The 288,358-nt window shown below is 34.0% G+C and overlaps 5 protein-coding genes across 17 annotated transcripts; 3 read left to right on the top strand and 2 right to left on the bottom strand.

Annotated features, from left to right (window-relative positions):
* Positions 1–30,684: 30,684 nt before the first annotated feature.
* Vps53 (vacuolar protein sorting 53) lies at positions 30,685–40,021 on the bottom strand. The gene is made up of 9 exons (XM_085942979.1): positions 39,253–40,021; positions 38,159–38,280; positions 37,136–37,303; positions 36,325–36,448; positions 34,823–34,965; positions 34,488–34,676; positions 33,468–33,606; positions 33,090–33,276; positions 30,685–32,071 (listed from the first exon to the last, which is right to left on the bottom strand). The coding sequence occupies exons 1-9, from the start codon at positions 39,920–39,922 to the stop codon at positions 31,282–31,284; spliced, it is 2,532 nt and encodes an 843-aa protein (XP_085799105.1). The 5' UTR covers positions 39,923–40,021; the 3' UTR covers positions 30,685–31,281.
* Positions 40,022–40,339: 318 nt separating this feature from the next.
* Positions 40,340–93,344, top strand: LOC147074738 (uncharacterized). 2 transcript variants are annotated; one of them, XM_085942571.1, is made up of 12 exons: positions 40,340–40,543; positions 60,504–60,569; positions 78,553–78,720; positions 79,492–79,564; positions 79,650–79,721; positions 79,963–80,022; positions 80,440–80,556; positions 80,808–80,921; positions 81,849–81,938; positions 90,422–90,555; positions 91,397–91,616; positions 92,116–93,344. In XM_085942571.1, exons 1-12 carry the CDS (start codon positions 40,464–40,466, stop codon positions 92,230–92,232), a joined length of 1,311 nt encoding a protein of 436 aa, XP_085798697.1. In that variant the 5' UTR covers positions 40,340–40,463; the 3' UTR covers positions 92,233–93,344. The 2 variants fall into 2 exon arrangements, with proteins under 2 accessions (XP_085798697.1, XP_085798698.1); XM_085942572.1 differs by lacking the exon at positions 79,963–80,022 and having other exon boundaries at positions 40,349–40,543.
* Positions 93,345–109,910: 16,566 nt separating this feature from the next.
* Positions 109,911–244,396, top strand: LOC147074737 (uncharacterized). Of its 12 annotated transcripts, none has more exons than XM_085942569.1 (11): positions 109,911–110,011; positions 128,910–129,097; positions 130,416–130,568; positions 216,706–216,764; positions 220,397–220,524; positions 233,351–233,602; positions 234,080–234,213; positions 234,557–234,649; positions 238,655–238,852; positions 239,704–239,802; positions 241,734–244,396. In XM_085942569.1, the coding sequence occupies exons 4-11, from the start codon at positions 216,722–216,724 to the stop codon at positions 244,249–244,251; spliced, it is 3,465 nt and encodes a 1,154-aa protein (XP_085798695.1). In that variant the 5' UTR covers positions 109,911–110,011; positions 128,910–129,097; positions 130,416–130,568; positions 216,706–216,721; the 3' UTR covers positions 244,252–244,396. The 12 variants fall into 12 exon arrangements, with proteins under 12 accessions (XP_085798695.1, XP_085798689.1, XP_085798693.1 ...); XM_085942563.1 differs by having other exon boundaries at positions 238,637–238,852; XM_085942567.1 differs by lacking the exon at positions 128,910–129,097 and having other exon boundaries at positions 109,911–109,983.
* An 18,605-nt stretch (positions 244,397–263,001) lies between these two features.
* LOC147074736 (androgen-dependent TFPI-regulating protein-like) lies at positions 263,002–272,785 on the top strand. The gene is made up of 5 exons (XM_085943086.1): positions 263,002–263,220; positions 267,248–267,411; positions 269,239–269,397; positions 269,840–270,060; positions 271,496–272,785. Exons 1-5 carry the CDS (start codon positions 263,160–263,162, stop codon positions 271,878–271,880), a joined length of 990 nt encoding a protein of 329 aa, XP_085799212.1. The 5' UTR covers positions 263,002–263,159; the 3' UTR covers positions 271,881–272,785.
* A 2,298-nt stretch (positions 272,786–275,083) lies between these two features.
* On the bottom strand, positions 275,084–279,957 carry LOC147074735 (uncharacterized). The gene is made up of 4 exons (XM_085943241.1): positions 279,952–279,957; positions 279,218–279,303; positions 277,716–277,863; positions 275,084–275,416 (listed from the first exon to the last, which is right to left on the bottom strand). Exons 1-4 carry the CDS (start codon positions 279,955–279,957, stop codon positions 275,084–275,086), a joined length of 573 nt encoding a protein of 190 aa, XP_085799367.1.
* Between the last annotated feature and the right edge of the window lie 8,401 nt (positions 279,958–288,358).

Here is a 288,358-nt window from a genome sequence, read left to right as displayed (position 1 = left end):
TAAGCCATAATAGATAATAGTCAAAAAATACATGTATATCTATAAAATATCTAAAATTATGCAATTAAATCATATATAACTTTGAATATTTTATAAATAGAATAATATTTTTTATTTATTATAGTTTGGTTTAGGCAGGGCTTAATGAATTAAAAAAATTAACCAACAATATGTGTAATATGTATTTTTAATCCAACAAAAACAAATAACTATGAATGAAAAAGTGTGACAATTTTGTCGTACTGCTCAAATTAGACCAAAATTATTATGGTTTCGTTTAGGCATGGTTTAATTGATTTTTAAAAATCAACTAACACCATCTGTAAATTTTATTCTTAGTTCAATAAAAACAAATACATATGACTAAAAAAGTTTAGTGTGCACTATTTATAGCGAATCTTAACAGCCTACCTCCACCCTTCGCCACTGAATTGTCCTACATTAATATGGTGGTCCCTAAATATCTGAAAGTTAAGCAAAAAATATTTTGAACATAGGTACATAACCTCAGATATTTTTTGAAAAAAAAATGATGCTCGACGGGCATGGCCCCCACATCCTGAAGCGGGCCCTCAGGCTAAGATGTTTGGCGGGCCCCCTACCTACCGCTAAGGGTAAAGTCAGTGTGACGCACTGCAGTAGCGTTTTCCAAATGGCGTACGCGGTAAAATTATGGTGTATTTTTAACGTTTTTATATATTTTTAATATGTACTTACATCCATTTCAATTATGGAGTTGTCGTTGTAAAAAAATTGCATAGTACAACTAAATATTTTTTATTATCAATATCATTAAAGTAAAATAGCCCGCAGGCGACTTTTTTTTACTATTAGAGCAAATTTATCTCACTTATCTGGTCGACTTGTCACGCCGGGCCCTTCCTGACCCCGGGCCCCTAGGCTAGAGCCCTGTCAGCCCCCCCCCCCCTTGTGGGGGGCATGTCAACGGGACTTGAACCCGTATAACCACTGGTATCGCGCCAACTGTGCATTAGCCAATTATGCTACGAGCCTCCTATCTAATTACGACAATTTAAACTAGTAGGTCATACATCAAATGCTTATCACACTGCGCTATTATTGGTTATCGGTTTTTGTGTATTAAATCAAGGAATATTAATTACATTAATTACTAACCGATGCCCGGCTCTCGCCAAATTTTTTTTGTTATAACGTCTACTTGAACTTGCTAATAATTTTTAATAAACCACTTACTTTATTCAACAAATAATAATAGTGGTTATACGGGTTCAAATCCCGTCGAGCATCGTATTTTTTTCTAAAAATATGATTTTTTCTAGTGGGTACAGGTATATCTGAGACATGACCCCCACAAAGGGGCGGCTGACAGAGTTCTAGCCTGGGGGCCCGGCGTGGTGAGATGATCTGATAATTGAGATAAACACACTAATGTGGAAAAAAGTCGCCTGCGGCGCTATTTTATTTGTAGAGTTTTAACATTTTAAAATGTCTGGTTGTATGATACAATTTTTGATTATTAAAAATCCGATATTCGAGAAATCCATGATTCAAATGGATTTATTCAACAATACAAAAAAATCGCTAAAAATACACGGAATACCTTTAATTTTACCTGAAACAGCATATAGAAAACGATTCGGTAAAAAGTTGCGACTGTCTTTAAACCCTAGCGATAGGTAGGGGGCCCGCCAAAGATCCCGGTCTGGAGGCCCGCTTCAAGGTGTGGGGGTCATGATCTGAGGTGTTTTCAAGTTATGTAAGTTCAATATATGGAATGTTACATTCTCAAAATCTTGTGAATTATTCTTTGAATAATGGAAATGGTTTATTAAAAAATGTATGTATGCTAAGGAAAATGATTATTTATTACTTATATAAGTAATTAAATATTATTGTTTGTAGTAGTAATTTTGCGATTATACAGACACGGGTTCATTTTTAACAAGTCACACAAACTCCGACGTTAAATATTTACCATTTAACAATTTTGGGACAAGTAGAAGTATAAGTTTTCTCGAAAAGACATTTTGTAATACAGAAATCACACATATTATTATAGTACAGGGTTGGCGAACCATTTTACGTGCGCGTGCCAAAATTTCCCAAATAATATTTTTCGACTGTGACGTGCCAACCAGTTTTTCATGGCGAAAAAATATTTTTTAAGAATTCCATTAAAAAAGTTAAAAAATACGATTGAGTTCTTAATATTCCATCTTTCATCGTATTTCTAGCCGAATGCATAACTTTTATTAGGTATTTTAATATTTTTTTCTCTTGCTTTCAAAATTCTCAAAGAGATCGTGGAAGCATTTGAACCACTCTTCTTTCATATTGTATTCTCATCACTGAACGGTTTTCCATTGTTAGAGATTATGTTTGAGGCAAAATAACAAGCAGTTATTATATTTTCAATGACTGCCGATAATTAATTTCATAAAGTTTGTTGATTGAATATTTTTATTTTTAATTGCCCGATGCTATTGTATATTTACATTAAATCTAATGATTATTCTTGAACAGGATTTTCCCGCTATTTTTTATACAATGCGATTTGTCATTTATGCATGAATTTCGTCGTTTCCGCCTGCGCATCGATTGGTAAACATATTATTAAGAAAAACCGAAGGAAGTACATATGGCTATGTCGTCATTATTCCTTTTCTCTTAAAAATGAAACATTCGCGTGCCACCAGTGGGACACGTGCCATAGGTTCGCAATCCCTGTTATTGTAGGTAGGTAGTTGAATTTATTTTTACAACTGCTAAATTGCAGCCACTGTTAGGGTTGTTTGATTGTTTGAAGAGCAGGCATGCACACAAGGGGTTTCAGGTCCGGACCCCCAGGAACGAAAAAAATATAAATTATTATGATAATATAATAATATCTCCTTCATCAGGATTTCATGATTGAGGGGTTGACCCCTCTTCCCTTGGGTTGGCGCACGTCGCTCACACCCCGCCGAACGCTGTCCACTCAGGCCTTACACTTAGTCACAATTTTGTAGACGTGAAAATTATAAAACATGTGATTTCTAAAAAAGTTTTATGAAATAAGTAGGTAACTATTCATGAAACATTATTGATATTTTATACTTTTAATATAGATTAATAAGACAATTAAATTTGTGTTCTTGTAGAGAATGTAGACGAAATTTTTTTCAGATGGAGTGAAGATGGAATTTTAAGTTGACATTTCAATAAGTGTGTTGCTGTTTTTGCTGTATAAGTATATCGACCGTATTCGATCGTAATAAGATCATACTAATTATGGGCCTCCACAGAGTGAAGGTTTTTGTATTTTTGTTTTTACGAGAAATGTATGTTAGCTACTTGCTCAACCTATTAGGTCTATACTCTACACAAATTGAAAAACAATATGTGTACCTACTAGACCCAGGATTCGAACCTGGGACCCACGACGTTATAGGCCGACGCATAAGCCGCGCGGAAATTATTTAAAAAAAAAACACAAATAATTATAATACCTATATACTCGTATAGGAAATTATTAAAAAAAATCACTTGTAAATTGAATACATGTATTAATTAAGGCGCTAAGTACCAAAAAAATAAAAACTGACATTTTTATAGAAAAATGTTCTACATACCAACGCCAATAACTTCAACTATAGTCTAAGTGCCTCAAGCAAGTCAAAAAAATACAGCAAAATAATTAAACCTGTCGACGTTGTAAGTCCGTTGGCGTGTTTTATTTATAATGGTGTAAGTGCAGTGGTCAACGGCATTCAATATAAAATAGCTGACGATGACGTGTTGACACTTGCAAGTTCTTAATACCTAAAATTATAGAAGCTGCTGATTGCTTCACACTGTAAAACTACATTTTTAAAAGGTCTGCTTCATGAAATTTTACTGCAATGACTCGGTATTTTGTAACTACAGGCAATACTACTTTTTGGTACTTAGAGCCTTATTTAATACACGTATTCAATAAGTAGGTGAAATAAAGTTTTCCCATATAATCAAGCCAACACTGAAAAAAAAATCAGATGCAAAATGATACTGTTTTCAAATTGTGAATGTGACCCAAGGAACACAAAATTAGCTTATCCTACTGGGTGTGATAAACATGATACTGATCTCGAGTGTGAAAAAATATAGGATAAACTGTAATGCGTAAGAATATTTTATTTTCAATAGTTACGTCTTTCTAATTTTTTTCCGACCATGTCCGATCTTAATAGGATCATATAGGCCTCCACAGGGTGGAGGTTTGTGTTGACAGATTTTATTTTTTACGGGAGCCACTTGCTCAACCTGTTAGGTCCATACTCTGACTCATACACAAATTGAAAAACGATATGTGTACTTGTCAGACCCAGGATTCGAACCTGAGACCCACGGCGTGATAGTCCAACGCTTAAGCCGCGCGGCCACCGTGGGTGTCAGGTATAGATATACAAAAATATATTCTCTGCGTTGGCGCATTGAAAGATGGGACTATAAATTGGAGGTGTTATAAATGGATAATGCACTTAGTAATTTAAACATAATCTTCCATTCTTAACAAATTCAAGATTCAATTCTCGGTAATATTTATACATATTTTAATAATGTAATTAAGTGATTGTGTTGAAAACATAAGACAGATGCGGGCGAGAACCGTGAAATTGCCACATAAGTATAACTTACAGATAATTTAATCATTAACCTTAGTAACCTTTTCATCACATTCTACCGCGCTCACTTATGTTGAATTGTAACACTATTAAAATTAGATGTTGCGACACGACAAACGCACATCAGTCCAACGTGAAAGCAGTTGCAATTTGCAATATACTTATCTCGATTACAATATACACGCACGCATGAACGCACTGCGTAGTTTTCAAACTCTCATACACACATTTAAAAACGATATGCGTACTTGTCAGACCCAGGATTCGAACCCGAGACCCACGACGCAAGCCAATGATTAAGCCGCGCGGCTATCGTGGGTGGGCTTTATCATTATTATGTACCTATTAAGGTTTTCACGTAAACATAACGCTCATTTAATATTTGGGGACAGTTGGCACGCTTTGAGTATCATGGTTTTATTGCTTAAAATAATAAAGCGAATCCTGCTTCAAAAGTGCTATCGTACCCGGCAGGGTAAGCCAGTTACAATTATTTTGTGTTCCGGTGTGACTTATGACCCACTCTTTATTTTTAAAAAATCTAGAATTTTTATTGCTACCTATATAAAGTATAAAATAGGCCGACAGGTAATCAATACACGTTAATTACCAATCGAATTGGCATTGTAAACACTGCAATACTACTATTTTGAAATACGTATAATTCGTGTTACTGTTTGCTAACAAATTATCAAGAATTATTTTTGCGGTGACAGTAAAACAAAATGAAGTTTGTCTTTATTTTTATGATGTGCTCCGCATTCACAGGGACAGTACTAATGCAAACAACAAACAGTAATTGCTTAACTGATAACATAAAACTAGTCATCAAGAATAATTGCAACAGAATAATGATAGAAAGAGCTGACGTTGAAAGGTCTAACTATGGCAATAGACCAAATAGACCGCTTCCTCAAATCCCTCGAGATCAGCTGCCATCAAACGTCACGATAACCACAATGAAAAGGGAAAAGAGGGTCGTCAAAAAAGACAACCCAAACCGACATAATGTAGATTTTTATTTCAGACTCTGTTGCCTTCCCGTGGATATTTGTAGAAATCTATGGTGTCATGATTTCCAAGACTAACATACCTAATATTATTCGTTGTAAACCCGATTCCCCTTTTTGAGGACTTTTTTGTGAGGGACATGCACCAAAATTACATTACATACTTATTTGATAAATAATTAAATATACATAACACACGACGAAGAAACAAATGTACATATTCCCATGTATTTTGTATTATCAATAAAATAACTAATTAATATGACACCTGAGCTTGCTTCAATGAACGTAAAAGTTGTATATATTTTGACTTGATATTTGAAAGAGCAACCCGAAGTTCTTGGTTCGAAGTTCGAAGACTCTGTTTATTATTTTTAATTATAACTTGAGTTGAAAAGCTTTGCTCACCTAGATATGTCGTAGAAAATGGGAGCTGAACTGCGATAGCCTTGTCGGAAGTCCGAGGATATTCTTTATTAACCGAAATCCAGAAAATAGCCAATGGAACATCGGCGAAGTTCAATTTTAGCGTCCTGTCGTTTCTCAATTCAATCAATTCCTCTCGAAGCGCTTTTATAGAATTTTCGGCATTGTTTGCAAAAATTTTTTACCATTAGAGCAAATTTGTAATTTATGTTAATCTCACTTATCTGGTTGATCTGTGCCACGCCGGCCTCCCCTGAGCTTAGGCCACCAGGCTAGAGCCCTGTCAGCTCACCAAAATTACATTAATTTATGGTTTTTATTTGATAAATAATTAAATATACAAGCAACATAACACACGAGGAAGAACTAAATGAACATATTTCCATGTATTTGTATTATCAATATAATAACTAATTAATGTGATAACTGAGTTTGTTTCAATGAACGTAAAAGTTGTATATATTTTGACTTGATATTTGAAGGAGCAACCCGAAGTTCTTGGTTCGAAGTTCGAAGACTCTGTTTATTATTTTTAATTATAACTTGAGTTGAAAAGCTTTGCTCACCTAGATATGTCGTAGAAAATGGGAGCTGAACTGCGATAGCCTTGTCGGAAGTCCGAGGATATTCTTTATTAACCGAAATCCAGAAAATAGCCAATGGAACATCGGCGAAGTTCAATTTTAGCGTCCTGTCGTTTCTCAATTCAATCAATTCCTCTCGAAGCGCTTTTATAGAATTTTCGGCATTGTTTGCAAAAATTTTTTACCATTAGAGCAAATTTGTAATTTATGTTAATCTCACTTATCTGGTTGATCTGTGCCACGCCGGCCTCCCCTGAGCTTAGGCCACCAGGCTAGAGCCCTGTCAGCTCACCAAAATTACATTAATTTATGGTTTTTATTTGATAAATAATTAAATATACAAGCAACATAACACACGAGGAAGAACTAAATGAACATATTTCCATGTATTTGTATTATCAATATAATAACTAATTAATGTGATAACTGAGTTTGTTTCAATGAACGTAAAAGTTGTATATATTTTGACTTGATATTTGAAGGAGCAACCCGAAGTTCTTGGTTCGAAGTTCGAAGACTCTGTTTATTATTTTTAATTATAACTTGAGTTGAAAAACTTTGCTCACCTAGATATGTCGTAGAAAATGGGAGCTGAACCGAGATAGCCTTGTCAGAAATACGAGGATATTCTTTATTAACCGAAATTCAGAAAATAGCATAAGCGCTTCTATAGAATTTTCGGCATTGGTTGCAAAAGGGTTTCAAACCCAGTCACATTGATTGTATGAAAGTAATGATGAAATTTCTTTTGAAGCAAAGTTATATGTTTTTGAGTTAATTGCTTGTTTTCATTGGTAGTAGGTCCTTTAGTACATTTGTAGAGATCCTTGTCTTCACTCTTATCAGATCACGTCAATATATTTTACAACGTTTTTATTAGGTCGTAGTCTTGTTTGTCCGGTGGTTGTTTATCCAGTACAAATCTTGCAATTAACTTTTAACTAACTTCCCGACTAGCTACACATTTGAAACTTTTAGAATCTGAACACGATGCCAATGCATTCTTTTAATACTTTTAGCTATCTTTAAGTAGAATTGAATTCATTTTCAGTTAATTCTGTTTTGCACAGCCGATATTATTTGAGTAATGTTTTAGCATACTAGGTGCACATGTCCAGCATGGTCGCTGTTAGTCACTTCCAATCCGCCAGTCGCTAATGACACGCTCAACGGTTACCGGCACTATGCCTCCAATTTAGTAAAAACTAGGAGAAACTGTACGAATATGCAGCCGTGTATTGTGAAAATGTGTAAAAATAATTATATAAAGAATAAAAAGAGCCTATGGGACTAATTTACTTTCTCCTCCTTGCCCCCCCCCCAATATTAAATCCTGAGTGCGCCACTGGTAAGATGAATAATAGGGGAATAAGGTGGGACCCCTGCGGTATTCCAGATGGAATGCGTATAAAACTAGATACAAACCCTTTAATTGTAACAGCTTGCGACTGATTTGAGATGTATTAAGAAATCCAGCGAAATAAATCACCGCGAATCCCCAGGGCCCAGAGTTTTTCAAGTAAAATGCAGTGATTGATTTTATCGAAAGCTTTAGAGAAGTCCGTGTATATAGCGTCCACTTGTGTTTTACTGCGCATAGAATGAAGAATGAAAACAGTATTAAATTTATAACTTAAATAAGTGTTTATGAAACTGTCGCAGTCGAATAGTGGCGGGCGCACACAAAGCGGTCAGCGGTTGGGAAACTCTGATTTATAGGGTAACCGGACGAAACAGAACTGTGACAAAACAGAACAGTGATAAACATTTAACTTGTTTCATATCTGCACCCGTTATGCAGGCGTATACGAACGTTAAGTGCTCTTCAAATTTGTGTAAATAAGTGTCCCAGGAGCAACTTCCCAAGACTTTGGTTGCCGTGCACTAGATTGTGCGTGATTCCTACTTCGATATAATGTAGTACGGTCAATTCTCGAGGAGAAAAGACCTTCTAGCTCGCCGTAAAATGACGAAAACTTTTTAAAAGCTGAGAAACTTTCCCTCGCAGATACTAAGTCGCAATGGGCGACCGGTCCAACTGAGGGTAGGACCGACTTGAGAAGCTCTTCCCTTTCAGCTGACACATGGGGACACACCCAGAGGATGTGATCAACATCCTGCAATTCGGCACATAAGCAAGTCGGAGATTCTATTAAGCCAAGCTGACAGACCTTGGAGCAGAGCCATCGTGTCCGGTTAAGAACAGAGTAGTCCAATGGTCTGGAGCCAATCTGGTTATCTCCATTCGCCACTTTATATTAGGAAAAAAAACAAATGCGTTTATAATAAGAAAAACCAGAACATGGGAACAATAAAACATTTAGTTTTGTCATGTTATCTATTTATTAATTAAATACTTACAAAAATATACAAAAACCTTAAAAATCCAACTATAAAATGTTAATCCTCCAATCTCAAGCAGATATTGTGTACATGTACTAAAACAATGAACCACTAATATTAGGTATAGTGTGTCATCATTATCATCTTCAATATTAAGTATTTTTAGTTACATGATGTGGTTCTATGAAAGAGATACATTGATGTATTTAATATGGGCTTTGTTTATTTTTTTGTCGCGGGGCCTCAAAATCGGTCAGTGTCTCGGGCTTCCAATTCATTAAACCGCTCACTGAGTGAGGCCGATATTACTATATTAGATTATTATATACTGACAACCTACAAAAACATTGTATCAATTACCTGTCACTTGTAGTTCTCTGCCAAACCTTTAATATCAATACGTGAGACGTGAGACCAAGTGACTCAAAAATATGTAAATTTGCATAAAATAAAAAAATTAATATTATATCACGCGTGAGATTGGTGATTTGGCGTGTAACCATACACCGATACATTTAAATATCAACCAAAACGACACGCACACACGCACATCTGTCGTACGTGGCGTGAGCTTACCATGAGCTCACATGTGCTCACGTGGCGTGATGGTAATGTATTTCTAGCTTCAAGTCTATAAATTTAGAAAATATGTGGTAGGTAGTTAATCTTTACTATTAAATTTAAAATGTTTTTGTTTTTTTGTATTGTCACGCGGTTTTTTTTTTTTTTACACAAGTTAAAAAAAAGGTTTACCATCAATGCGCGACTTCGGATTCGCCTCTTTGCGTAACATACAAATCCTGTTTGATAATTATTTTGGTTGTTTTGAAATTTGTATAGTCATTCGGAATGTCTTATTTTGGACAAAACTGTGCAAAATGAGAATCGAGTTTATGACTAATAATAATACAGTCGAACTCGGTTATTACGATCACGGAAATAGCGAGATCTCGAATGTAATGAGGAAACATTCATTTACATTTTAGTTTATGATTTTCTCCATACATTTATTCACTTTTATAACGAGCTACTTATCGGGTATACCGAGCAAAAATATCGTCAAAATTTTTCTTAAAACTGTTAATGTGTCGATCGTTTAAAAACAACATTTTCGACCCTACGCAATAAAATCCGACCGGGCAGGATGCCGTCGGGATATGACACTAGTTAATTAGTGTCTAAGTACCTAATTTGTATTTTCGCCAACAACATTGAAAAAGTATTCACGCATATGGTTAAAATTGCTTGTAAAAATCCAAGCTTTGTGAAGTCAGTAGGTTCAGTAGTTCAACTTCTTTTGTAATTTATGAATGCCATGCTTGTTTCGGGGATTTTGATGATGGTTTTCAGATTTTTTTATGTTCTATGCTTAAATAGATTGTGGAGCGAAAAATGTTATACAGCGAGTAATACTTATAACGAGCAAATTCAGTCGGCTCCATCTTCCTCGTATAACTAAGTTCGACTGTAATAATATGTTGTACATATTTGGAAATTCTAACACGTTAGATCTTTACAACTATCCGCGGGTTGGCAACAGTATCGGAAGTAAAAATCTACAACTTGTCGGTTTGGATTGTCTTTTTTGACGATCCTCGAGATCTTACGCATCGTAGTTACCGTGACGTTTGGTGGTAGCTGATCTTCAGGGATTTGAGGAATCTCCATACTGGGTCTATTGGCGCGGTTAAGTTTTTCGGCTTCATCTCGTTCTTTCTTGAATTTGATACAGTTCGTCTTGATGACTTGTTTTACTTTATCAGTTGGGCACTTACTCCTTTCTGTTTTCTGCATTAGTCCTATCGCTGCGAGTGCGAAGCACATCATGAAAATAAAGATAAGCTTCATTTTGTCTCTTTCTCTCCACAAAAATAATTTTAGAATTCAGTATAATTTCGTAGCAAACTGTAACACGAAGTAATATATGGTAAAATAGTTTATAATGCAGTGTTCACAAAGCCAATTCGACAAGTAATGAATGTATATTGATTAGCCGTCTGCTTATTTAATCGTTTATATAGCAATAAAATTACTGTAAATTTTGTTTATAAAGAGTGGCACATAAGTCACACTCTCATTTTGAAAACAGTATTATTTGCAACTAATTATTTCGTCATATTTATTGTGGATATAGGGAAACCTACTAACTTATAAGACACGTGATATTTAAAAAAATGCAATATAATGTAAAAAATGTACTTACCTATTCCTGGCTGGCTTTTTCTAATGTTGGGGTTTTGATATAAAAAATACAAAAGTGGAAAGGTTTTTGTTGATATTTTTTTTGCCACGATCGGCTGATGTACCTGCAATACCTCATCATGACCATCGCGTCTATGCTTTACACCAGTGTTTCCCAATCTTTCGACATATGTGTACCCCTTCTATAATTTTCAACACTGAGTACCCGGGTCCCTCGACAAAAAAATGTATATACTATTTAATAACAATCAAAATGTATTTATTTTTTCCTTTTTTAGTACATAAACGAAAAATAAAATACATTCATAATAAAATATACTTAAATAAGACTTATAAGTATCATAAATAACATTAATTATAACCAATGAGAAGAGTGAAATTATTTGTGTCGAGACAGATCATCATAATTTGGTTCCCTGGTTGTTAATTTCAATCAGAAATGCCGTTCCACATCCAAAAGCCTGTTCCTTTTTTTGACTTAACGGCCCACATGCCCAACGTAGGTCAAAATGGAGATTCTTTGGTATTTTCAGGGCATAACCCTGGATATTCCTTAAACGTTGTAGATAATCTATATATATATAATTTTGAAGCCTTATTATCCTTTATATTTATTTTAAATATTTGATGACTGCATAAAGTATTTTTATTACATAACATAGTATTCATTAAAACCTCTCGATCTAATGTTTTAGAATATAATCATATTTCAGTACATCCATGTGCAGTGGTGTTAAGATTTTTTAGATTTATTAATTTTTAAACGCGTTTACAAAACCATTAGTAAAATTAATGTTAACACTATAATTATAGTGAAATATTTACGATAAAAAATTATATTTTTTTTATAATCTCTGTGATCCCAAATTTGACAAGAATTAGTCATTTTATTATTCAAAAAATGGGCACGATTAACACATTTCAAGATAATTCTAAATATACTGATTATAAGCTATGTCTTTGACCATTCAAATGTAATAAAACATCCTACGAATAATGATTGTTTTATAATAATTATTGTCCTAAGAATAAGGTAGTATTTTTTTGAAATACGCCATTTCTATTGGCTTTTCCCAGTGGTTAAGCTACAACATACGGCCATAGCCATAAATTGACAAACGATAAATGAGGTAGGGAGTAAGAGTAAGATCATGTTAACGCGCGTGTTTGAACATGTACCGTCTAAAAAAAAAACATTTTTTTCGGTTAGGTTAGAGACTGCTTTTGGGCCTCTACGGCAGCTATCTTGGGTAGGTTTGTATCGAAATATTAGCCCTTATTGTAACAATTACAACAAATTATTTGTAATTGTTACAATAAGTGCTATTTTTAACAGCACCTCTCTTGGCTGTGGTAACTTTAGAGCGAGATAGACAGTTTTGACTGTTTAGATGGCTAACTTATTGTAACAATTATAATACCTCAATACAAAAATATGATAAAGTGACACTATTTATCACTGAGTATGAGTATAAAATGGACTCACAAGAGTGGTGAGCTAAGAACTGAAGAAAAGTGCGCTGTAGTTCCAGTACAAGAGTTTATAGCAGTGACGTCCCGTGGGGGTAGGCAGATTAAGCGTCGCTTGGGGGCGTCAGTTACTCGAAGGGCGGCAAATCGAGGAGAATCATTAGGCACATATAGAAATAGCTACCTAAACTAAGTAATAACGTATATATCTTTCTATTGAAAAATCATCTCACTGGTTGGAAACAAAATGTATTAATTAACATACCTACAAGGTTTAACAGAAGTGTATTTTTTGTCGGGTTCGCGATGTCTAGTTCCGTTGTCGTTGGAGATCACGATCTTGATGACCAGCAATGACACGTGTACATTTTTTAATTATAGGTAGGTAGGTAGGTACTTACATACTTGCCTAATTTAAAATTCATCCAAATATTGTTAGTTTTAGTAAATTAGTTGCTAGGTGTATTTTTAAATTTATCTGAAACCGTGGACTCACAATATTTCTATTGAAGCAGAGATAGCATTTGAATTTAGTACACCTCCTTCTTCTTCTTCCACGGTGCTACATCCCGGGGTGGAATTTGGCCTCCTCCACAACCGCTCTCCACTCACTCCGGTCTCTTGCCACACTTCTCCAGTTACCGGGTCTTCCTATATGAAGCCAGTCCACTTCTACGGCGTTAGCCCATCTCTTTCTTGGACGGCCTCTGGGTCTCTTCCGTTGGGGTAGCCACTTCGTCATGATCCTTGGCGCTCTAACTTCAGGCATTCTCTCCACATGTCCCGCCCATCGTAGTCGTTGGGACTTACAGTATCTTATAATTGTTTGCTGTTCAATCAGCTCTTCCAACTCGTGGTTAATTTTTATTCTGTAGTTCCCATTTTTCAACGTGGGTCCAAAGATTTTGCGGAGTATTTTGCGCTCGAAGACAGCTAATTTGTTTTCCTCGTTTTGAGTTAAGCACCAAGTCTCACAGCCATAAGTGACCACTGGCCTTATAATTGTTTTATAAATTAGAAGTTTACTTCTTTTGACCCCACCAGTCGCTTGCAGGCATGCCAGTATTTATTCCCGGAGATAAGGCGGATTTTTATCTCCTCTGCTGTCTTATTTTGGGTATTTAGGCTGGATCCGAGATACGTGAACTTGTCCACCCCTTCATATGCATGCTGTCCTATGTCTATATTCTGCAGCGGTACCTGGGTGTGTGGTGACCATATACTTAGTTTTTGACTGGTTTATTTGCAGCCCAGCGTTTTCTGCTTTTATTTTCATAGTGCCACCATGGTCGATCATCCTCTGTTTGGATCTGCTTGTAATTACTATGTCGTCAGTATAAGCGCACATCTGCGTTGTACTGTTATCTACCCATCCTCTTATGTTGGTTTCACGACTATGGATTCCACCACAAGGTTAAATACCATAGTAGATAGCGCATCCCCTTGTCTCACACCTGATTCGATATTGAAGCTATCAGTTTGCTCATTTTGCACAGTGACAACTGCTTGAGTATCCTACAATGTGGTCTTTATTAGCCTTACTAGTTTTAAGGGAATTCCCAGTATTTTTAGGCTTTGCAGCATCTTATCCCTATTCACGCTGTCGAAAGCTTGTTTAAAATCAATAAACAGGTGGTGGAGTGTAAGGTTGTTTTCGTGCGCTTTCTCCATAGTTTGCCTCATGAGATGGATGTGATCTATGGTGGATCTATTTGGTCGGAAGCCGCATTGGTATTCTCCCAGGATTTCCTCACCATAGATCATTAACCTGCTATACAGTACAGATAAGAAAGCTTTATAAGCTGTGTTTAGAATTGTGATCATATGTATTATATATTTTGTCGGTAATATATCTATAGAACACATCTCTTAGAAAATTTAGTCATGAAAGGATAATGAAAAATACTGTATAAAAATGGGGCGGCCTTTTTTCGCTGCCTAGGGGCGGCGTTTTGTCTCGGAACGTCACTGGTTTATAGGCTGCATTGTTGGTACCGATTTATTATAATTTCATTTTTCTCTGGTGCTTCAAATCCAAAAAAACATGTTTTGTTAATAATAATAAACTGAAACCTTCACCGATATATTCATCATAACCGGTTTCCAAATGAAGACAAAACAAAATAATGATTGGCGTCATCGATTTACTTTTCAGGGTAATTTTAACATTATGATTTATTTTTGACTTTACTTTCATGTTATTATTTGTAAAGCCATGATGGCCGCGCGGTTTAAGCGTCGGCTTATAGCATGGTATCCTGGGTCTGGCAAGTACACATATTGTTTTTCAATTTATGTATGAGTCAGAGTATGGACCTAATACGTTGAGCGAGTGGCTGACATCCATTTGTCATAAAAACAAAATCTGTTAATACAAACTTCCACTCTGTGAAGGCCATATGATCCAATTTGGATCGGACATGGTCGGAAGGAAGGAATTATATAGGCTTCATCTTAATACAATAATGTTTTTTTTCCTAATATAATTATATTCACTGCATTAACAATAACATTGATTATTTAGTGTGAATATGCTTATCAATATTATAGAATTATCTATTCACAGTTTTTTTGCAATATTATTCATAGACTGAGACCAATTTGCTAATCTACATTCATGGTATTAGGTTTATTAATTAATCGGATAATGTAGCGTAACTGAACCAAATCTACATTGCCATGCACCCAATCAATTCATTAAAATAATATAAAATTAATTTATTTTCACGTTTTATAATTATTATTATTAAACTGGTGCTAGAGGCCGTTCAGGTCCATGGCCGACTGCACAACGTTTCTCCAGACATCTCTGTCCAGCGCTCTCTCTTCCCAGTTGACTATCCCCAGCCTTTCCGCATCCCTTTGAATGTTGTCCGCCCATCTCCGTCGAGGGCGGCCAAGAGGTCGAGTGCCAGCTGGTGTGCCTTTGTAAATCCTATCGAGAGTTTTAGATCTTTCAGATCGTACATCGTGGCCCGACCATCTGAGCCTTCTTGACCTCAGAATATTAGTGATTCTAGGTTGGTATCGGTCGAAGAGCTCAGCGTTTGTGCGGATGCGCCACCGGTGGTTCTCACTGACGGGTCCAAGTATTCTCCGGGGATTCTGTTTTCAAACACTTGGAGCGCCTTTTCTTGTTTTTCCGTTAAACCGTTAAGGGGGGACATGCTCGTCGAAGGTCAAAATTGAGTTTTTATTGTATTTTCAAACCATGATCCTGGACACTCCTTAAACATTGTAGATAATCTATTTATATAATTTTGAAGCCTTATTATCCTTTATAGTTATTTTAAACATTTGATGACTGCATAAAGTATTTTTGTTACATAAAATAGTATTCTTTTAAACCTCTCGCTCTAATGTTTTAGAATATAGTCATATTTCGGTACATAACTGTGCAGTGGTGTTGAGATTTTTTACATTTATTAATTTTTAAACGCATTTATAAAACCATTAGTATAATTTATTACGAGATAATTTTTGTAAAATATTCACGATAAAAAATTATATTGATAATCTCTGTGACCCCAAATTTGACAAGAATTAGGCATTTTATTATTCAAAAAATCGGCAAGATTAACACATTTGAAGATGATTCTAAAGATACTTATTATAAGCTATGTCTTTGACCATTTGAGTGTGAAAAACATCTTATGAATAATGATTGCTTTATAATAATTATTGACCTAAGAATAAGGTAGTGTTTTTTTGAAATACGCCATTTCTTTTGTCATTCCCTAGTGGTAAAGCTACAACATACGGCCGTAGCCATAAATTGACAAACTATAATTAAAGTAGGGAGTACTGCACAGTTATGTACCGAAATATGACTATATTCTAAAACATTAGAGCGAGAGGTTTAAAAGAATACTATTTTATGTAACAAAAATACTTTATGCAGTCATCAAATGTTTAAAATAACTATAAAGGATAATAAGGCTTCAAAATTATATAAATAGATTATCTACAATGTTTAAGGAGTGTCCAGGATCATGGTTTGAAAATACAATAAAAACTCAATTTTGACCTTCGACAAGCATGTCCCCCCTTAAACGTTTTATAATGCCATGATAAAGATGTTTGTATTGTGGAGCTGAGTGTTTAAAACGAAGTTATATTAACCCTTTGAGTAGAATGATTGTACTAATATGGCGACGCACCGTGTTTTCATACCAGCCTTATAATCTTATTATAAAATATTCATATATCTTTAATTGTCTTCTTCTTTGTCATCCTCATCACCAAATTCCAGGATGAGATTTGACCTTCTCCACTGACATTCATCTTCCACACAGTCACTCCACCTTTTTCATGGCCTATCTCCAGTGTCGATCTTAAATATTGGGACCATGACCCCACATCCTGAAGCGGCCACCCAGACTATGATGTTTGGCGGGCCCCCCTACCTATCGCTAAGGGGAAAGGCAGTTTGACGCGCTGCAGTAGCGTTTTCTAAATGGTGTACACGGTAAAATTAAGTTGTATTTTTAATCAGTTTGAATTATGGAGTTGTCCAGTATCGGCACACAGTTAAAAATTACATCGTACAACCAAATATTATTAATATCATTGTAGTTTTTTTTTACTATTATAGCAAATTTGTGATCTGTGTTTATCTCACTTATCTGGTTGGCTCGCCATGCCGGGCCCCTTCTGAGCCCGGGCCTCCAGGCTAGAGCCCTGTCAGCCCCCCCCTTGTGGGGGCCATGATTGGGACCATACCTAAATAAGATTTCATATCAATAAAAAGGATTTCAAGTTATACACATTTATATATTTTTTTAAATCAATGTTTTTTAAAATAGATATAAAAAATAATAAAACTATGAATTAGTCAGAAATCTAAACGGCGAAAATTTTAAAACTAGATTTGAACTAAATTTTAATAATTAATATAACCATAAAAATAATGTAATAATAATGAAAGCTACCAAATATGGGACAAATTCACATATTTTTTACAATTGTAAGTTTATCTTTCACTTAAAAAAAAATTCTTTTTAATGTTTTCAGATACATATTAAATTTATTAATTAATACAGTTGAAATTGTGAATTATCAAAAAAAAATCTCAAATTGCAAGCATCGTATTTTTCCGTTAGGTTCTCTGTTGGCATATATTATGATCCCCCTTAAACTTACTTACCCTGTTTCCTTGTATGTTCATGAATATTTTTTTATATCTTTTGCTTAGTGTGATAAAATAAATGTACATATTGAGCGAACTGAATAAAACAACATTTTTAAAAAATACTGAATAAACGTCTTTTATTTTTATTGTTATAAGAAAATAATAGCTTTTAAATACAATAATGAATAAAGACTTCGTTAAATGCACTTTAAGTCCTAAATATATAATATATATTTAAAAAAAATATGTACCTATTAATATTTTTAAACAAAGACAATACATATATTTAATCACAAATACATATTATTTATACATAGCGAGTGTTGGCTTATAAAAAACAATCATATTATTTTCACATCACCTGCCATTTTTTCTCTACACATTTCTATGCGTATACTGACGCATGATGAATAAGAAGCACGAAGATTCCAAAGATCTATAATGCTCAGAATTTCTACTTTTGATACTCGCAACGATACATTGATTTGATGAATAAATTTCCTGAATGCTTTGTAATTTTATTGTTCCTCATGGAAACCATATTCCAATAGGTGATCAGCCCAACTGAAGGTCGGAAAGAACTGAACAGCTTTTGATTTCTAACTTACATACGGTGTCACTAAAGGCCCATTATAGTCAGGCCGTGACACGAAACTGTAAACTTTGTAAATAGGTTAAACAAGTGGCTGAAATCCATTTCTCGTAAAAACAAAAATCTGGTTATACAAACATCCACTCTGTGGAGGCCATATGATCCTATTAGGATCGGACATGGTCAAAAGAAGAAGAATACCCAAACATACCAATTAGAAAAATATTGATACATAGCAGTACTCATACTGCATCCATTGAATTCCGGATGTGCTTTACCAATTAATCCAACCGTGACATACTTCATGAGGGGGGAAAAGGCCAGTGGGAAAGCCACGCACACGATGGGGTGACAACATTACAAAAGATGCCAACCAGCTGCTAAAAATCATAAACTGGAAAAGACGTGCGGAGGACCGTTCCGACTGGAGGACGGCGGTGGAGGAGGCCAGGGCTCGACTTGAGCTGTAGCGCCATCGAAGAAGAAGAAGACATACTTCATGATGATGAAATTTATTAATAGCTATGCGACTGAAGTAGTTTTCCAATTACTTTAATATTGGCGACCGGCTTTTGAGGTTTGAATCAAAATACCAATACAGTAAGATGGGTTCTAAAATCCGGTGAGGATCTTGGCTGCGTCATGAAGAGATTTCGTAACAGATGTTTTTAACTAGATATGGATGTTACCCTTTTGCTCAACCTATTAGGCCTATGCTCTGGGTTAAAACATACATGGAAAAACAATGTGAATTTTGCCAGACCAAGGACCCAGAAGACCCTCAACTTACTAAACCATTATACTTGCACATAGCAATAATTAAAAAAAAGATATAGGTAATTATAGGTATAATATTCAATGAATAAATCACAAGATTTCGTTAAAATTAGATCTAAAAATGTGATATTATCATACATAATCATTTATAACCTGTTGAATAAGGAAAGTGGGCAATGTATTATTATAGAAAAGTAGTATGGAAGTATTTCGTATTATCTAGTAATGTGGCTATCATCATGTCCGTATAGCATGGCCCCCACATCCTGCAGTGGGCCCCCAGGCCAGGATCTTTGGCAGGCCCCCCTACCTTTCGGAAGGTTAAAGGCGGGGTGATGCTTTTAAGAAGCGTTTTCCAAATGGTGTTCCAGCTAAAATTAATGGTATTCAGTGTATTTTTAGCGATATTTTGTATTATTGAATACACCCATTTAAATTATGGAGTTTGTGAATATCGACATACAATAATTTAAAATAGTATCACACAACCACATACAGTCGAACTCTGTTATTACGATCATGGAAATAGCGAGATCTCGGATGTAATGAGGAAACATTCGTTGACATTTTAGATTATGATTTTCTCCATACATTTATTCACTTTTATTACGAGCTACTTATCGGGTATACCGAGCAAAAATATCGTCAAAATTTTTCTTAAAACTGTTAATGTGTCGATCGTTTAAAAACAACATTTTCGACCCTACGCAATAAAATCCGACCGGGCAGGATGCCGTCGGGATATGACACTAGTTAATTAGTGTCTAAGTACCTTATTGGTATTTTCGCCAACAACATTGAAAAAGTATTCACGCATATGGTTAAAATTGCTTGTAAAAATCCAAGCTTTGTGAAGTCAGTAGGTTCGGTAATTCAACTTCTTTTATTTGTAGTTTATGAATGCCATGTTTGTTTCTGGGATTTTTACGATGGTTTTCAGATTTTTTATGTTCTATGCTTAAATAGAATGTGGCGCGAAAAATGTTATAAAATGAGTAATGCTTATGACGAGCAAATTCAGTCGGCCCCATCGTAATAACCAAGTTCGACTATAATAATATGTTGTACATATTTGGAAATTCTAACACGTTAGATCTTTACAAGTATCCACGTGTTGGCAACAGTATCGGAAGTAAAAATCTGCAATTTGTCGGTTTGTATTGTCTTTCTTGACGATCTTCTTGATCCTTATCCTGGTAGTTACCGTGACGTTTGGTGGCAGCTTATCTTGAGGGATTTGAGGAATCTCTATTCTGGGAATTTTGGCCTTGTTAACTTTTTCGGCTTCATCTCGTTCTTTCTTGAATTTGATGCAGTTCGTCTTGATGATTCGTTGTACTTTATCAGTAATTGGGCACTTACTCTTTTCTGTTTTCTGCATTAGCACTATCGCTGCAAGTGCGGAGCACATCATGAAAATAAAGATAAGCTTCATTTTGTTTCTTTCTCTCCACAAAAATAATTTTCTTATTCAGTATAATTTCGTAGCAAACTGTAACACGAAGTATATGGTAAAATAGTTTATAATGCAGTGTTCACAAAGCCAATTCGACAAGTAATGAGTGTATATTGATTAGCCGTCTGCTTATTTAATCTTTTATATAGCAATAAAATTACTGGAAATTTTGTTTATAAAGCATGGCACATAAGTCACACTCTCATTTTGAAAACAGTATTATTTGCATGTAATTATTTCGTCATACTTATTGTGGATATAGGGAAACTAGATGATACCTACTAAATTATAAGACAAGTGATATTTAAAAAAAGCAAAATAAGCCGTTACCTGAGTCTATTAATATTACAGTGGAAAACGTACGCGATTCATCTGTGTCTCATATAGCATATGATAATTGTAATTTAATTATTGTATTGGACCAAACTCATCTTTGCCATACAGCGGTTATAATCGATTCAGAAGTGCCCATGATGAATTAAAAAAATAACAAAACAAAAAAAATATTCAACATTTTATTAGGTAAGTAGGTACATAATACTATTATGATACATTAGGTGTAATATATACAATTTTCTTATTTTGATAAAGTCTTCTATTGAAGGTTGGCGACCAACCGGCAGTAGGTAGGTTCACTCCCTATCTTGGGCCAGTCGTATAGATACCCAACGCCGTGGACATTGGGGAGGTTGCGTAGCCATGGCAATCTCAATGTATCTACGTTTCTGCTGCCTTCTTAATCAAAGACGATTTATATCTTCCAACTTCTGGACATGAAGAAACTCCTAAGCCGTTACCTGAGTCTATTAATATTACAGTGGATTAGGTTGATGAAAACGTACGCGATTCATCTGTGTCTCATATAGCACATGATTGTAATTTAATTACTGTATTGGACCATAACTCATCTTTGCCATACAGTGGTTATAATCGATTCAGAAGTGCCCATGATGAATTAAAATTATTTCATTCACAAAATTTATTTATTTATTGATATATAATTTTACTCATTAATAATACTTACATAAATATAGCCTCAAATATTGATACACAATCAATACAATGGAAAATAAATATACACTCCAATATAAATAAAGTTTTATGAATATAAATTAACAGTGTAGAATGTTAGTCTTCAGAAATTTGTTTATAAACATATGTATTTATTATGACACAATATTGGTTATGTTTAAAACACATGCTCTTTACTTGGATGCATTAAGGGGGGACATGCTCGTCGAAGGTCAAAATTGAGTTTTTATTGTATTTTCAAACCATGATCCTGGACACTCCTTAAACGTTGTAGATAATCTATTTATAAAATTTTGAAGCCTTATTATCCTTTATAGTTATTTTAAACATTTGATGACTGCATAAAGTATTTTAGTTACATAAAATAGTATTCTTTTAAACCTCTCGCTCTAATGTTTCAGAATATAGTCATATTTCGGTACATAACTGTGCAGTGGTGTTAAGATTTTTTACATTTATTAATTTTTAAACGCATTTATAAAACCATTATTATAATTTATTATGCGATAATTTTTGTAAAATATTCACGATAAAAAATTATATTGATAATCTCTGTGATCCCAAATTTGACAAGAATTAGGCATTTTATTATTAAAAAAATCGGCAAAATTAACACATTTGAAGATAATTCTAAAGATATTTATTATAAGCTATGTCTTTGACCATTCAAGTGTGATAAACATCTTATAAATAATGATTGCTTTATAATAATTCTTGACCTAAGAATAAGGTAGTGTTTTTTTGAAATAAGCCATTTCTTTTGTCATTCCCCAGTGGTTAAGCTACAACATACGGCTGTAGCCATAAATTGACAAACTATAATTAAAATAGGGAGTAAAATTATGTTAACGCGCGTGTTTGAACATGTACCTAACCGATTTTTTTTAAATTTTTTTTTTAAACGGTACATGTTCAAACACGCGCGTCAATATCATTTTACTCCCTACTTCCATTATAGTTTGTCAATTTATGGCTACGGCCGTATTTTGTAGCTTAACTACTGGGGAATGACAAAAGAAATGGCGTATTTTAAAAAAACACTACCTTATTCTTAGGTCAATAATTATTATAAAGCAATCATTATTCATAAGATGCTTATCACACTTGAATGGTCAAAAACATAGCTTATAATAAGTATCTTTAGAATCATCTTCAAATGTGTTAATCTTGCCGATTTTTTGAATAATAAAATGCCTAATTCTTGTCAAATTTGGGATCACAGAGATTATCAATATAATTTTTTATCGTGAATATTTTACAAAAATTATCTCGTAATAAATTATACTAATGGTTTTATAAATGCGTTTAAAAATTAATAAATGCAAAAAATCTTAACACCACTGCACAGTTATGTACCAAAATATGACTATATTCTGAAACATTCGAGCGAGAGGTTTAAAAGAATACTATTTTATGTAATAAAAATATTTTATGCAGTCATTAAATGTTTAAAATAACTATAAAGGATAATAAGGCTTCAAAATTATATAAATAGATTATCTACAACGTTTAAGGAGTGTCCAGGATCATGGTATGAAAATACAATAAAAACTCAATTTTGACCTTCGACGAGCATGTCCCCCCTTAACGACTTACTAAATGACACTATGCGCATGCGCATGTTCCCTTGAGACCAAAATGAATATAATCATAATAATAAATTATGTGTTGCCTCGAAGCGCGCAACTTCGTCACACGCCAAAAATACACTCTGATCTGTTTTTCCAAACGCGCCAAAAGAAGTACTTATAACTTAAAAAAATGCAATATATAATGTAAAAACTGTAGTTATTGGTCGCTGGATTTTTCTGAAATTGGAGTTTTTGAAGTTGTACTTCTTTTGACGCGTTTGGGAAATCAGATCAGAGTGTATTTTTGGCGTGTGACATGTAACACATAATTTATTTTTTCACACGATAAAAAACGCACTCGATTGGATTCAAACCACCGATTGTTCCTTTATCGGCCGAACGTACTGCCTTTATGCCACAGTATGATACTGAAATCGTGACGATTATACAGTATAATATTATAGTTTAGAATTGTTCCGTTGCCTAGACAGCGAATTTATTATTGTCGGCCATTTGCAATTCCTTACGTAAACAAAAGATTAAACGTCAGAGTGACAGTTGGTACTTTAAAAATAAAAACAACGAGAAACCATTATATAATTTAGTAATATAAGTTAAAATGTATAGAAATAAACCAACAGCGTTCCAATAATCGGTCCTTTTTCTTGAGTGTGTAATTTAACAAGATAATTAAGAGCTAGTCAAAGAATTTAGTTTATCACAAGTTTTGTTTTGTTACGCCAAAGAAGTAAAACTTCTAACGTGCTTACATAAGTACACACGTTTTTTTTAATATAAAGTACGAGTACAAAAGTGGAGAGGTTTTTGCTGATATTTTTTTTGTCACTATCGGCTAATGTACCCGCAATACCTCAGCATGAAGAGTGGAGACAGTGGAGATTTAAGAACTGAAGCAACGTGCGCCGTAGTTTAGTACAAGAGTTTGTACGCTGCATAGTAACGATTTATTATAATTTCATTTTCATCTGGTGCTTCAAACATGGCGTCCCATTACAAGCTTCTTCCAAAAAACATGTTTTGTTAATACAGCACTCTCTCAGTAATCCGCCACCCCAAACACCAGACAAGTGTCAATTTAGTGAAAACGGCGGATTATAGTGCATACATACAAAATATGGTAAAAATTAAAACAGGTATTTCATAAAAACAGTTTTTTTGAGAAATTAGCAGGTACTAGAAATCTACGGTTTTATTTATAATTAAAATCAAGTATGTATTTACTAAATTATACATCTAAGTTTATTATCTAAATATAGTTAATCACTTGACGCAACCAGTTGTTCAGTGAGGCAGATATTCTTGAATGGCTTAGTATTCCTGGCTTTCCCTATGACCAAAAGCTTTATTTTGTGTGTCCCGGTTGCATTGGAGCACGGCATAATTGTGATGCGGTCCTTGGGCACTTTACTCCCTGGTACATTACTTTCTTCGCGATGAACGTATGTTTTACGAAGGAAAAGTTTCCAAAATAAACCCGTCTCATCTGCATTGTATACTTGTACGCAGCGGACTACTGAATTTAACGATCGAATACCGGCGAATTATAGAGCTTGATGTTGTCCTTTCAACTAGTAACAATAACGGCGGATTATAGTAGTTGTCGGATAATCGAGCGGCGGATTACTGAGAGTGTACTGTAATAATAAGCTGAAACCTTCAGCGATATATTCATCGTGAATCTCCATATGAAAACTAGACAAAATAATGATAACTTTTCAAGGTAATTTTAACATTTGATTAATATTCATGTGCTTAATTATTTGTACAGCCACGATGGCCGCGCGGTTAAAGCGTCGGCCTATAGCATCGTGGGTCCCAGGTTCGAATCCTTGGTCTGGCAAGTACACATATTGTTTTTCAATTTGTGTATGAGTCAATGGACCTAATAGGTTTTTTTTTTTTAGAATTATTAATAACCATGTCCTTGCTTTTTGGTACAAGGTGGTTGTTAGTAATTTTGAACAATCACAAATACCCAGGCTTTGAGAAAAACACATAGATGTTTTTGTCATGACCGGGATCGAACCCAGAATTCTCGGGTGGAAGGCCAGCGCCTTACCCGCTGCACCACGAGAGCCGCCGGACCCAATAGGTTGAGCAAGTGGCTGACATCCATTTCTTGTAAAAACAAAATCTGTTAATACAAATCCTCCACTCTGTGAAGGCCCATATATTATGATCCTATTAGGATCGGACATGGTCGGAAGGAAGGAATTATGTAGGCTTCGTCTTAATACAATAAGGTTTTAATATAATTATAATCACTGTAAAGAATTAACAATAACATTGATTGTTTAGTGTGAAATATGCTTGTAAATATTATAGAAGTATCTATTCAGAGTTTTTTTGCAATAATATACATAAACTGAGACAAAATTGCTAATCTACGTTCATGGTATTAGGTTTATTAATTAATCAGTAATGGTAGCGTAACTGGACCAAATCTACATTGCCATGCACCCAATCAATCCATTAAAATAATATAAACTTAATTTATTCTCACGTTTTATAATGCCATGATAAAAATATGTTTGTATTGTGGAGCTGAGTGTTTAAAACGAAGTTATATTAACCCTTTGAGTAGAATGACTGTACTTATATGGCGACGCACCGTGTTTTCATACCAGCCTTATAATCTTATTATAAAATATTCATATATCTTTAATTGTCTTCTTCTTTGTCATCCTCATCACCAAATTCGAGGATGAGATTTGACCTTCTCCACTGACATTCATCTTCCACACAGTCACTCCACCTTTTTCATGGCCTATCTCCAGTGTCGAGCTTAAATATTGGGACCATGGCCCCCACATCCTGAAGCGGGCCCCCAAACTATGATGTTTGGCGGGGCCCCCTACCTATCGCTAAGGGGAAAGGCAGTTTGACGCGCTGCAGTAGCATTTTCCAAATGGTGTACAGGGTAAAATTAAGTTGTATTTTTAATAAGTTTGAATTATGGAGTTATCGAGTATCGGCACACAGTTAAAAATTACATCGTACAACCAAATATTATTAATATCATTGTAGTTCTTTTACTATTATAGCAAATTTGTGATCTGTGTTTATGTCACTTATCTGGTCGAGTCGCCATGCCGGGCCCCTTCTGAGCTCGGGCCCACAGGCTAGAGCCCTGTCAGCCCCTTGTGGGGGCCATGATTGGGACCATACCTAAATAAGATTTCATATAAATAAAAAGGATTTCAAGTTATACACATTTATATTTTTTTTTAAAAATCAATGTTTTTTAAAATAGATATAAAAAATCATAAAACTATCAATTAGTCAAAAATCTAAGCGGCGAAAATTTGAAAACTGAAACTAAATTTTAATAATAAATTCTTCTTTTCTTTCGACTATGTCTGGTCCTAATTCAGTATAACCTCGTTTTTACGTGCCCGGTATTCACGGTTTTCCCGGCAATTGCGTGTAATTTTTTCGGTCCCGATGTATTTCAGTACATTTAATACCCGCATTTACGTTTTTCTTTCCCGCGATTTATGTCGGAAATATTCAAAATATGCAAGTTACGCGCGCTTCTGAAGAACTGTCTGATGAAGACGATGTTGATATTCCAACAAAAGAAGAAGCAATGAGGTTCACCGAGGGTTTAAAAACCACTTTACAAGCTTTGCTGATATCCAAGATGACACTTTTAAATGTTTATATAGTCTTGAAAGAGAATTAACAAAAATAACAAAACTATACATGATTTTTTCAATAAAAATTTAAATTGAATGTTGTTTTTTAATAAAACGTTATTTTTTTAGAAACATAAAATTTTAATGTTCTTTTTTTCAATACCCCTTTTACATTTTCCCTCCAATTAGGTTTTTTTTTTCCAGTCCCTTAAAAAACGTAAAATAGGGGTTATACTGTACGATCATATGGGGCTCCACAGAATAGAGGTTTGTATTAACAGATTTTGTTTTTTGTTTTTGACACCCACGGTGGCCGCGCGGCTTAAGCGTTGGACTATAATAATAAATATAACGATAAAAAGAATGTAATAATAACGAAAGCTACCAAATATGTGACAAATTCACATTTTTTTTTTACAATTATAAGTTTATCTTTGACTTAAAAAAATAAAAATCTTTTTAATGTTTTCAGATACATAATATATTTATTATTTAATACAGTTGAAATTGTAAATTATCAAAAAAAAATCTCAAATTGCAGGCTTCATATTTTTCTGCTAGGTTCTCTGTTGGCATATATTATGATCCCACTTAAACTTACTTACCCTGTTTCCTTGTATGTCCATGAATATATTTTTATATCTTTTGCTTAGTGTGATAAAATAAATGTACATATTGAGCGAACTGAATAAAACAACATTTTTAAAAAATATTGAATAAACGTCTTTTATTGTTATTGTTCTAAGAAAATAATAGCTTTTAAATACAATAATGAATAAAGACTTCGTTAAATGCACTTTAAGTCCTAAATATATAATATATATTTAAAAAAAATATGTACCTATTAATATTTTTAAACAAAGACAATAAATATATTTAATCACAAATACATATTATTTATACATAGCGAGTGTTGGCTAACAAAAAACAATCATATTATTTTCACATCACCTGCCATTTTTTCTCTACACATTTCTATGCGTATACTGACGCATGATGAATAAGAAGCACGAAGATTCCAATATCTGGTTGTTAATGGCAAGATCTATAATGCTCAGAATTTCTACTTTTGCTACTCGCAACGATACATTGATTTGATGAATAAATTTCCTGAATGCTTTGTTATTTTATTGTTCCTCATGGAAACCATATTCCAATAGGTGATCAGCCCAACAGAAGGTCGGAAAGAACTGAACAGCTTTTGAACGCAGAGCCCGGGCCCCAGGCTAGAGCCCTGTCAGCCCATCCCCCTGTGGGTCTCTTATTCCAACTTTCATGGAGCGAATGAATAGCACAATTACCGGAGAAATACGAGCAACGACTGTGAAAGTCTCAAGCAGTCAAGTTTATTATAATCATTAATTTTGTAGAAACCTAAGAACAATAGATCCTGTCAAAGAATCATTTCTTTTTAACAAATTCCAGGCTATATTTTTAATTAGTAATGGAATGTTTTAAGCAGGTACCTAAATAAAATTAACGGCATTATGCATTTGTAGATTGAGGAACGTTAATTATAGCGTATATATTATTCTATTTTAAAACTTCAACATGCCATGTTGTTCAATGACAATAGTGTAGTGAGACCGGTGGCGAAGGGTCAAGGTAGACTGTGGAGATCTGATATAAACGGTTACATGAAAATTGTACATAAAACATTTCACCGTGGCACAGTTCACCATGAGCTTTCTTATTGGAAAGATTCGACCTATACGGTCTCCAAGTTTATTAGATTCAATATGAATATTAATTCAATTTTGATAGCTGATTTTGGCAAAGTTCATGAATTCAAGAATGAAAATCTAACCGAACCTAACAAATAATCCAGTATATCGGCTATTTCCAAAATTTGTTTGCTGCTGGCTTCCTGTAAAGTGTAAACTGACAAGAACCGTGTTTTATTTAGACATAAATTTTATGTCAGTAACTATACGACACAAAGAGGTTGGACGGTTTTTAATATACCGCCATATATTTCCGATACAACATTTGACGGTGAAGTGTGATACGGTGAACTGGATATCTACAAGTTATAATTTTTAATTAACTATTTCTTTTATTCAACTAATAATTCACAAGATTTAGGAATGTACCATTTTAATTATTGAACATACATAATTTTGAAAAGTACTTCTGAGAAAATATATACAATTTCCCCAGATTTGCGAAAACATCATGTCTACGAATGCATAACGCTGTCAAAATAACCTTAAAGGTCATGGTAGCAAATTTTAAAATTACCGAAAGCATACAAAAAATGTCTATTCATTAAATATATTAAATTATAATACTAAATGAGGCAATTAGTTTCAAAGTCAGTAACCTCTATTTTTTATTTTTTTTATTTTTCTTGATTCTGATTCTGTAAGTACTTTTTCATTGTGTGTAAATTCTTAAAATATCAAATTTAGTTCTGATTGTTAGTTAAATATAATTAAACAGAAGGTTGTTTCAGGTGCCATTTTTTATATTTTACGACTAACTTTAAACATGATTTTGTATTCATTTTAATGACACTGGGGACATTTTATTTAGCTATTCGCCTTTCTAATCTAATAGTCCTTTTCTTTTTCTAATTTCTTTTCTAATAGTCCTAAATGTGATTGACTTTTTTTGTGAATAACTCAAAATGGTAGAATATGGAGGACTGACTTTGAAATTAATAGTCCTCTAAGGCCGAGATGCATAGAATGCCACAAATAGCTAAACACTATTTAACTGTTTATCACCTACAGCTTACCGCACGTATATTGTCATCGGGACTAGTGGAAGTACAAAAGTCTGTGATTTTTTAACTAGAAATTAAATAAATAATTTTGAGAGTTGATTATATATGTAAACACAAAAGACTAGCTCTATTAAATATTGACATTGTTGAAATCTATTTCTTAAACAGAAGCCATCTTGAAATGATATAAGAATTTCTTGCCATGTCAATAAAAAATATACGCAGAACACAGTAGGAATACTTAATCACCATGCATGCATTTACAATTATAATTAAAACACTACTTATACCTTGACTTTTTTGACAGGGTATAAAAAAACGAAATAAGTATTTTCAATTGTTTTACGGTAGTAAAAACAAACCCAAGTATGCCAATAAAATGGTTGATAGGGAAACAATTCTAACAATTAATCTCTGCAGAGCTGATCATACAATCTCGCAGCATTCCTAACTCGCTTAGATATAATAAGAGATTTTATATATCGATGCAGAAGCGACAATGCAGATTTAAATCACATTGTTTGGCAATGTCCGCTTTATAATAGTCAAAGATGAAGGCTCCTTGAAGATTTACGAAGTCAAAATTATCAGTTAACACTTAATCTTGAGATATTTACAGCACAGTAAACATCAAAACATATTGGTGTATCTTGCACATGTAAATTATATATATGTACCTACTATTATTAATATGTATTTTTTTTTGCTTTTATAATTATTACTCGTATATAAATGTAATAACAGTGTATTAAATATGTACAGCTAAATAAGCCTAAGCTGAAATCATTAAATTATTTAAAGTTTATATTAATTTTTAATTGTTTGATTTGATTAAAAAATATTGTAATTATCAGACAATAAAAAATAGTAACAATTCTGATTGTGAAAAACAGTGTTGCCTCACAAACTCACTTCTTTCGCAACCGTCATTCTAGTTTAATCTACGTGTTGCATTTTGCCATTGTTTCGATTTAATGTAACTCAACGTTCTATGCATCTCGTCGGCCTATATAGTTATAAGCTAATATAAACAAAACCTCTAAGCTATATTATATTATATAATTATATTGTGTTTTTTATATTATAATTGTGGTATACTGATATCCAGCTGCAGATTGTTTGTCTATGATTTCAAATCTATCTAATGTCATTATGAGAAGCTGGCTTCCTCCAATGAATCTCCACCAGTCCAAATCGAACCAATAAATCTTTCGTGGTCTTCTACAACTTAATGAATTATCAGACATTAGTCTCTTCATCATTTTACAGTAATTCATATTTTCTCCAAGTCTTAATTGATTGAACAGTGCTGGAATATTCTCATGACTATGTTTAATGACCAGGATTTCGAAGAGTAACTAAGCACGGGTTTTATAAGTATCTTGTAAAGCATGTATTGCATCAGCCGTAAATATGTGAATACCTATATGCCAAATTTTCAATTCATTGGAATTTTCATATCTTTAATTTTTAATTTGTATTCCAGTATGTACTATGTATGAATATCTTCAATCTACATGTTGGACATTTATTCGAATTGATTGGTAGCCATTAGGTAAAATGACAACCTTTTTCCTAAAATAGTGAAGTCTCAACTAATAAACAAGGAAAACATATATAAACAAGCCGCATTGAATATTTTACATCTAGTTAAATACATTATGACGGATATAATCTACTTCTGAGTGATTCCCGGTTTCGAACGTTGCCTAAACGCCGCATCCCAACTGACCGCCTGCGCTCTATTTAACTTGACACCTTTCATTTCCAAAACCTTATGAAATTCAGCCAAGGAACATTCTGGTAATAATCTAACAAACTGCTCTGCAAAACCGTCGGCCCCCGTCACCGATAGCGGCGCCATAACGAGTTTCAACACCATCTCCGCTTTAGTCATACTCCTTACGACGACTTTGGTGTATGTGGCGGGCGGTTGTCGCTTCACATGCGAAGCCAACGATGGCAAATCCATCAAAACCGTCTTTAGCATGTGTGTATCGAGTAACAACTGTTCGGAACCTACTGTAGAGATCGGTTTACACTTGTAAATATTCTGTATAAATTTCGGTATAAAACTGTTAGCAAATTTGATGCAGAACTGCGTGAAATATTTACGTGATGACGACAGATTATCACGCACAATCGGGACCGTTGTTTTGAGGTGCGATACGATCTGCGTAACGTAAGGGCTTTGATCTCCAACGGAATCTACGTTCTGCCAAGATATCTTCGTCATGGCCAATAGTGAAGGCTCGCACGCCGTCTCCAAGTCTTGTACCAGGAGTTGGATGGAAGCCGATATGATTTTGTGGAATAGGTCTTGCTCCTGTGATAGATCTACTTTTGCCGAAAGTCCTTGGGTGACTTTTTCTCTCAGTTTTAGTTCCAAGTGTACGGTTGTCTCCAGGCAGTATTCGGCTGTCGTAATAATGCAGGTGATACGGGATAGTTCTTGCTTTGTAAATCTGTAAAAATCAAGAATATTGCAAAGATAAAAAAATAAAAACAATATGGTGGTCCGCTCATGTGAATACTCAAAAAGACGAGACTGAAATTCCAGTATCTAGCTAATGTATTTCAATGGCGGCTTGCTGACGGCAAGACTGGAATCTCTGTTTCAACATGTCCGCGACCGAAACCGAAGAGACGCGACATGCTTGTCTCTAGGTCTCTCAGTTTCCAGTGGTACCTACCAATATTAGTAGATTCGATGAAAAATCATATTTTCTTACCAAAATTGGTAGCACTGAACTGAATTAAACAAGAATAACAAGTCAAGACATTAAAAGTTAAAAATGGGCAAACCGATTTTTAATTTAAAATATGTGGCAGGTGTTGAGAAATACTCCTGCCTGTATAATTACAGGCTGCCAGAATATTCCCGTAAAGATATTACGGAAAAAGCTTAGAATGAAGTAGGAAAGACAATGGGTTTGACAGTTTGAGGTTATGAGATTATTAGGTTTCAGTCGCGCCGTGTGGAAGCATCAGTCACTGGCTAGTTTACGAGTTCCATCAGCAACCAGTTTGCTGAATTTTAGTTTCTGCATGAGCGGATGGCCTAAGAGATAAGAGGGCGGATCATGTAGTCAAGAAGAAAATGAAGAAGTGGAGTTGGACCTGGCTTGGTCACATGCTATGAATGCTTTAAGGGAGTCTCAATCTGGCCTGCCTTTTCAATAAGTTAACCAAATTCCGGTGTCCAGAAAGTCTACTAAATACTATCTACAGAATGTCTGCATGACCTGGAACAATGCAAGAAGCCTAACAAGTGACAGGGATTCTTGGAGGTACCGCGTGGGGTCCATATGCTGAAACTAAGAAGGGGACATAGACTAAGAAGAAGAAGAATTATATTAAGCTGAACATTGTAAGGTTTTGGCTTATCCTTGGATACTGAATTAAGATACTGCTATATATTTACACTATATTGGTTCAATTTAGAATACGCCTACCATATTATGAAATTTTTTAAATAGGTACCTAATGCAGTCTCCTTCCTTGAGCAGGTTATGGAAGAACCCGGCCGTTGAGAGGTCTCTGGTGATTGCAGAAACTTGACTTGCAGTGCTGCTAAGTGCCGAGGTGCCTCCACCCTGTTTCGGTAAGCCTCCTTGAAGAATGTTTGCCGCGTAACTCCGGAGATACTTTTGGAATATAGCCGTTAATCCTAGAAATAAAAAATATGATAATTTTGATGTAAGAGATGCTGTCAAATGCAAGAACACTGGCGACCGACAGATATTTCTGGAAGTGGCGTATGGTGTATATAATATGATCTATGTAAGGAGTGAGCTTGAACTATTTGTATGCTCGGAGTGTGGTGATGGTGACGATGCAAAGATATTCAAAATACATTACCTAGCATAGGTTGTCCTGTTGTGAGTTGCGAACACTGTACCATGCATTTCTTGTAGAACAGAAATAGATCAGCACAGCTTGGCAGAACGGTGCTTTGTCCACTCTCATTGGTTGTGCCCGGGGGCGCTTGTTTCGCATCCTAGTGGAAATATCAATTAAAGTCAATTATTGTTAAGATTTAATCAGAAATCTTAATTTGAGGAGTGTGTTCTCACTGCTCGCTTTAAACATTTTAAAATCATGTTTCACTTATTTGATATCATGTTGTGAATGTTTTTTTTTTCGATTCTTGGATTTAAGTTTTGTACTATTCCATTTTTAATCTAAAACTTATAGACAGGTGTAGTGATTGAATTGAATATGTCACTGACAGGTATACCACTACGGATTTGAACCGCTAAATACTGACATGATCAATACTGCCAACTGAAACTAAACTAAAACGGACGATACATCAATCTTTTTCTAACATCACTTCTGTTTAGAGTCACAGATATAGCATGTGAATTAAAACCATTAATAAATTCAGTGTTTTACAACCATCATTAATAATTCAATCTAACTTCATAATCAGTTTCCGACCTTCAACATAATATAAACGTGCAAAATAAAGAGGCTTGGCTCTGGAGTCAAAATACCATCAGCATCTACTCACAGGCCAATAAAACAAACAACAATAAATCGGCTGGAACTACAATGTTGGCTTGTATATTGTAAACACTTTGGCTGAAACAAAAGGAACAGTGCATAGTAGGCGGTGACACTCATTACCGACAACTAAATTTTATCCCTTAATTGCTCGTTGTCTGTACATATTTTTTTAAAACTCTCTTTCATTCAATAATAACTATGACAGAGTCTAATCTAACCAAGCTAAATTAGCAAAATGCTTTATTTTACTCTATGACCAAAAATGTTTCACGTAATACTATTTTCGCAAGCTTATACGAATTTTCAAGAAGCCCCTGATACAGTTAAGTTGGGAATTATTGAACTGAACTTATGATATTGAGACAATACCTGTATAAACCTATCCATAAGCTCTGCCAGATTTGTGTCCAAACTCTCGATATACAGATATAAATAAGGTTCAAAGCAGCTTCCGACCAATCCGATGAAAGGAGATTTCTCGGTGAGTGACCCCGCCTCACGCGATATGTTGGCTGGACTTCCAATGGCTGATACTTCATCAGAGCGCTCTGGAGACTCCTAAAGACATTAATAAAAGAGTATTATTAATGTATTCGTATTAGATAATATGTAATTTATAAAAAAAAATTGCTCCTTTTATTTTATTAATTTCAAAATCAGATTTAGGTTACCTATTACTGTAATATTGTAGAAATAATGCTTACTCCTTCATCATCGTCAGCATTCTCGAATGGATTTGTGGACTGAGGACTTGGCTGGGCTAGAGGTTGCTGTCGGACTTCATTCGGTTTCTGTGCAGTCGTACTAACTTTCTTGATAGGTACAGTTCCATCCCGAAGAGTTATACCTGCAAAATTCACCGTGATTAAATTTTAATTATGTAATATTATTTGTTATTTACGCATTATAAGAAGATAACTGTTATAGATATTCAATCATAAATCGTCAGGCATAGAGGTATTAAATAAAAAGAGGGGTAAGGAATTGGCTTTCTCATACAACTGAATGAAGCTGGCCAACAATAGCCGACAACTTACGAGAAATTGCGATGCAATAAAAAAAAATGCAGGGCATCACGGAGGATTTAATTTAGTCTTTTGACCGTCATTATAATGAACCCATATAATATAATAATGTTAACGTGGAAGTTTTGCAGCAACTTGATTATCAGCCTGCCTCACCATACTTTTATATAACCTGCCTGCTTCACCATACTTTCATATAACCTGCCGTTCCTAGTTGTCAGGTGTTCAAATTTAGAACTAAGCTCAATACAGTATAAATGTATTGAATGATATGTCAAATGTTAGCATGTGGGGCCCTCGCTCAGTTGACAACTTATACTGGTGGATCTATAGTTGCACATATTTATGTATTAACATTATGTAGTATATCCAGATGTGGCTGTATAGACCAGTAGTGAAAGTAGGCTGTGGAGATCCGAGATAAATAGTGCATGCCAAACTTTGTCAGTCATAGTTATTTGTTTTCATTGAACTAGGAATACAAATTGCAGATAGTGTTGGTCAGTTTTTTATATTCAATTAAACCTTGCCTAAGGCAAACCATAGTAGATATGTATTAAATAAAAAATATTCTTCTATCTATAACATAGAATATTATTTATTTATATGGTTTGGCAAAGGCAGGGTTTAATCGATATTTAAAAATCATCTGCAATTTGTATTCTTAGTTCCATTAAAAAGTAATCTATAGACTGAAACCGTATGCGGTTTAGAACCGTGCGCCATACTAAACTAATGATTTCTGTTCATGGAAATATATTTTCATCAAGTATATTATAAGCATCTGATTGTATCTGTTTATATAACTTAGTGAAAATATATTTTCACGAACAGAAATCATAAGTTTAGTATGGCACACGTTTCTAAACCGCATACGGTTTCAGTCTATGGATGACCTTAAAGTCTGCATTATTTTGTTGGATCTCTACAGCTTACCTCCACTATGATGGTTTGGGTAGGCATGCTTTAATTCACATCATCCGCAATTTGTATTCTTAGTTCAATCAAAACAAATAAGTATGACAAAGTTTAGTGTGCACTATTTATGTCCGATCTCCACAGCCTACTTCCATATGCGTCACTCATAGTAGCTATAAGTTCAATTCTCTTGGTTTATTGTGTACTCTTAACAGTCCATAACAATATGTAGGTTTATACTATGTCAATAATAGTTTGCATACCTGTAAATCTTTTGTCAAGTAGGCTTTCAAAGTGGAATGTCTTTTGTATTGCGTAGAGTAAAAGTTTCACGTCGATCTCCTGTTTTCGTGCTGCCATCACTTTTGATAGTTCAGCTTTGGTCATCTGAAACAAACACCTACTATAGTCGAATGTCAATGTAGTCGCTGAAAAACTGGATTTCCTCTTACATAAATAAAGCTAGATGCACAGATGTCGCCGTTAAGTTAACATAATTGTGCTTGACTTAGTTAGATGATACTTAAAACTTTTCACGTGAAATGAATCACTTAAATTTTAGCATAAGTCATTGTGTCAATTACATGTCATGTATCCTTCTAACTGATTAGGTAATTTGAGTCACGAATAACAAAAATTCTCATCGAAAGCATTCACAGAGAATGCTCGGACATGCTTCTGTCTTTGGAGTGCTAATTGATATACACGTTATAGTTGCCTTATCAGTGGTTTGATTGAATGAACACACTCCAGATAGAGTACCCTTGCATTATGAATTCATAATTCGAGCTTTGGCCTCCTCCACCCGGTGTGATCCTCCACCTGACCCGTACACCACGCAGCCTGATTTCCTCATATCAAAATCGTCCTTGCATTGAATATCAATCCAGCGATTGGTGGTTGAGTCTAGCCGTCCTAATATGTGGGGAGCCTAACCGTATATGTAAGTAAATAACCACTCTGGAATTGCTGTCAAATGTTGAAGTTTAAAAAAGCCGTATGATTCCATCTAGGTCAAACCCCTTGAGTTCAGGGCAAAATGGCAAGTAAGTAATATAGTAGTGATGAACTTACTCTGCAGAATTCTACGACGATCATCTCGGACACCTCCCAGTCGGCGGGGAAAACGGGTCCTAGCGACTCTTCGAATTTCATGAGGTGACGTTTCACCCACGCATATCGCTTGTCCACTTTGTCAAGCCATGCCGTGTCTTGATCAGTGGAGAATAAATGCACATATTCCTGGAAGAGGTGGAAACCATGTCAATTGTAATTCATTATCACACCTAGCAAAACACTTGTTGGGGGTTTCAAAATCAATGAAATCTTTTTTGAGTGCAAGCATAAAGTTTTTGGTAATGTTTTTTGAAATTTATTGTTAAGTTATTGCATAGAAATGTTGGTGTCAAGTCTGAGAGTGAGAGATGCATTCCTCTTCTCGCTCAATATGCTGGTTGCTGATCATCATCTTTTATTTAGGACTTGGGAGTGAACAAAAACAACCTCGGAATGGTCGAAAACGGCGTTTTTATTTGTTTAATACATTGTATATAATTTTTACAATTTGGATGTCTAGAAGCGTCTGTTTGCTAAAATCGTGTTTGCGCTTTCGAGCACTTTAGCGCTGCAAACATTACCTCTTCCGCTGCAAGCAATCTCCCACACAAAAAGCGGTGTACAATTGCAGCGATGCCAGATATTTTTTCAATGGCTGAGACTTACAGCATTACTGGATATTTACTTGTTTTCTTTCGTAATCGACCATTACTATGAGTCAGCTCAAAAATGGTCCCGGCCTCTCTAGACCCCCAGAGATCATCCCGCAATTAGTGACAATTTGGGGGTGTGACATTGGCCTGCAATTTGTATTCTAGCAGTATAATGTAAACAAATAAATACGACTGACAAAGTTTAGTTTGCACTATTTATATCTCTACTATTGATCTCCACAGCCTACCTCCACCCTTTGCCGCTGTTAGGTATACTGGGTGGGTCTAATGTCTTTGAAGCATGACGAGGGTGGACTGATATTGTCATATCCTCCACATATGGAAAGAACATGGACAGAGAAGAAGAATAAATATAATAATAACTTACCTGCAATTGGATACCTATAAACCATTTCAAAAGGTCCAGTTTAACCTTGGGATCCAGAGTTGAGACCACAAGACATGCTTCCGCTAATGTTTTGTTGGGTACATAGTTTTTCGACGATGGAGCTAAAAAATAAATTATATTAAATACATTTTATTAAATATACAAACTATTTTGATTCTCTCGGGTAACCCCTATTTATTTTGATTGTCACATAATTACACATTGTACAGACGGTCAAATTTTAAAATAGTGAGCACTGGTAGCACACATCGGTTGAATAATTTACATTTAAGCCGGCTCTCACATCTAAGCTCACCTCGTCTGCCGCACAGCCATATATCAAACCTACTAGGAACGTCGATGTGGTGTTGCATATGAAGACCGTGCACGTTATCTACCTAGCGACAGTCACACGTAACCTATCAAAACATATAGATATTTGGATGGAGCGATCGGCAAGCCGGTATAGGAATGACCATTTTGTAGGTGTTTGTATGTGTTCTAGCATCTTCAACTCGCAGTCCGAGAAGAATATGATTTGCTGATTGCAGCACTAATGTTATTTTCAAACTAAAAAGTTGTATTCGACCAGTCTACGGAACTCTATTTGGCAACGTGTGTTTTGTGAATAACGATGATGTCACATCAACGAATCGACACCTTGCAGACAAGGCGAGTTTAGATATGAGAGCCGGCTAAGATACAATGGGGGTTTACTTTTGTTTAGTTTTGCGAGCAATCTCATTATACATACTAAAGTCAATTGACATTTGTTAGATGAAGTACTAAATTAATGTTAAATTAATGGTAATTGTGCCGCAGATGCCCGCATGAGATTTTATGATTTTTTTTAAACGGAAACAGTTTATTCCATGTAGACATTTATATTAAATATCTTTTTCTGTCGGCGCAGATGCTTTTCGATCAAATAATTGTTAATTTAAAATTTGAAACTATTTTCAAAGATTTTGATGCATCATCACAAACTAAGATTATATTAGGTTGGGGTAGGTTAGTTTAGGTTTGGTTTGGTCAAAAAGAATGTTATACAATCTCATGCGGGCATCTGCGGTATATTTACCAAAATAACATACCTGTGAAAGAATCCTTAAAGTCTGCCATAATTTGTGTACCCAAGTCATTTTTAATCTGCAAAACCTGATCGTTGAGATCCTTTATCTGCTTTATATCCGTATAAGTTTCAAAATGTCTAATAACTTCCATGATGGCTTGTAAAGGTAGCAGTATTTCTTTATATAAACGCTTCTGAGTCAAAGCTTTCAATGACTCAATCCCCCCGACAAGCATATGAAGATGATTCAAAGTCGTTATGGCCGCAGTAAGGTTACATTTTGCGCAGTCCAGCTGTTTTATCTCGCTGGTTATTTCTTTAACCATCTCTTCACTCTTTTCTGCTTTTTTATTAATGTCTATCACTTGAATAGCTAACTCCTTTATTACTTTATGCGCTTCTTCGAGAGCTTTTTGACCGTCTTGCCTGGAAACATTTTGGCCGCGTACCAACGTCTGTATTTCATCGTCGATTGTGCTTATTTTATATTCCATTTTAGAAACTACACTGTCAATATTCGAAAGCGATTGTTCCGTTGGAAATAAAGAATTTATGTAGTTTATCGTATTAAAATCTGGATTGTCGAGTTGGTCTGTATTTGGTAGGACCTGTTCAATAACGTTTAGTACGGATTCGGGGAATTTAATCTGAACATCTTTACTGGACGCATCTAGTATTTCTGGCGTATCCATATTTAAACGGTTGTAAAATTCAATTCATATTAAAATTTTAAATTATAGGTCTGTCAAGTGTCTACACATTTGTAGGTTTAATCTGACAGTACTGACAGCGCCTGTCAGATACGTGTTCACGCATGATCAAAATACGTCTGTTCACGATGCTAACGCCAATGTATACTTGATCATCGAACGCCAATGAATACTTGATCTCTTACTTGAAGAAATTAAATTATGTGAAAAATAGCTATATTTATTTACCAAAAATATTAAATGAACTATTTAATTAATTTAATTTTTACTTTTTGATCTGTCTTCAAATAAAATTAAACCTCTTTGAAGATATTATAATATTAAAACTATGCAATAATAAATCATATAGCAACACTAAATACGTTTGACGTTTTCCAGTTTCAGTTCCATTCCATTTTCACGTTCAGTTTTTTTCTAATACGATCGAGTGACAGTAGTGTGTCGCGTAAACAAAATGTGAAAAGGATTGTTTGTTTGTTTTTTGGTTTTACGGACAAAATTTTTAGTGATTAATTATTACAAAATGACGCGTCTCACCGAGGAAATGGTTGTGGCTCGCGCCAGGCAGTCGGATTTATCATTAGTCAAGAAATTGAACTGTTGGTATGTGTTATTCATGGTTGAAATATTTTGACTGCAGCGTTTTGTTCACCTCTTTTTCTTAATTATACTCCTCTCCTCAATGTGTCAGTGATTCATATGCTGCCAATTTGTTTCTAGACTCAACGTCCTCAAACAAAACATGTATTCATTTGCTATTAATAAATTACCAATTGATATTTTAGCGGAGATACTACTGCATGGTTGGTCTCTATGCTCACTCTGATATCAATAATTCCTTCACTGACATTACTGGGATTGTTAATTATCCACATTTTATTGCTTCATCTAAATTCTTCTGAGTAGCGATTGCATGTAATAGTACTATGATAGAGTAGTACATCATCAATTTTTAGTTAGACCCATGTTTAGTCATTAGTTCGTCATTGACTACTAATTCATGATTTGTTTGTTTTGGAAACCGTTATATCACGTTTTTATTTAGCTAGGTTACGCTACCCACTCAAAGATTACTAAAACATAATATGTATTTAAATAAAACTTTTTTTTTTATTATGAGATAAAACATTAAAAACAAAATGAATAGGTATGTATCCATATTTCCAATTGGATTCTAAGCAGTTTATAATACGTAGGTATTATTATATGATAAAAGTTGTTTTGTGCAGAGGCAGAGGCATAAACGCACATTAAAAATTCACTCCAATAGTAAAAAATTCGCCTGCGGAGCTATTTTACTTAAAAGATAGTAACATTTTAAAACATGTGGTTATGCGATGCAATTTTTGATTATTGTGTGTTAATACTCGACAACTCCATAATTCAAGTATACTTAGGTGTTTTCAAAAATACAAAAGTCACTAAATAAATTACCTCGAACACCATTTGGAAAATACTTTTATAGTGTCACATTGCCTTTAACCTTAGCGATAGGTAGAGGGGTCCGCCAATGATTCCAGCCTGGGGGGGCGTTTCAGGATGTAGGGGCCATAAAGTAGCTATTTATAATACACAGTTGAACTTACAACAAAAATCGTCATACGATTCTGCCAGTCAATGGAAATGGCATACCAAACGTTACCTCATTTTCAATCGATCTATGCTCCATATATTATGAATTATAGAGATACGAGGGTGGGTGAATAATTCCTTAGAAAAAAGCATTAAAACAGTTTTTATTTTTGTATTTTTTTTTTTATTTCTCAACATAATCTCCTTGGAGCTCAATACACTTGGTTAGACGTTTCTCAATTTTTTTTAAACCGTCAGAAAAATAAGTTTTCGGAAGGTCCTCAAAATAAGCATTTGTCCGATCGATGACTTCTTCATTTGAAAAAAAACGTTGTCCACTTAGCCATTTTTTTAAGTTTGGGAAAAGGAAAAAGTCACTGGGGGCTAAATCTGGCGAATACGGTGGGTGGTCGACCAATTCGAACTTCAATTCTTCAATTTTAGCCATTGATCGTAAACATGTGTGAGCACGGGCATTGTCCTGATGAAAGAGGATTTTTTTCCTGTTTAAATGAGGCCGTTTTTCTTCAATTTTGTTTTTTAGCTGGTCCAATAAAGATGCATAATAATCCCTTGTTATTGTTTTTCCTTTTTCCAAATAGTCAACAAAAATAATTCCACGTGCATCCCAAAATACAGTAGCCATAACCTTACCAGCTGATTTTACGGTTTTCGCCTTCTTTGGACATGGTTCGCCTTTCGCAATCCACTGCTTTGACTGTTCTTTCGTCTCGGGAGTATAGGGGTGTATCCATGTTTCATCTACAGTCACAAAGCGACGAAAAAATTCATCCGGATTGCGTTGCATGAGCGACAACAGGGCTTTAGAGGCCACCACCCTATTGCGTTTATTGTCGACTGTGAGCAAACGCGGCACCCATCTTGCAGAAATTTTTTTCATGCCCAATTTGTCATGTAAAATAGAAATGACGCTACCTTTTGAGATCCCTGTAACCTCAATTATCTCACTCAACTTTAATCTTCGGTCACTTAACACCATATCGTGGATTTTATTGATCATTTCTGGTGTAGTCACCTCTACAGGACGTCCTGAGCGTGGTTCATCCTTTGTTGATGTACGACCACGTTTAAATTCATTTAACCAGTTATAAATAGTTGCAAGTGAAGGAGCAGATGTGCCGTGAACTAAATCCAACTCATTTTTTATTTCCTTTGCTGTTAACCCTTTTATATTAAAATGTTTAATAACAGCTCTAAACTCAATTTTCTCCATTTTTTGTAAACAAGCAAATTTTTTTTTTAAATGTACGAGAAACACACAACAACCCGACCAATCTGATTGAAACTTCGCAGCATACTGAATCGGTAGTGCCGCTGCATGAAAACAAACCGCTTACAGTACTAGTCGCGCCACCTGTCGGCTTTTCTAAGGACTTATTGACCCACCCTCGTATATTACATTTAGTATACAAGTTTTATACTGCCAAAACGCAATTATATTGACTGAAACTAACAAAAATTAAATAACATTAAAATAAAATCCGTCAAATATATATACACAATTGTCGCGATGAATGCATGGCAAATATTTCCAATTATTATTCTATAAGCATTGATCCAACTTTGATAGTAAGTACATCCAACAAACGTTGGATTTCAGATAGAAATTTCTGTATCCGGACTTTTGTACAAATTAGCAGTTCTAAAATATTATGATTTATACATATTTACAAAGGTCAACATAATAAATATAGGTAGGTACTTCAGATTGCTATAAAATAGATATTAATAGATATATTCATTGGTAAGTACTTCTTTGTTTCTATAATATTATGTCTTGACGATTACCGGTATTAATACCGGTATTCAATAATAAATACCGAAATTGATATATTCATTCGGTATCGCAATCCCTAAATTTATTTACAGGAAGAAATATATACCTATGCCAGCTGAATTGTATTTTTACATTCGTATTAAAACTATCAATACATCCAAATTAATTGCAACAATTAATTATACATAAAACCAATTAAAACGAAATAAAATTAATCTAGCAAGGTACATAATTTTTGTTCAGTTATTCTACACTCCGAGATGGATATTGGCTGCCTCTTCGTGAGAGTTTTTTTAATGATTCATGGTTATTAGCCATTCAAATTACCTATGAGGCCCAAGCTGTGGACCCAAACACGCAACGCGAGATTCGAACCAACGACCCATGAACTTACACGCGAACATTCTACAGTATAACTCATCCAATGATCAGGACCAGTTTTGTATGCATAAACAAACATTCTAATCAGTTCAGTGTCTGATTGTTGTTAAAATTTGAACGATACATTTGAAATACGAGGGTGGGTCAATAAGTCCTTAGAAAAGCCGACAAGTGGCGCGACTAGTACTGTAAGCGGTTTGTTTTCATGCAGCGGCACTACCGATTCAGTATGCTGCGAAGTTTCAATCAGATTGGTCGGGTTGTTGTGTGTTTTTCGTACATTTAAAAAAAAAAATTGCTTGTGGAAAATGAAAAAATGGAAAATGGAGAAAATTGAGTTTAGAGCTGTTATTAAACATTTTAATATAAAAGGGTTAACAGCAAAGGAAATAAAAAATGAGTTGGATTTAGTTCACGGCACATCTGCTCCTTCACTTGCAACTATTTATAACTGGTTAAATGAATTTAAACGTGGTCGTACATCAACAAAGGATGAACCACGCTCAGGACGTCCTGTAGAGGTGACTACACCAGAAATGATCAATAAAATCCACGATATGGTGTTAAGTGACCGAAGATTAAAGTTGAGTGAGATAATTGAGGTTACAGGGATCTCAAAAGGTAGCGTCATTTCTATTTTACATGACAAATTGGGCATGAAAAAATTTCTGCAAGATGTGTGCCGCGTTTGCTCACAGTCGACAATAAACGCAATAGGGTGGTGGCCTCTAAAGCCCTGTTGTCGCTCATGCAACGCAATCCGGATGAATTTTTTCGTCGCTTTGTGACTGTAGATGAAACATGGATACACCCCTATACTCCCGAGACGAAAGAACAGTCAAAGCAGTGGATTGCGAAAGGCGAACCATGTCCAAAGAAGGCGAAAACCGTAAAATCAGCTGGTAAGGTTATGGCTACTGTATTTTGGGATGCACGTGGAATTATTTTTGTTGACTATTTGGAAAAAGGAAAAACAATAACAAGGGATTATTATGCATCTTTATTGGACCAGCTAAAAAACAAAATTGAAGAAAAACGGCCTCATTTAAACAGGAAAAAAATCCTCTTTCATCAGGACAATGCCCGTGCTCACACATGTTTACGATCAATGGCTAAAATTGAAGAATTGAAGTTCGAATTGGTCGACCACCCACCGTATTCGCCAGATTTAGCCCCCAGTGACTTTTTCCTTTTCCCAAACTTAAAAAAATGGCTAAGTGGACAACGTTTTTTTTCAAATGAAGAAGTCATCGATCGGACAAATGCTTATTTTGAGGACCTTCCGAAAACTTATTTTTCTGATGGTTTAAAAAAAATTGAGAAATGTCTAACCAAGTGTATTGAGCTCCAAGGAGATTATGTTGAGAAATAAAAAAAAAAAAAAAAATAATAAAAACTGTTTTAATGCTTTTTTCTAAGGAATTATTGACCCACCCTCGTACAATGCAGTAGAAAGTAATGAAAAGATAACATTAAATTAATTTTTGAGAAACATACCTATAAGTACTGTATGGTTTCTGAATACCGAAAATACCGGTATTTTGGATTTTTGAAACCGGTATTTCGGTATTGATCAATAAATGAATATCGGTATTGCAATCCCTAAATAAACTTAATTAGTATTGGAAATAAGAAAACACCTTTGTCCTACAATTCCATCCTTCTCCGTTTTATTGTACGACAACATCTTCTTGGCTACGTAAAGGAGGGCGCTGTTGTGCGGTTAAAATGGGAGGAGCATGTTAGTTCACAGTTTTAACACGTAGCCAAGATGTTGTCATAGAGTACTTATCAAATTCCTTCCAATTATAATCAGTTGTTTGGTTGCTATAGTAACCCAATCAATCAGAGGGGAGTTTTTATTATTATTTTAAACCCAGTTCGTCCCTGGCACCGGTGGCATTTACGCGCGAATTTTGAACATTGTTCCCATACGGTGGGGGTTTTTTTCAGAAGTCCATTGTTAATTAGTATTCTATGACAACATAGAGTCGTTTTGTGTGTTATTCACTTATTCTTTCGAAATTGCATTACTATTGCAGTAGGTATATAGGTAATTCACACAATGCTCTCAACCTAAACGATTTTATTCAGTATTTATACCTAGCAGTGGCGTGCGGCGAGGTTTGGTCGTGGGCATACTGTTGGAAAAATCTATTATTTACTACATATTAACAGCACTCTTGTGACTTTGACAAATGTTGAAGTTCTCAACCGAATGGGGAAGGACCGAGAAGTTCTACGTAGTATCAAAACCAGGAAACTACAGTACCTCGGCCACATTATGAGAGGACAAAAGTACAGTATTCCCCAACTTGTAATTCAAGGAAAGATCAATGGTAAGCGTAGCAGAGTACGGCGCCGCATTTCGTGGCATAAGGTACTTTGGTACGAGTGCAGATCCACTGAACTGTTCCGGGTAGCAGGCGACAAAGCTAAGATCGCCTTGATGGTGGCCGACCTCCGCTAGGGGATGGCACAATAAGATGAAGATGAACAGCACTCTTGTGGTCTTAAACTTTGTAAATCCTCTTGTTAAATAAAACTATAGCTATTCAGTTACGTCATTTGGGAAAAGAGAGTCAAAATTAACGTTTATCACAAAAAATATACAACACAATAAAAAATTATGCCTCGAATAACTTCTTACGGGGGAAAATGTGGTGTGGTGTGAGGTTTGCTAATGAAAAATAAAATTGGTAGCACCTATAGTGGTAATTTCAAGTTTGGTTTTAATATTATGTACACTTTGACATTAGTACCTACATTTAGACACCCACGATGGCCGCGCGGCTTAAGCGTTGGCCTATTGCGTCGTGGGTCCCAGGTTCGAATCCTGGGTCTGGCAAGTGCACATATTGTTTTTTTCAATTTGTGTATGAGTCAGAGTGTGGACCTAATAGGTTGAGCAAGTGGCTGACGTCTATTTCTCGTAAAAACAAAATCTGTCAATACAAACCTCCGCTCTGCTAAGTCACTCACTTCACAAGTCTGCCACTCACTAAACCAAACCATAATAGTTTTGGTATACTTTGGGCGATACGGTAAAATTGTGCACACTTTTTCATTCATACTTATTTGTTTTTGTTGGATTAAGAATACATTATTACACATATTGTTGGTTATTTTTTTAAATTCATTAAGCCCTGCCTAAACCAAACTATAATAGATACAAATATTATTCTATCTTTAAAATATTCATGCTTTAATTGCATAATTTCAGATATTTTATAGATAGACGAGTATTTTTTGACTTTTATCTGGGTATTATGGGTTGTTTTTTTGCAGGGTTTAATTGATTTTTTAAAACTAAAATACCGTGTATAAATAATTGTAGTCTTATTTCAATAAAAACAAATACGTATGACCGAAAGAGTGTAGTATGCAATATTTATGGCGGATCTTAACAGCCTACCTCCACACTTTGCCACTGATGGTTACATAATAATATGAACGAAGATTTTATATGATTATTTAAATTGTATTTCTAGCAACCCTAGGATAGGTATCTAAGTAATAGGAGAAGAATTCCAATTTTGAAATTGTTTGCCGCTGTGATGTCGTAACTGGTCAAAACATTCCGTAGTTTCTTGACCAAATAACTATCACTTTTTCATGCTTTGAAATTGTGTGATTCGAAGAAAAGGCATGCATAGTAAATAGTATAATATTTATAATACAGCGCATTCTAGTTAGTAGGTATTGAAATAATTAATTCAGTAGATAGGAGGCTACGCCTCTAGAATGAAACCAGTTTCACTTTCCGACGCATATTTTAATAAATTACTCGCGCCTCTTATATAAATGCTTAGATGTAGATGTCATTTATTATTAATATACCTACTCGACCAACCTTCTTTTGGCCGTTTACGTATGTAGGTATTTGAAGTATCCGCCGTCTCGTTTATGTTGATTTTGCGTCAATGTTATGGTCGTGGAAAAATAAATTCTTTAAATGGATATTCAGTCTTGTTTCCACAGTATCTATATCCGGATATAGGTCCGTATGATTTTCCGTGTCCGGAAACTTGTACGTATGCAGTTCGCCGTATTACACTTAACCGTGAAATGCTGTATCGGAAATATACTTATGGCCGTATACTAAAGACCTTGAAGTTAATCCCTCCAAACCAAAACCCGCCACGCACTACACCCGGTCTTAATCGAGCGTATCACGTGGCCCTACATTGGCGATGTGAAGCATCATTCATTTTAGTTTCATTTCATTCAGTTTTAGGCCGGGAATGCCCTAGGAGAAGATACCCAAGACTAAGGTTGCTACGCTCAAAGTGAGCTCTGACTGACTGCCGGGGAGAGAAGAAGAGCACAGGGAAATTATAAAAATAAAAAATGATTCTAGTGTATATATAACAAAAATAATGAAGCTAATCATACGGACAGCAAAAATTATCTGAATAGATCTTCACGCCCGCAGTAAGACGCCGCAATTTTTTTAAATGCAAGATAATTGGCCTTAGTAGCAACCAAGTCGGACGGAGTATATTAAAGACCGTCCAACCTCTTTGGGTCATATAGTACTGACATAAAATTCATGTCTAAATAAAACACGGTTCTTGTCGGTTTATACTTTACAGAAAGCCAGCAGCAAACAAATAAAAATAAAATAGCAGATATACTGGATTATTTGTTAGGTTAGGTTAGGTTTTCATTTTTGAATTCATGAATTTTGCCAAAATCAGCTATGAAAATTGAATTAATGTTCATGTTGAATCTAATAAAATCGGAGATCGTATACTATACGGTCATCTCTTTCCGATAAGAAAGCTCACGGCGAACTGTGCCACGGTGCAATGTTTTATGTACAATTTACGTATAACCTGTATTAATTGTGACCTCACTGAGTCGAACCCAAGATGAATGATAAGTCAGTGCGTTACGCGTTCGACTACGAGAGACAATCAAACAAAATATAAACCAACACTGAGTACAAATATATTATTAGTAGTAATAGTTACTGTCTCACGAAGCGTGTGCCTCATTTGTTTTATGGAGACCCGTCCCTGGTAAGGTACCGCTGAAAATTCATTCAAACCAACAATTTTTGTTTTTAATACACGACAATATAATTAGATTAGACTCTCTGTCACATGGAGATTGGGCTCTGAATGCGTCTTTCATCCATGTGAACTTCATATTATCATGTTCTTCTGGATATTTTTAAAACCTGTTGCAAAGATGAGATAAGTGCTTTTTAAAAATAATTTTTTTATCGTGAGAGAAAACAGCTTCGTCGGGGGTCATTAATTCTATACAAAAAGTTAGGCTTCAATAGGTGATTTTTTATAAATAACTAGCTGAAGTACCCGGCTTCGCACGGGGTCGCTTCGTGGTTATATTTATCTTAGATATTTGAAAAATAATAAGAGGTAATTATTTCTTTAATATTAAAATATCTGTGTAATACAATATGGCAATATGAAAATAATTATAATAGGAGTAAAGGTCAAACATAAGAACACTAAATTAATATCGAATCCAAAATATGAAAACGTTATTAATGTTATAAATATGTAGTAAAAAAAAAATCAAAATTGGATGGAACAAACAAACAACAAACTTTGTATGTTATATAATAATAATTTAGAAACCGCACACAACTGACAAAAGTTTCATCGCAATCGGATGAATGGTATAGGAACGCATACGAATAGTATAAGAAGATGATTTTATAATTCAGAAACCTTCGTGGGCATGCGCATGACAACTCACCAAAGTTTCATTGCAATCGGATTAATGGTATAGGAACGCATACGAATAGAAGAAGAAGAATATGGTTGTACTAATTCAAAAACCTTCGCGGGCTTGCGCACAACAACTGGTCAAAATTTCATCACAATCGGATGAATGGCATAAGAACGCATACAAATAGAAGAAGAAAAAGATGATTGTAGTAATTCAGAAACCTTTGCGGGCAAGGGCACAACAACTCACCAAAGTTTCATTGCAATCGGATGAATGGTATAGGAACGCATACGAATAGAAGAAGAAGAAGATGGTTGTACTAATTCAGAACTCTTCGCGGGCGTGCTCACAACAACTGGTCAAAATTTCATCGCAATCGGATGAATGGTATAAGAACGCATACAAATAGAAGAAAAAGAAAATAGTTGTAACAATTCAGAGACCTTTGCGGTGTGAGCACAACAGTTGATCAAAATTTCATAACAATCGGATAAATGGTATAGGAACGCATACGAATAGAAGATAGAATAGAAGAAGAAGATGGTTGTACCAATTCAGAAACCTTCGTGGGTGTTGGCACAATTACTGACGAAAAATTTGTTGCAATCGGATGAATGGAATAGAAACGCATACGAATAGAAGAATATAGAATAGAAGAAGAAGAAGATAGTTGTACTAATTCAAAAACCATTGCGGGTGTTACCACAACAACTGACGAAGGTTTCATCGCAATCGGATAAATGGTATAGGGACCATACGAATAAAAGAAGATAGAATGAAGAAGAAGAAGAAGAAGATGGTTGTACTAATTCAGAAACCTTCGCGGGTGTAGGCACAATTACTAACGAAAATTTTATTGCAATCGGATGAATAGAATAGGAACGCATACGAATAGAAGAATATAGAATAGAAGAAGAAGAAGATGGTTGTACTAATTAAAAAACCATTGCGGGTGTTACCACAATAACTGATGAAGGTTTCATTGCAATCGGATGAATGGTATAGGGACCATACGAATAAAAGAAGATAGAATGAAGAAGAAGAAGAAGATAGTTGTACTAATTCAGAAACCTTTGCGGGTGTTGGCACAATTACTGACGAAAATTTTATTGCAATCGGATGAATGGAATAGGAACGCATACGAATAGAAGAATATAGAATAGAAGAAGAAGAAGATGGTTGTACTAATTCAAAAACCATTGCGGGTGTTACCACAACAACTGATGAAGGTTTCATCGCAATCGGATAAATGGTATAGGGACCATACGAATAAAAGAAGATAGAATGAAGAAGAAGAAGAAGATGATGATTTTTCTAATTCAGAAACCTTTATGGGTGTGCATACAACCACTTACCAAAATTTCATTGCAATCGGATGAATGGTATAGGAACCATACGAATAAAAGAAAATATAATGAAGAAGAAGAAGAAGATGATGATTTTTCTAATTCAGAAACCTTTATGGGTATGCATACAACCACTTACCAAAATTTCATTGCAATCGGATGAATGGTATAGGAACGCATACGGGACAGACAGACAGACATTCATTTTTATATATTAGTATAGCCTATACTCTTCCCGCAAGTGCAAGCAATAAGTTTACAAAGTTTTATCGCAATCGGATGAACGGTATGGCTGCGCATTAAATACGAACAAACAAACACACAAATATTAATTTTTATATATTAGATTACCACTTTGATATACTTTGTGCAATGGATTTTGTTTTCACCCGAAGAAAACTGCCATCAAAACATACGATCCATCTTGTGGGAGTGCATTACTGCATTGAATTAAATTGCCTGGACTGCGGCGCAGAATTTGAAAACCTCTGTTCTAGATGTTGAGATATAATGCTGACGATGCCATAATATTATAATAAGTATTCTTTATTATATGTATAGGTATCAGTGACGAAGGGGGGAGGTAGGCTGTTAAGATCTGACATAAATAGTGCACATTAAACTTTGTTATGCATACGTATTTGTTTTTATTGAACTGATACTAAAATTTATAGAAGCGTTGGTTATTTTTTTTTTAAATCAATTAAACCCTGCCTAAACCAAACCATAATTAATATTTTTGGTATGCTTTGGGCGATCAGACTAAATAATTGTGGACACTTTTTCATTCATACTTATTTGTTTTCGTTGAATTAAGAATACATATTACACATGTTATTGGCCAGTTTTTTTTAAAATTCATTAAGCCTTGCCTAATCCAAACCATAATAGATACAAAATATTATTCTATTTATAAAATATATAAAATTATGTATGAATTAATGGCATAATTTAGATATTCTGTAGATGGACGAGTATTTTTTGACCATTATCTATTATGGCTTATTTTTCGCAGAATTTAACCGACTTTTAAAACTAACCAATACCATCTGTAAATAAAATTGTAGCCTTAGTTCAATGAAAACAAATATGTACGTATAACTGACAAAGCTTAGTGTACATTATTTATATATCTTAACAGCCTACCTCCACTCTTCGCCACTGATACCCATACATATAATAAAGAATACTAATAATATTATGGCATCGCCAGTATTAATATCTCAACAACGTATAACTGACAAAGTTTAGTGTCCACTATTTATAACGACACTGATACTTATATATATATTTTTTAAATAGTTTCTAACACTTAAAAACAATTACGCTAGTTCAATGTTGTTCTGTATCCAATTAATACTTTATTGGAGAAATTTTCATTGGTTTATTTGTATTTTCGCTGTTTGTTCACAGTTGCTTACTTCTGTTATGTTATTAATTATTTATTATTGTTGTTTTGAAAACTACGCAGTGCGTTCATGCGTGCGTTTATATTGTAATCGAGATAAGTATATTGCAAATTGCAACTGCTTTCACGTTGGACTGATGTGCGTTTGTCGTGTCGCAACATCTAATTTTAATAGTGTTACAATTCAACATACGTGAGCGCGGTAGAATGTGATGAAAAGGTTACTAAGGTTAATGATTAAATTATCTGTAAGTTATACTTATGTGGCAATTACACGGTTCTCGCCCGCATTTGTCTTATGTTTTCAACACAATCAGTTAATTACATTATTTAAATATGTATAAATATTACCGAGAATTGAATTTTGAATTTGTTAAGAACGGAAGATTATGTTTAAATTACTAAGTGCATTATCCATTTATAACACCTCCAATTTATAGTCCCATCTTTCAATGCGCCAACGCAGAAAAAATATTTTTGTATATCTATACCTGACGCCCACGGTGGCCGCGCGGCGTAAGCGTTGGACTATCACGCCGTGGGTCTCAGGTTCGAATCCTGGGTCTGGCAAGAACACATATTGTTTTTCAATTTGTGTGTGAGTCACGGTATGTACCTAATAGGTTGAGCAAGTGGCTGACATCCATTTCTCGTAAAAAACAAAATCTGTTAATACAAACCTCTACTCTGTGGATGCCCATATGATCCTATTAGGATCGGACATGGTCGGGATATCTAGCAATTTAACCGGTCTAAGACCGTTCTGAAATAGGCATCAAATGGGGTTCGCAAGTTCAGAATCCTGAGATCCTTCTCCATTCATTGATCCAGAAAAACTGTGATTAATCCCAAGTTTTTGGTGAAATATTTTTTTTGTATCTAGTTGCATCATGCCCACGAGGGCCGCGCAGTTTAAGCATCTGTCTATAGCGTCGTGGGTCTCAGGTTAGAATCCTGGGTCTGGCAAAGTACACATTGCATTAGTCAGAGTATGGATCTAATGCCGGGTCCACACTGGCAACATGTCGCCGGCAACCTCGTTAAATTTTACGATAACTATCATAATTGCTTAAGAAATTTTACGATAATTATCATACTTATCGTAAAATTTAACGAGGTTGCCGGCGACATGTTGCCAGTGTGGACCCGGCATAACAGATACATTTATTATTTTTTAAACGCATTTATAAAACCATTAGTATAGTTTATGACGAGATACCTAACCGATTTTTTTTTTATTTTTTTTAAGCGGTACATGTTCAAACACGCGCGTTAACATGATCTTACTCCCTACTTCAATTTTAGTTTGTCGATTTATAGATACGGTCGTATGTTGTAGCTTAACCACTGGGGGATAACATAACGTCATAAATTATACTAATGGTTTTATAAATGCGTTTAAAAATTAATAAATGTAAAAAATCTTAACACCGCTGCACATTCATGTACTGAAATATGACTATATTCTAAAACGAGCGAGCGAGAGGTTTAAAAGAACACTATTTTATGTAATAAAAATACTTTTTGCAGTCATCAAATGTTTAAAATAAATATAAAGGATAACAAGGCTTCAAAATTATATAAAATAGATTATCTACAACGTTTAAGGAATTTCCAGAATCATGGTTTGAAAATGCAATAAAAGCTCTATTTTGACCTACGCTGAGCAAGTCCGCCCTTAAAGTAGTTATATTCCGAACTCTGTATTATGCCTGATATTTTGCCCATGCCTAATAATATTATATCCGCAGTATAAAAGGTTCCTACTCAAATGACTTCGATGACTTTCGTAGTGTCAACTATGGAACTCGGATAAGTAGGTACTTATTGTCATTTTGTTTTGGAATTATTGATACAAAAAGCGATCGGTGCAGAGCCGGAAAGGTAAGAGGCCGTGTCAAATTTTCATTTTCTAAATCTTCGCCGCGCATCCGCTGCTGATGCAGTGCTCCTCAACTCCTGAACGAGCAGGCAAAAATACTCCTCGTTTGGGTTTAACATTCAATATTTTTGTAGGCAGATGTGGTCTTTGTCTACGTCTCTCTCGGACAACATAAATGTCAATTATTACAAGATAAAAAGAACTTTTTATATACCACGTTTTTAAATTTTCTGTTGAATCATATAAACTTGACAATTCTATGTATTAATAATTTAGGACAAATAAGGCAATTGTCAACAAATCATTTTTTTTGCTATTTTGCAACAAACAAACAAATATAGAATACTGAAATGTCATTTTGATTTCCATAGTAACGCACGTATATATTAATAATTTAATTGCTAGAACCACCCCCTGAGCAACCAATAATAGTGGATTGGATTACGGTTTTAATAACTTAAAGCAGAATTAACTGAAAATTAATTCAGTTCTACTTAAAAAGTCTAAAAATATTTAAAAAATGCATTGGCATCGTGTTCTGATATATTCTAAAAGTTTCAAATGTCTAGCTAGTCGGGAAGTTAGTTAAAAATCGATTGCAAGATTTGTATTGGATAAACAACCACCGGACAAACAAGAATATGAGCTAAGAAAAACGTGGTAATAATTGACGATAGCATGTATGACGATGGCCGCGCGGCTTAAGCGTCGGCCTATAGCGTCGTGAGTCCCAGGTTCGAATCCTTGGTCTGGCAAGTACACATATTAATTTTCAATTTGTGTATGAGTCAGAGTATGGACCTGATAGGTTGAGCAAGTGGCTGACATCCATTTCTCGTGAAACCTGTTAACACAAACCTCCATTCTGTGGTGGCCGATATGATCCTATTAGGATTGGGCATGGTTGGGGAGGGGGGTATGCATGATGAGATTGTTCGCAGAACCAATCTGACATGGAGTGCATTTGGGCGCCTGAATATTATCTTCAAAAGTGACCTCTCATTTTTTCTTAACTTTTAATTGCTTGATTTAACCTTTCAGCAATAAACTGTATTATTCTTTATATTTTTTGTGTGAATGAATTTTTATTTAAAAACTCGCAGTTCTCTGCGGTGGAGAAAGTGTGCTGACAGAATAGTTATAGTTTTTATTCACAGGTGCCACTGTTAAATTATAATAATATTAAACTTTAAATGTTATCGAAGATAAAGTGTGCAACCAATGCTTACGCATGTGTGTGAAACATGGACCATTAATTTAATCCAAAAAAATACGATTAGCGCAACGTGGCATGGATAGGCGCATGCTGGGTATAACGCGAAAAGAACACATTTTAAATAAAAGTTATCCGTGATGTTGGTAACCTAGTAATTCAAACGGTTTTCGTCGCCGACTCGAACTCATCTTCCGAGTTGATCGCGCCTGCCGCTGCCGTGTGTACCTATCCGTTAACAGAGTCGGGCTTCGAACCCGGCCGGTTAAGTAGCCGCGCGCGTACCCACCCGACCGGCACTCACTCCGCCGCCCGCCGCGGATCGCTGGTCGCCGGCGAACTGCCGATGAAGTATTCGCTATACAGGTGTATTTGCTTGTCGTGTTTCCGATTTGATTGTAATGATTCTAGGCATGGACGAATGAACCCGGTGGACAGGAAATCGAGTGATTTGCACGCTGCCGGGGAGGCCGCGAATATTTGGGTCTTCCGATATTTGTCTCCGTTTATTTCTTCTGTTGGAAGTGTCATGCTGACGTACATATTTCGTTATGGGTTTCTTAATTTTGAACTGGCCGCTTAATGGACAGAAAGTTATGGAAACTGAATATTTATTATTGGTCTTGGAGCCACTTGATTTACACGATTTTCGTTTGATATAACATGACCTGGAATCAGGGTTGCCAGACGTCCCTATTTGAGCGGGATTGTCCCGAGTTCAACAGACAAATCCCGAGTCCCGCATTTCCTCTGAAAATCCCGACTTAACAAACTTTGTATATGTACAAAATGTACGTGTATATAGAGGGGTCACTTAATTTTTGTAGACAGCGTACCACCTTTTATGAATATGACTGAAGCAAACGAGAAAAAAACAATATATGAAAAATGGATAATATTCTTTAATGATCATTCCGCTTGCAATAATTAATTAACTATTAAGTATAAAATTGTCGCCCACATACTCGCAATTCCACATTTCAATGCAATGAACACAAGAATTTTTAATTTTATGAATGCAGCTTGTAGAAAAGATTATTCATTACATATAGAGATTATTGTTAAAAACTGTAGTAGCTGAAAAAAAAATGATTAAGTACCTAGGTACTTAAATTAAATGTAATTGTATCTAATAATAACTGTGATTCCTGCGGATTATTATGTGACTATTTTTTATATGTTCTCTTCTGTATAAGTACATAAATGTAGTACTTATATACATAATATATTATAATTTAATTAAAATTATGTATTTTTTCTTAATTTCTTTTTTTTTGATCGTTCGAAATAATAAATGTCCTGATTTTGGAAATCTGACAACCCTGCCTGGAATGCACATGCGGGCATGACCACCAAGACACTCAACACGTCCTCTGGGTCTGGGATTGTCTAATTTTCGCACGCATATCATATTATGTGATTATGGAAAGCCAACACTTTGCGTCTATGGTCCTTGCATTGGACTTCAAACCGCCAGTTTTTGGTATTCGTGGAAACGTCTAGCCATACCCATTGTAATGTGTGGAGATTCTTAAGTCGGGTTCCCATCACTGCCTTCACGACTTGCTACTTGACTATATTTTATTATAGTGGAATAGCACGGGTGTTCCCGCACGCGAGTGGGTACTCAGTCTCGTGGATGCTTTAGCTTGGCTCAATTTAGACATCTTGACGCCGCTGTGATAGGTCGCAGTAAACAATAGAGTAATATGAAGTAATAAAATAAAGTAATAAATACTCTCATAAGGGGTGGTTTCCAATCGTGACGTCCTGAAGAATTTGAATTTATATGCACCCGTAAATTATATCGCGGTCATGATCTCTTCTGTATTGGAACTGTTTAATCGTGCCAAGCTTATGAGGCACCATCAGGGGTGCGAGACTAGTCAATGCGCTCCCGAGAAACATAAACATTGTCAGTGATGTGCTGTATATTTTGTTTTTGAAATTTTATTTTATTTAACACCATTTATGTTTTTCCCATCTCTCTTCTGAGAGCAATGTTTACTAAATATTTTTATTTAACTTGGTTGATTAGGTACAACCAGTTCTTTTTAAATTGTTATGTTGTGAACGTCCTGAATGTACACAATGTTTTTTTTTTAATAAATGTAACCTAATGTGGGTCTCGGCCGCGTCCAGGCCTACGTCCTTCCGTCTCTCGCAAGCCCTAATTAACTTAGTCTTGGGACCATAGGAATACTATATCTTATCATTATCAGGTTAGATCTCCAGGTTATTTTATAATAGGTATTATGATACGATAGAGCGATCAACCGGACAAAGGTACAACACCCTTCCTCGTCACGTGCCTTCATCACATACACCTCCGAAGTAGTGGAAGGTTTATGCACGTGGATGCCCGATGCACTGACTGATTTAGAGGCTCACTATGCTAAAAAATAAGATAAAAATCACACATTCCTACTACCAACGCACAAAGTAATGATGTCAATGCATCTCTTTCCTAGAATTACATCCTGTAGTTAACTGAAAATAATTATTATGGAAGACAACAATAACGGAATATTAGTGGTTTAATTTATTACGTACATGTACTTATTAGTTGCAATGTGAATGCTATAAGCCACTTTGATATTAGTTGCAGGGATTTTTCATGATTTGAGTAATATTTTTACTAATTTGTGAGAAATACGAATTTTTATAGGATATTGGTACAATTAAATAATTGTATGACTATTGTAAGCTGTTTCGAGGCCCCCTTTTAAATCTTGTGACGAATCGACTGTGTCATAATATTATGCGTCAAAGAAAATTGCCGTTGAATCCCCCGTAGAATCTTTATCGCACTCTGATCAATATGTCAATGCTGACCTAATGAGAATTTTGTAGATAATTATTATTCTATTTTACAACGTTTTTATTAGCTCGTATTCTTGTTTGTCCGGTGGTTGTTTATCCAGTACAAATCTTGCAATCGATTTTTAACTAACTTCCCGACTAATTAGACATTTTAAACTTTTAGAATATATCAGAACACGATGCCAATGCATTCTTTTAATACTTTTAGCCATCTTTGAGTAGAATTGAATTCATTTTCAGTTAATTCTGCTTTGTATGAAAAGTTATTTCGGAAGTAATCCAATCCACTATTATTGGTTGCTAAGTTGGTGGTCCTAGCAACTAAATTATTAATATATACGTGCATGTGTGTATGGAAATCAAAATGACATTTCAGTATTCTATATTTGTTTGTTTTTTTATTTACTTACTTCATATCAAGCACAAGTTTGAGCATATTGAGCATAATAATTCAACAGAAAATTTAAAAACGTTTTAAGTATATAAAAATTTCTTTTTTTCTTGTAATTATTTGTTTCCATATCGACATGTGATTAATAAAATATGCGTCGTATGTGTTCTCCCAGTGTGTTCATGAAACTGCATAAGTGCTTCACAAAATAATATCGTATCTTTTGACCCGAGAAAAGATGGGCCCGTTATTCATAGATTCATTGTTGTGGGGTTTACTTGCTTATCCGTTACATTTTATTTCCCACAGTAATTTACTTTGCGCGCGAAGCATTTTATCGTGTACATTATTTATTATGCCTACTGAGTTAGCTTCTCTTATCGTCTGGATTATAATTTTTACCTTTTGCTTATAATAAGTAATAATTTTAATGCCTTTACATAAAATCAGATTGTAATCTTGTAAAACATGAAATTAACTTAGCCAACTACATCTTAGGCCTAGCGTAGACTATTATAGTCGAGAGTGCCTTTAGTCAGACTCGTCTTTGTTGTAAAAAACGTGATCAAAAGAACTTTTTATATACTTACCACGTTTTTAAATTATCTGTTGAATCATATAAACTTGACAATTCTATGTATTGATAAATACTTTTTTTGTACTTGATAGAAATACTGAATAAATATTATAGAATACTGAAATGTCATTTTGACATTCCATATTGATTTCCATAGTAACGCACGTATATATTAATAATTTAGTTGCTATGACCCCCTTAGCAACCAATAATAGTGAGTAGTAAATATTACTTTTAACGAATTTTTTCCGAAACATACAAAACAGAATTAACTGAAAATGAATCGAATTCTGCTTAAATATGGCCAAAGGTATTAAAAGAATGCATTGTCGTCGTGTTCTGATATATTCTAAAAGTTTTAAATGTCTAACTAGTCGGGAAGTTAGTTAATAATCTTCAATCGTCCAACACAAATCTTGGACAAACAAGAAAAAATCTGTACCGGACAAACAAGAATAGGAGCTAATAAAAACGTGCTAGAATATATTATACATACCTATATAGCCGTACAGAAGACGTACAGAAAAAAATGTCTCAAATTGCAAGCTTCGTATTTTCCGCTAGGTGCCTTTGGTAGGTAAAGACATCGCCTTAACTGAAGTCACTTGTAGCTAACCTAATCCAGAGGTTATTTTTTGATTCATATACAATATATGTTTAGGCTCCGTTTATATATAAATAAGTTTACATATTCAACATCTTTGGGCTTTACACTATTTTATCCAGGGCCCTTCAACTTGAAGTATTTTAACAGCACTTATCTTGCTGCTGTTAAAAAATCGCACTTATTGCAACAATAAAACCCAACTTCGTGTAATTGTTACAATAAGTGCAAATATTTTGATACAAACCTACCCTAAGTTTGATACTATTTATCACTTTAGCGTTCGATAAGTATAGAATAGACCCACTGTTTTATTTATTTATTTATTCAAGAAAAGATAAAGTTCAATGAAAATAACATAATATTGTGTTGACAATAAATATAATCATAATCAAATTCACAAACATTCAGAGATTCTAATAATTGCTATTCATTCGTAGATATTGTGTTAATTATTAATTGGTAATTAAATTTAATGAGAAAAATTTAAACATACATTCATAAAATTTGGCGTAGAAACAAGTGTGTACCTGCACTAACTGGATAAACGGATTTATTATTTTTATGATGTTATGATTGCGAATGGCAGCAAAACGTGGTCATTTATTACCCGTGAGCATCCGGCGATTCCCCCTGTGACATGTGCAGGTACATACACGTCACTAACATACTGATTTTGTACGCATGTAAATTGATTATGATTGATAAAAAATCAATCCCCAAAGTTTCGGGATTATGCTTACTAATCCCGGGATCAAAAATTGTCCGGGATCCCGGGATTGGATTCCCTACTCCAGATAGAGTTGTCGAATTACTTAAATATAATATAGGTACGTGTTTTAAAGGAAATTTGTTTTCGTTGCAGGGGTGCAGAACTGTCAGATGTGAGCATATTGAGACGGATGTCCAGTGTCGAAGTTCTGGCGTTGAGGTGAGTTTATTTTTTAAATTAGTTTTGGATTAATACAGTTGTTTTGTTTGTGCAAATCTCAATCAATAAAGGATTGCTTGACGAAACAATACTAAGTATCGCTTTGTGCATTAAACCAATGCCAATATAACTTCGACAGTTTTGATTTTAATCACCTGTGCGGAACAGCAGAAACTATTGTTAATTTTCCTGTTGTTTTTTTCTAGTTAATCGTGTACAAATTATGTGATTGTCTTGCTATTGTAAAAGTAAATAGTTTTATCTAAAATAATCTGCGAATGCTTTCCGATTGTAAAGGAACTCAGAAATAATGGGAACTGAAATACCTAACGGGTAAGGAGTAGCAGGTAACCGATCTCGAGTAAGGAATAATCCGGGATAAACTTGAACACGTGTCAAGAATACGTCATACGTCGAATACTGTCAACTGCTCTCGGTTTATGCATTGACGCTCATTTAATATTGGTGTATTACACACATTATTGCACATGCGTAATGCGTGTTCCATTTTCGTAGGACACCTGCTCAGACTCAGACTCAAAACCCTGCATCAAAATGTAGTGTATTGAATATTGCCTATCGGAATTCGAATTAACTATTGCTCAGCGAATAATTCACTAGATTTTAAGAATGTATCATTCTAATTATTGAACATACGCGATACCCAAGAGACGTAGGTTCGATTCCTGCCGGGTGTTTTAATTTGTTCAAAAAAAGGTTTTTTCTATTGGCTATATTTTCTCATGAGTGTTTTCAGAATTATGTAAGTATGTTATTAGAATTCTATTTATTATCTGTTCTGTGCCACCTACACACAGGTCTAGTAGAAAATTGGCAATAGCCGATTGTTCCTTTTATTGATACTACACATAACAAAATTATACCCCACTGTTTCAGACGGCGTGATTTATGCCTTGTTATTGTTATAAAAATAATCTGCTTTTGTTTAAAACATGACGTCTCGCGACGCTGAAGGCCTCCCTAAAAGGAGTTGTGCGGCGCGGCCATATCGGGCGCTCGGGACTGCCGCATGGGCGTTGCGGACACGTCATCCGGCACTGGCGTGGGTGGGCAACTCTAGTCCTGTGGCAAGGATTATGTTGCGAGATAGCAAATGCTATAACAAGCGGCCAAGAGGAAATGGTCTGAATGTATGCCAAATGCGGGAAGATAGAAGGTCTCGGAGTCAAGATTCAAACCATGCACTCTAGCGTACGCCATTGACAATCAGGGTCTTGCGAAGTTCTTCCTTGGACGATGGCATTTGTATACATCTGAATGGGAGTATATACGTGATGGGCGACATTAAATGGCGAGAGATATTGTGTATGTATAGTCACATCATGACTACGACTTATGTAAAGATGGAAGCCGAAGGCATAAAATTTCATAAATTGATTTATACATTGGTAATTCTGATATAATTGATAATTATGTTGTCCAGTCCCCAGAATCACTCAATGAGGCATTATTTGAAAATATTGCACATTGGTAGCAGTGGCGAAGGGTGGAGGTAGGCTGTTAAGATCCGCCATACATAGTACACTTTAAGCTTTGTAAATTAAACAATTAAACCCTGCCTTACCAAACCATAATAGTTTTGGTATATTTTGGATGATACATACGACAAAATTGCGCATACTATTCCACGCATAGTTATGTGTTTTCGTTGGATTAAGAATACAATATAAATATTGTATTACACATATTGTTGGTTCATTTTTTTAAATTCATTAAACCCTGCCTAACCAAACTATAATAGATAAAAAATATTATTCTATCTATAAAATATCCAAAGTTATGTATGATTTAATTGCATATTTTTTGTAGATATACCTATGAGTATTTTTTGACTATTATCTATTAGGTATGGCTTGTTTTTCGCATGGTTTAATTGAATTTTACAAACTAACTAACACCATCTCTAAATTATTGTAGTCTTATTTCAATGTAAACAAATACGTATGACTGACAAAGTTTAATGTTTACTGTTTAATGTTTAATGGTACTATTTATGGAGTATCTTAACAGCCTACCTCCACCCTTTGCCACTGATTGCTAGTTATCCATGGTAATATATTATATACATGTATGTATTATGATAATAGTAGCCTTATCGTAGGTGGCGATGCTTTTGAAATTGTAGAGTCGTTTGTTTATTTCGGCAATGACAAACACCACGAATGCAAACGATGTAAGAAATCGCTGAACCAACTTCGCCAACGGCTGCTATTTCGGTCTCCGAAAGATTCTGAAAATAAACCCAAAACAGTTTTCTCTAAAACTCTACTGCGACCAGTATTAGCATATGGGCCAGATTGTTGGGTATTCAATAAATAGGATTCGAGAATGATGGTTATTTTTCAGAGATTTCTGGGAAGAATCGTTGGTATTGTTCAAGGAAATGGTTTTTGGATGCAGGGAGCTATACCTACTCACTTTATGGTGGCGAACAGATCACGGCGTAAGAAAACGCAGATTGTGTATTGCTTACGCACAGGGAACTGAAATACCTAAAGGGTATGGAGAAGCTGGCAACCGATCTCGAGTATAAACTTAAACACATGTCAAGAATACGTCATACGTCGAATACTGACAACTGTTTTCGGTTTATGCATTGACACTCATTTAATATTGGTGAATTGTTTAGCGAATCATGGCACCTTACGAAGGCTCAGAATAACCGTATACTGAGCTTCGAAAACAGATGTTTGCGACGGATACTCGGTGTGGTGGTGTGACTTTAGGAGCAACGAGGAAATAAGAGAACGCACCAAGCAACCTCTCATCACGCTGATACTGAAGAGGCGACGTTGGACCTGGCTCGGCCACGTGATGCGGGTGCCAGAAGAGACCTTCAACCTGGCTTGCTTGTTCTTTAAGGCGACCGGATTCCGACGCCCGGGAAGGCCGCTAAATACTATCTATAGAGTGTATACGGTGGAGCTACTGGATACTGGTTTGACTTGGAGCGGAGCAACAAGACTGGCGAGGGACAGGGTTTCTTGGAGGCGCCGCGTGGTGTCCATGTGCTCCAACTAAGGGGCGGATATGGCCGAAAGAAAGAAAAGAAAGTATTGAAGGTTGCAACACACTATTGCAAATCCATAATGCGAGGTTCATTTTCGTAGGACACTCACACATTCAAAACCCTGCCTCAAAATGTACTGTATTGGAAGATAGCATATCGGAATTCTATTTATTAATCTGTTCTGTGGCAACGTAACGTAGGTACCTACATAAAATTGGCAAGGGAGTTGCCAGCTAGGTGGGCCATGTACGTACCCCCTGAGAGCAAAATAAGAGCTGCGCATTTATTATATTCAATAGACTGCTTTCGGCCCACTACGGCAGCTATCTAGGGTAGGGAAGTATCGAAGTATTAGAACCTATTGTAACAATTACGCTAAGTTAGCCGTCTAAACAGTCAAAACTGACAATCTCGCTCTGGAATTTAGCATAGCCAAGAGAGGTGCTGTTAAAACATAACACTTATTATAACAATTAGGAACAACTAACTTATTTTAATTGTTACAATAAGTGATACTACTTCGAAACTTTCGTACCCTAGATAGCTGTTGTAGTGGCCGAAAGCAGTCTTGTGTATAAAATAGGTGCGCTGGACGGCTTCGCTGTAGGGGATTTGGGGATTCTCCGCTAAAGTAATTGTAAAGCGTCTAGAGTTGGGTATTTCCCGAGAAAATCTCAATCTCGAGATTCGGGATTTCCCGAAATGATGAAATTTTGAATTCTCGAGATTCGGTATTTCCAGAAAAGAATTCTCGGGAATTCTCGAGATATCGGGAAATTTAAAAAAAAACTTTAAAAATCAATGTAAACACAGACAAATTCCAAAAAAATATGTTTTTTTTATTTATGTAAGAAGACAAACAACAAACAAGAAAACAAAAATAATTAAAAACATTACTTATTAAAACGGAGTTTCAAAAAACACAGACTGTCAATCGCTGCGCCTGACAATCGCATACGCTTTTGAGACACGAAATTCCCTGATGTTGCAAAGATTGCGCTCATTTTGAGTCGACGTTGGCTATGACCCAATCAGTCTTTGAACGTTTTGTGTTTTCTGTCCACGTTTTTCATATAGAAAATTTTTCAATTAATATTTCATAAAGAAATCCTGAATCCCGAGAAAAGATTCTCGAGATCCGGGATTTCCCGAAATGTTAAAAATTTCAATTCTCGAGATTCAGGATGGAAAATCTCGAAAATTTCTCGAGAATTCCCGAAACCCAACTCTAAAAGCTTCGGCACCGGATCTTGCGGGATGGAAAAGGTTTCTAGAAGAGGACAATATTCGTTTAGAATTGTATTGACAATGCCGATGGAGTGAGTTTCAATTGGCAAAAAAAGTCTTCGACTGTTCAGTTCTTTTCTTATACTTAACGACCGATATCGCAACAATATTTTCACATTTTTTTTATTGTCAATAATTATTAATAAATTTATCGAAGAAACGCTCCGATGCCAAAAATGGGAGCGATTTCGGAAACCTAACAACAAAATATTATGAGATCACCGCCGTCACACACCGTGTCATTATTAAATTTAGTCACTTGCCTCTTTTAAAAAGAAAATGACAGCCATTTCGTGTTATCACCTAACTAACTGAACGCTAATAAAGCAATAAATGATTTAGGCACGCATCGTTTATCCTTAGATATTCTCATCTTGTTATAAAACCATAAGCTAATGTGTATTTTTAGTTTTTGTCTGCACGAAAAATTTGGATAATGCACGCTACCAGAATAGCTTTGCAGTTTCGTCTCTGTTGCATAATTAATTTTAAATTTAAAACACGCCGCCATGACGCTAGAAAAAAAGTTCTATTTATAATATATACTTATTTATTTATTTATAGATATATATTGATAGGTAGGTATTTAAATTACCTATATTTGACATTATTGTCTATGGAAGGGATGGCAAACCTATGGCATGCGTGCCACTAGTGGAACGCGAGATGATTTTGCATGGCACACGAATGTTTCATTTTGAAGAGAAAAGGAATAATGACGACATAGCCATGTGTATTTTCTTCGGTTTTTCATAATATTATGTTAACCAATCGATGCGCAGACGGAAACGACGAAATTCATGCATTAATGACAAATCGCATTGTATAAAAAATAGCGGGCAAATCCTGTTCAAAAATAATCATTAGTTTTAATGTAAATATACAATTGCATAGGTCGATTCCTAGGATCGGGCGATTAAAAATAAAAATGTTACAAACTTTATGAAATTAATTATCGGCAGTCATTGAAATATAATAACTTTTTGTTATTTTGCCTCTTCAAACATAATCTCTAACAATGGAAACCCGTTCAGTGATGGAGAATATAATATGAAAGAAGAGTGGTTCAATGCTTCCACGATCTCTTTGAGAATTTTGAAAACAAGGAAAAAAATATTAAAATACTTTCGGCTAGAAATATGATGAAAGATAGAACATTAAGAACTCAATTATAATTTTTAAACTTTTTAAATGGAATTCTTAAAAACTGTTTTTTTAGAAAACTTAAAAAAAAAATTCGCCATGAAAAACTGTTTGGCACGTCAGACAGTCGAAAAATATTATTTGGGAAATTTTGGCATGCGCACGTAAAAAGGTTCGCAAACCCTGGTCTATGATGTGTGAAGTACTACACTGTTATGGCAATATGTTACAAATGGCATGGCATAATCGAACACACTCGAGAAGTTTTGTTCTAAATTTGAAATACTGTCGAAATTGTGAATAATGACAACAGAATCAATTTCAAAATAACAAAATGCGAAATCCATGAAATTTACACAAATTTTCGCCATTAACTCGATAAGGATTTTTACAAGCGAAAATGGTCATACAAGACGCAATTTAAACTAATTAAAGCATGTAAGTATTACGTTGATATATTATAGGTAGGTACTTATATTAATTGTTTGTCGAAATGACTAAGTAGGCGTCATGAGTGTGTAGCCCGTAATTTGTATAAAAACCACCAAAGAAATCAAACATGATTGATGAAAATACGTCTTGCAAGAAAGAAAATTTGTCGAAATCACCAGGATGATTCACAAAAGCGTCCAAAATAATTTTTCAACGATTTGTTCTTTGCCGGTGCGGTGTGATTTGTGGGAATTTAAAAAATACGTGGAATTTGTTTGACTTAGACAAACCTATATTGGAAGTTCTTATATTATTGAGTTGTATTAATAAAACACAATATTTAATACTTATTTCACCATATTATACAATGTTGCAGCTATCTAAGGACTTGGAGTACTTAAGGCCATACCTTACTTGAGACACGGTCTAAAAAGATCGTCGCTAGGCGATGCGCGGATTGCGGGTCGCGGGTGCAAATGAGGCATGTCAAACCAAATATAATTTGTCTTATAAATCCAACATGTGTCCATTTAATGTTCTGTTTATTGTTTTATCAGTAACAAAAATAATATATTCATTGACATGTTTTCTTTTAAAAGTAAATGGGTAACTTTTTAAGTCATCTTTACACGATTTAAGAATTATTACGGCCGTCGCCATCACGAAGCAAAATGACGTGTTTCCAGCTCTACATTCTCTCTCCGAATGGGAGCGAGTGCAAAATTTCATCGCGCCTATGGTTGAAAATTATTTGCCGTTTCACTGATGAATCACCTTAAGACACACAGCATTGCAGTTCTAAGTGTATCCTATTTGGATCTCAAATTGTTTTTTTTATGCAACTGGAGATTCTAATCAAATGCATTTGGAATCAAGTAACACCTGCCTTAACACGCTGCAACTGCAGTGCCGTATGTCTGAGCCCTAAACCAGCAAGGTTCAGAAAGAGAATCTATGAATAACTTGTATTCAAACTAAATTTGATTTAATTTCCCTCACTCAATACAAAAACTATAATGTTGAGTATTTGGGGCCCGTTTCAGTTGAAGTACAGTATCGGAAGTACAGTGTTGCAGGGTTGGTGCTGTAGATACTTATGGATTACTCACAAGAGAAGACTATCCAAGTTTTCGAAAACGACATTTTCCAAAGAAACTTGAAACGGTTAAAGAAAACCAAAGGTGGCACATCCGTATGAATTCTGACCTCTGCGATCAATTTAAGTCCAATATAGTCAATGTCTTCAGGGCGCGAAGGCAGCCCTGGGCCGTGAAGGAGATTGGTGAGAGGGAGAGAGAGAGAGAGAGAGAGATCTCGGGATAGAGACTCCTGGAGGATGGTTGTGTAGTCGGCCATGGACCTGAATGGTCAGAACCGCCACCTTAAGTATCTAATTTAAAATTAAAATTGTAAAGTGTAGATATAACCCGCCATTGATGATACCAGTTTGAAGGGCGATATCTGTGTTCAACTAAATTGCTTTGGTTATCGATATATTCCGATAAAATTGTAGTGATTTAAGATAGACGACGTTTTATGATTATTTCTTGACAATGTTCTGTTGACATCACTTGGTAAACCTCCCTTCATTAATCCTGCGGTATGCCTATGCCTTATAAATTGGCTAGTGTGCACTGTAAGTGTACGAAGATGCCAATAGGCGGAATCTAGGACTATCAGTTATCATTTATGGCACTACAACCCTTGGCGGGTCTTGGCCTCTTTCAAAAACTTCCTCCATCCTGGACGATCCAGCGCCGATACTCTCAAATTGTTTTAACCTAGCATTATAGGTATATCCTCCGGTATATCGTCCGGCGTTCTGTGAACGTGGCCGATCCAGCGGAGTCTGCATTTTCTTTGATCTTTTCGCCCCATAAAGTGTGTAAGCTCCTCATTATACCTTGACCTCCAAATGCCACCTTCTTGAACAGCCCCAAAAATTCTTCTCAAAACTCTCCTCAAAACTCTCCTCTCAAAGATATCCATACTTGTCTGATCCTGTTTGCTGAGTGCCCAGCATTCTGATCCATACGCTTATACCGGACGAAGGAGAGTTTTATATAAGGTTGTTTTTGTTTTCCTTGAATGTGCTTTGTTCTTTAGAAGCTTTTGGAGACCAAAATAACACCTGTTGGCGAGGGTGATCCGACGTTTTATTTTGTCGCTCGTGTTATTATTGTTTGTGACAAGGGACCCTAGATAAACAATTAATGATTTAAGTTTCAAAATCATCACCGGAATCTGGGATATAGAAAAACGTAAAAAATAAATTAGAACGAAGTAGTTAGGTTACCTTGCAATTTTTCTCATTTTTCGTTTTTTTTTTAAATCGTCCATATGACAAGGGTTTTAACACACTTACAATTTGTATTGCTCGCTATAAGTCGCAATGTGTTTTAAAATAAATTAATCAAATTGAACATTGAATAATAAGTGTATTATTATTGTCTGTTATTTTAATTAACGTAACGTCACATAGGTATTTACATAACTCGATCGCCATAAAGTCTGTTAAAAAAAACGAATATTATAATATTGGACAAAATAGACATGTGAGCAAATACCTACATAATATATATTTTTTTTCCTTTTTGATTTGTAAGTACTTACCAACTTAGACAGGCAGTGTCGATCGGATTTGTTAAACCGGTTTAATTGTGTTCGTACCTACGTGCATTATTAATAGTATATAGAGGAAATAGTGATCATAATAGATGGAGTGGCTCAGAACTGTGTGGGGGATTGTTATGATTTTGTTACTTATGCATTATGCAGTTTTTGTATATAAAACACAGATGACACTCTGAAGGTCGCTACAGTATTATTAAATTCACATTGTTTTGATTTTACATGATATGTACTTACATGATATTATAATTTATGACGTTAATTACATCATTGTTGTAAAAAAAACTTGAAAGACCTCCAGCGTATCTATTCTATACACAAGACTGCTATCGGCCGCTACGGCAGCTATCTAGGTTAGGTTTGCATCGAACTATCAGCACTTATTGTAACAGTTACAATAAGGTAGTTGTAATTGTTACATTAAGTGCTACGTTTTAATAGCACCTCTTTTGGCTGTAGTACATTTTAGAACGAGATGTTTAGAGACAGCTAGCTTATTGTAATTGTTACAAGAAGTGCTAATACAAACCTTCCCTAGACAGCAGCTGCCGTAGCGGCCGAAAGCAGTCTTGTGTATAGACTAGACGTAGAGGTCAGACGTACTGGCCGCCTTAAAATATTTTCCAAATAAATCCATACATTCAAACGTTTTATTAATTTAAAGAGGCCCTATTTAAAATCTTATGACGAATCGATTGCGTCACTTGTCATAAAGAAACGCGCCTTTTATTTATACACACATTTACACATTTCCGTTATTTTTCTTGATCCATAATATCACTCCGCATACAACGCTGTTATCTACAATAATTATTGTAACAGTCCAATTGGAGATTATAATCGGGTGCATTTGGAATTAAATAAGACATTGCCACTGCAGGAAGACATATTATGGTGCAGTAAGTACCTACTACAATATGTCTACTATTTTCGACAAAATGTGTGCTGAGTTGACAACAATTAATAGTGCGTACAACATTTTACTGTGCACGTGCACACCTTAGTGGGAACGTTAGAACCGTTTCACACGGGACACCTGTGTCCAGCCACCGGTGTGTCGAGCGGCTGCATTTACACATTAATGAATGGGCACGTTCAGACGGAGACACACGAGTGTCGGACACAGGTATCCTGTGTGAAACGGCTCTTAGGCCCGTTTCAGACGGGACACCGGAGTCGCGCTCGATATAATATAGGAGGCCTTTGAATTATGTTTATGAACGCCCCAGAGCTAATGAGTCAACGCGTGGCCGTTAAATTTTTCCGTCGGCCGCTACATTCTTAAGCCGCCGATAAACAACACTTGTTTTTATTACCGCAGCCAGTTTTATGTTCTAATTTATAACGCGAAATTATGCATTGACTCATTAGCTCTGGGGCGTTCATAAACATAATACAAAGCCGCTTTATTCTGATACAAAGGCCTCCTATATTATATCGAGCGCGACACCAGTGTCCCGTCTGAAACTGGCCTTAGTCTCAACACCATAAACAAAGATATAACCTTCTAAGAGATCTTTGGTACATTTTCATATGGCACTTTTCCATATTTTGTTCAAGGTTTTCATTGCTTACTTAGCGATGTAAATACTACGATCGTTCGTGCCTGATGCAAGGTATATATAAGGTTCATGGTGTGTAAAACTCCCACCTCCGCACCCGTTATGTACATGCAGCCACGTCATACGCGGCCGGCTAACATAACCCTTACGTGTGCCAGATCAAAGAATTTAAGCCCTCATTTTGTCCCAAGCAGAGCCGCACGGGACTGGTGATGCAACCTTGCACCGAAGTGCGAATGCATGATGTTAATTTATATGGCAACTATCAGAGTGACTTCAATTTGAAGAGTCGCAAGGGGAGTCGACCGCTCCCCGTACGCTCTGGCGAATTTAGTAAACGCCGCAAAATTGGCCTCGGTTGCCACCATGTCCGCGTGTCCTATTGGGCCCTATATATAAGGTCCATGATAAAGTTGTCCTTTTTCTTGAAGTGTGACGCTCTATTACCATGATTACTCACTTGTTTCATTCTCCAGCATCAGACCATGGGCCAAGCACGATGGCAATCAGCGCCACGATTAATCCAATAAAATCTGCGTTTCAATTAAATGCAGCATGTTGCCGAAAATCAAATGCATTGGCGATGTCATTGTTGCGGGTGCGCCCTGTAGGTGGCTGTGGCGTGTGCCTACGCGCGAAATCCAAGTGGCGGTGGGCGGAAGCTCTCGCTCGCGAAGGAGGGAGGTCCGATCTCAATGAGACTTATCGGCCAACTACGTCTTTGCTTTGTTCCAATGATCGGACGAAACTGTCAATCTCACTAATTTATTCCAGCTCTTTGTTTGATTCATTAATATTGTGCTCAGTAATATTAAATACTACAAAACATGCCATACTCGGATCTGGCTTAGTTTTCCTTGGATAATGAGTCGGGGATGCTGTATTTTTTACAATGTGACCGCGTTACTGTTGTTTTTTGGTTTTGTCACTACGCAGAACTTATCTATCCTTTTCTATTCATTTGACCATTACACACCGGTAGCGAAAGGTGGAGGTAGGCTGTTGAGATCCGACATAAATAGTGCAAATTAAACTTTGTTAGTCATACCTACGTATTTGTTTTTATTGAACTAAGACTACAATTTACAGATGGTGTTGGTTAGTTTTTAAAAATCAATTAAACCCTGCCTACAAAAATATTATATCTGTAAAATAGCCAAAGTTATGTACGATCTCTTAATGCGTTACTGTAGTTTTTTAGTTTTTTTACTACGCAGAACTTATCTATCATTTTCTATTCGTTTGACCAATACACACCAGTAGCGAAGGGTGGAGGTAGGCTGCTAAGATCCGCCATAAATAATGCACATTAAACTATGTTAGTCATACATATTTGTTTTTATTGAATCGATTTTTAAAAACTAACCAACACCATCTGTAAATTGTAATCCTATTTCAATGAAAACAAATGTTAATACTATCGACCGAAGGTACATACTTGATGAAATTTGAATTTAAATTCTCATGGATTTAAGTTACTGATACTCAGTGTGTACTATGATAGCTGCCGCAAGGCTAAACCCGGGTCGCAAAAAACAACTCAAATGGAATAGTACAAAACTTAAATCCATTATAAAACAAATACGTATGACTGGAAAAGTTTAGTGTGTACTATTTATTGAGGATTTTAACAGCCTACTTCCACCCTTCGCCACTGCTGTCAGTCCAATGAATTTTTATGATGCGTATACTCTACGTCTCTACGTTAGTGCGTAGTATATTTGGATATATATAAGTCAATTATTATTATCTATAGAAATTTCATTGATGCTTTATTTTAATACATATATATCGTAAGTAAAATATAATGTATATAATGTATTAAATAAATAATGAATGACCGTACTAAGTATTTTCCGACTGATTTTTTTCAAGACATGTTTGCTTTTCACTCGCGTGAAGCTCGTAGGTTACTTCTGTTCTTAAGACATTTTTGCCTGTTCTCGCGAGGGACGGTTTCCAATCCTGACGTCCTGAAGAATTTGAATTAACATTCAACCGTCAATTGTCTACGTGGTCGCAGCCATGACTTCTTCTGGATAATAACTGTTTCCTCGTGTCAGGCTTAACAGGTAATATTAGCTGTAGGTACGAGACTAATTTCCCCAGAGATTTTCAATGATTTTAATGTGATTGTCTTGAATTGTGTACACATTGTATTGTTTTTAAATAAATAAATATACAGCTACATTTGAAAACAGTGGCGTACATAACAAGGGGTGCGTGTGAGCTGGGAAGCTGCTCCGGGCGCAAAAGTGAAGTTTCGTTGAACGTGCAAGAATAAAAATCGAATTGAAAATTTCATCATAAAATGACCAAATTGTGGAGTAATGAACCTTCTTATGATTATAATAAAAAGTACCTAATGTACTATCGTAAAATATCGCCTGCGGCCATTTCTTTTTAGTATTTATTATCTTTGAAATCATGTATTTATGTAATACTAAAATATAGTTTATATCAGGGGAGGTGAACCTTCTTACGTACGCGTGTCAAAAGTTACTTAATATTATTTTTCGACTGTCTGACGTGCCGAGCAGTTTTTCATAGGAATTCTATTAAAAAAATGATGATTTTCTAGATACCACTCAGAACATAGTGTAGGTACATCACTTTTTTTCAATTTCGCCATACATTTCGGCCCACTAATTTTGAAACTGTCTGTTTTTGTTTCTTATTTGGTACATCCATTTTTGTGGGTAGAAATGAAATTGTCGGTGAAGCACAAATTGACACTAGAATTGCTCCGATCAGATGAGGCATTCTCTCACTACAGTGGTGTCAAGCATTGATCATCGTTCAAAATTAGAAATTCCCAGGCTACTTCCCCGGTCGCTTGATGAGATTAGTGCAATAATATTACACGTGACGCATAAAGCCTAAGGACCAACCTATGCAATTATATATTTACATTAATCGTAATGCTTATTCTTGAAGAGTATTTGCCTACTGTTTTTTATACAATGCAATCTGTCATTCATTATTATTTTATTATGGGTATTTTTTCTCTTCAAAATAAAGCATTCGCGTGCCATGCAAAATCATGTCGCGTGCCATTGGTTCTCCACCACTGGTTTATAATAATAAAATATGTTAAAAAATCACAATTTTTCCTTCTGAATTAAGTATATCCATATAAACGAAGAGATGTTACGAAGAGTTGAAGCTATTAAGATGTGGCTGTATAGACGCATCCTCAAAATTCCTTTATCTGACCGGGTGACAAATGTCGAAGTTCTCAATCGATTGGAAAATGACTGACAAGGTCTCCATAACCTCCGTGATTGATACGAGTGCAGCTCCACTGAACTGTTCCGGGCAGCAGATGACAAAGTTAAGATCGCCTTGATGGTGGTCCACCTCTACTAGGGGATGGCACAATAAGAAGAATTAAGTAAGTACATACTTACATGAAGAGTTTTCTGATTTTTGTATCAAAAAACGAAAATTTTTATTATTTTTCAGTTTTTGAGGGCCGTAAATTTTTGAAAATACTTTTATTATTCGTATTATTTAATTCTTTTAGGTTAATAGTACGTCTGCATAATATGTATCTACAAGTTTTTTTTATTACATAAGGGACGCATTTTTCGTTACTGGCCCGGATGTTAAAATATCTTGCTACGCCCCTGTTTGGAAGATCTCAACTATCCGTAATATTTCCTCGTTTTGTGTCCATTGCTGGTATGTTTCTTTTAAGAGCGTACTTCAGTGAAACGGCAAATAACAATAAACAACACTAAATGGACGTATGTTGAATTTTTATGACAAATAATGTTTTGTTCTGCACGCATCGTTTGCACAATCTTCGCGTCGCGCAGTCACGATCGTTTTAGACATTGCCCCAGCTAAAGTATAGCCTTAATGCTCTCCCGATTAGTAACAGTTTCTCTTTCCGAGCTGCGTTCCGAGTGCCCTGTGACTTTGTCCAAGCGCAAAGTGTCACGAAATAACGACATTAACCCGTGAACCTGCGATATAATAATATACAGTCGCCTCGTAAAATGCAGATTGAAAATTGCCGTTAACGACGTCGTGTGTACCATCCCATCTATCGATTTTTCATCAGCAACTGCGAAAAAGACCTTCCTTGCTGAAGTTATGACGCATGCATGATGAAACCGCGCCTCGCAGCCACAGTGTATTGTATTAGAAATTAGAAATAGTATGTTCGGATTAAAGCAGAGCCGAATTAAGGTAATGGAGAAAAATATACTACTTATTTTTCTATTGATTATGTATTTATTCACCATCAGGTTGGCAACTATCTAAGAAATCAGAATCATCGGTTTGTTTCCCGATTGCGTATAACTAAGAGGCCATCCATAGACTGAAACCGTATGCGGTTTAGAACCACGTGCCTTACTAACGATTTCTGTTCATAAAAATATATTTTCGCTGTGTTTGTATGTGTAAATGTATGAGGGTATAAACCATAGAGGTATTAAATTAAAAGAGGGGCAAGGAATCGGTTTTCTCATACAGCTGAATGAAGCAGGCTAACAATAGCCGATAACTTAAGAAAAATAGCGACGCGATAAAAAAATTCAGGGCATCACAGAGGATTTACTTTGGTCATTATAACGTACCCATATAATATAATGTTAACGTTCAAATTTTGCCACAAATTGATTATCAGCCCGCCCCACCATACTTTTTCGCCATACTAGCCGGCTTCACCATACTTTCATATAACCTGCCGCCCCTAGGTATAAACGGATACGATCAGATGCTTATAATAATAATACTTTGTGAAAACGGTTCTAAACCATATACGGTTTCAGTCTATGGATGGCTTCTGATACGTCTTATGCTTTGTCAAAAAAATATATTGTCAATATATTCCACTATTCCACGATATGACCCTTGATAGACGTTGTTTTCTATTTTATTAAAATAGGGTATACACCCTCGATGGCCGCGCGGCTTAAGCGTCGGGATATAACGTCGTGGGTTTCAGGTTAGAATCCTGGGTCTAAAAATATACATATTGTTTTTCAATGTGTGTTTGTAGTCAGATTATGGACCTAGGTTGAGCAAGTGGCTAATGTTCATTCAAACCTCCACTCTGGAGCCCCATATTATGATCTTCTTAGGATCGGACATATATCTAATAAAATAATAATATAAAATACACTATTTTATGTTTAGTAAATACTGAAGATGAAACAAAATTCAATTTCAATTTCGTAAATATGGCTGTCCTAGGACGTTTTTTTCAGTTACCCACCGCAGACTACTTTCCTTTCAACAGGTACCCTTCGCTAATAAAACATAAAATTATCACAAAACAGATTTGATATTGATTGAGCAAGGCCAATATAGTATCCGTTGATTAGGGCTATTGTTAATAATCCACTAGTTATGTAGTATATTGTAAAGTCCTGAATACGTAACTGTCTCTTTGTTACATTGTGCTGTATAAATTAGTACTGTGCTACCACGGTATACATAGTAAAGCTACGTAAACACATTTTTGAGGTAGTTGGGTTAACACTTTGATTGATTGAACTGTTAACGACTTCAATAAAATGTTATTCACGGCGATGTGACGGCTATTATGATATTAGGGGGCAGTGACTTTTCGTTTTTATTCGATTTTTCATGTAGAGATTATATTAAGGCTATACTTCAGTTGAGGCATGGTCTAAAACAGGGGTTCTTAACCGCGTGCCCGCGGAGCCATTTTCGTGCGCCCCCGGCAACGTATTAAATATTTTTAATAAAATTATTTATTGAAATCGCAACAAAATAACTATATTTTTCATAACCATTTCAAAAGGTCAAACATTCGAAGAATTAGATAACCACCACAGAACAGATAATAAATAGAATACAGATAGGCTATATTCAATAAGCCGCATCTTGATGCAGGGTTTTGAATGTGTAAGTGTCCTACGAAAATGAAGCACGCATTATGCACATGCAATAGTGTGTGTAATACACCAACATTAAATGAGCGTAAATGCATAAACCGAGAGCAGTTTTTAGTATTCGACGTAAAACGTATTCTTAACACGTGTGTAAGTTTAACCCAGATTCTTCCTTACTCGAGTCGGTTACCTGCTTCGCCTTACCCGTTATGTATTTCAGTTCCCATTATTTCTGAGTTCCCTGATAACCACCATTGGCTGATGGACTTTTTGAGTTATATTTGTGAAAAATTAAACAATTTAAATCTTGAACTTCAGGGAAAAAATAAAGATATAGCAGAAATGATTAGTTCTATAAAAGCCTTCAAAGCTAAAATACAGATAAATATTTTTTTCAAAAATTATTTTTTTCCATGGTAAAATTTTGATTTCCATAGTAGTATATATTAATAATTTAGTTGCTAGGACCATCCCCTTAGCAACCAATAATAGTGAGTAGTAAATATTACTTTTAATGATTTTTTTCCGAAACATACAAAACAGAATTAACTGAAAATGAATTCAATTCTGCTTAAAGATGGCTAAACGTATTAAAAGAATGCATTGGCATCGTGTTCTGATATATATTCTAAAAGTTTCAAATGTCTAGCTAGTAGGGAAGTTAGTTAAAAATCGATTGCAAGATTTGTACTGGACAAACAGCCACCGGTCAAACCAGAATACGACCTAATAAAAACGTTGTAATAATATATTTTCATAAAATACATATTAATTAGAAATAAATTCATAATTAGAATCCATTAGAATTAAAATTCAAATTGCATCGAGTACCTCCGGTCGATAGTATTAATATTAAATACATACTTAATAGTTTATTCTGCGAATAAAAAGCAAGAAAAAACATTCTCACTTAAAATTAATTTAAGAATTTTACTTAATCGTTTTATGGTCAATAATTTATTCGTATGCCATCGGAAAATTCTGGAAGTTATAGATTATGTTATATTACATCATATTGTGTGAAATTACACTAGAATGTTATGTAAGTACCTACTTGCATATTTTTTTAGCGTTTGACCATGTGTAGACTTATCTGTTGTTGGAAATAGACGCCTCATAAAAAAAATCCAGGTGGCAATATGCCAGTACTGCACTGTATCCTGTCCTTTGTTTTCTTTCACGACCCGATTAAAATAAACGATTTCTTTCTTTGCATGTCAGTTTATTTTTCAAATTTGTAATTTGCATTTACCTGTATGTTTTCTCCAACCTTACACCTTTTTATACGTCTTCTCCCTATCTCGCTCTCTCCTACACATTTACATATGTTTTCTCTGATGCGTTACAGACATACATATAAACAGATAGATAAATCAAGACGGATATTTAACGTTATTAATTTACATGACTGTGCATAAACTAGAGGTGGGAAAACTGCTCGACTTTGAAGACTAAGTATACTTACTACCAGTATAAAAAAATACTTGGTATCGAAACTTGTTCCAAAATACTTATTAGTATTTGGGATATTATATAGAGCATTTGGCGTGCAATGCTGTATCAGTGCTGTTTATAAGCTATTTTTACACAAATTCTTTATATAATTATTATCCATTTACACAATCACGCATAAAATTTGAATTCAGTTTATAAGTTCCAATTATAACACTAGTGTTTAAAAAATCGAGAAACTCGACGTGACGAAACCAGATAAACGCGTAAATACTTATCAGTCTCATTCTCAACTGGAACTAAAACTAACTCCATATTATTACTATAAAACGAACTTGTCACCATTTCTGTCCTTCACTATACCAACTTTATAACTGAGGAGAAAGAGAGAACAGTAACACCAATGAAAGTTGAGTGTATCACAGATCGACATTATGTGTATTATGCTATCTCGCTTGCGCATATTTAATGTCAATAGTCAACTCTTTTCTGAGTTACTTTGAATCCAATGTCTTTTGTTTGTCCAATCTGTTACTGTCTATAAACCCAACATTTTTTTCCGATTGTTTCAGTATAAACAAGATAAACGTTCTGTCGGACTTCCAGTACTGCAGACGACTCCGCGAGCTGTACCTCAGGAAGAACGCGATATCTAACCTTTCGGAGGTCAGGTACCTCCGGAATCTACCCGCCCTGAAAATACTCTGGCTGGATGAGAACCCCTGCTGCAAATCACCGACGTAAGGATATTGCTTGCATTGATAATAATATTACCTCTTAGGACAACGATGGACTTGAATGGACCGGAAATTTGTCATTTCTTATGACGTGGCCAAGTCTTTTTTGTTTCATGATATCTTCAGAATTATCTGGTAAACTGACATCTCGAAAACCTTAATTTTATTGGTCATCCCTTGATTCAGACTCCATGACTATATAACAGTGGGGAAGGGTAGAAGTATGCTGTTAAGATCCACCATAAATAGTGCACACTAAACTTTGTCAGTCATAAGTATTTGTTTTCATTGAAGTAAGACTACAATTATTATTTACAGATGGTTTTGGTTAGTTTTTAATATTCAATTAAACCCTGTGAAAACGAAGCCATAATAGATAATAGTCAAAAAATACTTGTATATCTATAAAATATCTCAAATTATGTAATTACATCATACATAGCATTGAGCGTTTTATAGATAGAATAAAATTATTTATCTGTTTTAGTTTGGATTAGGCAGGGCTTAATGAATTTAAAAAAATGAACCAACAATATGTGTAATATGTATTCTTAATCCAACGAAAACAAATAAGTATGAATGAAAAAGTGTGCACAATTTTGTTGTATCGCCCAAAATGTACCAAAACTATTATGGTTTGGTTTAAGCCAACCTCCACCCTTTGTTACCGTTGTACAGCAAAGGCAATATTTTTTTTGTATAATAACATTGTATTTTTCTTCAAGCCCCACGTTGGGCGCCACTATGTTAATTTTTTTTAAAACCTTTTTACAGATATCGATTGACAGTCATTCGTGCACTGCCTGATTTAGAGAAGCTTGACAATGTTGCTGTTAATCCAAATGAGGTAAATGTTATATGTTTTTTTTTCATTTTGTCATTTAAACATTGCTAATTTTTTTGTTTTTTAATAATGGCGTATGGTTTTGCAGGTGGAAGAAGCAGCCCGAAAAGGAATGCCAATTGTCGATTCAGATGCTGAAGATGACTATGAACCTGAACTGGTAAATAAATTTGTCTCGACGTCCAAAGTTTGTCTTCTTTTTCTGAATCTTGGGAGATTTTTTTGAACAATTAATATTACTTACATATTATCTAGTATTTATGTAGTTCAACTTTATCGTGCTCCAACGTGGGAGTGTAAGGCAAATCATTAGACCATGCCATGGGTGAGGAAAGCCCATCCATGATAACATGTTGTACATTTTCATGGACCTTTTTAATCAACTAATTATTTTTTTGTAGGACACTTATGAGCACACAGATAGAAATGGTGACCGAGATGATTATAGAAATGGAGAAAGAGTAAGTTTTCCCTTTTTTGGATTTGAAATCTCAAAATTATTTGACATTTTATTATAGAAGCCGATCTAACACACTAGAAACAATATACGAACTGTGCATTAATATTATTATCTCTCATTGACGAATGCAATTGATATCTACGCTTATTTCTTATCTGGCAAATTCACCACTTCTTTGTCTGATTACATTGTGTTCAATGACTTTTAGTCGGCTGGCTTGCATGATGACCTTTTGGCTTTATGGAATAAATTGAGTTTGTGTGTCAGACTAGAAAAGTAATTTTGTTGGGTTTTATGAATTTGATTCAGTTGAAGTTACATCAATCAGTTGCCTGGGAACCATCTACATCTACAAGTAACTGAATAAACCTAATTCATTTATGGTTGTACGGTTTACATAGGTATATTTCTGTTCTAGGAAACGGAGCGGAATCAGGAACCTTACGAATCACATGTGGTGTCCTCATCCGGCTACAACAGACCATCCGCATTGAGACGGTCACCCCCCGCCACTAACGGCTCAAGAAATCACCAGGTTAGTGACAATTCAATTATTGCTTTGTTGTCCAAGTCCGTTACACAGAGAATCAACGCGACCTCAACTGAGAAAATCTAACGAAATTGCTTCTGTTAATTGACACATATTTTTCATCCGATTATACAAAAAAGATGATTTTACGCTCGGCCATCATTGTCATGTCATGCGTTTGACAGCTTTGACAACAAGCATGCTGCGTTGTTTCTAATTTAATAAGATTCTGGTTTTAAAACATGGTATTTTTTCAGGACTACGATAGGCACGAAGATAGCACTCCTGTTTCATCAGGCCATGGCTATGGCCGACCTTCAGCTTTACCAAGGTCGCCTCCGACCGTCAATGGATCGGCGTCTCAAAACCAAGTATGATTACATTGTTTTTATAGACAAAACTCACTTTTCCAAAATTTGCTTCACTTTTAAATTGATTGAAGAATGACAACCTGCTTTTGACACCTTGCTTTGGTTACGTATTTATATAATATGTTATTTGCAATTTTATGTGGTTGTTCATTAAACTAAATGGTGGTGATTCATTCTAATAGGTTTTTCATTAACCATTAACATAACATTTCAAGAACCAGTGATCTTTGAACTCTCCTTCAGTAAATCCATTGTCTCCCGGTATGTGTGGCATGTGACGTTGTCTTGGAACTACATACTTGTCAGATCCATACCTTCCAATTTAGGTCGAAAGAAATCCCAGATCATTAAAAAGTATTGGTCTACATTAACGATCAGTATAAATAGAAACACTTTTTCAGAATGCAATGGACGTTCTTGGATCTCTTGAGGATTTTCACTTACCTGACTTTATCAATTTTACTTGTGACAAATATGAACCTCATCACTAAACACTATGAGTATAATTAGGATAATAAAATTTTATTCTTTTAGTACGTTGTTGAACTTTGAACAGACAAATACAATTGTCAAATTGTACAATTGAACGTTGTTGAACAGACAAATACAATTGTCAAAAAATAATGGCAAAAGTTTTTAATACATAACTTCAATCGTCTCTCAAAGATACCATTCACCTATTGAAAAACCCTATATATAAAACTTCTGTCCCTGGCTCTAGCAATTCAGTTTCCGAACACAAATGCGGAGCTTGTTATAATTGATGCTGCAATGTGAAATGGGTTGCAGCTACTTTAATCATTAGCCTTAGTAACCACTCTTTCATTTTTGTCATAGAATCATCTACACTGGAGGTCTTAATATTATTCTTTGAGTGCCGTTTTCTAAGATACATGGAAATTTGTTTTTTTTTCTTCTAAATTTCAGACGAGTCCTGTAAGACAAAGATGCTATTCCCCGGCCAACAGTGATGACCAGAGGTACGAGCATCCTGCTTCAAGATCGCAATACTTCGAGGTGAATATCTTCAATTGAGCACCAACATTTTGTGTGGCCGCTCACGGTGACGATTTGAATAGCCACCATTAAGTTTTTTTTAAACGACTCACGAGTAATCAAATTAACATTATAATTAATTTAACGATTCTGTAAAGAATTCTACATAATAACACCATATACCTGCGATTATGAGAGATTTTGTTATATTTGAAAAGTTATTGAGATTTTGTGCAAAAATATTTCGTAAAACCTGACAGACGAAGATTTACTTCTACATATATTTGACAACGGTAAAGTTTCTAAATTTAAATTTCACACCAATAAGTAAAATAATGAGCACCCTTAGGCGACTCGCACACAGAGAATCAATGCAACATCAACTCGATCACAATAAAAATTCCCACATTCAATAATTGTAATTGATACTGATCTTGCATACAGCTACAACATTCCATAGTAAGTGTTCCTGTCAAAACATCATCGTAAGATCAGAAAGTATTACTTTGATTTATATTCAGATATCTTTAGTTAACACATGGAAAAATTATAAAGACGATCACCTCAATTTTATTACATGCAATCAACATGCAGCGCTGAGGTAAATTTTTTGTTGACTCTGTTTTTTTAATGCATTACATATAAGATAATATTATTATGTTATATTTTAATAGACGTCAACTGAATTACGTAGATAAAATTGTTTACTTCTGGTTGCATTGAGTTGCTACGTGCGAGCTAGCTTAGTATGTACACTGTATTTTATGTTATGTGATACTTGACACAATGTTTGTATTTTTTAAAAATAGTTTCACAACTAGTTTCACACACAACGGTAATATCGACTATTACCGATAAAACTACACTAGATTCAAGAATACAATCAAAAACAAGGAATTGTTGAGTGTTGTTAAACTGGCGAACAATCAATTCTTAGTCCCTGTCCAGCGTAAGTGCTTTCGGCGGAGCGTTGAGCAGCGTGCGCAACTCAAACTTATAAACGTATAACCAAAAAAAAACATTGTCTACGAACATTTTCACACACGGTTATATGTTTGAGTTGCGCGCGCCGCTCAACGCTCCACCGAACACGCCTATGCTGGATGGAGCTTAGATTCGTGTGATACAATTTCTGTACGAACCCAGAGTAACCTCGTAAAGTTGACCAGTATACTGCTTATGTTTGTATCAAACTGCGGAAAGTGGAGGACTCTCCTTTATTATCAGCAAGTTTTAGATAAAAGCAATGCAGGAACAAAGAAATTGTTGGGAATATGTGAAATCACAAGTGAAAGAATGCTTGTTTACCCGTGGTCTTTTCTTAATGAAAGAATGTTAATCAACTGAGATTATTATCACTTACATATTGGTTTTTAATATTTGTATTACGTTATATAATATATTTCATAGAACATGAGATATGGTAGAGCTCGCATGAATAGTCATGACACATGAATCATTGGCTATGTTCGATAATAGGCTGTGTTCGGCAAAACATCGGCTGTTTAACAGATAGCAAAAAAATGTAGACAAACGCGGTGCGCACGAGAAGATGTGCGTGACATGTGTCAAATTATTTGCGACGTGATTCATTGTATTTGCGTAATTGAAAAGTTTGTTGATTTTGTAGATTTACACGTATGAAGTTTAGAAATAGAGGAATCAAATGGTTACAAGAAATGTGCATGAGGGATATGCAGGAAATAACACAGAATTTCGATTGAAATTTAGTTTCACTAAATATGTCGTAAAAAATACAATATTGACAATATTCACTTTAGACACACGCAATCAATGTATTTCTTTTGCCTCCGCTGAAATTTACTGTGTGTCATTGCTGCATTATTGTTAATTGTTTATTCATTGCACCTATAGTGGGTTCTATCAGATTCATTATTGTGTTAATATACTGTTTAGTAAGGGTGTACCCTTTTGTCGAACACACGATGCTGAAGATCTCCGAACTTAGCCTATGATTGAAGACTATTTGTGCGAGCTGTACTTGTAATACATACATACTGTTTAAATTAAAAGAATGTTTGACCCCGCCTGGTCTTTCCTATATGAAAGAAGGTTGGTCAAGTCCGTTCTGTTATTATCATAATGTTTGTTTTGATTAATAATATCTGCTTTAATAACATAATTAATAATAATATGTTTCATAGAGAATTAGATAAATGTTCGTAATGTGAACTGTTTTAGTGTTAACATGAAATTAACAGAATGTATCGTCCGGATATGCATTGATTTGATTGCATAGTTTGCTTTGAATTATCATGGTGTTTTAACTAAATTATTACCACTATTGTCTAAATTAGTGTCGGTTTGTTCGATTTTCATCATAGTTAACCAAATAACACATTTTTGTCATCGGTGACCCGTCATTCGTACTAACCAATAATGCATTTTGTGAACTATTAACAAGCGCTCGGCGTCCATGGGCGACGAGCTCTGTCAGGCCAATCATTCGTCTAACCACACGGTGGCCGTTCAAACCCCCCTCCCTCTGGGCGCCCTTCGGAACCCGCTCGCCCACCAGGAGTCCCACGAGTCGCAGACGGGGCCGGTGGAAGGGCCGCTCGACGCCGTTGTCATGCAGAGACGGTCTCTGCAGCACAGTCAGTCGGCGCACAGCATTAAGGTTTAGCGCTCTGTCAAACTGCATGGATTATTTGGTCATTTCGGCGGTCAGCGGAGAAATTGTGTAAAACTATGAAATTACTTGATTTGACTAATAGGTGGATAAACAAGGTGCTGATGATTAAACGAATACAAGTGAATGTTTGACCTAAGAACGGGACACCTGACGAGTAAAAGATTTGATGTGGGATCATGGGAAAAAGCGATTCGCAGCTCCGCGATGAATGTGATGTTTTGGAGGACATTGTACATATAGCAGTACAATGCCCTAAATGTGAACACCACAGAGTACATCTGCGAATTGTGGATATCTTTGACAATGTCGATGAATTGAAAGGTGACTGGCGGTGGGTAGGACGGAAGAGCTGGGCAGAATTGTGAAGTTCTTTAACAGAATTGTAGTGAGGGCCTGATCGGCGGATCCTCTTCTAGATGAGAAGAGGCGATATGACAGCGAATCGCAGTCAAAGCCTCGGTAAAATCATAAAAAAAAAATGTCTGACCATGTTGACTAAATTGACTTCAATGTCAAATTTGCGATTCTAATTTCTATATAATGGTTTTCAACATTCTGTACATGAGATACTGTTATTAAATAAACCATTATTACTATTCCAAGAAAAAATATTGATATTTCTTTACGGTTTTTAATGTTTCTAGTATCTGAAAAATAAGAAGTTGAACCAAAATATTCTACTCATAAACGGTTGCTATGCATGTTGATGCGATATGCTTACAGTGACCATATTTTCTTGGTGGAAATAAGCGACATATTGATTTATTTTTGTTATTAGATTGTGATTTAAAGTGTTGTTTAGAAAAAGTCGACAACTTCTGTCCATCCAGTTTTCTGAGCAAAATAGATTTTTTTTCCCACGATCCAGGAAAACATTTTTTTACCCAGGAATTGTATAAATCTGTTTCTGTGAAAAAACCGATTTTTTTTAGGTGTTTTCCTGAAAAATATATGTGAGATATATTCTATATTCTTTCATACTAAGTAGTTACATAACTACTCATTACTAACTCATTTTATAACCATGTGTCAGTTGTATTCATTTAATCCTCAGCCCCTTAAATATTGAGATACAGCAGGTGGAAAGTTAGAAGGCATTATATTAAAATGTTCCGTATTTATATGTGTGGTTTTTGCTGAGAGTGGATGATATAATATGAATTGGCTGTTATACTTGACTTTATGGAGTTACACCACTTCTCCGCTGACAGCCTCAACTTACCGTGGTAAAAAAACATATTTCTTATTTACATTAATACTATTGCTTGTGTTTTGCCATGTTTCTACTGACTACTCGACCGCTGTCTATGTCTGGACTCTTAAGAGTTGGCAAACCATCCACCAGGAGCCCAATTTTTGAAACAAGCAGTATCTAAGCTATTCAAGCACATTGCTTCGATTTATACAACTGCATCTAAAATTCACGGAGGTTTATGAGTTTCACACGCTTCCTCGGTAGAGGCGCTAGTTTGTCGTTGGCGATCATCCATTTTAATTTTGACAGATCGAAAACAGATTGAATGTTGCAACGTAACATCGTAAGGCTCTGTTATGTATTGTTTTTTTGCTTTTAAATATTATCGGTGGAAGTGTTATCATGTATTTAAATTGTTATTAAAGTATTTATTGTTATTTTGAAAAATAGTTACATACATAGTTTGTAAAATATATCAGTTCTGTTTACATTCTCATATTTAAGAGCATAATATAAGTGAAACGTAAAATAATTTTCAACAATAGGTGGGACGAAATTTCGCATTCGTCACCAATCGCCGAGTGGCATTTGAGGTGAGAGCACGTTGATTTTTTTGTGATGGCGTCATAAGAATATATTCTTATATCGTGGAAAGATGACTAAAAATGTTATGCATGAACTCGAAAAAGAAAACATGTCAATTAATATATTATTATTATTACTAATGTAACAATAAACATAACACTAAATGGACGCATGTTGAATTTTTATGACAAATTATGTTCCATTCGTCACGCGTCATTAGCACAATTCGCGCGTCGCATAGTTACGATCTTTTTAGACCATGCCTCAGCTGAGGTATAGCCTTAAGATTGTAATATCAATATTAGGTACCTATGAGGTAAATAATTGACATAAATTGCTTCATCAAGCATAAATTAGCTATGTACTTTAAGAATAAGTCATTTATCAATGCTACTATAACGGTTACTAATAAAATATGATAATATTGTCATTTCCATATTGTAGGTTATTTTCTTGTTTACATGTTAACTTCAGCTGTTATGGACTCCATAGACTAAAATATAATGCAAACTCTTACGCTCGCTTCACATTAATATGGTTTTGACTGTACGGCAAAAAATTTTTGGATACCATTCGAAGCATCGTGCTTACTTTTCAAGCTATTTCGCGTTTTCAAGCAAGTTTTCATATTTTATCTTACTGCTTGTTTCAAAAATTGGACTCCACAGTGGTTAGATGTCTTGTGTTCAATCCAATATTTAAACATCAAATGATATGGCTGGATTAATGGCTAAGGTGGTGGTTGAATGGCTGTGGGCTTCTTTTCATAACTCTATGAGGAACATGCATGGAGCAACAATTCTATTTTCTACAATACAACCATTCTAGGTAAATTAGATAATATCAATCGATGGATGTATGAAAATAATTTTTATACAACTCAATTAAAAGTTTTTTTTTTTATATCTTTATTTTTAATTGTATTACTTTGTGTTCACCACATTTAAATTTAATATGACATACCTTGTGAACTTAGTAAACCCAATTTAAAACTCGTTCTCACGTAAGTGGAATATATCAATATCCAAAGTGATTTGATTGAACTCGGTCATTGCCCTCCCAATTGACATTACCAATGGCAGGTAAAAGGTTTATGAAATTTTACAGTACGGGATGGGATGTAAGCATACCCTATAGAAAGTTAGTCGGATAAAGCCATGGATAGTATCCATACGGCTTCAAGTAGTCTCAAAAAAATATTTTGTACCCTCCACTATTAGGCCGTACTTCAACTGATGCGGGGCCCAGACAATAGACCCAAAATCAAGCCTGCTTCAAACCAAGGAATTATAAATGAAACACGCGTTGAATAATGTAACGATGAACACATAGTGATACAATAATGTGTATAAAAGAAAATTGGGTGTATTTAAATGTCATAACATGTTTTCTTCTCACTACAATTCACTTGCATGCTCACCATGTATAATAGTTCACCATAACTGCTTTTTATTGCTCGATTACTTTGGTAGAACAATATATTTTGTGCCATATTGATTGTGCTATTTCAAGGTGGGTATACATACTACAATTTGCTTATTGGCTTGTCGCAGCATTTTACTGTGTGGTTACGACTGACAAATAATGACTGTTTATCCTCTGTCATGATTGTTTAAGATCGCTTCGTGTAGATTCAGCTAAAGAAGAATGCTAGATCCTCCACTTCTCATCCAGCGGGTTTTAGGGTATCTCTGTGAAGGATGGATCTGGGCTGTGGAGATCGACATGAATAGTGCACACATTAAACCAATACCATCTGCAATTTGTATTTTTAGTTCAATGGAAACAAATAAGTATAACTGACAAAGTTTAGTGTGCACTTCGGATCACCACAGCCTACCTCCACCCTTCACCACTGTTGGTAAGCAGTTACAGTAAAATACCGTTATCATAAATACAGTTTGATGTTTATTGAAAATTTAAATTTATTATGGTGTTCTCTTAGAAACAATGAAAATTCTAGTAATATTCAAATTTATTTATTTTATTGAATTCCACAATCATTAAATTATAATACATTATTTAAGCGTCAATTACATTGAGCTACTTTACGAGCTGCTTGTTGGCGAATTTACAGTCTGCTTGTAAAGCCGCCCAGTGTCATCATTGAACAAGCTAACAAGCAGATTGTAAACAATCTACTGAGAAAAGTTGAAAGCCGGTCAACGCAGTAGCAACCTCCCGGTAAAAAAACGAACTACGTTCTGTCAAAATAGTCGCTGGCTTGTGGCTTCTCAGCGAATGGAAAGTTTTGTGTGTCATCATCACAATCGCAGTAGCTGAATCACCCGCTTTTGAATTCGCCAACAAACAGCTCGTAAAGTAGCTCAATGTAATTGACGCTTTAAGCAGTCAATCGCGACTGTTGTTCAATTTTGTGTTATAATCTGTTTTAAGTTTTGTACGACAAGCACAAGGTGAAATGCATACTAAATCTGTAATTCGTAATTTGAGTTTTTTTTCAAATCTTATGTCTGTAAATTCGAATTAACAGGGTTTTACTGTATCCCATCCACTTGCAGAGTGAGATAGATATCAAGATCATTGCAATTTCTTTTGTCTGCTTCTTCATCCGTTCGTATCTTGAATGTATTTTTACTTGTCAATTATCATAATGATTGTATGTATGCGGAGAAAAACACCTTTATTCATTAGTTAACGCATGGTATATGGGTTTTTATAATTCCAATTTATTTACCCAGCATGTAGTGATATTTTGATTCGTAACACAAACCAAACTATACCAGTGCATTAGTATATCTATTATTATAAAAGTTCTCTATTTTAAAACATTGATTTAATTGAAATTTAGAATAAGAATAGATGTCGTAGTAGATTTTTGGGTTTCCACCGTGTGTCCTTCTCCCTTCTTTACTCGACGTTTCCAAGTGAAACCAAAATATTGGGTCGGAATAAAGGATATTTTGCACGATTGGTAAAGGAGGCCATTGAAATCCATAGAAACTCTGAAAATATTAATAGGGATGATGGATTACGGTTAAAAACGTCATGGCTTCCTTTCTATCAGCAAAATCCAATATTTGAGCCGGTATCTCTGGTCGTAACGATTGACAGATTACTTTGAGTAACGTTTGCTCTTAGCTAATCGGATTCCTTTTGACATTCTTAGAGCAATGTTTACATTCACATACCTACACTACATTTTCATCATAAAACATATCATCTCTTGATAATGGCCTCTGCAACGAGCCCGAAACGTCGAGTAAAGAAGGAAGAAGGACACACGGTGGAAACCCAAAAATCTACTACGATAAAAAACAACCGTGAAAGCCTCTAACATTATATAAGAATAGATGTCATTATTAGTTTTTCTTCTTATCTTTTTTATTTTCTAAGTTTTTTTTTTGTTTTTTCTAAGTTCAATATTATCTTTATTCCGTAATTCGTAGTATACTCAAATCTAGTTAGTTTTCAGTTGTTGACCCCCAGTACTAGGACACCATTGAATATGTTGTGGTCTTCTCGTACAATCGATATTACATCTCATTAGCTCTACAATTCGATGTGGACCACAGCCACCTCTCAAGGAGGTTTCTTAAAAGATTTTTCTTAACAATGTGTTATTGAGCTATAATATTGCATATCCAAATAGGGCATTTGAGAAGATATCGTTTCATTCAAATATGTACATGTGTTGTATGTCCATTTCGACTATTGAATTTCAATCAATCCGTTTATTAAATTAGATTTTCTCAAAACATTCAACATTGTGCACTGACCTACCTATTAATTGATGTCAGGAGGTTTTAGTTTTTGATAAATTTGATGACGTCAGGCTCAGTGATTTTATAGAGCTCATGATTTTAGACTGGTGAGTAACAGAGATTCTTGGAGTTGCCGTGTTCGTATGATCCACCCAAGGATGTGGTGAAGGACTAAGGAGAAAATTTTAATAGGGTTGCTAGATACCATCGTAATATTAGAAACAAATATTTTCTGCACGTTTTTTCGCTTGACTATGTGCCGCTTCTGGGAATTGTTGGCAGCGAATGTCCACGTTTCTGAACCATATTATGTTACTTACAGTTTATCGGTTGTTGTTTTCAGCAAGAATACGTGTCTAATGGCGGAGAGGAACGATCCCGCAGCCAGCAGCCGCAGAGTCAGAGCGCCCGACACTCCATCGACATGACCTCGCCCCAATCACAGCACGGAGAGGCCTACTACGAGCGTCCTGATCGGTAAAATTTCAATTTGATCGCTCCTTACTAGACTGTCTCATATTATTCATGTATATTTTTAATGTTGTGACCATGCCTTAATAATTATTAGATTGGATATAAATAAAAAGGTTTTCAAGTTATAGAGATTTTTGTTTTTTTAGAATTTTTTTTTTAAATAAAAAATAAAATTTAAATTGATGATTATATTCTAACATAATAATCATAAAATAATATATTATAAAAAGATGGGATTTTTTAATGAATTCGAATTTTATATAACGTTTATATCAACCATATCCGATCCTAATAAGATTATATGGGCCTTAGTGGAGGTTTTTGTATTAACAGATTTCTGGTTTTATGAGAAATGGATGTCAGCCACTTGCTCAACCTATTAGGTCCATACTCTGACTCTACACAAATTGAAAAACAATATGTGTACTTGCCAGATCCAGGATTCGAATCTGAGACCCACAACATTATAGGCCGACGCTTTAGCCGCGCGGCCATCGTCGTTATACTTAATGTTTTTTAATAATATATAATATAATAATTAATAAATTGTCTCAAATTGCATTTTGTATTTCGCAATTGTATTTTTCCACTAGGTGCCTTTGGTAGGCTGAGCGTTCACCTTAATGTAGATGGGAATCTATTTAATTGTCCTATTTTAAAACCGTTATAACACCTAAACTTGTTTAAGTCCATAAAAGTACTTTTTTAGTAAATATAAACAAAATTCCAAGGTTAGTACAATGTAACACTCTCTCTTTCTGACAGTTGCAAATGATCAGTGTGAGTTTTTATAAATCTTATTTTTGTTATTGAAGGCACTAAAGCTAATCATTAATTAATTCAGGTATTCAAGTCAAAATCTGCAGTCAGAGCAACAGTACTACCAGCAACAGAACCAGCACCAACAGGCGTCCAATAGGCAGCACACCAGTCAGCAAGAACAGTGGGAGAGAGACAGCATCGTCAGCTCGGCAAAGGAGAGAGAAAACTTGGGCTCGACGGGGCAGATCGCATCGGCTGTTATGTCTGACCATAAAGGCTTCACCAGACGACCAATGACCAGAGTAAGCTACTTGCGATAAAGTGTTATATTTTTGTTTCTGGGTCCTTTCTAAATGGAGGTTGGATAGCGACATTGCTCTCTTTGGGTTGAATGTTGATGGGTTGTGCTGGGCGAATTTCTCTAGACCTGAATTAGTCTCGATTGCCATTTTATACTTTGTTTTGGATGCAGGATGCTTTCTTTGAGAGAAGATCACAATCTGAAGCGTCTCTGTAGTAGGATTTGTTTGCCCGACAAAATCAATCAATTGACTTATCAATCTGGAAAGTCTCATGTTTTTGGTCAGGTCGAAGCTAGAAGAGGACAAGAGACAGCAGATCGACGGATCAAATTGTGATGGATGTCGCTTAATGCTGAGATGGATGGAGCCAATCCGTGAAGGCCAAATCATGAGGGTCACGATCCCGAAAACAATTAATAATAAATAATAATCGGCTCACGTTCTTCTATAAATTGCATTATGTACAATTGATTCCATGTTATTGAATATTTTCTTCCAGAACTCAAACTTGCTATCGGCCGTTCTCTGCTTGGTAAAAGAACTGGATTACAATAGTCTGGAGGTTGCTGAAATGGCCGTCAGATGTCGCATGGACGAGCTGGCCAACAGGCCCTGATGGGTGGCTCGGCTGCCGGATACCATATCGAGGTCATATCATACAATAGTGTCAGTGAGGCCATTGCGAGACGAGATGTTTTGAATCAACGAATAACCCTTCATTCCAATGCTATGATGGAACATGTAATTATGTACAACAACCATGCTCAATGCACTAGTTACACTATCAATGAGTTCTTTGGCTCATGTCTATCCGCGGCCCTTCGGAAGGTGTTGATTCGTCATAAAATGTTTTGCTATATATCTACGTTGATAATTACAAAAAATTCCGTGTACTTACCATAGAAGAATCGGTTCCAAATTTGTGGTGCATTATTTGTTAGAGTTAACGGAATGGTTGTATTGAAAAATAAATAATATATAATATGTGGAGTTATAAATATTTAAATATCATTTTAAAATTTTCTTTGCGTTATTTCTATTACATGTCATTGTTTTTTATATTCCATGGATGGGCATTTAATGTGTCTGAGTAGTCATATGACGTTACACCCTGAAAAGCGAGGAGTCAGAAATTATATGATGATTTTTGACAAGGGGTTTGGGAATGGGTGGACTTTGTAGAAAATGTGACGTCACAACTATAATTTATCTTATGTGACAACTGAAATCGGATCATTTTCAACGAATTTGGTTTTAATGAATTATGTGACGTAATTCAAGCATAGGGTGTAAACTATTTTGTGACAAAGTATGTCGATGGGCTGAGGTATCAAAAAATATTGAAAAGTGACGTCATCTATGGATGTTGACCGTTATCTGTTTATACGTGCTCCCCGGAAATATTATCGTTAAAATACAATCAAATTTTGACATATTGAACTGTAATCTCGCTAAATTAACCGTAATAATCGTAATGTAAAATCAATTTATTGAAGAATATATTTTGAGATTATTTTTGAAAAATGATATTATATTGTAGAAGTGTCTTGCGTAAAATGTGACAATATAGATTTGATATACATTTTAAAATAAGTTAATTAACGTAGTCGTTTGTTTTTTTTCCCATCAAATAATGGCCGGTAAAATTATGTTTTGTCGAGGTTATATTATACTATGTATCTACTGAATTTATTACTTTATTATCTAGTAAGTAACAGACAGCTTTGCAAAATGATTTATTTTGTTTTTGTTCGTGATAAATCTATCTTTGTTACAGGTGTAACTTTTAAATCCTTCTTCAGTTTGTATTGTTGCAAATTGAACACAAGGTTTTATATTCTCTCAAGTCATTTCAACTTAATGAAGTACAGTAAAAACAAAACAATGATTCGGTCAGTCGATGGTGTGCGTGCGGATGTTTAGCCATACTAGTGCTACTAATAACTTGCCAGTCGATGTACTCGTAGCGCTGACAACGGTATACGTATTCGTACGCATACAATCCACGAACCGAATCATTGTTTTGTTTTTACTGTACCTATATATTGGAACTTATTGCAATGAACTAGGAATCTTCATACCTAAATCATCTTAAATTATGTATTATAATTTTATTTCACAACTAACTTTACACGTGCATGGATTTACTGCTGACAGTGAGTAATTCAGAAGCTTCTGTACTTTTTTGATTCATGTATGCAATCTTGCCAACTGCAGGATAATACATGTTTACATGTACATTTTCTTGTTATGGCCGCGATATATGCACTATTGCTGGCAGTAAATCCATGCACGTGTACGGGCGCTATAATTATAATAAATGAACCCATGAGGTAAGGTAACTAAGCTAAAAAAAAGAAATAAATATTGGTAGGTACGTGATTTGATACGCATGTCGAATAATACCTCATGCGATTTTAATAAGATAATTTCATTTTTGGCGTGTACTACAGTTGCTTAATTTACAATACCTCTTAGGTTTAGTCATTTATGGTTTGACAGCTAATTATGAGTTATATAAATTATATTATCTTGATTTATTTTTGATTACCGTATTTAAGATAATGTCGAAAATTTCAGCCCCACGTTGGGCGCCACTCGTAAAAAATATTTTTCGAAAATGGAATAAAAAATAGCGAGTCTATGGTTGTCTTATAGAATCTAAATTTAGTTTATGGTACAAAACACCTCCGTCATTATTCTACCGAGTATGATAAGTAATGAAATAATGTATTTAAAACTCATTAGAATGTAAAAGTAACGGTGTCGAAATGTAAGGAATGCACCTTTAAATGAAGAGTAGTCGTAGAATGTAGATAAAACAAAATTGGACCACACTGATTAAAATGTATGACCATATTGTGCGTAATCGCTGCATTTTTCTTTTTTTTTTATATTAAACTAGACGTTACGGAGTTAATATATTAATAATTGTAACAATACTCGTAGGTACTTACAAATCACCCGTGATATAATATAATGATAACGTGCTGTACCGTCTAAGGTTACACAAATTTGTTTCAAATTTATTATTTTTAACAATCAACGGAGTAATGATTCGTCAGTGAAATATTTTTACGACGAGGCGTGTTTACAATGCTCGCGTCTAAAATTATTGTTAGTTTAATTTTTAGGAACGCCTTGTTTTATAGCATTAATAATTATAATCATTCGTTAGCTAATAAATTTTTGTATAGTGTGTTTTTTTTTACATAATTTACGTTTCTATTAATAAATTGTGCAATTTTATATTAGTACGTAAAATATATATAATAATATTATGTAATTGATGATATCAATCAGAATCTGCTACAAGTATTAATATATTACTTATGTTTATAAAGTAATTTTTAACATATATATATATATATTATAACATGCCTTTCTTTTGACAGCAATAATAGTTATTATTTAAATTGAGCATGGCTTAAACTACTTCAAAACGGCAGTTTTTTTATGATATTTCTAAATGTTAAAATATATGTAAAGAGTAGATATTCGATGCATTTTATTTTTGTAATTAATTATTATTTTGCTTATTTTTTTTAAATATACTGAAGTGAAACAGTGAAGGAAAGCAACAGAGTTATTTAAATGTCTTTAATTCGATTAATTTTCTTCATTATTAGTCACGATACGATGTAGATCTTTGCAACGCTGCGGAGTTGTTTTTTATCTGTTTTTTTCACATGCTTATCAATCATTTTCTTAACGTATTAGCCCTATACTATTTGTCGGATGTGGGATTCGATCTGCGACTTCTGAAATTGATATTGTACCAAACATCCATCACAGTCTATTTTATCATATTATGAACATTACAAATTATTAATTAATAATCTACAAGGCAAGTTAAACAGAACTTTAGTCGAATTTAGAAAGCAATATACATTTTACTCACCTCACTTCAGTGGAATGTATCAATTTGGTGGAACCTATGGTACTATCGAGGTTACGTTAGTTTTACACTTTCGGAGTGAAAAAGAATGATGCTCCACATAGATTAACACTGAACGAATAAAACATGTATAGCCAAATAAAAATATATTTTTTATTTAAACTTCTGTAGGTAGTGCAAGCATGTCTCTCGATTCCAAAATTATGCATTACAAATAAAATTCGTTAATTCTTTTCTTACGACTTAAAGATTTCTTACAAATTTGTTGCTTTTCTTTGCTGTTTTGATTCACTCTGTTTTTAACTTTACACTGAACTCTCTTTTCACACGGTTTTTTTTTTACCCAATTTGGCCAGAATGTGTTAAAACAATATAGTGAATAATATTTGTTACCTTTGATTTTTTAAAGTATTTTAGTGTATACTTTATTTACACTTTTTTTTTAACACGGTATCGCGTGGAACGTATCTACCGTGTAAATGGGGAGTTCAGTGTACTCGTGCAATATTATATATAATATATTTTATTAAAAATCTCTTCTTATTTGCAAATAAATCTGGAGTTTGTTAGAATCTTAAGAAATGTTTACATCCGTACATCTGTACTAAGTGACCAAATATCGTTATACTGAGATTAGTTTGGTCAAAAAATTAAATGCGTTTCAGGAAAATGCAAATTTATTATTGTTTGTCGATCTGTAGATCACGGATGCTTTTGTGAATTTAAGATGATGGGCTTAAGGCGGCATACAGAGAATCAATGTGACCTAATCTAAACTCATAAAATCTAACAAAATTGCTTTCTCGATGTGGCACACAGACATTTTACATTACGTACGTCTGTCATTGTTGTATCGTTTATTTGACAGTGATGGCAATTGTGCCAACTTCAGTTGAAAGTGTCAAGCAAGCACCGTCACTCCATTTTTTTCTTTATTGGCAATGTTGAACCAAAACCTGTGTGCATCAGTTCATTAAGTTACATTTATTTTGTGAATATCAACTGAATTACATAGATAAAACTGATGGTTGCATTTAGTTTGTATGCACGAGTGTGCTTAAAATCTTGTTTTTTTTTGTATGTATGAAATTAGCTAAAGGGTGCTCAATTCAAAACTCTGAAAGGAACATAAACGTATATTTTATTTCGTCTGAATCTTTTTTATTTAATTATTTGCAATTAATTGTTCAGTTATCAACTAGAAAACTTGTGATTATTCGTGATATGTCACTTAGTACATTTGTGCGTTTTGTTACTGAAGAAAATAAAATGAGGGCTCAATAGACAATCAGTCCATGTCGCATTTTCAGGCGTGTTTCTATAACTACAGTAAAACAAAACATTTTCTCTACATATAATTTTATTTATTAATTATTATTAACCACGGTAGCTGAGTGGGTAACATCTATAATGCCGTGGGTCCCAAGTTTGAATCCCAGATGTTTTTTAATGTGTGTTTGGACCGATAGTATGGGTCTAATAGCAACCAGTAATTAGCAACTGGCTAACATCCACTTCTCGTAAATACAAAAATTCGTTAAAACAGCCTGCACTCTGTGGAGGCCCATAATATAATCTTAGAATCAGACAGTAAAAAAATACACATAATATTATTATGTTGTGTTAATTGTTTATTTGAATTTTAAAATTCATATTTTTTACATTATTTAATATTCGTCGTAATATATATTACCCTCCGTGTTGTCTCACATGCTGGATTGGCAGTTCATGTTTCAAGGACGGTAGAAGATTAATCTAACCTAAGCCGAGCCAACCACCTGAATCTTCTCATTAATATACCGGAAGGGAAAAGGAGGGTCGGAAGATCTAACCTGAGGATTTGAACCGTGTAGAAAGTCACAGCATTCTTACGATTAAGCCAGTTAACGGAACTTGCAGAAATCCCAATGTGGGTTAGATTTAATTTGGTGTTCGATAAAAAGTTGGCTCTTTTAATTTTTTAATTTTTGAAATAATGGTTGTTTTAGATTTAAATTCAAAAGCAAAATTTGTGGCTGGGGCCGTTTGTCCATTAAGCCCCTCAAATAGTTATCAATAATTTCATACAGATAATGAAATATGCATAGCATAACATAGTTATTATATTACGATATTATTAATTTAGTACTTAGTTTTTAATGTGGTAAAGATTTATTTTTACATGTTAAAAGGTAAATATTTACTTGTATGGATTAATTTTAATATTATATAATAATAAAAAAAAACACAAATTATTGGATAGTTGATTATTGTTAATGTGACGGCGTACGCAATACAAAGTTGCGCCGTGGTGAAAATTGTATTTATATGCTAAAGGAGGTTAACTGGCATTTCAAAATTGATCTAACTTTGTCATTACGCTATGTACATTTAATATTGATGTAATTTTTTATATGGTATTAGTTGCAAGGTAATTACCACCATTTTATTTTTTCTTTTTGAAATTTGTTTATAATTTTGTTCTTGAGTACTTTTCTACCTCTTCTTTCATTATAAAATCCAGTTTCTCCCGCTAGTAGAGATAGGACAGATTATTCTGGCATTGCGGCCACGACTAAGTCAACAGTGTCAGTGTTATTTAAAAGTAATGATACCAACACTTAAATGAGCTGTGTCCACTGCCACAAGAATCTGACACCATTCTACAATTGCATTAAAATAAATTGTGGTAGGTATCTATTTAATTTATCTCAACTTGCTAAATGAGGTTAAGCCAATGATCCTTATCAAATTTCGTTGACCTGTTAAAACCTCTGATGTGACAATTTTGTTAAAATGGTTTTTTTAGTATTATAACCTGTTTTTTTTAGATTAGATTATTCCGCATTATGGATAAATCATTATTTATGTAGAAACATCTAATGTAAAATGTTTTATTTTATTACCGTAATACCTCCAATGTACATAGTCGTCACATGAGTTTGATGACGAGGATTCTGCCACTACATATTATTTACATATATCAGGTCATTCAGAGATTTTATTATGCTTTTAAAACTGTTTTTATCTCACAAAAGAGGTTTTAACAGCCCAACAATGAGTTGGATCTACAATATGGTGCCTACGTTATAAGGTGCCTGGCGAATTATAAATCTATCTTGCCGGTTTTCCATGAATGTATGTACTCTATATACCCGGTAATAAAGCTTCTGCCTGTCTGACCTAAATAAAAAACCTTGCAAAAAAATCAAAGATGATGTAATAATTAATGTAGATGTTAACCTATTTACTAGTCCTCTCTTAAAACTGTTTTAATACTCAAAAAAGTCTGTAAAAATATTTTTTATGGAATGTCAGATACCACTTTTTAGCAGTAGGTATAATTTCACTGTCAATAAAGCTGTATGTAACATTGTAAATCAAAATAATGTTTCATTATTGTGTAGCTATGTAAAATCAATCTGGGATATCGCAATCATTTTTATTTTCAATCCCATTTTGTATTGTATTATCAACTAAAAACAATCAATGCTGTATTTTTGTACACTATTTAACCAAATATATTGTTATTTACCCCAATGCTTTACAAAAATAGATCTAAAAATACTAATACTATAATATACTTGTATGTGTTTTGTCATTTACGGAGAGAAATTTAAAAATAATTGAAAAATAAACATAGGTTGATTAATCATTTTCGGTCAAAAGTTGACTATATGGGTCTACATGGTGTGGAATTTATCTGAATGTACAACACCCCCTTTTAATCATTCATTTAACACATTGGGTATTCGTTTTGAATCAAATTATACATTAAAAAAAACAACATATGAATTTGACCCAACTGCAAGAATCAAATCTGCGAACCACTGATTTATAATATGAAATTTTAGCACTACTCCACTTCGAGCATTTAAATAATAATTTTACTATGATTATTGTGAGATTATAAGGTTAAAACCAGATCATACCGATATTGTAAAGTTCTTGAACAAAGCAGGGTAGTCAGAATACTTTAAATGGATTGTATGGAGGCATTATAGAATCTCCCAGTTCGATTTCCTGAATTTTTTGATAGGCAATTTTTGCAGTGATATAAAATTATCCCTATTCCTTTCCTTTATCATTGGTACTTGAATTTAATCAATAATGTTGCTATAGGAAAGAAAGTACCTATATTATTATAGTAGAGGAGTTTTTTATGAAATGGTTAAAAACGAACTCAGTTTACTTGACTTTTTGTAGTAAAAGTAAAAGTATTTACATCCAAGTGCTTGGTGCCCAGTTATTTTAGATTTTCTCTCGTTAAATGACAAATTTGAATTATCGTAACCCTTTATCTCAGGCAAGGTCTGATATTATTTTCTTGTTGTATAATTTACCCATTTAATAATGATTTTATTGTTTTTATGTAAATGTTATTAAAACAAAATTATATCATTCCAAACCCTTGCAAGTAATGTACTATATCAAATTAAAAATATGTTAAAACGATTTAATGTTTATTTTTATTTTATTATTAAATGACAGCCTGCGACTTATGTGAAATATGGACACCAATATCTGCACATCTATTCTATACACAAGACTGCTTTCGTCCGCTATCTAGGGTAGGAAAGTATTAGCACTTATTGCAACATTACAATAATGTAGTTGTAATTGTTACAATAAGTGCTATGTTTTAACAGCACCTCTCTTGGCTGTGATAAATTTTAGAGTGAGATAGACGGTTTTGACAGTTCAGACGGCTAACTTATTGTAATTGTTACAATAAGTGTTAATAATTCGATACTTTCCTACCCTAGTTAGCTGCCGTAAAGACCGAAAGGAGTCTTATGTATGAAATAGATGCGCTGGACAGATTCGATTTTGGATTTTTTCAAATGAATAGGATAACAATGAGACAATGGTTCTAGGCATACCTATGCCCATTTACCCAAACCTCACCTGACTATTCTGCAGGTGTTATCTGACCACTTTACCTAGTTAGTTATTTTTGAGGACCTTTATTGAGATGCTATCTGACAATTTTATTGTTGCAAGTGTATTATTTATGAGGTTCTTTTATATACAGAGTTGATGAAATTCTTCTAATTGAGACCAACACTAATCTACAGGCTGTGGAAGTCTCACTGATATAGGTCTAGTAGTTGTTGAGTTATAATGGAACAAACAAACATTAAAATATCTTGTGCTTAGACTTTGTGAAAATACACTGATCTAAAGGCAAATATTTTAAATCACAGACAAGCACTTAAATTGTATTTATTAGAATAGAATAGGTTTACAAACAAAATATTAATGTCCCAGTGTTCCCTGGCAATGAAAACCTAATTTCCCCATTTACATTACCTACCTACTGCATTTTCCACAAACCGCTAAGCTATTCTACTATCAAAATAGTCACGGCTGCGATTTAATAATACCTACTGTATGTATTATAAAGGCTAGTAGCCAGGATTGGGGACATAGATATGTACCTATGTATAAGATTGAAAAGATTTTTAGGTCAGTAGATTGCCACAATGATGTCCGCAGCTATGATGAAATGGTAAGTCTACAGGTATTGTTTTGCATATATATGTTTTGAAAAGACAGTAAGTTGCAGTATGCCTGTATATTATATGTCTTTTGATAAGTATACTGTTTGGAACTGGCTGTTTTACAGTCATTTCTGTATTTATGTAGTCATTGAAAACAGCTGTAATGACCAGAAAAGAAATCGATGGATTAACAATCAGACAAAAGTATGCGATGCGATTGGGGTCGCCTAACAGGCAGTGCTATCAAAGGGGGACTAAACAACAGGGTCGTCCTAAAACCCCCTGAGCTACTTGGCAGTGAAGAACTAGGGATCTAGAAACAATGTATAGGTAGACATAGGGCTGTCATATCGAAATAAATGGAGTATCGGTCAAAAAATATCAATATTTCAAAGTATCAATACATTTTGACGACTCTAGGTAGACCTTCATACAACAGTGGATTCATAGACTAATATACTTGGAGTGGATCAATCCCAGCTGATATATAATGAATAATCAATGATGTCCCATGGGAACAGGTAGGTTATGTGTTGCTTAGGGGCGGCAAATAAAGGAATGAACACGAATATTACAACTGTTAAGAGTAGTGGAGGATTTCTAAGGAGCAGGCGATGCGATCGCTTTGTTAGAAAGTGCCGATATTTTAGTTTAAACTAATTCTTTCTTTTGACCGTGTCCGATGCTAATGGGACCATAATGGGCCATTATGGGGCTCCACGGAGTGAAGGTTTGCATTGACAGATGTTTGCTTTTAAGAGAAATGGATGTCAGCCACTTGCTCAACCTATTAGGTCAATACTCTGACTCCAAACACTAATAATTGAACAACAATATTATGTGTACTTGTGAGACCCAGGATTCTAACATGGGACACACGATGCTATATGTTGACGCTCGTGGGTGTCACGCGCCCATCGTGGGTTCTTAAGAACTTAACAAACTATAATTTAATCATACAAATATAAAATATTATGAACTAACGACATTATAGGCCGACGATTAAGCCGCTCGGCTATCGTTTAAAAATTATGGAGGCATAAAAAATCCTGGCAATCCATCCTATTTTTGGTCCTCCAAACATCGTATCAACGCTTTGTGAGTAGGTTTCGAGAAAATGTTATAATTTTCAGTAGATTATGGTATGTACTTAGGTTATTTAAAAAAAAGCATTGGCTGTTCAAGATAATCAAAAATAACAAAATACTTAAGGTAGCTAGGTACTTACTTCTAAAAATAGGGGATGGCATTCTAAGTCTGCCTAGAGGCAGCACTTTGTCGTGGGACGTCTCTGATGATAGTATTATGTAATTATAATAATATATATTTCATTCCTAAATTAAATGAGTTTTCTGATACATTGAACCAATGACATGTCATTGCATTGAATATTGCAATGTTTTATTATTCACAATACTAACATTAGTAGTACCATGGCCCCCACATCCTGAAGCGGGCCCCCAGGCTAGGGTCTTTGGTGGCCCCCCCTACCTATGGCTAAAAATAAAGGCAGTCTGACGGGTGTGACGGGTGTGACGGTCTACAGTAGGTGTACCAAATGGTGTAAGCGATAAAATTAATGTGTATATTTAGTGTTTTTTGTATATTTTAATATATCCATTTGAATTATGGAGTTGTCGAGTATCGATACACAATTAAAAATGAAATCGTACAGCCACATAATTTTAAATAATAACAATATTGAAAAATAATAGCGCCGCAGGTGACTTTTTTTACTATTAAAGAGAATGATGTGTATTTATACCACTTATCTGGTCGAATCGCCACGCCGGCCCCTTCCTGAGCCCGGGCCCCCAGGCTAGAGCCCTGCCAGCCCCCCTTTGTGGGGGCCATGAGTAGTACCTACCACGTTATATGATTATAGATCAACTGACATTTTTCGAAACTAAAATATTTGAATTCAAAGTTTTGTCTTTTCTTAACGGACCACATGCGCCACGTAGGTCAAAATGGAGATTTTATGGTATTTTCAGAGCATAAGCCTGGACATTCCTTAAACGTTGTAGATAATCTATTTACCTATATAGTTTTGATGCCTTATTATCCTTTATATTTATTTTAAACATTTGATTAGTGCATAAAGTATTTTTATTACATAAAATAGTATTCTTTTAAACCTCTCGATCTAATGTTTTAGAATACAGTCATATTTCAGTACATCCATGTGCAGTGGATGTTTAGATTTTTTAGATTTATTAATTTTTAAACGCATTTATAAAACCATTAGTAAAATTAATGCATTATATAGTGAAATATTTACGATAAAAAAATATATTTGTTATCTCTGTGATCCCAAATGTGACAAGAATAAGACATTTTATTATTCAAAAAATGTGCACGATTAACACATTTAAAGATAATTCTAATGATACCGATTATAAGCTATGTCTTTGGCCATTCAAATGTGATAAAACATCCTACGAATAGTGATTGTTTTATAATAATTATTGACCTAAGAATAAGGTAGTATTTTTTTGAAATACGCCATTTCTATTGGCATTTCCCAGTGGTTAAGCTACAACATACGGCCGTAGCCATACATTGACAAACGATAATTGAAGTAGGGGGTAAGATCATGCGTTTGAACATGTGCCTAAAAAATCCCAATAGAAAATTACAAGATAAAAAGAACTTTTTATATACAACGTTTTTAAATTTTTTGTTGAATCATATAAACTTGACTTGCTAGCTTAAATGATCAAAAAAAATTGTATTTGATAGAAATAATACTGAAATGTCATTTTGATTTCCATAGTTACGCACGTATATAGTAATAATTTAGTTGCTAGTGCCATCCGCTTAGCAACCAATAATGGTGTCGAAATAACTTTTTATACAAAACAGAATTAACTGAAAATGAATTCAATTCTACTTAAAGATGGCTAAAAGTATTAAAAGAATGCATTGGCATCGTGTTCTGATATATTATAAAAGTTTCAAATGTCTAGCTAGTCGGGAAGTTAGTTAAAAATCAATTGCAAGATTTGTACCGGACAAAGAACCACATGACAAATAAGAATACGAGCTAAGAAAAACGTTGTAAAATATGATCCTCGATAACCGCCAATAGCGGCCGATAGCAGTCTTGTGTATATAATATAGAATAGATGCGCTGGAGGCATTTAGCGACAAATGGGAAAGATTCAATGTAATAGGTACATTATAAATAATCGATAGGTATGTGGTAGGTACTTATTTAAAACATCTATTTTTTTAAATTCAAAGATACACATTTATGATTAAAAAAAACTTATAAAGTAGTATGCGTTCGTTAACACTTTTGTTTTTCATCTTATTTCATTATTGGAAGTATTTCTGCAAACAAAGTTCAACCCACACGTTTAAAATTCTGAGAAAATTCCATATTTGAGAGAATATTGATTTAATAAATACGATGTGTGATTATTTAATTTAAATATCTAATGGGATACTTGTCTTCAATGAAATTAAAATTACATATACCTACCTCATTTTAAATCAATCTTGACTCAAAATAATATTTCACGTGTAGGTTGGATCTTATTTGCAGAAATACGTCATTTTGTTTAATGATTATTTTTATCTTTCAAATGTAGTTTAATAATAGTTTTGAAACAACGTCATACCAAAGTTAGATCATTATAATGAAGCTCTACACTTGTTTTAGATGTTCTGGCGAAATTGTTGTCCATTGTTTTAATGTATTTAATGTTTTTTTTTAAATTTGATTATTATAGAAAACAAAAATATGTATAACTTTTAAGTAGGTAGGTATATCGAATTGAGTTTAGGTATTATGACCACAAGTCGAACGGAGTTCTACGTCATACGACAATGAGTTTTAGTTATTTTTGGCATAGTCTACTAAATGTAATAATAATTGATGTTCGAACTTATAACCGAATTCTTATGAAAAATAATACTAGCTAGATTTATTCGCTGGCGATATCCAGAAAAAGTAGATAATTTCTATTTGTTTTTTAATACAGTTGCGTCAAAGGTATTTTACCATGTTATTATTAGCTCGTATTCTTGTTTGTCCGGTACAGAATTTTCTTGTGCAGTACAATTTTTTAAACTAACTTCCCGACTAGCTAGACATTTGAAACTTTTAGAATATGTCAGAACACGACGACAATGCATTCTTTTAATACTTTTAGCCATCTTTAAGTAGAATTGATTTCATTTTCAGTTAATTCTGTTTTGTATGAAAAGTTATTTCGGAAGAAATCCGTAAAAAGTAAAACTATTATTGGTTGCTATGTGGGTCCTAGCTACTAAATTATTAATATATAGGCGCGTTACTATGGAAATCAATATGAAATGTCAAAATGACATTTCTGCATTCTATAATATTTATTCAGTATTTCTATCAAGTACAATAAAAAGTTTTTATTAATACGTAGAATTGTCAAGTTTATATGATTCAACAGACAATTTAAAAACGTGGTATATAAAAAGTTCTTATTATCTCGTAATTTTAGTACATACAGTGAACACTATAATATAATACTTACTATGATTTTGTTTATTCATATTAAATAAAATAGGTACATTTAATTTTTTGGTGTGCCGTGAAACAAAATACTCTTCCTTAGTGTGCCGTCAAATAACAAAGTTTGGCAAACACTAGTCTAAACTCTCAAAAAGTGCTATGTTTCAACAGCCCCTCTCTTGGCTGTGTTAACTTTTAGAGCAAAATAGACAGTTTAGGCTAAATCATTGTAACAATAATTATAAGGCCTCAATAGATACATATGATAAACTACCGCCGATAGCCGCATTGTGTATATAATAGGCCCACTGTACCGGTTACATCAGCTTAGAGTATAGAAGAAGCTTTTTTCAACAGCTTTCGGTACGAGTCAGTCAAAAATATTTAAATTAGATACGCTGCTAAACATAATAACAGTTTATACACAGGGAGTTCATAAATGCTTATAACTTTTCGTACAAAGCAGTGACATATTATTTGAATCATTTTTGGTGCATAAATATCGTCGTGTCTCGTATAAAGGGCGAATCAACCATTTTGGCGAAATTGAGGTTTTAATGAAAAACAATATGTATGTACCTCACTAGCTTTGTTGTGTAAAAAAGGCGAATTTGTATCTCCACAGGAAAGTAATTGAAAACGATAATCGTAAGGGCGAATATCCATTTAGTGTTAGGCCCGTTTCAGACGGGACACCAGCGTCGCGCTCGTATATGATAAGGAGGCCATTGTATTCGAGTAAAGGGGACTTTGTATTATGTTTATGAAAACCCAGAGCTAATGAGTCAACGCGTGTCCGGTACACTTTTCCGTCGGCCGCTACATTCTCAAGCCGCCGATACACTTGTTTTTATTACTGCAGCCAGTTTTATGTTCTAATTTATAACGCGAAATTATGCGTTGACTCATTAGCTCTGGGGCGTTCATCAACATAATACAAAAGCTTGTTTATTCGAATACAAAGACCTCCTATATTATATCGAGCGCGACACCGGTGTCCCGTCTGAAACGGGCCTTACGGATAAAAAGCGAATGCTACAATGTATTAGGTCTTTTTAAAATATTATATTATAAAGCCTATTATAAAGACATTATTCTTTCTAAGTTTCATTATAAACTTGTTAGACATTTATAATCATCCACAGGTAATTAATAAACACGTTAAAAGTTAAAAATCTTCCTCTTGTAAAATATCATTTTGGTTAATTCGCCCTTTTGACAAAACAACGACGATATTATGTATGTGTCATATACAATGTGGTGGAATGGGTCTTAACTCGTTTATTCCTATTTAAATATTGTGACTTGTACTACTTTAATACTCCAAAAAAGCAATTTATAGAAATAACACAAAATGAAGATATGCTAAGAGCATTTTAAACATTTAAAAGGATCAAAAATTATAGGCCACACAATCACAGAATTAACTATATCGTTTCTATAAAGATCAAATTTGCTTGATCCGTTTTTGCTTAGGTGTTTTTGTACAAAATGAATTATAGTCTTTACACATGATACAGATAGAGATTATTATCGCTTGTTAGCGTGTGGGAGAAATAACAAAATCGCTCTTATAGATTTCATATTGGTTGTATGTGAAAGTATTAGGTAACAAGACGTGTTTTATTTCACGTCAGTTTTCCGCGATTATACTCCGTTCGAGAGAAAGTGCGCGACGAAAATTGATTTTATATTTCTTTTACGCAAAATTCAATGAATATTTGATATGAGTATTATTACTATTATAAGAAATGCGTATAAATAACTGTAACAAACGTTCGTGAAATATACTGTATTTTTACTAGGATAAAACTGATTTTGACGTCATAATAATTCATGCTTTCTGCATTTTTAATAATTGATAGTATTTTTTTTTCGGTACAAGTCGGTTATGGGGAAGCCAGCGGCAAACACATTTTGAAAATTTCTGTTATACTGGATTATTTGTTAGGTTGGGTTAGTTTAGGTTAGATTAAGTTAGGTTAGGTTAGGTTTTCATTCTTGAATTCATGAATTTTGCCAAAATCGGCTATGACAATTAGCGCGGTTCCCGCCTGGCTTCCCCATAACCGACTTGTGCCTTTTTTCTAATGGTGCTACAGTTCAACTCAAACCTAGGTCTTCTCTATGACTTTCCTCCATTCGGTGAAATAGCTCTGTCTATTATCCAGCCATCGACGGTGAGAAAAGCTCTTGTGTCACTTCCCTTTGTCCTTCCAGCGTATTCGTGGCTATCCGATTAACCTCACCACCCAAGACTGCCCGCTGATGGGATCTAAATGGACGGAGCTCTTTGATAGGGCCTGTCCATACACGGACGTCGAATTGGCCACGCCAATTTGACACCAGACCAATTTCGAAGCATCAGATATGTTTATAGGATCATGGAAGGCGACTGTGCACAAATCGTGGCTGCATATATCCTTATGACGGGCTTGTCCGGAAAATTGTACGTATGCAGATGGCCGTATAACACTTTACTGTGAAATGTTGTACCGGAAATTTTGAAAATAACCGATATACTGGATTATTTGTGAGGTTAGGTGAGGTTTTTATTCCTGAATTCATAAATTTTGCCAATATCAGAGACGACTCAGAGATGCTCACAGCGAACTGTGCTATGGTGAAATGTAATACGTACAACCTATGACAGGTGGAGACGAAGACACTCAAATCATTGACTTCCTTCCTCCTGGGTTCCCAACGATGATTTTTTTTGGCACTCGTATCTCTAGCATAATATTCAGAAATGATTTGGCCAGTTCAGCCTGAGAAGTTTTATGAACGTGGAGGAATTTGAATCCTGATACATGCGTGGTTATCTCGTTAGATTTTTAGGTGCAGGCTTCTCCATCCGCGTCTCACCTCGTATTCTCATTTATAGTCAGATGATCAGAGAGCCAATGTAACGGCCATTGCGGTGGCCAAGGCATGGTTGGGAAGAGTTTAGGCACATCTCTTGCACGGACCCGATAGAAAAAGACCGCATATTATTGCAACGGAGTTGTTTTTGCGATAAGTTATCGAGAATCGAGATGAAAGCGTACTAAAATTTAAGTTGGTACCAACAATGTAGTCTATAATGTAAACCCCCTTGTAACAAAAATAATAGGTATGATTTATATTATTTAAATGTAGCTATGCAAGTTTTTATTCTATATTGAACCGGTAGTTTTTGAGTTATAATCAAAATAATGGAGAGATAGACAGACACTTTAGTTTGATTATAAGTATAGATATATACATAGATAGCAATGTGAACTCAGTGCTTGACCCTTTCATCATCATCAGCATAAATCTATCCACTGCTGGACGAAGGCCTCTCCAAGCTGATTCCACTTATCTCAGTCCTGTGCGTTGCGTTTCCACGTACTTCCGCAAAAGTTTATCGTTTCATCGATCCAGCGGGCTCTAGGTCTACCTTGCGGAGGTTTTGTACCTCTTGGATACCACTGGATGACTAAATTTGTGCAATGATTGTCTATTCTTCGAGCTATGTGCCAAGCCCATCTCCATTTGAGGCTTTTCACGAACTCAATCACATCGCAAACCCTTGTATTGCTTTCTTATCCACTTAAACGGATATCAATTATTATCCCCACTTTATGAATGCGTAGAGGATAACACACTATATTATGAATATACTGACATATGAGTATACGTCGTCACATCAGTTCTAACTTGTTGGGTAAATGTGCCGCAGAGGTGGCAATTTTCTTTTTAGACCAAACCAAACCTAACCTAACCTAGCATAACCTAACCTAATCTTACCTACCCCAACCTAATATTACCTCATATAATCTTAGTTTGTGATAATGGTGTATCAAAATGTATGAAAATTTCAAATTTTCAATTAACGATTATTGGATCGAAAAGCCGATGCGCCGACAGAAAAGGGTATTTATTATAATTATTGTCTACATGGAATAAACTGTTTTCGTAAAAAAAAAATATAAAAGCTCGTGTCCACCTCTGCGGCACAATTACCACTTGTTGTAATTGGCATTTAATAGTTTAGAGTTAATCGAGTATGAAGGTTGAATTTTAATATATTATGGGTAGCAATAGATAAAATATGATACTGCTTACTTAAGAAACACCAAAACTACGCACGTTTTCGATAGATGACAATTAGAAATTTGGAGACAATCTGTATGGAGGATGTATTAAATCTGTATTATAATATTTTTGAGTCGTGACTCTACAGCCATCCACGAAAACCTGACAAAACTTCACTACTTGCTTATTATATAGTTTTTTGTGTTTAAAATTTGAGTAGTCTGGTTTTGTTTCGCTGGTATGACTTTAATATTGCACATTTATCCGATGAACCAAATACGTTTCCCACTCTAGAGCGAGTATCAGCAGCTCGATTGCCCCTACATTGCATCCATTCCTCCACCACACCATTCCAAATCAGTCGAGGCCAGTCTTTTCGACCGCCAGCACGCTCGAGAAGCGCGCCAGAACTAACAATCATCAAAAAAACAAGTGATTTACATTGCAATCTGCTATCAAAGTCAGTGCCCAAAATTGCAACATAAAGTGTTAACATATAAATTATTTAAAAAAAACGCATTAAAAAACCTTTATCCATACTTAACATCAGCTGTTATTAAGTAAAAAATAAGACTTTAACACAAGTTGTTTTTCGGTTTCCTAATAAATATATCGCTTTCATTTTCTTTGGTGATAGTTTTTGTGTGGTGTTGTATTTTTGTCCAAAAATTGCAGCGCTCGAAATTTTTGTGACTGATTTTTGTGGAATTTTTTTATTACCCTGTGCTGTGGATTGATTGTCTCTGGCGTAAATACTATAGGAAGTAAGTAGGGTTACGTTTTTTATTAATAAATCATTATTGTTTTTAACATAATATAACTAGAACTTTGTTACGATCGTTAGATTTAAGCTTGAATCGATATCCATTTGTTTAATAAAAATGGACATAAGGATGATAGAACTCACGTTTTCTTAATCTATTAATTTTACCTCATTAAAACAATTAAGTAAATGTCTGTATTTTTTCTTTAGTGAAGTAGATATAGTTTTTATTGCAATTTTCTATTTGTCTGAATCAAAATAATCTATCGAAATATACATACATTGCTGCTTTAATGAGGGAATTAATATATTATGTTTTTAAAAATAATTTCAATCATCAAGACCGCTCTGTTCCAAACAAAGATATTTGACAAAATTGTATTACATAAAGAAGGACATTAAACAAGAAATGGACATATAAATAATATTAAATTCTACAGGTTTAAAAAAAAAAAGGTTTTGTCGATAGCTAAGACTAGTCTTGATAATTGTGTTACAACCGAAATAGCTATCGACAAAACCTTTTTTAAAAAACCTGTAGAATTTAATACTTATTATTTATATTTTCATTTCTTGTATAATGGAACTCTACCAAGTAAATGCTAACTCAATTAATAAGGACATTAAACATATGAAAATAAGGCAAAAAGGACCTGAAAGGAACTGTATTAATTATTATTATACAAAATACAACATCTCAAATGGGAAGGCATTCCTTTTTTGCATATATAATGGCACTTAAGTGAAACTGGATTTTTTTTCATAAATGTTAGAGAACATCACAAAAGGCTCCATCTGGTCGAAAATTGGACATCTTTGGATCCGGTGGATTGGTAGTAGCACATACAGACATTTATATACGTAGAAAACTAAATTATATACCACATTTCTTCCTAAGGGGAGTATATGAGTTGCAACAGACGGGAGGGTTATATTGACAAATGTTTTACGAGGAATGGTTGTTAATCCTTTGTTCAACCCATTAGCTCCTTACACCGGTTAAAACATACATTAAAAATACAACATGCATGCGTGCAATAAATTTAAATAATACACAATGAATATATCCACTGCTGGATGAAGGCCTCTCCAAGCTAATTTCACTACTCTTCCTCTTCGTCCTCGTCCTCTTCGTTACAATGTTAAGTACGTCCGTAGAACGAATTTGGGTACCAGTGATGGCCCCTTCTGTGTCCAACCAGTTTCCATTTGAGATTTTCAGCATACTCCATTTATACAATTGAGCGCATATAAATTAGATTTTATACTTATATAGTTTATGGTTACCATTTATTTGTTTATTCTATGGTTGCTGCATTACTCTGGAATGATTAAAATTACTGGTACCTAAAACTCTTTTAATTGGTTGTACATTTATATAATCTTAAGAGCCTCCTATCAGTAGTTATATTAAACAGTTTTTGGGGTGAGAAAGAGTGGTCGATATCAGGACCACCTCGAGGGTCACAGCTGCCTATGTACCAAAAATTATTTCGCCCTAAGCTATAAAAGTCCGCTAATAAAAAAATACACATGCGAGTTTAAAGCCTCATTTACACGCTCGAATATTTTACTCTGAAACGTCTGCGTGGACTGATATTGCATGGCAACCAGTACCTAATCGGTTAATTGGTGATTGGAGACATTCTTTAATACCTAGCAGATATGCAGACAATCTGTGCAACCCCAGTTAGGTACACTAAATATCTGAACGGTGACGCTAAGTTTAGCACTTCATCATTCATGACACCTTGAGACTATACATAAATATGAATCAAGAATTTATAATTAAGTAATAACGTTGAATATTATGTTCATTTCCAAACACGTAAAATTCCCAACACTAGTTTCTATAATTGAATCTTTACTTTTCAAGGTTTTCACGTTCCTTCTCTTATATTATTATTTTGTTATATACCTAAACGGGAATTAACTGTATTGTGTGTCACTATGTATCTGCCATTGGTGAGTGCGCATAGTACCTAAAGATGCTGAAAGACGAAACCAGTAAATTCAAGCTCCATCAAGTATCCTCAATCGAAAGTATTAATTTTGTTGAAAATGTTATTTAAGTATGTATTTATATTTAGAATGACGTTGTTTAAATATGCATACATGTGTATTCGTCCAAGGCCAGATAATCATTGCCATAAGACATAAGTTTGTCTTAATGATTCGCATTTACTTATGGATATGCATATTATAAAATTGAAAATAGCTTATGTACATTTGATTATTGACCCATATGCGTCGGAAACATCTAAAACATGGGCGCCCCGGCCCTGGTCAATACACTTGATTATCGTAATGTGGCTTGTAAATCTTCTTCGACCATGTCCGATCCTAATATGATCATATGGGCCTCCACAGAGTGGAGGTTTGTATTAACAGATTTTCATTTTTACGAGAAATATGCGCGTGTATGTTGTATTTTGAAGATAGATGTATCTTTTCTTTTTTTTATTATTTCCTCAAGTATGTAGACATTTAATCGTTTTCGCCGCCTATGGTGTCATCAATATATACCTCCAGCATCACAACTCGAAGGGAAAACCTTGTTAATAACAAATGAATACATTCAAATAAAAGATATCGAACACCTTATTATAGAGATGGAGTCTATAAATGTATGAAATTGAAGCAAACAAAAGGAGCATTGATTAGTTACAATTGACTTTGCATTGTAGGTTCATTTTCACAGAACTTCACACTACTCCTATGACATTTATTTACCAATTTCCAGGGCTAAATAAAAAGACAATACGTCACGATGAGTATATTAATAGCCAATAATACATACTACATTATTTCGTCGAAAAATCTTGCGCCTTATTGCGTGAATAAAGTGCGAATTATATTATGGTGCGTGTCGCTGACTATCACGTGAAGTCACAGTAAGCTGCCGCTACGGGAAAAAAGTGTGTAATATCGTTTTTCTTGGGTTTTTAAATGTTATCAGACTGATGCTCCCGTCCCGTATCACATTTTGAACTTTTAAACTAACATTGTCAGTTGGCAAAATCTGCCGAAATCACCAAAACAATAATGAGGTCACCTCACGTTGAACTGCACTGTATCGACACCTGCATGATTCAATGAACGTTTTTATCATCTTCTACATGCCTACACTTTTCGAATGTCATGTCAAAATCAGGTTTTTTTGTTTTTAGCGGTTGGCACTATGATTTTCTATAAGGATATTGTATATCAGGTTGGGTTCTGTTCAAAATATTATCGATGTATATCGCGTCGCAAGTAATTTTAACGTACGCACACGTAGAAACAGTTCAAATTAATTGAAATTAGCATAAATAATAAAATAATAATACATTGTAATTTGCAACTCTTTACCAGTGTCATTCTTCAGTGAATATACAGAGATGGTGCTCGTTCAAAATATTCGGCAACATGACGAAACCATAGACTAAATTTGTCACCGCGACGGCGTGATAGTAGGCGACATGCACCTCAATTTGATTCGCGCTTAAAAATATCGGAATGGCAAAGGTTCAAATAGACTATATGACAGCGATTTAAAATTTGTGGAGTATTCAGTGGCGCACCCAGGGGGGGGGGCCAGGGGGCCCTGGCACCCCCCAAAATTAAAATTATCAGAATGTAATTCACCAGACCTTTATAGAAAAATTTCTTAGATTTTAATTTCTAACACAAAAATTTCGAAAATGCCGGGTTTTTTTAGAAACCCAATCCCTAATGGAACTGTCAAAAAATTCTCCGTGTCAACCCGAATTCCGGAGTGGTGTAGGTCATAGCTTGGGAGGGCTGACAGAGCTCTAGCCGGGGGGCCCGGGTTATGGGGGGCCCGGCGTGTCGGGTTGACCAGATAAGTGAGATAAACACACATCATAAATTAGCTTTAATAGTAAAAAAAGTCGCCTGCGGCGCTATTATACTTCATGGCCATGAACATTTTCAATTACTTATATAATTGTGCGATATATATTTTGATTATTATGTGTCGATACTCGACAGCTCCATTATTAAAGTAGATGTATTAAAAAACGCCAATAATTCACTGTATAAGTAGGTACCCTTAATTTGAACTAAAACACAATTTGGAAAACGTTAATTTATTGTTTCATACTGCCTTTAATCTTAGCGGCAGGTAGGGGGGCCACCAAATATCCTAGCCTGAGGGCCCGTTTTAGGATGTGGGGACCATGGTGTAGGTACACCGAGTGCAATAGACAAAAGACCGATAAATGAGAAATTAGGCTGTGAAGAAGAAAAAGAGCCTATGGGACTAATTTACATTCTCCTCCTTGGGCCCCCCCAATATTAAATCCTGGGTGCGCCACTGGGAGTATTCCTACCAACTTAACAGTGCTTCATAACAGAAATAATGTAAATATAAGGCTTCTTTTATATATAGTCCAAATTATTTGATTGAAATGGTTGTTCTGGTAATATTTTCGCGTTAATTTATTTATTATATTAATGAGATCGCGCTCAAAGCGCCAGGTGATCATGTAAGTGGATTAGAAAATTGACAACTTACTCATTTATTTGCCGCTTGAGACGCGAAGAGACGTGTGCTAAAAATAACATTCCGTTGTACTCAATTGACGTATATTACGTCTGTCTATTAGAATATTGTGAAACGTACATTGTGCTACATATAAATAAATATCTTTTTATCATATCTTTAAGTTAAGAGTTAAGTTATAATTTTGATTCGATCGGTTGCAGCCTGATATTCTATTTATTTACACATTTCCTAGAAGCGTATTCTTTAAGGTCCCAATACACGACTGACTTTTAATGGTGGCAAGAATTTTGTACGTTTAAATGAATGTATGATTTATATGTCAGTCGTATTGCGGTCCGTCCTCAAACGGGCCCAATTGGCAACGCAGATTTGATAGCAACCGAGGCCAACTTTGCGGCATTTGAGAAATTTGCAGCGTCGCATGGGGAGCGGACTTCTTTGTAGACTCATTCATTTCAACTCGTGACACTCCGTATGCGGATACATAGGGCGCTTAACATCAGCGGACAACAGAGCCAGTCCAAAAAGATTTTTTTCTTCCTTTCTTAACTTTCTTCTTTAAGCACTACGGTGAATGGTTGTAGCATCAGTCCCGTGCGGCTCCGTTTCGGGACGGAATGAGCACTTAAAATAACTTCTTTCAGACACGTTTATAGCGTCATGGAAAGCAGCCGTGCATATCCACGGCTAAAACAAAATAGTCGTATTGTGCCGGCTAGACGGTAGCGACTTGCCTGTGTAGACTTTTAAAGCGCTTTTCGGTTTGTGCTAGCTTCCGTTTTCCCGTCCATACACACGGGCTTCCTGATACAGACCGGTTTGCGCAGGTAAGCTTGTTGTAAAGTATGAGCGTCTAGCCGGCGCTTTAATCAACGACTCGGAAGCCTTTTTGCGAAAATAATGTATTTACGATAAACCACATTATTTGAGTGTATTATAAATCCGCTTAGTATCTCATTTTTCTCTACTTTACAGGAGATCACAAACACAAGTAAATTTGCATTCAACTTATTTATCAAGAAATAACTATCTTTTATTTAGAAATAACATTTTTTTAAACCTTAGAATCATACGTGTTACAAAAAAATCTATAAAAAGAGCTGGACCTATTGAGACTCAAACTTACGTCTTTCACTTTCCGGGTGAATGCAATCGTCTCTAAGCTACCGATCCATCTAATATATATATCCGAATTATTTCTTATAACTACGTTTTAACTGAAGTACTTAAAATTACACCAATCAATAAGCAATCTGCTTTGTGACCAAAGTAAATGACAATCCTAACTTAATGAACGTTGACGATGAATTTTAAACAGTTTCTATCTACCACTTAGTAGTTTTAATTCATTTTACTCTTAACATGATGTTTTTTTTATTGCGGATTGAGAATTAACATGCCTAAGGCTTTATACAAAAATAAAAAACTCTTTTTTCGTTGGAACTTAAACATATGCACGATGAAATCATTATTTACGTGTGCATATTTATATTCTCACCAACTATTATCATAATATAATAATTAAAATATAAATAATAATAATAAATATTTTTTTAAAGGTACATATAAGTACCTAACGCAGTGTTGCCATCTTTTTCTATGCTGGTTATAGTACGAAGGGGTAAAAATAATAGTATTTCTAAAAAATATATAGTACAGGAACATTTTTCGTCTTGAATCCTTTAGAAATATAGTATTTTTGTATATTGGGCGTAAAATTATAGTATTTTACATTTTTCCGCGGAATTAAAATTATAGTATTGTACTATAATTATAGTACGGTTGGCATCACTGACCTAACGTCTATTTATTTTCGAATTGCGTGGCGTCCTGTTGTCCCGGCGCCAAATCGTCCTAGACCCTATATTAGTCAAGTAGATTTTTTTATTATTAATATATATTGATGTAGGTAATAATTTTGTTATTATCCATTGTAAAACTTCCAATAGGAAATGACGTACCAGGAAAAAGTTATATTAAAAGAATTTTCAGGACGTCAACCTATAGTCCGTGATATCCGGCATACTATTTATAAACAAGGCGTATTTTTTTTATATTGCACATTTAAGTCCGCACAATGCCATATTACGGCTAGAAAATGTAACCACTATTTCGCCACATGTTTTCAACACTTTTATAATTAGAATTTATAATAAAAATGACGTAAAATGGCTGCCATTTAAAATTTAAATTAAATGCACGCTATAAAATAATGTGGTCTGTAGTGAATAATTGATACAGCCTTTTTAATATGCCATTTAATTGTTTATAATAAATAGTTTATTTTAATGGCGATTTCAATGTGAAAACTCTCACTTGTGTGGTTAGTAACAAGCTATTGTTACATATCTAACATGCAGTGGTGAAGATTTATTACTACGCACAGGGCTCGAAATGGACCGGAGTGCACTGGAGCGCAGTTCCTGTTCGTGAAATCGGTAAAGTTATCTCTCTGTCTCGTCGAAAAAAAAATTTGACCATCTGAGCTAGATATCCCGCACAATAGAAGATCTAATACATTTATTTTTTATGAAATTTTACAATTTAATAACTATTTAAATATCTTCAGAAAACTGTCGAGCGCTCCGGTGCGTAAACTTTTTCATTACGAGCGCTGACTACGCGATGATTTAGTGCTTACCTTGAAAATATCAGTGACAAAGATTCGATAGCAAACTTGTAAAGAAATCATTTAATTCCATACGATATTTCTTCATTATTGACTAAAATTTATTTGCGTTATTACACATATTGTTTTTCAATTTTGTTTGGAATCAGACTATGTACCTAATAAGTCTGGTTAAGTTAGTTAATAATGTATAACTAATAATATCTGTGTTGGCAGCACTAAATATTTAAAATTGTATCGAAAATGGCGGCCGGCTGATGATTATTATTTGAGAATTTATACGACCGATTGCTTTATGGAAAAAAAATGTTTTTTACTTGTTACACTACTGTACTGAGGTTTTATCTCAATGCAAAATGTCTTGCAGTTAACTTTATCATTAATCTAATTACAAAATGCTCGATATCCTCACGCTTTTTGATCTAAAATGCGAAGTGGACCTTGACCGTCTCCCAAAAGCGTTTTTTAATAGATAATTTGTTTACGAAAAATTTATCTTGAGTCACTTGCTCAATCTATTATGTCCAAACACACCTTAGACCCGGGATTAAAATACTTTATATACGGATACGTTACCACTCGTCCATCGCGGGCGCTATTAGTGAAAACTCTTTACTATCTGCTAATTTACAAACATTTTAATGACAAGAAAAAACCTGTTTTTGCGAATTACCAAAAACCTGCAGTGTAACAATTTCACAATCGTTGATTATAAAATATTATAAATTCTAATGGCGAGCTGTCGGATTTCGTGGACTGAGAAAAGTCTGCGAAATACCCCGACCACAGTCTCAATGTCGAGTGACAAAATAATCACTTTCAGAGAATTTGACATTTTTGCAGCCTGGTATTTCTTGGATGGCATTGAATAAATTGCGAAAAACACCTGCGGTGCATTTACAAATATAATGGATTAATTTGTCTATAGTGACATCCTATAACCAAAAGTCAATATACCAACTACCATTTTCTTCTTCTTAATTAAGTACCTTGTCTAGTCTCTTTAATACTGGTGATCACCCATAGAAACCCGTCCCGGTCTGGGTTCCTCGGCATCTCATATTCTAATCCAATCTTAAATGCGTTTTGTTCTCTTCATTTCCTCGAAATCCCCCAATCTTGTCCTGCAATATTACGTCTATGAATAATGACTGGAATACAATATCTGGATAATGGATATCTTGGCGGCCGCATAGATGAATGAATTGCGTGAAAGAAATACACACAAGTCACGATTTAAACCATACAGTTACTATAGATTTCATCATCAGCCTGAATCTATCCACTGCTGGATGAAGGCCTTTCCAAGTTGATTCCATTTCTCTCGGTCCTGAGCGTTGCGTTGCCACGTACTTCCGCAGAAATGCATCATTCCAGCGGCCGCTAGGTCTTCCTTGCGGACGTTTTGTACCTCTTGGATACCACTGGATGACTAAATTTGTCCAACGATTGTCCTATCTTTGAGCTATGTGTCCAGCCCATTTCTATTTGAAGAAAATATGAGACATTTATTTTTTATTCATATGTTCATGATTTTTTGAAAATGTAAATTTTACGACATTATAAGCCGACGAGTAAGCCGTTTGGCCATCGTGGGCATATAATGTCGTGGGTCCTAGATTCAAATCCTAGGGCAAATACGCATATTGTTATTCAACGTGTGTTGGGAGTCAGAGTATGGACCTACTAGGTTGGGCAAGTGGCTAACATCCTCGTCTCGTAAAAACAGACATCTGTTAATACATACCTCTACTCTGTGGAGGCTCAAATGATCTTCTCAGGATCGGACATGGTCAAAAAAAATAAGTTTTCCACCCAAATTTAAAAATTATGTTCAAAATCCAGCTTTTCTATATTTTTTTTATTGCCCACTCACTTTTTCTTCCAGAAAACAACATTTTCCTTTATTTTTTCATTACTCATCTCCAAAATTATTTTCCCTCTAGGAAACATAAATCTCTAATGTATGTACCTGTTATTTTATCGGGTTCGACAAAAATAAAGTAAGGATGTAAGTTTTTTTTTTTGAAATCAATAATAAATCTGGGTTTTAGGAATAAAATAAATCTAAATGACTCCATGATTAAATAAAGGACCAATTTGAGTTACCCATCTCTACCTGAAATAAAGGATAATCATTAAAAATAATGAACGGATAGTCACCATAGTTATACGCACCTAATTAAGCATATGTTAAATTGAAATTTTAAGTTTCCACGGAATGGATTCGAACCTTGTATCTCCCAAAATATATTCGTCCTATTCCGGAAGACTACCGTTCAGCCACAGCGGCCGGAAATAGCAGCTATTATATTATTGTGTTTTAGCAATTAATTTCCGTCGAGAATATACTCAAGAACATTATTGAATGTTTTATTTTTGGTTAAAAATGCGATTGTTCTCCCCGGAATTCTTAAGAATCGTTGATTGGAAAACACATTTAATTGGAATCGTGACAATTTGTTAACGAATCCATAGACAATTATTCGTGTTGTATTGTCTCCGTCAACTGACATTTAGATTACAATAAATTAATTAAAACAATAATGTTAACACATTGAAAAAAAGAATCGGAAAAAAATCCGACCGATAATTTCTCTCTGGTTGATGTTTTTTTTCTCCATCGGCTCGGAGAAAGTTTCGATATTTTTCGATTTAATAATAAATTTACCGCTTTTATTGCGTTTTTTTTTCATTTTCTGTACGGTAATAATTCTTTTATTGTCGATCGGTTGCATTATTACGTTATAACACTCGGATAGATCGCTTTTATTTGAGTATAAACAAAAAAAAACGATTTTTATTTTCTAGCTCGGAGCACGCCTAGCGGAAAAAATATTAAGCGCGCGAATTTAAAATGAATAAATAACAATAAAAATACACCTAAAAATGAATTCCATTATAAATAATGCAGACTTGATAGTTTAATTATATTTACGTAATGTTACCAGTAAGAATAAATTGGAAAGAGTAATAATAGATGAACGTTGTTGTGTTCTTAGAATGATTTATTTTTATTCGATTAAAAGTAGTGCTCTATGGATGGCTTTAGTTTCTAAAAAAACTTTTAGTTTAAAACAAATCTTGGATACAATTATTACAATGAAATTCAAAACAGCATATAGGAGTGCCGCGATACGCTGGTCTTCACGAGTGATTCGTTCCGAATTAAATGCCTATAAAGCAGTGGCGAATGGTGGAGGTAGGCTGTTAAGATCCGCCATAAATAGTGCGCACTAAACTTTGTTAGTCATAGGTACTTGTTTTCATTGCGATAAGACTATAATTTACATACAGTGTTGGTTAGTTTTTAAAATTCAATTAAACCCTGCGAAAACCAAGGTATAATAAATAATAGTCAAACAATACTCGTCGATCTATAAATATCTAAAATTATGAAATTAAATCATACATAACATTAGATATAGATTATAGATATATTAATATTTATTGGTTTATGCAGGGTTAAATAATTAATTTACAAAAAACAACCAACAATATTTTTGTAATCTGTAATCTTAATCCAACGGAAACAGATAAATATAAATAAAAATGTGTACAAATTTTTGTCATATCGCCTAAAGTATACAAAAAATAATATGGTTTGGTTCAGGTAGGGTTTAAATTGATTTTTAAAAACTAACTATCACCATCTGTAAATTGTAGTCTTAGTTCAATGAAAACAAATACGTATGACTAACAAAGTTTAATGTGCACTATTTATGGCGGATCTTAACAGACTCCTCCACCCTTCGTTTCTGCTATAAAGTGAATGCAATTCGCTTTTTTAAAATCAAAATGATGGCATGGCATATTTTCACACATTTAAAAAAAATGAGAAAAGTTATTTGCGAATTACTCACAAGTTTGAAAAGATCATAATAATATACACCCTTCTACACGTACATAAATCAAATGAGATTCTACTGAACGTCATGTTTGAATTAATTCAAACGGCAGTCTATAGCTAGACACTCTATCTCTAGTTTTAATTCTTACTCTATGGTACAGAAATACGGTCGGCATATCTAATTAGTACTTAAAATAATGACTCGAATTAGTGATCAACTGATTAGTTACGGTTTTCCATGCAAAGTCACTCAGTTTATGCAGAGATATCGGTGTAAATGTTTCAGCAGGTTTAACTCAGTTTTAACCTAATTCACATATTGTATCACTAACTTATGACTGAATCACGTTGGTTTTTATTAGTAGATTAATTTTTAACTTAATGTTGATAGCACGAGCTTATTAGTATGTAGGTATATTCAGTGGCGAAGGGTGGAGGTAGGCTGTTAAAATTCGACATAAATTCTTTTTTTTCTTTTGACCATGTCCGATCCTAATAGGATCATATGTGCCCCCACAGAGTGGAGGTTTGTATTAACAGATTTTATTTTTACGAGAAATGTATGTCAGCCACTTGCTCAACCTATTAGGTCCATACTCTGACTCATACACAAATTGAAAAACAATATTTGTATACTTGCCAGACGCAGGATTTGAACCTGGGACCCTCGACACTGTAGACCGGCGCTAGTGTCGAGGGTATGTCGACATAAATAGTCCACAATAAACTTTGTTAGTCATACGTATTTGTTTTCTTTGAATTAAGTCTTCAAATTACAGATGTTATTGGTTAGTTTATAAATTATAGTCAAAAAATAATCGTCTATCTATAAAATATGTAAAATTATGCCATTAAACAATACATAATTTTGGATATTTTATAGTTAGAATATTTTTTTTTATCGAATATGGTTTTCTTTAGACAGGGCTTAATGTATTTAAAAAAACTAACCGACAATAATATGTAATATGTATTCTTAATTCAATGAAAACAAATAAGTATGAAAGAAAAAATATGCACTATTTTGTCGAAATGCCCATAACATACCAAAACTATTATGGTTTGGTTTAGGCAAGGTTTAATTGCTTTTTAAAAACTAACCACCATCTGTAAATTGTAGTATTAGTTCAATAAAACCAAATACGAATGACTGGAAAACTTTAATGTGCACTATTTAGGTTGAATTTTAACAGCCTACCTCCACCCTTCGCCACTGGTATATTATATAGGTACTTAAAATATTGTAAAGTTTTCCACACAACTGAATGATTCTATTTTTACCGCTGTAATTCTAGAAACTATCAGATATCCAAAATGCAACCAAGCGCAAAGCGTCGGGGAAAATGAAATTCTTTACCTGGCGAGTGGAAAACGAAATACCTTTACTTATTGGTGTTAAGATTTACTTCCAAGCATAGCTGTGAGATGCTGTTTAAATTTTAAAACTACCATAACCAATCGGCACTTACAACCGTAGTCAATTAATAACAGCTCCGCACCAAAATGCAATATTAATATTACAATAAATAATAATATAATATTATATTGCTTCAATCATCGTCAGCAGAGGTCGATTCACTGTTAGATGACGGCCTTTCCATGGCCTCTTTTACTTCTCCTAGTTTTTCGATTGTTCAGGATATAACTGCATTTGTTTATCCGTTGTCCCTCCCATTATTAGCTTTCAAAATATTTTATTAATATCTTTTTCACCATGTAGGTACTCAACTAATATAAAATTAATATATGCTTGTTTTTCGTTTTTCTACTTTCCGCTAAGGTTAAGAACAGTGTGATGTTCTACTTTAGTGTTTCGTATATGGTATTTTACGTTACCCCAGGGTTCCGCTAGGTAAAATTAAGGGTATTTCATTGTATTTTTAGCGATTTTCTTTTCTCGTCTTTTGACCATGTTCGATCCTAATTGGACCATATGGGCCTCCACATAGTGAAGGTTTGTATTAACAGATTTTTGTTTTTTTACGAAAAATGGATGTCAGCCACTTGCTCAACCTATTCGAACCTGGGATCCCCGACGCCAAAGGCCAACGCTTAAGCCGCGTGTTCATCGTGGATTTTACGTATTTTTAAATAAATCCACTAGTTATTGAGTTATCGGCACTCGATATGATATCATGAAGCACTGATCGAGACCTCCTTATGTGGTAGCCAAGTAACATGCAGCCATATTGGATAAATATACATTTTTATTTGTCAGCAAACACACTAAAAATAATTATAAAATAAAATTCAATACGCGAATCATTTAATTTATATAAATCATCACATCACATCAAAATGAATCGCACAGCCACATATTTTAAAACTTCAATATTGTTAAAGTAAGATAGCGCCGCAGGCGACTTTTTTACTGTTAGGGTACATTCATGCTGTGTATTTATTACGACGGCCCCCTTGGCCATAGACCTGTCAGCCCCCTCTTAGCATGGGGGCCATGCTACAAGCTATCGCTTTAGCGCATCTATTCTATACACAAAGCTGCTATCGGCGGTTATCGAGGTCGTTTATCATATTTATGTATTGGGGCGGTTAATTGTTACAATAAGTTAACCATCTGAAATGTAAAAAAGTGCTATATTTTCACAAAACCTCTCTATGTTAACTTTTAGAGCGAGATAGACAGTTTTGACAGTTTAGACGGCTAACATATTGTAACAATTATAATACCTCAATACATAAATATGATAAACTACCCTCGATAGCCGCCGATCGCAGCCTTGTGTATAGAATAGATGCGCATAAGTTAGAAAAAGTGACGCCATTTTATACATATTGTAGGGCGTCTAATGTATCGTCATACTTTCCGTGGAAACGTTGAAAATGCTTACAGTTAGCCAATTTTTACTCTATGGCAGTCTATGGGATATTTAAAACAAAACCCAATAAAATTATTTCTAACGCAATTATATTGTGTAAAAGTGTAGGATTTTGTCTACCGTTTATTGGCACTTACTTTGTTTTGCTGTCATTAGGTACTGAGGCTCATGTCTACTTGAGACACTGAGTGTTTGCAATTTCCACTGTCGAAATATTATATATGTCACAATAACAGTGTGGGAAGTGGACATATTTGATATTCGCATTGCCTACATTACAGTGTTTCCCAAATTTTTGAGATCTGTGTACCCCTTCTATAATTTTCGTAACACTGAGTACCCCTCGTCAAAAATAAATTGCATTTACTTTAATAACAATCAAAATATATTTATGTTTTCCTTTCTTAGTACATAAACAAAATAATAATAAAACGAAAAATAAAATTCATTTATAGTAAAATATAAATACAATAAATAAAAGTTATATTATAAATAACATTCATTATAACCAATGAGAATGATGAAATTGTTGATGTTATAATTTGGTTCCCTGGTTGTTAATTTTAATCTGAGATGCGGCTCCATATCCGAAAGCCTGTTCATTTTTTTAACTTAATGTCTACAAAAATGCTGAAAAAGCAACTTCACATAGATATGAAGTTGGAAAAGGCAAACTTTATTTTAGAATTTTCTCTGTTAAAACTAATACACATGTTGCATTTGCAACCAGAATGATGTTCAAGTACACTCCTTATATTTAATTTTCAAGAATCCGTCTGAAGCTAATTCCAACAATTATTGCTCTTCTTCCGCATGTGATAAACCTTCTACCATGAATGTTGTATTGATGTCGTATTAATGCTTGTTGCACCAGGCGCAGCCAAAGCCCGGTGCAGCGCGTACCCCCACCAAACTCTTCTCGTATCCCAGGGGACGTACCACACTTTGGGAAACACTGGCCTACAACATAATTCAATTGAGCAGTTTGCATCGCGGATGACATAATGTCTTAACTTCTACATTTGACCTTTGGTTTTATTAATAATAAATGAAAATACTGGTTTTAGATGCATCGCATGTAGTATTTATTGCAAGAAATCTAGTATGGCACCACTGTCATAATAAATGTACAAATACGAACATGCTACCTACCTGTCCAGCATGCCTTATCCGTCTGTTCATAAAATTATATTGTAGAAAACAAATGCTGGCCATTACGCCCATACAAAATTATCTTTATTACATTGCTTTTTATTTTACTTATTTTATTTATATTTAAACACAGCATAATTATTTTGTATGCCAGTGTATGCGTTTTTGTAGGATTAGCTATCAGTCAACATTTATTTATGTATGACAATTGTATACAGAAAAATAAAATTATGAAAACAAAAAACATACAATTTTATACAGAAACATAAAACTTCGAATACAAATTATATACCGCGTCACCAAAAATATCTACGTCTTTTGAGAGCGCATTGACTAGTCTTACACCCCTCGCTAATGATGCCTGATAGGCTTGACACGAGGAAACGGTTCCGATCTAGAATAAATAATGTCTGCGACGTCGTAGGTAATTGACAGGCGAATGTAAATTCAAATTCATTAGGACACCAGGATCGGAAACCATCCCTCGCGATAACAGGCAAAAGTGTTTCAAGAGCAGAAGAGCCCTACGAGATTCAAGAAAGTGAAAAGAAAGCATGCCTTGTAGAAAGGCAGTCGGAAAATAATCATTTGACGAATTATCGAAAGGAAAATAGTTATATGTCTTAAAATAAAATAAAATAAAATAAAATACAAATACAATTATCAAGAGAAAACTCGGTGGGATTAACTACTTGCTCCGTGGAAGTAGTACATCACAACACAGACAATATTAAAATATATATTTAATTGTGTGTAATTTATTCCCTTTAATTATTGTGACAGTTGAGACATTTGTCACGTGACCTAGTTGACTTGTAAGCCAAGCTGTCATTAGTTGATTTTTCCAAAACATTACGATTGATACGGGAAAAACTAAAGCGACAGCGTGTTATTTTCTGTTTATGGTATATCTGGTATATATATTGTATATCCATGGTATATCTGTTTATTTAATTATATTTGTAGCACAGATATTTCAATAATATTTTATTATTGAAAACAGGGATACTTATAGATTAGGAATATGGTTATTGATCCATCTTTCTCACCATTCCTTCCATAGAGTCTCTTATCTATGTTACCTCTTACATGACCGCTGTCTGTCTGTAAAAATACCCCAAATGAGCTTTGAAAGAAATATGATGGCTACATAGTATATTAATATTGTTTTCTAAAATTTAAACACAAAACGAATTTATGCAATATGCATCATACATTTATGCCATAAGATAATAATATTGTCTTATTCTAATACATACAATTATGTATATTTTGACTTCAGTTATCTATCGATATGAAATCTTTAAAATTGATTAATCTAATTTTACAAAACTGGACATACAGCATGTGTGCACGTCTTCTTCTTCTTCTTAGGCCATATCCGCCCCTTAATTGGAGCATATGGACACCACGCGGCGCCTCCAAGAATCCCTGTGGCTCGCCAGTCTTCTTGCTTCGTTCCAGGTCAAACCAGCATCCCGTAGCTCCGCCGTATATTACTATTTTTATGGATATTCTTCTTCATTCAGCGCCTCTTCTATCAAAGGTTGGCGACTGAGTTGCAGTGCATCTTTCTATCCTGGAAACTTCAGTGCACTAACGCTTATTAAAACATTGAGTGACTTTCAGGGGTCAAAACTAATTACACATAATGCTTTGGAATTCTGATGTATATTGTAAAACAAAAAGTAAATTATCATGTTCAATCCTTATCATAGCATATAAGCATTCAAAGAGTAGAGGTTGTATCAACAGATTTTTACCGATGAATGTTTGTTAGCCATTAAATCAACCCATTCTGTCTTTGCACTGAATCAAATGAATAAAACAACATCCATTTTTTGACCAGCCGCGAGTTTGAATCCCACAATTCCTCATTTGCCCAAAAATATACTAGACCAACGTGGGTGCTAGATGATTTATAATTTTATACACTAAAACATGATATCAGCATTCAAAATCAAAATATTAATATTATTTTTATGGAAGAAACATATGTTATGGTTAGGATTTAGTCAATTTAAAATCTACATTAAAATAAGATTCACTTTTTACATTTAGAGAAAATTATTGTGAAAAGTAAGCTTGGATGATTTTAAAATGTAATAGAATCTTTTATATCTAATTAAAATAGAACAGATTTTATCTCATCTCAAAATTTTATTATTTAACATCTAAAATGGCATGTCAATTTGAATATAATTTATTTATTGAATATTTTATCGAGCTGGCAATCAGGCCATTTTCTGAATATTTTTTTAAAATTAGAATAAAACATAAATAATTGCGCGTAGCGTGGGTCACTTGAACACATTAAATGACCACGCAAATGCTCGTAGCGTTTGCGGATAAATATAAAAAATGCGTTTTATTTATCAAACAGCCTTGATTTTAAATAAAAAAAATAATGCTTTTATCATTGCTATGAGATACCTACGACTTATTATCGAGGCATTATTGACAGTTCTGAAAATATTTAATTTTTTATCGATCTCGACTAGTTAATTATCAGACTTCTACTTATGCAGAGTGTTAGTAAGAACTCTGGCATTGTTGATAAAGCTGATCGTATATTATTATACCTACCTGAAAATGTATTATTTTTCCTTTTCTTAGATATAATATATATATATATATATGCGTGCATCCATAGTATGTGGCCGAGCCATGTACAACGTCGATTCTTTACTTTTAATGCGATGAGAAGGCTGCCCTGTCCGCATTATTTTTTTAACTCATCTATTATAATATTTGATAATAATCTAAATTCCATTGTGATTATATTATAGATATAGGTGTGGGTAATATGCTGGAAAAATGCATATTATATCGATTTGAATTGTTCCTATTACTAAATACAGCGGTGAGTTTCCTTGACTCTAATGGCGCAATCGATTCGTCAGAAAAAAATAAAAAGGGCCTCCAAATACTCATACAATTATTATTAAATTATATCGCAACCTTAAAAAAATACGTATTTCCTACAAATTGAGTCCTAATATCATAGATCATAATATTGGCTACTACAGAGTGGAAGTTTTGTATTAACAGATTTTTGTTTTTACGAGAAATGGATGTTAGCCATTTGCTCAACCTAGTAGGTCCATACTTTGACTACAAATACAATAATATGTCCATTTGCCATACCTAAGCCGACGCGTAAGCCGCTCGGCCATCGTATGCGTACAAGTAGATTACCAATACAATATTACTCACACTGTAAAAAGAATCTTGCAATTGACATCAACCACTCAAACAGATACGTACTTGTACACAAAAAGTAAAATCCACTACTTAGGTACTACATTACTTACTGTTTGCCGTAAGGGGCTCAACATCAGTCAGCGCCTCAGGCCTACATGCCCCTTAAACCACTACTAACTATCACTAAACAAGTCGAGGTAAAGGTTATACATTTTGATATTTTTAAGGTAAGCACTAAATATTCGCTAGTAAGAACGTACGCGACCTGTACGTAGAAGTGCGGTGTGGTAATTACATAGAATATTGCCAAATATATGATTCAATCAATCAATCCACAGTGCTGTCGTAATAGTAAAACAATTGTTTGCAATTATTTAGTACGCGAGTTGATTCAGTCATCGACGTTATTTCAGTGCTTAGCCATGTGCATGTTATTACAAAATGGTGAACTTTGACAATATAACCCGCGTATTGCAAGAGATATACAACAATTTGAAGGATTTTGCGAGATTATATTTTAAATTCGCCCTCTACGCAATGATAATTTACATAGTTTTCCACTATTACGTGAAGTATATTGGCGTATAATTTGGATTAACATGTATACATGAAATTATATAATAATATACATAATAACAGATTATTTAAATTTAATATAGTTAAGTGTTTAAATTCTAATTGATGAAATTTCTATAATAATCCATTGGAATCGATTTTAGTGATATAGAATTTTTCTTTTCAAAATGTTTAAGCTTTATGTAGCCATATCAATTATATGTAAATATTATAAAAAATAGGCGAAAAGAGGAGATATGCTGTTAAGATCCGACATAAATAGTGCACACTAAACTTTGTCAGTCATATACGTATTTTTTTCAGTGAACCAAGACTACAATGTGCCGAGAGTGTGTTATTTTTTTTTTAAATCAATTTATTAAACCCTGCCTAAGCCAAATCATAATAGTGTTGGCATGCTATGGGCGATTTGACAAAAATAGTGCACAGTAATTCAATAATACTTGTATATTTTCATTGAATTAAGAATACATATGAATACATACAGATGGTGTTGGTTATTTTTTTTAAAATTCATTAAGCCATGGATAGACCAAACCATATATAAAATATCCAAAATTATATTGGCGTAATTTTCGATATTTTATAGACATATGACTAGTTTTTGACGGTTTTTTATCATGGCTTGATTTATGCAGGGTTTAATTGAATTTTAAAAACTAACCAATACTGTCTGCCCAATGTAGTCTTCGTTAAATGAAAACCAATATTTATGACTGAGAAAGTTTAGTGTCCCCTATTTATGTCAGATCTTAACAGCCTACATCCACCCTTCGCCACTGAAATATATATAGCCTAAATACGTTGAAAGACAAAATTTGATTCGCTTATATTGATTGTTATGGAATAGGATGAGACTTTTATTAATTTGAAATTTAATTGAATTTTATAAAATCCTCTCAGTCGACAATATTTAGTCGTTTAAATAAAGGAAATTTAGTATTCATATAATATGAACAATCCAACAGTAAAGTAATTATATTAAACTACTGTATTTTAAATAGCTTGTTGAGTTGATAGCTATTACGGATTAAATTATGGTATAAAAACCAACACACATTTTTTGACAATTGAGGTTATCAGTGATATCCAATTTAAGATTTAGATTGAGAGTTTTATGCAATTTCAAAAAGAATAGTTCGGAGTTATATGAATAAGATTTTTTTTTGTTATTTTATATTGAAAAATCTGTCGAATTTGATTTAAAAACGTTTTTTTAATAAAATGCCTCCAAAAGTATTTAAAAATGTGTTAACAAAAGATCAAACCAGATATAAATAGTTTAAATTACATGTAAAATAAATTCCAATAAAAATAATAATATATATTTTTTTCTTTTTCAGTGAAAAGTGATTAAAAATTTGTTTCTTAATAATTTTTTTATAAATTAATAATAATAGTGTTTGACGTTTTAATAAAGTGTTTTTGTTATTTTATAAATAATATAAAGAAAAAATCTTCAAGATCAACTGCAGTCCCATTTTCTACCTGTGAATGTAAGTAGATGATTAATTCATTTTATATTTCTTTGTTTACATGACCGTGTACTTTTGGGAGTGATATTTAGGACATTTTAACATACTGTGAGGCAATTACATTTTTTGAGTTGGTGATGAATAATGGAACGAAACACCATTCGTTTTCATGGAGGACAGCTGCTAAAAGACCTTATTCCACTTTAGAATAGTAACTTACTATACGCAGGGGTCGATTTTTGTTTAAACACAAATAAAACTCCTCTAATTGAAGCTCCACCTTGCGAATTTCTGGTTAGTAAAATGACAGCTAAGGAGGTCGCTGATGTCAATAGTTAGGTACATAACTTTGATATGTACCACAATAATCATCATCATAATCAGCCTGAGTCTATCCACTGCTGGATGAAGGCCTCTCCAGGCTGATTCCAATGGCGTTGCCACGTACTTCCGCAGAACTTTATCATTTCGTCGATTCAGCGGCCTCTAGGTCTATCTTGCGGACGTTATGTACCTCTTTGATACGACTGATTTGTCCAACGATTATCTCTTCTTCGAGCTATGTGTCCAGCTCATCTCTATTTGAGGCTTTTAATAAACTCTATCACATCGCAAACCCTTGTCTGGTTCCTTATCCACTCATTCCTCTTTTTGTCCTTTCACGTTATGCCCAACATGCATTTCTCCATACCACGTTGTGCCACTCTAAGTTTCTGGATCTCTCTTTTACTTAGGGTCCATGTTTCATACGCATATGTGATTACGGGAAGCACACACTGGTTGAACATTTTGCGCTTTAGGCACAGTAGAAGGCCACTTTTGAAGACATTATTCAGGCGGCCAAAAGCACTCCAGCCTAGCTTTACTCTGCACTCGAACAATTTCATCAAATATACATACCTATAGAGACTTGTTGTCCCAGATAGATGTAGTTTTACACTTGTTCGAGCTGAGTGCGATTGATGAAGATCTCTTTTTGGCCCGCAAAACAGTTGAACATGACTTTCGTCTTTGTTACATTTAAACCAAATAATATCATAATATAAACAAATTTAAAAACTCAATTAAAGTTGATTTAATTGGTATGATTAATAATATAAACAAACTATGGCTCTAATTGTATTGTATTGTAATTGTAAACTATCATTCTAATTGTAATCTGTATTGTGAAATGATATTGTCTTTAAATATGGTGCTCTTGACTTATTTTCGTTAGATTTTTTTTTTATCAATGGATGAGAAATTATTTTATGTTAATATCAGCAAAAAACGTTTCATCAAATTCACAATTGGATGTAAGCATATAATTATTTTGTAATTATTTAGAAAATTTTAGTGCTAGGAAATTTTGCTTCTGTTGTGTGAAAATATTTTCAAAGATCTCCCCGTCAGATATGATTGTATTTTTTCCAGTTTCCATACGTATTTTTTTATCATATTTTATTTGGTCTTTATGAACATATTATTAAGTGAGTTATGATTTTCATCTGTTGTTAATGATGCAAATGTTTCAAATGACGTAAAATGAATTAGTTCGAAGTTTGGTAATTAATATTCGAAATAAATGAAAGCCTTGAAAAACAGTAATTTCGAAATAAAAAGTAATTAAGTACAGTCAAAGAAATACAATGAATTCATTCATAATGGTGATAGGCGACGTTGATAAATGAAGTGTTTGAGTAAAACGTCATTATGGTTGATTGAATCTCACTAAATTGGATGCTCTAAATAAAATGAAATCAAATGTTTTCTTATCTTTAAATCATTCGATGTAATGCTATGCCCAGTTAAATTTTACCACCGATAATATTCAATGCGTTTACTTTATTTACTTATAAATAATACAATTTTATGACGTTAAAATTTTGTGAGTATTAAATGTGCAAACAATGTATAAATCTGTCGTAATAATCGTATATTTTACCGTTTCCTCCAAAGTACTGTTGGCATTTGAGGGTAGAAAATGGATAGATCCAGGAATCTTGCTTTTTCCTCCACCACCCGCCACGTACCCACATCAATTATGCAGGCATATACTGTCATATATAATCAGGCTTCAATATTGGGACCATACCTAAAATAAAATTTGATGTAAATAAAAAGGATAGTTATACACATTTATATTTTTATAAAAATCGATGTTTTTTAAATTAAATATAAAAAAATATTAAAACGATGAATTAGTCAAAAATCTAAGCGTTTAATAAAATGGGACCCTGCAACAAATTCACATTTTTTTACAAATGTAAGTTTATCTTTGACTTTTTTGGTTAGATACACATTTGTATCTAACCAAACACAGTTGAAATTGTAAATTATCAAAAAAATGTCTCAAATTGCAAGCTTCGAATTTTTCCGCTTGGTGCCTCTGCTGGCATGCATCTCCCCCTTAAGAAGTGTTGCCGACAAATTGACAGCAGTAATCGTCTCTCAATTTGAATATGTTGAATACAGTTGATGTCTTTCCAATTGGCATCACCATTGGCAAAAATAATTCAGCGCCTTGAGCGAATAAACACCTTAATATGCTCCGATATCCACAATAGTGTACAAAGGTTACATGTAGTACGTATGCAGTTCATCGTGGGACACTTATTCGTGCACTGCAGTACGTGAAACATGAGTTCGTGTAATATTTTATCAAATAACGAGCTATTCGTTGAACATTTCACCGTGGAATATTTTTGTACGTATCTTACAAAATGCGGCGATAGTTTGCAAATAGTACTGTTCCAATTAGATTAACCCTAACCCAATCTGACCTAACCTAACCTAACCTAGTAAAGACATCTCATAAAATTCCCCACATGTTGTAGCATACGTACAAATATACTCCACGGTGAAATGTTCAACGAAGAACTCGTCATTTGATTAAATGTTACACGAACTCATGTTTCACGTACTGCGGCGCACAAATAAGTGTCCTGCGGTGAACTATTTACGTACAAATTTCCGGATACGGTGTACAAAACTTCTTTATATAATATACCTTTCCAATAAAAAAAACATTTTAAAAGTTAATCCATAAGCCTTTTCATGGATTTGAAATTCTGCTGATACCGATTTGGTATATTTTAATAGTGTGATTGTTTGTCGTGTGTGAGTGTGTGAGATAGTTGATTCTAAATTGTGGTTTATTTTGATTTGAAATTGCAGCTAACATTTTCTTTTGTTCTATCAATAACAACCTGGCACCATACGTGTGAATACGTGAATGCAACGCCTTTTAATGAGGTTTGCGTAATTGTAATTTCTACTTTATTTGCAATATACCTTTTTTTATGAATGAGTTTCTTAAGCCAAAAAATCCGCCATTTTAAGTCTACCGAGACAAGTTTTTTTTAGATAGATATATAGGCATATAATAATTTTAAAACTTTTAAAAATTAAATAGAAACATGTACCTATGCAATGATCAAAAATTGTGGTATTAATGGACTGTCAGAAAAGTAATAACAATTCATTAATGTAGCTACTACGAAAATTGATTGTTTTAAACACGCTCGAAGCAGATGAGTAACTGGCATGACAAAGAGTTTAAGTACATGAATTAATACGTAACTTGAGTTATTGCAGATATAATATTTTAATTTATTGAAAATATTCTAAATATTATACCATCCCTAATCCATTTATTTATTAATGAAAATATTTTGTAGATACAAAAAAAATAATTTAATTAACACAGTGTAAAGGTTTCGAACCTTCTCTTGCTTATTTTGCTTGTGAAACGATTTTGATAACCCACTATCCCCTTCGCAACAATCACATTGTAACAGATCTTCCTCTTAGAGCGTACAATCATGTATGGCGGTGGCGAAGGGTGAAGGTAGGCTGTTAAGATCTGACATAAATAGTGCACAGTTCAAGTAAGTTACATCATAAAAAATATTGGAGAAATTCACGACGTCACTTAGTAATTGAAGTAATAGGTATCTACTTTGATTTAATAAAACAAAAACCGATTGCCAAAGTGGCTTGATTTAGAAGAACACTGATGAGTGGGTATTAAAAAGGCCAATAGTTAAAATTTGTCGCAATTAGTACGTCACCTTGTACCATAGAGGTAATGCACGGACGGGGCGTAAACCCAGGAGATGCAGGGTTCGATTCCCTGCCGGGGTGGCTTACTTTTTTCAAAAAGATTTTTTCTATTGGTTATAATATATTCTCTCAGAAAGTGTTTTTCAAAATTATGTATGTTAAATAGTGCACATTAAAGTTTGTCAGTCATATTTTTTGTTTTCATTGAACTAAGAGTACAAATTGCAGATGGTGCTTGTTAGTTTTGTTTAATATTCAATTAAACCTTGCCTAAGCCAAACCATAGTAGTGGAGGTAGGCTGTGGAGATCTGATATATTATTATAGAGATATTGTACACTTTCTCAGTCATACTGAATTATTTTCATTGACTTATGAATATAATTTGCAAATGGTGTTAAAATTCATGTCATTACTACCTAAACCAAACCAAAATAGATAAATTTTTCTTCTATCTATAAAATATTTAAAATTATGTATGATTTAATAGAACAATTTTAGATATTTTATAGATAATATATATTCTATTATAGCATGGTTTAAGCAGGTTTAATTACATTTCAAACTAACCAACACTATCAGCAATTTGTAGCATTAGCTCAATTAAAACAAATACATATGACTGACTAAGTTTAGTGTGAACTATTTATTTTTGATCTTAACAGCCTACCTCTACCCTTCGCCAGTGATATATGGAGGACCCCTTAACAAGATAGTTTGACTCTTTACATAGTCAAAATATTGCTGACTATATTTTTATTTGAGTGTTATATTAAATAACATTGTATCATAAATACTTGAATCATTATAGAGTAAAGTGATCGATTAAGTTGCCATTAAAATAATAGTATGTATATTTAACAGAGGGCATGTAAATACAGCAATTAGAAGTATTTTGTCGACAGGAAAAAATATCCCGAGCGTAAAATAATTTACAAAAGTGAACATGATATCAACAAGTCATCAAATTGAATTAACAGCATTTTCGTGAAGATCTGTATCTGGAACGATTATCACGAGATTCACAGTTTTTCTACGAATTATAATATAAGGCAGGGACACATTGAGGATTTAATCGTACCTCAAAATTGTAAATGCATAAAATATATGATGGCCAAAAATATTTAAGGAAACCTTCTCTATCTTAGCTTTATTTTTTATGGCAATATTGAAATGGACACGTCATAAACAACTTAATCCGTGTCAGCATATTGATCGGCGATATTAAATACATTACCGTAATTAAAAATTCTTTAACATACATTTCCCGTAGTGTCTAATTATGGCAAACTCAGTAAATAGCTTACGGCAAATATTATTTCCGCTACATCCATTTTTCTACATATTTAACTATATCCGATGACGCAAACTCTAGTAGTAGCTGACTCAATTATAATAATTATTATTTCCTAAATATTCTTTTCAAAATATTATTTTGACTATGAGTACGTCAATAAATAGCGGATCATAATTCATTAGACATGTCACTCGAATATAAGTTCCCGGTCTGTTAGTATCTCAGTCTCTATATCGCTCCGCGCAACCTCATTCTACCGAGACTCGGACCTCGGAACAGTATCATAAGACAAGTATTGTAAGATAACTACTGTAACATACTCTTGTACCGACTGTTTACCCTGCAAATAAAACTCGCTCCTCCATCCATCGGAGCAACCACCAAATCTCGACCTCTTCATCCACAACACCATACATGAAACCCACATTTATATAAAATACTTAATTAAAGATTGCCTAACTTTAATTAAACCATGATACTTCCTAAATTCGTTGCTACGAGGGTGGGTCAATAATTCCTTAGAAAAAAGCATTAAAACAGTTTTGATTTTTGTATTTTTTTTTTATTTCTCAACATAATCTCCTTGGAGCTCAATACACTTGGTTAGACGTTTCTCAATTTTTTTTAAACCGTCAGAAAAATAAGTTTTCGGAAGGTCCTCAAAATAAGCATTTGTCCGATCGATGACTTCTTCATTTGAAAAAAAACGTTGTCCACTTAGCCATTTTTTTAAGTTTGGGAAAAGGAAAAAGTCACTGGGGGCTAAATCTGGCGAATACGGTGGGTGGTCGACCAATTCGAACTTCAATTCTTCAATTTTAGCCATTGATCGTAAACATGTGTGAACACGGGCATTGTCCTGATGAAAGAGGATTTTTTTCCTGTTTAAATGAGGCCATTTTTCTTCAATTTCGTTTTTTAGCTGGTCCAATAAAGATGCATAATAATCCCCTGTTATTGTTTTTCCTTTTTCCAAATAGTCAACGAAAATAATTTCACGTGCATCCCAAAATACAGTAGCCATAACGTTACCAGCTGATTTTACGGTTTTCGCCTTCTTTGGACATGGTTTGTCTTCGCAATCCACTGCTTTGACTGTTCTTTCGTCTCGGGAGTATAGTGGTGTATCCATGTTTCATCTACAGTCACAAAGCGACGAAAAAATTCATCCGGATTGCGTTGCATGAGCGACAACAGGGCTTTAGAGGCCACCACCCTATTGCGTTTATTGTCGACTGTGAGCAAACGCGGCACCCATCTTGCAGAAATATTTTTCATGCCCAATTTGTCATGTAAAATAGAAATGACGCTACCTTTTGAGATCCCTGTAACCTCAATTATCTCACTCAACTTTAATCTTCGGTCACTTAACACCATATCGTGGATTTTATTGATCATTTCTGGTGTAGTCACCTCTACAGGACGTCCTGAGCGTGGTTCATCCTTTGTTGATGTACGACCACGTTTAAATTCATTTAACCAGTTATAAATAGTTGCAAGTGAAGGAGCAGAAATGCCGTGAACTAAATCCAACTCATTTTTTATTTCCTTTGCTGTTAACCCTTTTATATTAAAATGTTTAATAACAGCTCTAAACTCAATTTTCTCCATTTTTCATTTTTCCATTTTCCACAAGCAAATTTTTTTTTAAATGTACGAGAAACACACAACAACCCGACCAATCTGATTGAAACTTCGCAGCATACTGAATCGGTAGTGCCGCTGCATGAAAACAAACCGCTTACAGTACTAGTCGCGCCACCTGTCGGCTTTTCTAAGGACTTATTGACCCACCCTCGTATTATATAGGAGCTATTTGAACACTCGACGATGATGAGCCCCCTACTACCTTGTTTTTAAAAATATACAATTCAAGTTATTCAGAGAATTACAAAACAAAATCTGACTTCATTTTTGTATTTATGTAGCAGTTTTTTGTTTAATAGCTTATTAAGCAGATTTTAATAGCTTAACGACGATGAGCCTTACCCTTATTTCACACTATACGATTTTAACTGTATGGAAAAAAATCGAACGGTAAAAATCCTAATCGGCAACGAGTTTACGCTCTTTTCACACTATACGGTATATGAACGGTTTTTTTTCCGTCACAAGCTCAGTTTGTGGTTGAGTGTTGTATAGTGCCGTACAATTTAAACCCGTCTAATGTGAAAGCGTGCATTAGGTCACGTACACCACTGAGTCATCGGTGGCCACCCGGGCGCCGCAATACAGTGGGATGGACGGCTGCTATACGGCGCCGTTCCATTTTTTACCCATATCATGCCATGTATCGTATGTACCGTATCATGTGAAAAGAGCGTTATTCTCAGCTTCACTTTTATATAATTATGCTTCAAATACTGTCTGATATTTTACATATACACGCAACCATGTTCAAGTATATTCTGGATACGGTCCTGTAAGATGAAGATGCGATATGGCGCCTGGTGGCTTGATGGTATCGCAGCAGGTAGCTGTGGTTGGCGTCACGGAGTGCGAATCGAGTCCAAGGCTTGACATATATTAACAATAAATTAAAGAGTATCTTCTTGCGACTAGCAGAAGTCACGCAAGACATGAGCATTTTTTTAAAGATAAAAATTATACCGAATGCGAGAAACACCTTTTTTCTACACGATATATTGATAGACACTGTTCAAGAAATCAGCAACTGAGTTCCCAGTTAATACGATGAAATTTTTAACCAACGTGTATAAAGTGCTGGGTTATTCGGCATAAGCGGCTCGAGAGCCGCATGCGGCTCTTTGCATATACGTTTTCGGCTCTTCAGATATAAACTCCAATTCCACCTCATCTCAAGCAGCCTTATAACTTATGAGCTTTGATGTATCAGCACAAGTGGACAGAAAAGAACTGCCTAAAATAGAAACAATAATATTTGATACAAAGAATAGTTTGCCTGAAACATATGAAGCGTTAAAAAAACTAGCTTTTGGTATTCTCACAATCTTTGGCTCTTCATAACAAACATTGTCACTAATGAACAAAATAGAAAATAAACTAGAAGCAGAATTAATAATGGTTGATAATTTACAATCATGTATTCAATTAAAAATAAGTTGCTATTTGCTAGATGAAGTAAAGCAATCAAAAGCGATGCATAGACGCCGTTCTTTTTCCCCTAAAAATCCATATCCATAATTATACATAATATGTATATTACATATATATGCGGCTCTCTGGTACTTTTGTAATCCTGTTTCCTTGACAATTTGGCTCTTCTCACTTGACAAACTGCCGACCCCTAGGCTATTATATTATTACCACACAAAAAGATTGGCTACAACAAATATCCTAGAATATGTTTAGTGTCGTTGTTGTTAAGGTTTGCAATACTAGTATCCCAGTATTTTTCAATACCAAAATACCAGTTTTAAAAATCAGACAATACCGATATATTCGGTATTAAAAGGGGAAACAATATGTATTGATTAAAATAAAAGGTTTAACAGGACTGTAATGTTTTGTTGGATTACGCGATATCTGGTTTACTTCCGTGACTTTTCATCGTTTTTGGTGACAAACACTATACATTTTTAAAGAGATTTTTATATAGCTATTTATATATTTATTGGTAGATACTGTTTTTTCAATTATATTACAAATACCAGTTTTCAATAGGGAATACCGAAATACCGGTATTGGTATTTTCATTCGATGTTGCAATCGCTAGTTGTTGTAGTAGCCAGAGAAAAATAGTATCTTCTATATATATATGTGTTGAGATTTACACGTTTGCGATTTGACGATTCATCCACTCTCTGATCATCTCTGTATAGTCCGTTTTCATTTTCATTCATCATTATCGCGTATGGTTATATTTATTTATGCCTTTTCGATATATCAGGGGATTCGGGATAGATTTTTGATGAGGCCACAATACATAATATGTAATTTTCTTAAGCCTGTGTATTTTTGTGATGTGATACTGCTGTAATAATTAATATTCTCGTGGTTTGTTGTAGTGCTAAATAATAATAAAAAACAAATAATATTATTAATCGATTATTTTTTTTATTCATATTCGTATGAATAAAAAAAATAATTAATTTAAAATTATTAGCAAGTTAAAGGAAGCTACAACACTTAAAATATCTTGTTTTCAAAATTATGTATGTTAAATAATATTATATTAATAATTCAGGGAGTTCAATGTTTCCGAATCTAAAATTGTGTCAAAGTTTAAGTTGAAATGATTGCGATTTTTTATAGATACGGTTGACAATAGTATAGTTTCTTACAAATGTAGTGCAGTTTTGTGTTTTTTATTTCCTCTATCAGTAGAGAAGGTTTTTTTCAGCGTAAACCTAACCAAGTGATTTATGACATTATGTTGCATTAGCAATGATTATCCAAATGCACATTTCAGTGTATTCATATTACAAGGCTCCATATAACATTGGTTTTATGTCTGTTTATGGGTATATAGTTATTGCATACTAAATCATAATACTCTCGTATAATACGACTTTATCAGACACTTTCACAAATAGAGATGCATACATTTTCATCATGTCCACTATTGAGGTCAAAATATTAGTTTGAAGAAACAGACTTCGATATTATATAAACCAATCATGAGACACGTCAAATGGTAGCTTATGTATGTGAGATACGTCAAAAAATGTTATTACTCGAATAGAAACCCTGTTTAGCCCAATCTGAAAAATTCTGATAGGTGCATAACAAATTATGGTGGTAAACAACTCAAATATGTCAGCATATTGATCGGCGATATTAAATATATTACCGAAATTACAAATTCTCTAATAATATCCATTTCCCGGAGTGTCCAATTATTATAAACTCAGTAAATAGCTTACTGCAGATTGTTTCCGCGATATCCATTTTTACACAGAGTCAACTATATCCGATGACGCTGAACTCTAGCTGACTCAATTACAATAATTATTTCCCAAATATTATTTTCAAGATATTATTTTGATTGTGAGTACATCAATAAATAGCGGGTCATAATTCTTTGGATATGTCACTCGAATATAAGTTCCCGGTCTGTTAGTATCTCAGACTCTGTATTGCTCCGCACAACATCTCATTGTACCAAGATTTGGACCTCGTAACAGTATCTTAAGTATTGTAACATAACTACTGTAATATACTCTTGTACCGACTGTTTACGCTGCAAATAAAACTCGCTCCTCCATCCATCGGAGCAACCACCAAATCTCGACTTTTCATCTCTCCTTATGACGACCTCTCCATACACCACAACATGACCTCCACAGTGATGACTCCCACAAAATTAAAAGTAACAGGGAATTTTTAGCAATTTAGCAGCGGATTTTTAGAATTATATTATTTCAATATGTTAATTTCCACTTTAAAAGTTATCGATCTGAGGGTCAAATTCATGTTTTATTTTTTTATGTGTGTTTTTCCCAGCGCTTAGACCTAAAAGGTTTAACAAATGGCTTACAAGTATACAATATGTTGATAAACCCTTTCGTGATGCGGCTAAGATCCACACCGTGTTGTAAAGCTAATAGTTTTTTTTTACTTAGTGATTAACTCTTTTACGGTCAATCGTGTATAATTTGATGATGGATATTTGGCATTAATGTTTTTAATTGTTCGATTGTATTTTGTTTTATGCTTGTCACTCTTCTTACGCCTTCTTTCTGTGATATTTAAGGTTCGTTTGCTGTGGCTATTATGATAAGAATAAAGAATAATACCGCCTGTATACGTGCATGGATTTACTGGAAGCAATAATGAGTATTTTAAACTATCGTGACAATAACTGTTTACACGTAACAATGCTGACTATCTCTCCAATTTATTATTTAAGAGTGAGCGAGACGCGATGTTGTCATTGTATGGTACTATTTTGTACTATTTGACAGCTACTGAAAATCGGTTCGTAGTTCATTTTTTTACCGGCAGGTTCGCCATTATCATTCTACTGCGTACGCGAAGATCGAAAAAAATCTACTGTCGCATGAAAATTTAGAAGGTTCCAAACTTTTTTAAATTCATACATGCAATCTTGCCAACTACAAGATAATACATGTTTACCCATATATTTTTTTGTTATGGCCAAGATAATAATTACCCATGCACGTATAAACGGGGTATAAGGAGGAAAAACGCACGGCGACAGCTGGAAAACTAAACAGAATAGCAATCCACCGTTAAAATATCAAGTAATAAGCAGTTATCAGTAATTAATTCCCAAAAAATTGGCTGCATTTATGTGATTTATATTTACTTGTCTGACATCAACGCATCATAATACATCATATGATTAAACAGCAAAGCAATTAAATCGTATTGACATCAATTAATCAAAAATGCAATACTGGTTTGACGTTATTCTACTGACAATTATTATATTTTATCAGTTGAATTTCTGAAAATCGATTGATTAATAATTATTCGTACTCATCTGACATAAATGTAAGTGATATTAAAGGTACGTCAGAGTCCAAGGTTTTAATGTGACGTTAGTAATGAGTGAGTGATTCATCCCTATTTGTAATGAACGAGTGATTGATTCAATCAAGAAAACTGAAATGAGTATCATTATTAGTCACTCATTACAATATATTTACCTTATAATCTCTGTTATTATCAAACATATGATTTTTTGAAGTTATACTTATTTTGGCGCATTTGGAAAAACAGATCAGAGTGTATTTTTGGCGTGTGACGCCGATGTAACGCATTTGGCGTGTGAAGGAAGTTGCGCGCGCCGATGCAACACAATTTATTATTATGATTATTCATTAAGATTTGAGGCTATATTTATATAAGTACTAGCTGAGCCAGCTGGCTCTCGCCAGTCTGTCTCGCTAGGTCTTGCAGACGGCTTGGCGGTGTTGGATTTTATTATAATTGTGAAGTATGCATAGATGGCGCCATAGTTTTCTCTTCGGGATGGATTTTTTATTCACGTCAGACAGTTTGACATTTCGCTGATAGTAGTAGAATGAGGTTGCGGAATCCTTCATCCAGCAGTGGATTGATCCTAGTTGATGATGATGATGATAACGATATGAGTATGTAGATAAATATAATATCACCAATTTTGATAAATACAGCAATTCAAATGACAGAAAGGAATAGAATCAGGCTAGAGAACCCTTCATCCAGCAGTGGATTAGATCAGGTCGATGGTGAAGATGACGATATTAATATGTAGATAAATATAATAAAACCGATTTTGATAAATACAGCAATTCAAATGACAGAAAGGAATAGAATCAGGCTAGAGAACCCTTCATCCAGCAGTGGATTGATCCTAGTTGATGATGATGATGATTATACCGATATGAATATGTAGATAAATATAATTTCACCGATTTTGATAAATACAGCAATTCAAAAGACAGAAAGGAGTAGAATCAGGCTAGGGAGGGCTTTATCCAGCAGTGGATTGGTTCAGGTCGATGATGATAATGACAATATAAATATGTAGATAAATATAATATCACCGATTTTGATAAATACAGCAATTAAAATGCAGAAAAGTATAGAATCAGGCTAGGGAGGCCTTGATCCAGCAGTGGATTGGTTCAGGTCGATGTTGATAAGGATGATATAAATAGGTATAGTATCACAAATTCGTTTAACTGCTAGTAGTAGAATCAGGTTGTGGAACCCTTCATCCAGCAGTGGATTGATCCTAGTTGATGATGATGATGATATGAATATGTAGATAAATATAATTAATAGTATATAGATAATATATTATTAATAATGATAATTATAATTATAGTAATGTATGTAATGTATTAATAATGATAATTATAGATAATATAATAAATGAAATTCAAGAAATCTACTGATATTTGTGTTTCTCCATAATTGTAAATTAACTGATGATTCTTTCAATAATAAACTTGAAATGATTTACGCATGACGTTTTTTGATGTTATACACTTCTAAATTGACATAAAAAGCATTGTAACTCTACCCAAGAGCGCCATTTTACCCATTAATATCATCATTGCTTACAGTAAATTAATATTATTAGTTATTGTTATTCTTATTAGTTTTAAATCATATCTAATAAACCACATTTTTCAAAATCTACCGATATTTTATGAAATCTACTGAATTTTTTGTAAAAATCTACTGAAATTTTAAATTTTGACTTGGCAACACTGGGTTGATCGCATAGTCAGTGTCGCCATGTCTATCTACTGATTTTTTAAATTTTGGCTTGGCAACACTGGGTTGATCGCATAGTCAGTGTTGCCATGTCTATCTACTGATTTTTTTTTTAAATTTTGACTTTGCAACACTGGTTGATCGCATAGTCAGTGTTGCCACGTATATCTACTGAATTTTTAAATTTCGACTTGGCAACACTGCAACCCAGTGTTGCCAAGTCAAAATTTAAAATTTCAGAAGATTTTGAAAAATGTGGTTTATTAGATATGATATAAACTAATAAGAATAACAATAACTAATAATATTAATTTACTGTAAACAATGATGATATTAATGGGTAAAATGGCGCTCTTGGGTAGAGTTACAATGCTTTTTATGTCAATTTAGAAGTGTATAACATCAAAAAAGGTCATGCGTAAATCATTTCAAGTTTATTATTGAAAGAATCATCAGTTAATTTACAATTATGGAGAAACACAAATATCAGTAGATTTCTTGAATTTTGGAAAAAAATCAAAAATTCAGTATATTGGCAAATTTCAGTAGACATGGCAACACTGCTGGGTTGATCGCATAGTCAGTGTTGCCATGTCTATCTACTGAATTTTTAAATTTTGACTTGGCAACACTGGGTTGATCGCATAGTCAGTGTTGCCATGTCTACTGGAATTTCATTAGATCTACTGAAATTGTTGTCAGGAAAAGAAGAAATAATGATATTTGTGATGAACGAAAGTCACTTTTTACATGATTTTTTAAAAGACACTTGTGAGATTATGTCAATATGCACGCTTTCACCAAACACAATCGTTGAATTTCATACATTTTTGTCAATCAATGGTATTTTGAAGAAAAAATCAAAAAATCTACTGAACTTTGAAAATGTTAGTTGGCAACACTGGTTGATACCTTTTAAATATTTTTGGGTTATAATGAGCTAATTAAATGTATATAAGTTTCATTGGTTCAAAATAAAAATTGATTCAACAGCCTTACAAAAAAAAAAAAAGTGACATCATATTTTAAAATTTTCCTTGGTGTCGTAAAACGCCGATATGTCGTACGCCCGCGTTTCAATGAAATGATCAGTTTTAATCGGAATTCGTATAAATGTTATTGTTTATTTGAATATTTATAGTTATCTATGGGTGCTTGTTATAAATGTGAGTTATTATATAGTGCTGTGCATTTTTAAATCATTAGGAGACATAAATAATATCACCTGTCGTTTTTTACATAAACAACAAATAATGACGTATGTTACCTTGTTTTTAAAAGTGATTTTTTTGTGACTGTGTTAAGTTATATAAAATTGTGCTCACTTCAACTTACAGTCACTCGAATGCATCTCATAAGTAAATATGTGGTCAGTCAATTGAAATACCGTATGTTAGTATACATAGCGTAATAAATTTATAGTGTCAAAAGACTTGATTTCCGTCAGAGGTGTAGAAACTTAACTTAAACAGAGAACTTAATTCATAAAAATTTAAATAAATCAGTTCTAATATGTTTATCGATCAATCTTATTATGATTAGTTTGTGAAAATTGATTGTATATATCGGTTAAAACGCATTTTAAATTTAAAGCGGCCATCTTTGTTTAGTCGGTTCGAGTGTTGCAAACATTGTGAAAAAATAAATTCCCATATTGTCAATAATGTGACGTATATGCCGGAAAGCTTTAGAGAAACATCAATATTATATCGCAAGATAACTTAAATTCGGAAAACCCTTCCTTTCATACTCTATATGACCTATTTGAATTTCGAACATTCCATAAGTGTGTTTGGCGTTTTAACCCATCGGACGTGACGAATAAGGCACACAATCGCTCGCAAAAACGGGCAAATCTGTAGGATAATAATAAATAGGAGATAATAATATATAGGAGATTATTTATGAGTAAAATTATATATCAATAAATAAATAAATTTTATGAATGTTGAGTTGGTAAATAATTCAAACAATGGTATGCTGTAAATTTACAATATTTAGACACTTCATTCACAAAAATACATGTTTTTATTACAGTTTAGGATAATATTTGTCGCATATCCCATGTCAATTTATTTATTAGCGGTTTATAATAATTGAAAACAATAATAATTATTATGTTTCATCACAAAAGCCAATATCACGTTTCACTTAAACCGTTAAATAAGCTATGTTTTACTTTTGATTTGTAATAAATTATTATTGTTAACGAAAATAATTGTACAGTGATCTGTTTAAGCAAATATGGTCGAAATAGCAGTTTGCTAAATTTTTCAAACACAGGTTTTGAGATTTTTTTCTTCCAAAGTAGGTACATTCTGCAAAAATATTTTGTTTTGTTACGCCAAAGAAGTATGTATAACTTCTAACGCGCGTACATAAGTACACACACACACACACACACACACACCGATTTTTTTACTATCTAATTAATAATATTCATAATGTCTTTATTGAAATTGAATATTATTTTATACACTTATTATAATATTAAAATGAATACGCAATAGGTCAGCAGTCATCACGATTATAATAACAGTTATCAAAAAAACCTTTATAACTCGTTTTTAAACAATACTATCAACACTATTATTAATTATCTATTTTAAAATAATATCTTTTAACATTTAAAATCTAATGAGAATTTATTTAAATATTCTATAAAAACGAATATTTTATAAATTCTAAGTTTTGTTTAATAAATAGTTGTATTGTTGTTGGACGGGTACCCTTTTGATAAAGATTCAACAATCCGTTAAGTGTGTTTTGATAGTGAATAATTCATATCGTAATATAATTGTAAATAGTAGAATTTAATTAAAGTCGATAAAGTGGATGTATTTACATAAATAATATTCAAATGAGCTTGTTCAAATAATTAATCGTATAAGGTAAGTATCTATTCTTTATATTTATAAATGTTTGATAAGTCTATATTATTTTATATACTATGTGATTTTTCATAATAATTTAGTACCTAGTTGAGGTAGTGTGCTTATTCCAAAAAATTGGCACTCGATGAAAAACTGTTTATTTAATTATATTGATGGGATTACATATTTTACCACGTTTTTACGAGTATTAGCTCGTATTCTTGTTAGTCCGGTGCAGATTTTTTCTTGTTTGTCCAAGATTTATATTGGACGATTGAAGATTTTTAACTAACTTCCCGACTAGCTAGAGATTTGAAACTTTTAGAATATATCAGAATACGACGAGAATGCATTCTTTCAACACGTTTGGCCAACTTTAAGCAGAATTGAATTCATTTTCAGTTAATTCTGTTTTGTATGGAAAGTTATTATTGTTGGTTGCTAAGGGGGCTTAGCAACTAAATTTTTAATATATACGTGCGTTACTATGGAAATAAATATGACATGTCAAAATTACATTTCAGTATTCTATATTTATTCAGTATTTCTATCAAGTACAAAAAAAGTATTTATTAATACATAGAATTGTCAAGTCTATATGATTAACAGAAAACTTAAAAACATGCTATATAAAAAGTTCTTTTTATCTTGTAATTATTTTTATTATTTTTAAGGCAAATTGTACTTTACACTATTATATACGTAGACATCTAGAATTTATTATTGTTCATTTGGAATAAACTGTGTTTGAATTGAACTAAGTTATTATACTTATTATTTTTATTACTTAACTATGGATACTAATAAAATTGTAGTGAAATTGATTATCCTCTAATGTTCTATTATTAGGATTTTGACGATGTATATGCCTATTGATTGTATTATTAGATATTTTACAAACACTTCAACTATCCGTAATTTGTTTGTTATATTTTTTATTGTGATCCTTGACTTAAAAGGTAGGTAATACAATTTTTACCTACTTTATTGTATTAATTTATTATATAAGTTGGAGATAATTGTATTCGTTGTTATTGTGATACCGAAAGACGAAACCCGGGTCGCAAAAAATGACTCAAATGGAATAGTACAAGACTTAAAACCATTAGAATTTAAATTCGAATTCCATCAAGTACCCTCGGTCGATAGTATTAATATTAACTGTAGATATTATATTAATATTACATAACATTCATTACTATTCTTTTCGTGCGTTGTAATTTATAATCCATTGCGTTAAATCGGTATAATACTGAGTGTTATAAATCAGGATGTAGGGATTCCCTTTCTTAAACAGATAGAGGAAAACTGTGGATTAAAATTGTATAAGTACATATTGTTTATTATACGATCGATGTGCTTTGTTTCATAAATTTTTGAGAATAATGGTCTACCAAACTGCAGAGTGCATTGCACTTTTTGAATGCGATGAAAATATATGAAACAATGTACGATCGGCAATGCCGTGGAGTGTCAACGATGGTTGCCACAGCGATTCTTTCTGTCAATTTGTTGGAAAATAAACACAACAATTGAAAATTCTGGTCACGTGCCAGTGCTTACGGTGTGAAAGGCGCGCCGTTCGATGGCCGCTCGTGAATTTCGTCCTCTTTGTCGCTCGATGAAGATTTTTTTAGCAAAATTGCTTAGAAATATTTTCAAGAACTTTACTGAAAACCAAAATTATGTAACGAAATAGTATGTGGGATTCGAGCATACTAAGCTTTTGCAGACATACTTATTTGTTTTCATTTAACTAAGAGTATACGTAGACAGGGTTTAATTGAAATTTAAAAACTTACCATAACCTTTTGCAATTCGTATTCTTACTTCAATAAAAACATATAAATCTGACTGACAATGCTTAGCATGCACTATTTTTATCGGATCCCCATAGATTATTTTGTTATGTAATTTTGATAAATAGTAAAACCTAAAGATTTTTTTACAAACACTGCAATAATAATTGTTTTTATACCAGATCCTTTACTTGATTTTTACCACGTTTTTCTTAGCTCGTATTCTTGTTTGTCTGCTGGTTGTTTATCCAGTACAAATATTGCAATCGATTTTTAACTAACTTCCCGACTAGCTAGACATTTGAAACTTTTAGAATATATCAGAACACGAAGCCAATGTATTTCTTTAATACTTTTAGCCATCTTTAAGTAGAATTGAATTCATTTTCAGTTAATTCTATTTTGTATGAAAAGTTATTTAGGAAGAAATCCGTAATTCAATCCACTATTATCGGTTGCTAAGGGTGTGGTCCTAGCAACTAAATTATTAATATATACGTGCGTTACTATGGAAATCAAAATGACATTTCAGTATTCTATATTTGTTTGTTTGTTGCAAAATAGCAAAAAAATGATTTGCAAAAAATTGCCTTATTTGTCCTAAATTATTAATATATAGAATTGTCAAGTACATATGATTCAACAGAAAATTTAAAATATGGTATATAAAAAGTTCTTTTTATCTTGTAATTATTTTATACCATGGCCGATCCTAATATGGACCTACACAGAGTGGACAGATTGACAGATTTTTATTTTTACTCGAAATGCACGTTAGTCACTTGCTCAATATATTAGGTCAATACTCTGACTCAAACACAAATTGAAAAACAATATGCGTATTTGTCAGACCCGGGATTCAAACCAGCGCTGCTATTCTTAACAGTTAGCACTTTAGCACGTTTCCGTTATTTTCATCGGTCCAAATTAACATATAAAGCATTCCATACACGAGACGGTATCTACAATAATTGGTAAATGTAATATGGTGAAAATTTAGGTTGGTAGTCATGTCGGTAAAATTCGGGTATATTCGTGCTGGCGGATATGCCCAAACCCAAAAATGTTGTATAGAAACGTCAAACATTGTCAAAATCATGGCATTGCGATTGCCGCATGTAGTAATACAAATATTATGTTACTAATAGCTGCTACACTAGCCACTGGATATTTGACAGCTCGCGGAGAACTATAAATAATGCGGCAGCCATGACGTAATAATTTTTCAAAACAGTCAGTTCTTGCATCTAATTTCTCAATATGTAAAATTGACGTACTCTATCTCGCTCTAAAAAGTAATAGAGCCAAGAGAGGGGCTATTAAAAGATAGCACTTTTGACAGTTCAGACGGTTAACTTATTGTAATAATTAACTGCCTAAATATATAAAGTGGTAAGCGTAAGGCGCTGGTCTTCCATCCGGGAGCTCTGGGTTCGATTCCCAGTGAGGTCAAAGAATATTTACATAATATTATATTAAATTCCTCAAGCCTGGTAGTTTTGCCACAGTAATTGGGTTTCACGGCATGTAGTGGTGTTTAACAAAGAAACAATATAAAAAATGTAGTTATTTTTGGATATTAGGTAAGTGATATGTTAGAATAGCCTCACTGGGACCCATGACGTTATAAACCGACGCTTAAGCCACTCAGTCATAGTTGTCTACAAATAGTTTTGTCCATTTATTGCGTAAGTATTTAGCCCGAAACATATTCAGCATGTAAGTATGCATAACGTTATTAAAATGTTAATTTTTTTATGATTGGCTGCAAAAATTCGAGTGAAATTCTGTTCAACTAATATTATTATTTAAATTGTAAATAAACAAAATGGCGTGGCCACTCACTTTCAATTTCAACGGGGACAGTGCAAATAATTCAGATCTTGGCATAATTTATTTTATGCAAAAAGTACTTAATTTGGAGATTTAAATACGAGAAGTACCTGCCTATCTATCCACTGGAAAAGTTTATGTTATAATAATTATTATATCATGATTTTAAAATAGCATAAATCATCATTATTTATGTTATAATATTCGTCAAAATGATTTTGGACAAAGTTTTTTTATAAATAAATTGTCGCTTAATTTAAATAAGGGGATGGAAAATAAAATATTCTTATTTTTGTATAATTTCTTTACTTATTTCACAGTTCAATACTGGTCAGTAACTAAACAACGTATTATAGTATATTATTATAAAACATGATAATTTTATATGTGTGCAAATCTACAATAATTTTCCGATTTTAAAATGTGATTAAGTTTTATGTGAATAGAAATGGTTAGGTAGGTACATGATATGCGTGCGCCTTCCAAATGGAGCTACCACAAAAAAAGATTGGTGTGTGTACTACTTATGTACGCGCGTTAGAAGTTATACTTCTTTGGCGTAACAAAACAAAACTTGTGATAACCAAGATTCTTCGACTAGCTCTTAATTATCATATTAAATTACACACTCAAGAAAAGGTACCGCTTATTTGAGCGCAGTTGGTTTATTTCTATACACTTTAACTTATATTACTAAATTATATAAGAATTATTTTTCGTTGTTTTTATTTTTAAAGTAACAACTGTCACTCTGACGTTTAAAGTTTAAATTAAGTAAGGAATTGCAAATGGCCGACAATAATAAATTCGTTGCCTAGGCAACGGAACATTTCTAGTATCAAACTTGCATTTTTATACAGCTGACTGATTCGCAGCTAACTTCATACAGTCGCTCAATTTCACTCTGTACCAAACGCCACAAAAGAAGTATAACTTCAAAAAGTAACTACACCAACAATGACTATGACAAATAATGTTATCAATGAATAAGAGCTCCAGATTGAGGGAGACCAGGGACGGCTATTGTATAGGAGCAAAGGTGCACTGATCTCCCAAATTATTACGTAACTATGTAATAATAAGTACGTATTCAAATACCTACATATTGTATGAATTAATTATTGTAAAATATCTTTAATTTGTCGCCCGTCTGCACGCATAAAATGCGCGTAATTTCTGGCGGCCTGCATGTATGCGTAGGTACGTCCTTCGTAGTATTAATTGTGCAGGAGAGAAATCGAACCGCCTGGCGATGATTTTTTTTTCACGCTGCCGATAATGTGGGTTCAGTTGTGAACTTTTTTTTTATTTCCGAACGTGCAATATTTACCTCACTTGGGACACTGTGCCTCCCAATCTGAGCTTAAGAGCGCAGACGACATTTCACGACAATGCTGTGTTTGACTGGCGCGAATAATAACAACTCACAAACGCTTTTGAAGTCGGTACAAGATTCCCGCGTAATATTTCAAATTATAATATTATTATTTCGTACGTTATGAAGTAAATGCTACGTTGTTTGCCATATAATATTGAATCGATCAAAATATCGATTAGAGTGATATTGTGTTCATTAAGTTAGGTGTAGCAATCTCAACATACAAATACCAATTTTATAATTATTTTACCTTTAAAAATTAAATAATTTTATTATGCCTAGAGCAAAGTAAACTTGTAAGTAAGTAATTGATAAACTATTAATAACCTTTACATAATATAATATACATACTACAATTTTATACGTACCTACTTATACTACTCTAAGAGAAGTAGTTATTTAACAAAAGCGTTACATTGTAACAATTTCTACAATATTAGGTATTTCAATAGTGTATGTGGAGTATGAGCGTTATTTTGAACGTAAAAGAGGATAAAATATTTTTTAAGAAGATGAAGAAGCAAATAACCGAAAGGGGAGTATAAGATATGCCCGAATTGCGTCAGTATGTGAACTTCAACCGACCATAACTCGCGTACTACCTATCGGAGCTACACAAATGAGGAGTTTACGGCTTTGTACTAATGACATATTGTCTAAAATACTTGCATCAGTTATAATTTATGGAAGTTAGGAGTGTCAAACGTGGAAACTACGTTGGCACATATGAAATGTATTACAATAAAAATCGAAAAGAGTTTGTATGCCTTTTGCATCATACCTATCATATCCAGAAGCTTGGACTTTATAACTTTGACAATAAATAAATGCTGTCGGTGAATGTGAGCGTCGTTTCGTTTCTCAACCCCCCCCCCCAAGATGTATTATATATTTAAGCATAAGCCTACCTCCACTATGAAGGCTATTGCCGATTTTTTTCAATACCACAAAAAGGAAAATGCATGTCTTTGCATGCACTCCCTAATTTTATGATCACCGGCCGCCACTGAGGGAGACAGTTGACAACGTCCATAATTTTAACTCTCTCGCTACGCTACCCTCAGTAATAAAGTTAAAAATATGAAGAAAATGGTATAACAACTTTTTACGAAATAGTAAGATTATCTCATGGTTTGTTTGGCAGAGTATCTTTATGTTACTTGACTGATTCCGCGAGCGTATACTATGCAGCAACGGATATTTGGCACCCTAGATTTTTTATAATAACCTAGAAGTAATCTACGCACAGTACCTATTTTGAAATTTTATGAGAAGAGGTATTTTTGAAAAATGTCTTCATCACAGAAATCAATAGCCAATGAATAACGGAGAACTTACCTTTGAACCGACAAACATATTATAATATTTATAATATGGGGACTAGGGTTTGCAATACAGAAATCATAAATTTAGAGCTTAATCTCGATTTGTTGTTTATTAAATTACAAAATTAAAAATATTGGAAATCCGAGATAACAGGAATCTCTTTCAAATGATTATTGTCCAGTTTTCTCCACGTAATGTACAATATTTTCTCAATATTACACTACACGTACTTTTGACAAGACTTTGTAAGTATTAAAGAAACTTTTGGGATTGCCTTAAATATTAGTTCCCTTCTTTTATTTGACCATATCCGCTCCTCAATTAGAGCATATGTATACCACGTGGAGCTTCCAAGAATCCCTAGCACCTTCCTACATCACGCCAGTATCCTATAATAGGCATGCCATAAACATCTTGTGGCTGGCTTTCTTCATTCTCGATGTGATGAGGGGCTGCATATTACCTTCTCGTTACTCTTACAATTTTACCAACAAAAGCGTATATTCTCGAAACTTAGTATACAATTATTACTATGATCCTTTGAACAGTGCCATGATTCGATAGGGTAACGCGGAACCGTCATAATGCAAGCAAATTTTTGTGAAATATTATTATTTTCAACAATTCTCCAGGATGATTATGAGAGATTATTATCTGATGAGTGCTCTATCAACTTCATGACACGCCATGTTAGGCATGGCCCCCAGGGGGGGGGGGGGGCTGACAGGACTCTAGCTCTGGAGGGGAGAGGGATGGCGTGACGGGTTGACAAAATACGATATAATGAGAAAAAAGTCGCCTGCATCGCTAGTTTATTTGTAGTCTTAACATTTTAAAGTTTCTAGTTGTGTGATGCAATTTCTGATTACTGTGTGTCGATATTCGACAACTCCATAATTCAAATGGATTTATTCAACAATACAAAAAAATCGCTAAAATTACACCTTATTACACCAATTAATTTTACCAGAAACAACATTCTGTATACAACGGTTCTGTAAAGCGTCCCACTGCCTTTAATCCTAGCGATAGGTAGGGGGGCCGCCAAAGATCCTGGCATGGGGCCCCCTTCAAGATGTGGGGGCCATGATGCTAAGTATAATATTATCATGATTACAAACTAACACGTTAGTCTGTCACAGTGAAGACTTCATAAAAGTGTATCATGATGGGCGTCACAGCTTTTGCCATTATCGCAAGTAAACTGCAGTAACTCTAATATCGTCACATTTGAATAATACTGTCATAACTGAATAAATAATTAATATTATTTAAGTCGCCAGACATTCCAAGTTACGAATGATTCTGTTACATAAACACTGGCGACTTTCTTTCTTTAAAGAAAATGTTACGCAACTTCGCCGTTGATAATGGTAACCGACTCGTGTATATATTCTATAGATATACTACTCAGAGTGTATAGTAAACCTCTATCTGGTGACTATATGAATTTTATTGATCAATAACACTGGAGTGAAGTGTGATATTTATTCAGCTTTATTGCGCGGAGTTAAATTCGGACTGCAGAACGTTGCAAAACACTTAAATTCAAAGTAATTTATTATCTTGAGCGAACCTTACATATCACATGATTACGACGTTCACAACCTGTGGCGGTTTTCTAAGAAACAGGCAAGATGGTCGCTTTTTCACAATTTATAGAAAACTATAATGCTATATCTAAAAAAAATTGCAACGTATCTATTAATTTGTTTTCTTCAATGTCTTAACTTGTCGATTCTTTGAGAAAATACATTGTATTAGACAGTATATATGAGGGCTCTGGAATCAAAAACGGTAGTATCCATTTTCGCATTATGTTGGCGAGTCATTAAAAACGTCTTACATCTTTCTAATAGGTATAATTTCAGAAAAAAGTATTTTAACATGTTATATATTATTACTTATTAGTATACAAACAACATTTCAAAATACTTTTTTCAAAAGTTATACTTATTAGAAAAATGTACTTAGACATTTTAAATGTCTACCAACATAAAATAGAGACTGTCGTTTTTGTTTCCAAAGCCCTCATATAATTTAGTAATTATTATCAGAACTGGTTTCGTCCACCTAAATGCATACTTCTCATTTCTCATTGTATATTTTAGAACCATTTGACAATGTCCTATTAAAGCAAACGAAGCCGGTTCTGATGATTATTAAACCATATAGCATAAGTACTTACTACATATTATTATTATTTATTTTAATTAATAGTGTACCTATATATTGCTGTATTTTAAACGGTTACTTGTAAATTGTACGTAAAACATTTCACCGTGAGTTTCTATCGGAAAGAGATGACCGTATACTATACGGTCTCCAATTTTATTAGATTCAATATGAACATTAATTCAATTTTCATAGCCTATTTTGACAAAATTCATGAATTCAAGAATGAAAACCTAACGTAACATAAAAAATAAACCAGTATATCAACTATATTTAAAATTTGTTTGCTGCTGACTTTCTGTAAAGTGTAAACCAACAAGAACTGTGTTTTATTTAGACAAGAATTTTATGTCAGTACTATACAACCAAAGAGGTTAGACAGTCTTTAATATACGGCCACATATTTCCGATACAACATTTCACGGTGAAGTGTGAAGCGAATTGCATACATACAAGTGGACTTTTGGGTTTCCACCGTGTGTCCTTCTTTCTTCTTTACTTGACGTTTCGGGCTCGATGCAGAGGCCATTATCAAGAGATGATATGTTGTATGGTGAAAATGTAGTGTAGGTATATGAATGTAAGCGTTGTTCTAATCCAGCATTATCAGCAAAATCCAAGGCCTGAACAAAAACGATGCATGAGTGCGAGTGAGACAGTATTCGGCACCCTTACAATCTCTGCGACACGCGCTAGAGTAAGATAAAAGGTCTACATATCTGTGGGCTAGTTTCCAAAAGTATCGCCATCAAATCGGGGCGAAACGCTTCACATAGCGTCGATAACTTGCGAGCTCGAGTTGCTAAAATTTATATTTTTTGTGTTAAACATAAAGTCAATGGTAAATATTTTTAGTTAATTAAGTAGAAAAGATGGTTCTGTGTGTTGTCTTAAAATGTGGTAGCCGTACTGATAAGCAAGAAGATGGTATTACGTTTCATAGGTAAGTTGATACATGTTCGTGATAATTTATTTGTATTTTATTATATATTTTAATATCAGTGACCTAGTGTTTCTTTAAAATAACTTAAATTATGGATATCTTTACCTAATGTTTGCATTTTGACCGCATAAAAATACTATATAACGTAAAAAAAATAGAAAATTATATTTTAATTCTGAGCGTCTAGTGCGAGCACTTTGGGCGAGCACTAGCGAAATGGTCTATGGTCTCGAACATTTGTAGACGAATGCGTTCGCTTGCCCACAAACCAAACGCAAGGCACGCGGCTTCATTTAGCAATGCAACGGGTGGCGTCTAGATGTATCTATAGTCTAAGGCAAAATCCAATATTCGTGCCGGTATCTCTGGTCGTAACGATTGACACATTACTCTGAGCAACGTTTGCTCTTAGCTAATCGAATTCCTTTTGACATTCTTAGAGCAACGCTTACATTCATATACCTACACTACACAACGAGTCCGAAACGTTGAGTAAAGAAGGAAGAAGGACACACGGTGGAAACCCAAAAATCTACTATGATAAAAAAAACGGACCCGATTTGGGGCAATGGGGGTTTATCGCACATGTAAAATTTTAGCATGTGGATCTCCAAACATGCCAGTGCGTCAGGTCTCTACGGTCTAAAATAATCACTGCTCATCATAGTAAAGGGAACACTATTTTTCTTTTGAATTGATCTTTATTTTGGCATTTATTGCATGAAAATATATGTTCTATGCTTTGTTTTTCGTCACTGTATTATTTTGAGTGCACCTTGTCATGGTTTTTGAGAGATTACCACGTTTGTTTCACGTGACTGGCTCCAAGAGAAGGCGTCCACGTAAGATCTTAATAATTGATAATTATCTCTATATAATGGTGTTAAGCATAGTTTAATTTTCTGCTAATATTTTAGCTATTAATGCTAAAAAAGCTTTACAAATTTAATCAATAATTGTCGCACAAAACCACTTAATCTTTGTTTAATTACGAACGTCGTCTTCGAATAGAAAGCCTTTTTACAAAGCATTGTCAATCTAAAAATATTACGCTCTTTGTTAAAATAACATTTAAAAAAAATAACCGTAGCGTATTACTATTGAAATAAATTTCTATTTCTGTAGATCACCACCACATTGTTGACATTATGTGACAATTAATTATTACTAGCAAATTAAAAAAAAAAACTACCTGTTTGAAGAGCGGTGTGAGCTTGTTAAAAATGACAAATAAATATTAGTATTTTATAAGTATGGTGAATTGTGTTGAGATCATTTGAAAACGTCCGTATGCTACGTACATTATACGTATCTTTTGTGTTGAGTATTATCGAATATGCCAGCATTATTTGGAGTCCTAACAGGTCCGTCCACACAATTAAGGCGGATCGAGTCCACAATAGATTTCTTAGATTTCTCTACTTAAGGACAATATACGGATTCTTTCCTCATGATAATGATAATAAAATGAATTTTCCGACTAATTTTCTTCTGCGTATGCTATGAATGCAATCCTTGTTCACCCAAAGAGTGATTGCTCTTTTGAAGCATTTCTTTTTACTTGTTTGTGGGTTCATTTACAATTCGTATATACTGGCAAATATTAATTTTCATGGTCCCACCAATATCACTCGTAACTCTACGGTCTTCATGATACTCCGTCGCAAGACGGATGTGTTGTTTAATGATGCTGTGTATCGTGCGATTAACTTATTTGATGGCATAACAAAAGTTGATTTATTTTTTAATAACTATATCAATCATGTTTGTGGATGTGTTAAATAGGCTACATTTATAATTGTATTTATAATTTCACTTTAATATCTACATAAGCACATAATTTCTTGTTATATTGGTTGTTATTTGTAATTAAGTAATTTGTATTTATTATGTATTATGGCGCATTGGCCAATTACTGTAATACCATAATACTATTTTCTAAATAAATAAATAAATCTTCTTTCTGTGACATATCCCTGTATGTTTCTACCCTAAATAAGGATTTAGTACTGACATCAAACTAGCCTCTGAGATTTTTGAGCTGGGGCGTTGTTCTTCTTCCAGGGCCTCGCTTATGAATGATAAATCTCAGTATGCCACGTGATGTCGCCATAGTATGCTTACTATCTTGTTTTCATTTCTCTGATTATTTATTTGGTCTTTTTAATCCTCTATATTGGTAAATTTGTCTTTTAAGTTGATACAGAGCATGCATATTATTATGTAGGCCTACATTTCGAAAGCTTCAAGTTTTCTGAACATTTGTTTTGTTAGTATTCACACCTCCACTCAGTATATAACCAATGAAAAGACATAGTATATCTGTATACCGTAGTTTATATAATCCAAAAATGAAGAACCCCTTTAATTTAAGTGTCTAAGTTCTAACGAACTCACACAGATACTAACAGGCCACGGATCGGTGCGAGCTTATCTAAAAAGATTTAAATTGAGGGATGACGACTGTTGTCCATGTGACGGCAACACATCTCAAACTGTGTGGCATGTCATCAACGACTGCCCTATATTAGAAAGGGAGCGATGGACTCTCAGGACTCGATGTAGACAACATAATCACGAAATTGACCTCCAAAAGCCTCACGAAGCACTAAGCAATAGAACAACACAAGAACACTACACAAAATATTTAATCCTGGCCATAAAGAAAATTAAAGATATAAATGGAGGCACCTAATTAGCCCCACATCAATGCAACTAACCCACCCAACCACCTTGTACGTAAGGGTATGGTTATTATTAAAAAAAAAAAAAAAAATTTAAGTGTCTTACAACCATGGCCCCCACATCCTGAAGCGGGTCCCCAGGCCAGGATTTTTGCCCCCCCAATCTATCGCTAAGATTAAAATAAGTTAGAAGGTTAGAAGATGTTCTACAGTAGTGTTCCTCAAATGGTATTCCACAGGGTTCGCGAGGTAAAAATAAGGGTACTCCGTGTATTTTAAGTGTCTTTAAATATAAATATACAATGTAATAATTGAGTTGTCGGCATTCAGAATCGTATTTTGAAGTATTGGACCCCTTTTTGAGGTGGCCAAATAATATGCGATCCTTTACATACCATATTGAATTAATAGTAATTTTTATTAATCAGGCAACACACTAACAATAATTATAAATTATAAGATTCTACATGTAAATTATTATTTAATTATGACAACCATCATATCACATTAATTCGAAATGTAAATAATCGGCAAGTAAAATAGCGCCGTAGGCGACTTTGGCGACCATGCCGTCCCCCCTAAGCCCAGATCCCTTCGCTAGAACCCTGTTCGTGGGGACCATGCACATAATATAGAAGAAACTATATCCGCAGTGGATTTGTGATTCTGTCTATAATAGAGCATCAGCTAAAGTTTAAGTAAACATATAAATAAATTAAACATTATTTAAGTAATAATCTATGGTGGTATATTATGCTACCTTTATTGTATTAAACATTACAAAATATTTATAAAGTAAGTAAATTTAATAACTTTTTTAATATTTCATGAACCAGAACGTAATATTTAATTTTTCCACGAGACGGAGTGATAAAAATGGATATTTTATGAATCAGAGTTGCGCTCCGGAACGCTCCGGTCCATTTCGAACGCTACCTATATGTAACACCGCTAATCTTATACGTACGTTTTTATATGTTATAATATGGATATCAATCATTGGTTCTGAATTCAAAATGAATTACAATATGACTCCATATTGAAACTAGTATGGCTGAACATTTTGAACAATACTCCAATAATTGGTCGTACAGTGAATACGTGCGCTTGTTCAAAGTAGTACACAATAATTGTTATATAAACCACAGCGACTGTTAGCTACTTACTAATATGTATACCTACTCATTGGCAGAGCTTTGAATCAGATATAACGAGTTCCACATTTATGTTTTTAATGGGGGTCATTAGTTAAAAGACAACAATTGTCTTTTTTGTTAACACTATAACAGGCTATGATGCTCAATTAGTAGTAGGAAGTAGTGGTACAATTAAAGATACCCTAGTTTTGAAAAAAATACTATATAGGTGTATTGTGGCCTCATCGGGAATCGAACTCGATACCACTGGATGAGAAGTCAGTGCTTTAGGCATTGGACTCGCTGTATCTAACAATATAATCTTATTAATTTTGAAAACACTTTATATATTATAACCAATAGAAAAAATCTTTTTGAAAATAGTAAGACACCCCGAAGGAATTGAACCTGCATCTCTCGAGTATCGCGCCCGTGCACATATAACCGTAATTAGTAATTAAAGTAATACTTACTTTGATTTAGAATACAAAAGCTGATCGTCGATAGTAGCTCAATTTGGAAAGCACTTCAGTGATTATTAAAAGTCATTAGTTAAAATTTGTCACCATTAAGTATGACTCCTTTAGCAAAGTGGTTCTATGTGCATGGGCGCGATAACCGAGAGATACAGGTTCAATTCCTTCGGGGTGTTTTACTTGTTTCAAAAAGATTTTCTCTATTGGTCATAATATATTTTCTCAGAAGTGTTTTCAAAATTATGTACGTTCAATAATTATTAGAATGTTACAATCTAAAATCTTGTGAATTATTCGTTGCATAAAAAAAGTATTTAATTACTAATTTTATTATATCAGTATACAGTTTAATACTAGAAGCTGATTATTACAGTTTTAACTATATATTTATTTTTTCTGTGTTAAAAAATGTTTCTGCGATAGAAGAGTGGCCGAATGTTTGTTTTGAAGCAGTGGGTCACGGGTTCTAATAACAGAGAAAACACGTAAGAACCTAGTTTATACAATTTAGCCTGCGCGCTCATTAACGCCGTTTGTTGTTGTATTTTTTAAGTACTTATACCCCCTCTATCTGCCTGACTTCGAGGAAAATCAAACGCAGCGTTTTGTGGTACATGTCAGCATAGACCGATATCCAGCGATTTTTCAGGAGCCGCTTTAGTTACGCGAAGGCGCAAGACCTCCCTGCAAAAACTTTGCATAAACCTTCTTTGAGATTTCAAAATACGTCAATAGTTATGTTGCCAAGATTTAATACAATCAGATCGTCAAAAAACGATTTTTTTAAAAGATTCTAGCTATTTTTGAAAAAGCGACCGCTCCTTTTGTTTCATAAAAAACCGGCACGTATTTTCCTCGTATTATGTGTGGAATTTTATTATATAACGATAACCGACACGCCCATTTAAATATGAACATAATATTTAAATGTCTAGATTACCTAGTTTAGAAATATGCATTATTTTTTTCTTTGTTGGCAATGGAAAACTTGGAGAGGCTTTTTCTATTTATTATGTCTGATATTTGACCTGGCTACATACTATACTATTAACAGTTTTTGTTTTCCCTGTGGGCTATATAATATTCAATTATTTAACCATGTCCGATCCTAATAAGATCATATGGGCCTCCACAGGGTGAAGTTTTGTATTTTCTATTTTATATTTTTACGAGAAATGGAAGTCAGCCACTTGCTCAACATATTATTAGGTCCATACTCTGACTCATATACAATAATATGTGTACTTGCCAGACCCGGGATTCGAACCTGGGACCCACGACGCTATACGCCGACGCTTAAGCCGCGCGGCCATCATGTATATTATGATCCGCAAAAATTGGAGCCTCCTGGCATGAAAACAGTGTAAAATCTTTATCGAATATGAATTTCGATGATTAAAGACCCGATTGTTCATTTAAGTGGAGTAAATATGGAGGTCTGAGTCTTTGGAACTGAACTCTTTCAATTGTATAAAGCTCATTGCAAAGTAATTATGAGTACTGTCGTTACGAAATCATAACGAATAACGGTAAACACTGCTTCGATTTGGGTTTGTTAAATAACGGATTGCGTGTCTCTTTACGTTTTGAATATCGTTTCCGTTTAGGACACTACTGACCTAATTTTTACACGATTCGAGTGCGATGTGTATTGTCTCTAATATTACATACATTAGTTGGTATACATATCATGATACCGTATCTTATCGTACCCTGTTAGTATGTGGTAGGCATCATTCAGGGATGTATCCACCTTTCTCACATTAGGATTGTATAGGTGCTTGAAGAAATAGAGTCTGGGAAGTATATGCTTTTTAATTAAATTTTAGAGAAATCGTCGATCTGTTAAGCTGGTAAATATCATTATTAGTATGTATTTGGTTAAGATGCTGGTGTTTGGTATAAACCGGAACAATTAGTTATAATATTGACTATGAAAAAGGATTATTTCATAATATATTAGTCTTGGTCTTATAGCAATATAATATGATATACAGGATTTCCGTCCACTATATATTGTCATGGCTCCACACCATTTCATACGTACATAATGGAGTCAAGAACGCCGTAGGTATATATGATTTTTTGAAGTTATACTTTTTTTTGGGCGTTTGGTAGAGAGTGAAAATGAGAGCTGCGCGCGCACACCGTTACGAAAAGTGCGCGACAGTATGAAGTTAGCTGCGAATCAGTCACTGTATATAAACGCAAGTTTGATAGTAAAATGGTTCTGTTTGCAATAATTCCTTACGTAAACAAACGATTAAATATCAGAGTGACAGTTGTTATTTTAAAAAGAAAAACAAGGAGAAATAATCATATAATTTAGTGATATTAGTTAAAGTGTATAGAAATAAACTAACGGCGCTCCAATAAGCGGCCCTTTTTCTTGAGTGTGTATTTTCATAAGATAATTGAGAGCTAATCGAAGAATCTAGGTTATCACAAGTTTTGTTACGCCAAAGAAGTATTACGTCTAACGCGCGTACACAAGTACACACACCGATTTTTTTAAAATTCAAAATGGTAGCATTAGTATATTTTTTAGTTTTTTACAGTATTATAAGCATTCTTTTGGCACAATATTGAATATGTGAGTTAAAATACCTAATTTGGATGGTTTTACGATTTTGTACGTAATTATACATATAACTAGCTTCTATCATCGAAAATCAAATAAAAATTACCTCAGTTACAATACACGTTATTCACACAATGGTGTTTGACATGGTTATACAATTTTATATCGCTAAAATTATTTACTACTCCTTTTAAAGTGTGTCCAAGGGTTTCTTCAAGTTATAATGAATGAGATTATGATAGTTTATGTCTAATCATTTAAAATATTAAATTGCCAAAGATGGTGGTTATAAACTTAATTTTGAAACCGTCATTTTTTATACGCTAACGCGACAATTATAATTTTAGTACGACTACCAATTCAACCATAAATAAACGGGTTGCAAAATCAGCATCAAGTATTTTAAATATAAATAATACGTTAGATCCCAAAATCTTTGTTATGTTGTAGTGGGTTACATTTCCATAATCTATATATGAGATTGGTATTTGCCTGATTCGTTAATATTATAATGAGGTCCATATAATAAATGAATATTTTAGTCATCTGCGTATTGCAGGTGACATTTTAAAATACTATCGAAATATCTAGATGACCTCCAAAATAGAATGCAGGATATTGAATAGGCGTATTTTAAAGCAGGTCTAAACATAAATAATAGCTCAGAGAGACATTTTTTAAAATGATAGTGTACTAGCATACTCAGTTGTGAAGAATGGACGAAAATGTGAACTTAATTTAAAAAAAAATCAATAGATTAAAAACCAATGTAAGACATTCATCTATTTTACTTCGTGATAAAAATAAATTCAATAATCGGCTTAACATAATGAATGTATTAGAGTAATATACATGATGTTATGAATATTGCATTCATTATTGAATTTATACTTACATATTTTTTCGTTACATCAGATACATATTAATTATTTTCTTTACAATTCTTGGTAGAAATGCATTGTATCAGGCACTGGCTTTTCATTCGGGGGTTTTGAGTTCGATCCTCGGTGAGGTCACAATATATTTATGTGATTTTCTCAAAGCTTTTTGTGATTGCTTCTCTTCTATTAGGTACTAAATACACTACTATGTCACTACACTAAGCTCATTGTGTCTAATGGTCTGTTGTTATATATTTATTAGATAAAACACAATATTTACACCGAATGGGACATGATTAAAGCAGCTCAGGAAATGCGGTGGATATGGGTTCAAGTCCGTTATTACTCATTTTTATTTTATTCTAATGTGTTTGTTTTTTAATGTTTTATGATAAGTATGTTTATTTAAAATATTTTTATTATAACATCGGATAAATGATTACTTACATATTTTTAAAATTATTAGTCTTTCTGTATTAAACTCTCAGTCTATTAATATAAACTTTCACAAAGATTTCCAAAAATTCCCATTAGAAAAAATCACCTTTGAAAATTAACGTATATCCATTGGTATCGCGCCAATATGCTTAAAACAATTAAGCTACGAGTCTCCTACCTAATTGCGATAATTTATGTAGTATGTCCTACATAAAATGCTCATCAAATAACGTTATTATTGACTATCGGTTTTTGTATTTTAAATCAAGTAATATTGCTTGTTGGTTTTGAACATTGAACGTTGAATATTGAACACGCGCGTCAATATCATTTTACTCCCTACTTCAATTATAATTTGTCAATTTATGGCTACGGCCGTATGTTGTAGCTTAACCACTGGGGAATGACAAAAGAAATGGCGTATTTCAAAAAAACACTACCTTATTCTTAGGTCAATAATTATTATAAAGCAATCAATATTCATAAGATGTTTATCACACTTGAATGGTCAAAGACATAGCTTATAATAAGTATCTTTAGAATCATCTTCAAATGTGTTAATCTTGCCGATTTTTTGAATAATAAAATGCCCAATTCTTGTCAAATTTGGGATCACAGAGATTATCAATATAATTTTTTATCGTGAATATTTTACAAAAATTATCTCGTAATAAATTATACTAATGGTTTCATAAATGCGTTTAAAAATTAATAAATGTAAAAAATCTTAACACCACTGCACAGTTATGTACCGAAATATGACTATATTCTAAAACATTAGAGCGAGAGGTTTAAAAGAATACTATTTTATGTAACAAAAATACTTTATGCAGTCATCAAATGTTTAAAATAACTATAAAGGATAATAAGGCTTCAAAATTATATAAATAGATTATCTACAACGTTTAAGGAGTGTCCAGGATCATGGTTTGAAAATACAATAAAAACTAAATTTTGACCTACGACGAGCACGTGGGCCGTTAATAAACCATTTCTTTTATGCCACGAATAATTCACAAGTATAATATGAATGTTACATTCTCAAATTTTGTAAATTATTTGTGGAATAAAAGAAATGGTTTATTTAAAATATATATATATATATATACATACTATCTTTCTGACCAAAATAACAGTAGACATTTTAGTAGGCACTATTGCATAATATCAAATTCTCGCTGATATGTCGAGATATAGCTCTCGGTACGAATAATTTCTGTAATGTATACAAGTTTCATTTATGCTAGTCGAGTAGTCTTTGAGTTATAATGGAACAAACAGACAAACAATTATTGTATTTATTAAAATATAGAATAGAGTAAGTATATATTGACCTAAATATTGTATAACCATTTAGTAACAAGACTTCGTCACCGTTATAGATAAATCTACAGTGAAACTATAGGCTATTTGGTGATTTAAGTATTGCTACAATGCAGCAATAATCACCAATACAACTGCGAATTGGTTTTGCCGTACCCATAGTGCCATTCAGTGGCGAAAGGTGGAGGTAAGCTGTTAAGATCTGACATAAATAGTGCACACTAAACTTTGCTTGTCAAACGTATTTGTTTTTATTGAATTAAGATTACAATGCGTATATCATATTTTTTAGTTTTCAAAATTCAATTAAACCTTGCTTAATCCAAGCCATAGAAGATAATAGTTCAAAAATCTTCATTTATCTATAAAATATCTAAAATTGTGCCATTGAATCATATATAACAGCAGAACGGATGTTACGTTTCATGATGCTGTGTATCGTGCGATTGACTTATTTGATGGCACCATAAAGGTTGATTTTTTTTTATTAACTATTATAATGATTGTGGACGTGTTAAATATGTTAAATTTATAGTTGTATATATCATGTTTCTTTAGCATTTACATAAAAACATGCCGTCTTTTCTACTTTCTTGTTATATTAGTTGGTATTTGTAATTAATACATTTTTATAATTTTGTATTTATTATGTATTATGGCGCATTGGCCAATCGCTGTAATGCTGTAATACTCTGTTTCTAAATAAATAAAATTAAAAAAAAAAAATTTAGATATTATAGAGGTAGAAGAATATTTTTTATCGATTATGGTCAGGTTAGGCAGGGTTTAATGAATTTTAAACAAATTTACCAACACCATCTGTAATATGTATTCTTAATTCAACGAAAACAAATAACTGTGACTGAAAAATGTGCACTATTTTTATCAGATAGCCCATAATATCATAGCTAAACTATTATGGTTTAATTTAAGCAGGGTTTAATTGACTTTTAAAAACTAACAAGTACTATCTGAAAATTGTATTCTTAGTTCAATGAAAACAAATAAGTGTGACTGACAAAGTTTAATGTGCACTATTTAAGTCGAATTTTAACAGCCTACCTCCACCCGTCGCCACTTGAGTGAGTGAGTGCTACTGTCGAGTGATTTACCTCTAAGTATGCCATAGTACTTGTCATTCTTATCAATGATCTATCTATATTATAAGCGATGTTTTATTTTGATAATACAAATTACGTCAAGTTCATTCCCGGAACCAGAATGTTATTGCAAAAATTTCAAAGTAAACATCGCGTAATATATTAAATTTATTTACCTGTTCGCAAATAAAAGAAAGTTATGACGAAATCACTGTCCTGACCTTTGTTTTTTATCGATCTTTAAATATATAAATTATTAATTCGTCTCGAAATTTGGCCTTCACTCACCTGCATCTTCGTGATATCTTTTATTAATCTAACCCATTTGACATTAAACTATATTTGACACTGCATAGTAATAAATATGTTAAATTAAATTAGCTTTATATTCAATGCTACATATATATAATAAACAAGATTTAAGAATGTTATATTCTTATTATTGAAAATAAAATATAAAAATTGAGCCGTACAGGATTTGAACTCTTTCTCTAAGTCTCATTATCTTCCAAACTATCGAACCGTCTATGGTCTGTAAGACAGTTGCAAAGAGTGGAGGTAGGCTGCTAAGATCCGCCATAAATAGTACCCATAAAACTTTGTTAGTCACACGTATTCGTTTGTATTGAACTAAGACTACAATTTACAGAGAGTATTGGTTAGTTTTTAAATGTCAATTAAACCCTGTCTATACTAAACCGTAATAGTTTTGATATACTTTGGGCGATACAACGAAATTGTGCACACACACCTTTTCATTCATACTTATTTGTTTTCGTTGGATTAAAAATACATATTGTTGGATCATTTTTTAAATTCATTAAGTCCTGCCTAACCAAACTATAATAGATAAAAAATATTATTATATATATAAAACATCTAAAGTTATGTATGGTTTAATTGCATCATTTTAGATATTTTATAAATAGATGAGTATTTTTTGACTATTATCTATTATGGCTTGGTATTTGCAGGGTTTAATTGAATTTTAAAAACTCATCAACACAATTTGTAAATTGTAGTCTTATTTCAATGAAAACAAATATGTATGACTGACGGCGGATCTTAATAGCCTACCTCTACCCTTCGCCACTGCTGTAAGAAGTACTTATTTAAAAAAAAATCCTGCTGACTAGGGTACGCTATCTTGAAATTCACACAAGGAAAGACTACTGACTTATTCATTAATGAGAATCCAATATTCTTAAATACTTTATATTTTCAATATTTAATAATATAGTGATTTTTAATAAAAAATCATTTTATATCCAATGAATATAATATAATTACTCGCTACACCTTGCTCGATCCTAAAATAATCATATGGGCCTACACAGAGTTGAGGTTGTATTAACAGATTTTGTTTTAACGAGAAATGAGTGTTAGTTACTTGCTCAACCTATTAGGTCCATACTCTGGGTCGAAGCAATATGTGAATTTTCCAGCAACGGGATTCGAACACGGGACCTACGACATTATAAGCCGACACGTTAACGCTAGGCCATCGTGGGTGTACATATTATACAAGATTTAAAAGTGTAGCATGCTTTGTATATTATAATAATGTAATATTCTGAAAGTTGGCACTATGCTGATTATACAGTATTTTTTATATCGCCATCTATATTAATATCTATTTTGGCATTTATATATGCGTTTTTTGTGAGTGTTCATCTAAAATTTAAATGATGATAGTTCATTGTATTTGAATGCCAATTTATATAATGTAAATGGTGATATCTGTCCTTTAATATTATGCTACGTTTACATAGTAACATGAATGCGTTAGTTTCCGTCAGGTTTCATGGTTTAACTTGACAATATTTCTACATTTAATTATCTCTGAAATTAATTGATTGAACGAATTAAAGGTTACGTTAAAATGCTTGAATTTTTTGATAGATATGGAGGATAGTAACGTAAAGTTGGCTACAAATGAATGTGCAATACAAAGTGACATCATTGTAATAATATTATATCAATTAAGATAAGAGTTTCTGTCCATTCGTTGATGGTTTTCCATTTTACTTTTAATATTTATTAATAAAACCAAACTTTGTAGACAGTATGATGACATGATGATTTTCCTCACGTGAGAGATAAATATAAAGTTATACAAATGAATTCACAATACACCTAACAATCATTTCATTGACCCCTGACCATCATTATTTCACTCGAGATTTCGCTTTCAACCTCGAACGTCACGCCTGTGTGGCACTAAATAAGAATATAATACATTTTTTTTTATTAAAATAATGAATTCATTGTATCACTTTGTATAGTCAGATAGACATTTTTTTATTATTTTACACGACATGCGTTTTGTTTATATTATAACATTTATTATGTACAACTATGAAAAAATCGGAATTTTATTTAATATTTTTAGTACTAAGAATTGGAAGAAAAGGGATCTCATTGGAAGAGCATTATGAGATATTGGAATGACCCGGTAAAATGCAAAAGACAATTGAAATTCTCCATAATCTATCTAATTCTTTTTCTGATATCAGAAAACAAAATCACAGAACTAGTCACAGTGGAACTGGCAAGACGCAATAACTTTCAGTTTGGCCTTGTGTATAGCTGAAAATCATCTGGGGAAGGCATATGACTCGTATAATATCAAAAGTAATGTCGAAATTGAACTGAGCATGCCACATTATTCTTCTGATCATACTGTACGACAAGCAATATAATATTCCAATCAAAATCATATTATCTGTGTTGTATAAAATCATAAAGGAAAATAGGCTTGGTATCAGAGTTAGAACTGTTCACGTCTTTGTAAACACAAGTAGAACATCTTATATGACTCCACGATATGCTCCGGGATTTGAATTCTACCACAATCGCAAAGTAGAGACTCTTTCAAGCACCACTTTAGCATCATAAGTGTAAATACCTGGAATATCTACACTGGATTCAGTTTAGACATATGTTATGTTTACCTGGAAGCAGAAAACCAGGAGGCTCGTCCAGTGAATCCATAATTAGATGGGAGTACCACACACCTGATGCTATCCAGTCACATCGCCAGGCATCTTCTTGCTCACTATTAGTCTCAAGAAATTCCTCTCCTGCAATCCAGAAAGACTCATTAAGCTAAGACGCGTCGTTGGCGGAGACGTTATGTCAGCACAGAGCAGTATTTCATTTTTTTTTTTTTTAATTTTCTTATATGTACATATTCCCTCAGTGTGGCCATTTATCGTCTCATTTTTAGTCGAAATATCATTGATAGCACAGGGATAATTGTTACTCATTGAAGGCCGTGCGTTTTGTCTGTGTTTTGTGAAAAGGGCGAATTAACCAAAATCATATTTTACAGGAAGAGGATTTTTAACTTTTGACATTTATTTGTCAATAACCTGTTGATGATTATAAAAGTTTATAATACAGCTTAGAAAAAATACTGTCTTTATGATAGGTTTTATAATATAATATTTTAAAAGGGCTAATAATATGTCATATTTGCTTTTTATTAGTAATTAGTCATAAGTGGATATTCGCCCTTACGATTATCGTCTTTTCAGTACTTTACTGCGGAGATACAAATTCGCCGATTTTACACGACAAAGCTAGTGAGGTAGGTACACATTGTTTTTTCATTAAAATCCCGATTTCGCCAAAATGGTTGATTCGCACTTTTAACAAAACACCGACGATTGATCAAACATATTATTTATTTTTGACAGCCGAAAAAACCAAATACAACCAACCGTGAAAGTTAGTTAATAACCATGGATATACGAAGGATTTATTTTTTATAGTGTCAATAATGTCTATACGCCTATAATGACTTATGCTTGTTAAGATTTTATCGAAAGTCACTCAGCGAAAAAAAAAACAAATAATTCGGATTTAAGCAACATTTTACTAGCATATGTACCGTGGTGTCTTTTGCATTTTAAAGAACATAATTTTATAATGGTGCACCTGTTATAATGCATTGGTTATAATTTTTTTTTTTTTTTTACTATTGACTATAATATTACAATCAATGTGTAAATATCAACATAGATTTACGTACAAAAAGACACTTTAATGTCGATTAACCTGTTTTACCTATGGACATGTAAATCTATGTCCACAACCGTTGGTGACGTGATACTATTATGATAGTTTAATTTGGACTTTAGAATGGATTTTTGAGAAGGCGGGTACAATGGCGCCTTGTCTGGCGAAACAGGTTCGTGGTATTCTTGAAAAGAAAGGAAGATAATGCCATCATTGCTCGCTGCATGTGCATAAAATGATGTCACGCCGTAAAGAAGATCGTCTGACATTTTGAAATTATTTAGCAAAGTGCACATTATTTTTTTTGTAACCTTTCAGAAATAATTGAGCGACGCCGTTTTGCGCACACGACATCGTGCGGATTTTCATCCATTTACAAATTATTGATAAATAGGGTGCCCGTGATATTAATGTCAATTCACACCTTGTGTGTTGGCAATACTGTGCGAGGTTGTGTACTTTCATGATTTAACCTTAATAAATATTTAGAAAGGTTTTCTGAAGATGACATGAACAGAGACATGACAATCTTTACTGTGAAATAAAACTCTTTCCAATCATCATTAGTATCTAGACCATTTTCAATCTACTGCAAGATGAAGGTCTTATCTTATTGCCACGTAATTTTGCTGTATTCCATTCAGCGATATCTTGGCCACTCTTTACTATGTTAATATCTCTCGAATACCACTGCATAGTAAGGTTTATCTACCAATAATCTATTGACCGGTCCATCTGCACTTCAATGTATTTTTACATATTGTATTACGTCAATAATTTTATTTGCTTTTTTATCCATTTATTTCTTTTTCGATCTCTGTTTGTTATGCCATACGTGCATCTAACCGTCGTATTCATCTCGGATTATTAACCCCTTTTGAATTTAATAGATTACATTTTATTGGTTTTGTTCATAAGATAATGAGAAATCAAATAGTTGAAAAGTATGTATTTGTACCACAATTTCTCCAAATATTAATTTGTAAGAAATTTCTCAATGTAGTTTATCACATATCTCACAACTCTATAAATTAATTATAAGGCTGGCTTTTACTGGTCCAGCATCCGTGAGGTGTTTTAGTGTAGTATTGAATCTAATATTAGTGAAAAATATGCAGTCTCCGGTTGGCATCTTAAGCCTGGGAATTCTCATAGAGAGTGAAAGTAGCCACAATGATCTCAAACCTAATCCAAGGTGAAAGAGATGACAAAAACAAATAAGACTATTCTTGAGTATCAGTTAATAAAATTAATAAATTTGTGACTCATTCTAAATTTTAAGCATTGAAAATTTGATTTTACAATTTATCTATGTCATTATTTATTCAGGATTTTTATCCAAAGAAAGGGATAAGAGCTTTCCACTTATATATATAAAGGTAAGTCAGTATACAGTAACACCATAGGCAATTTGCGGGTTTATTTGCTGCAATACCTGTTAATATATTATAACTGCAAGATGCTTTTACCCTGCCCATGCTATCAATGTGTACTGCTTTACTTATATCCGTAAATAATATATTATATTATTTTATGCAAATTAGCAGTTTCACTCATAAACAGGGAATATAAGTATTCACATAATGTATGTTATATTAACTATTTTTTACGAGTAATGATCATTAGCCATTTATCTAATTCATTACCTTCTTGAATAAATCACTCATTCATTAAAAAATACAGCTTGTGATTTTACGGGAATTTTAGTCTGTACTTTACTTTATAGTAGAGGTTTTAACATCACCTAAGTTATTATTAATTGATATATTATTGAAATAACGATAAATGTTCTTATTAAAGGTAAAAGCAATCCATGTCGTCATTGATATGTATGTGTATGAATTAAATATGTAGTCTACTTAAACACCTTATCAGGAATGCAACGTCGAAGTTTCTTACAAATCACCTTGTTCATTGATTGGTATTTTTTCAGCCGTTTTCAACACTTTCGATTGTGTCCTCCTTGTAGAATATCAAATGAGGTGTATAGAGCATAGTCGTGCCCCTCGAATTATAATTAGAGAGACACTTCAGACTAGCGTTGTAGCAAGATGGGCATTTTATATTGATCACCAATTCGCAATTACTGTTCCTGACACTTTAAACTGCAGTTATGGTTAACTTTTTCTCAATACATTTATAAATTAATTAACACAACCACGTGATTGAAAATTCATACAATTCGGCAGATCCATCACCGGAATGCCTACATTTTTGTTATAAATAACTCATGTTAAATTAATTACAACAGCTTGGAATTAATAATAGCATAATTAATGAGAATATCATTAATGTATAATTAATATTTTAGGTACAATATGAGGTTACATTTTAAAATACTGTTCAGGTGTCCAAATTTGAATAATAGTTTAGATCTATGATCACACCTACTGTGTGTTATATCATATAGTTCGATTAATTATTTCACTAATTGTATGCTAGCAATATGTCCAATATATATACATATCTTCTTTGACCATGTCCGATCTAATATGATCATATGCGTCTCCACAGAGTGGAGGTTTTGTATTAACAGATTTTGTTTTACGAGAAATAGATGCCAGCCACTTGCTCAACCTATCAGGTTCATACTCTAATTCATAAACAAATTGAAAAATAATATGTGTAATTCGATAAAAACAATATGTGTAATTCGAACCTAGGACCCACGACTCTATAGGCCGCCGTTTAAGCCGCGCGGTCATCGTGGGACTGTATAACAAAAATCATCGATACAATTTTCACTATAGATACACTTGCATAGTCTCGATTTATGTAATGACATTTGGATCAGCTTGGTGGATAGCAGTATCACCAAAATGCCAAATATAGCTACTGTAAACGTCGATAATATTCACAGTTGTTGAGATTTACTACCACTCACAAGTGAGACAGTTTTAAGCTCTACTTATGCATTGGTAGGTAATATATACTGATGTTTTACACATGCGTCTTGTGAAGACATTACATATATCAAAACCCAAAGCCTTAAATGATGATCCAGCATAATGGAGGCATCTAGGTGTCCAAAGTCCACTCTAGGCTGTAGTGCGAAAATAGAAGAAAATGGTCCGTGATCTCCAGGTTGTGGATAACCTCATTTGTGCGAATTTATTGCAATAAATCCATCTTTCTAACATTACATTAACAGTCGTTTATAACGTGCATGAATTTTGATTTGCCCGTAACAACGTTTTCTATTATAGTATCCACCAGTAAAAACTATTTATAGTATGCATTTTTTTTATTTTCAATTGCATCCATGATCTGTTGAATGTCAAGTACATTTTTTATGAGTTTGGGTGTGGATTGAAAAAACAGCATACCGCTTTTGTAGCAGTATTCACAATCTATTAGAAAAGACAATGGATTATTTTTTGCTACAATTTTCATTACCAATGTTTTTGCAGTGTTCTTTCAATCGGTATATATTTTTTTACGTATTTTCAAACTGCAAAAAATCATGTTTGCGTGATTGTTTTTGACAAGTCATTAAGAATGTAACATTGGTACATAATGAAATTTTAATATTCACCTATCATCGATGCAATATACAATATTATATACATATAAATTAATACAACATACATATTATTAAGAAAAAATATTCGGAGAGAGCTATAATTGATACGTTAAACCAGTATTTTATATACCTATATATCGGAATCATTTATAGCACTACAGCCTTCCTTCAAAGACCTACAATTTTGGAGCTCCATAACTTTTTGCTTGTTAAATCCACAAATAAAATTATATTTTAAAAGTACTCTACTAAAAAATAATTTGTCGACTTTTGCAATGGGTAGATTTAAAACAACAACAATAATACCTTTTTGCATCAACCATCACGGGGTCAAAATTAGGCTCATGATAATGTCATTATAATGTATATAATGACATAATGTATATAATGTCATAATTTAATTGTGCAAATAATGACAAAAAATAAAAATTAAGAATTTTACAAAAGTTTTTGTAAAAATTATGAATTGGGAATTTGGCAAAGAGCCGCATGCGGCTCGCGAGCTGCGGTTTTCCAATCCCTGTCCTAGACGATTCAGCGTCGACACTATCCAATTGCTTCGACCGAGCATTTTTAAATCTCTTATGGCACAGTTCAACCATCTCATTTTTGGCCGTCCAGATCTTCTTTTACCCTCGGGGGTCTACGTGTATAGTCTGCCTTGGTATCTTCTCCAATATTTTATGTACTTGGCCGATACAGTACAGTTTCTGCATTTTCATATGCACGTGATCTTTTCGCTTCCATAGATAGTAAAAATTATTATAGCGTTATACATAGTAAAAAAATGATCTCTACAGGCAATTTTTAAGAACGTTGATTTTTTAAATATATCAACGTGGTGAGTGAAAACGGTTTTCCTTTTGAGGAACACCAATTAATAAAATCGTATATGAAAAATTGACGACAGCTAAAAAATTGAACTCGCGAAGAGATCCGCGAATTTAATTAAAATAAGTGTAACCTACCAATATTTTAGTCATTAAAATATTTTAAAACAATAACAATAAATTGTGTATTGGCTACTTTGTTTCAAGCCACACGTATTTTCTTTAGGGATTTGAAACTTCGTGCGTACATTTATCTAAATGACTTGCATCAACGATTTTGTCATGATATTTTTTCTTAAATACAGCAGCAACCAAAAAGTAAACAAATAATTGATTTACAACTTCGTTATATACAAATATGACTAAACTGATTTTTTTAAACTGCGGCTAATGTTTTTGTGAAGTATCAATGCACGTCATTTCAAATAATACGTGAGCAGGTATTTATTATAATAAATGCCATAATTATAATATTATGTTGGTTTTCCTTAGTAAATTTCAGTGGAATTAAGGCTTATTTATATATATATACTATACTATATGCCGGAGATGGAAGAATATGTAAATATGAAACCGCATTATGTGTAGATAATAGATAATATAATAATATACTAATTTTTTTTACTAGTTCCATGTTTTATGGGTTCATTTTCAGCGGCTGAATTGAATTTTGATGTTGTTTTCATGTTGTTCGAACAAATAGTGTTTATTTGTAATCTACATATAAATATATTATGTAGTAGTTACATCGATAATAATCAATCTTCGTAAAATTTAAACATATTTAAACCTTCTTTAGCTGCGATTGAGAAAGATTGCCTAAAGAAAAGGAATGTGAGACCAAAATTCGTCACAAAATATCAAAAAGCATCAAAATAGTATAATATTCAAGGATGTATCTGATTCGATTCATTTCATACAAGCAAAATTTAAATATAGAACATTCGAATTTTCCTATCAGATCAATAAATTGATTTAAGAACATGCTCATATTTAGTATTAATTAAACCTTTATTGGATATTATAAGAAAATGATTCTTTCGACCTAAAAATACAGAATAATTTTTATATTGTGTTCTTAAAATTAATATGTTTATTAGTATCTTTAACTTTTTCCTTTAATTGTCATTATGATCCACATAATTATTTGTTGATAAATTTTATATTAGTATAATTTAAGATTGAAAACTATTTTTATTATGCATTGTGAGTCTATCTGACGGAACGCTATTACTGTATTAATAATATAAAGGAAATATCACAAAGTATGCATTAACTTAAGTCTAAAATATTTTCGTAATAACAAAAATAAGTACTTGGAATCGAATAATAATTCTAGTATGCCATTATTATCATTTTATAAATCTAAATTTGCACTTGACTATTAAATAAAAATAAAAAAATTAACAATAAAATAGAATTTAACACACTGCGATTCTCACACACTTAATAGACAGCCATCTAATTACATAACTGAATTCTAATTAACTAACCTTGAGATGAACAAAAACACTCCACAATCTTAATAGCGTAAATCCAATCTCTTAAAAATAAACAATTAAAGCCATGTACCGTAATAATTAATTATGATTTTCATTTGAAACGTGTAGCGCAGACAAAAAATTATACTCTGACTTCTGTTTCGAGGAAAAATTTTTAACATTTTTACTGGTTATTTTTCTGAAGCAACTAAGACGTGATAATTTTATTATTTTTGTTTGAACTCTGGTATTTAAACGTTTTATAAATAAACAAACTTATTATTAAACATTACCTGCATGTTGTTTGATTATGTAATCCTGCATACGTGTTTTACTTGGAATTTATATTGAATATTGTTTTACTGCATGGTCATTTAATTTAAATTCTTTATGTCATTATTTAGTATGCATAATGTGTGTATATTATTATATTAGGTATATCTGTCTTTAAGTCTCTGCATTATCCGCTATCGGATGTTGGCGACGGTTTTAACCATCGTCTCCATGCCCGTCACTACTCTAAATAGGGGTGAAAAGCTGAAAAAGCTTTCTTCTGTCTGACGCTGATAAAAGGGTAAATATATCGAAATCATAGACATAACTTCAATCTTATTTATTAGTTTGGAGCATGATATATATTGATGCATATTATAAAACATGGACCCTAAGTAAAAGAGAGATCCAGAAACGCTTAACGCGAAAGGACAAAAAGCGGAATGATTAGGGGTTTGCAATGTAATGGAGTTCACTAAAAGCCGCAAATGGAAATGGGCAGGACACATCTCAAATAAGGAACAATCGTTGGTCAAATCTAGTCATCCAATGGTACTCGAGAGGTACAAAACGTCCTCAAGATAGACCTAGAGACCGCTGGATCGATGAAATGGTCAAATTCTGCTGAAGTACGTGGCAACGCATCACACAAGATCGAAAGAAGTGGAATCAGCTTGGAGAGGCCTTCATCAAGCAGTGGATAGATTCAGACTGATGATGATGATAAATTGAAGGGCTTGATTTAGCTGCCTGTGCGCGTGATACACTGCACGATAACATTATGAACTTCATATTATGACGTCATGGCAGGCGTCTCTGTCTATATAGATAGATGCTATCACGTATATTTATAGTTATTATTACGTTATTTTGGTATTAATATGTTTATTTTTATTATTTGTATTTCTAATAACATTCTAACTGAAAATTACAGAGTCAATTTGCCGCATCGGTTGAAGATTCGACAATTTATCGTACGCAAACAATTTGTGCACAGACAAAAAATATTTTAACAATTACAACAACTTTAGATTGTGTTTACACATACGTATTATGTAAATAATCAAAATAAATACAGTACATACAGAAAATGTGGTAAGTATATAGTCTTTCATCTCTGTTTAGTCTTTTAACCACGTTTTTCTTAGCTCGTATTCTTGTTTGTCCGGTGGTTGTTTATCCAGTACAAATCTTGCAATCGATTTTTAACTAACTTCCCGACTAGCTAGGCATTTGAAACATTTAGAATATATCAGAACACGATGCCAATGCATTCTTTTAATACTTTTAGCCGTCTTTAAGTAGAATTGAATTCATTTTCAGTTAGTTCTGTTTTGTATGAAAATTTATTTCGGAAGAAATCCGTAATCCAATCCAATATTATTGGTTGCTAAGGGGGTGGTCCTAGCAACTAAATTATTTATATATATACGTGCATTACTATGGAAATCAAAATGACATTTCACAATTCTATATTTGTTTGTTTGTAACTATTATTCTTATGCTATTCTTATCGTTTGCTATCCAGAACAATTTGGTGGAATTTCACTAGTACTTTTTCTTTTGGTGCCATATTCTATCAAAAGTTAGTGAGCAGATTACAGGAAATTTCTCTATTATGACCCGGTCGTATCAAATTATGAAATCCTTAGACATTAAGCCACTTACAAAAGTTGCACTTTTCTAGTTTTTATGCTACGGATAAGTTCTTAATATTTTCCTATTTAGTTGAAAACTTAGTCACTGCCGGTAAATTTTGAGGATACATTTATGTACAACTATATTTTGAAAGCATCAAGTCTCTGAAATATTTTCTTATTTTGTGTCCATATTTTTGCCATATGTAGTCTCAAAACTAAGTTGATGTATTTGTAATGTTAATAAATGCACGATGGCCGCGTGGCTTATGCGCCGGTCTATAGTGCCAAGGGTCCCAGGTTCGAATACTGGGTCTGGCAAGTACACATATTGTTTTTCAATTTGTGTTTGAGTCAGAGTATGGAGCAAGTGGCTGACATCCATTTCTCGTAAACATAAAATCTGTTAATACAAACCTCTACTCTGTGGAGGCCCATATGATCCTATTAGGATCGGACGTGGTCGAAAGAAAGAAGAAGAGTTTGTGATAGTTAAAGCAATTAAAATGATCACTCAACATGAAAGATTTTTGAATATTTATGAATTTTTTTTATTCTACTCTTATTATTTACCAATGTTTCTTCGTGAGCACAGCAGAATTCAACAAATGTACGCAATCCTAATATTTGCACATTAAAATAGTTGTCATTAAATTTGTATTATATCACAGAAGAGACTACCAGCCATCCTTAAAAGTTGATTTATTTATGTATCTGCCAGATTCTTCAGGTCAGATTGTATGCCAAAAAATCAAAGAGTATTTATTATTTGAATAAGAATTTAATAATTACGTACTATGTTTTTTTAACGCGTTCCATTATAGGCATTTTTTATATTAGTTGGTTATGCCAATTTTTTTATTATCTCAGTAAGATTTAGAACTTAAAAATGCACTAAAAATATCAAAACAAAAACAAATAACATACTAAGCTGATTAAGAATGTCATTGTTATTAAAACTTCATAATCATAATATATCATTTTCATAAAATAATTTATTTCCTTTTTCCTCCATATTTTTTATGAAGCTTATTAATTTAATCTTTGCTAGAAGGCCATCATAATTAAAGAATAACACGTTTTGGAAGTTTTATGAACACGTTTAAATAGTGATATAATAATTATGATAATATAAATCACGTAAATTCCGGTGAACAACTGTCCGAGCACTGCATAAAATAAAGACACTCAGGGAAAAAGATGCTAACTAACATATTGTGATTTACAATACTCACCCAAAGATATGATTAGCATGCCTAATAAGATTGCAAAATTTAAATACGCCAACAATATTATATCACCTCTGAAAATTTGTGGTTTTTCCAAAATAATATGTTCTTATTTGAATTATTAATTTACTGTCAATATATAATTTATTTAGTTTATGGCAGATGTTTAGATACTATTAGAAATAATTATAGGAATTTATGATTTTATCTAATGTGAGATGATGTAACTAATATTTTTGGTTTACTCGAATAAATTTGGACAATAAATTCTAAGTAAATAATAACATAATTATTAATAGAAAATATATCTTGTTTAATCGTTCTTTTTCATCGTATCGAAGAATCTTTGAATATACAGTATCGTTCCAGGAGTTAAGAGAGAAAATCGGTACTGCTTGCTTTTATTTATCCGCCCTTGCTGAGTTGGTCATCTGACTATTGATCATCGTTTTGTATTCAGTGCCTCCTAACATTGTTGTTAGTATATTGAGCCTATGATTCTTCGAATTTTCAAAAGTGCATGAAAAATCAAGATTTTGACATGTTTGTTTTTTGATTCTTGAAGTTCAGTATTTTGTTCCATTTATTCCCATTGACGCATATAAGGATAAAGATTTTATAATGCCACTTACCTACATAGGTACTTCGCATCATATGTAAGCATTTCTGCGAGGACAACGATAGATGGGCAACCATTTACTTTATATTATATATATCATCATCATCATCAGCCGGGGTCAATCCACTGTTGAATGAAGGCCTCTCCAAGCTTCTTACAACCAGTTCGTCAATCCAGCGGCTTTTAGGGTGACCCTGTGGCCGTTTCGTGTCCTTAGGGTACCACTGGATGACGGCATTTGTCCAGCGGCCGTCTTTTCGGCGAGCAATGTAACTCGCCCATCTCCATTTCAGCTGTTTGGCAACGTCTATTACATTGCGTACTCCTGTCTGCTTCCTAACCCATTCGTTTCTCTTACGGTCCTTTCGCGTGATGCCCAACATACATCTCTCCATGCCTCGCTGTGCGACTCTTAGCCTTTGGACATGTCTCGTGTTGAGGGTCCACGTCTCGCAGCCATACGTGAGCACGTGTAGTACTCATTGGTCGAACACCCTACGCTTAAGATACAATGGTAGGTCACTCTTGAAGATACTATTCAGACGTCCCAAAGCACTCCATCCCAGCTTTGTTCTTCGAGCAATTTCATCGGGCATGCTTCCGTCTATGGATACCTGCTGTCCGAGATAGACGTAGCTGTTGACTTTTATTATATATTATATAATACCATGGAATCTTTTTTTATGGAAGCCCAATTTAACCTACCTTACTATGTCTGCACAAGTCATTTCTAGCCTTTTTCTGATGGAGTACTTACCTGATCATTTTTGATCTCTTGTCGTTTAAAATTATTTTAATAGTATTCAGCTTCTAGTATTTTTGACTTAAATAATCAATAACCAGAGATTACGATTAATATAATATAAACTGCCATTACTGAACGTCTTGGAACATAAGGTACTGCTTAATACAATTCGAAGACGCAATTGTCGACGAAGTAAGTCTGTTGTAAAAGACAGCTGTTATTTCAAGTTCAATTTGCAATTTAATATTTTTTTTTAAATTATTGGTGTAGAGCAAAATATTGTGCCTTCTAGTATCGCATGAATAGTATTTGATCTGGCTCTTGGAATCAAATTCGTAGTTCACAGATTTAGTGGCGGGTGTTTTGTTCACTATTCTATTGTCGACGCATTGATAAATATAATATTATATATAATTTTATGATAGATACCTAATATCAAAGTTTCAATGGTTGCTAACCACGGAACAGATAATAAATACTATACCGATAGGCTATATTCAATACGCCGCATATTGATGCAGGGTTTTTGAATGTGTGAATGTCCTACGAAAATGAAGCACGCATTATGCACATGCAATAGTATGTGTAATACACCAACATTAAATGAGCGTAAATGCATAAACCGAGAGAAGTTTTCAGTATTTGACGTACAACGCATTCTTGACACGTGTGTAAGTTTAACTCGATTCTTCCTTACTCGAGTCGGTTACCTGCTATCGCCTTACCCGTTAGAAATTTCAGTTCCCATTATTTCTGAGTTCCCTGTTGCCAACTTATTTCTAGTAGATTTAAGTTTTGTACTATTCAATTTGAGTCGCTTTTTGCGACCCGGGTTTCGCCTTTCGGCATCTTCTTAAATCTTATTAAAACTTAAATCCATTAAAATTATTAGAATTTAAATTTAAATTCCATCAAGTACCTTCGGTGGATAGTAATATTTAAAAAAAATGTTTTTCATTATTTTATTACGAGTCTAATAAATTGAAAAGTGTACCTAAAATATTTAAAAATACTTACTCAATGTACTTAAATGTTACATTATGTTAAACTTCCTTCATGCTTTTTATACGTCGTAAAATATGTATCGCAAGGTTTATACGCATTAAAATTCATACCATCTAAACTTAATATACCCATTAAATTTAATTGTAATTAAGTTTAATTGTATTCAGCGATGCAGTCAGGAAACAAAATGGTCGATCACCAGCCGTTGACGAGGTGTCTTAACCATTAGAGCTCCATTTAAAATTTAAATTTAAAGTGTATCACTTCCTCAAATATGGTGACATATAGACCAGTTCACCTGCACTAGTTTGTATGGGCTGCTCTATAATGTATGGGCTAGTTCATAATTATGTGAAGCGTGTACGAGCAGACATTGCAAAATACACTCTCTCTACAAATTAATAGTGACGTATAATATATATTTCGACACGTGTGATACAATTTCAATAATAATGAAGTAGGCACAACGAATAATAAGTAATACGATTTTACTTTTTATAGTCTTTTCTATTACATGTCATTGGGACATTGATTACTTGGCTATTTATAGCATGATTAATATAATAATTAAAAATTAGACTTATAGGTACTATGTACAATTATATATTTATAAATTATCTATGTCATAGGTGTTTAAACTTTTGGTTTCACGTGGCTACATTAAGTGAAAGTGAGTTATATTGGTCCGAACTAAGTGGTTTATTTATTTTTTTATTATAAAATTTAAACAAAAGACGATAATATAAATTTGACTGAATATTTGAGAATATTTTAAGAAACTAATGTATTACTAAAATTACTCCTCTCTCAGAATCAGGCCAGAACCGACTTCTGGTGATCGTATAACTAAGAGTTAGCTTACATTTAATACCTGTGTAATAATTAGGATTTAGTTGTATTATTTATGTATCATTTGCCGCTTTCGGTAGGCCGACGCATCCCGTATCAGAAGCATTTGTAATTTTACAGGATTATTAATTATTGTTTACGTTGTAGTTGTCCATTTTAAATAAACCAGATGTTATCCATATCCGCACCGCAAATTTTTGTTAGTGTATAGACATATAATATATCTGATTTGACGGAAGAAGGAACAACGATTTTTTTGAATTCCGTTTTATATTAACTCATACAGTGCTGACGACACGGCTGCCTTGTTGCTATTAGATGGCCATTGGATGCGATTAGCATGCTATTTAAATGTGGTAATTAACTGGTCCGCAGTGAATAATAAATATACTGCATAACTAGTTAACCAGAACCATATGTAGCACGCTGGCCACGGGTTTTACACGCCTAATCTATGTCTTATTTCAACATTATATTTTGAGAAGTCTGCCAGAAGCGGCCATGGTTTATTCCTGACTGTACCACTAGAGAAGAAGCAAACCTGGCTAGTAGTACAATACTTAGCATAATTATATTGTTAGTTCATCTTTTCCTGGAGCTTTCCTAGTTTTCATGCCCATTATCGCATATTCTATATCAGAAGTAGTAATTCAAGGTGATAGGCTTCCTCTGATTGTACATTTCTGTCAGTTTCGGCATGATAAAGGGCGCTGTAAAATTTATATTTTTTTTATACCAACTTCAGTTTTTAGTGCCACGATTTTCCTTTTCTGTAGCGTCAGCCATTGTTTGTTTTAAAAGTTTGGTGTATGTATGTGGAAGCAAAAATTTAAAGACTGAAAAAAGTGAAGGAAGGTGAAGAGGCCTTCATCTAGCAGTGGATCGACCCCGGCTAATGATGATGATGATGAACTACATAGAGGAAAGAGTGATATTAATTTTGTTGATATTTTTGGATCAATAATTTTGAAATAGATACGATTTAGTTTATCGTCAGCTAGATATTTTACCTACGACAAAATAAGTGTGATTTTGTAATGATTCAAAGTATCCGAATTGTATTGTAAAAGTTGTTTCGCTGAAAGCAAAATAATTAAGCTGGCCGTTGAAGGCTACTGAGCAGACATTACCATTGCCCACCTACCAGTCTACGGGCACACTCATTTACCTGTAACTGGAGTAGGTACTTGTCACAGGTGATTTTTTTCACATGTGTGGGTTGGTGTAATTACTGATACGGAGAGTTCATTAAATTCTATTTCATAACACGCCCAGGTGTACTTGAAAATTTAACATTCTGCGACCAAATTTGTAACGTTATTTTGATTTTATACCAACGTATTTAATATGTAGAGATTGTTTTGCTACCTAAAAATAATAGAATTTTATGTTTAAATTGATTAAGTAATTTGAAATATCATTTTTTTTGAAAACTTGCTAGTTTTTTAATTCACCAAATTCGACGAAAGGGGTAAATTCACATGATTTCAATAAATTATGACAAAATTATAAAAATAAGATTTTTATATTATCAAAATGTTTAATGTTTCAAAGATAAATAATACCTATCGTTGGTCATTAAATCCATATCTACATATTATGACGTACTATACGATCTCTAAATTAGTTATATCAGGATAGTAATATTAAATTACATATTGTATCATAGTCATTGATGAGGACTTTTATTGCTAGTGGACTAGTATGGATGAAATATGAATTTAAATTGCGACATCTCTTACTCAATCCTGAATTTATCAAAAATCTCACAATTTAATATAAAATATATTTTACTGACTGAAAGTGACTGGTGGAATTTGAATTTAAATTATTATTACTGTTACAAATATTAATTAATAAAAAATTATATACGCTAAGGTTTGTCACTTAACCATTCGTTGATATCACTAGGTTTTGTGATTGACCTACCGTTCGAGTCTCCATTTCATAATTCCGTATTGCATAGTCAGTATTACTTGCTACTTACTAAAATTTATTCATACATTGCTGACATCGTTATATAATTTTGGAAATTTACTTACATATTAATAACATTGCACATTTACTAAAAATCAATTTAAATCGATATCTTGATTTATGACAACATACTCGTAGCTTAAGAATGCAAAAAAAGTTTTCTTATGAAATAAACTAATATGTAGGTACAAAGAAAATAAATGGCGTCTGCAATAGTAGCATCGTCGTATTTGTTTTAAAATAAGAAATAAGTATTTGAAGTTATACTTCTTTAGACGCGTTTGGAAAATCAGATCAGAGTGTATTTTTGGCGTGTGACATGAGTAACACATAATTTATTTTTTCACACAAAAAAAATGGCACTCGGTTGGATTCGAACCACGATTGTTCGGTTATCAGCCGAACGCACTGCCTTTACGCCACAGTATGATAATGCAATCGTGACGATTATATAGTATAATACTATAGTTTTGAATTATTCCGTTACCTAGGCAGCGAACTTATAATTCTATGTACAGAGAATTGTTCCGTTGCCTAGGAAATGAATTTATTATTGTCGGCCATTTGGAATTCCTTACGTAAACAAACTATTAAACGTCATAGTGGCAGTTGATACTTTAAAAATAAAAACAACGATAAATAATTATATAATTTAGTAATATAAGTTAAAGTGTATAGAAATAAACCAACGGCGTTCCAATAAGCTGTCCTTTTTCTTGAGTGTGGAACACGATAATAATTAAGAGCTAGTCGACGAATCTATGTTATCACAAGTTTTGTTTTTGTTTTGTTACGCCAAAGAAGTATAACTTCTAACGCGCGTACATAAGTACGAGTACATACCGTTTTTTTTAAAGATATCCATGGCATAATAATAGGTTGTTTATATGTACCATATTAAATAATTTATCAAAAGGTTTGGTGACTTCTTTTTGTAATTAGATACTGCAAAGAAATGTAGATAAATATCTTTTAATATTCAACATTAATTTCATTATTATGCAATGCCGGTTTCAAAACTCACCATGCGTTGATATCACCAGGTTTTGTTGTTGACCCACCGTTTCAGTCACTGCAGTATAAAGTCAAAATTATTATTATAACTTACGCACTGTTATGAGAGTTTGCGATGGTTATGTAATATTATACCTGTCTATTTACCTATTATGACACTCGTGCAATAACTGTGTTCAATCAAATCTATTCCGATATTCATATGTTTTACGTGTTTATGTCATATTGTGAATGCTTTGAATTTTTAATTTGTCATGTTCGCTATAATATCTATATAATAAGTAAATTTAAAACAATGTAAAATATCATAAAATTACAGTTTTTTGCCAATATTACCGTCATAATAATATTATATAATTTTATCATTAATAGGAAGGTATATGAAGAAAAGCATGCATATACCTATAAATAAATAGACAGGAAAATATAGATGCTTATCTGACGGATTAAAAAAATAAATAGATTATAAACAACTATAAAAAAAATACCAGGTGGCAGAGCCACCTGTCAATATTCTTGGATGTGGCGATATACTAGTACTGCTCATAAGCATCTGTAAAATTATTGTGAGAGTATCCTATTCACGATCCGATTAAAATAAACGATCCCCTTACTTGCGTGCCCAGGCTATTTTCCAAATTTTGAATTTGCGTTTATGTGTATGTTTTCTCTCACCATTTCTTTTATAATGCATATTCTGTCTAGATCTCACCTACCCATTTACATATTATGTTTTCTCTCATGCATTACAGACAGACAGATAAATAAATCAAGACAAATGTATTGTAATTAGTTAAATTTATAAACATCAGCTTTTCATTCATCCACAAAAAATAACTTCATTGGGGTTTTCAAATATAATAATATATTATTATACTACGTCATCGTGTAAAACCATGTATGTATGTTATACGATGGTGCATTATCAAACCAGCATACTTACATATGAATGACATTTTGTGCAAATATAAAAATTGAAAGGTATTTGGTTGTGTGTTTTGTTTGCTGGTTTAAATATTTAAGTGCTAAGGTTGCCGCTTATGGCAGTTTTTTCAATGAGCCTGAAATCCGCACGGGCATGGCGGGGTGCATTCAGCTAACATAGAGTCATTTGAAGGTCAACAGAATATTATGTGAAGACCGAATATCAGTTGTTCAATGCGTGCCCACAACCTGTGGTTATATGTAAGCCAATAGTTTGAGTTTTGAGACTCGATTTCTCCGCCTAATATTAGAGGTACACCGGTACGACCGCGTTGTAAACACTCGAATTCGTAAGTTAGCATGTCAGTCCTTAGTTATTGCTGGCGCTTTATCTGGTTTGAGTATTATATTCCGGATGCCTCCAAAAAGTGCGACACTCCCTAAGTTCCTACCCTTGTAGTTGATCTTCTCTCGCCCTATAGCAATGATATACAAGTGAAATACGTGCAATAAAAATGAATATCAGCCATTTTTACCACGTTTTTATTAGCTCGTATATTCGTTTGTCCAGTACAGATTTTTTCTTGTTTGTCCAATACAAATCTTGTTTAACTAAATTCCCAAATAGCTAGACATTTGAAACTTTTAGAATATTTCAGAACACGATGACAATGCATTCTTTTAATACTTTTAGCCGTCTTCAAGCAGAATTGAATTTATTTGCAGTTAATGTTTCGGAAAAAAATCGTAAAAAGTAAAACACTATTATCGGATGCTTAGGGAGTCCTAGCAACTAAATTATTAATATATACGTGCGTTTCTATGGAAATCAATATGAAATGTCAAAATGACATTTCAGTATTCTATATTTATTCAGTATTTCTATCAAGTACAAAAAAAGTATTTATTAATACATAGAATTGTCAAGTTTATATGATTCAACAGAAAATTTAAAAACGTGGTAAGTATATAAAAAGTTCTTTTTATCTTGTAATTATTATTGTCATATGTTTATATATATAATATATATACATGTAATATGTGAGTATTTGCTGCGTAAATAAGTAATTGATTGTATGCACAAATGTTGCACTGAAATGGCAATGCTCGCTGAGCCGTTAACGAGTATGTTGTATGTCTAATCTAATTTATAACATTCCTCAAACAATATTATTATAATTAGTGATGTGGATTCATTTCGAAATAATACAAGGTAAACAGCATTACATTAATTATTCACCTAACCCTTTTATATCACGTATTTTATTGGACTTCATGAAACTGATTAATTCATTTCAAGACATTATACACAAAAAATCTCATACGCCGGAACATTGTAAATAATTAGAACTTCACGCAGCGGTAATTTTCTTAAACGCGGATTGTGCAATCGATTCGTCAGAAAAAAGTGCTCTCAAAACAGTCCAATAATTTTAGGTCATTTATTTATGTGGATAATAAGTACATATACGATATATAACGATATTAGGTATATATTCAAGGAATTATACCAGTCGAGCTATATACACCTAAATTATTTTAAGAAATAATCAAACAACGTTTACCTGAACTCTGTCTTACACAATTGGAATATATCAATATCCGAAGTAATTTGACTGGGCTGGATCCGTATAATTATTGCCTTCTCAATTAAGATATCGAATAGCATGTTCATTCTGCATATTGAAAGAACTAACAAATGAATATCAGTACTTGGGGATTTTAAGTTTTAAAATAACTTTTTGAGGTAAATGCATATATGTTTTTATGAATTTTGGGTTTCTATTGGCGCAAACCACGAATTGGCACTGCAGGAAGTTCTTCGACGTGTCGGGTTTCACTTCAGAAGTTGGTCAAGGCAACAGCATTTTCTCGGTTTGTAGGATCTCGTCGAAATTGCATCTTATTGGGCATGCCTTGCATGAAAAAAGTTGCTCCGTGCTTTGCATTTCACCGCACTCGGAGGTTTGGTCATCGGAAAACCCCAACTTCACTATGTCTGTTTAGGGCTTTCCATGTACGGTTCCCGAGACTGGCTTCGGGCGGGAGATGCTCTCCTGGCTTTACCCAATCTTCGAGACCCTCAGAGGCTAGGTTCGCTTCCCATGCGGATAGTCTATCTTCTTCCGGTGGGACGGTCAGAGGTATGGTTGTCGCCATAATGCTTCTTCTGGATTTCAGCCTTATTTTGCGCATTTGATACCCATGGAAGTGACACATGTGTACTGTACAATATTGGATATAAAACAAACTGGCTCTGGGGTAAACATTCTTATAAAAATATCCGTATATAAGCATTATTTTGTATTACACAAGTATTGTTAAAAGACAGCATTCGCAGTGTTAAATCAATTATTATTATTACTATAATGGATAAGTACTCTACGTATATAACATTAAACAAAAACATAGTTTACTAAGTTAAAGCGAAGATTGATTGTTGAGTAATCAGACTAATTGGAGCGCACACAGGTACGAGTAATTCAACGGTAAGCAGGTAGTTTTGCTAGGATTGGAAAAGCGAACGTGGGAAATTTACGATACAATAGAAAATTATATTATTATTACGTTTCTTCGCGTAATTAATATGCAGAAGTAAGTATGCAGACTTACCACTGTCAATTTAGTGGATTATTTGTACTTCGGTTAGTTCAGGTAAATATAACTCTCCCCCGACTGTTTATCAATTTCACGTATCTGTATTATGTTAAAATCGGTTACATGTAAGTTGTACGTATGCAGTTCATCGTGTGATACTTATTCATGTGCCGCAGTACGTGAAACTTGAGTTCCTATAACATTTTATCAAATGACGAGTTCTTCGTTGAACATTTCATTGTGGAATACATTTGTACGTATCTTACAAAATTTGGCGATAGTTTGCAAATAGTACTTCTGTTCCAATTAGATTAACCCTAACCTAACCTAATCTAGTAAAGACATCTAATAAAATTCGCCACATGTTATAGCATATGTACAAATATACTCCACGGTGAAATGTTCAACGAAGAACTCGCCATTTGATTAAATGTTATACGAGCTCACGTTTCACGTACTGCGGCGCACGAATAAGTGTCCTGCAGTGAACTGTTGACGTACAAATTTCCGGATACGGTTAAAATCTATGTAGTAAAAGAACCAATCAGATGTATCTATATCTTCGTTGGAATTTAAATTGGGATAATGACCATTATGTTTAGATTTCATAAATCTTTGTAAGTAATTAATTCATTCCTACTGATTATCTCGGAATTTCGTCTATCCAGCGAGTTTTAGGGCATTCCTATAGGTGTTTAATGTCCCTTGGATACCAGTGTATGATGACATTTGTCATTATCGCTAAGCGACCTCTATCACATCGCATACTCTTGTCTGCTTTCTTATCCATTGGTTTCTTCTATGATCTTTACGCGTTATGCTCAACATGCCCCTTACCTATGTTGTGCTATTTATTTGATTTAATTAAATTACTAAAACATATTAACGTATTACCTCTCAATCACATTTAGTACTTCTTAGTATTTTTTAACAGACATAATGGTACCATTGCAAAATTCAGCACATACGAAAAGACAATTGGAATAAGTGATAAGGTTTTGATATTAGTATTTTTTACAATTAAAAGCATCTGATTGTAAAAACATATGTAGGTATATCTTTTAGGTTTTGGAATTATCCTTTTTCTAGTTAAAAGCTTATAAGCTTCTAAACACTTTGTTTTGGATTTGTTATTATAAAGTCACAATAGAGTAAAAATCAATGTGAATCAATACATAATTTTAAATAAAGCATATTTTTATTCATCGAATAATTCGCAAGATTTTGATAATGCAACATTTCATATATTGAACATAAATAACTTGAAAACACCTCAGATATATACCCACTAGAAAAATATCTTATCTTAATATCTATTCTTGATTTAATACACAAAAACTGATAGTTAATAATAGCGCAATTTGATAAGCATTTTATGTATGACTTACTAGTTTAAATTGTCGTAATTAGATAGGAGGCTCGTAGCATAACTGTTCAATGCACAGCTGGCGCGATACCAGTAGTTATACGGGTTCAAATCCCGTCGAGCATCGTATTTTTTTTCAAATATATTTTTTTTCTAGTGAGTATATTTTATCAGTGTTTTCAAGCTATGTATGCTCAATACATAATTATTGATAAATACAAGTCTAATTTAAGCGTAAATACTTAATTATGTACATATTCGTACAATATATATATTACTTAATCAATAATACTTGGTAACAAATGCTGAGTCAAATAATCTATAAATCGTATAATAAAAAAGTAAAGTGCTGAATTAAAGTTTCTTTTCATTGCTCAATGCTCTTTTAAATAAGAGTAGATTAATTTGCTTTGAATACAATTCAGTGGACCACCTGAGAACTACGTCTTTGATTAGTTTATAAGTAAGTACCTGAGTAGGTACCGAGCGAGGTCTTAGAAAGTTTTATTGCACATTGCATTTCACTGTTGTACCGCCGACTACCGCCAACAACAAAATAGTTGCATTCGAGGCTATCTGCATTCAATAGAACATGCATTTTTGTCGGACGCGATGGCGCATTGAACAATAAAGTGTACCTATGTAAGACACGTAATTAATTCAAAAATAAACAAAAGAAACTATCCGTTGACTGGCGCTAGTTTCACATTAGACAAGATAACATTATTACTATGTTATTAACATTTTTTTTTCACCTCTACAATCTGACGTGGATCTGAACGCCTTATAAATTGATCTCCCAACTTATTTTTTTCTACAAGAAATGGATGTTAGCCATTTGCTCAACATATAAGGTCTACACTTTGGGTAAAATGTGATTATTAGTTTGGAAAACGTATTAATATTACATGTGAATTTACCAGACGCGGGGTTTGATTCCAAAATGCAATACTTCAACGTGGGGCGTAATTTTAATAAACTATTTTTTTGATTCAACGAATAAGACACAAGATTTCAGAATGTAGCATTCTATATACTGAATATACCTACGTAATTTGAAAACATCTCATGCATATACCTACACACTAGAAAAAATTCGTTTTTAAAATGTAACATAAATTACATTTTAAAAACGAAGACTGTAAATCGTCTGACTTGCGTGCCAATGGAGCGCCGGCATAAGACCTATGTTATGTTTTCTTTTTTTTGTGTATAACCCTACGAATAAAAAAAGAAGGATTGAGCATATATGTACAAATCACGGCAATCAGAAAGGCCGGCAAATATGGCCGACATTGCGTGATACACAAACATAAAATACACAAAATTTCAAACACATAAGAAGTTTATACGCACTAATTTGTTTGCGAAAAATTGTTATTATACTGTAAGGAATCAGTATGTTTCTTCCTTTCTTTTTTTATTCGTTGGTATAACCCTACCAATGACTTAAAAGTTAGTAATTTTTCGGTGACAAAAGAATAAAAATGACCAACCTTTGTCCGGACTGGTTTTCTAGATACTCGTTCTGTCATACCGTGTTGCAAATCCCGGCCTAAGGGCGCGGTTTTCCTCATGGTAAACCTCTATTATTGAAAGTGAAAATGAAATAAAAATATGTATGTAACACTTTACAAGTAATAATAATATAAATAAGTGAACGCAATGCTAACTGACAACATGTGCAGATGTTTAGTAAGCGATAATATTGACTCAAGGCTATTTCTCCAACTTCCTGCTTTATTTTATGCAATGTTATTTACATTTAGTTCACCTTTGATCTATCCGTATTAGATTTAATATGGCATCATCATCAAAATGGTGCAGGAAGGCTTCTCTTTTCAAATTCTTGACAATTTTCTATTAATTACCATCATTAGCTGGGGTCAATTCACTACTGGATGAGGCAATCGCGCACACAGAAAAATGGTTTGGGTCAATTTAGAAAAAAAAATATGTATACTTAATATATTTTTAGCAATTTTTAAAACGTTAAGAGCATACTTCAGTGAAACGGCAAATAATTTTCAACTATAGATGCGACGAAATTTTGGCCTCGCTGGCAATCGGAAAGCGAAAGTCGAGCTGTGAGCACGTCAAATTGTTTCGTGATGGCGACGGGGGTATTAATTCTTAAATCTTGTAAAGATGACTAAAAAACGTTACCCAATTACTTGAAAAAGAAAACATGTCAATGAATATATTATTATTGTTACTAATAGAACAATAAACAGAACATTAAATGGACGCATGTTGAATTGTTATGACAAATGATGTTTTGTTCTGTAGGCTTCGTTTGCACAATCTTTGCGTCGCTTAGTCACGATAGTTTTAGACCGTGCCCCAGTTGAGGTATAGCCTTAACAAAATCTAGCAGGCGCTACTGACTTCGATATTAACCCACCCACTACATATATCTTCTCGTCGCTTCAACAGCAGACCTCCCATACTTATTTTCCGTGTACATTCCCAATACCCAAACACTTCGCACTTTGCATCTGGCGATGCACACCTGACCAACAACTATAACTAGGTATGCTCACATACGAGATGTGGCGACATGCCGCATCTACGTGTTGTTATCGAATGGGCGTGTGGTTATTAGGATCGTTAGTGTCCGTTTATATCATCCCTACTCTGTTGTCTTTTAAATATGCCTCATCAGAATATTATACCGATATAAGATTTGACGACTCAGATGAGTGTAGAGTTGCTGCTTCATAACTTTCCACTCTGACTTTAGGATGAATATGGTGTAATATATTCTAATAATATTTTTTTTACATATATTATCTTTTTATTTTCTTATTACTACACATATTAATACAAGTGAATAATAAATTGATCTAATTTTATGTCAGGTAATCAGGCAAAGAGGCGTATCAGTGTAGTAAAAAGTGCAAAGTTATAAAACGTATACTCTACCCATTATTCATGAGAGTCACGGGTTGTCCAGTGGTCACAGGTCTTACATGTCGTAGAATGCTGAGAGAAATGAGATCAGTCATAAGATGCTGATGAAGTAAAAAAGAAGTAATCTTCCATTCACTTAAAAAATTGTATTTTTTCCGGTCGTTCGTGGGGGGGGGGGGGGGGTCCGAACCCGAAATCTAAGCCCCTTGTGTGCGCGTCTGGGATGAAGGTCTTCTCGCTCAATAGTTCTACACTGCCACGTAGGTACATCCACATAACTTTATGAGTTTCCTCCGTACATCCATTTTTCAAGGAGTTTTATAATGTATATATTACTGATAACGTAGGTACCTAATAGGAAATGCATTAGTGAATAATTTCACGTCAACGAAACGTCACAAAACACGTTATAAATAATAATTAGTTTGATTTACTAGACAACTCTATCATAATCAGGATATGTCGGTATCAAATTTTTGCAATACATCTCAAGGATTATCACTAATTATCACGGAAACTGTCATCAAAGTTATCACATAATTACATTTCCTTTGTACTGTTTTTGCTGCCTACAGCCTTTTCTTCCGGAACACTTTCTAGCTCACATTTAAATAACAATATTATTATCCTTCATCAATCAGGACATGGTATTACGTATTGCTGTAATTACTACTGACAACACAAGAATGTTGTGATAATTTACATTTATTTGTTGACATGGGTGCTGCAGTTTGGCCTAGAGAAAGAAAAAAATAAAAACTGTCTATTTAATTGAGTTCAATGAACCAAACCAATGTTTTCGTGAACAATATTGCAGTCGAAGTCAGAATGATAGATTGTTATTGTTATAAATATCTTGATAATTAAAAGTCAAATGCTATGAGAAACCAAACAGCAATTATTTATTTTAAAGGTTGTTTATTTTTTAATAGAATTGCGTAACTCTAGTATGTATTATATTAGTCTATAGTTTTAGTCAATTTAGGTGTTTTGTGAGTTCTTTTGTTTCGTCTATTGTATGTAAATATACATTGAAAAAAAAACAATAGTATTTGATTGTCTTTATCATCATCATCAGCCGGGGTCCATACACTGCTTTTTCGGTCACTAGTTTTTTTTCTTCGACGTACATCCACCGAATTTTATAAGTTCTTCTATCCGAGTGTCTTAGGGCGTCTCTGTATGCGCCTGCGTTTGTGCCCCTTGGGTGCCACTGTATGGCGGCATTTGTCCATCGGTTGTCATTTATGACCATTCCATTGCCATTTCATCTGCTTAGTGACCTCAATCACATTACGTACTTTTGTCTCCTTCCTTATCCATGCACTTTATTTGCATGCTTTTTATTTGATTTAATAAAATTACTAAAACATATTAACGTATTACATCTCATGTAGTATTTCTTACTAATTTTGACAGATATATTATTATTGTTGTCCACACGCCGAGCGACATGTCCAGCTCATTGTCAATTAGCATGATTAGCAACCTCTATCACATCGCGTAGTCTTATCTGTTTCCGTATTCATTTATTTATTTTGTGATATTTATGTGTTATGCCCAACATGCACCTTTCCATGTCACGTTGCGTTACTTGTAATTTTTGGATTTCTCTCACATTAAAATTCCATGTTTCACATGCATATGCGAGCGTTGGTATCACACACTGGTTAATACTTTACGCTTAAGACCCAATGGGAGGTCACTTTTGAAGACACTATTTAGGTGCCCAAATGCACTCTATGCCAGTTTGGTTCTGCAGGCAATCTCGTTATACATATACATATACATACGACATATGACCACATTATAAGAGCAAAAGTTCAGCATTACCCAACTTGTTACTCAAGGAAAGATCAATGGTAAGCGTTGCAAAGGACGGCGCCGCATTTCGTGGCTTATGAACCTCCGTGATTGATACGAGTGCAGCTCCACTGAACTGTTTCGGGTAGCAGATGACAAATCTAAGATTGCCTTGATGGTGGCTGACCTCCGCTAGGGGATGGCACAATATTGTATTTATTACGTTTGGCACGTATTGTCACGCTAAAATATAATATAGCGGTGTGCCAAAAAACAAAAACGTGAACGGCTAAGAATATTCATTCATCTAGTCTTATTCAATGAATTTTGTCAAGAGTGGAACTGAAGATACTTAATTCTCTCGGTTTCGGCAAGACTGTGGCAAATAATATTAGCATAAAAACATTTTATCGACATAAAATTATAATTTCCAAAAGACATGCTTGAAATACTGGTGTGCGTAGATTTATTTCTGTGAGTGTTTCTGTATTATATTAAGCACGTTGCCGACATATTACAAGAAAAAGAATGAAAAGTTATAGCAGGCATAACTTTGAAAATGATAGATGGCGCGGCCCATTGACTGGACATCGCAAGCACTATGAAGACGAATTACGATTTAACTCTATGTTGACGCCGTAATTGATATCGCTCACAGTCAATTTTCTTATTTAAGCACTACGGTGTATGGTTGTAGCATCAGTCCCATGCGGCTTCGTTTAGGGACGGAATGAGCACTTAAAATCACTTTTCAGACACGTTTGTTTATAGCGTCATGGAAGGCGGCTGTACATACATGACAGGTGGTGATGGGAAAACAAAGTCTTATAGCCAGTCTGATTAGCTCTGACCCTTTTGATCATAAACGTCCTCTATTTTTAGACTAAACACCTTACACTATCGATATTCGTTTCTAGTGATGAGTGTGGTATCTAGTTTTCAAATGTGATACCTACCTGATCTGAACTAATCATTTGGCAAGTTCATGTGGTTATGTAGTCGAGCGAGTCATCTTATCTCGTTAATCTATTTTCGTGTACTATTTGAAGTATTCTCTGTAATTTCTAAATAAATACTAAAACAGGAAGTGTTTCTATTTTATAAAGGCTATCATATAAACATACTATAACTGGCGTCCAACGGGGCCCCAAAGTATTGTTATAAATAAATAAAAACCTTCTTATAAAGCATCATGAAATTACCAAAAGCCACACCTCTTTCGGTCTCCTTATCATTTTCCTTCAACCATGATATATAATTTCAACTATTGGAGGTTAACAGGTGAATTTAATACTTTGGACGCGGAAGACGCACACGGTGCGTAATGACCAGGCGGCCGATCGATGTAATTAACGTGCATTTTAAAGGGGGCAATTAAAATCTCATTATCTATTCAGCAGCGAAAGCGTTAAATAATTTAACTTTTTTGGGTTTTGTGTTTTTATGATCTACCCTCACAAGGTGAAATATAAAAAAAAGTTGCGTGTTATGTATTTAATTAATAACTGTCATGTATTGGAAAGTCCGCTGGCAGTTTATTTACAAAGAGATCTTAACAATGTTTACGAGTCAAAGATAAAAAAATTAAATGCATGATAATCATACTGCGTTCGCTTAAATACAATAAGGAGATGCAGTTACATTTAGAGGCAAGATAACTTAGAGTAGAATCTAATATAACCATGTTGCATAATATGTAGAAGATGGAGTACCTATTCTGAAGTTTTTTCCACTGAAAATACTATTAGGAATTTAAATTTGTTATAAATGCACGATTGCTAAGCAAACTACCAAGTAAACAATTCTGATTTTCAGCTGTTCTATAAAACAGGCCAGGCCAAACTCATAGATCACTCCAAGATTTTTTGTTGTAACTTACTTGAACTTGCTAATATTTTTTTTTAACTTTACTATTTTTTATTCAACGAATTCACAAGATTTAAGAATGTAACATTCGATTGTTAACACTCGTTGGATAAAAAAATAGTTACTTAAAAATTATTAGCAAATTCAAGTAAGTTACAATAAAAAATCTTTGAGTGATCCGTGACGTCGGTTAGTAATTAAAGTAATACCTACTTTGATTTAAAATACAAAAGCCGATTGCAAATAGTAGCTCAATCTGGAAAACGCTTCAGTTAGTATTAAAAAAACCAATAGTTAAAAATTGTCGCAATTAGGTATGGCTCCTTTAGCGTAGTGGTCTATGTGCGTGGGCGCCATACCCTAGAGATACAGGTTCGATTCCTGTGTCTTGCTTTTTTCAAAAAGATTGTTTCTATCATTCGGGTATGCAGAACTTTAAGAACACATGGACGTTTTATTTCTGGGTTCTTCCATTTTGGAAATTTTTCAGGATTGACCTGGCAGCTAACCCAATTATTAGTCAGAGTGGTCTTTTTTCCAATACTTTTATATGTTTAGGATTTTATCAATAGAAGACGGTTTTCTTCAATATCTTTGGATATAACCTATCATCCAACCTACCCCTTATCATACCAGGTATTAATGGAATGCATATAAGATGCGTGAGACCTCTGCAGTTTTTTATACCTGGGAATGTCTTGAAAGACTAAGATCACGAACCACTAAAATGTGCTTTGGTTGAGTTTACTTTGATTTCAATCTAAATATTTTTTATAAAATATTTAATTACTAACTTTGTGTTGTCTGTTTTATTATAATGTATATGTTTATAAGGTTAAAAATCATTTATTTCATGATTATATGTAGAATATCATTGTTTAATACGTTAATAATAAATGTACCTATGTGAGTATACTATTAAACTGTCATACCTACACACCAGTTTTCTCTTCTGTGTTAAAACAATCATGCAGTCGGTGTGAAAATCTGGTGTTGTTTCGTTATTGATGCAATATAAACATTACCCACACAAAATAATGCAGCTTATATACATAATAAACATTTCAAATTATAACAGTATTGAACTGTCAGATGAGTATTTTCTTTTGTTGTTACTGTCTTCCATTTTGGTGAGAGAAACATGGACGTAATGATAATATTATGTTGAAATATTTGTGATTATAATATGTTATGATGCTACGTAGAATAAGAAAACAAGCATTAAATATAAATTATCTGTTAAATACCGTTTGTATTGGAACCTCATATTCAATAGTCTTCCGGCATTTCGTTATTATTTGCAGACGATTTAACAATTATTTTAAAATTTCAAAGCTTGCGTAGGTGTGTCGTAATAATTTCTCATTTAACTATCAATATAATATGTTGTGCTTTAAACGCGTTGGCGTAAGTAATGCACAATATCGATACTTATATAACAGGCATGTCCGACTTCAAGTAAGTAGTCTGTAATGTAGGAACTATCCTGTATCAAAATTGATAGTATTTCACAAATCTAATTTAAATAAACTTAATATATTTGACTGACGATACTGAGGTTTTATAATATATTGAACAACAACCCTTGTCTTTTGAAATTACAAAGAAATATCTACTCTATTTGTATTATCTTGGACATTCATTTCACTCATTATCAGATAACTATTCTACTATACAACTACAGTAAGGAATAACTGCATTGCAGTTTAAATCATGGATATTCGCATCTTCTCTTTTTCGCACTCAGATAGACCATCGTGAGTGATGTCATATGAATCAAGGAATAAAACGAGGCCACGCGGGCTTCTTCGTAGTTAATTTGAAAACGACTTTTACTTAAACTCTTTATGGAAATTAAAATTGAATGGTTAATACTTCCTCTTTAAAATCATAATTAGATTGTATTAAGTATATTATTAGAACTGAATATTCATGGCTCAATTCATGCCTGACAATGCATATATTATAATAATATCACATAATCAAAATTGCATGGAGAATTGTCCGACGCATGTATAGTATTTTCAAAAGTGATCTTCCACTGTGTTTTAAGTGTTCAACTAATGTGTACGATCAGTGTTCATGTATGCATATCGCAACGTCGCATGGTAAGATGAAAGGAAGATAAAAGTATGCGGTGGGATAGAAGTCGTTAAGCAGATAAAATAGCAATGGGCTGGAAACTTAATGCAACCATTCAGTGGTACCCAAGGGGCATTAAGTGACTAGAAAGACGCCCTATAACTATATGGATAGACGAACTCATAAATTTCAGTGGATGTAGGTACGTGGCAGCAAAGAACTAGGGACCGAGAAGAGTGGCAGAAACTAGGAGAGGCCTTCATCCAGGAGTGAATTGACCCCGGCTGAGTGTGATATATTATTTTGGATTTTTACCTACACACCAGACTGATTCATTAAAAGATAACGCACTTATGCAACATCACAGTTGATATAATATATAAACTATCTAAATTGTACCAAAGATACAAATGTTGCACGTATAGTGTGGTTATCAGTGAACACCTAAGTAAATAATCGTGCAGTCTATTTGCATATTTATGTAGCCTGTTTTTGATATTGAGTTATATATTATTGTGTATAAATTAATGTTCATATCAATTACATAGCCTTGTCAGATATATATGTATATTAAATTCATAAATTATCCTATATTTTAGATCCGGAATCAATACAATTATAACAAGCAGTATTATATTAAATACCTTACCAACTATGAAATATAACTTACTTCTATTGACTGTTTCGTAGTGTTTCCCTTCTCTAATACGACTGACCAAAGCCTTTGTAAGCCAGATTGACTGTCATAGAAGACTAGAATATGGATACTATTCATCACCGATTATTGGTGACTAAAAATGTCTGCGAGCAAATTATTCATAGATATTGGCTTAATCTGTTAAAAATAGAATATAATACATCTAACCCCTTAATCTCAAATTACATGGGCAGATTCTTCGGTCAACCATCTACCACGGTCGCTCCCGATCGCAAAAATTCACGTTTAGTCGTTCTCTAGAGTCGTGACTGAATTGTAACAATTATTTTCTTTTGGGCATGATTTATCTGACGATTGTGTCGAAGATTACCGAGGACGTACGGAAATATTCAAATTAACCTTGAACTTCCGAGTTAGGCCGTACGTGGCGTGTCCTGTCTTGTCCACAACATACGTTTACATAATGAAGGCTGCCTGATTTTATTCATTATTTTAACAGACAATGATAACACAAAACAAAAATAATATCCCACTAAATATAAACACCAACTAGCTACTTATTTAAATGTAATTTTTAATAGTTTATATTAGCATTTAAAGTAACAACACGTAAGAGAAGACTGTTTAGTATCGTCACCAAACTGACCTATAGATATTTTTTGGTTTCTTCTTCTTATTGTACCATCCCTTAGCGGAGGTCGGCCACCATCAAGGCGATCTTGGATTATTCGTCTGCTACCCGGAACAGTTCAGTGGAGCTGCACTCGTACCAATCACGGAGATTCTTAAGCCACGAAATGTGGCGTAGTCCTCTACTACGCTTACCATTGATCTTTCCTTGAATGACAAGTTGGGGAATGCTGTAATTTTGTCCTCTCATAATGTGGCCGAGGTACTGTAGTTTCCTGGTTTTGATACTACGTAGAACTTCTATGTCTTTCCCATTCGATTGAGAACTTTAACATTTGTCACCCGGTCATTCCATGAAATTTTAAGGATGCATCTATACAGCTACATCTCGAAAGCTTCAAGTCTCCGTGACATCTCTTGGTTTAGCGTTCATACTTCCATACCATAGAAAAGAATTAAGAGAACATAACAACGTACCATACACAGTCTCAGACCAAAGTTAAGGTCTTGATTGCTAAGGAGGAGTCTCATTTTGACAAAGGCACTCCTTGCGATGTCAATTCTAGTTTTTATTTCCTGAGACTGGACCCATGTCTCATTGACCCATGTACCCAAATATTCATAATGGGTTACACGTTCGATTGGTTCGCTGTTCATGACAAAATTTGTGTTGGTGTCGCTATTTTTGATACTAGTGATAGTTTTGTTTGGTTTACTTGTAATAATTGTTAACATTAGCAACTGAGTGTATATTATGAACCAATCAAATCAAATGTAAACACGATCGAATTGGTAGTTGAATCGTTCCGTGCAATTGCTGATTAAAGTTGACGATTGTTAAAAATCTGAAAGGGTCTGCAAGTTTGGTGGTGTAATTAGACCTTTAGTGAAATGTGTCTTATTGTGTTAATATTTTGAATAACTATGCAATATCTCTAAGTTAAATTTAAGTATTTTTTTTCAATAGATTCTGCGTAGTTACAGGTTAGTAATTCCTATCATATACATCGTATGTAACGATTTATAAATAAAGTAAGCACATATTATATTTAGTTGAGTGAGTTATATCAACGATCGAAGTGCCTCGTAATCAATTATTTAAATGATAAGGTGACATCTGAATGAATTGAAGTCACAAACGAAAAAGAAATCGATCACCTTCGATTTCACTGTTGTGATGACTTTTTTTTTTTTTGAATGTCAGTTTAAATGCTTTTTGATATGTCAAACATGCGCGGCGAACGAATACACAACATGACACGACATGACGGGTGTAATTTCAAATTGCCTTTTTAATTTCCTGCCACAATGGGCGGATGCCGAGTGTCTGGGATTTATTAATCTGAATTTTAACTTGGGAATAAAGAAATCGGTTGAAGATGCCCGTTTGACAGATGAAACCGATCCAGATAAAACGATAATTTGGGAAATATTAACTACGTTTGTTTTGCTTTCGTTTGTTGCTTCTAGAAAACTTAGAGGTAATACATATCGTATGTATTATAGTACGTAGCAATATGATATAGATAGCACAAAACAGCATGATGCTATGCAGTGGCGAAGGGTGGAGGTAGGCTGTGGAGATCCTAAAAAAAATATTCACACTTTGTCAGTCATACTTATTTGTTTTCACTGAACTAAGAATACTAAGTTAGTGTGCACTATATATTATGTCGGATCTCCACAGCTTACCTCTATCCTTCACCACTGTGCTATTATAGTTAAAACCCACTTATGTATTAGCATATGAGTTAGCGTGGTTCTAATCCCTACGAACAGTTGGAGCAACATTAATTTCAATGCGAAATGGTATTAATTGTCAATTCTTGGTGAATACATTTTAATAATTAAAATAAAAAACACTATGTATAATAATTACCAGGACTATTTTTATCCTCTAAAATGGGACAGTAGTTGATAATGTCCCATTGAAATAGACGAAACGGTTGTTGATAATTATTGAACTACGTGGAATATTAAGTAACTACTTACTATTATACTGTGTTTTATTTAATCAATGCGGAATTTCTTTGATTATCAATTGCACTCAATCAGAACCAAATACTCTGTTCAATGGTTATATTCTGACGGTGTTGCTATACAGTTGCTGGTTATGTCACTATAAGAATATCAGAGCAACCGTACTCCGAACAAAAAAAACAAACCCTTTCGATAGATGTATATATTTTTTTAAATTAATAATAACCATATTCTTGCTATTTCGTACAAGGTGGTTGTTAGTAATTTTGAACAAAAAAACACTCAGGCTTTGGAAAAATCACATACCTAAATATATTGTGTTCTCACAGGAATCAAGCCCAGAACTCCCGTATAGCCAGGTGGCAAGGCCAGCGCCTTGCGCACTGCACTACGAGAGCCGCTGCGACGAATATTGTATATGGAATTGATAAGACTTTGCCAAAAAAATGAGGATGCGTGAAGATATAGAAACGTAACGTGAAAATTCAATGTTGGACCAGACTCAGCCATGTGCTAAAGATACATTAAGAATGTCTTAATCTGATCTGTCCAATCTTCAATCCAACTGGTTTCCGGAGTTTTAAAAGGCCGCTAAATAAATACCAACAACACGTTGTATAGTACTGTAGAGCTATGGGAATCTAGCATGTCCTGAATATACGCAAGAAGATTGCGAAGGTCTGTGATTACTGGAAGCGCTGTGCTGTGTATAATATGTGTCCCGCATAAGAACGGACATGATATGGATTACGGTAGCTCTAAAGTCAAAAGGTTTATTTGAAAATTGTAATTATTATTGTACTCTATGCGTCAATGAGCAATGATTTCTAGTCTTCAAGATTGAATCATATCATATATGTATCATTAATATATTAAAAAGTTGTTTATATTATATTCATTTCAAATATTATAAATATTTGTGAACATTAAACCATGTTATCAGAGTGACGCAGCAGCCGGAAACGTCTTTCAGACAAATTTGTTGTTTGGAGATGTTAAAGATACAGGCATATGATATGCAATAATTTTTAATGTATTTTTGACTGAGGAGATATCTATAACTGAAGTGTCCATACTATAGATATTTGTAGATTAGAAAAAAAGTGAGTATATTTTGAAAGTACCTACAAGTATTCGTTTCTTCTTCTTCTCCGTTATCGGATGTCCGTGATGAGTTCGGCCATTTCCTTCCCATCCATCACAGGTCCTAATAAAAATGGAGTACTGCGCTTAAACCAGTTTTTGAGGTTCTTGAACGATGACGTTCTTTTTCTATCAGGGTCTTGTTTACCAGAGATCTTCCCGTCAATGCAAGTCGCCAGATTTTATATTTATCTGATTAATTCATTGGTGTCTTTCATCCTTGACATTTGTAGCTTTGACCAAATGATACAGAATACCCACATTTGAAAAGCTTCAAGTTATCTGAGAATTATTTCTGTGAGTATCCACTTCATCTAGTAGGACTAAAAATACATAGCATCTAAACATTGTCATTCAAGTCCCCAAGCTAGGTCATGGCTACATAGTATTTTCTTCAGTAAAGTCTGTTCAAAGGTATAGTCCCAGCTATCACACCAAACACAACCAAAGTATGAAATGGAATGCGGTCTCTAAAGGCATTCCACCAACGTCGCAAGTTCTAACAACTGTACGAGACTAGCTTATACTGATATAGTTTAGTATTTAAGTTGAAGCCGTATATGTTTCAGGGTTGCAGGTCTCCATTACCATATTAATGAGTATTTGCAAATCTTCCTGACTGTTTGCAATGAGCACTGAGTCTGCATACCGCAAGTTATTGAGAAGGACTCTTTTTGATTGAGGAAACTTACACATCTCATAAACTATAATATAGTTATTTATTACTAAACTATAATATATTTATTTATTACTGAACTATAATATAGTTATCATATTATTATTTATAAAAGTTTCATCTCGATATCGAAAAATATTCTGGAGTTGAAATACAACTTCTCGAAAATAACGTACTTGCAACATTATGAGTAGACATGTGGTCCAATACCATTAAGTTGCGGGAGAGGAACATACACCTAGAGTCCGTATTCTTTATGCTGGTGTGCGGTTCCCCCCCCCCCCCGCTTCAGCATCTTAACACTGCATTCCCTCTCGTTGAAAACTTGCAACAGTCGAACGCGATGACACAATGCTTTCCGTCTGCGAGCGACGTGACGTGAACGCCAGCATAAAGAATACGGATTCTAGACTCAACAGTTGTCAATCTTATTGATTAGAGAAAAAAATAAAATCGATACAGTTTCTTCATTTTGTAGTTATTCCATCTATTTTTTATTTCCATATGTGTATCACGCAAATAACAAATAAATACGAACGTCATAATCAATGGCCATGTCAGTAGTATTATGTTTAATGAACTAATTATTCAACTCACATGGGACTAGGTAGTGTAGTGTAACTAGCAGAGACATAATAATATAGAATAAGCTCAGTATCGATTTTGCATGATAGCTTTTTAACCATTCCGCTCTCCGATTTCGCATAACCGATTTGTCATCGGCCGCAGTTTTTGCTTGGTCTTATTTTTTCGATCTGAATTGGTTTTGCAACACTTTTACATTTCATTATTATTAAGTAGTTTAATATTTTTGGCACGCGACTCGGCGATGGCAGCCAGCTGCTCGCTGTTTGCTGCTGGCATACTTTCACTGTCTAACTGCAAACGATACTACTTTTTGATAACAGACTCTTTAACATTCGTTACTTGACTCTTTTTAATTATTCACAGTCAAACAATTTAATTGTTTTCTTATCATCGGTCAAAGATATTGAAAAAAAACCTCTTACATAGAGATGAAACCTAAATGTATGAAATCTCTTTAACTTAACACACACTTCCCCCTATGTTAAGCAAAGAAAAAAACTAAACAAAGACAATCAGTTGTGAAGGGTGGAGGTAGGTTGTTAAGATCAGCCATAAATAGTGCACACTAAACTTTGTCAGTCATACGTATTTGTTTTCATTGAAATAAGACTACAATTTACAGATTAGTTAGTTTATAAAATTCAATTAAACGCTACGAAAACAAACCATAATAAATAATAATCAAATAGATCAACGGATAAGGAATACCGGTTTGTGATATGTGTATTCTATACAATGTTAACATAACAAATTGATTCGTGCAAGACGATACACTCTTACAGCTTGACCAAATATACTCCCACAGATACTCAAGTACATGATTGTGTCGTCTTCAATCGAAGGTTTGCAACCAGATTGTAGTGGATCTCTCTTTCATGAGCAACCAGATATCCAGTTGGCTCTGGCAAGATTGAATACCTACTTTTGATGTGTTTATTGGTTGCATTTCTTCCAAGAACCTATAGATATTATATTATAATATATTATATTATACAGATGTTTATAAAAAATTACTAGTACCTTACTAGTACCAGTAATAGTACCTTTTTATTTATCGCATTATATTTTTTTGTAGACCAGTGTTTTTCAAAGTTATAACATTCTAGTACCCTTTTAAAGACATATAATTTACCAACGAACTTCACTTTTGACGATCCCTTTTTATTCTCTGACCGGTTTATTTATGTTTTATTTAGAGTCAGATTCGAGACCTTTTTTTAGGTCTTCTGAAATGCCAACTTTTCAACAAAATTTTATTTTCATATATAGGTAGAAGATATTTTTTTCTATACTAGTTTTCTGACTGAATGCACATTATATCACATTACCATGCACGATCTTAATAGGATCATATGGGCGTGGGGTGGTAGTATTCACAAGTTTTTTAATAGAGAAATGGATGTCAGCCACTTGCTCAACCTATTATGTCCATGCTCTGGGCCCAAACTTACATTAAAAAACAGCATGTGAATTTTTCAGACCCGGGTTTCGAACCCGTGACTCACGACATTATAAATTGATACGTTACAGCTCGCTATCGTGTGTCAAAATAGTAGGTATACATTAAAATATATATTTGTCTTGATTTATTTATCTGTACATCTGTAACGCATGAGAGCAAGACAGGGAGAATTTGTAAAGTAAAAGGGTAACGTGAAAGAATACATACCTACACGTAAAGGCAAATTTTAAATTTGAAAAATAATCTGACGTACAATAATAAAGGGATCGTTTATTTTAATCGGGACGTGAAAGAAAACAAATGATTACTAGCATGTCGGCATATCCAAAAATGGTGACAGATGGCACTGCCACTTGGTTTTTTTTCTTTCTTTTGACCATGTCCGATCCTAATAGTATCATATGGATCTCCACAGTGTAGAAGTTTGAATTAACAGATTTTTGTTTTTACGAAAAATATATGTCAGCCACATGCTAAACCTATTAGGTCCATAATGTGACTCCAAAACACAAATTTAAAAACAATATAGTGTTTTCCAGACCCAGGATTTGAACCTGGAATCCACGACAATATAGGCCGACGCTTAAACCGCTCGACTATCGTGTGCGTCTATAATAATTATAAAACGGATGACAACACCGCGTGAAGAAAAATATGTGCACAAAATAAATCAACCATGCATCTCTTCAAAAATGTATCTCAGGGGTACGCGTGCAACAGTTTGAGAAAAACTGTACATTGTAGACTAATTTAATTAAAGCAGTCATTCAGAATTGTACACAATGGTAAAGTCACACAAATTATACAATATCTGCATAAGAAACTAACTGTAATATTCAATTGAAAGTGTTATGACTTATGAAGTTATGACAGTACACAATTTTATTGTAAAATAATTTTAATACAGTCATAACTCAAGACAATTGAATGAAATAACTGCCTTGCGAAGTAGTTACTCTTTAGTTCTTGACACTATTGTTTCGTGGTGTTTTCAATGAAAAAAATGTCTTAGATGTAATCTGAAGCACCAGTATACATTTCATGTCTTGGTGTACCATCTCGTTTGGGCAGAAGCGTCAAATCGAAACGTTTAAAAATCTTATTGTTTCTTCTCCTCTCAGACACTCTTTAAACGAGAGGTTAGAACTGACGACAGTAGGTCTTTTCCGGGAGGATAGACGTAATACGAGAGAGACAAGTCATTATACATAATATTGAAGGACAAACACGGATAGAGAATGTTAGGTGACTGCGCAGTATATTGTTTTGAGATATATATTAGTTACTCAGTAATTAGATATTATACGAAAAGATTTGCTGTTTTCGTGGATACTTGTTATTCAATTAATGATAACGATGTTATTTGATTAGTAATATTGCTCAGACAAACGGTCAAACCAGCATCCCGTAGCTCCACCATATATACTTTATAGATAGTATTTAGAATATATCATTACTCTGAGATTTAGCAGCCTTCTAGGACGTCGGAATCCGGTTGGCTTGAAGAACAGGCAAGCCTGGTTGAAATTCTCTTCTGGCATCCGCAGCACGAAGCTGAGCCAGATCCAACGTCGCTTCTTCTCTCTCAGCGTGATGAGAGGTTGCTTGGTGCGTTCTCTAATCTCCTCTGTGCTCATAAAGTCATCACACCGTATACCCAGTATCCGTCGCAAGCATCTGTTTTCGAAGCTCAGTATACGTTTGCTCTGAGGCTTCGTAAGGTGCCACGATTCGCTACCGTAACGCAACACCGTCAGAATACAAGCGTCGAATAGGTGGCATTAGGTTTTTACCGAGTAAAATCCCAGACATTTCGCATCGAGTTGAATGTTGCTATGGATAGCGAGCTATCTCTACAAAATTCCATTTCCCGTGATGTGTACCCCCAGGTATTTAAAGCTGTCGACGCTCTCGATGGTTTGCCCCTCGCTAATCAGAAGGAAATCTAGATCAGGGTAGGTGCCTTTGCATAAAATGTTGGTTTTCTTCGCATTGATTTTCAAGCCATGAGATGAGTTGACATGTAACCTGTCGATTATCGTTTGTTAAAATAATACATAAATTCCGGTGACTATTATTATAAAGCCAAACGTCAATATGACAGCATTAAGAGTTACGCGCCAGTATTGGAGCATATGGCATTAGAGCACTACCTTCAGAGCATTGCCATTTCTGGTTCTTCTCATCACGTGAGATCTCCAGTACTTAGATCGCTTTTATAGCAACGCTGTAGAGTAAAAGAAGGTCGGCCATGTGAGTCGGATGCATATGGGTTTGTCATAAGGGTACGGAGTGTCACACTCTCTGGTTACTTTAATCATTGAGTTCTGGCGTGTCCACTTGTAGCCGGGTCGTACCAATGTACTATTAAGATTCGGTAGAGACATCGATTTTCAAAACTTAAAAGTTGATACCTTTGAATCCTGGTAAAATGGCATGTCTCACAGTCATACAGCTGGTAGAACGCACGCATTGGACATGTAATTAAGGTATAAGTAATTAACTAATAGTACATGTACAGTTCTTTTGGCCGAAATAAATAATGTCTTCAAAAGTGACCTTCCACTGTGCCTAAAGCGCAAAGTGTTCAACCAGTGCGTGCTTCCCGTAATCACATATGCATGTGAAACATGGACCCTAAGACTAAGTAAAAGAGAGATCCAGAAACTTATGGAGAGGTGCATAACGCGAAAGGACAAAAAGAGGAATGAGTGGATATAGATGCAGACAAGGGTTTGCGATGTGATAGAGTTCATTAAAAGACTCAAATAGAGATTTGCTGGATACATAGCTCGAAGAAAAGACAATCGGACAAATGTAGATATCCAAGAGGTACAAAACGTCCGCAAGGTAGATCTAGAGGCAGCTGGATCAATGAAATGATAAAGTTCTGCGGAAGTACGTGGCAACGCAACGCACAGGGTCGAGAGAAGTGGAAGCAGCATGAAGAGGCCTTCATCCAGCAGTGGATAGATTCAGGCTGATGACGATGATGATGACACTTCAAGTGTATTATTAACTACCATTTTATTAGTTTACTAGATGTATCCATCTCTTGAACAGCCCTGCCTATAAAATAATAATAAACAATGGAAAACATTGAGAAAAAGACAATGAACAATTCAAACAATGGCAGTTCTAACTTACGGGATACGTTCACTTATCCTTTCCTCTGCTTCGCGAACACTTTACAGCGATTTACGCCGTTGATATCGAAATTAATCTCATTGTACCTTTAAGGTTATATTTATCGAGAGGAATAACGTAATATATATTCAAAGAGTATTTCGCAATAAGGATCGCACAATCGCGTCGAAGACGTTGTGAAATTGTATTTAAAATAAACTAACGTCTTACATTGTAATACTATCTTATTCTCATATCGATGAGAAGTTTTAACGTACCTATTTAAAATAATGAGTATTGCGCAATTACTGTGTGTTTTATGCTAAAATTTACCATTCAATCCTTGAAATTATTGTAATAAGGTAAACCACAAAGATGGAGCATAACTGTATAAAAATGAAGTTAAAAAATTACCTCATATCCACTGACTAAGTTAGCTACAAATGACTTTGCATTGCAGGTTTATTTGTAGAGAACTTCACACTACTGCTACTCACATTTGAAATGTTTTGCAGAAGAGTTTTTTGAAACAGCCTACTTCAGTAATTTATTATTTATATAGACAAGTGTATGCACTATTTTTTTCATCAATAATCCTACTAAAATATGATGCGTACATTTATCCATAAAGATAATAAATAATTTCAGTACCTGTTGTTTCAAAACACTCTCTGCTCAAAAATTTTAATTTTTAGTTAGAATAGTTCTGCATTCAGCTGACGAAAATTTGGTTACCAATTTTCAGGGCGTTTTAAAAGATTATCCGTCGCGATGAGTAAACAAACAACTAATAATACTATTTATACTTCGGCATTGTTATTTAGATGAAAAAACCTGTAAAATATGTGTAAAGCTGTTTAACTGCATTCGAGTAAGTTTGACATGCTTCGTGCGCTTGCAAAATAATTTTAAATGTCATAGTAGAAATAACATTTAAGACACCTTCTATTTGTAGTCAGAATTCTTTGGTAAATCCCGTTAAATGACGTTTATATTAATAAATATGTATGATAAGTAGGTATATCTACATTACATATAATATATGACAGCAATCTTATAAATGTAATACATTTTTTGTTCTATTTTCAAACGAGCATACTGTCTATATACCTGTGTGGCTTATAGTTTTGTTTGACAGCTCTATAAAGACAACGCTCTCAGTTTTAATTGAAAGAGAAATAACAGAAACCGATTGCATATTGGTAGATAATGTTGTAATATCTCTTTAGTATTATTGGTCTGAGGTTAAAACGGTTGCACCTTTTCACAAAACCTTATTCATTATTTGCCATATCTGTCATCGGATTTCGACAATTTCGCTCCTTGATTCGATTATTGGCGCGATTCCTGAGTCAAGATATCCTTACCAAAAATCATAAAATGTGGAATTTTATGCCTCCAGGGTTGTTGCATGATCTGGCAACAGTATGCTTGCCTTGTACTTGTTGACATTTTTGATTATATCTTTAACCCTTTTCAATTTTGACGTCACTTTGGGGTTTGGATTTTTCCACTTTCAGCTAAAATGGAGAATTCCACAAACCATATACAAAGTTAATTCAAATTATCGTAAAGCATTTGTCATCCTTTTATTTATTTTTTTGATTATTAAGAGATATTTTTTTACACTTTTTTTTTTCCCGACTATGTCCGATCCTAATTAGATCATATGGGCCCACACAGAGTGGAGGTTTGTAATAACAGATTTTGTTTATATAAGAAATGGATGTCAGCCACCCGCTCAATCTATTAGATTCATACTCTGACTCATACATAAATTGAAAAACAATATGTGTACTTGTGAAGTCCAGGATTCGAACCTGGGATCCACGACGCGGCCATCGTGGGTGTGTTACAAATATGCTTTAATCTAATTCTTACTATCTTAATTCACTTTTCTCCAATAATCTTCCTGAAGTTTCTATGACCTCTCTTTCTCATAGGTCGTTAGCTGAAATAAAAAAACACTTAAACTTAATTAGAGCATAGAATCTTTTTGATTGACAGCCAAATCGTAACAATGCTTGACCAGGTGATCTACCTATGTATCTGCACAATTAACATTTTAACAAAAAAACCACTTATCGTGCATTAATTTTAAAAGAGGTTTCACTGAAGCTTCACACTCTATTAAGAAGACAAACTCGAATTTGAATAATCAATCGCTTGGATGGCAAATAAATTAGATTTCTTCTTCATTCCAGTTTGATTAAATGTGATAAGACAATGAGTGATTGAAATGAAAGCTATACCTATTTGATTTTAACCAAAACAATTTAGGAAAGCTTGGTTCAATAGAGACGAAGTCTAAACAAGTAACTACCTACCTAAATTAAAATGGAGCTTAAGAAACGTCACTATAGCAAATATTTAAAATAGGTGTATGGGAGGGCTGACAGGGCTCTCTATAGCCTAGGGGCCCGGATTTAGGAAGGGCCCGGCGTGGCAGTTCAACTAGTTAAGTGAGATAAACACACAGCACACATTTGCTCGAATGGTAAAAAAGTCGCATGCGGTGCTATTTTATTTAATAATTACTTTTAGTGTGCTTCCTGACTAATAAAAATAAATATTTATCCAACATGGCGAAGAGTTGCATGTTGTTTGGCTATCACAAAAGGTAGTCGCGATCAGTGCTTCATAATATGATGCTGAGTGCTAACAATTCAATCGGATTCATTGAAAAATACCAGATATAGCTAAAAATACACAGAATATCCTTTATTTTACACGGAACCCAGGAGTTATGAGTTGTGAAACACTACTATAGAGCATTACAATTCCCTTAACCTCAGCGATAGGTTGGGGGTTCGCTGAACACCATGGCCTGAAGGCCCGCTTCAGGATGTGGGTGCCATGAATAGGTGTCATCCAAAAAGTGTACATTTGTAGCTATAATTACACTTTTTTTACACTGAGATAAAAATGCCTTCCAATATTATTGTCTGGAAAATTGTGCAAACGTACATTTTTTATGTTAATTACTAACAGAATTTCATTTCCTGTGGTATCCTTCCATTTTCAAAGTTTTGGTCTCATGTTTTATTACAATTAAATAATATATTGGACGACATATTATATCTATTGACGGAGATATATTTATATATATTATATGCCGAGATTACGAATAGATCCAAACCGGCGAGGAGCTCATTTGTGTCCTTAAATAGTATCTTCACCCATTGTACCTAAAGGGTAAATTAGTATTCAATCATACAACTACTGCTCACGTCTGTAAGTATGTACTTTAATGTACGAGAAATTCAAAAACTACGCAACGCGGTATAAAAAGACTACAAGTAAAATCCAACCATAAAAGAAACCAAAGGATAAAGAGGTAGACAAGAGTGACAGAAATTGCCAAGATATTGACATGGTAATTGCCCGAAATGTCATTCGGTAAGTGGACAACCGATAAAAAAGGTAGTCATTGTACCCCAAAGGGCATTGAATGACCACAGTGCCGCCTTAAAACTGCTGGTTCCGATGAACTCACAATGTTCGGCGGATATACATGGCAGCGAATAACTAGGGAACGAGATGAGTGGAATAAGCTATGGTAGGCCTTTATCCGCAGCCAACAGTGGAACGATGCCACCTGTGGGTCTATTCTGTACTTATCGACCGCTAAAGTGATAAATATAATCACTTTATCATAATATGTATTGAGGTATTATAATTGTTAAAATAAGTAATGTTAGCCGTATAAACAGTCAAAACTCTCTATCTAGCTCTAAAGTTAACACAGCCAAGAGAGGTGCTGTTAAAATATAGCCCTTGTTGTAACTCAATCTCAATTTTCAATTTATTTAATTTTAGCATATTGTGGACATTACAAATTATAAGTTTAAAAGTTTAAGTAATAAATAAATAAAATAAAAGCGATAAAAATGAAAATATAAAAAGACAACATAATATAAACATACAAAAGCAGTGGCAATACTGAAAATACAATTATACATCTATAGAAGTTCAAAGAAGTACACCGAGTTTGTTAAAGAGGCCCTATTTTAAGGATTTATAAAATAGCGTCCACCTAAATTCACTCTCTCGCAAGTGGAATATATTAACACCAGAAGCAATTTGGTTGAACATAGTTATCACCCTCCCAATTATTGGCATTACCAGTGGCAGGTTGGTTCTGCACCTTGGGAGAATAAACAACTGATGCTCTCTATTTCTAAGACAGTTATCAGGTAACAATTATTACAACTAATTTATTGTAATTTTTACAATAAGTGCTAATATTTCTATACAAACCTACCCTAGATAGCTGCCATAGAGGCCGAAAAGCAGTCTTGTGTATAGAATAGACGCGCTGTTGTTGAAAGAAAATATATGAAATTTGTCTTACGGTATATCAGTAATCAACCTCTTTACACTGCTAGCGTCATATAGTTACCTATTGAATCAATGAGATTCGATTCAACAATAGAATAAATCTTTTGTCATAGATTAAAATAATGAATTCAATAGTGCACCATAGACAATATTCTTGCAAGACGAGGAAACAATAATAGATAGGTAGGTAAAAAAAACATTACGCCCGACTTTCACTTGCTTTGCATTTTTATAAAAAAAAACAATTGAACGTTGCATCAATAGGTAATAATTGTAGGTAATTATTTAGCAGTTACCGGACCGTAGGTAGGAATAATTACCATTTTCAGATTGAATAGTAGTATTTAGATAGTCGAGTGTGGGTATTGGTAAATTTTACCGTCACCTTCGCCTAGATTTCCTTTATACCTTTGTAGTAGGTATTATCGACCTAATAATTATCAATTATAATAAATTATGACAGTTTGGCATATTTTTGTGCGCATGTGAGAACTCAAAACAGTTGGTCGATACTTTGACAGTTAAGCGCGAAATACATTATGATTTATGATGCATGTCGTGGCGACAAATTTTGTGTATTATGATTTCGTCATTTTGCAGAATATTTTGAACGACCACCACCTCTGTGAATTCAATGATGGATAGTGCCAACTCTAACGTATTAGTATTTTGAATTATTATTCATATTTCAATTAATTTTAACAGTTTCTGCGTGTGCGTAAGTTAAAATTACTTGCGATATTATATTCATAGATAATATTTTGAACAGAACCCAACCTGCAAACCATAGATAATAGACAACATTCTTATAGAAAATACATAGCGCCAACTGCTAAAACTGCGTTCAAAACGTCATGCAGGTGTAGATGCAGTGCGGTTCAACGTGAGGTGTGAGATTTCGGCAGATTTTACAGCTGACAATGTTCCTTTAAATGTTCAAAATGTGTTACGGGATCAGTCTGATAACATTTTAAACACCAAGAAAGATGACATTACACACTTTTTTCCCGTAGCAGCAGTTTACTGTGACGTCACGTGATAGTCTGCGACATGCACCATCGTGTATTTCGGGCTTTACTAGCTAGATATTGTAATTTATGGATGACTATTGTTTTAGTAACAGTTATTGGTTTTAAAATTATTGTCCTCAATAACCCACGGTTTATGCGTGAATTTGGATGTCAGAAGTTTAACTTTCTAGTATTGTTCTCTAGATTCATAACGCATGAAAATGATTATATTATTATGGACACCGAAAAGTCATAGACGGTCTGCCAGAGGTGATACATTTTATAATTAATTTGAATAATGCGTTATGTAGTGAATCTGTTATATGTGATAGTAACAGCTCGCTAGATGTAATTATACCCTTAATTTACCTATAGTATGTGTTTTTATGTTGATGTTGGTACTTTTGTGTATGAATATTTGGAGCGCCTAGTTTCAAAAGCTCCTAAAACGGTTTATGAAAATTTTTGAGTTAGATATGTATCTAGATGGATATTTTTGTTACCTATATGATGGCCAAAAATTGAACATTAAAAAACCGTCAATACGTATGATCAAAAATTAAGGTATATTTCAAAACCTGCTAAAATGGTTGGGTGTGCTTTTCAAATACACCTAAAATTGAAAGCCAATATACTCTTACAAAATACAAAATACATTAGACCTTATAACAAAAACTAACTACAAATTAATTAACAATGCGAAATACTTTCAAATTATTTAATCATTATCCTTAGTACCTAACCCTCTTTGAGCCTTACTTTACGTAATAATTTAGGCTATATCAAGTGATAGAAGAATATTTTCTTCAACATTTTTGTTTGTATTCTAATGGATTTAAGTTTTTGCGACCCGGGTTTCGCCTTTCGGCATCTTCAGGCGCTGTTTACACTCACCAAAGGCCATTGATGTCTAAAGGCGAAACCCGGGTCGTAAAAAACGACTCAAATGGAATAGTACAAAACTTAAATCCATTAGAATTTAAATTCAAATTCCTTTAAGTACCTTCGGTTGATAGTATTAATATTTTTGTTTGTATTAATTGTGTTATGATTTATTTGATAGAATTACATTAGATAATATTAATATGATAATATAATTTTTACAGTTTGGTTTATTGGTCCATAGCTATGTCTGTCGTCACACGGTTATCATGACTGTATTTATTGGTACACTATATTATCATTATTATCAGAGAGCGGGCACTCTTTTAAACGCATACCTACACGTCTGGTAAAACAATTTTGCTACATAGTGTCCTGTTTGTATGTATAAATAATGTGAATGCTAAAAGCTTCTCTGCAATATCTTTCATGTCATTAACAATTTTTCTTTTCTTGTTTCAGATTTTAAAATTGCACAATGAAACGAACGAGGGACAGATTGCTAATACACATAGCTGCAGGTAATAAAACACTTTTTTAATAATAACTTAAAAATAGTAATTATATCTTACAATAATAGTTTATATTATTAACCGTACTGAATACAGATAATATAATTATTTTCGGTTCAATTTTGGCGACAACTTGAGTATCACGGGCTGATAAAAATCGCTGGCATGGATAGCAAATAATTGATGATCTATCGGTGCCTTTCTAGCGACATTGTTTTAAAAAGTGGTTTTGTGTTTATTACTATGAGTGTGGTTTTGTTTGAATATTCCTGCACCTTATTACTATATGAGTAAATAAATAATAATATCCATTTTCATTTAAGGTGTTCAGAAATCTCTATTACTTTAATCATCCTTATTTAATTTCTTTGGTCAATTATTATTTGATTTTTATTGTTACTCATTATGGCCGATATGCACCTTTCCATACCACGCCCTGTTACTGTATATGTATGGACCTCACTTCACTCCAGGCCCACGTTTCCTATGCGTATGTGATTACGGGAAATATATACTGGTTGCATACTTTATATTTTAAGAACAATAGGATGTCTATTTTGACGTCACAGTCCACCTTTCTTCTTTTTTTTTCTTTGGCCATATCCGCCCCTTAATTGGAGCATATGGACACCACGCGGCGCCTCCAAGAATCCCTGTCACTCGCCAGTCTTCTTGCTTTGTTTCAGGTCAAACCATCATCCCGTAGCTTCGCCATATACACTCTGTAGATAGTATTTAACGGCCTTCCAGGAACGGTCGCCTTGAAGAACAGGCAAGCCAGGTTGAGGTTCTCTTCTGGCATCCGCAGCACGTGGCCGAGCCAGGTCCAACGTCGCCTTTTCACTCTCAGCGTGATAAGAGACTGCTTGGTGCGTTCTCTTATCTCTTAGTTGCTCCTAAAGTCATACCACCTGCACACCCAGTATCCGTCGCAAACATCTATTTTCGAAGCTCAGTTTACGGTTGCTCTGAGCCTTCGTAAGGTGCCATGATTCGCTACCGTAAAGCAGCACCGTCAGAACGCAAGCGTCGAATAGGCGGTATTTTGGTTTTGACCGAGTACAATCGTGAGTCCCAGACATTCCGCATCGAGTTGAATGTTATTCCAGCCATTCCGACTCGGATAGCGAGCTCTTTCTGCAAAATGCCGTCTCTCGTGATGTCCAGCAGTCTGTGAAAAAAATGAAAATAGTTTTCTTCTTTTTACACCGTCTTCCGACGAAGGTTCGAGGACAATTCTTTTCAAGCAGCTAATAATTCAAATAGCTGATGGTGACACTCTCGTTTGCAGAACGACAGAAGGTTTATTAGAACGGCAAAAGGGTTAATGTCGTTATAATATAAGAAGACAAACTGTCAGACCACATTAATAAAAAGTAATTGTTTATTTTCAATTTTATTTATATTGTGTTCTTTTTATATTATTTGATTATTTAAAACACTGCAAAATGTAAATTATTAGTAAATTATACTAAATTTAACGTTTTGTATGCTGTCGTTAGATACACTAAGTAAAATTCAGTAGCATACATGAACGCCCCTCGCATATTATTCCATCGATTAACATTTTATTCAATGCACCATTTGCATTCACCCACGCTGCGGTACATTTGCAGTGTTTGCTGCAGAAATAATATGCAAAGTTAAAACTACATTCCTGCCAAAGCAAGATGGCAATGCCTTTACCAAGGGCATTCTCCAAAAAGAAAACTTCCGATAAGGAAAGGTCGATACACGCACGCAGGCTTTTAGAGAGAATTTCTATTTATATCCTGCAACGAGAATACTGCTGGAACATAATATAATTTAGGTATTGGCATTGGTTGGGAGCTTTGTATTTTAGAAGAAGTATAAATTTAATATAATAATATTATGTACGATTAAATCCAACACCAAATGCTTCACAAGATTTGAGAACGTAATCTTCAGAGCGAGAGCTTTAACAAATAATTAACCCTATCGGGGGGATGTTTTTTTTTAGAATTATTAATAACCACGCCCTTGCTTTTTCGTACAAGGTGGTTGTAAGTAATTTTGAACAATCACAAACACCCAGGCTTTGAGAAAAACACATGAAATATTGTGTCCTTACCGGAAATCGAACCCAGAACTCTCGCGTGGATGGCCAGCTCCTTACGCACTGCATCACGAGAGCCGCCATCGGGGGGATGTTGTAAGATATGATCTTACCCTCGATGTTTCGTATATTATTCTAATGATTGCATCGTGTGTGTGTGACATATGTTCGGGTAGTGATGAATAAAAACACGAGTTGGCATTTTCTTGGTTTTATATTATGGTAATAAAGTTCGGTAACACGGCACTACGAAATACCTTGTATTAATTCTAGTTTGAGTGTAAAGGTTGAAATTATACTTTAAAATTTAGATGTTCAAAGAGACACGGACGAGCGGCGCGTATCAACTACATTTTTGTAAAGCTCAACGATGACTGCGTTTTCGTTGCGTCATTGTATATGGTCTATAAATGACCATATGCAACAGCATGACAGTTGTAGGTTCATAAACCTCTACAGCCCCAACCATCAAATAATTAATCAAAACTATATTTATATCTCACCAGATGAATAAAAAACATTCCAGGACTTTTACCAGTTTACTTAGACTCCATCGGGCTATTCAACTTTGTCGCAACAATTTGCGATGTCTTATTGCAGACATGAAGATCCTTTCAGATAGTGTGCTGATAATTAAGTATATAATTAGAGTAACTATGATATGTGTCAGTTATATAATTATATACAATGCATGTATATTATTGGTCATATACACCTGAAGACGTTAGAAGACGAAACCCGGGTCACTAAAAACTACTCACATACCATGGGACTAAAGCAAAAGTACTTGTCAAAGGTGTTTTCATTGATCAAGAATGAAAGTTAGAGGTTCGAAGGCGATTAGACACCGCTGTAGTTAACCATAAATTATGCCAGCCAGCGATCCGCCAAAGTTTCTTTATTTTAACCCGGAGGCATCTCTCGGGAAACCAAAGCTTTCAGGCTCCAGGGTAGAGTATACGTTTTATAACTTTTTACTACACTGATACGTCTCTTTGCCTGATTACCTCGCATAAAATTCGATCAAACAATATTCACTTGTATTTATATGTGTAGTAATAAATAAATAAATAAAAAGTAAAATAAACAAATAAAAAGTGCAAAGTTATGAAGCGTATACTCTAGTATGGTTGCAAAGCTGAAATTTGCCTGAGTCGATAGAATTAATTGTATGATATAAGTATTATAATTTTAGAAATAACAATTACTTCGATATTATATTATGTTTTTTTACATGTTGAAAATCTCTATTGAATCTAGAGATGTAGATATTTTTAGCAATTTCGATTTATTGTTTAATTGGTATTTTTTTGAATTATGGTTGTTTTTTTATTTTATTTCTTTTCTGTAAAATTATTTTTTTCTTTGTTTTTTTTCTCTGCCTTGTCTTTTCTCTTTTACCTGTACTTTTTATTCTAAATGCCATGTGGTGAACGCCTGGAATTAATAATTTGTTATGTGCTCAGTGTTTCTTTTTTAAATAAATAAAGAATTTATTAATAGTAAAATAAAATTATTTTATATTAAAGTTTTCAATATTGACATTACTCTATTGTCATTTCAGGATTATTGTTAGCAGTATGCGTGGTGTTCCGAGATGCTGATGCGGTGAGGGCGACGGCCCTCTTCAAGACTACAACCACCACCACAACTTCCACGACGACGACGGCAGATCCCTCCATAGTTCCTGAGGTACTTAAGCAATTACTTTTCGTCCCCTTTTATTCCTTATTAATATTTATTTTATTAAGGATGGCCTGACGGTATAGTCACTCCAGCTGGCTATCGTATGCGTGGTCTATTCTTTGGCATGTCATACTAATACTCCCTGGCGATCTGCTTGGGCAGTTTGGGGAGTCTGGAGCGAAAAGTATCTATTCTTACCAGACCCAACTCGGTGACTATGATCGGCGATTGCACATCACTAGGTACCGCACTAGCTACCACTCGTATCGTTTTATACAAAATAAAAATATTAATACTTTCGACCGAAGGTACTTGATGGAATTTGAATTTAAATTCTAATGGATTCAAGCTCTGTACTATTCCATTTAAGTCGTTTTTTGCGACCCGGGTTTCGCCTTTCGGCATCTTCAGGCGTCGTGTACACTCACCAAAGGCAAACACACACTGACAACGAACACCCTTAACTCTGTTCGTTGTCAGTGTGTGTTTGCCTTTGGTGAGTGTACACGACGCCTGAAGATGCCGAAAGGCGAAACCCGGGTCGCAAAAAACGACTTAAATGGAATAGTACAGAGCTTGAATCCATTAGAATTTAAAATGAAAATACTTTTAGCAGTGGACTGTAATTTGAAGGTGATGGTAGTTTGGTGGATTACGGATCTAAAGGGGGAGGGGTTTACACAGGATGCCAGACACTGACCTTAGGGTTGGCGCGCGCGCGTGATCACGCACTCACGCACTGGTAAACGGACGGTACACTTCAATGGATGATATATGAGGTTGATGAATGATGATGATAAGTTCAGAATGGATGATATATAGGTACGTGACGTTCACTCAAACCGTAACATATTTAGTGCAACGAAGGTCAAACAGATACGTTTTGAGTCACTCGGTAGTTAACGACGGCTAAGCTATTAACAATCTCGCACACGACCGCTTTCTTGATGTCACTCGAGATAACTCAATGTTTTTCGCAATTACGGTTGATTCATGACCCGTAACTGTCAGTCACTTGGTCTTGTGACAATAATAAATAAGGGGATTTGAGTAGGTGGGGAATAAGGATGACGGCTACCACAATCGACCCAACCATAATACAATAACTAATAGTGTTATTACCTGTGCAAAAATCATCTTCAATTGTTCACGGTAACCTTTAAAAAATGTAAATTCAAGAAAGTGTCTTGTATGTAGGTTTAGGGCGTTTAGGCCTTATTTATTGCAGGCATCCGTTACCCTATTGATGAGTATTTTCAAACCTTCTCGACTGTCTGCAAAGTACACAGTACTGTCCTCGAGAAGCACATACTAGTTGAACACTGCGTTTTAGGAACAAAAATATAATGAATGACATCTTCAGCTATGAATTTGATTCAATGAATTTCGTATCCTACCTGATGTTTTTGTGATTATAATAATATACAAGGTATTTATGTTTGTAAATTAGTGTAACGGAAGTGTTAAAATTTCATTCCTTGCCAATAGAGATCGCTTTCTTTACTAAAGATATTTCTTTCAACTTTAATATCTCACGTTTCTCAAATAGTTTACAGATTATTTTATTTTAAGTTATATTAAGTTATATTTCTCATAATGTGTTTATTAAGTCACCGGTAATATTGTAAGTGATCATGTGAGTCATGTTGAGTAGATTGGAAATGATGGAAAGTACACCTCAAAATGACACCTTCCCAGCAAAGTAGTTTCAGTTTAAATCAGTTTTCTGTAACATGGGAAACAAAACAAATGATTCTTAAATATTTAAATACAAAATATACCTACCTATTAATCTCTGAAATGTAATCAAAATTTAAAACAAGAAATACTAATAATAAATTATAGGGGTACTGAACACGGTATCAGTAAATTTATGAGACAAACTTCATAATAATTCAATTCTCACAAAAGTGATTTGTATCCATCGTCACAGAGGAAAAAACCCAATATATCCATTATTTTTTTACAATAAAATAAGGTCGTCCGACTCATTCTTAATTCAGGAATCCTTAATTCGGGAATTCATGGGTTTTTTTATGATCACGGAAAATAATCATTCAGGCAGAATTTAATTAGTTTTCTTCAATCGTGGGATCCTAATCAGTGGCGGCCGGTGGTCTTCAGAATAGCATTTTCTGGTAGTGCGCAATGGTTTACCTTCTATACCCAGCATTGGAGCATAGGGCAAGCACAAGTTCGCGCCACTTCCCTCGATCCATCGCTAACTCTTGCGCCTCCCGCCATTCCAGACATGCAGCGCGTAGATCGCTTTTGTAGCACCGCTGCAGGGTGAGGGAGAGCCGGCCACGACATAGGAACCTTTGGGGCTATGCTCAAGGGTGCAAAGTGTCGCACTCTTTGGCGACATCTGGAACACATGTCCCAGCCACGTAAAACGTCTCTTCGTGATTATCTCAATCACCGAAGGCTGCTGTATCTGCTCACGAACTCGGGTGTTTGTAATGCAGTCGTACCAATGTAACCCTTAGAGGGCTCGCACATCAGAACTCGCCGCATGCGTCTTACGGCGAATTCGTCGATGTGACGTCATCGTAAACCAAGAAACAAACGTTATCAAATGGAGCTTCGCAGATTGGCCGATGCAACTGCAACGCGAGACGATCCACAGATGGAACATGTCGCATGTCATACAGCCTGCATGTTGGATCTAAATAAAGTCGACTCCGCGCAAGCGCACAGCTGCACAAACGGCCATTTCTCTCCAGACTGTCGCCGCGTTCGGAGCAGCACGATGCGGCGAATGTCGATATCGCTAGGCAGATGTGCGAGGTTTTATCAAGGAACACCGCCTGCCCGTTCTCGGAAGCTTTGATTTATGGCGGTTAGGCACACGAGGCGAGTTGTGATGTGCGAGCCGGCTAAGATTCGGCGGAGACATCGATTCTCGAAGCTCAAAAGCCGATACCTTTGAAGCTTAGTAAGATGCTATGTCTCACAGCCATACAGGAGCACAGGTAGCACGCACGCGTTGCACCGAATACCGAAATTACTCGATTGAAAGTGTTGATGGAATTGAATTGTTGCAAGTGAGTTATTCCACATAGTTAAGACGTAGCTGCATGCTCCTCTATCTGCACGTCACCACTCTACCACTGCTATCTGACTATTTTACTTACCCGTTATAAATCATTCCATTATTCGACAACATCTGGATGTAGGATGAGATTCGTGTATGTTCAGAAGCTTCCGAGATATTAAATTTGAAATCTATTAAAGTTTGTTTCATAAAAAATATTGGTCCAGTGGTTTTTGAGTTATAATTATTAAACAAACGGAAACAGACAGAAAGTTCAATGTATGTAGATAACATAATTTTGCGCAATATACGATTACTATTACGCACACGCAATGTTATAATGTAGGTATTAAAAATATTGATCCATGTATGAATTGAAACGTTGCTTTTAAAAACAATGTTATCATAACTTTTAGAAACTTTGTCCGGCTCAAGTTCCAGTTCAGTTGGTTTAACTATACCACTTCCGGACAGCGGAAAACATCGACTAAGCAGTTAATTCCAATACAGAAACCATTTCGATTTGACCATTGAGATTATCCGGATTGATTTGTTCGATGGATTAATGACTGCCGATTTTGTGGGCAGGGCCAGCATTATAATATGAACATCATACTATTGTGGAGGAATGCTGTTACTGATATTAATTGTTAACTCAACCAAATAGAAATATTACAAATTTCATTTAAATTAAAAATTCATTCAATAAACGGAATCATATAATATAACGATGACGTATTTACGATGTTTTTATATATTCACAATATATTATTTAAACTCATAATCGTATCTATCAATTCAATTACTAAATACCCATTATTGGGTTACATGTAAATTGTACCTAGGTATAACATTTCACCGTGGCACAGTTTAGAGCTTTCTTATCGGAAAGAGATTACCGTATACTATACGGTCTCCAATTTTATTACATTCAATTTTCATAGCAGATTTTGTCAATTCAAGAATGAAAACATAACCTAACCTAACAAATAATCCAGTATATCAGCTATTTTAAAAATTTGTTTGCTGCTGGTTTCCTGTAAAGTGTAAACCGACAAGAACCGTGTTTTATTTAGACATGAATTTTACGAAAGAGGTTGGACGGTCTTTAATACACGGCCATATATTTCCGATACAATATTTCACGGTGAAGTGTGATGCGGAGAACTGCGTATGTACAAGTTTCCGGACACGCCATTATTGTGGGTTCCAGGTTCGAATCCTCAGTCTGGCAAGTACACATAATATTATTTAATTGTATGAGTCAGAGTATGGACCTAATAGGTTGAGTAAAAGTGGCTGACATCCATTTCTCGTAAAAACAAAATCTGTTAATACAAACATCCACTCTATGGAGGCCCTTATGATCTTATTAGGATCGGACATGGTCGGAAAAAAACTTTAGTGCCTTATAAAGTTAGGTTAGGTTAGATTTTTTAATTTATGCGATGGGCTGTCACTGATTGTTGTCCACATACAGATCTTGTTTCTACGACACGTGTTTTTCTCACTTGGTAAGCATTTTGAAGTATGGGTACCTACCGAAAATTACATTTGAGTTTATGTAGGGTCATAATAATTATTATTGTTAAAACAGTGTATTTCCAAATGATAACTCATGTTATAAATTATCATTAGGTAAATGCTGAATCCCCTGAAAAGACTTTTATTATAATTTAAACTTATCATGTTTTAACTTTAATTTACATGGAAAACAAATTTGTCATTATGATTTGTACCTACGCAAATATATTATTAGGTATTAGAAATTTGCCATACAGAAAAAATTCTCCCATTTATATTAGTTCATATAAGTCAGGTCCCACCCAGGATGAATCCTGTTTAAAGACAGTTCTGAAACGGTTCAGAAAAAATTTCTTCGTCATCTCTATTTTAAAGTTTATAATTATTTTCCTTTTGACACCTTCTCAAACGAGTATTTTCCGACTAACTTTCTTCAAGGCATGCTCGCCTTTCATTCTCTTGAAGCTCGTAGGTCACTTCTGCTCTTAAAGCATTTTCCCTGCTCTCACGTGGTATCATTTTCAATCCCGATATTCTAGAAAATTTAAATTTTTACGCACCCGTCAATTACATGCGTGGTCGCAGCCATGACCTATTTTGGGTGAAAGCTGTTTCCTCATGTCAGGCTCACCAGGCACCAATAGCGAGGGCTGTGCGGTTGGTCAATGCACTCCCTAGAGATGTAGATATTTTTGGCGATCCATTATATATTCTGTTTTTTAAATTCTATTTTATTGTTTAATTTGTACTTTTTGAATCATTGTTGTTTTCTTAAATTTTATTTCTTTTGTATAAAACTATTTTTGCTTTCTTTTTTTCCTCCACTTTGTTTTTTCTGATTTTCCTAACTGATTACTTGTAATTTTTATTCTAAATGTCATGTTGTGAACGTCCTGAATTAATAATTTGTTATGTACTCAACGTGTCTTTTTCAAATAAATAAATAAATAAATAAATAATGTCATTAAAGTTGCCATCATTAGCTGATATAATATGGATTTTAATTGAAAGTAAATGAGTATAAAGAGAAACTACACCACTAAATAAATTGAAATTCTTCATACAGTATGCATGCCTAGGTGAAGTAAGGTAGATTTTCTTTTCTCGATTGGAATTCAAGAACAATTATATTAACGCGGTAATTGTTTTGAAAGATATGCATCAAAGTGTAGCTATTAAATCGTTATGACAATATATTATTATCTTTTCGATAGGAATCTCAGATGTTATATTGTGTACTATATAATTACACTTAGGGTTAACTGCACAAGACATTCGACATAAAATTAATTATCTTTTTTATTCAGACTTCCACGGTTGGTGGTTATTGTACTTTTTTGGGATTTTTATCGTCTATTGTTGCTCCTTCTTCCTTGACATTTTGTCCATAAAGTCATATATCCAGTATCATAGTCCCCAAATCCTGAAGTGGACCCCCAGGCTAGGTTCTTTAGCGGCCCCCCCTGCCTATCGATATGGTTAAAGGCAGTGTAACGCTCTACAGTGGTGTTTTCTAATAGGTGTTTAAGCTAAAATAATGGTATTCAGTGTATTATTAGCGATTTTTGTATTTTTAATGCATTATATTGAATTGTGGAGTTTTCGAGTCACGTAATTATTTAAAAAAAATTATGGTGAACAATTGAAATAGCGCCGCAGGAGACTTTCTTTAGCAAATTTGTCATGTATGTTTATCTTAGTAATCTGATCTACCACGCCGGGCCCTCCTTGATCTCGGGCCCTCAGGCTAGAGCCCTGCCCCCCTTTGTGGGGGCCATGTCCAGTATACTTATGTCACAAATGCTCCTCGAATCAAAAACTGAGAGTCCTTTTTGGTCATAAAATATTCCTTATCTTCGACGCTGTTGTAAAAAATATAGTTTTGACCTCGTGTTTCCAGTATAGCATCAGTATTGTTTTTTGTACATTGTAGTTAAGTTCAGCCATTGAGTTAAGTATGCTCATTTTGCTTGATTTTTTACTACAACAATTCCCAAACGCTAAGTAAAGAAGACATGAGAATACCCAAGATACATACAGAAGAAGACAGGTGAAACATATTGTGATTAAAAAATACAACTATTGGAGTTAAATTGTACTGCCAGGGAACTCAGAAATAATGGGAACTGAAATACCTAACGGGTAAGGAGAAGCAGGCAACCGATCTCGAGTAAGGAAGAATACGGGATAAATTTAAACACTTGTCAAGAATACTTCATACGTCGAATACTGACAACAGCTTTCGTTTTATGCATTGACGCTCATTTAATTTTGGTATATTACACACACTATTGCACGTATATAATGCGTCGTTCATATTCGTAGGACACTCACACATCACGAATCTTAACAGCCTACCTCCACCCTTTGCTACGGTGTAATACAGGGGTAGTCAACCTGGTCCCTACCACCTTCTAGTGGGCGTTCCAGCTTTTATGGTGGGCGGTAAGGGTTTTAAAAGATTCGCATTATGATTATTTTCTTTATAAATCACCATTACTGTGGAACCGGTGGGCGGTTAGAAAATTTTACCACTAACAGAGAAACAAAAGTGGGCGGTAGGTATAAAAAGGTTGACTACCCCTGGTGTAATAGAATATAACAGTGAACCATATTGTGCAGTCTTCATCTTGTTTTTATTTCTTCAGACTAGTTCCATTTCTCATTGTCCATGTCCCTAAATATAATGTATATCGGGTCACGCTTTCTACTGTTGTTTGGGAACATTGATTATTCTTATTTTTTATGAGGAGTTAATGTGCAACGCGTTGTTGCAGAAATGCATCACGTCAAATAAATTAACTGAGCGCGAAAACGACGATTAAGTTTTATAAAAGCGACACGCAAGTTATTGTTAATTTTTATGAAAGCGTCGCTTAACAATATTTTACTGCGTCTCTTTCTGGAATGTTGAAATGGACAATTGCAGAAAATTATTGCACAGAGATTAATTGATTCAGATTAAATAAATAATATTACAGGTGGTTTTACGACAGGTTTTGTTTGTACGTTGTCACATCACATAGGTACTTAAGTACCCCAAAACTAGATATACAAAATATGTAATAAAGAATAGGGTTGATGACATCTCCATATAAAAATCCAGCCCTTATCAAAAACAAAAGAACCATGACGAGAGATAAGAACAGCATACGAGTTCATCGGTCATCTGTTTCACACCATCGGTGAGATGGATGATTGTGATCCTTTCGCTCAGTCATTCTAACCTTGACATCGCACAGCTTAGGGCTCAGACATAACGACAATGCGATTAGCGTGCGTCGATGCAGGTCTTACTTAATACCAAATGCACCCGAGTGCATCGACGCACGTTAACTGCAGTGTCGTGTGTCTGAGCCCTTAGGATATCTTTGGATCTTCGGCGACGAATTGCTGAACAATTTCTTCGTTAACGGGTACTCTCAGACAGTACCCATACAAATCTAGACCCAGTTTTAAATGTCTTTGACGACATTGTGATCAATTTTGGTGAATGGGCATAGTGTATTTTCATTATTATCCTCTCGGCTCCCTGGTAAAATTCAAAATTAAAAATATATTAATACTTTTGATAGTTTGATATTGCAAGCCACATTTTGGGTTGTTGGTTACTTATCATTGAATAATTTTAGCAATCCATTTCATGGTGGCATGCATCAACTTAACTTGGTTTCACTGAAAGTCTAAAAAAAATCCACCCACAATGAATTCATATAAGCTCTATGTATTTATTTTAACCTTCGTTATTTTTTATAACCTATTGCTTTTTTAGATATTCTAAAATTAGAATTATTTTCTACTGAATTAGTGCTATTATTTAAAAGAACCAGTAGCAGGTTTATATACATGGAGGCCCAATGCACTGTTACACTCCCAAATGTTCCCCATTTGGGGATGTCTCTGTGAATCTGGAGAAGCCGAGTCGGTACCAAGCCGACAAATAGTAAGGGTTGATTATGAAAATAAATAATAATAAACCGGCAACGTTGTACATGTTTGGCGCCAAAATTTAATATTGGCAACGCCGCATTGGTATCGCTTCGCAAGCGGCCGTTTTTTTTTCTGCGCGACATAACGCTGCAGACAGTCAAAGAGTAAAGATTATTAACTCGCGCTACGCATAAATGAAATTATAAAAATGTAACCATTAGTAGATATTAACGTAAATAAAACTCCTCGTTTCTGACCACAATTCCAGTGTGTTATTTGTCCACCTCCAAGTCCCGAATCCAGACGAAAAACCATACAAAAATAAAAGTGACAGCATCTTTTCACTTTCGTAAATGGAGAGAGATGACAGCACTGAGTGCAGTGTAAAAAATAGATATCATACAAAACATAGTACAGATATCAATGAATCTAAAGAGATAGTAAAGACTAGAATAACAATATACATTTACCAAAAATAGTTATTCTTGAATATAACAATGATGACTTTTAATTATTTATTTTTTTGTCAGATTGAGTTGGTATAAAATTCATTACCATATTTTTTGGCTACAGATTCTATCTATTTTAAGCGATTGCCATGCTATTGACCGACGTTGCATTGTTTTTTATTTCAAATAATATTAAATCATTTATACGGGGGGCGGATTCGATGCTCGAGGCATTTATTATAAGTTTATTTATCCATTCCAAAATATTAATGCTAATATTATGCATACATTATTTACCGAATTAAATTCACAAATCGAAAAACCACTATTTAGGCTTTAAGCGGATCTATTATTGAACCGAAACTGTGGGCAGAAAGTAACAGAAGAGGTTTCTTAAATTATTGGTTATCTAAGATTGGATCCACTCTGGCAGCGGCGCTGAACATTTTATACCATGTATGCCAGAATTATCGTTAGTTATACTTATTATTATAAACTATATCTAAATATTATGTTGGTGGGAAAACATACATTTTTTTACAAATCTCCTTGTATGTAGTTATAAACTAAAGAGCAAGTATGTATATCCAACGTCCAGTAGGATGTCATCTAATATCCAGTATTAAAACTAGCAGTGGTCTACCACACTTTAACATTGTCATTCTTTAACGTAAACAAACGTATTACGAGATGTTTTCCTGAGTACACTGACTTACACCATCACAAAAATACGCAATTTTACCATTCAACGCGAAAATTTTGGTGATCTTTTGGGCACCCATTGCACTCTTCATCAAAATATTCTCCTAAACATTATATGCAAAGAGCCTACTACACGATGGTAAAGGGAAACTACACCGCAGGATAAAGCGCGTGGATTCACATACATATTATATTTATTTCACTGATGCAGCAGGCCGTGAGTGATACAATACGAATCAAGTGATATGAAGTAAATTCGGAGCAAAACGTCATCGGGGCCGGCAAAATGTACTAAGAGGGCTATAAATAACCATGCCCTTGCTTTTTTTGTACAAGATAGTTGGGAGGGTTAGTTGCACTGATGTGTAGCTAATTATGTTCCTCCATTTATATCTTTCATTTTCTTTATGGCCAGAATTAAATATGTTGTGAAGTGTTCTTGTGTTGTTTTGTTGTTTAGTATTTCATAAAGTTTTTGGAGATCAATTTCATGGTTGTGCTGTCTATATAGAGTTCTGAGAGTCCATCGCTCCTTTTCTAGTATAGGGCAGTTGTTGATGACATGCCACACAGTTTGAGATGTGTAGCCTTCACATGGACAACAGCCATCGTCCCTCAATTTAAATCTTTTTAGATAGGCTCGCACTGCTCCGTGGCCTGTTAGTATATGTGTGAGTTTGTGTGATATTTTTATGTTCCTGGAAAGAGTGATGGCAGAGTACTAAGAGGGTTGAGCAACAGTGCAAATAATCAGAAAAGGCTACATGATAATAATTATATTGAAATCCAAAATAAAGAGTACAGTGTTCGGTGCGAGAGTAGAAATTTGCCGCCCTCAATCCCCCCACCATCGCAGCTGTCGACTAGCGGAGCAACTGACTTCATACATCAGTACGACCGTATACTTATAGACAAACCTGCGACTGTTCTGCGAAGTACTGAAATTCAAATTTAGAACAATCAAACAAAAAATATATAATACCACAATATTTACTATGCAATCCCAGATGTAGTTCTATTTTTACAAGCATGTAGCATAGGTAGCATTTTTATTGCGCAAGTATATTGATGATTTCTTATTTATATCGTAATATTTATCGTACAATGGCGAAGGGTGGAGGTAGACTGTTAAGGTTTGACATAAATAGTGCACATTAAACTTTGTCTGTCATTCGTATTTGTTTTTATTGAACTAAGACTACACTTTATAGAATATGGAGTTGGTTAATTTAAAAAAATCAATTAAATCTTGTCTAAACCATACCATAATAGTTTTGGTATGCATTGGGCGATCCGACGAAATTGTGCACACTTTCACCCATACTTATTATACATATTACACATGTTGTTGGTCAGTTTTTAAATTCATTAAGCCCTGCTTAAACCAAGCCATAATATATGAAAATATTATTCTTGATTTAATGTCATAATACTCATAATTATATATATTTTATAGATAGACGAGTATTTTTTGACTATTATCTATTATGTCTTGGTTTTAGCAGGGTATAATTGAATTTTAAAAACTAACCAACACCATTTGTGAATAATTATTGTAGTCTTAGTTAAGTGAAAACAAATACGTATAATTGACCAAGTTTAGTATGCAATATTTATATCGGATCTTTACAGCCTATCTCCACCCTTCGCTACTGGTATCGTAAACGTTTCTTGTCTTGTCAGTTTGTCGCAACTGGTTTTATAGATCATAATTGAAAGAGTGTCGGTTCACAAGTAGACTACCTTATTGTTGAAGTTAAAATTGAATAAATCTTCACAGTAGAAAGTTGATTTTTAATAAAAACGCATTTCAAAAAATAAAATAAACAGATGCATTGTAGTTGAATCGATCAATAATAAAATTTTATCAAGAACTGCTTCAATTGGACAATTGAACGTCATATTATAACAATAATTGACGATCAATTATTTTATTAGATTTTATCGCAGCATTTAGAGATTGTTGTTTCGTTCAACCATTATTAAAAATATGTACCTATAAACATCCGCCATCTCTGTCTTGTAAACAAAATGTTTAACTTCTGTATTTTTATTCAACTTGACGCCTGGCAATGTTTTAAGCAATGTTTACAATGGGTTTGTTTCCTCGTGCAAATCTCAAACTGGTCCAAACCAGTTTGGTATTTTTTCATGCGCGAATTCAAAACAATTTGGAAAATATTATCCAGAACGTATTTATAATTTATGGACGCCTGGAGCCAGTTTTAAAGATGTCGCTGCTAAATTAAGCTAACTAATTTAAATGGCGTTGTCAGCAAATAATGGCAAACTTGAGAAATGCATATGACCTTTCAAAACAGTCAGATTCCAAGGAAATATTAAAGTATTGTATTATTGTATGTATTAGCATATCAGATAAAATGAATCTGCATTTCGATAAAAATTTTAACGAAATACAATACTATACTTTTGCTTGAAATCCGCCCTTAGCTTAATTAGAAAAGCACACTGGCGCGAATCCAGCGGTTAAAGATTCAAGTTGTTTTCAAATAATGTATCTTCGATATATATAATGTTACATTTTCAAATCTTGTGTTTTATTCGTTGAATAAAAGAAATAGTTTGTCATACATATTTATTTAAAAAAAAAATCGATTTTTTTTTTAATTTTAAAAATATGTTTACTATGATTTTTTTTAAATCGTTATGACCTTCTTAAGAACCTTTTTTCGACCATGTCAGATCCTAATAAAATCATATGGGCCTCCACAGACTGGAGGTTTGTGTTAACAGATTTTGTTTTTACGAGAAATGGATGTCAGCCACTTGCTCAACCTATTAGGTTCATACACAATTTGAAAAATAATATGTGTACTTGTCAGACCCAGGATTCTAACATGGGACCCACGATGCTATTATAGGTTGACGCTCGTGGGTGTCACGCGCCCATCGTGGGTTCTTAAGAACCTACCAAACTATAATTTAATCATACAAATATAAAATATTATGAACTAATAAAAATCAGACTTCTTTTTTCGTACCTACCTAAGTTAATTTAAGTATCTATAGTACCTATATTAAGTACCTATATTAAATATTTTTAGATAGATATTGTTTATTTAAAAATTATTACTAAAATGCATAAAATTGCAGTTTTCAACATCACTAGCAAAAGCATTACGATAACCCTAAAATAAATAACTGTAACATGTATTTCCTTCTTTTTCAGGAAGGTGAGGAACCAACCAATTCAACAGCATCTGATATTGATCTGCTAGTCGACAACACCCCCGTAAGAAACTTGACAGGGATCCCTCAGATTGACTACGTGCACGATCCCAACTTACCACGCGAGCTGAACGGCTACAACCTGTCCACATACCCCTTCCTGGCTCTCGTTCCACCGCCGGAGACGATGAACTTCACGTGCGATGAACAACTGCACGATGGTTTCTACGCTAATGTGGAATTAAAGTGTCAGGTTGGTGAATTAATTGAGTTAGAATTTACTTGGTAGAATTCCATTTTACAAGAAATGAAAATATGAATAATACATTTTAAATTCTAGAGAATTTTTAAAAAAAGGTTTTGTCGATAGCTATTTCGGTTGTAACACCATTATCAAGACTATTCAGATAGGCCGTTTGCCTTTGCTTAAATACTATACGTATAGATAGAGACAGAATACATTTTCTTATTCGTTCCAACAATATTATGACTGTGTAAGTGTAACATCAATACTTTGAAAAGCCTAAGTGGGTTTTTAATAGATAAATGTGCTACGGGATGGGACCATCAGTCTGATAACATTTTATACACCAAGAAAAACGACATTATACACATTTCCCCCGTAGCAGCAGCTTACTGTGACGTCACGTGATAGTCAGTGACGTGCACCATAATATAATTCGCGGTTTAAGAGTGTCATAATATTATATACTATTATGAATGATTCCAGGTATACCACCAGTGCCTTGCCGGGTTCAGGTACGACTTCTTATGTGCCAACTACACTGCATTCGACCAGAAGACCTTCATCTGTCATTTCGTCTCCGAGATTGACTGCAAGAACTCTCACAAGTTCTGGAAGAAGTATGTTTCACCAATTTAAAAATTGAACATATTACATAATTTTGAAAACACTTCTGAGAAAATAAAATATAACCAATAGAAAAAATCTTTTTGAAAAAAGTAAGACACCCCGCAGGAATCGAACCAGCATCTTCACTTAGATTTTCTTAGAATATTACATTCTTAAATTTTGTGAATTATTCGTTGAATAAAAAAAATAGTTAATAAAAATTTTAAAATTATTAGGTACTTATTCAATTTTAGGATTTGCTACAAGTAGTATTTTTCGTTACTATCCCGGGCGCAAAAATACCCTGTGAGACCGTTGCTTATAATATACTAAAATGCTGTTTTAATTTTTCAGAAATGACGATCTTTACTGGTATAACACAACAACGACAGTGGCTCCCGTTATTTTGCAGCCTAAAGTCATCGCTCCTTACCTTACACAAACTAGGTGAACTATTAAAAAAAATAAGAAATACTTAACTCGGAAACACCTCAGAAACATACATATTAGAATAAATCTGGTGCCGGGTGGGACTTGTACTTAATCAGATTCCGGCCAATGTGTTTTTAATTCATTTCAATTTATTTTACAACGTTTTTATTAGCTCGTATTCTTGTTTGTCCTGTGGTTGTTTGTCTAGTACAAAAAATTAGCTAACTTCCCGACTAGCTAGACATTTGAATTTTTTAGAATATATCAGAACACAATGCTAATGCATTCTTTTGATACTTTTAGCCATCTTTAAGCAGAATTGAATTAATTTTCAGTTAATTCTGTTTTGTATGGAATGTTATTTCAGAAAAATCCTATCAACTAAATTATTAATATATACGTGCGTTACTATGGAAATCAAAATGAAATGTCAAAATGACATTACAGTATTCTATATTTGTTTATTTGTTTGTTTTTTATTTACTTCATATCAAGTACAAGTTTGAGCATATTGAACATAATAATTCAACAGAAAATTTAAAACGTTGTACTTATATAAAAAGTTCTTTTTATTTAGTAATTATTTTAACATATTGTGGGCATTACACATTATAAGTTTAAGTCGTTCACAACAAATGAAACATTATTATAAGGAAAAAATGTAATAAAAACGATAAAAATGAAAATATAAAAAGAGAACATAATATAAACAAAGAAAAGCGGTGAAAATACAATTATACATCTATAGAAGTTCAAAGAAATACCTAGAACGAATTTGCTAAGGAGACCCTATTTTAAAAATTTATAAAATAGCGTCCACCTAAACTCACCCTCTCGCAAGTGGAATATATCAACACCCGAAGCAATTTGGTTGAACATAGTTATCGCCCTCCCAATTGGCATTACCAGTGGCCGGTTGGTTCTGCACCTTGGGAGAATAAACAACTGATGCTCTCTATTTCTAATATAGTTATCGGGGGGATACAGGCCAACCTAGAATTTAGCTATCTGCACCCTACTTAATTACGACGAAATTTCATTACGTTGATATTGGCGACCGTCTTTTATGATTTGAATCAAGGTAGGTACCAATAATAGGTATTTACCTTAATTCTTAGCCGATGTCAGTATCTCTCCTAAGTTACTTGCATTATATTTATTCTAATAAGTATGTTTCTGAGATGTTTCCGAATTCTGTGTTTTTAAAAAGGAATAGTTTTAAAATTAACATTAGGTATATGTGTTCACATTAGGGTGGTGGGAGAAACGCACGTATATAAATCCACGGGTTGCCGGTTCGAATACCGCGGCTGCATCAGATTCACATTCACACAGGTGTTGATTACGTGAAGATGGGATCCGGATTGTTTACCGGAGTTAGATCTTATATGTAAATAGGTCAATAATATTCCAAAACAACACCGATATATACATATTATTATAAAAATGTTAATTTAAACTTTCGTTCATAATATAGAGATATCCTTGATAGAAATTAAATTTATGAACAAATGGTTTTTATAAACAATATTGCTTTCATTGAACTGAATTTTGCATTTTGGCAAGTATAGGTAATATATTATATATTTACGGCCTGAAGATGACGAAAGTCAAATCCTGGGTCACTGAAATTAATCTTTATTGAAGTATATCTATATAATATAAAAATGAATGTTTGTTTGTCTGTCTGTCTGTCTGTCTGTCTGTCTGTCTGTCTGTCCCGTATTCATTCTTATACCATTCATCCAAATGCAATGAATCTTTGATGAGTTGTTGTGCGCACGCCCGCGAATTAGTACAACCATCTTCTTCTTCTTCTATCTTATCTTCTATTTGTATGCGTTCCTATACCAAATTTGGAAAATCCATGCTTCTCACATGGACAGCTGTATGTGACCTGCTCACGTATTGGAAAACCTTCTGATTTATTCGTGTATGCTCCAGACGGAAAAACAAAACATGTTGTATATCCGAAAGCACTTCAATAAACAGAATTAAAACACAGACATTTTCTTTCTTTGAGTGGCATTGCAACGCATGCCGGGTACTCGTTAGTATATCATAAAAACGTAAGTACCACAAGATTTTTTGCGTAAGTAGGTAGATAAATCTTCTGTTAGTGCAAACATATATTAGCAGGTATTTTGAAACATCTTATTTTGCTTTCGTATTTTTTAAACTTATTTTAAAGTGTTGATAATAAATTGTCATTGGTAAATCTAATTTCGTACATGCCACTAATTTTCATCGAATAACTGAAAAAAAAATATCAATTTGACATTTAGTTTTGATTTCTATAGCAACGTGTATGTATAACAATCTAGTTGCGGACCCCTTAGCAATCAATAATAATATTGTTTTTACTTCAATGTTGTTATTATAGCAAATTAGCAAACCTACCTATATATTTTATTCAAAATCTTTGTAAATCATTGTTCATACTTTAATTATCTTGCTAGGCTTTATTATAATATTATTATTTTCATGAATCTATGGAAATTTTACTGCTTGCAACATTTTTTCTTCTATCTATTTTTATAATTATTAATGTAACTAAATAAAAATCTACTTCATTTTGGAAATTCAACACTTGTCTATGTTCGTCGTATCCGAGTCTTGATAATTCCGCTATGGAAGATAAGTTTTTTAAATATTTATTTTCAGTTTCTATATATTTATATTGTTTATTTCTTTCGACCATGTACGATCCTAATAGGATCATATGGGCCTCCACAGAGTGGAGGTTTTATATTAACAGATTTTGTTTTTACGAGAAATGGATGTCAGCCACTTGCTCAACCTATTAGGTCCATACTCTGACGCATGGGCGTGCGGCTTAAGCGTCGGCCTATAGCGTAGTGGGTCCCAGGTTCGAATCCTGGGTCTGGCAAGTATACATGTGTTTTTTTTTCAATTTATATTTATCCCCAGTTTAATGGTAGATATATACCTACTTAAATTTAACGTAAAAACCAAATTTAAAATAACGACACAAATTTCAAATTAGATATTATTATACGAGTATGTAACATAATATTGATGGTAATCGTTTGAAAGACGCTTCCGCTTGGGAAAAAGTTCCGGGTCGCCCACCCAGCGCGTTCGGCCCACTACATCACTGCTGCTATGTCTACTATATATTTGTAGATAGTATACCAATATACACTATAGATTATTGATTAATATAATACTATACACATAGTAAAACTTTAATAAATAATATTGAATATAGTGAAACATTTGGCGACACAATGGTTGACAATCTGCTGTAATCATTTGCCTCTATCGCAGATTTTCAAATACGTATATTCACTATCTTCCAGTAGCGAAGGGCGGAGTTAGGCTGTTAAGATCCGCCATAAATAGTGCAGATTAAACTTTGTCAGTCATGTGACGTATTTGTTTTCTTTGAACCAAGACTAGGTACAATTTACAGATGGTGTTGGTCAGTTTTTTTAAATTTAATTAAACCCTGCGAAACCAAACCATAATAAACAATATTCAAAAATTATGCCATTAAATCATATTATATAATTTTGGATATTTTATAGATAAGTATAATAATATTTTTTATCAGAAATCTATTATAGGCAGGACTCGTATTTTTAAAAAATTAACCACCAACATGTGTTATAATATGTATTTCTAATTCAACGAAAACAAATAAGTATAAATGAAAAAGTGTGCATAATTTTGTCGGATCCCCCAAAATATTTCAAAACTATTATGGTTTGGTTTAGACAGGGTTTAATTGATTTTTAAAACTAACCAACACGAATTGTAGTTTTAGTTCAATAAAAAAAAATACGTATGACTAACAAAGTTTAATGTGCACTATTTACGTCTGATTTTAACAGCCTACCTCTACCATTCGCCACTTCTATCTTCTCTTCCTATCATCATTTCATTATTGACATTAAATTGTACATAATTATAATGAAATGATAATTTTTTTATTACATCGTGTTTTTGCATGCATCGCGGCCCATATTCTGAATTCAGAAATGGAAACTTTTTCAGGAACGACGACTTCTACAAGGGCGTTGTCACCAGCGCTCCACCCGTCATCGTCTACGCGGCCCTTCCACCTGACGGAGCGCCCCCGCCGAGAAGGCGAAGGCCTGTCTCGAGGCGGCGGAGACCGCAGTACGACTATTACGAGGACGATGATTTCTACCCTGCTGGAAGAGGAGAGGATGACTATTATGATGATGACAGGTAAACCTAATTTGGTGTTTGATAAAATTACATAAGTTACTAATTTTTATTATTTTCATTCGCTCGTTCTTTTCGCTGTCTTTTGTAACCAGATTTTTTCACCTACGAATTTACCAATTTCTGTTTAAATTCCAGATTTTATAGGTCTTCTGGGAAACAGATCTATACAGATTCTATCCAGAATAACTTACTGTAGATAGCTTTTATTTTTAAGCTTAAGATGATGAGCCGTGGCAAGAAAATGCTATGTTGAAAACGCTACATCCGAATATAATCTTTTTAATGTTATAATTTTCGCAAATTCTCGAGATTTTTATTATGATTTTTCAAAAAATGACAATCTCGAAATTCTTGAACAAAAAAATCTCTTTGATCAAAACCTCTAGATGCAAACTGGACAAACTCTAACAGTGTATAAAGAATATATATGCATCTCGGTCCTCTAGTATTTCATTCATTATATAAATAGACACGTTAAAAACTACCGTTTAAAATATTATTTAATTGGCATAATTTTGGTAAAATCTAATATAATAATGGTGACGGATTGCTGTTTATTGGAAAACTGTATAAGTATGTAGTAAAATATACAATTTACAAGTTCTATGGAAATGAATTGGCTAATAAATAATTAGGTATGTCTGAAATATACGCGGCATCGTATACCGTACTTAAAATTGCTGATGAAAACAAATTCAACTTTAAGTCTGTTACGTATGACTGCACTAACTATTTATTTCGGTTATCCAAAGCTTGCCTACCTCCCTCCAACGGGCACTCTTCGCTACGGATAAGATTCAGTTAAATTTTATTTCGTGTATTTACAAAAGTCTTGTTTTTTGTTTTTCTAGAAGGCCATACAGTGAAGGCAGGGGAAGCAGCAGGCGCAGGAAGAGGCCAAGACCTGCCGCAAGAAGACCAGCATATGACGATGACTACGACGATGATAGGTACATAATGTCGTTATTTAATTATGTAAATACAGTTTTGGGCATTATCATAGAAGTAGGGAGAACACAGAGCATAATGATATAGTTATTGTTAACGAAAACGAGAAGCAAAACTCTCATTTTAGCAATAAAAATTAAATTTGTTATAAGATATTCATCTATTAAACTTTTTGAAGTTAACTTCTTTTAGGGCGTTTGGTAGAGAGTGAAACTAAGAGCTGCGCGTGCACATCGTTACGACAGTATGAAAATAGCTGCGAATCAGTTAGCTGTATACAAACGCAAGTTTAATAGTAGAATTGTTCCGTTGCCAAGGCAACAAATTTATTATTGTCGGCCATTTGCAATTCCTTACGTAAACAAACGATTAAACGTCAGAGTGACAGTTGTAACTTTAAAAATAAAAACAACGAGAAATAATCATATAATTTATTAATATGTATAACTTAAAGTGTATGGAAATAAACCAACAGCGCTCCAATAAGCGGCCCTTTTTCTTGTCTCTGTAATTTAACAAGATAATTAAGAGCTAGTGGAAGAATCTTGGTTATTGCAAGCGTTGCTTTGTTTTGTTACGCCAAATAAATGTAACTTCTAACGCGCCTACATAAGTAGGTACACGCACAGATTTTTTTCACAAGATTTAAGAATGTAATAATCTTTATCAAATTAAAATCAACTGAAAATACCTCAGAGAAATCAGAGCCGCCCACAATGGCCGAGCAGATAACGGGTCGGCTTATAATGTCGTGGGTCTGGCAAATACACACATTGTTTTTCAATGTAGACTATGGACCCAATAGCTTGAGCATGTGGCTAACATCCATTTCTCGTAAAAATAAAAATCTGTTAATACAAACCTCTACATTATGGAGGCCCATAATGGTTCCGAAAAAATCTTTTTGAAAAAAATACGACGCCCAGCGAGATTCGAATCAACAGCCCTGGAATTTGCGCCCAAAAAGATTTTCTCTAGTAGTTATTTATATTTCTCTAGGGTGTTTTTAAATCTATCTATATTGTACAAGGTGTCGTAAACGTATCGAAATAAAGATATCTTTTAATAAGTAAAAATACGAAACCTCTAAAATGCCGATTTATGGGTCGAATACGCGGAAATAATACTTATCTATGAATGGCTATGTACATAATATATTATTATCATTGCTGGATAGATATATTCGCGTTTTAAAATGCCTAAATAATAACTAAAAAAAAACTAAAACAACGGAACGTCAATAATAGCTGATAGCATTTGAAAGGCAAAATGTTCAAATACCTACTTGAAATGTGGACGAATAATAATTTTAACGATAATTCATAGATGGTTCTGATAATAATATTCTTCTTCTTGGTCGTGCACTCATGGCTGAGGATCGTGACCACATTATTTGAATTTCGCCATCCTTTGAGCGACCAAGACTTTCTATCCTTCTCGATCTTCCGCTTCTCTCAGGGCAGAATGGATGGTACCCCCCCCCCCCCCCCCCCAGTCAGCTCTTTCACTTGGTCGCTCCAGCGCGCAGACGCTCTTCCTCTGCTTCGCCTTCCCTGGAGGCCACCCAAAACTACCAATCTCTCCAGGTTGTCTGGTCCGCGCCTGACAATATGTCAAAAAAACTGCAGAATTCTTCTCAGACATATTGTCGAGAGCCGTTCTTTTATCTTCAGTCTCTGGATGATTGACTGGTTCGTCTTGTGGTCCGTCCAAGAAATACGAAGCATTCGGCGCCAACACCATATCTCAAAGGCATCAATTGCCTTCCGTTCCCTAGCCTTCAGGGTCCACGACTCGACTCCGCATAGAAATACCGAGAACACTAATGTTTGCACAAGCATCATTTTTGTGATATAAGAAAATATATGAAAAATATATGACTTAATAATATTATCAATAATTTAAAACATTTTTCTCTCCATTTGTATTGCAGATATGAACGTAGGCCAGAAGGCAGAACGCGACAAGACAAAGATGATTATGAAGACAGAAGAGGGTACGATAGACCACGTAAGTCTGGGAGGAGACCATCAGATGATCACGATACACCTCAAAAAAGGAAGCCCGCGGATGACGATTCTAGGAGTTCCTCGTTCGATAGACCGAGAAAGGCTTCAAGACCTTCAGGTGATATGAGAGGAAGTGGTGATTCTGACAGACGACCGTATGATGATGATAGAAGAAGTAACGATAGACCGAGAAGACCATTGAGAGATGATGACAGGAAAGATGAAAGACCGCTGAGAGATGATAAAGGGAAAGGTAGTAGCAGGGATGAGACTCCATTGAAGGAAGAAAAAGTATCAAAATCCGCAAGTACTCCATTAAGAGATGAGAGACCAAGTAAAGATGGCTTTAGAGCACATGCAAGTGAAGATAAACCATTAAGAGATAACGACAGGCCATCAAGAAATGAAGGACGATTCGAAAATGATGGTGGTACTGCCAGAGAAGAGAGCAGATCCTATGGAGGAGATTCAAAGAAACAAGAAACAACTGATAGCGCAATTCTCAAACCGGTTGGAGCTAGTGTTTTCAGTAAACCAAGAGCTCCACCAAGGATCGCAAGACCAGTGCCAAAAACTGAAAAACAAAAATACCAATATGTCACATCTACTACAGCGATACCAAAGGTACCTGCTGATGAAGAATATTACGATGATTATGAGTTGGAAGAAACTAAAACAACAGCAGCATCAATCAAGAGTTCTTCTTTTTCTCGGGCAAGGCCAGAACAAGACAGATATAAACCCCCTCCACGAGATAGGCCTAAGACAAATTTTGACCATGACGCACCAAAACGTCAGATCTCCGGTGCGTCCGAAACATTTAGGCCTAGAAGACCAGAAATTAAAGAGACAAAAAGGCCACTGCCAGTTGATGAGGATAGTTATGAAGATGTTGAACCGCGGGCTAAAAGGCCGAGTGTTTACCAGAATGGTCGAACAGAGAGCAGATATTCGCCCAGAAAACGACCTACGAAGCTTGAAGATGAATATTATGATGAAGAAGAAGAGCCAAAAATTAAGGCCACTGATATAAAGCAAGATAAAACAGTTTTTCGTAAAGAATTGGAAAGAACTACCATTCCTATTGCACCCATTAAGGCTAAACAACCTGAATTGAAAGAGTATGATAGTTTTGAAGATGATTTTGAAGAAAAGGTAAATGCACCGACAACGACGCAGAGGCTGCCGTTCTTATCAAGAAATAGACCAACGGAAACCACCACTACATCAACATCGACAACGACAGCTACAGAAGCCAGTAGAGAAGTAGAAGTCAATGAAAAAGTTACCAGTACTGTCAAACCAATCGTAAGAGTTGTCAAAAGACCTTTCTTACCATCCAGAGGTGGAAGTCCATATTTGCCAAGAGGTCTTCAGCCTCTTGGAGGTAAAAACTTCAATAAAACTTCAACAACAACGACAACAACTAGCACAACTACAGAAAATGTTGTTTTACCAGATTACAGTTATGATTCTGATTATGATATTAAAGATGATAAACCAGTAGTGTCTAATTCGAAGGTTTTTGAAGACACTACTTATTCTAAGGAAGACGTGTCTACAGAGAAACAACAAGAAATACCATCAAAGCTCGAATCTAGTACTGAAAATGTGAAAGAAGTCGGTGTTAAAGAATCTGATGCCGTATATACTGATACTTATAGCAGTTACAACCAAAAAGATCAACCAATCCAGGATTCATATAAAGAGAAGACAAATTTTGACAATAATGAGGGTTCCGTAAGCCAAACCAGCAATCATGACGATTATCAATTAGTGGATACTAAGACACGGCCATATGAAAACCAACAGGCTGTCAAAGGCCCAATTGTCCCAAATACAAGATATCAGAAAGAGAACCTACCGCCTCTAATAAAGCCGATCGATAAACTCTTCAAACCGTCTCCTCAGATATCAGACCCTTACAAACCAACCAACAGACCATTTTTAGAGAAAAAAATACCAGAAAATATTTCAATAAAACAAAACTTGGCAGATTCGCTTGATAATGATTATGATGTCACCATAAATGAAGCTTTAAATCCAACATTACCAAACTTGGCACCGATTAGAAATTTTCCAAGTCCATTCTCAGTACCGGCAGATAGAGATTATACCTTCGCTAGATTCAGAAATAATTATAATCAACCAGATAATGTCCCCCAGTACAGCAACTTTCAGACGAATCTTCAAAACACACCGTTAAACGCACGGGGAAAGTTTGGCAGTCAACGATTCATCGGTACAAGTCAAGATAGCATAAGTTCAGCGTCCGATAATGTCGGATACGTCCAAGGTATCACCGTTAGGACGCCTCAAAGTTTTTATATTCAGCAGCCAAGGTATTCGTCGAGTTTCTCGCAGGCAGATGAGACCAACGCGGGTCTGAGGCCGCACAGCCATGTGTCATATAGACACGTTAACTTGGCTGACTACCTGTAGGATATTAAAAAAAAATGAAGTGTGTATTTAAGACTCTGTTAGGCTGTAACCTGTGTATGTATTTTGTATATGTAATATTTAATTTTTATCCCTATGACCTTTCCTTACCAAACTACAAAAAAAAATACAAAAAAAACGATTGGAAAACTAAAAAGTCTTTTATTTATTGAATTCCTCAATAATTAATCTAAAGTATGGAGAACTTATGATGAATGCACTGACATCTAGTGATAAAATGTGAACCTTGCAATTTAATACAATTTATTGAAAATTAAAATTTTGTAGTGTTTTAATTAATTAATACATAATGTTATTATCTAAAAACATTAAAAAGAAAAATAAATATTTTTTTAATTCAAAGATAAATTTACAGTAAAAAAATGTTTTAATGTTATATTATTTATCTTATTATGACATCAAAAAGATTTTCAATAATAATTTTATATATTTTAAATTTAATTTAATAAATAAATCAATTTTAAATAATAAAACTGTGTATAATTAAAAATAAAATACTTTTTACTAGGTACCTACCTACATATCAATAAATTGTGTTGAACTTCAAACTTCATAATACGAGTATTATACTGTTGAATGTTCCCTGTAGGCAAAACATTCATGAAGTAGATTCATCAATTAATTCTTGTACCACAATATGACACAAAGATGTAAGTATACAAATAATAGTGGGAAAACTTTAGAAGGAAGGCTAATATAAATAAAATTATTATTTGGACTTCTAAGCAAGCTAAATATGGACGTGCACTGAGTAAGCTAAGGCGTAAGATCTTGGTATAATTTTTTACTCTTCATTATGTTTTCACTCGCACATAACCTCTACAGCAGATCATACCTATAAGTTTATTATTTTCCTTTCGATAACTCGACAAACGATTAATTTCCGACTGCCTTTCTACAAGGCTTGTTTGCTTTTCACTCTATTGAATCTCATAGGTCACTTCTGCTCTTGAGACATTTTTGCCTGATCTCATGAGGGATGATTTTCAATCCTGACGTTCTAAAGAATTTGAATTTATTTGCACCCTACCTAAGTGGTCGTAGCCATGACCTATTCAAGGGTTTATTTCCTCGTGTCAGGCTTAACAGGCACCGCAAGGGGTGAGAGACTAGTCAATGCGCTTCCCAAAGACATAAATATTTTCAGTGATGTTCTATGTATTTTGTTTTTGAAATTTTATTTTATTGAGTAACATCGTCCTGGTAGGCTGCTAAATACTATCTATAGATTGTATACGGCGGAGCTACGAGATGCTGGTTTGACCTGGAACGATGCAAGAAGACTGGCGAGCTATAGGGATTCTTGGAGGTGCCTCGTGGTGTCCATATGCTCCAACTAAGGGGCGGATATGACTAAAGAAGAAGAAGACATTGTTTATGTTTTTTATTTAATTCTTTGATCTGTGATGGTAATATTTGCTGTATAATAGATAGGTATGTATGTATTTTTATTTAAGTTGTTTGAATAGAACCAGCTTTTTTTTCAATTCAAATATCATGTTGTGAGTCCACAAAGTTTTTTTATTTTTATTAATAAATAAATAAACTACATAACATTACATTGACATATTTTCTTACGAAGAATAGCTGTGACCTGTGCTCCTAAGCCATTGGATCCTTGCTCTGAATCAAAAACAACATGTGAGCTTAACCAGACAGGCATTCGAAGATGGGACTAGTAAGTCATACAGGTTCACAGACGAACACTCTGCCATTACACGACTGTGGAAAGAGGTTATCTCTAGACAATGCCTTGTAATTACAACATAGTGTAATTTCATCTGAACAACATTGTTGAATTTTTCTCATACAAATCAAAAAACTAAAGTAATCTACAAATTATTATAAGAATCATAAAACTTACTAAACACTAAAAATCGAGTGAAAAAAATGAAATCCATAACTGGATTCATAATCTATGGTTGTTATATTGTATTAGGTATGCCTAGACTTTTGACCATAAGCATTCATTGGATGCTCAAATTGAGATAGTATAATATAAGAATACTCTTAGATGGAGGATGCACATATCCGATACAGGTATGACTGATAGTTAGTTTACTATTGAGCATTCACACAGAGATACAAAGTATGTGATACGTTTCCGCATTCCGTATGCAATATAAGTTGAAGAGCTAATTAATTAGAACAATGCTCTGAAGATAATTCATAGATGGCAGTAGTTACATTAAAAATGAGTCATACTTTCGACAATTAATAATAGATGTCACTATATGAAATTATTCAGCCTCGTAATATAATTTTGATTTTACAATCTCGTAGATCAGTATTTCCTAAGCTTACTGTATATGGTAGTACCACTCTAAAGATGTATATTTAACTGGTGTAGTCCACTTTTAATGACGTGTATTAGGTTCTGAGTAACCAAATCAGATGTGAAAGGTTTTATTCTTGGTCGTATGAATTTTCAATTAAAAAATACCGTTTATAGCCTTACCATTTTAATGACAAGGCTATAGATCAGGGAAGGGGAAACTGCGGCCCACGGGCCGCATGTGGCCTGCCGGGTATTTTTTTGTGGCCCGCCATCATAAATTGTACTTCTGATTACGAATAACTTTTTTATAATTTTTAAAAAAATATTGATAATAGATTGAAATTTGAAGAATTTGTTCTTTCGTAAATGTATTATCTCAGTACGTCTTCCTTGCGTCTCGTTTCACACTATGTAACCACTCTTTTCTACGTTGAACATCGTGACACATTTAAATACTTTTAACTCCGCGTTGCAAGGAAAAAAAAATATATGCCCATGATATGGTAAAAGGTTTGAATGCATTTCAATTAAACCCTCAGTTATTCCTTCCACAAATATCGAATAACAACGTGGACCACTTTCCAACTTTGAAGTTGCTGAATATACCAGAATATAAATTTGAAGAATATGGAAAATTATTAAAGCTCTGAATGACGATTTTTCAGAAAGATTTGGTGAAAAATTGAGACAAGTTTAGCAATAGTACGCGATCTATTTTCAATAAATATCGATAGTGTACCGACAGAGCTACAACTTGAGATTATTGATCTGCAGTGTGACACTGATCTAAGAGAATTGCATCGTCGGGAAGAAATCTCCAAATTTTACAATGCCCTTAATTCAGACAAATTCGACCAACTTAAGGATTATGCAAGAAAAATGTTCGTTATTTTTGGATCAACCTATATAATATATGAACAAACATTTTCTGTCATGAACAACAATCATGAACCTCAATAAAAATTCTTTACGATTAAATATCTCCGATGCCCATTTACAAACAGTTTTGAGAATATCAACTACAAAATTAACACCTGAATTTAAAAAAATGTTAAAAAATGTACAACAGTTTCATTCTTCTCATTAATTTTTTTGTATATCTAAAAATGGTATTTTACTTGCGGCCCGCCGCTCATTTTGAATTCTTGAATTTGGCCCTCCATCCAAAAAGTTTGCCCCCCCCTGCTATATATAAACTACAAGCCCCCCACTCTTTCAAATACATATGATTGATTTCTGGGAATAAAGAATATCACTTTACCTAGATATTTTACCTAAGTAAGTATATACTTTTCCAATTTTTATAACTTAAAAATATTTTCGACAATCCAATATTTTTGAAAAAAAAATTCAATCATATACCTCTTCAAATTTTTCATTTCCCACAGTCCAGTTTAATAAATAAATAATAATACCAATTTATGCGTCTAGGATTTTTTCCAGAGCATGGCTTTGAAATCCAACAAATCGTACACTTAATTTGTAGATGTATTATTACCGTGAACTTTTATTTATGTAAAATTTTAACCACCATCTTGGAATTTCATGGGCATCCAATTGAAAAATATCAAGTTTAACTTCGAATAAAGTATTCAACGCCATAAAAATATGTCTACACTGAAAATCAATGAAATCCAAAGAGATTAAAGGCACCGTCAACCTATTAGATCAAATCAGATAGTTATTATAGAATATTAATATTTTGGCCACCATCTTGGTATTTTATGACCTTACAATATTGCAAAATTTCAAGTTTAATTTCAAATTATATAAAATTGGAATTTTGAAGCAGCTCAATATCTCTAAAATGACCCAGAGGATATGTCTATTCTTCATGTCAGAGTCCATCCTCTTATAATATCCAAAAGTTGTTGCCGCTGAACCTCCTAATGGCCATGTTCATTTTTTAAATACTTAGTAGGTAACTAATGGGACAGCCTAATAAATATTTGGCATTAGTTTTTTTTTTGTATTTTTAAGAAGCAAATAATAATTGCGTTCTTACAATGAAGTGCAGTGCTGCCTTCTATTGAGGATTTACAGTAGGCATCTAGCGAATAAAATACGAAAGATAAAGTCTTGGTGACTGGCTTATTATTTTTTTCGATGGTCACGCCCCTTTCCAGCGCGGGACATTGCGGGATATTATTGTACTAATATAATCTATATCACTGACCTTAAAACAATGATATAAAATAATATCTATAATAATTAACGGATATTATGAAATCCGGGGTCAGCTGACCTTTTTATTTACTATTTATTTGTAAATAGTATTATTTTCATTGATACTGATGTGGGTGATAACAGTTACAATAATAATGTTGGACTTTTATAGAGTGGCATAAGCACCGATCTATAGTGTCGAGGGTCCCAGGTTCGAATCCGGAGTCTGGCAAGTACACATATTGTTTTTCAATTTGTGTTTGAGTCAGAGTATGGACCTAATAGGTTGAGCAAGTGGCTGACATCCATTTCTCGTAAAAATAAAATCTGTTAATACAAACCTCCACTCTTTGGAGGCCCATATGATCATATTAGGATCGGACATGGTCGAAAGAATTTATAATACATCTTGTAAAGATAGATACCTATTATAGATCTTCACATTTGAATTATTTAGGGTTGTGTGATTTTTTTCGATTCTCGAATTTCCAGATTTTGAAAATTACGAAATATTTGATTCTCGAGACGTTTTTTAATCTCTTTCCGACGAAACACATTTAAATCATTAGTTATCATGAACATTCATATTTTTGGGTCGGTAAGTAGGTACTCCGTAAAGTCGCAAACTCACGCGTAGGATCTTTGATTTGATTTTTCTAAAATTATATTATATCAATAATTACAACCATAATTCATAATATTATTATGCTCATTAATATTGGTGAGGGGCTAGTTGTAGTTATCCATAACATAAAAAAATATAAATGTACTGCGTTCACGACATGACATAAAATAAGTGTTAACAATTTTTCAAATAAAAATACAGAGCAATGTGAGTTAATAATACAATAAGTAATAAAATAAGAAATAAAATAAGAAAAGAAATAAAATAAAATAATAAAAATAAAAGTAGATGGAAGCACACAGAGTGAACTATTCATAGACCCTATCTTAAAAACTTATAAAACAACGTCCACCTAAATTCTCCATCACGTAAGTGGAATATATCAATATCCGAAGCGATTTCATCAAACATAATTATTGGCCTTCCAATTGGCATTACTAATGGCAGGTTAGTTTTGCATCTTGGGAGAACAAACAACGGATGCCCTCGATTCCTAAGATCAATTATCAGAGACACACAAGCCAACACCACCAAGAATGGCAGAATTTCCATTTACGTCGAGTATAAGTCGGAAAAAAATATGTAGCTAAATAAAGATCCCTTCTAAATTTTAAGCTACAGTGTGTAAGCATATCTAAAAGAAAGTTAGTTGGATAGAGCCACGGATAATATCCATACAGCCGAAAGTAAGGGAGTCTCAAAAACTTCTTCTGGACCCTCTTCACCATATGGAATAGATCATATCGCCTTGTCGGACACTTTTGGTAATAGGAAACGTGCAAAATCACGTCTAATAAAGTTGTACGCTAGTTGTTTTATATTATAGTGACTAGAGATTCCTAGGTTACCCGTTCCCGTTTATGATTTAGAAATTTTAAATGGAATTACTGGACTGGAAGGATGGAGGAATCTTTGCAGACGATATTGTTGTTTTTTCAAAATTATCAAAAGACCTCTAGTATAAGCTTGCGAATGAAAGCCATAACATAGTTTTAAATTCGAAGACAACCGTAATGATAAACTGCTTTGATTACTCGAAACCGATGGCATTCATATCGAGTACCCCAACAACTACGTCTATCATGTCTTTTGCTGAACGTGTATGATGAGATTGTTCGCAGAGCTCAACTGGTATGTAGTACCATTAGATGCTTGAATACAATCATCAAAAGTAATCTGCCATTGTGCCTAAACCATAAAGACTGGATACAGTGACGTCCTGTGAGGGTAGTCAGGTCATACGCTGCATAGGGGCCGCACATTGTAAAGGGCGGCAAATGTAGGAACGCATACAAGTAGTGCAACTTTTGAGAGCAGTGACGATTATCCATGAAGCAGAAGATGCGGTCGCTTCATTAGGAAATATCGACATAATAATCTAAGTATAAAAATCCTGAATACCTATTGTAATCGTACAGGAAAAAATCACAAGGGTGGCTCTAAGCTTTTCAGCGCCACAGACCTTCACGCACCTAAAACCATCACTGCTTGTGAGTAGGTTTTCCACTAGATGGTGTATATGTTAAATTAAAGAATTTTGGTGTAATTAATATAGACGAAAATAAATTGAAAAATAAGGTAAGTATGTACTTAATAAATTTGCAAACAATTTGAAACTAAAAATGAAAGGGGATGGTATTCTGAGTTGCTTGATGGCTGCACTTTGCCTAGAGACGTCACTGGGTGGATATGAAGGAAACCAATTATGCGCAAAGCAGCCAGTCAACACAAACCTCAAACAGAAACAGAAGTACTTTTATGTAAAGTGTGTTTCTTTAAATCCAAAAAGCCTCTATATACTGTTTATACCTAGATAGTACTATACATATATAATATATATGATTTTGAGTAACTTTTAAAGAGATAAAGTTTTAGCGGTCCACGCTGTCTTTTGCAAAACCGTTCTTTAGAATGTTCATTCTGCAGAATGCAGCTAACTCTTATATTTACATATATTTTACTAGTTATAGTTACTACTATAATGGGAATTTTAAAGTTCTGAAAATAATTCGTAAAACTTGTAAATTATAAATTAATATTTAGCTGCCTGGCACTAATTTTTACATGAAAAATCTGCATATTATATATATAATAAAATGAAAAACATATACTTAATGTAATTGAGAAAATAATGTTTATTAATTTAATGTAGAATAACAAAACTTACTTACAGAGTTAGGATTTTAATATTGTCATGATTTATGCAGATCGAAAATGTAATATTTTTAAAACGCATTATATGACATTTTTGTATGACAGCAGCTTGGTCGCTTTATGCAGATCGAAAGTAACATATTCTACGATTCTTGAAATTCTGAAAACGCATTTATATGAGATTTTTGTATGATAGCAGCTTGGCTGATTTGTGCACAACGTAAAACAAACGTGTGAGATTATGGAAATCACAATGTGGCCTAGCTGCTTTGTGCATAACTACGCTCTATGTAGGTACAACCAAAATATCTACCTACGTATAAAAGAAACATTTAGACGAAATTATTTTCACATCGGAGGTTTTAGCATAATTATTTATTTAGTAATTAAAAATTATTTACTTAGGTACCTACTTCCGCTTAACGTAATTTTAAATTAAAACAATCAATGCCAAGGATTCGTAATGTATTGCAAAGCACCGATTGACAACAAAATGGTTTATGACGAATGAACGTGTTTCATTAAGGATGTAAAATGTGAGATAATGAAATCAAAACCGTGAAAGTTCATTATCAGACAGCTGATAAGATCGAGTAAGTACCCTTTCCCGGACGTCTGGAAATAATTAAAGCTATTACGCTCTTATCAACACGTTTTTGTGTCGCTTTGTCCATTCCTGTAACACGAATTACGATAAATTTATTGTTATCGGATTTTTTGACACGGGATCGAACCCGCTCAGGAGATACTACGAGTCAGACAACGTTTAAATCAAGGAGGCTATTATTACACATTGTAAAAAAATATACAGTATCTACATAACACAACTATCGAATCATGTTAAGCATGGCAGTGGCGAAGGGTGGAGGTAGCCTGTTAAGATCCGATATAAATAGTGCACAATAAACTTTGTCAGTCATACGTAATCATTTTCATTGAACTAAGACTACAAATTGCAGATAATGTTGGATAGTTTTTAAAATTAAATCAAACCCTGCGTAAACTAAGCCATAACATATAATAGTCAAAAAATATTCGTCTATCTATAAAATATTTTAATAGTAAACGTATTATGGTTTGGTTTCGGCAGGGTTTAATTGATTTAAAAAAAATAACCAACACCATCTGTAAATTGTAGTCCCAGTTCAATAAAACCAAATATGAATGACTGACAAAGTTTAATGTGTACTATTTATGTCGGATCTCAACAGCCTACCTCCACCCTACGCCACTGAAGCATGAGAAGGCTTTCATTTGACAGTATATTTGTACATAGTCGTACAATTTGCTTGGAATTATGTTAATCATAAGTAATTTTATTAAACAACACAAACAAAGACCTCTCCAAACCAAGCCACCCCGCACCACACTCGGTCTTAATAGAGCATATCACGAGGCCCTATGTTTGGATATGGTGAATCAGCAGTTTTTTTTTATAATGGTAGTGTCTCAACGATGGCCGCGTGGCTTAAGCGCCGGTCTATAGTATCGAGGGTCCCAGGTTCGAATTCTATGTCTGGCAAGTACACATATTGTTTTTCAATTTGTGTATGAATATGAACCTAATAGGTTGAGCAAGTGGCTGACATCCATTTCTCGTGAAAATAAAATCTGTTAATACAAACCACTCTGTGGAAGCCCATTATGATCCTATTAGGATCGGACAAGGCCGAAAGAAAAGAAAAGAAGAAACAAGTGTCTCAAAAGCAGATACCTAAGACCATGGCTCCTACAAGGGGGGGCTGACAGGGCTCTAGCCTGGGGGCCCGGGCTCAGGAAGTCTACCAAATAGATGAAGTAAACACAGAACACAAATTTGATCTGATTGTAAAAAAAAGTCGCCCGTTCAATGATATTAATATTATTGATAATTAAAAATATTTTGATTGTACGATGAAATTTTTAACTGTGTGCCGATAGGTACTCGACAACTCCATAATTCAAATTGTGATGTACATATTAAAAATACAAAAATCGCTTAAAAATACATCTTAATTTTTTTTCATTTCGAAAACGCTACTGCAGCGTGTCACACAGCCTTTACTCTTAGCGATAGGTAGGGGGCCCACCAAACATCCTAGCCTGTGGGCCCGCTTCAGGATGTGGGGGCCATGCCTAAGACCACGCTCGCAAGTGAGCTTTGACTGAGTTTACAGATTTGACTTAATTTAATAAAAGTGCCATGAGAGAGAAAAGCACGTAGAACTAACATAAAGTAAATGGATTTAGTAATATTTTAAACCATCTTCTTCTTCTTTGACCATGTCCTCCCCTTAGTTGGAGCATATGGACACCACACGGGTCTTCCAAGAATTCATGTCGCTTGCCAGTCTTCTTACGTCATACCAGAATTATGTATGTCATATTATATATAGTTAGTACGAGTATTTAGCGGATTATTATAAATATTTTATAGCGTAGCATTATAAAATTCTTCGTAGCATTATTCGTAGCATTATAAAAATCTAAATCATATTTAACTTCAGAATTTAAATTTTAAAAAGGAAAGTTCTCGAAAATAAGTAAGTAAATATCTACTTTATATTATTATCATTAAAACAATATTGATAACAAGATAATAAATACAATACTGATTACAAAATGGATGTTCCTATTATGTATGTTGTTTTTCTGTCTGACTAATTTATATACAGTGGCGTACTGGAAAGTATTCAGTAAAAGTATAGATTTCAGGATGCACTTTTAAAACTAATAAAATAAATTTTTGAGGGTAATTAGTTTTGAAAGTATTTACCTTAATTTAAAATTATTTAAACAGTTCTTGAGAAGTTTATTCTTGAAATAGGCACTGCCAGTTTTGTACCATGTCTTAGTTAAATAATTTTCAATTAAATCCTGCTCATACTGCTAGTAAAACTTTACGTATTCGCTGCAAGCAAGGAATCGTTAGAAATGAAGAATTACATTTAAAAAAATCGGAAAATCTGAAGACGACACTCGATTTAGTCACGATGACTACAGTGGAACTTCTGGAAGGCATTTTTTACGGTTAATTAAAAAATATATTAAACTCTTTAATTGTGTTAACTGTCAATTATTCATGGAGGAACTGCATTGCATTAAAAAAACCTCTGCGCATGGCATCAGATACTGAAGCGGTCCTCCAGGTTACGATGTTTCCCCCCCCCCCCAACCTATCACTAAGATTTAGAGCAGTTTTAATGTTCTACAGTAGTATTCCAGATGATATTCTGTGGAATTCCAGAGTTTTTTGAAGTAAAATTAAGAGTATTCCGTGTATTTTAGTGATGTTTTGTATTTATTTTTAAATTAATTTACTTGAGTTATTGAGTTATCGGCACTTAGGCATCATATTATTATGAACAGTGACTTCCCGTGGGTGTAGGCAGATTGAGCTTCGCTTGGGGGCGGCAGTTACTCAAAGGGCGGAAAATCGAGGAGAATCATTAGATATAGATATATAGGAATCGGTAGGTACCTAAACTTTGTAATACCGCAAATATCTTTTCATTAAAAAAATCAGCTCACTGGTTGGAAACAAAATGTATTAATTAACATAAAAGGCTTAACATGACCCTGTAATTTTTTTTATCGGATTTGCGATGTCTTGTTTACTTCCGTTGACTTTAGGCGACATGTCCTTGATGACCAGCAATGACACGTGCAGATTTTCGAATTATATTTGAATTATAGGCAGGTACATTCTACTTACCTAATTAATTTATCCAAATATTTTTCCAGTGATTCGCGAGTTTCGAAAGTTGCCAGGTGTATTTTTAAATGCATCTGAAACCGTGGACTGGCAATATTGTCTATTGAAGTAGAGATGGCATTTAAATTAGATTTTGTGGTATATATTTTGTTAGTAATGTATTCATACAACGATACAACACATTTCTTAGACATTTGAGTCATGAAAAGATGATTAAAAAAATACTGTATAAAAATGGGATGACATTTTGGCGCTGCCTAGGGGCGGTATTTTGTCTAGAGACGTCGCTGATTATGAAGCATTGATCGCGACCCTAGTTTGACGAAGCCAAGTAACATATGACCATATTGGATGAATAGTCACTTTTATTAGTCAGAAAACAGTAAAATTCTATACGTGAGTTATCATTTAATTACATCAATCATCATATCAAATTGCATCGCATAGCCACATATGTCAATATTCTTCAAGTGAAATATATCAAATTTGTGGTGTGTGTTTATCTCACTTAATTAGTCGACCCGCCACGTCGGGCCTACAGGCTAGTACCCTGTCAACCCATTTTTGGGAGCCATGCCTCTGAGTGTAAAATGTTACAAACTTACCATAACTCACTCCATCTGGAACAAACTAATTTTGATATTGCCAGCTAACCTTTTTCGTGTGGACTTATTTTTAATGGGATTTATTACATATAACAAAGGTTAATGTGAAGTGTAATTAAATAGAAACGCCGCATTTTAGTGGGTATGTAAACAACAATTTTGTACGCTACTGCTAATCGAATATCTGAAAGGGTCATCATAGTTTTCAGTTGCATGTTTCTACTTGTCATTTTTACAAACCGTTTAGGTGAAGGAGATATTTTACTGCAAGGCAGTGGTGGGAAATTTATGTAACTACATACCTCTTCAATAATGAAACTAATATTATAAACCCAAATCGGCTTATTTATTAATCGATTAGTAATTAATTCATTATTAGTTTTCCACCAACCACATTTTTTTAATCATTCAGACGAATGACGGTATAGCATAGCATGTCCAATAATAAGTATATAAACCAAAAATAATTATGATGAAAGCCATAGATATTAAATGTATAGTATTATTCACAGTGCAGGTTAGATTAATATGTTTTATTTACACAATATCTCTTCTTGATTGTTCCCTCATGACTAAGGATCGTAACCACCCAGTAATTATCTGTACGAACAAGACACTTCACCCCTCTCAGTCCACGGATTCTCTCAGGACAGAGTGAAGGCCGCCTGCAGTAAACTCTTTCACTTGATCGCACCAGATCGCCGAAGCTCTTCCTCTACTTACCAAAATCACCAGTCCCTTCAGGATATCTGGTCCACGACGAATAATAAGCTCAAAAGACTGCAGAATATATTGTCGAGAACCAACCATTCCTTTATCTGGATGATTTATACAATAAACATAAAATATTATTCTTGCTTCTATACTTTTATGATATCAATGCGTTAAAAATAGTACACCCACGGTGGCCGCGCGGCTTAAGCGTTGGACTATCACGCCATGGGTCCCAGGTTCGAATCCTGGATCTGGCAAGTACACATATTGTTTTTCAATTTATGTGTGAGTCAGGGTATGGACCTAATAGGTTGAGCAGGTGGCTGACATCCATTTCTCGTAAAAAACAAAATCTTTTAATACAAACCTCTACTCTGTGGAGGCCCATATGATAATATTATAGAAAAATAGTAACATTGGTAAATCCCACCTTTATATTGCACCCAAGTTTAGAACTTTAAGCCCAAAGGTTAGTTGGTAAAGCGCCCATTTCAGAACCGATGTTTGCGGGATCGATTATGCGGCTGCCAATAAATATATGATATTATTATTATGTTTAATTTTCCAATGTGTGCTTGATCCAGTGCAATGACCCAATGGGTTAGATTAGTCAAATAACTAGCAACGGTTCCTCACAAAAAAAGTATTCTCATATAACTTCCATTCTGTACAGTCCCGCCCATGGCCCCCACAAGGGGGTGGCTGAGCCGGGTTCAGGGGGGCCCGGCGTGGCGGGTCAACCAAATACGTGAAATAACACACATTACATATTGTCAATTTTACTTAAAATTTACAAATATATAGTTGTGCGATGCATTTTTTGAGTATTGTGTGTCGATACTCGACAACTCCAAAATATTCAAGTAGATGTAGGTTTTTAAAAATACAGAAAATCGATAAAAATACAGTAAATACCTATCCTTAATTTTATCTCGAACGCCATTTGGAAAACGGTACTGTAGAGCGTCACACTGTCTTTCACCTTAGTGATAGGTAGGGGAGCCAGTACAAAGATTCTGGCCCGCGGCCCGCTTCAAGATGTAGGGGCCATAGGGTTAGAAAAGAGGTTGCTTATTATTTAACCCATGTATTTTTAATTTATGGTACCTAATGCTAAAGTAGGAGCAACTATAAAAAGGATGCAATATCAAATCATGAATAGTGTACAAAGAATAATAAAAATAGCGACTGGTTAGTTTATTATTTTTTAATTGTGTTTTTATTTTATCACAGTCAATCAGACGCATGCCAAATGTTTAGCTCGACTGTTTCCGATAAACCTACATAAGTATCACTGTCCAAGACATTGGCTTCCTAAACAAATATTAAAACTCAATATGACAGTGGCGCGTTTAGGGAGGTGGGGGCCCGACGTCCTAACTGATTTTGAAGCCCCCGCGGTAAAAAATAAAATAAAAACCATAAATTCTTGAATTCTCAAATTTGAATTGCCTTTTTAAATTAAAAATATTAAAATACCAACACGAAAACTGCTAAATTAAATAAGCACCTAACTAATCTTTTCATAAAAAAACATTAAAGAATATTCTCTTGTATCCTTCAGATTTGTATGCGCAGAATAAATAAACTTATTTTCACTGTTTACATAATTATGTATTCAATGTTTAATAATTAATTGTTACACAAAATCTAATACTTATCAAGTTGATATATTTTTATTTACCTTAATAAGGTAGATACACGGATACAAAAAAATGTATTTGTTAAACACGTTTGCTGCACATGAAACTATATGAAAAATTTGCCTTAAATTAATAATGTATATCAAGAAATGTTGGAACATAATAAGTAGTAAAGCCTCCTTACGTGTATCCTTAAACTTTCCATTTAAATAAAATATAATATTCTCCTGACATGGTAGTAGGGCACTTGCTCCATTCTTTAGGTACTTAATCTGAGCTTGAATATTATTTGTTTGTGTTATTGGTATTAAACATAATTAAGTAGATAATATAAAGTTAAACGATATTACATAGTAGTTTAATTGTATTTAAATATATATATGAGTATGTGAAAATATAATTTAAAAACCCCATGAAATGTGTAAATAATTTGGGGATTAGAAGCAAGATACCCATTTCAGATAAAACCATAATTCTCTAAACTGCGCCTTGGAGCTAAAAGTGCGGAAGTCACATTTTTATCATTTTTGAGTTATAGGTAAGTATGCAGATTTAAATGTGTATTCATTCACGTTCTAAATTTGGTAGTCAAATGTGACATGGTTTTCAAAATACTTACTTCTAAAACGACGGTAGTCTAATTATTATACTTTTGAGTTGAAAGAGTGGATGTCCAATTTAACTCATTTTTGATTTAAGCTATGATCGTAGTATATTCTTGGGTTTTCACCGTGTCTCCTTCTTCCTTCTTTACTCGACGTTTCGGGCTCGTTGCAGAGGCCATTATCAAGAGATATGTTTTATGATGAAATGTAGTGTATGTATGTGAATGTAAACGTTGCTCTAAGAAAGTCAAAAGGAATCCGATTATCTAAGAGCAAACGTTGTTCAGAGTAATCTGTCAATCATTACGACCGGAGATACTGGCTCGAATATTAGATTTTGTTGATAGTGCCGGAAGCCATGACGTTTTTAATCGTAATCCATCATCCCTATTAATGTTTTCAGGGTTTCTGTGGATTTCAATGGCCTCCTTTACCAATCGTGCGAAATATCCTTTATTCCGACCCAATATCTTGGTCTCGAAGTCAAATTTGTGCCCTGTATCCATCGAGTGCTCGGCAATTGCCGACATCGTGTAATGTTTAAGACGGTATGCTCTCTCGTGTTCACTCACACGCTTCTGTACCGTTCTAGAAGTCTGGCCTATATACTTTTTTGGGCATCCACGACAGCTTATCTGGTATACACCTGCCGAGTACAAAGGCTGTGAGTCCTTTACTGGTCTTAGCATATTTCGGACCTTTGTCGATGTTGAGAATATTGTTTCAATATTATGTTTCCGAAGTATCCTGGAAATAGTATCTGTGGTGTTTTTGATGTAAGGTAGATAGGCCCGGCCTTTGAACTGTATCTTTTCCTCCTGACTGATCGGGTTAAGGTTGATTTTGCTTCTGGTGGCTTTTTGGATCATATTGTGAGAATATCCGTTTGCTTGAAGAGCCTTTGATACTTGAGATATCTCGGATTTTAAATACGAAGATTCGCAGATACGCCGAGCTCTTGTCATCAAAGTCGAAATCAGACCCATTTTTTGAGCAGGGTGGTGGTGAGAAGAAGCATGTAAATAACGATTGGTATGAGTTGGTTTCCGATAGACTCTGTGTCCTAGAGAACCATCCAATTTTCTGATAACTTCTACGTCAAGAAATGGTAGAGCTCCGTTCTGTTCAATCTCCATCGTGAATTTAATCATCGAATGTAGATTGTTTAAATGGGCCAAAAACTCATTTAGAGCTTCTATACCATGAGGCCATATTAAGAAGGTATCATCGACATACCGTAACCAGCACGAAGGTTTTAATCTACACGTGTCAAGAGCTGTCTGTTCAAAATTTTCCATGAAAAAATTCGCAACCACGGGAGATAGAGGGGACCCCATAGCGACTCCTTCGGTTTGTTCAAAAACTTTGCCCTGAAAGCTAAAGTAGCTTGACGTCAAACAGTGCTTGAAAAGTCCAGTCATTTCTGCGGAGAAAACTTCACCTATTAATTTTAGGGTATCATCTAGGGGGACATTTGTGAATAGTGACTCTACATCAAAGCTTACTAAGAGGTCAGTAGGCTTTATAGTCATATCAGCTAATAATTTGACAAAATGTGTTGAATCCTTAACCCATGATGCGGTGGCGTTGGTATGTGGTTGCAAAAGGGACGCCAGATATTTAGAAAGTCTATACGTGGGAGAGTCGATTGCGCTAACTATCGGTCGAAGTGGGCAGTCAGGCTTGTGAATCTTGGGTAACCCATATATCCCAGGAGTCTTCGGCGCTTTAGTAAATACTTTCCAGTATTCCTCACTAGGAATATCGGAAGATCGAACTAATTCCCTCGTTTTTCTGTCAATCTTGTCGGTGGGGTTCCGCCTCTTAGTAAGCTTTGATGTAGAGTCACTATTCACAAATGTCCCCCTAGATGATACCCTAAAATTAATAGGTGAAGTTTTCTCCGCAGAAATGACTGGACTTTTCAAGCACTGTTTGACGTCAAGCTACTTTAGCTTTCAGGGCAAAGTTTTTGAACAAACCGAAGGAGTCGCTATGGGGTCCCCTCTATCTCCCGTGGTTGCGAATTTTTTCATGGAAAATTTTGAACAGACAGCTCTTGACACGTGTAGATTAAAACCTTCGTGCTGGTTACGGTATGTCGATGATACCTTCTTAATATGGCCTCATGGTATAGAAGCTCTAAATGAGTTTTTGGCCCATTTAAACAATCTACATTCGATGATTAAATTCACGATGGAGATTGAACAGAACGGAGCTCTACCATTTCTTGACGTAGAAGTTATCAGAAAATTGGATGGTTCTCTAGGACACAGAGTCTATCGGAAACCAACTCATACCAATCGTTATTTACATGCTTCTTCTCACCACCACCCTGCTCAAAAAATGGGTCTGATTTCGACTTTGATGACAAGAGCTCGGCGTATCTGCGAATCTTCGTATTTAAAATCCGAGATATCTCAAGTATCAAAGGCTCTTCAAGCAAACGGATATTCTCACAATATGATCCAAAAAGCCACCAGAAGCAAAATCAACCTTAACCCGATCAGTCAGGAGGAAAAGATACAGTTCAAAGGCCGGGCCTATCTACCTTACATCAAAAACACCACAGATACTATTTCCAGGATACTTCGGAAACATAATATTGAAACAATATTCTCAACATCGACAAAGGTCCGAAATATGCTAAGACCAGTAAAGGACTCACAGCCTTTGTACTCGGCAGGTGTATACCAGATAAGCTGTCGTGGATGCCCAAAAAAGTATATAGGCCAGACTTCTAGAACGGTACAGAAGCGTGTGAGTGAACACGAGAGAGCATACCGTCTTAAACATTACACGATGTCGGCAATTGCCGAGCACTCGATGGATACAGGGCACAAATTTGACTTCGAGACCAAGATATTGGGTCGGAATAAAGGATATTTCGCACGATTGGTAAAGGAGGCCATTGAAATCCACAGAAACCCTGAAAACATTAATAGGGATGATGGATTACGATTAAAAACGTCATGGCTTCCGGCACTATCAACAAAATCTAATATTCGAGCCAGTATCTCCGGTCGTAATGATTGACAGATTACTCTGAACAACGTTTGCTCTTAGATAATCGGATTCCTTTTGACTTTCTTAGAGCAACGTTTACATTCACATACATACACTACATTTCATCATAAAACATATCTCTTGATAATGGCCTCTGCAACGAGCCCGAAACGTCGAGTAAAGAAGGAAGAAGGAGACACGGTGAAAACCCAAGAATATACTACGATAAAAAACAACCGTGAAAGCCTCAAACATTAAGCTATGATACTCGTAGCAAAAAGATTAATTGCAAAAATGCGGAAGTCCAACATACAAAGTTTTAGTCGGAACGTGAGTGAGTATTTTAGCTAGATTAGATTAACTATTTTAAAATTTCTCTGATGCAAAATATTGAATTTGTGACTACCAGACTTTTAGCTCTAAGTAAGGTACAGTATTATGTCAGCTGTTAATGCCAGTCTCAGTACAATATAGGTGATAGTATGATAGAATAATTACCTGGTGGATGTGACAAAAATTAATAAATAATTTAGCTAATTTTAAAATAGGTAGTTTTTAGGTAGGTAGATAACTATTTAAAAATATGTTTAGGTATATACAGGCAGATAACAATCAACCAAATAATAATCGCTAGTTAAAAAACTTTTATATTTTGTGACTATTTGATATTAATTGCATCAAAAATAACATTAGTCCTAAATTGTAAGAATAATCATTTGTGTTGTTTATAACTAAACAAGGAAAATATAATCTCAAATTTCCAATAAATAATATACTAAGTAAAGGCGTAGTGTCAATAAAATAAGGAAGGTTCCTATATAACTACTAACTAACTACAAAATGTATGCCAGGATCACGAGAGAACGGTGACTAACAATATATAAAAAATATATATTAAAATATTAAATTGACACTTTAGAGAGAGAGAAGATTTTACTATGTATTAATAATTTATGCTATGTTAGAGGCACCCTTTAAATCTTATGACGAATTAATTGCGTTATTTGCGTAATATAAAATCCGCCCCTGCATAGTAACAATAATAATAATTATAATTAAGCAGATAAGAATTATAACTGTAGGTATCTGATGGGAAATGTCTCCAGACGACTTATGGACGAAAGCCACCGTTCAGTACTGTCCTAAGCTTTGCGAAACCAACATCAAATTTGTAGTACAAGCAGACAAAAAAAAATATTCAAATTTTGATATTAATAAAATAAAATTAACTTACACCATCAATAATTGAATAATAGATTTTAAATATTGACAAATTTTAAGTAAATTAATAAATCTTATATAAACGTGAAATTGTTTGTCTTAAAATAAACTTTTCGATGGCAACTTAGTAAGTAATGCTCAGTTCAAATTATTGAAAGGTGTTTGGTTTTTTTTACACCATGTTACATAAATTTTTAGTGCTTTTTACTAATTCTTCAGTGAAAATGGATTCTATAAAAAGTAAGTATACTTACCATGTTTAATAAATCGATAAATATTGTATATTCTGGTAGGTACCTATAGTTTTTGCATATGTGGTCACTTGAGATCTAAAACCAAATCAAAACCTAACACAACTTTCAGTAGCCCATAAATTGGTATGTTATGTTAGATTCTGGTTTATTTTAAGCTAACGCAATTATTTTTTTCGGACTATTTTCCAACTTTTTTCCATGGAAACAAAACTATTCCGCATAAAAAAACCAATACATTGTTGTATGTGGTGTGTTTGATTAAATAAAATCATTAATATTCACTGTAGTATTTTAGTTATATGCAATTTTTGAGAGCAAAATGCAATCGCTTTTTATTTTTATTTTCAAATTGTAAGCAAATTTGATGGTTACCTACCAATTTACCTAGTTATTTTATTATTGATTTTCAGCTATCTTTAACACACAAATACACAAAAATCTTATATTACCATATTACACACATCTTCTGAAAATTTGACAGTTTCCACTAAACCTACTTTCAAACAGTAGTGGTTTTAGGTACGCGTAGGTCTGTGGAGGTCTGTGGCCGGTTTGGAGGCACCTTTGTGAAATTTTTGCCTTAGCTATAAACCACCATAACAAATTATATTACAATACAACAATTAATAGTTGTTGTCAAGATTTTTTATGCTTTTAATTTTTAAACTAAGATCTGCTTCATGAAAAACCGCCACTGCTTTCAAAAGTTGTAATATCTGTATTTGTCCCTTCATTCGCCGCCCCTATGCACTGCATGACCTGCCTACCCATACGGGACATCGCGGCTTGGCATCAGTGTCATTGAAGGCCTCGTTTCCAAGATTTTCGTCGCCAAGTTGTTGCTTGAAAATAGCCGCATGAAACGGTTTAAATTTTATTCTCCATCTCAGAAATCCTCGATTTCTTATTAAGAGTAGGTATTGATTGGAACAGTCACGCCATGGACCATGGCTCCCTCAACTAATCATCCGTATTCCTGTCTACCCTCCAATAATCTCGTCTAATCTGGGATTCAACATGCATCTCTATACCGTGCTGTGTTAGGTAATCTTAGATTAAAACTCTATTTCTAAATTGAAGGGTTATGTTTCGCACCCACACTGGTACATTAATATTGAAAGAATAGATTGATTAAAGTTACAGAGATAGTGTGTGGTCTCTCTCAAACAGTTTATTAAAGCTTTAATTTCCAACCAATTACCTACTTCAAATATTCTTTCATCTATAATATTATGTATTTGCTGTTTGAGATAATATTATACGAAGATTTCGACAAACACATATTATGATGATTAGTAAAGATACTGAGTGTTGTTAAGTATTTAAATTATTCGTGTAAATGTTTACATTTGCCTAAAACTCATTTAAATCATTAAAAAATAAAATCTTAGAAAGGTATGCTACCAGGCATTCCAGCACCTAATTGTTGTAATATTATAATAACATATTGTCAAACATATTTAGGAAAATTATTGGGTACCAATTTTATAGAAGGAAATGTCACATAATATGTAATATCCTGCGCTTAGTACCTAACTCTAATAATTATTATTGCCGATCATTTCTAGCGTGAAATTACATCTGTGTTGATAGGCAGGGAATTACACATTGGCAATCAGATAAACGAGTCGTTATTTTCAAAAACCGAAAAGTCCACGTTTTCCCCCTTTGTATTGAATTTTCAAAATACAATAAATTTTCTATTTTTATTAGCCAACATCCATGGCATTGTATAATTTTCAATATGTACCTAGGTACCTATACATTTTATCCTATCGTACCCTATCAAAATCAAATTGTATTTATTTTACGACGTTTTTATTAGTTCGTATTCTTGTTTGTCCGGTACAGATTTTTTTTGTGTGTCCAGTATAAATTTTTTCTTGTTTGTCCAAGATTTGTATTGGATGATTGAAGATTTTTAACTAACTTCCCGACTAGCTAGACATTTAAACTTTTAGAATATAATATATCAGAATACGACGACAATGCATTTTTAAGCAGAATTGAATTCATTTTCAGTTAATTCTGTTTTGTATGAAAAGTTATTATTATTGGTTGCTAAGGGGATCTTAGCAACTAAATTATTAATATATACGTGCGTTACTATGGAAATCTATATGAAATGTCAAAATGACATTTCAGTATTCTCTATTTATTCAGTATTTCTATCAAGTACAATAAAAAGTTTGTATTAATACATAGAATTGTCAAGATTCACAAGAGTCAACAGAAAATTTAAAAACGTGGTATATAAAAAGTTCTTTTAATCTTGTAATTATTTACATATAGTAAACATTACAAATTATGAATTAAAGACGTTCACAACATGACATTTAGAATTATTAGTAAAACAGTATTATATATTAAAAAAAAAAGAAATATATCATCACTAAACAGTAGAAAAGTGTAAATATAAATTAGATACAAGGAAATACGCCGAATGAGCTAAGCAGGCCCTATTTTAAGAATTTATAAAACACTGCCTACATATACCCAGCTCGCGCAGGTGGAATATGTTAATATCCGAAGTGATTTGGTTGAACAGAGTTATTGCCCTCCCAATTGGCATTACCAATGGCAGGTTGGTTCTGCACCTCGGGAGAACAAACAACGGATAGTAAACTTTTGACGGATTTTTCTAATTATCATCGGGGGTCGTATTTTTGTAAATTGGATTTTTTCTAGTGTGTATATGCATGAGATGTTTTAAATTATATATGTTCAATATATTATAGTATGTTATATTCTCAAATATTCGTTGAATAAAAAAATAGTTTATTATATAATATACGTATCAATTCGTGTTTTTATTCGAATACATTGTACATAGTATCAAGAAATTTACAATTTTTACTAATAGCCTTACGCCCGGCGTTTTTTGGGTCAAAAATAACTGAACTTAGATTATATTATAACATAGTAACTTCGGTTAAATTGATTAGTATATAAAATTTTGTTGAAATTAATTATCTGCAGATATTTTTTTAATCGAAGATGGTTACGTAAGGAAAAAGTTAATTCTGTACCATTTGCGGTTCTAATCGACACATAATGGTGTAGTTCTGAGTGTAAGAAGAAAGCGCTACAAATGTTGGGCTTCGTCTTGCGTACTTCCCAGGTCTTTTAGGATATTACTGTATTAAAAATGCTTTATAATTCCTTAGTTAGAAGCCGGCTTGAGAGTGGGTCGATTGTTTGGGCCCCGCATGAGCTGAAATATGACATATGGTGGAGCGAGTTCAAAAGAAATTTTTGCGACTCCTTTATTTGAGGTTATATGGATACTACCCGTGCCTTTATTCACCTGGCTTTATCTTAGATAGTTTAAATACTAGAAGATATCAATATTTGGCCACGTATTTTTTACGTGGTGTAAATGATAACTCTGCTATTCTTGGTAGTATTGACTTGTGGGTCCCTGATAACTATCTTAGACATCGGGAGCATCAGTTATTTTTCTCCCGAGGAGTAGAACTAGCCTGCCATTGGTAATGCCAGTTGGGAGGGCAATAACTCCGTTCAACCAAATCACTTCGGATGTTGATATATTCCATCTACGTGAGGATGAGAATAGGTAGACGTTGATTTATAAGTTTTTAAAATAGAGTCCACTTAGCTCATTCGGTGTGCTTCCATACTTTATAATTTATATTTTTTATAATTTTTGTTCCTTTTACTTTATTTTTCATATTGTTTTTGTGATATTGCATATATTTATTTCTTCTTTACACTGTTTCTTTGTTTTTAAATGTCATCTTGTGAACGTCTTAAATTTATAATTTGTAATGGTCACGGAATGTTAAAAAAAAAAAAACGATATTTCCGTTGTATCAATATTACCTATCACAGATTAGGTATAACTATGTTGCACGACTTTCCACTTTAGACAATAGATAGACTTCAGTGTAGGCGATCTTGTTTTTTTGTTTTAAATTTGGCCCTTATAATGGAAATAGCCTTCTTTCACTTATAGGTGCTTACAATATTTTATTATTTTGTTTCTTCTTCAGATATTTCCAAAGCAAGATGCCGCCTGGTGATTCACTCCGTGTTCCTGATCCACCACTTAGCATCCTGCATGACGCTTTTGATGTTGGACTTCACGAAAGTCACCAATCCACCACTCGTCGATATACGGGACTTCTCTGATCGCTATTTTACCGGATGGAATTTCGTAAGTGATCCAAAATAATCCTTTTAATAATATTTATCTGTACCAGAAAATGTTTGTAAACATAAATAAAGTGAATATGTATATATATGGTATTTTGACAAAACTGCTTTACGACGGAAAGTCATTGCAACTTATTAAAGATTAGCTTAGTCTTAGAGGAGCCGTATGCGGTGGACACTGTTGTGTGGTGGTATAAATTTAGAAGTAACGAGGAGATAATGGAACGAACAAAGTAGCCTGTCACCACATTGAGAATGAAAAACCGGCATTAGACCTAACTCAGTTACGGCTTCCTAAACAGAATTTCAACCTGGCTAAATGCCATCCACAGAGTGTACACGGCAAAGGTACAGGATGCTGGTATGGCTCAGTAAGATGCAAGAAGACTGGCGAATGACAGCTATTATTGGAGGCTTCGTGTGATATTCGTGATAATTATTATGTTCTAACCGTGGCGCATTGGTTGATTACAAGTGGCGCATTGCATCCTTGCGCCTACTTATTGATGAGCTTTTCCCAGATCAAAATGCTTCTGACATAATTAATTTCTGGCGCTCATTACGTTCATGGCAAACATTTCCTAGAGCTAAGAAAAATTGCAAAAGGTTATACCTATATGTCGCTTTGGATCGACATACGGATGTGAACAAGCATTTTCATCCATGAAATTAATTAAAAGCAAAACAAGGTCGCGAATAACTGATTCAAATTTGAAGAATTCTCTGCTGCTCTCAGTAACAAATTTAACACCAAACATTGAAAGACTAGCTAAATCTACACGCTCTAAAGCTCTCAGTGCTCCATCCCGCTCAGAGTTCTCTCTCTCTCATCACTTCCAACAACTGTGGTACAGAGTTATCTTCACCAAACGAGACTCTCCGGCAGCTGTAGCACCATCAGCGGGGTCCACAACAGCGAACACCCTCTCGTCCAAGAGATAATTTCTGACTTTTGTAGATTGGTGCTCCAATAAACGTGTGTTTTTTTTAACTGGCATCAATTAATTAATTTAATTGCGCGGTTGGGCTATTCCTTTTTCTCCCATAAGCGAAGCAGATCCAACCTCTATCCCTATTTTCCAACCCCAACCGTGAACGTAATTAGGTAGAAAAGGTGCTTGAGTTGTATGGCGCATCTGAAGTCGTCTGTGAAAAAAAATGGCGCATGGTATGCAAAAGGTTGGCCAACCCTGCTCTAACCTAACCTAACTAAAGAGCGGGATGGTCAAAGAATAAAGAAAAAACATATACTTAATGATTATACAAGTTTGTAAGAGACGTTTCTGTAATTTTTTACTACTGGAGATCATTGCCATTGGCACTACAGTCCAATGTGGGTCACCTCACTTGATCACCTCCAGAAAACGATTTATCTCTTCTTTGGCTACCGAAAACTCCATCCAATTCACTGCTTTCGCCTCGTGGATAATTTAGTCTAACAAATACTTATTCTTCTTTGGCCATATCCGCCCCTCAGTTGGAGCATATGGACACCACGAAGCGACTCCAAGAATCCTTGTCGCTCGACAGTTTTCTTGCATCATTCCAAGTCAAACCAGCATCCCATAGCTCCGCCATATACACTCTATATATAGTATTTAGCGACTTTCCAGGACGCTGGAATCCGGTTGGCTTGAAGAACAGAACGACAGCCTAGAATAATATGTTCTGATCCTCCTTTTCTTTTAGAGACATTTCCTAAATTTTGACCATTATATAACGCGTAGGTACGAGTATGTTTGGTAACAGTGTCTTTTGAGACCCTTCTCAGTAGTGGTCCAACCATTAGAGTAGGTACTAATTGGATGCATTATTTTTTTCATTTCAGATGTTCCAGATGCTCTTCCTCGCACTGGCAGTGATGTGTGATGTCGCAGAGATAATTCCTGAGACGGTTGAGAAGATCTGGCCATCGCATAAGCTAATTAAGAGGCTGGCCATTGCGAGAGACTTCATCTTCATGACTTTCGTTTTTCCTTTCACAATTGTAAGTACCAAAGTACCTACCTAGTAAGGTTACCATATTATTATAATATACTAAAAAGAGGTGTTTGATTAGAGAAAATTTAACAAACTGAATTTTAATAATAAACATAACCATAGAATAATTTGTAATAATAAGATGGTATCCATTAACTTATTCACATTTTGTAACGTTTTTTTTAATTGTCAGTTTATTTTCGACTTTAAATAAAAATATTTTTCTTTCATGTATTCCTCTACGTGTAAATTCATATATTTCCGCTAGGTGCCTCTAGTATGTGGAGTGACAATAATAATTAGGTGGTTTGAGTCTGTGATAAATATAAAAGATATTTTCATAATAATTCGTTAGCAGCAGCTGTCGACTGTCAACATTATTTTCATAATATACAATAATGATAGTCCTTCAATGTTATTGTGTTTAATGTATGAATGTTTACTTTCAGTTTGTCTGCGTGTTATTCTGGGGCGTGTACAATTATGACAGAGAGCTGGTCCTACCGAGAATTTGTGACACGCTGGTGCCTCCGATCTTGAACCACGCGCTGCACACTCACATCATTGCAGTTGTCTGCGCAGAACTGGTCATGTCCAGGAAAAGGAGGCCCAGGGTACAATCCAAAAGGTTGTTCTGGTTGGGAGTCACCGTGTTCGCCTATTTCATTGTGTAAGTTAATGTCTAAATATTATAATATAACGTTTTATACCAATTTACGTGTAGCATATTTACATCAGTAATCTTTTGTAATTTAGGTTGTCATTAATATTATTAAGTATTAAAATTGGAGAAAATAATAGCTTTTCTGAACACAAATGGATCCTCATCAATGGCACTCAAATCGGGCCAACAACTATGTCTATCTTGGACAACAAATTTAATGACAAATGTTGAGATTGTTCGCAGCACCAAACTGTCATAGACTGCATTTGTGCGCCTCATTAGTATCTTCAAAAGTGATCCCCCATTGTGTCTTGAACATAAAGTGTTCAACCAAATTGTGCTAACAGCTCACGTATGCGTGTCAAGTATGGACTCTTAATGTAAGAGAAATCAAAAAATTACAAGTAGTGCAATGTGGCATAGAAAGGTGCATATTGGGCATAAAGTGAAAGAAACCAATGGATAGGGAAGCAAATAAGAATATGTGACATGATAGAGGTCACTAAGTAGATGAAATGGCAATTGGCTGAACATGTCGATCGGCGAGTAGACAACCGCTGGGCACTAAAACCCGCTGGACAGACAAACTCATAAAGTTCAGTGGATACACGTGGTAGTGAAGAACTAGGGATCGAGAAGAGTGGGGGAGCCAGAGGAGGCCTTCATCTGGCAGTGCTCATGATGATGATAATAATGTTTCAATGGATTGTTTCGCCCAGAACTGCTTAATTTTATTATCTTTTTCCAAGATTTAATGAGTGAGTCGAATTGTGTTCTGTTTTTATGATGTCAACTTGTGTGAGTACAATCTTTTAGTCCATTCAAGATCGGACTGGGCTCAAGTTGAATTATGAAGTAATGGTACAGGCAATGTTTATCAATGACTCATTCAGGAAATGGAAAGCTTTCAATGATATGCAGGAATTAAATTCCGTATCTGGAAATTTGTACGTAAACAGTTGACCGCAGGACACTTATTCGTGCGCCGCAGTACGTGAAACATGAGTTCGTGTAACATTTAATCAAATGACGAGTTCTTCGTTGAACATTTTACCGTGGAGTATATTTGTACGTATGCTACAATATGTGGAGAATTTTATGAGATATCTATACTAAGTTAGGTTAGGTTAGGTTAGGGTTAATCTAATTGGAACAGTACTATTTGCAACTATCGCCGCATTTTGTAAGATACGTACAAATGTATTCCACGGTGAAATGTTCAACGAAGAACTCGTCATTTGATAAAATGTTATAGGAATTCATGTTTCACGTACTGTGGCGCACGAATAAGTGCCCCACGATGAACTGCATACGTACAACTTACATGTAACCATTAAATTCACCCCACTTTCATTGTGAAACTTGTCACTTACATTGGCGACAGAGTTTTCCATTCCAGCTTAGTATTCGAATCCGTAATAATTTTTTTGTTTAATTTCAGATTGATGTGGACTTACTTGGCAACGGGACGCTGGATATACGCCATCTTGGGAATGTTTAACTGGACGGAGAGGTTTATATTTCTGGGGACGACGGTGATGTCGATCTACGTGTTATATTTTGTGGGAGGACACATAACTGAACTTATTGGAGTATCATTACACAATGCTACTGATACTGAACATATGCAAGACTGTAAAAAATTTGATTGTGATGAAGTGAATGAAAATTCTCAATGCGATCAAATGTGTATAGAAAGCAAGAGATCAAGTTATAAAACTGAAGAAAGCCTTCTTAGTAAATTAACGAGACCATTCGTTAGTGAGCGATCTGATATTAGATTAAGTGAATTATTGAATATTTATGCTAGAATAAAAAAACATTGACTGATTTTGATTTATGGAATAACTATTGTGTTAATAGAATTGTTAAGTATTTATGTTATGTTTGAATAACTTATGTATATTATGTAGACATATTATCTCTGTGAGTGAGTTGTATGTATACATATAATGCTAGAAAGAGTTAGATAAGAGTGTAATAAATAAATATATTATTTATTTAATATTGAAAAAGGTTATCTTTAGATTTTTGATAATATATTATGGTCAATGAAAAATGAAATGTCCAGGAAAATGTGTCAATCAATCAAGTTTAAATTGTGTTCAAATTTATAAGTAAATCAAAAGAGGTGCAATATTATTTTATTTGAATCGACTGGATAGCTTGTTTATCAAAATTTGATCACCTCTGTGCAATCTCTGGTAGGTATCGTACCTGTCTAAAAATTTTGATTGAAGGTAGATTTATACCTCTAGTTTTCATACCGAAAAATCTTTGTCGGCTCTTAAAATTGGTTTTAATTTTAACAAACTTTGAGAAAATTCTCACAGATGGTGTACTTAACTCAGTTTCAATCTAAATAAGGATTGACATTATAAATTATTATTATCCCGGGTTCTTAAATTGTATTCTGACATTTTGATTATAAAGCATTCAAAAATAATACGTATAATGATTAACAATATTATGGCTATTTGCATCTGATTCTTCCTTTCTTGATATTTCTGACACATGACATGACAAAGGTCATTCCCAAGAGAAACGTGCTAAAGAATACTGTTAGATTATGAATGTGTACACCGAAGAGGAGTATAATATTAGAATTAGCCGACAGTGAAGGTTAATTTGCCCAAAAAGTGTTAATAATTATTGTCGGGATTAAGACCAAATGATTTTGCTGAATGAATCAATCACGTATCTTGGTCTCATTGTAAAATTTGTAGCCTGTATCCACAGAGTATTTGTTATTATATTTTAATCAATATGTCATTTATATTATATATATCATGATAATAATAATATAGAAAATGTAGTTAAAGATAATATTAGATATAAAAATTTAATAATATCATTATTATCGAATAAACAAGAATATGCCTGGTCATGAGTTTTAATTAACTAAACACTATTCCTCCCAATATATATCTATCTCAATCAATATATATCTCACAATAGGTTCTTATATAATTTTTTATTTATTCAATATCGTCAAACAAAAGAATACAAAAGTACTACAGGGGTTAACTTAATTGAAGCTGTTTTATAAGCTATTTATTTAGTCACAAAACACACAATGGAAAAACATTTTTATTAAAACTAAAGCTACTTATTTACATTGTCTTATTTCTAGTTAGAATTACATTAAACATCATTTATTTTAGAGTATCACTGTATTATTTATTTTATTTATTTTCGGTGTAGTTACTTGTGACATCCAAACGTTAGAGGAAGGTTATTTTATTATCTTTGTTTTATAAACCAATTTATATAAGGTACCTATTTCCTCAACGATATTATATTGTCAAAGATGAATAAATACATGTTCAGTGGTGGTCAAAAATTGACTTCAAAGGTAAGATTCTAATTATACATAACGTTTTCAGTGTTCTCACTATTCTTCAAATTATGTCCCATTCTCAAATGAGACATTATTACTATTCCAAGATAAAAATATATAGATTATTCTTTATGTTTATTAACATTTTTAGTAGATACTTGAATATGAACAAATCAAAACGAAAATATAAACTGTATTCATTGCTATGACAATAATAACATTTAAATAACCAAATTATAAAATGCTCACAAATTTTACAGTATACAAAACAGTAGTTATGTACATGTTTAAATTTTGTTTCACACAAAAATAGATACCTATGGGTTGGGTTATGTGAAGTTTGGCAACTCCCTTGAGAAAATTTTGACCATGCGATAAACCATCATTGAATAATATATTATCACAAAAATACAAAAATAGTCATGTTGCCAGGATTTTTTAGCAGTTTGTTTGATTGATTTATTACAGAGTCTGATAAAATACTATTTTTATTTTTTCTTTATCTGTTTCTCATCATGTTATCATGGCGTTTCATGTTTATGCTGTCTGCACATTGATACTCCATTAAAAGCTTTCTCAAGGGTGTTGTAATATTTATTATATATTTTAAAGATTTAACTAGATATTGTGTCCTTTAGAATACATTGTCAATAGACTTAGTCCAATGCACATCTCAGTAGGTACTTACTATTAATTTACTGTACCACGATATAATATTTTGTAGAATACTTTTATTAATATTTTTCTAAATTAGCACAATATTATGTAATGTTTACCTATATACTATGTATATGCAAGCTTTAAAGCGGTTTCTACGATACCTACCTACTCTTATCTTTATAAGTTTGTTTATTACTACGAAAATGTAACGATAAACATGGCATGACATCTATGTCGGTTTCAAGCAAATAATAGCAATAGCTGGCATTTATAAGAAGCAGTCTTCTAAAAATATATTATTATATACGGTTTGTTGGTGCAGGCGTCATAGATGATGATTTGCCTACTTGAGATTTGGCACGTGTGCAATGTGCATGTCCGGTTTGAATTCTGTTCTTGCAAGCCAAACGCTGACCAAACCAGTTGTTTGAAATGATCGGGGTCTGTCCATACCTAAAGCTTGAATTGCCTTTAAATGACGTTATCAAAAGTGACCTTTAATGAACCAATCATAGATTTTGGTAATTGTGCCTCAGATGCCGTCATGAGCTTTTATGATTTTTTTTTACGAAAACAGTTTATTCCATGTAGACAATTATAATAAATACATTTTTCTGTCGGTGCACAGGCTTTTCGATCCAATAATTGTTAATTTAAAATTTGAAATTTTCATACATTTTGATGCATCATTATCACAAACTAAGATTATATTAGGTAATATTAGGTTAGGTTGGGTTTGGTTTGGTCTAAAAAGAAAGTTATAAGATCTCATGACGGCAGCTGCGGCATATTTACCTAGATTTTTTACATCAAAACATTAGTGCAATCAGTCGTCATAATGTGTTCAATTTTCCAGTTAGTATTAAATCAAACTCTTTTGGATTTGCCATGCACACAGAAAGTTACAAACTGGCTTAAACCAATTTCTTTCATCAAACCATCAGTAAGTATATCAAATAATTAAAATGCACGATATGAAAATGTATAGGTATATGACTCGAAGAGTAAGGCAACGTATCCCTAAAAAAACTAATAATTAAACCGTCCATTTCTGCGTCTGTTGTTCCCTTCTTTATCGACAGGTCTCCGTCTTAATCTGTCACCATCTTCCACTTTCTGTTCAGGCGCGTCGCTATTTTCCATCGTATTATAACCGTTATCATTTGTCATTTCGTCGCTGGGGTTTGAGTCTATGTTATTTCCGGAATTTTCCGCATTATCAGGGTTTTCTATATTATTGTTGTTTTCTGGTTCATTTTCTTCGTCGATTTTATTACCGAAGTTATCGTTTAATGTATAATAATCTTCAGAGTCTTCACATTTTATTGTCATATCCTCTTCGCGGACGCAAACAAAGTTTTCCTGAAATAATAAATTAGTATTAAATTAGTTAAGTAGTTAAAAAGTATTGTTTAGGTTCACCAGCCGATCATAACTACGCATCCTAGCGGATTTATAGTATAGTCAGGTAAGAAAATGATTTTGTGTCTATAATAATTAATATCTTTGATATTTTTCATAAGGAATTCTGCCTAAATAAGTTTTTTTTAACGAAACAATCGTTGAACATTATACATATTTTCAGTTACTTATTCAATCTTGACTGAATATCGTAATATTCTGAAATGCAGACATCTCAGAACAGATAATAAATAGAATTCCGATAGGCTATATATTATAATTATACCAATAGAGTAAATTTTGAATGTGTGAGTGTCCTACGAAAATGAACCACGCATTATAGACGTGCAATAGTGTGTGTAATACACCAATATTAAATGAGCGTCAATTCATAAACCGAGAGCAGTTGTCAGTATTCGACGTATGACGTATTCTTGACACGTGTTTTAATTTATCCCGTATTCTTCCTTACTCGAGATCGGTTGCCTGGTTCTCCTTACCCGTTAGGTATTTCAGTTCCCATTATTTCTGAGTTCCCTAGCAGTCATCTTTTAAACGATGGTGACTCATCAGCTCCCTTGGTCCCATGCTGGGCTGGTGAATTGGGTATTATTCTTACTAATTACAGTACCGGCAGTGCTCAAAATAACAAGTTTATGAACTGGAGTGCTCGATAGATTTCCGAAAATATTAAAGTGTGCGAGGTTCCTGTTGTATACCTACCTATCCTAGACAAACCAATGCAATAATAGTTTCTATCTCATGCTCACTGCTATTTACCTACAAACTTATCTAAAGAACCACAGTCGAAAACTACCCAATAAAGACACGCAACCGGACAGAATCTGACATTCGAATGACGTTTTCAAAATGGCGTCCATATAGTAGTTCGTAGTTCCATTTTTGACATAAGTTTGTAGAATTTTACCCCTACTACAGATTTGGGTAGGTAATATTTTTCAGCGCCACAGGCGAAAAAAAATATTTTACGAAATATGCTGTTAAAAATTATTGTATTATTATTTTTCCTCCGCAGTTTGTCTACCTCAAGGGACGTCACTATTTTGTAGTTATACATAATATGCGATGTAATAGAGTTTATTAAAAGCCTTAAATGGAGATGGGCTGGACACATATCTCGAAGAAGAGACAATCGTTGGACAAATCTAGTCATCCAGTGGTATACAAGAAGTCCAAAACGTCCGCAAGGTAGAGCTAGAGGCCGCTGGATCGATGAAATGGTAAAGTTCTGCGGAAGTACGTGGCAACGCAATGCACAGGACCGAGAGAAGTGGAAGCAGCTTGAAGAGGCCTTCATCCAGCAGAGGATAGATTCAGGCTGATGATGATGATGACAATATATGTATTATTTACAATTGTTTAATGATTTCAATTAGTAATATCTATCATACAATATCAGCTACAGATTGATATTGAAGATGTCGGATGAAGGCGAACCCTGAAATATTAAACTTACATCCTATGGAATGGTACCTACAAAACTCACGTTAATTAAAATGTACGAGAAAATCGCCTAAACACTCTATAATACAACAATACAAAAAATCTTATTCTCGTTTATAGAAATAACCGTGTACGACGTATTGTCAAGTTTCTTATTAAACTTAATTTAAAAATGTAAATTAATGTAGGTTAGTAATGAATTTCATAATAAATGGAAATTGGAATAATTGGAAACGGAGCTCGAGGGTTGTTTACCTACTGATATCATTTTTTTCCATGTACCTACCTGATCATTGCCGACTGATGTAGAAAACCGATACATTCACAACGACTGGTCCTACTTTTTCCGCCCCTCCCGTTGTTGTCTATGATGACCTGTCATTGTTCTATAGAGTGCTCATACTGATGCGACTGTCGTGTTCACTCAGGGAATGGTTTGATTTGGATAGATGAGTTACATGATAAATAATACACTAGCATTAACACACCTTCTACAAATGTAATGCATAGATCAATGCTATAATTATTTTGGAAATCGATATTACCACCGGTTTTTGTGTGAAGAACTAGTCTGACTTTGACAGCTGATGAATAACAGGAATGTATATTATTTATAAATAACACTGATAGTTAATATATTTGATTTGAGAATTTTATATAATTCAATTTGAAACGAGAAAGGGCGAATCAATATGTAAGCAATCTTGGATCTGATTTTGACAGCTAGACAGTGGACCACTCGTTGTTTGTTCAAAAAGTTATGCTCAGGCTTTATTAATATAAAAATGGCGCTGACCTGATTGAATACCGTGCTCTCTGGACAAATGAAGCTCCACCTGAAGGTCTGATTCTTGCCGTCGGCGTAGGTGACCGGCAAGCAGACGTGGAAGATCTGACATTCATTGTCGACGTCCGCATAGTATCCGTACGTTTTGTTTTCACAGCTAACAAAATAAAGAATAATATGTATATCCATAATGACCATCTTTCAACAGCTAAAAGTACATAACTTGTAGAGTGAAGTAAAATTTTTAAAGCATTAGTTATAACAGCAGTTATCTCACTGTTGCTTTGAAGTTACAGGATATTTTTAATAAATGCAACATCAGCATTTTTCTTAATTTAAAAAAAAATCAGTAATTCATTATGTAGGTAGGTATAGCTTTCACCAATTTTTTGGCATACTTATCTCATCATCTTAATATTTTACTTTATCTCACGATCTCACTTTTACGTTAGGAAAAAAGTTAGATCGAATAAGATTCAATGGAAATGGTTTGTACCTATTCTAAAATTTTATATGTATTAAATAAACAGTACATGTTTTTTTATATATACCGTGAGCATTACAAATTATAAATTTAAGACGTTCACAACATGCCATTTAAAAACAAATAAATAGTTTTAAACAGTGTAGAGAAGAAATAAATATATACAGTATCACAAAAACAGTATGAAAAGTAAAGAAAAAGGTACAAAAATTATAAATTATAAAGCATGGAAGCACACCGAATGAGCTAAGTAGACCCTATTTTAAGAATTTATAAAACAACGACCATCCCCATACTTATCCTCACGTGGGTGGGGTATATCAACATCTGAAGCGATTTGATTGAACAGAGTTATTGCCGAATCATAATTTAATATGACTGGAGAAAAGAATATGAATGACTTTATTAAAGAAGGATTAAAATCATCTTTTTGTCACAGATGTAATTTATAAAATTATTGAAATAAAATAATAAATTATCAATAAAAAAAATATTATCTTCACAATATAACAGCTGTTGACAGCTCGACTAGATATATTTATTTACTTATTTATTTATTTAGGTCAACCAATAGGATCAATCACAGAAGAATCAGTACAATATAAGATAACAAAAGAATAAGAGTAATGGTCCCAAAACAGGCGAGGCGCACACAGAAGGCATAATTAAATTAAATTAAATTATATATTAAATACAGTTATGAAAATTAAATATACCTATGTAGTACCTACTGAAAAACCTTACAAAATATAGATATATGAAGAGAAGGCAATAAAATAATATATTAAGTGTACCTATAAATAAAAATAGATAGAAATACAACTAACTATATTTACGTTTAAGTATAAAATCTTTCTCTGATAATAACATCATCAAAATTTCGTAGTATAATATATAAAATAATACAATATTAAATTTAATTTAATGGTAACGTGTCTATATAAAGTCTTGTGTTACTATTAATAAACTGAACTAAAAGTATATTTTCATTAAAATAAGTTTCAATTCAAATGAATTGAGTATCTACCTGAAATTATCAGTTATGTCTTCTCTGATTGATGTCGCGTTGCTAGGAAGAGTCAATGTTTCGGCTTGCGATTGACGAGGGATGATCTGAAACCAATACAAAAATAATTAATAATTAGTTTTCTTCCATAAATTAATATTTTCACTATCAATTTACTCAGTCATTCTTGGACTGGGTTTTGCAACAAGGATAAACTCAAGCAGAAATAGTTTATATTAAAAATAATATAATATTTACGATTTATTAGTCGTGTTCAAAATAATAATGGTGCAGTTATTCACAAGAAAATAACTGGCATTTACGTGATTTACATTATGAATTCGAAAATGGTTGATTTTTTTTAATTTATCATTAATTTACATTTGGATCATTCTGACGGATGGGTTTTTGGTTTGAAATAGCTCTAAAACCGTAGAATTCATAAAAAAACATTGTTTTAAATGCAAAGAATTAATTGGTACACTTATTGATGTTTCACGGTCGCATTTTAAGCTGGGAGTAGAATTTGCATTGATTTAGTCACATTACATTTTTCATCCTATGGAAATGGACGACGGCAAACAGGCAAAGAGAGAAATATAATGTTAATCAATTCAATAGGGCGCAAGAGAAAGTGCAAGCCAAGTACTTCTAGTTGGATGAAGTTGCTGATAATTTTCATATGAGGGGTATTATATTCGCCTGAAAAATATGGACGCAAAATAGCATAGGTACTATTATTATACTTCACTCACCCTCATCCTAGGGCCTCTTGACCTTGACTGACAGTCCACTGATGAAAACATTATAAAAACATAAACACACGCACAATATACAGCCATTTTTGTAGTTGCCATGGTAATAATTATTATTTGATAATTGAGATTAAATTAATTATCAATGCAAACTATAATACAATTAATGCAACTGGCTGATAAAAATACACTTTTAATAATCGCTGTTAAAACTTTTCAAAAAGAAAATCTAATTCGAGAGCGCGGGAAATTACGAAACTTCAAAATGAATTAATCAGATAATACTCCTCGGGAATAGACTTTCGTTGTTGCTAGCTTTGGACGATGTGAGGTGAAATGGTATAAAGGATATATTTATATTGAAATTATTAAGTCCTTTGCGAAGAGATGGTAGATATTGCCTGTCGTAATAGATGATGATGCCTTATTCAAGCCTTACCTGTCATTCTAGCCTACCCGGGGAAGACTCGCATACAAATAGGGTTTGTAAATCTGAGGGTCCCCAATATGTGTGTCGCTAGCTCTTGGGTGCCCCTTTAACTATATTGTGAATGATTACAACCTTACTACATCATTGAATTAAGTGGCAACTGGCTACCAAGACAAACATTCTCGTAGATAAGTTTGGAGAAACTAACTGATACCAATCCCATAACATAATGAGTGGATTTAGATGGATGACGATGGCAATTAGGTACACGTAATTAATGCGAATTTTCTATTGTATTTTATTACCTTCCAACATTGAAAATTATAAACATATCGTCAAACATAAAACAGTGAAAATGAAGATACATTTAATTTACTGTGTTCTTTCAATGTTGCAAATAATTTACTGGTATTGTATTATTATTATATAACATATTAGTGAAAGCCTGCGACTTCATTCGCGCGAAAGACAGAAATATGAAGTAGAGAGAATGATACAGAATGTAGACTAAGTATAAAAAATGTTGAATGAAGAACTATACGTCTTATTCAATTTGACTATTTTAAATCAATAATATGGATCTAGGCGGGAGCCCTTCTACCCACACCTCACCTCACCTATCCACCGCAGATATATGACCATTTAATCTAGTCATGATAAATTGTTGCAAGTGTGTTATACGCAGCAGTTTTTTAGTTATAACGGAAAATTAAAAACAAATAAACTTTATTTTGTAAATAGGTACTTACTTGGCTATCATGTAAATAGTAAATATGTTTATCATAAGACAAATTTGTTGTTATCACAAACATACACTACAATTTTATTAATATAGATATTATATACTACCGATTTTAATTTTTGTCGAAGTAGATAGTTGAACTATTCATAAATTAAATTATATATAGAATTAAAATTAATATTTTGAACGCTAATAACTATTACCTAATTTAGGTTTTATTTAACAATAGCTGAATTACCAGGCTTCGCACGAGGTCGCTTCATTAATCGCTTGAGTAATAATTACATTCTTCAGTATAAAAATATTTATATCTAGGCACACCTACAAACATGTAAAGATGACAGCCAATTCAAACAAAAGAAATTAAAATCAAATCCGAAATAATATGTAAACTTTATCTGTCGTGAAAATTTAAAATTGGAATTGGCAGGCAAGGTAATTTGAACAAACAACATTTGTTTATATGTACCTAGTTAGGCCAAATAAGAAAAGGAAATGAATTCTATATACTTATATAGATTCTTGCAATGTGCAAATAACTCATTTATTTATAATTTTTGTAAAGTCATAAACGTATGAATCACTGACAGTTAGTAGCAAAATCATAAAGTACAAGGTATCGCAAAGTTTGGGAAGCACTGCGTATCTTCAAAGACAATAAATAAGGAAGAATGTGGGAGGGATTTTTATACGTCATTTATTTAATAGACAACATGCAAATCTCGATTTTTTATGAAATTTTATTTATATGAGAGAGATGGTCATTATGTTTTATTCATGGAAGATATTCTTGCTCACTGCACTTTTACAAAACATTCGCGGAATATTGAGATCAAATTATTCTGCTTGTACGAGTACATTTATATAAAAATAACTGTTAGTAAGTAATCCGTAATAATAACTATGATGGGGATTCAAAAAAAGTTCCTAGGTACGGGTAAATCAGTGGCGAATGGTGGAGGTAGGCTGTTAATATCCGCATAAATAGTGCACACTAAACTTTGCCAGTCATACTTATTTGTTTTCATTGAACTAAGTTTGCAATTTACATTGGTTAATTTTTATAAATCAATTAAACCCTGCCTAACCAAACCATAATAGTGTTGGTAAGTATACTTTGGGCGATACGACAAAATTGTCCACACTTTTTCATTCATGCTTATTGGTTTTCGTTGGATTAAGAATAGATTATTACACATATTGTTGGTTCATTTTTTTTAATTCATTAAGCCCCACGATGGCCGCGCGGCTTAAGCGTTGGCCTATAGTGTCGTGGATCCCAGGTGTGAATCCTGCGTCTGACAAATACACATATTGTTTTTCAATTTGTGTTTGAGTCAGAGTATGGACCTAATAGGTTGAGCAAGTGGCTGACATCCATTTCTCGTAAAAACAAAATCTGTTAATACAAACCTCCACCCTGTCGAGGCCCATATTATGTTCTTATTAGGATCGGACATGGTCAAAAAAAACCATAATAGTGATGGTATACTTTGGGCGATACGACAAATTTGTGCACACTTTTTCATTGATACTAATAGGTTTTCGTTGGATTAAGAATACATATTACTTTTTTTTTTTTTTAAATACATATTACACAATATATTGTTGGTTCATTTTTTTTAAATTCATTACATGCCCTGCCTAACCCAAACTGTAATAGATAAAAATATTATTATATCTATAAAATATCCGAAGTAATTTAAAATGTAATTGCATATTTTTAGATATTTTATAAATATAGGAGTATTATGGCTTGGTTTTCACAGAGTTTAAAAATTGAATTTTTGAAACTAACCAACACCATATTCTGTAAATTGTAGTCTTATTTCAATGAAAACAAACACGTATAACGGAAAAAGTTTAATGTTTACTATTTATGGACGATCTTATGTATAACATTGTTTTTACTTAAAATTAGTAGGTACACAAAATATTAGGAGATATATAAAACAAGGAGGCTCCGTAGGAGAGAGAGAGAGATTCAAAAACAATAGAACAACACCAACATCTAAATAATTAGATGGTGGAATAATCAATATCAACGTTATCCAATGTAATTTATAAATTCCTCACGTGGAAATGGATAGGACACATAATAAAGTATTACATTGAGTAAGAAACAATTGGCTACCCCTTTGGACGAATTTAATTACCAATACTTAGGTATGTACTCAACCGTTGAAAATTTTGTATTGATAAAAAAAATTGATTGATTTCAATTCGTTGTAGATATTTGGATCGGAGTCAGAGGAATAACACCCTATGGGGGTTGGTTGGAGGCATCCACAAAATGACGTCAGTGTTTTTACCCCCTTATTGCATTTTTTTCACTCTGTCTAAATTATGTCACATTTTTCAACCCCCTTATTCATTAAAAATCTAATTCCTTAAAAAAATATCGATGTCAGTATGATGTTATAATGGAATATTTCGTATAAATTCGCTGCTACTCTAAGCGTCAATGAATGTGCATTTATTAGAAATTTAAAGATAAACATGGCTGAAAATATAAAGTTTCCGTCAGCTTTTGGAGAAGAGGTTTACCTCCCACAGGTCCGTAGTCCGTAAATCCGTAGCAAATCGACACAGGTCAATTAGATAATAATGTGTAATATTGTGAATCATATTATAATAATGTAAGATTGTATTGTGGTAGGTACTTAGCTGTTTTATTTGCTTTTTGTCATCGCCAGCCGGGATTGATCCAGTGCTGGATGAAGGCCTCCCCTAGCTCCCTTCACTCTTCTCGATCCCTAGTATTTTGCCCCCACGTACCTACATCCACCGAACTTTATGAATTTGTTTTTGTATAATATGTTTAACATTTTTTTTGTTTAATTTAGTCTACTTAGGTGCATCATTGACGAGGCGTTAATGATTTAAATAAATTATGGAACTAAACAATGGAAGGGTATCGCAATTTAAGGGTTTATAACGGCGGCACTTTACTAGGAATGTCACTGACATGGCCTCCACATCCCGAAGCGGGCCCCCAGACTAGGATCTTTGGCGGTCCCCCCTACCTAACGCTAAGGTTAAAAGCACACACGTTATCATTTTAATTTAATATATACATATGCACATACTTTCATTTCTACTTCCTTGTTAAATTGGTTGTTATTTGTAATAAAGTCATTTTTATAATTTGTATTTATTTTGTATTATGGCGTATTGGCCAATCGCTGTAATGCCATAACACTATTTTTCTAAATAAATAAATAGATACATTTTAGATTACAGATTGCCCCATGTTTTTCAATATTTTTTATTATTGTACTCTCCATCATAATATGCTTTTTTATTTTTAGAGAGTGCCAAGCTACGAGTAATATATCGAACCAGATATAAAATTAATTAAAAATAATATCCTGATTCCAACCAGATTTTTCTTGAGATTCTATCTATAACGAAACACGCTATCGATTATTCGATTGTACAACGATAGACAACATTAATAAGTAACATAATGAAATTATCATGTTAGGAATATTCCATATTGTTCTTTCCTCTTTCAGTTAGTCAATAATTTACTTCGTCACAATAATTGATTGGATTAGCTACGTAAGAAAACATCGCCGTTAATACATCCACTTTTATCTTATTATACACAATAAAAATATGGACTGGTCGAATATCAACAATAATCAAAAATTGCATCGCACACCCACATATTATTAAATGTTAGTATGCTTGAAGTGAAACAGCGCCGCAGGCGTCATTTTTTACAATAAGTGCAATTTTGTGATGAGTGTTTATCTCACTTGGCTGGTTAATCTGCCACGCCGGGCCCCCCTTAAACCCGCGCCCCCAGGCTAGAGCCATGTCAGCCCCCCCTTATGGGGGCCATGGTCACTGAATCAGAATATGCGCAGTTAAAAACCATTCAGTTACCTTAAAACCCTAAAATTGTACAACTGATTAAATGGCTTACAACATTTCTCAAAAAACATTAGCGCAGGCGCATGGATTTAAGACGGTCTGGAAGAGATATAACAGTATATGATAGTGTCCTTGATGTGGTAAACGTGTATGAGTAACGACAAATCAATTGGTGGTAAAATGATAATTACAATAAGGCAGCAGCCTTGACATTGAAACACGCGTTCTGCACAAAGTTATGCAACTCACATTCGTCTAACTTCTTTCTTATGGACGAGAGGCAACACGCACACAATGCAAGTAGGTAGTGATTTTGCACTTGTATAAATCGCAGGGTCAATGAATCTAACTTAAATAATATTACTTGACAAGAAAAATTCATGTTTGTCTCTAACATTAACTGACAAGCAGTGACGTCCCGTGGGGGTAAGCAGATTGAGCGTCGCTTTGTGGCGTCAGTTACCCAAATGGCGGCAAATTGAGGAGAATCATTAGGTACTCGTATAATATATAGAAATAGCTACCTAAACTTAGTAATAACGGAAATATCTTTCCATTAAAAAATTCATCACACTTGTTGGAAACAAGATGTATTAATTAGATACCTACTATAAAAGTTTGAACAGATTTTTTTGTCGGGTTACCGATGTCTAGTATACTTCCGTTGTTCTTGGGCGTCACGTTCTTGGTGAGCAGCAATGACACGTGGAGATTTGCGAATTATATTTGAATTATAGGTAGGCACTTAGGTACCTCATTTAAAATGTATCCAAATATGTTTGCCAGTCACTCGCGAATTTTGGAAGTTGTCAGGTATATTTTTAAATGTACCTAGCTGAAACGTAGACTCGCAATATTGTCTATTGAAGTCAATGATGTTAAATACTCATTGATTGAAGCAGAGATGGCATTCAAATTAGATTTTGTGGTATATATCTTGTTGGTAATGTATACAACACATTTCTTAGATATTGGAGTCGTGAAAGGATGATAAAAAGGACTGTATAAAAAAATGTGGTAGCATTTCAATACTACCCTAGGGGCGGCATTTTGTCAAGGGACGTCACTGGACAAGCGTGTCCTTGGTTGACTAAACCACTTGGATCAATTTCATATACCTCGGCTCAAGCCTTTATGATTCCGGTAGTTCTGAGAAAGAAATTTGGTGAAAAATCTTCACAAAAACAGTAAAAAAGTCTTGTCAAAACGCGAATATTTTCAATCTCCCATTATGGTGTTGAACCTTGACTTTTAGAGAATCCGATAGCATGAGAATTGACGCGTCCGAGATATGGTGCTGGCGGAATATACTCCGCATTCCATGGACTACCAGGCGTACAAATGTCTCTGTACAGAACGAGCTTGGCATCAAAGAACGTCTCTCCAAGAGACGCGATCTCAAATTATTCGGTCACGTGGTAAGAAGGGATCCGAGCAACCTGTAGCAAAGAGTGATCTCTGGTGGCGTCGAAGGGAGGAGATTGCGAGGGCTCCGCGTCCACCTTCCAGGTGGAGCCTTGAAGAAAGCGGCTGAATCAATAATAACTGAAGCAACAAGATCAGCGCAGGTGGAAGGAGATTGTTGGCAATGTTTGTAATTTACTACTCACCATTATTAGTAATGAGACAATGGATCTGAAGAGTTACTTCTTAACATTTTTTAACATTATAATAAATTGTGGTGTGTGTTTATCTCACTCAATGACATATTGATCTCACTTATAAGGTAGACGCGTCACGCAGGGCTCCCCAGAGCCCGAGCTCCAGGCTAGAGCACTGTTAGCCCCCCCCTTGTGGGAGTTATGATGTGGTGCATACAAATTTCGGCCGTTCTTGATCACCTAGTCAAAAAGGAAAATGATAATTTGGAAAGACTCATAGTCAGCGAAAACAACGCAGAATAGGGATGTCGCCTACACGATGTTCAAATCAAGTGAATGAGGCTACGGGTCTCACAGTGCATATTATGCAGAACGCAAGGATCTATAAAGAGACATAACTAAGACCTGTATGTAAATGGAGTCATAATCCTCAAAAGTGACACGAATAAAAAGATGAACCCGTGCTAAAAAAAAAGCACTCACGGTTGGTGGAGCAGCTGTCTCTAAGCTAATGAGATTACACTGGAGTAGGTACCTATATTGTGCATTTTGTATTTTTTAACGCATGTTTTATGAAAGCATCCAATGGGTTGCGTGAATCAGTCATCGTAAAACACCTTTCCATTCTTAGGTGGCCATATGCTTCACTTATGAGTGAACAACATTACTATTATGTCTATAAGTACTTTTTACATTACATTGTATTATATATATCACTGGTGAAGGGAGGAGGTAGGCTGTTAAGATCCGACATAAATAGTGCACACTAAATTTTGTCATTGTAGTCAAAATGTATTTTTGTTTTCATTGAACGACTGCAATGTGTAGATAGTGTTAGTTTTTGAAATTCAATTAAACCCTGCATAATCCAAGCCATAATAGATAATAGTTAAAAATATTTCTTTATCTATAAATTATCTAAAATTATGCTATTAAACCGTGCATAATTTTACATATTTTATAGATAGAAGAATATTTTTTATCGATTATGGCTTGGTAGGCAGGATTAAATAAATTAAAAAAAACTAACCAACACCATCTGTAATATGTACCTAATCGTAAATTACTGAAAATTGTAGGTACACTATTTTTGTCGGATCACCCATAGCAAACCTTAATTATTATGGTTTGGCCTTGATAGGGTTTAAGTGAATTTTAAAAACTAACCAGCTCCATCTATCTGCAAATTGTATTATTAGGTCAATGAAAACAAATAAGCATGATTGACAAAGTTTATTGTGCACTATTTATGTCGAATCTTAACTGCCTACCTCTACCCTTCGCCACTAAATTACATTACATCCTACGGAAACTATGACTAGGTACTGAGTAGGTACTTACTAGATACTCTATGTTTCTAAAATATTCTAATGGGCGCTGGCAAAATTCCCCAACTGCTAATTCTCGGATCGTTGCACCCTGTGATAGGATGGCTGAGGAGCCGTTGACCTTTCGTTTTGCGAACCGGTAAAAAATCCTAGTTGATATTTTATTTCTGCCGTACAGTAAACAGTACCTACCTACGCCAGGCACGTGACGTGGGCGATAATAGCAAAGAAATGGCTCGTTTCGTATGCCGGCCCTGTCTCCGCGGCTCGCTCGCCCGGGCACGTCCCGGGAGGGTGTGGGAACAAATTTCTGATTAAATAGTTTTATTGTGACGATATCAATTATTACCAATAATAACTACACCATCATCAGGAATGTAACAACAGAGGGATGGGTCCTGAGCATGGCCCCCACATCCTGAAG

This window comes from Rhyacophila brunnea, unplaced genomic scaffold, assembly GCF_057557595.1.
Source record: "Rhyacophila brunnea isolate RB1 unplaced genomic scaffold, BYU_Rbru_1.0 scaffold_15, whole genome shotgun sequence".
NCBI lineage: Eukaryota > Metazoa > Arthropoda > Insecta > Trichoptera > Rhyacophilidae > Rhyacophila > Rhyacophila brunnea.
Note: the sequence above shows the minus strand (reverse complement) of the source record. Positions and strands in the feature narration are given on the sequence as shown.

What these genes read in the sequence shown, in the direction of transcription:
- Vps53 (XM_085942979.1), bottom strand. Translation starts at nt 39,922, where the DNA reads ATGGATACGCCAGAAATACTAGATGCGTCCAGTAAAGATGTTCAGATT. An exon ending in ACTTGACAAAAGATTTACAG is followed by an intron (nt 34,966 to 36,324) that starts GTATGCAAACTA and finishes TGAATTTTGCAG; the next exon opens with GTATAACTCTTCGGGATGGA. An exon ending in AAGGAAGGAGACTGCATTAG is followed by an intron (nt 32,072 to 33,089) that starts GTACCTATTTAA and finishes TGATTTTTACAG; the next exon opens with ATTTACAAAGCAAGAACTAT.
- LOC147074738 (XM_085942571.1), top strand. Translation starts at nt 40,464, where the DNA reads ATGACGCGTCTCACCGAGGAAATGGTTGTGGCTCGCGCCAGGCAGTCG. An exon ending in ATTATAGAAATGGAGAAAGA is followed by an intron (nt 80,023 to 80,439) that starts GTAAGTTTTCCC and finishes TTTCTGTTCTAG; the next exon opens with GAAACGGAGCGGAATCAGGA. An exon ending in ACGGCTCAAGAAATCACCAG is followed by an intron (nt 80,557 to 80,807) that starts GTTAGTGACAAT and finishes GTATTTTTTCAG; the next exon opens with GACTACGATAGGCACGAAGA.
- LOC147074737 (XM_085942560.1), top strand. Translation starts at nt 216,722, where the DNA reads ATGAAACGAACGAGGGACAGATTGCTAATACACATAGCTGCAG. An exon ending in ATGTGGAATTAAAGTGTCAG is followed by an intron (nt 233,603 to 234,079) that starts GTTGGTGAATTA and finishes GAATGATTCCAG; the next exon opens with GTATACCACCAGTGCCTTGC. An exon ending in GACTATTATGATGATGACAG is followed by an intron (nt 238,853 to 239,703) that starts GTAAACCTAATT and finishes TTGTTTTTCTAG; the next exon opens with AAGGCCATACAGTGAAGGCA.
- LOC147074736 (XM_085943086.1), top strand. Translation starts at nt 263,160, where the DNA reads ATGTTACATAAATTTTTAGTGCTTTTTACTAATTCTTCAGTGAAAATG. An exon ending in GAAAATGGATTCTATAAAAA is followed by an intron (nt 263,221 to 267,247) that starts GTAAGTATACTT and finishes TTTCTTCTTCAG; the next exon opens with ATATTTCCAAAGCAAGATGC. An exon ending in TCGTTTTTCCTTTCACAATT is followed by an intron (nt 269,398 to 269,839) that starts GTAAGTACCAAA and finishes GTTTACTTTCAG; the next exon opens with TTTGTCTGCGTGTTATTCTG.
- LOC147074735 (XM_085943241.1), bottom strand. An exon ending in GACATAACTGATAATTTCAG is followed by an intron (nt 277,864 to 279,217) that starts GTAGATACTCAA and finishes TTATTTTGTTAG; the next exon opens with CTGTGAAAACAAAACGTACG. An exon ending in AGAGCACGGTATTCAATCAG is followed by an intron (nt 275,417 to 277,715) that starts GTCAGCGCCATT and finishes TTATTATTTCAG; the next exon opens with GAAAACTTTGTTTGCGTCCG.